The sequence below is a fragment of the Magallana gigas genome, chromosome 6 (assembly GCF_963853765.1).
Source record: "Magallana gigas chromosome 6, xbMagGiga1.1, whole genome shotgun sequence".
In the NCBI taxonomy this organism is placed as follows: Eukaryota; Metazoa; Mollusca; class Bivalvia; order Ostreida; family Ostreidae; genus Magallana; species Magallana gigas.
This window is the reverse complement of record NC_088858.1, coordinates 6,818,876-7,065,725: the sequence shown is the minus strand read 5'-3', so window position 1 is coordinate 7,065,725 and position 246,850 is coordinate 6,818,876. Positions and strand designations below refer to the sequence as shown.

Here is a 246,850-nt window from a genome sequence, read left to right as displayed (position 1 = left end):
GAAAAATCAACATATTATATAAAATAGATAAAATGATATTTTAACAAAGGGTAAATTTTTAGGATAATATTTTGTTATCAATATTTAGTGCTGGAAGCGAGTCGGTTTTTGTATTACTATTACACTTATAACTTTTATGAAAATATGTCGAATTTTTATTTCGACCCACCGACCCTATTTTGGAAAAAAAAAGTCTTTAACAACTAATAAAAAATACAAAGGATGGCCTAAACTAATGAAAAATAAGATTCAAGACGGATTTAGACAGTTACATGTGTGCAGAAATGAATATGCATGAAATTGTACGTGAAGCGTGCCTAAAACCACTAAGTAAACGTTTCCGAAATACACGTGTACATGTATTTAAATTATAAATAATAAAGTGGTTACTGTTAGTGTATCAATTTGTCATATCGTAAAGTTTACTAGTAGGTGTAAATATGTCGTATTGTAAAGTTTGCTGTAAATTTACTGGGAGGATGTACATAAAATATTTAAATAATTAAAGTTAAGATAGACTTAGTGGTTTTAAAATCAAAATTCACAATATGTTATACTGTAAATTTTGTATTTACACCCACCAAAAAAAACTTTTCGATTTACAATATGATAATTTCAAATTGCTAGGTAAATGTAAATACAAAATTATACAATATGATATATTACAGATTTTTGTATTTACTACCCTTCAGCAAATATGTAAAAAAAAAAAGGTTATTTTTAGAAGAAATGATACACGTGTAACCATGTTAATCGACAGAAATTAATCTTATAACAGACATCATTTTCAAATATTAATATTGCAATCATAGCGATTATATACATGCACTCTCAACTTTATATGTGTTATTATATTTCAAATATTTTACTACATGAAAGGTTAATATGATAAATCTAGACATAATCAGTGAAATGGTTCATGTTTTAGAGAGACCGTTTATTAAACATATCAATCTAAAAAACTATAAACATGAATGAATTGTAATTATTCTTAAATGAGTAAATCAAAGATGTACACTGTAAAAAAGTGTTCATTTATGTGTGCTTATTTGCTGTTGAATTTAGAACCGGTTTCGTGATCAAAATTCTACGATGCGGGTCAATTTCCAACAGACTAGGGTCTTTATTCAAGCGTGACACAATTGGTCTCAATATTCAACACTAAAAAAATGACCCGGATCGTTCGGATTACTTGATTTGATTTGATTTGATTTGAACATATTTTTATTGTACAAAAATACAATTGGGATTGGGCACAAGTTCCATAACTTAGACCGCCCTCTCCCAATACAGAGACATAATATATAAATAGTGCCTGTTTGGGAGGGTAACAGTTGAAATTGACACTCCGAGAAAACCATTGTCAACCGACGCGAAGCGGAGGTTGACAATGGTTTTCGAGGGGTGTCAATTTCAACTGTTATCCTCCCAAACAGGCACTATTTATTTTGTTATACTGAATGTCTTTTTTAAAAATTTTAAGAAAATTTTACTGCTTTTATATAGGAATAACGTGAATTCTACAGCGAACCGTACGCGCATAATTTTCGCGCATGTAACATTTTTTAATGTTACCCGTTGCCAAGTGCGTTGCTAACGCTGAGGGTAATAGTAAATATTATTAACTGCGTCTTAACCAATCAGACTTCAGTATTTAACATGAAAGTATAACAATACAATATATGTGTACACAATATAATAAAGGTCAGTGGATAGAATGGACGTATACATAGCATAGACATGCATATAATTAACAACGGTGTGCTTGTAGATATAAGATCAGTTAAATCTTTCAGTGTTTTTGATAAAGTTATAAACTAATGTAAATAAATTCTTGTTTTCATTGTCAGTTATTGAACTGTCACCCCAAAGTAAAACATGAGTATTGACAATGTTAAGATTTACAATTTGAAAAACGTCATTAAATAGAACATTTCTAGCATCTTTATATTTATTACATGTGAAAAAATAATGGTAAGTATCTTCGATCTTACCACACGATCAGAGTGGACTGTTGATAATATTACATCGAAATAAATCATTATTTAGTGCACAATCGTGACGAAGTCTAGTATGAATAATATTCAAAAATCTATTCCCATATGTAAAAAAATTAGGTTCGGATTACTTTTTATCAATGTCTGAAAATCTTGGCATAAAACATGTGCATTATTTGCGTTTTAAATAATCAATCATGGAGTTCTTCAAATTATTTTAAAAATTTAAGGCTTTAAATTTCACAGGAGCTAGAGCATAAAGAACTGCGAACGCTAACGCCCGTTTCCCGCCTACATTTTACATCCAAATATTTCGGAATTTCTGTCAGATATTCAAAAACTAAGTTTTCTACTAAAAGGTATAATCAAATCCTAATCAATTTATATCAATATATAATTTGTTATCAAATTATCGATTTTTAAACAAAAGTTTTGCTAACGCGGGGTCTTAAAAAATTCATTGAAATCGGTCTTTATGAGCGAGGAAAATATTATTTAGCGGCCGATATGTGCATAAAAAATTTAATAATCACATGTTTACGTTAGATATTAAAGTAAATTTTCATTTTAATTTATATTTCTTAATTATATTTTGAAACTTTACATTTTTGGAAAATGTTTTAGTCTGTGGAAATATGTTCCCCACCGTGAAACAACAAACCCTTTGGTATAACCCCCACCCCCGTCCCCATCCCCGTCCTTAAAGATGGTAAATTAGATTCATTAGTGTTATTTTGTGATTTATACATATTTTTTCAAAGTCAGTGAAGTGTCTCAATCCTAAAAAATGTTGATGTACCTTCATAATGCACTTTGAAAATAATTATCAAAGTGGGATAACTTAGTCCAAAATTTAACGCACTTTGGAAAAATTTTCAAAGTGCGTTGATTTCGTCCTGAATTTACCACTTAACGCACTTTGGAAAAAAATTAAAGTGGGCAATTTTTTCAAAGTACGTTGCCACACGGGTGTAAATAAAATGTGAAGTCAAAATGAAGTCCTTGTTTACAAGTACAGCTTCAGATCTTTGCACAAAATAATGTAATGTTTAATGAAGTGAATGAATAAATAATTTGTCAAAATCCCTATTTTTAAATTTTTTATTGGTATGAATAATTGATTTTCAGCACAATTTCAATTAATATTAATTTTTATTCTGAGTGATCTTAGACCAGATTTTCAAGTTGCAAAACACTGGTAAAACAATATTTAAAAATTTGTATAACAAAGGTGATAAATTGGACCTGGATAACCAATATTATAATACCCGCTGATGTGTTCGTTCAGCGACCCCTTTACAGTATCGTTAAATTTATATTGTTTGCCGCCGCTTTACACCGTTTAGTCATTGCATTGAACTAAAAACCTGAAATACCAGAGATGCAAGAACAAATTATCTATACCTACATATGAGGGGGATTTCCTAACTGCTGTGATTTTTTCTGGACCAGGAAGCGATAGGCAGACATGTTTGGTAAGCGACGCATAACGTTCGTGTCTGCCCGACACCCCTAAGCCAAACAGTTCGTATACGTTACAGCATGGAACCCTTTATATAGACCAACGAACGGTGGGTAGGTACCAGTGTCTCTTCTCTCTAGGTAAGTAGTGGCATGTCATTCGCGCGAGTTTAAAACGATTTAGTTATTAAAAGCATAAATTGTTGCACCTTTACCATGTAGAAATAAGAATATATCAAGAAAAAAATTCTGAGCAATTGTAGTTTTTGTTATTCACTTTAAATCTAAACGAGATGTTTGAAACTGAAAAAAACCCTTTTTTATACCCTACATTTTGTATTCTGTTTTACGTTGAGATGTACGTTCTGTATTCTTGTAGAAACCATGAAATCTTTCCTGACCTTGACCTTGGCTGCCGTCGTATTGGCCAGCTGTTCCGCCCAGTGGCGCAGGGGACCATTTATCGTCGGGTTTGGCGGGGATGATGGGTTCTTTGATGATGGTTTCTTTGACGATGGAAACTTCGACGATGGATTCTTCGACGATGACTTTTACGATGATGATTTCTTCGATGACGACTCCTTTGGTATCATTATCGGAGGACCCGGAATGGGAAGTGGCCCAGTTTTTGGAGGAATGGGAGGCGTCCCTCTCATTGGAGGAATGAGCGCTGGTGGTTTAATGAGCGCTGGTGGTTTAATGAGCGCTGGTGGTTTAATGGGTGCTGGCGGATTTGGAGGAATGGGCGGTATGATTGGGGGACGCATGGGAGGATCCGGATATGGAAAGAAAAAGTACGGTGGATACGGAAAGAAGATGAGCGGATATGGTAAAAAGATGACCGGATACGGAAAGTCTTCCGCCATTGGTGTACCTATGGTTTCAGGTATTGAAAAATTCCAATTTTAATCTAACAGATTTTTTTTTGATAAACATACATGTTAGCTACTATACAAAGCAGGTGATGATATAGAAAATAACCACACTGGTGATGGGATCATAAAATGCAGTGTTTAGTAAAAGCCTTAGTATTTGTCAACATCACGAGCACGTTTGCAACACTAATGAATGATGAAATAATTCTTCAATTCTACATTACACTTTTTACAGGATACCAAACATCTAGCTATCCCTCAGTAGGATATGCCGGAGCATCATCCTATCCCCAAGCTTCTTATGCCCAATCAGGATATGCATCTTCCTATCCCCAGGCTGGATACAGCGGGGCATCCGCCTATTCCCAGGGAGGATATGCTTTAGGTTCCAGCGGTGCCATGTATTAAATATTATAGGTAAGACTTACAATGAACACGTGCTCCTTTTGTAAAAGACTTCAATATTACGATGAATTCTCAGAGCATATTAAAAAACTACATTAAAAAACAGTCAATTCAATATATATAAGAATACGCAATATTAATAATGTGTCCTGTTTCTTTCTTTACAGGTTTTTTCCTGGCTGTTTTTGTTTTGTTTTAAACAAGGACAAAATAAAATAAAAACTCTTATATATACAAACAACTTGTGACTTTATGATTAGATATTGGGCATATTTTTGTGACACTTTCATAGGGAATTTTTATATATGATTGCATGAAGTAGATTTCTTCGTACTCTTAATGCTGGATAGAACATAAACACGTTCAATACCGTGGGTTATTACTTTACAAGTATATGTACTATAATACCAGTAACACCACTGACACGCGATGATTTAGAAAAATCAACACTCAAAAAGTCATACTCATTTGACCACCAATCAGTAGATACGTAAGTTAACATACTTTAAACTGCGTTACCAGATTAAACTTTAAGCAAAGAACATGATTTTGGTATATGTAAGAAGGGAAAACATTTCATTTGATATCGAGTTTTCAGACTTCCTAAGTCAAACAATATACATAGACTTATTGTTTCTGAATTATTGACGCATTCAAAAAATCTTTTTTTAAGTGAAACGCATTCTATTACTTCTTGAAAATATGACAATATAATAAATCGGGGACGGTTATTGAACTGGGTACACATATTTTTACTCTGACTATTACTTGTATAAAGACAAATACCCTTTTTTTCGAAGACAACCTTTATTATGATATATGCGGAGACAATGATCAACAGTGAAGTGATACTTCTGTTTCCATAATATTGTCTTTTTCAAGCAACACGCTACTTCCGATAGCTTAACTGATGTAGGAAACGTAAATGTCTAGATTGTCTACGTATGACACAAGTTCTTACAAGTCCATGGTTATGACGTCACTGTCGCGTCAACCAATGGCAAGCAGACCAAGATTGAACGGCACGTTGCCACCGCTGAATAAGCCGGCTGCACCCAGAGCTGTGGGGAATCCCCCTCCGATTGGTCCGTTAATCACTCTAGGGAGAAGTCCAGGCCCACCGGTAATCCTGTCAAGGAGTCCCACTGAAGCGAAAGGTCCAAACACGGGTCCAAATCCCGGGAAAAAGTTCGTTGGGAACTGGCCGAGAGCAGACGACACTACACATAGTAGAAGACACGTGGCAATGAGTTTCTTCATGATTATCTGAATTGAGAAAGCATGGAAAGGTTTACTTAAATTAAAATCATTGCATGTAAAATCATAACAATATCCAAGCAGAAAAGTAGTTTTAAATTATAAGTTATGTTTTAATTTTATGAAATTAATACCAAGTGTAAAAGCAATAATACGGTTTATGTGGGCACTTTGTGGAAGATACCGCTTAAACGATGCACGTGTTATAGGGGGCTGGATGGTCAGTAAATTGACCCTCAAATTTACCTCAGATTTAAAGATTGTGAAGCTTAAAACTATTAATTTGTAGAGAAAATTCCATATATTTAACCTCTTTAAAGTAGGGTATTTCATTTTTTACACAGAGCTCTTCTTCTAAGGGAGATAAAAAAAGTCTAAAAACTGACCACGACCATCGAAATCTTTTAAGTTTAACATTAGGAAGAACCCAGAAACTGTCAAGTTTGGGGTTTTTTTTCAATGAACGTTATTTTTCTTAATCATAACATATTATAATCGTATAGTACAGTCTACATCCAGGTTTAATCGGTCGTGAATCGTATCTCAATCGTGTCCTAATCGAACACGACAACTTCTTGTAACTGTAACTTACCAAGCTGTTTCTTGATGTTGATTAAAACACATCTCTTCAGACCTTTACTTATATAGCTGTGATAAAAGAATAAAAGGCTGTAAACCAATCATTGAGTTACGTAATATATTGTTAACGAGTCCAAGTCGTTATAAACGTGTCAGTTAGGTCACAATGATCTCTTCAACTGACCACTTCATTGTTATCACGTGATCGGTGTTGTAAGTCTTTGTGGGTGAAGTTTATAACAAGGGAACTTCCTGGTTCTGTCAGAGCCAAAAATTAACCAAAAAATGTACGTCAGGAGAATAATAACAATTTCATTAAAAACTATACATCATTTTGAAACTGTACCGTTATCTATATTTTTAAAGGGAAAGATAAAAATAAGATTTTATTTATCTTGATTTATTACAAGTATATGTCAGATAGACAAATAGTATAAATATATACAAAAGTGGTGTACTTTATATGTTTTTGAGATAAACAAACAATTATTTCATCAGTTGGGTAACACTTTTACAACCAATCGTTTTGATTATGATGAATATCGATCGGGTAATTATACGTCATTCGGGTTACGTAACACTTACAAGTGACGTGATTGCATGCATTATTAGGTGTTATTGGCTGCAGGCGAGACATGTACAATTGTAAAAGACACCGATTAGACAAGAAACATGAGTTTAGCAATACACAAACAAGGGCATTACTTTCACTCATATATATCTGTTGATTTGTTCACTGATAAGCAGTGCAGGCGTATAACAATCCATATTGGTTTTTTAGAGAAGGTCCAAAACTGATAAGTAAAAAAAAATTGAAAAAGTGTTCCACTCGAACACACGCAAATTATCGGTTTAATTGATTGTTCAAGGAAAGAAGTGTGCGTGTAATATCCAATTTTTATGTTGATAAATCATGCAATAAACGGTAAACGGTACTCTATATCCTACATGTAGTATGTAGCTGCAGAACTCCAGGTCTAGTACTACGGAAAGTCGTGTTGACAGGTGCGTAAAATTTTCCCGTAGAGTTACATTCTACAGCTAACTTTTTAACTGCATGGTGGAATTGTGTTCCCACCTGGTTATAAAGTGGTAAATGACGATTCCCATATGATTAGACATAACAAGCATTCTGAGAGTATTGCATAAGCGAAACGTGTTCCCTGCGGTACCCCTAATTTTAAATCAGTTGTCATTTTATGAACTAAATAGAATTAGAGAAAATTCTGTTAAAGATTCATTTAAAAGGACAAATCTGTTTTATTTAAAAAAAAAACCAAACAAACAAAAAACAAGTCGTAAAAAATTTGGGTCCATGTACTAGGTAAATAGACACATTTATCCGACCATGAATACGAAAGATTTTTAAACTTAGTTAATAACTTTTAAAATATGTATATATTTATAAATAATTTAATTCTGGTTGTAACGCACTTTCTGATTGGTTAAAAAATTATTTTATATCGTATAAAGAATGTTGCCTACGCGGTTTATAAAGCGTAAACTGCCCCAAACCATTTTATATCGTATAAAACAAATAAATATTGAATTCATTCCTTAAATATATAACGCGAGTCGAATTCGATGAGTGAAAGAATGGCTGACTAACCGCAATGAAGACAATATCCCCCACCCCAGTGTTAACGTTGATGGGCTAAAGAAACTGACTTTCTAAAAAACTGTTCGCTAACAAAATTTCTTCAGATTTAATAATATTAAATCGCTTAGATGTACACTGTACATAAACACATAATACTTCTAAATGTACGTTACAAACAAAAAAAGGAGATAAACATTTGTACATTATGTTTTTGCGTGATTTTTTTAAAATACATCAAGATTCTTTAAGCGCACGCAGTATGCTTAAAAAAAATGAGAAACTGTTATTGTGCCAGTACCTACATGTACGGTGACACAAGAATTCGGAATAGTATTCCAAACAGTTAGTGATAATTAGTGATAGTGAGTGATAATTTATTGCTAAAAATGTTTGACATCATAATTAAAGCTCATATTGTTACTACCATATATAAAATTATTGACTCGCTATTATGTGCTTTAATACCGATAAAAAAAACCATGTTTAATATTAAAAGCGTTGAACCTATCTCATGTTTTATATCCGAACTTATTTTTGAATTCGATCAGCATTAATTAATCAATAACTTTGTAATCGTCAAGACCAATCTTAATACTTGTGTTCATTTTCTTGTGACCATAACGGAAGAGCTAGAGAATTCAGACAGCTTCATGATCCCGCTCAAACCTGTAGCCCTTACTTTTATTTTAGTATTTATTTTAGTCGATGGAGCGAATTCACAAAATTATATAAGGCTTTAATGAAGTGTGTAAGATTTACAAATGATTTTGGAATGTAGGATACATAGAGACTAATGATATAGCTAGAATACAGCGCACTGACGGTGTGTTTAAATGCATGCATAAGCTTTAGATAATGGGTAATCGACAGTTGATAGTTGTCTTAAACCGATAGTGAAATATACATTCAAAACACGGAATCAATCTTTGCATACTGCATGTTTTCTCTATAATACTAAACCTATATATTTGCTGTAAGATAGTCACGCACAGATAATAATCCTCTGGATGTTATTCTTCAGGTGTGGGCACGCCCAAAATGTGTAAGCAAAGGCGTAAGGGGGGGGGGGGGGGGGGGGGAGGGGCTTAAGCATTGTAGAAAAACAATCACAGTAGTTTGAAAAAAAAATGTGCCTACAAGCGATTGGAAAGTAAAAATATCCCACATACACTAAACAAATACCATTTTAAATTAGGGGAAATTTTATCAGTATTGGAAAGGGGTGAATATCATTTGATCCAGGGAAGGGGCACTCTTTTCCATAAATTCTGCACAAAGTCGAATGGAAAAATCTTTTGAACAGAAGGAGTGGTGTAAAGGGCATGATCCCGGCAGTGCTAGAATTATTTTTTTTATTTATTAACTTAGTTAACTTAATAATTAATTAACTTATTTTTCATTTTTCTTATTGTGTTTGTGAGTGTACAGGTTAATACTGAAACTATTCTTAAAACTTCAAAAGAATAGTTCAGTGCTGCCACTATAATTGTATCAATAAGTTGTACAATGGATCATGAATAATACGTAACTTCTGATATTGTTTTCAAAGTTCACGACTAAAATATGACATATTTGATAATGTCACGAAAATCGCATATGTTGTTTAAGAACAAAAGCTACTAATATATTATAGCTATTGATTGTTTAGATGGAAAGACAGTGTTTATGTAAATCAAATATGTTCACATAGAATACTCCATAACTGGTTACTCGTTGATATCCCAAAATAAACCGTAACTACACAACCGCCATTTTATTTTTTGAATAATAACCTTACACTGGCAGAGAACTGCGCTGTCGATAGAAACATTTTTATTCATGATTTAAAAAAAGCCCAATAAATGAATAGCATAGATGCAGGCATACAACTATATTCAACAATGTGATAAGATACTGATAACAAAAAGCTGTATTTCACGTTTATTAAACGGCTAATTCACAGTACTGTGTGATCACCTTAATTTACTTGACGTTGCGTATGTGAACACGACGTCGTGATTTTTGTATTGAAATAGCATCACTGTATACGGGCAAAAACTCTACTTAGAATTAGCGTATGGCCATAAAATTTTGGATTTGACAACTTTAAGATGTGTTTCATTCAATTATGTAAAAATCTAAAAATGTGCAAAAAATGTCATAAGCACCCTTTTCTTGTACATGTATATGGCGTGTAAAAATTTGCTCTATTATACTATGTTATGTTTAAGACACTATCTGCAATCAGGTCACACAAATAACAATTTACAAAACGGAGATGAATTTGATGAATTCTCTTTTTAGACTGCATTTACAAGCAGGTTACACAGATAACAATCTCTTTTCCAAAACAGCGAGACTCCATAACAACACAGATAGTTAACGCGGGAAAACTCGGTTTAATGTTAACGATTGTACGTTGTGCTAGGGTGAACTTCTTTGTATCTTCTTAAATTCGCTGTCAAAATCAAAAATTAAAGTACGTTTTGGAGGTCACTTTATCATTTAAACTTAATGGCTAGTATTTGGAGCTAATTCAAATAATAAAAAGCCTCGTGTGTTGTTTCTCACGGGTTTGGAGGTTGCATCGTCAGTAAATGAAGTCCGTTATTTTTAATTTTGCTTAATTAAAATAAACTCCACCTTTTGGTGATTCCATACGTGGTTCATACGTGGGGTGTTCTGAATGTAAATATCTTATAATTATTTTTTAGATCTAAGGCTTCTGTTACAGGCAGTTTGGTTACCAAATAAGAATATGTGGAATTGGACGTGAAATCTAAGAAATAAACCGTGTTTGAAGAGCTACTAACTACATTCAAGCCTGTGAAACTGGTTACAAAGTCTTGTATACAAACGCCATAAAGTCTTGGTCAGACGTGTCCAAGAAACAGTTCTTCAACAATGAAATTACCGCAGTACACGTCCTCGCGGTTCTAGGTATTTTAACACAATTACGTGTACATATGTATATGAAAATCGGCTACCTTATGCCATCATTTTATGCGATTTGAAATTGAGTTAAAAGAATAATGAACCATTTTATGGGTTCATAAATACTTTGATCTGAACATCAAGTAAGCAAAAAAGAAAAGCAACGATAGTATAGTTTTGTTTTGGGTTTATTAAAAACTATAACAAGCAATATTCCAGTCCTCAACCTTTCATCTCCGTCTAAGCGTGGACCACGGATTGGACGTCAACGTCAAAAATGGCGGGTCTCTTAGATGAGTTCATCCCAAAAATGTATGTGTTGTTGATAGATAAACATGGAAGTTCCAGCATCTCTAGAAAATAGATAGAAAAATAAAATTAAAAAAATGTTTTATGAACAACCATACACATACTGCAGTGCAGAAAGGTTGAAACTGCTTAGATATTCAAAGTTGCCTAAGTTTATTTGTGTAATTGATTCATAAGAAAGTGATATTCTTGTGACAACTTACTTCATATCATCCACACCTCAGTAGTGGTGCTTCCTAACAATGATGGGTGGCATCATTGCCATGGGAGGGACCATGGGGATGAATGGTGGGGGTGGGGGAATGATGACACCGCTGGGGTTGGGTCCAAGGCTGTTGGCGGCAAGAAAGGGAGCGACGAAGGACAGCGCCAGGGCTGGGTTGTTGCTGATGAAGTTGTTCAGGTTGGTGAAGAAGGTGTTTGTGCTGATGGTCTGAGAGTAGACAGATCCTGTCAGGCACAGGACGGCCAAGACAACAGCGACTGAAGACCTCATTATTACCTGGCCAGGTGAAAGAAAAAATACATTGCAGTTAAAAATCAATGCACAACACAACATTAAAGTTCGTCTATAAGCAACTCATTTTCATTACAGTTGTTGCATTTCTTGCCTAAACTTAGCGAATGGAAATTGATTCTAAAAATGATTTGCAACATTTATAATTGTAATGATCAGTCATTAGATAAATATGAAAAAAAACCTTCTTGTTTTAACTTACCTGTTACAGTTTGTGCGATAGAGAAACTATAGTTTGACTCCATTATTTCTCCCCTTTATATATGTAATATGAGAGAGGACCGTAAGGGGATGAACTAACGAAGAAATATCTTATTCCAGTTTAAGACCTACAGGGCCTATTTTTGAAATCAATAAAAAATATTTTCTAGTTTAAAGTTTGATTTTTAAATTAAAGATAATGGAGAAATTTAAACAAATAAAGAATTTCCCCCTAAAGTTCCTCATCTACCAAATACCAAAATCTATATTCTGTAAGGTCAAGATGTATGCTACTATGAATTGGATTTTAATTACAAGTTATCATGTCTCTAGCATAATACCTATCTTATAACCACCGCTAATTGATGACACTTTGACAAATATTTTGCATGCTTTTCTGTGGTTTTTGACAACTTGTTGCGTAATTACATGATATTCTGTCATTTTATGGTAGGATAATATCCGCTCGTTCCAACTGCATTGTATTCGTCGGCTTTTATTATGCCAACTCTTGCAGCAAGTATAGTGTTGGAGTTACAATATCTCCTTGTCGACGTGATGTAATAAAAAGTAACTAACGAGCGCTGTACTCGACGAGCACACGGACTAACAGCGGGTCTTGTGTTAGTTGGGATCTCACATACCCACCGGGAAACATGTCAAACAGTCATAACACAATAATGAGAAAAGAAATAGTGATACATGCATTTCAACTGTCTTCACAATACTTTACAACCTTAAAAAGCTCTTAAGATCTGTTGGTCTTAAAAGATATTACAAATGTACTGTCTTCATACATATACAATTTCAATTTCAATTTCTTAAATTTACATGTGAAATGTTTGTGACGGAGGAATTTTTGGGGGGCGTTGAATTTAAATTACTGATCAAATATTTAGCCCATGCAACGAACACATCTATATCTCGACAAAATGACACCCATTGTTTCAACAGAATCAATAAGTCAGATCAAAGCATAAATTTAAATATGAATTATTCCAAGTAATATAAGATAAATGTTATCAGTAAATTATAGCAACTTTTGTTCTTCTGAGTTTCCTTTTTCTCTATTGTGTATTTGTTTATTTGTAAGATGTAAAATTTGGAAATTTGACAAATTTGATTTCAAAAGAAAAATTTTGATGGTTGTAACCTGGAAGGCCGAGACGGTCTTGGCGCGACAGCAGTGGACACCTCTCGTTAATCTGCCGTGACCTGCAGACATTGTATTACACGAGCTAACAATGGTAAAGTGTGAATTCAAACATTAATGAAGAAAACCATTCAGTATTGTTAGACATGTAACATTTTTCAGACACAGTGACATTGCATCTGTCAAAAGAGTCTGCCTCTTTGCTATAAAAGTAGTTCGAGTTTCTAGAATCTTCAGTTCATTCTTTGGATTCACTCTTTCATATACAGGTATGTGTCGAGCTACTCTAAGCTCAAGTATTCTGGTCAATGTAAATGAAAAATAATAATGGAAAAAAAAATATTTCGTAGCAGAAGCGGGGTTTTTGAAATGTCAATTTGTTTTCTGTTCAAAGACCAATTTGAAATCATTGGTGTCTCTTGAAAAAAAGAGGATATGTTCAAAAAATAGGTTTTTCTTTAAAATCATATTTAAAAGTGTCCACGAAAAAAGATTTTGCATCATGCATTATTTTTCGCCACAGAAATTGCTAATGCAAGTCTTAATAACATAATAGAACAGAACCCAAGTACGACTGTCTTTATTAGGCGCAATTTGCCAAACACTGTTTAGCATGTCAGTTTCATTCGATAAGTAAATGTTGTTCTCTTCTGTCACAGACCATGAAGTCCTGCGTCGCTGTTGTCTTGGCCGTCCTGTGCCTGACAGGATCTGTCTACTCTCAGACCATCACCACAAACACCTTCCTCAACAACCTGAACAGCTTCATCAGCAACAACCCAGCCCTGGCGCTGTCCTTCGTCGCTCCCTTTCTTGCCGCCAACAGCCTGGGACCCAACCCAAGCCGTGTCATCATTCCCCCACCCCCACCATTCATCGCCCCCTTCCCCATCGCCCAGCCACCAGTCATCGTCTACCACCACAACCGCAAACACTACTGAGAAAGAATCACCATCATGTAAGTTCAACGGATTTTATTTGTCAATCTCAATTACTACAGGTTTTTAAGGGTGTTTATTTAATTTTCTTTTTTCTTTTTTTTCGATTTTCCCGTGTTAAAATTTCTCGATTTTTTCGTAACCATGTGTTTTTGAAATGAGGATCAATTATTTTTTGAAACATCCTTCAGTAACTTAACATTAATTCTTTGTATATATTTGCAGGTTATTTATTTCCAATCATCACCACTTTAATTGACGCACATCGTAAAGAAGAAGAAGAAGAATATTAAGCGGAATGAGAGCAGGACAAGCGCCGCTCAGCACACACATCGTCACAGAATCAGATCCATCTGTCGCTCATCACCATTGTTTATGTTGGCAATAAACACATTCATAAAACAATCATTGTCTGTTTAAGTTAATGGTTTACGTTTGTAATTGTTGATCTTAGAATGGAGATACACATGTTAGGGCAATTGCCGAAAATGGAAGTAAAGGGTTTACAGCTGGTATATAATTATTTTACTATAGAAGAAGTGTTTGACTGACCCTCGACATACTGAAACTTGTATTTGTCGCTGGAATTCATTTTATGTACAATTTGTCTAATTGGCAAATTGGTCAGAAATTTGATAAACTCTTAAGCAAAGGACAGTTTCGGACAAATATTTGTGTAAAAATGAGAAATACTGTACTTGAAGCCGTACATGTATAACTGTATAAGTATTGCTAAAATTCATAAAATGATTCTTCATAATCATTATTAATTAGAGGGATTTTGTATGCAATATGTAAGTCTATAATGTTAAGTACATGAGAATCAGAAGTAAACTGCAAAACTGGGTGCCGTAAAATCATAATCTTCATGACTGATAATGGTAAACAACTATTAACCCCAAAGCCGTGTAATCTTGAATCAAATATCTAGAAATAGAAATTTCAAAAAATCTTGCACCGTCACCTAGACAAAAATGTCTACCATTTTTTAAATCGAAATAGTTTTACTAGTATCCTTTGAAGGGTATGGGAAAAACTCCAGCTGGAACAAAATAGGTTCTACGTTAGGGTGTTTCTGAAAACTGAATTGAAATCTTTTGAATTGCAATAAATAAATAAAAAGCTAAAGACCCTTTGCAAATGTAATGTTATGTATAGTTCAATGAAAACGTTTAAAATGAATCTGCTGTCTTATAAGGAGATTGTAAAGTTTTAATACTTCTGGTTTTCATAGACTTACCGCTACAATCGCACATAAAACGAATGTATACTGGTTGTACAATGGTATATAATCATGTTGACTTTTGACTATACACTTATCTCATCGTTCTTTACATATGGATGTGGAGTAAATTTTAAAAAAACGACAAGATGTTTGACTATTAAATTATATTTATTTTCACTGCTTAGCTGGTCTCTCTAAGTTAAAATCCTTGCTAAGAAACTGGCGTATATATTTCTTTATGTCCGTACGAAGCATAGCCAAGTACTGGCAGCAGTCTTACGTCAGAAATACGGTGCAGGTGTTGCATAACCATTCCGTCATTAAAAAGGAAAAGAAAAAATACACGCTCTCATACACAATAAATATTTAAAATATACCGTGTTTAAAATAACGAACAATAATCATGAAAGTGATATAAGTAATATTCATTAATGAAAAAAATGTCAATCAAAGAATGACCTATATTTTCGTGAAAAGGATGAGGAGCCAGCTAGGGTAAGACTATGAATGCTTCAAATTTACATTTTTTCAGTCAAGGTGAATTTTTAAAATAATTTAACGTTTATTTTGTTTTCTTCTATGTATTGCATTTACATCGACATTCTAAACATTTGTTGTAATGTTGTTTCCGCTGATCATGAATGAAACTATTTTTCAGCGCAATTGTGTAAAGAGTACATGACTATAATATTATATTTTTGATAAATAGTAGGCACTAATCAAATATATTGAAAACTTATTTTTAAAAACCCATTACAAATAAAATGACCAGGAAAGATTTACATCTATCAGAATTTTCACTGGTTAAAAAGGCTACCCATACAGCTTTACACTGAAATGAACTGGATAACTTTGATATGTATACATTTGATCGAGTTTCTAAGTTACAAATTAGTAATATTAAAGGCGTAGACACTTTATAGTGAGAAGTATATATTTTCTAAATTTCAATTATTACCAACGTTAATATTGAGTAATCCCGGATTCCTACTGTTAAGTAGACAGCAACTGGTGCACAAAATGCATAAAGACAACATCTATGGCGATAGAACTCCTTAATGCCAGGTTATTTATGGTATGTTGGTTACACACATTAGGACACCCAAGTCCAGAGCATGAATTCATAATGAATTCATACATTTACATATGTATACACGTTATCAAGATATTGACAAGTGCGCGCTAAGTATAATCTTATTTATGATATATAAACATCGATCATGATCCCTGGAACCAGTTGCCTTCCGTACCGCTGGGAAGTGTTCACACAAAGGTAGGTAGTGCGGCCCCCTAGTACTTCCCCTGGGGCCACCCTCCTCAACCTCTGTACCTACTGATAAAAATGGTGATCCGTCAGTCATTGTTAAATCCCCGTATGTGTGTGTGTTTGACTTGCACTCTTCCTTATCCTATGTTTGAATAAAACATCCCAATAAATGCTTGATATTTATTATATATGATAGTTTTTACTTTTTATTAAAGAGATTCTAACCAATTGTGTTTTATGTTATAACATATACGTCATAATAGGTAATTGTTTGTTTTGGATCCATCTAACATACATGTAACTTCATTTATATGATAATGACATGCTCGGGTATGTGATAGTTTTAATCAATTATTTGTCCTTCTATAAAAGTTTATAATGAAAGTTTATAATGAAATCTCTTACTGATTTTTTTTCATTTGTGTTGAATTATCCTCTAAATACTTAGCTAGGAAAAGTGCATACCGGTATCATGCTTCGCATAACTCAGAGGCGATTATTTTGTGAATGTTTTAAGAAATAAGTACCTAATAATAACTTAACAATGCATTTCTATGGTTAAATTTCATAAAACTGAAAAAAACTGATTTACTATAGCGTAACAACATACATTGTATGCTGTATGCTGTTTTATATACCATATTTTAATTAGCGTACGGTAGCGCTTCCACTAAACTCTTTCATTGTGCCACTAAAAGTGTGATATTGTTGTCAATATTCTCTTACGTTTAGAAATCATTTCATTATATATCAGCATTTAATTCATTGTATATTTAACTCCTTTTTAACTTGTATCCACTAGTACCCCTAACCAGCTACCAATTTGGGGGGTAAAAGCATATAACTAAAACTTGAAATGAGAAAACAGAAATGCATTCATACCATCAATGTAATTAAACGATTGATCTAAATATTTAACTCTTTGACCAAGCTGGTAGTAATTAAAAGAAAATACATGTTCGTTTGTTTGTCAAAATAGCATCTCTTCTCTTAAAGTTTACAATAAGTAATATGATTTGATAAAATAATAAAAGCAATCATTTTACCGATGAATAATCAATACCATTTTCGAAAAGAAGTCATTTACTATAAATAATTCTACGGATAAATTGTCCGAATGTAAAAGCCGTAGCAATCCTGACCACTATCTTAATTGGATAAAAACAATGTTTCAAAAAAGCATGGACCGGTCGCCGAGAGTTAGGACTGGCCGTGTGATTGGACATTGGAAATCGTCCATTGACAGACAGCGCGGTTCATCGGCCATTTATCACTGTCACCCTGGGTCCTGTCAGAGACGACAACTTTATGGTCAGTGCCGCTTCAGTCCCGTATATGACTCACAGTCCCTGTCTATCCTACTCCGTACACACATCATATAAATACTTGTGCGTTAGTACTTTTCATGCCATTGTATATATGACCACTGACAGTCATTGGTAATAAAAGTGAAATTAACACCGTGTGAAAAGTACATCATTCTGGGGGGGTTTTCAGTTTTTAAAGATTTATAAAAAAAAATTCTGCAAAAATAGAAAAATGTTTCCTATATACAATTAATACGTTAGTAGAGAAAGAGCAAATTCCAAATCACGACCATTTTTAACAAACTTTGAAAGTTCATATCACGTGACTGGTAACAAAATTAAGGTGCATTTCCCATGTACAACCCAAAGAACGTTAACTTTTGTTTCAGGAATTCAAAATTCAAAATTCTTACATACATGTACATGTGACTTTAGGATTTGTGCATTACTCTTTGGTGCTATATATGTGTTAACGTAGTCAATGACAACTGTCTCCCTAGAATACGGTATACAGAGTTAAGAAAATGTTAAACACCCTTCGGACTGAGCACTTCCTCTTCTCTAAGATTGGGTGGTCTTTACAAGATTTTTAAAAAAAGAACTTTGACTCAAATATCACGAACTGTAATCAATGAACAACAACATAAATTTACGTTTCCCTGATTCCGACATGTTGTAAAATTTGAATTTACCGGATGGCAGTAAATACAAGATTACAACCAGAAAAGTTGTAATGATGTAAATTTTGTATTTACTGCCACCCGGTAAAATTAAAAAATTATAACATGATAATTCACAGGCATATTCGTTATTACACGTATCAATATCAACAAAAGATGTACAAATATATCATATGAAGCTTAGAGTCTTAGGCATGGCAACCACATGTTAAAATTAAGCGTTATTTATTTTAAAGAAAAGTTGAAACTAAAAGGAAATTCTTTCATACATTTATATGATAACATTGTTTCTTTGTGATTACGTCCGACTTTAGCACCCCTGCGAATGTGTTTGAAATGTTTTCTTTACCGTTGCTAAGTATGTAATAAATCCAGAGGTGCTCGAATGAAAGTTCGCGAGACTTCACCGAGATTTGTTGAGTTCCTGTGAAATTTCGAGCGGAAGTATAAGTGTTCGGATAATATTCTCAAAATACGTAAGTACTGGTCGATTTTCATATCATATTCTATCTTGATTTATGTTAAAACATCAACATCTTTTAAGATGTATGTCTTATTTCACCATCTAGCGTTTTTTTTTAAATTAAACGATGATATTCAGAACAGAGTTATCGTTCGTGTTCAACCACGTGTAGAGTGGTTGATAATATAAACATTGGGTTGCTTAATAAAATCATAGCCGTGTTTGATGCTTGTGGTGTGCAATACCATGTTTTTAAAATATTAATGGGTGAATGTTTTGCCTAAAACTTAGTGTATCGAGCCATTTTCAAGGAACATTCTGCATAAAATAGTACAGTCTCTTTCACTATTGATGTAATTACTAGGTCAGGCGCGGATCGAAAATTAATTCTTAGAGGGGATCTCTACTACGCATGTTAATTGTCGCAACAGCAGAAAAAAACTATTTTTTGTATTGTCTTGTTTATTTCTAAAACACATTTTATCCACCAATTAATGAAGATAAAGTTTAAAATCAATAAACCTCTAGAATTTATATTTGTCTACAAGTACCTAGATTAAAATAGACTATAAACACGAGGCGCGGTTTTTACTGCGAAACAGAAAGGGTCAAATAAAACCTCGTGATTTAAAATCTAAATGACAATAACATTCGCAGGGGTGTTTAGCGCGTTCTTCAATGTTTCTGTTGTTATTGTTAGTTGGGAATCTCCGAAAAAAGTAGTGCTGGACCTTGTCTAAAATCAGGATAAACCCCAATTAATTTGATGTTTAAAATAAGGAAACGTAAAATATTGTATCTTTGACAATTAGCTATGTCGTTTTATAAAGTGTGATTTTAAGTTGTTCACTGCGATGACCTGGGCTGCGTTCGAGATCGTAGCAGTTAGCTTAGTCGCTAGGTCGTAAATACTTAGGTCTGTTAACAGACCGCTATGTCTCTGATTTGAAGTTGGAAATATTCAACTACAGACTAATTACATCGACATGATTTGTTAATTTCAAGCCGAAATCTACATTTCAAAATCTATTAGAACTTAAAACGAAAAAAATATCACTTAATAAATAGATCTCCTGTGTGTTACAAAGTGGTAACTATAAGGTGGCCATTTTGAATTTGATGCATAACATAAAATATTAAAGCTACGAATATCTACTTTGTAGCTAAGCTACATGTAGCTTACCGTTGAAGATCATACATGTAGCTGCTACGTGGCCTTACGCAGCAGCTATGATCTTGAACGCAACTCGATCTGATATATATACATGTATATACATGTACTTTTAAAATGTAAAGTGATCCTTTTTATTTAGACGACCATGTTGACCAGAAATCTCGTCGCATTGATCTTCATGTCCGTGATGGCAATGACAACAGCGCAGACGACAGGCTTCGGAAACATCGGCACAGGGGGCGCTTTCCTGGCGGGACTGGCACTTCCGTTCATCTTTAACCGCTTTCGGCGCCAACCTCTTCCGGTCGTGGTACCCTACCCTATTCAAACCAACTTCAACCCATTTAATCCATTCCCTGCTCCGATGCCATTCTTCCCCGGAGGCGGCTTTCCAGGAGTCGGCTTTCCCGGAGCCGGTCCAGGTCCAAGTAAATATATTAACTTGTATATTCTTACAACTAACAACCGTTTAAAAAAGAAAGCAAGAATTTGTGTGAATGTTGCAGAATACTAGTAATCTCCAAGGTCGACTCGAGAAATGTTTTTTTGAAATTATTAATATTTCATACAATATTTTATAAACCAAAAGGGGTTATTCTGCAACATTCACAATAACAAGAACTTTACTTCTGTTCTACCAGCAGTTCGGATTTGCTGGTCTCTCCTCAATAGAGTTTTAACGACTATTCCTAGTAAACTCAGTAGCTTTGTAAGAAATAGTTTACATAGAAATAAATCACAGGCAACCAATCGGAATGACACGCAGACGACATTTTTTCGGAGATTTATGAAATGCACGTACTTATTTCTTTGTAAAGATAACTTGTATCATATTTTCACCAATTTAAGGGTAATTTTATACAATGATAAATGGTACATTTTTATCTATTTAATATACAAATATGCAATGCAAGTGTAAAAGGAGGTAATTAGATTAAAACAGCCATACTGAGCTCATCCGAGGCATTACGTATCGCTTACTGGTACTAAGATGGTACAGGACAGTTTTTTTATACAACTCACTCACCCCTGCGAATGTTATTGTCATTTAAATTTTAAATCACGAGGTTTTATTTGACACTTTCAGTTTCGCAGTAAAAATCGTGCCTCGTGTTTATAGTCTATTTTAGAGAATCTAGGTACTTGTAGTCAAATATAAATTCTAGAGGTTTATTGATTTTAAACTTTATCTTCATTAATTGGTGGGTAAAATGTGTCCTAGAAGTAAATGTGACAATACAAAAATAGTTTTTTCTGCTGTTGCGACAATTAACATGCGTAGTAGACATCCCCCTAAGAATTAATTTTCGATCCGCGCCTGACCTAGTAATAACACTAATAGTGAAACAGACTGTACTATTTTATGCAGAATGTTCCTTAAAAATGGCTCGATATACTAAGTTTTTATGCAAAACATTCACACATTATTTTTTTAAAACATTGTATTACACACCACAACATCAAACATCAAACATGTCTATGAATTTATTAAGCAACCCAAAGTTTATATTATCAACCACTCATTGAACACGAACGATAACTCTGTTTCGAGTATTATCGAATGATTTAAAAAACCGCTAGATGGTGAAATAAGACATACATCTTAAAAGATGTTGATGTTTTAACATAAATCACAATAGGATATGATATGAAAATCCACCAGTACTAACGTATTTTGAGAATATTATCCGAACACTCATACTTCCTCTCGAAATTTCACAGGAACTGAACAAATCTCGGTGAAGTCTCGTGAATTTTTCATTCGAGCACCTCTGGATTTATTACATACTTAGCAACGATAAAGAAAACAATCCGAACACACTCGCAGGGGTGTCACTGTAGCCAGGTGATGTGTCTTCTGTAACCAGAATTTTCTCTGTTTCCTTTTATACAAATACCTTTAATTCACTCTTAATAATGCCCATCACCAATTCTGAAAAAAATTACTAGTCAGAACATGTAATATTTTCTACAAAGTGGTTTTTCTAAGATTTCGACCCTTTCATATTCGTCCACTTTTTCATGATTTTTCAGCTTTTAAGACCTCCACCAGCTTATACCATGCAAAGAGTTGGCTTTCCGTACTGCGTGTAGCTTGCACCTTTACATTTCAGAAACTTACTGGTGTATAGTTTACAATGTCCCATCCACCTGCTTTCCGTGTTTTTTACCCTCCTGTCTGTAACTTGCAGTTTCACAGTTTAAAGTCAACCCAACAGTCATAGTCGCAAAATTCTCAATTTACTCCTGATTCTCTCATGTTATTTGCGTAAGGGGCCTACATATTGCATACCATATTCAACAGGAGACGTCCCTCTAACTAATGATAATCATGAAGAACCATTTCATGAATTTTAGCAACACTCGTTCGATTTCAAGCACTGTATTGCTCAATTTTACAAAAATCTGAAATTGTCCCTTGCTACGTAAGACGTGAAAAAACGACATAGTTTAACGTTTAACCTCTAACTATCAGTGAAAGCCTTACATGTGTTTCTCAACATTCAGTTCTCTATATGCTACTTTAAAAAAAACCCGTGATTCGACAAAATATGGGGTGTCTATACATTTACTGACGACATTCGTAGTATATTGGAGAATAATTTAAAATAGCATCTCTTATAACTAATATAAAATATAGGTTATAAGGAATTTAAATTTGAGTCGATCAAATACGATCAGGTGTGATCAAATCTATCATAAACCCCGAAGGGAATTGGATTTGATCACCCCAACCGTATATAATCACTTAATAATACTTAAAAAGATTGATTCCTTATTCCTTAAATTAATGCTGTAAAATATGATTTAATAAAACTCTCATAACTCTTTTATATTTAGTATATTCTAATAATTCATAAACACATTGTTTTTATTTATATATTTTTTAATATGATACTAGTTATTGCAAACAAACATTTCTTGACTGTCTTTTTCTGGTTTCAGTGTTCCCCGGCGGGTTCATGGGATAGACTGCCCATAATCCATGACTGATGTATCAATTGTATGATCAAATTAAAGCTGGTATATTTTCATCTTAATGGTTTTCCAGTACAATTTGCACAGGCCCACAGAACGTGTAAAGGGGAACAGTGTTGTACATGAGCTACGTACCTTTGTCCCATCCATTTTGTCTCACAGGGCATGCACTTTTTCCCCTTGCTCCATTTTAACTCCAAATTACATTATGTGCAATTATTTTTAGGAAATTTAGGCCAATAATGCATTTATTTAAAAAAAATGGTTAAAAAAAATTATTTCTGTAAATACACTTTGTTTGTTTTAAAGAAATAATTTGCATTGTATTCACCATTAACTCACGCGCTATATTAAAAGAATATTTACAAAACTTACTTTTAAAATGTGACAGGAACCGTTGACTTCGACTACTTGAATTATGGAGGCACCGGACACTTCCATTTTCCGACATACTGTATTTCGAAACATACATGACCAATAAAATAAAATTCTGTCTCTCCACATTTTCTTGACAAAGAGCCTAGCTAGCACCATTTTTTTTTTGTTACAGCAGTGTAAAATATGGTATACCGTCATTCATTTATCAGTCAGAATTTACTTTTAAAAAAGCTTTTACATGTAAATTGAATTAATCATCTTAATACTTGCGATTAAGACCCGTTTTGATATCATTAATACATGAACATACAAAGATATGAAAGACACTGTTTCTCATGTGAGCGATATTGCAAATGAATCTAATGTTTCTTCTTTCTCAATACCCGTTAAATTATGGGTGTTTGATTAGGGTGGGGGCGGATGGGTTGCTTCTTGAGAGAGGAGGAAATACCCTTCTCCCCTCCTCATAAACCACCACCTGCTAGCGCGTTTTTTAAAGACGGCACCGTTCAAGTGAGGCCGGAGAGAAATTCGATCACGGCAGAAAACTTTCCCGTCCTTGTACTTACTCAACTAAATGTTAATGACCTAGATGATTGATAAATGTGAATACTAGTATACTCGTAGATACTCGTACAGTGACTTGCTCTATTTCAACAGATAAGAAGAGTCGTTTTTCGAAATATACGTCAACTGGGAAAGAATGGATAGGCTAGAGTACATCCCAAGAACAGTTACTCATTTTAGCAATAGTGTCAGATATGTGCAACACAGGCGCAAAAATTAAAGCTTCTTTTTTAATAATAAGATTATCCCCATGTACTTTAGTTATAATTATAGTACAGGGGAGAATCATATTATCAAAATAAATATTTTTATCGTCAGGCGCCTGTGGTGTACAATATTTATGGAATGCAGCTTAAACTTTTATTATGGCGGTGGGCCTCAACCCCACAGTCATCGAAAGATTTTTTTCCCCTTCAAAACAGTTTACAATAAATAACATGATTTGAAGAATGTCAAGTCTCAGATATGGAACGTCTCAACTGCCTTATGTAGGTAATCTTCATAATATGATGATACTTCAACATTACATGATGGTACTTCAACATTACGTATTGATACTCCAACATTACATGATGGTACTTTAACATTACTTGCTGATACTTCAACATTACATGATGGTACTTTAACATTACATGCTGATACTTCAACATTACGTAATGGTACTTTAACATTACTTGATGGTACTTTAACATTACGTGCTGATACTTTAAAATTACATGCTGATACTTTAACATTACATGTTGGTACTTTAACATTACGTGCTGATAGTTCAACATTACATGCTGATACTTCATTATATGATGGTATTTCACTATGCGGTAGTTCTAAAAATAGGGAAGTTTTAACATTGGGCTGTTTCTCTGTTTCAGAGATTGATCATATAGGACTAAGGTCCACTGAGACTAGTTTGGATCATGTCAAAAAGCTGGAACTACAAATAATAAAAAACAGGATTCTGCTCGAAATATATTTGTTAATGAAAAACTGTAGATACTCAGATTATGAAAACCACTGGCAAACAATTTGTGAGAAATTATAACAAGTTTTATGACATATCTGATTGCTTAAAGTATTCTTCTTCTTTTTTTCAATTATATTGACTTGTGAACAAATATTTTGATACATGTACCCCCTTTTCTATTGTATTTTTTTTTAATTTTCTATATCTCCCTTTTTCTCTTTACATTTACTGCTATTTATATATATATATATATATATATATATATATATATATATATATATATATATATATATATATATATATATATATATATATATATATATATATAAAATTTTTATTTTTTTTTCTTCAAGAAAACACGTTTTCACACTACACGGATAATCTATTTCCTTTAGATTAATAAGATATTACAATATGTAGAATCTTGAAATGAATGAAATATGTCTGAAATATGTGTGTATGTGGATTTATGTGTAAAAAAATATAAAAAAAAAATAAATATAAAGAGCTGGAACTGAAGAAGTACACATTGCACTACAGCTCATGAGAGAGGATCTCTACTGAATAAAAATATTGTCGAAACATACGATTTGTTTTGTTGCAATGTATTTAGGCAAACGACAACCACACATGCAACTTATAAGATCATGCAAAGGATAAAGCATTGCATTGCTGTTGAATCTGATTTTAGCAGTAACTGTACTGTTGAACAAATCAGTGCTTTCATTGCCCACTCTTTCACGTGGATCTCCAGGAATCTACATGTAACGTGAATGACAGAAGTATTTGTTTAGGTGCTTTTTTTTTAAAAAAAAAATTAGCTGTTCGCTCTGACTAAGTGCCAAAAGATTGGGTTCTGAATGCACATTTTTAGACCAAAATTCCCTGAAGGACTTTTGGTACCCCCTGATTTTTATGCGCTGAGCCCCAATGAACTCACAATGCAGCCATTCTTAAAAATTTAAAATGACCCATTTAAAAGACAACACTTCATCAAATATTAGCATTTGTTGAGTATCTCGATCTAAGCTAGTTTTAGTGGACCAGTCAGGCTGATCAATCTCTGAAACAGAGAAACAGCTCAGTGTTAAAAATTTTACAGGCATCCACGTGTTCTGAGTTTTAGCGTATTTCGCTCCCTAGGCGACGCTTCCCTAACCCTATTTTTAAAAACTACTGCATAGTGAAGTACCATCATATAATGAAGTATTAGCATGTAATGTTAAAGTATCAGCATGTAATGTTGAAGTATCAGCACGTAGTGTTAAAGTACCATCATGTAATGTTAAAGTATCAGCATGTAATGTTGAAGTATCAGCATGTAATGTTAAAGTATCATCATGTAATTTTAAAGTATCAGCATGTAATGTTGAAGTATCAGCACGTAATGTTAAAGTACCATCATGTAATGTTAAAGTATCAGCATGTAATGTTGAAGTATCAGCATGTAATGTTAAAGTACCATCATGTAATGTTAAAGTATCAGCATGTAATGTTGAAGTATCAGCACGTAATGTTAAAGTACCATCATGTAATGTTAAAGTATCAGCATGTAATGTTGAAGAATCATCATAAATTATGAAGATTATCTACATAAGGCAGTTGAGGCGTTCCATACTCAGATACATTGAAGAGTCTAGTATACTGTATGTGCAAGCCAAATGTCATCGTACATGTATTGATCATGTACTATGCCGAGTTTATCTCGCCCATGCGCTGATGAGGATGAGACAGGTGTCACATGAAAAGTCGAGGTAAAAATTACGAATCCAAATCGATGCTAAAAACATGTATCTTCCCTACCGGAAATGCAAGTGCAATAACTCTAATGAGACTAAATTTTAATCAACTGTCTTTTTTTTCTTACAATCTTATGACTGAAACAGATGACTGAAAATGTAATTACTGTCCGCAAGTTGACCCACATAATTGTATCTGTATTTTGCTAACAGGGATTTTCCAATCAAGACTGTTAATCTAGAACTTCGACTTTGAAAATTAAAAGGATTCTTTCTTATGTCACGAACAATCTCTGTACAGTCCATATAAATCTTGCCGAAATTTTTTTTTCATGCATGCATGACATATCGAGGGTTATTCCTCTTGCCCAAACATCCTGTGAACGTTGATAATCTTGCCCACAAGAATGTTGCAATTCGACAGATACCGGACGTCCAGACGGATGCACGGTTCCGTGCGGTGATACGACCGCATTAAGTCTATTTCAGTTTACTTATTTAAGTTTAGTATAATATTAATTTTTTAAAAGACTCCTTTAAAAAAAATGGGAAGTACAATTTTAACCATAAAGCAAAACTAATTTGCATATATTCCAGTCCCATTGAATTGTGACAACCTAGGGAAAAAAATATCAATTTGTTTATTACATATTAAATCATTTGAATATCTTAATATATATTTATAAAATAAAAATATGAAAATTTATCCCCTGAAAAACCTCATGCTGTGATACAGTGAAGTAATTTTCAATCAAACACTTTGGACTACGCAGGGACGACTCTGTATTACAAATTTGACCTTACATAAGATCAACAATTTCTGTGCAGCTTCCCCTAGAGTGATCGCTCATAAAATTTGCATATTAGAAAAAGACCGGAAATAAACGGTAATGTACAACAGTGAAAAATTATGCAATTCCTCGTAAAAATTTAACAACTAAATTAAACACGGTATATATATGAAGAAATAACTAAAGACATAATAACAAGAGGCCCAGGGGCCACATCGCTCACCTGAGCAACAATAGCCTTTAACTCTGACCAAATTAGCATTACAGTATCAAAATCAAAATATCTTGACACAGGGGCCAAGCCCGTTTAAACATCATTTTCAATGTAACCATAAATAAAGAAAGGGGTCGAACTCTGACCCAGATAAAAAACTACCAGCTCGCTTCAACAGCCTAATAAATCAATAAATATCTAAAACATTCGCAATATGCATGAAGTTTTAAGAAAAGTGATGTCTGAGATACACTCATGCTGAATTTCAAGTTGATGGGTCTTAAAATAGCGGAGATATACGTCATTATTCTCTCTAAATCGCCAGTTTATTTTTACTAGGACATTTACCGGTCCAGGGCTCACGATTGAATTTTGCCTATGACAACAGCAGTATTGCAACCACTCAAATTTTAACTTTCCAGGCTTAATAGTTTTGAGAAGAATATTTTTAGAGATTTTCTCTAATTATTTCTATGTAAAAATCCATTCCCCCATTGTGGCCCTGCCCTACCCCCAGGGACTACGATTTGAACAAACTTGAATCTACACTACCTGAGGATGCTTCCACTCTAATGTGAACTTTCCTGGCCTAATAGTTTTTAAAAAGAAAATTTTTTAAGATTTTCTCAATATTTTTCTATGTAAAACTTGACCCCCCCCCCCCCATTGTGGCCCCATCCTACCCCCGGGGACCATGATTTGAAAAAACTTGAATTTACACTTCCTGAGGATGCTTCCACTCCAATTTGAGCTTTTCTGGCCTAATAGTTTTTTTTTTAAAGAAGATTTTTAAAGATGTTCTCAATATATTCATATGTTAAACTTGACCCCCTCCCCATTGTGGCCCCACCCTACCCCCGAGGACCATGATTTGAACAAACTTGAATCTACACTACCTGAGGATGCCATCACACAAGTTTAAGTTTTTCTGGCCAAATAGTTTTTGAGAAGAAGATTTTTAAAGATTTTCTCTATACATTCTTATGTAAAAATTCATTCCCCCATTGTGGCCCCACCCTACCCCCAGGGACCAAGATTTGAACAAACTTGAATTTACACTACCTGAGGATACTTCCATACAAGTTACAGCTTTTCTGGCCTAATAGTTCCTGAGAAGAAGATTTTTGAAAAATACCAACAAATTTTTAATAAGTCTAAATTATCTCCCTTTAAAAAAAAAGGGCGTGGCCCTTCATTTGAACAAACTTGAATACCCAGTGATGCTTTGTGCCAAGTTTGGTTGAAATCTGCCTAGTGGTGATGGAGAAGAAGATGAACATGTGAAAAATTTACAACAACGACACACCGCCAACGCCAACACCAACGACGACAGACAACGGACGCATTTTGATTAGAAAAGCTCACTTGAGCTTTCAGCCCGGTTGAGCTAATAATATACGAGGATTAACATAAATTGCTTTATTTATAAAATAAACCCTATTTTAGTGTGAAAGGTCTACAATTTATTAAAACCAGAATCCTGTTACAACCTAGCAATCTTATGGAAGTAAAACAATTAATTCACCACACATTATATCATAGATAAGATATATTACTACCTCAAAGACGAAGCTGAGACTGTCCTCACAGTTAACATTTGGAGATAAAGAACTCGTACAGTCCCCAGATTTAACCGTCTGTGATTATATAAGCAGGAACACTGTGTTGTTCCACTTATTCTCAATCTCATGAACAAGGTAAGGATCCACCGACCATAACTTACAGAAAAAAACTTTGAAAAAAATAATATTTTTTGTTTCTTCATTTTTAATTTAATTTTTTTTTTACGTTTGATTCATTTCATATGATGGGAAATGAATTTTGAATTCTGTCTTTTGCTATAATTAACGTATTCAAGAAATCCAAGTGAATAATTTTTTTTCTTAAATTTGAAGTTTAAATCTTATTTCAAAGTATTTTAATGCAATTTAAGACAAGAATTGCATACATTTCTATGCATTTGTCGGTGCTCAAAATTTAGTGTTATGATTTTCATATAAACGATGTACAATTAATTTTAAGAAAACACTGTATTAAAAAGAAAATTATACGATTTTGTAATATTTCTTATTCAGTTATCATTCTTATAAACACGATGATAAATTGTTAATATTTAAAAACATTTTTATGTAAGACAAAAATCAAATTCCAGCTTAGTGGTAGACACGTATTAATTATCTAATTAAAATCAGCTGGATGCAGAGTTACTAAATTTGAATATATGTTTGCATTATGCAACTTTGATTTACATTTACATTACATGCAGAACAAAGAACGGGAAGGGTCTAGTTTTAGGCTCTTAGATAAACAATGTTCTAGATAAGGTCCAACGTTTATCTTACATGCAACACATGACGATCTTATTTTTTTATAGAACAACTAGCATAATTAAATTCTTAGATTCTACAAATCAATTTCATGTAAAAAAAAAGGGAAATGCAGTACTGATATCCTGATAAATTTTATGAAAATTGATATTCGACATCAGATAGCCATGAAGTCCTTGGTTTTCCTGGCGTTGGTCGCTGTTTGCAGCGGACACAGAATCCATTATAGAAACAACTGCAACAAAGAAATTTGGGTCGGAATCCTCGGCAACAGTAATCCTGATCAAGGTCGGGCAAATAAAAATGTTTATCATGGAAACGCAAATACTAACAATTGAAATAATATGATTATTAAATAGTAGTAATAATAATAATAATAATGATAGTAATAATAATAATGATAATAATAATTCTTTTTACAATGAATACATGTAATTATTCAATCAAATATAACAAATCAATATTTTCAATCAAATTTAAGGCGGATTTAAACTTTTTCATGGACAAAGCCACAGTGTAAACTTCCCAGCTCACTGGTCCGGAAGAATGTGGGGACGTACCGGATGTGGCGGATCTCGATGTGAGACTGGAGACTGTGGCGGAGGACGACTCCATTGTAACGGTGCAGGAGGCGTGCCCCCCGTTACTCTAGCAGAAATCACCTTTGACGGTGCCGGAAACCAAGACTTTTACGACATCAGTTTGGTTGATGGTTTTAATCTTCCTATGAGCATGCGCCCCAGAGCCGGAACTACCGAAGGGCAATCGGGAGCATACTATTGCTCTTCTGCTGGCTGCTATACCAACGTTAACGCCATTTGTCCTAGCGGAATGCAGTTGTACGGGACCGGTGGAGTCGTGGCTTGTAAGAGCGCATGCCTGGCCTTTGGTAACCCCGAATACTGCTGTAGTGGAGCACATAACACGCCACAGACATGTCCAAACTTCTCATACGCCCAGACGTTTAAGAACGCCTGTCCACAGGCCTACAGCTACGCCTACGACGACCACAAGAGTACGTTCACCTGCCGTGGAGCCGGAGGGAGACAGTCCGAGTACGATGTCGTCTTCTGTGGATAAACTAATTAATTTCATATTGTTAGATATAAATAAAACTTTTTTTCTTGTTATGAACATTACAGTTTGTTGAAATACTTTCATTGTTCTTAACAGTTATCTATTTTTGACATTTTAACATTAAAATGCTTTCTTTGGTGATTCATGCGGAATATAAAGGTTGTGACATTGCAGAAAAAAAATAATTAATTGCATGAATTAAAGCATTTTATTGTTTATATTTACATTTTTCTTCCTAATAAATTGACCGTAAAAAAGTAAGTTACTAAATTGTTGCTAATACACATCAGTGCGTTAGATACAAGAAACAGTCAATTTGAAATCATCTTCTATGAGAAGACATCATCATGATTATTTCGTGCAGTCCGTGATTTTTCTTTGGTTGAAGGTTTCGACCAATCTATAAAAGGAACATGTACAATGACGTACTATAATTGATGCAACTTTTCACCAAACATTTTTCTACTCATTTTTATTTTTTTATATTAAAATGATGCTTGGAAAAATGATAAGGGAGTGTGATCTCATTTGTCCCCCTTGTTTTAACTCTCCAGTAATGTCATTGTTCTTGATGGCGGGCAAACGACAGGGAATGTTGGAGGAGCAAAGAAAAATGGCTATATAGATTTGTATAATTCAGTTGAAAAACAATATAAATTGGCAAAAATATTTGCTATGGATAAATCTACAATTTTCAGGCTTGTGAAAAATAAAATTGATGGAAAAATATGGAAATTAACTGGAAAAATTGGAAGCAAAAAACTGATTGATGAGAGGGGCGACAGAATTTTGATTCCGACAAACTCTGTGTGAAATTGTGGATAATTTCAATCAACATGCTCCCAAAATATTTTTATAATAAAAATTCAAAGATTCTATTCTCATTGAATCAACAGACATAAAGTAAAGAAAGACCCTCACTGTGTCAGAAGTCAATAGAAAACGCCGTATCCAGTTGTGTAGGAATATTTAAAAAAATTGAAGTTGGAGCAAAATAATTTTTTTTTATGAAACTTAGAGAGCTAACGTTAATCAAATGAAGACCAGGCTTGCTCATGCGCAAACTTAATTTTTCCCATAGAATCCGGTGTAACCTCGTTTATATATTTTCTTCGTGGACCTCAGGGATCACGCAATTATAGATAAACATTTATTAAGGGAGTAGGAATTGGATTATGAAATTACATTAAATCATGAAACAGATGGTGATTGCGAAAACACCAGCCTTTTTAATGAAAGTAATCGCTATCATTTTACTTCCCTCTGAGGATAATTAAAATTGATACCTATATCGTGACGTCAAATGGGTAAATAGAGGATGATTGCAAATCTATACATGTATATACATGTATTAACATTCTGACAGATAAGATAGAAACAAACGTATTTGCTCATTGGTATTGGTGAAACGAATATAAAACACGCGCCGTCCCTGAATTGTATTTGACTTCGTTAAGTTGCTTGAGTTGGAGTTTTTCATTTTGTCATTATTGCTCAGTCAGCAATATAGGCCATGGGCCTCTTGCTATACAACATTTTGAGTTAAATTTGATGTGTTTGTCCAGTGCTTAATTATCCAATACAGGCACAAAGCGTCGTTTTTAAATTGAGAGGGGGGGGGGCAATCTCATCCAAAATATCCTGACAAGCAAAGAAAATCATAATCCGTAGTGCGGGGGGGGGGGGGGTGGAAGGCGGAGAGGAGAGGGGGAAGATACATAGTATTCTTTTACATTCAATTTCATTCTTAATTTCTTTCTTCTCTCTTCCATTTCGTATATCCTCCCCACAAAAGAAGGGGGGCAACTCCGCTATGATTCAATTTTATATAAACTGAAAAATGTCTGCTGCAAGAAAAAGTAGAGGGGCGCAGGCAACCCCTCCTCCCACTGATGATACGTGCCTGCAATAAATTGCAAAGTGTTGCATGCATTATTTATATGGTAGTTTTTGTCTGACAACGACGTTAGTCATACGCATGTGCAATAAGTGTTTACATTTTGATTCATTCATAACAAATAATAAATCATCAGTTTTCCAGTATTTATTTCAAACAGCCATATCATGATATATACATTGTTATGATGTGTTAATAATGAACGATTGAGACTCAGTATCTCGGCCTTCGTCTGCCTCTGCGGCGGATGGATGGACGGGATTGTGGATCAGTGAAGCCACGGGGCCTAAACCTCTGGGGGCCGTTGTCGCGGAAAGACATGTCGTTAAAGCCACCGGATCCAAATCTTGGTTTACTGCTGTCGCGGAAAGATACATCATTTAAGCCTCCTGATGAAAATCTCGAATTACCGTTGTCTATATTGTTCCAAGCCGATCCGCCTCCTCCGAAGATTTCTGGCTGGCCGATGTTGGATTCAAATCCACCATTATCCCAAGACGAAAATCCGCTTCCTTGAGAACCCCAGCTTCCGGACATATCCGGAGAATTTCCGTCGAAAACGGACACTCCTAACCCAGTGTTGTCCAGCCCGAAGTCGTTTGCCGCTGGACCGAGGCCACGGGCGGGACTGCCGATGAAATCAGCTGGGAACCCTCCAGCGTTCCCCATTTGGTCAAAACCATTGTTGAAGTCTGACGAAAACTTTTGTCCACCGGAAATGAAGTTATCGCCGCCAAACATGTCTGGATTTTGGCCGGCGACAAGAGCCAGAAAGAGTAGAAATATTAAAGCCCTCATAATCTGAAGAACAAAAATCATAATTATTATTGATATGAATAAACAACGTAATAAAAAATTAATAAAATGATTTTTATTTTTTTAATCACATAAAAGTCATATAAAACATTAATAAATACAATATGTAAAAAAAAAAAGTAAACAATTTTGATCATGAACACGAAGATCAATAAATTTGGGCTCAGTGAGAAAAGAGGATTATGGGATCGCGTTGAGGGTAAGGCCACAATCTCTTACCTTGGCAGTGAAGTTCTACAGTCAGACTTAGATTGAAATGGACTTATAGAGAATTTATACTGTAGGGAACAATTAAACATGATGGCGGAGCTCTTCAGTTCTGATGGATGGCGAGCATGAAAATTTCTCTCTGTATGGCCCACAATAAAACACACGTTGCCGGAAAGAGTATTATGCATGAATCTATTTCTGAAGTAATTATCCAAACATTAGACTGTGATGCATAATAAATAAGAATGAATGGGAGGGCCGACAAAGGAAAGACTGCATTACAAAAAGAAGTAAACATTCTCGTTAAATAGAAGACAGAAATGAATGTTGGGCATTGAGCAGGTGTTGAAAATCAAGAAAATATCATCCTGTTTATTATACATTTATGAATTGTTTAAAACAGATTGATGGTCAGTGGCTATAAACAAACAAACATTCAGAGAATCTTATTTCAAAATAACATCATGAATAAAGAATAACGATGAATAACAAAAATACATTAACAACAAGGTCATTAATCCCAGAAAGTCCAAAAAGAAATTATTTTCATCACACACCCCTTCCCTTTCATCGTTACCAAAATCAAACTGAATTACCCCCAACGACTTGAAAGTACTACTTAATATTCAAGTTTATCAAATGGCGATAATCTCTCTTTCTATCCTTTCTGTGTATAGTTTTTTTTTGTGTGTAGTTTTCATTTTCATGAAAAAATATAAATTTCTACAAATAAATGTCGTTTTAATTGTTCTCTTGTTAATTTTTACACCAATACACTGTGCTTAATAGATATGAGGAATTTTTAACCCCAATAAGTTGGCGTTTGTCGACGTATAAACACTCTTTTTAAAACGTTCATTACTAACATTAATTATTAAGTGATTGACAAAGATTTATAACTTAAGAGTTTTCTAATTTAAACAAGTCTTTTACAAGTTTTTGTACTTGTACGTCCTAAGAACGACACCGATTGTTGTCTACCCGTACAATTTTGTTTCCAGTTGAAATTTTTACGTGGAATAGATTGCATTATATTATATTCATTTCAAGGTTAACACCCAGAGATGTAAGAAAATGTTACAACGGAAGGTAATTAATGCAATTTAATTTTTTTTTGTTAAATGAATTACATGTACGTATTGCTGTTCGTGCATTATACATTGTAGATCTATTTTAATAGTTTAAGTCTATCACAAATGTTGGATAGCAATGTCGATTATTGAAAAAAAAAAGTCAAAATATGTAAAGACTTCATGGCAGTATTGTGTTTCATTTTTATTCTTCAGTTGTAAAACTTTATTTGTGAACCGGTATAAAACCCGGCTCTTAAACCAAATCATATCGATTTATCATTAAAATAACAGTGGGATCGAAACATGTAAATTATTTAGAGCAATTTCCATTAGATTGTTTTTGGGTTATGTTATTTGCGCGTTCAACTTATGTGTTTTTCATGCCAGATGAAAAAGGGATGATATATCAAAATCTTGATGTTTTAATAAAGCAATGAGTTATTCGTCAAAATTAACGCTACCTTTGTGCTATGAAATGTTCATAGAAATTTATTTGCATGTTTACTTTTGTTACCAGGTATATATACTACAGCCTGTTGGTTTATTTTTGGTGATGAGGATCAAGGAATCACCACAAGCGGTATTCTATGGAATATGGTTTGTTCAGAAATAAGTAGATCCTTTGTGTATCATAAAGCAAAAAATAATTCAGAGTCATGTTATTTTATTACTATACAAATATCAAAACAGTACGTCGTCAGAAATCGTGGGGGCAGTTCGGTATCGAGTCAGGAAGCTGACCGCATCGCTCAGCCTGTCAAAGAATAAAACAAAAGAATAATTTCGACAAAACATAAAGTAATATCAACGAAAAGTTCTGTAAATGTATTTTGATTAAGAGAGAGAGAGAGAGAGAGAGAGAGAGAGAGAGAGAGAGAGAGAGAGAGAAATTAAACTTACTAAATATGGTGGAGATCTCTAATGTGAAGAGGTGAGTTTAGTACCCGGATGACCTTCTTCTGGAGGGGCGGCGCCTCTGCATTCTGCGTGCGTTTCTCCTCCTGTTCACTGGAGGCTGGGTGGCGTAGTACTCCTGTTGGTTGACGCTGGGCTCGGTCACCGTGGGTCTCCTGTACACGGGACGGGAGGTCGGCTCAGGATAATCGTACTTCCTGGGGTACTTAGAGCTGTAATCATACTTCTTCTGGTAACGCTTATTGCTATATTTACCAGTGTCGTAAGATTTTTTGTTGTATTTTGGCTTAGGTACATACTTGTCGTAAGATCCCTTCTGGAATTTCTCTGGCCGCCTGGTCTCATACTTTGGCTGGTACTTGTCGACGGGTTGGTATTTATCGATCATTTTGTCTGCTTGGGTGGGGTAAATGTTCATGAGTTTGTCGACGATAGGGTACTTGTCGCTCTCATCGAATCTAACTGCGACCTTGTCGTATCCTTTGGTAGGGTAAAGTTCGTAGGTCTTGTCTAATTTAGAAGGATATGCGTTCCCTTTCTTGTCCATTTGATAGTTATCGAATCCCTTGTCGAGTTTGCCTGGATAGATATCTTGTGTCTTTCCTGGGTATTTGTCGTATTTCTGGAATTTGTCGTACTTACCAGGGTATTTTTCTAATGTGTTGTCGTATTTTGGCTTTTGTTTGTCCATTGGATATTTGTCAACTGGATATTTATCAACTGGATATTTATCAACTGGATATTTGTCAACTAGGTATTTGTCAACTGGATATTTATCAACTGGATATTTGTCAACTGGGTATTTGTCAACTGGATACTTGTCAACAGGGTACTTGTCCATCGGATATTTATCAACTGGATACTTGTCAACTGGATATTTATCAGCCGGATACTTGTCAACTGGATACTTGTCGACGGGGTACTTGTCCATGGGATACTTATCAGTGGGGAACTTGTCCACCGGATATTTATCAACTGGATATTTATCGACTGGGTATTTATCTACTGGATATTTGTCCACTGGATATTTGTCCACAGGATATTTGTCGACTGGGTATTTATCCATGGGATATTTGTCAACGGGGTATTTATCCATGGGATATTTATCGACTGGATACTTATCAACTGGATATTTGTCCATAGGGTACTTATCCACGGGATATTTATCGAAGTTAGCAGGGTAGACATCCATTTTCTTGTCGATTTTTCCAGGGTACATGTCCATTTTCTTGTCCATCTGTCCGGGATAAATATCCATTTTCTTGTCCATCTGTCCGGGATAAATATCCATTTTCTTGTCCATTTTTGGCTGATAGTTCTGAAGATCATTGTTCATCGGTCTCTGGTCCACTGGTCCCCTGGTATCGATGATTATTGCTTGGTTTTCATCGTTATCGAATGCTCTAGTTTCAATGATATTAACTCCTCTCGGGACAGGTCCGAAGTCGGACTGAACGTCAAATGGCTGTCCTACGACTTCAATGCCTTGGACCTGAGGCATTCCAGGGCCAGAATCAAAGTTGTCGAATCCTACCACGGCAACAGTGTCAAATGTATTGGGTGCATTGGGGAAACCAGCGTCGGCTACATTGTTATAGGGGATTTCTGCAGCGATTGCCCCGCCAAAATTGTCACCAGCTACCTGGAATGCGTCAACGCAGTTTGGATCCCGGGGGTCGCATTGGCGCTGACAAAGAGTCGAGGATAGGAACAAGAGGGATACTACTATCGACAACATCTGTAACAAGATATAAAATCCTTGAAATGCATGTAATAACACGTTGAAAATCTTCAGTAATTCAAAAAAGATATAAGTATTCTGCAAAATTCTGTTACTCTTTTGTAACAATGAAAACAAATTTATAAATTCAAAATATTTATGTATGATTTGCATATTAATATTAAAATTTATTTTCTGTGTACTGGTACCTTACCTCTCTTCAGCTAGGTGAACTATTTACCAATAGATACTAAGCATTGGCACCATGGCCTTATATAGGACCTGTTTAATAGTAACTATTCTGGGAGGTAAATAAAACATGTATATGCAACAGAATCAAATATGGTACGCATATTTATCACCAATATACGATATCAAATATGAGTTTTAAGAGGAAGGCCGAATTTTAAGATGCCTTTCGAGAACAAACTCGTCAAACATGAAAAGTAAATCAGATAGAACTACACCTTGAGGCCCACCTGTGTCTCATTAAATCTACGTTATAAATGTTTCCTTCTAAATCAGGACCGTGTGTCTATAAAATAAGGAAGGTCTTCTTTCATACTTATTCATAAGAGACAGAATTGCTGAGCATCGATACAGGTGTGCATAAGTAATGTTTGATTTGTAACATGCTTTTTTATGATGACCATTTCGTGTTGATTTTTTTTCTTTGAATAAGAAGATGGCATTTGAGGTCAATATATTCTAATTGACATGGCATTGATTTTTACATTTGTATTTTTGATGTAGTTCTTTTCTCAATTATATTGAAACAAAGGTTTGTCAAACTTTCAAGTGCTAAAATGGTTTTAGTGCAGTACCTGTGAATAAATCTTTATTGAAGTGAGTATAAACACACTTTATTTTATTTTTTATTTTTTATGATGAAGTTTATTACATATTATAATATTAAAACTATATTTGTGTCTGTAAGATAGTGTTGTCTAGTATTTAGGTAAATCAAGATTTGTTTAAAGTAGTCCGAGTATCGCACTACGTCATAATACGGATTTTACAATATTGGTTCGACTTTTACAAAGCGTTTTTGATACCCGGTATTGATTTTGCACTACATCGCTGTTGTAAACAATGGCAATAATAAGCAATTAGAACGGTAATATATGTATTATTTGAGATATAGAAATGATTACTGTTGAGAAACTCGATTCTGTTAAAGTAAAATGAAAAACGAAGCTTCTGATTAACCAGGATCTCAGGTATGCTTATATCTTCTTTGTTTTGACCCCCCCCCCCCCCGAATTTTTCTTTTTCTTTTACTAAAACCGGTTTAAATTTAGAGACAGAAGCTATTTCGAATTTAATCAATCGTCAATTAATTAATGTTTAAATGATATCTAACATTGTTGACAGATCTAGGCAGAAAACTGTAGCAAAACATGATTTTTACGAATTTTTTCGTCAGAGTCTACTTGGTTTAGAGCTTATAGCGTGAAAAGTAATCCGTCAACATATAATTTATTTTACCAAATCTTTTTTCTAAGATGTCAATCTATAGAATAAACACCATGAATTTGAGTTTGAGTCCATAAAATAGTAAAAAAAAATTACCAAACGCGATACTAGCATTGCATTTTTTGTATTCTATTTTGATACATCAGGTCCATAAAGCGTACTTACTTACAAAAATTTTCGCAAAATTATTGATGAGATATGGCTTAAATAAATATTTATACTCTATTTTGTATGTTCAGTTCTAATTTTCCCAAAATTGGTAATTATTTTTAGGAAAAACGGACGTCTGTCAAATTTCATAATGGTCAATAATTTTCACAAGGGGGTAAACCCGTCTGAGAGGTGAAAACAAACAAACTAGCATGTAAACATACATATTTTCTTTTGTATATGTATTGCTAGAATGTATATTTATCATATAAAGCTAAGCATTTAATGATTGAGCCCATTTAGTGCCGAGTATAGGACTACCTTAATTCAGGTTTTCTAAAATGTCGTTATTTGTATTTTTCCCTATTTCAAGGCGTTTGAGTAAAATAAATTATGCATATAAAGGTTCAAAACTTTCGAATCATAGATTATCCTTATAACTGTTAATTGATATATTAAGTGGCACGATTACCGCAGTAAGAGGATATAAATAAAGGAATCATGAATATTGTTTTTGCGTGAACAACGAAATAAAGTATTATCAAGAAGTTGATAAACCTATTATTTCAAGGCCAATATATACTGATTTAGATTAATTTCATTCCGAAGAATGACATTTTTTTATTCTAAAATAAATCAATCTATATTTTGAAATGCATTATTTATTTTTTTATTTATTCATTTATTTATTTATATTTTGAAATTTGATTTATTTATTAAGTTATATATAAATTTTCATTTTTTCATTTATGAACGAATTTATTTATCTATCTATTTAATCATTCATCCATTTATTCATTAACTTGTTTGCATCAAAACTTTTTTTATGATTAATTGAAATTAATAGAATTAAATAATAACAATTTAAACATGAGGATATTACCATTCGGATCAAGCAATTTGATATTCTTTTTAATTGACAGTTTATCGATTATGATAAATTATATTATTCCGGGAAATAGTTGATGAATATAAATAGTAAAAAAATTATTGAGATATTGGTGTGTTGAACATATTTTGGGGCACATCACGGAAGCTACAAAGATCTCTCTTTCATACGTTTCATAATACATTTCAAATATTGATATTCATTGAACGAAATGAATGTTTTAATTTTAATCATCTTTTAAATACCTCAAATAGTTATACATAGTAGCATATAGAGTGTTCCTTTATTTTTCAACTTCCTGTTTACGTACGTATATAATAAATATTTTAAAAGTACTAATTATTTAGAAAATAATTAGGGATTAAAACAAATAACGTACATACACATACAAAAAAAATGAAATAAATACAGTGTACAATATATTCAAACATACTCTTGGAAATGCCGACTGCAAATGAATACAAAGCAAACATCGTAATTCAAATGTATGAGACTTTAATCATATTTCTTGATTTCTAAAAAAAAATCAAGTTCATATGTTTGGAATAGTCATGGACCTCTATGAAAGAATAATGAATATGCAATTATTTAATAATTACATGCCATGAATACAAAAATATTTTAAGAGAGAGCTTATTTCAGATCGATTTAAAAGCATATCAGTAATAATGGTAAAACCACAGTTTTGCTGTATATTAGTTTTTTGTTTTGTTTTTAAATTCAATAACTATTTCTTTATTCTGGAATATAACTAATACTTACACTGTATAAAAATTGAATCAAAGATCAAAAGTATTAAACCAAGAAAAAATTAATACCATTGGTTTATTGATACTTTCTGTATGTATTTCAATAACCCTCCACCCCATCTCTCACCGCCCATCCCCTTATTTGCTGTAAAAGCAGCTGTAATAAATTACTCCTGCGACCGGTGACTGCTTCGTCATTGTATTTTCCTTACGTTTGCTCACACTCAAAAGTTTTAAATCTCATATTTGTTAAAGTTTATTTATTATTAATAGTATTCTTAAAATAAGTTTGTTATTTTGTTGTCTTTGGAAATCAGTAAAAAAGATATATATGAATCAATGCATGCATGCATTTGACCAAAAATCAGCAGGTCAATACTCAATGCATAAATGTACATGTATATAGGAGGTTATTTAAGGTTATATGCGTGGCGTGTTTTGTCGTTTATCTACTTGAATGGGATTGTCGGAGAATAATATAGCATGACCTGTGTTGAGGAAAAGTTCGTCCATGTCTGACTCCCATGCATACGTTGTGTTGAGGTGTAAAATAAAACCGTTACGTGAGAGGCCTTGAAATGTCACGGACCCAAGTAAGCCTACATTGTATTCAAGATAGAAAACTTATATATTGAAATTTTATTATCGTGCAATATTTGTTGAAAAATATTCAAAAATTTCTATCTGGTACATTTTCAAGTTAAGTTAAAAATATTTAAAACATTGCCTTTTAACCCCCCTTTCATGAATATTTTACAACATTCAAATAAACACGTTTTAATATTGTTCTTTTTATTGCTTATTGTAATTAAAAGATAAAAATAAATAAATGGTGTATTCATCACAACGATGTACACATAATATTGAGTATGTTAGGAATGATCATATGTCGTATATACAATGTATAGCACAATTGGATATTATAAATGTTAAGTTAACAGTATAATATGAAGAGAAGAACACATGAGTATGTAGATAAATACATAATTACATTTACATCTTCTATGGAATACATTGCTCTGACAATAAAAACGCTGGACTTTAAAATCCCGTCCTGGTATTTCTATGAAAAATGTTATTTTGGCAATATCTTTATAAAAAAAAATTCACATAGCACTCCATTTATAAAACAAAAAGTTATGATATTGGTAAGGTTCTGGTATCATACAATTATATAATCAAAAGAAATTAGAATGAAACTGGTAAATGGAAATGAATCTCTTGTCACTCCTGTTCGAAATTATATATGCGAATATAATTAATTAAAAGACATTTTTACATTAGATTGAACTATTAATTAATTTAAAAAAAAAAAAAACACTTTTAGTTGCAATTTGGATTACAAATTTTAAAAGAAAGATTATTTATCAGCGGCGACTGTAATCATTTTGTTGATCACTTTTATAAATTTTCAGGTTGGATCAGTCAAATCTATATTGCAATTTTACTTCATTTAAAAAAAATATATATTTTATCACAAATGCATATTAACGATTTAGTTACGTCACCAAAATCTACGTAAATTTTAAAGTAATTGTAAAATAATATTATCAAAAGGCTTTTGCAAACATGATTAATAATATACACAAAGATATTTTATAATGAGTGTCACAATGAAATAAGAATCAATTACAATGAACGTTGCATAGTAATTAAGTTAGTAAGTAAATAAGTATAAAATTAACATACATGTATATAAATAAACAATGACCGATATTAATAGTATCCTAGCCGAGTCCTAGAATTCAATGACAGAACATTTGATAGTCTTCTTCTAGCAGTAAAGGACGGAAGTCGATACGTCCCGTATTTCCGGTTTGGGCGACTGCTGTCAGCTAGTACTACTCTCTGGTACGGTAGTCTCGGGGCTGCATTGATGTACACTTTATCTATGTCAACATAAGCTGAAGGAACATTCACATAGGAAGGAGACTGTGCCATTCTCTGCTTGTTTGTTATCAGAAATAGATTATCGTCATCTTCTGCGACATAGCCCATGACCTTACATCCGGGACATCTCAGGATCTGGCCGCTCGTGACAGCAGCAAGGACACTCAGCAATGTCAGGGAAGTCACAGCCGCCTGTCAACCGTAAGAGAACATACCATCAACAGAGGAATGGAGTGAACCAATCTGGTATAAAATAACAATGTATAAATCTAATAAAATGGAGGTGACGCCATATCGAATGTGTATATATCCGGTAAATATAAAAAACTTTAAAATTTAGAGACCTCTTCAACAGAAAGAGTACTAGTGTTAGTGAGTGTGAACTCTAGCATCAGAAGAGTCACATGCATGTTAAGCATAGCGAATTCTCGAGAGCACATGCTAAAATTCCCTATTCCGGTAAAAATTTTAGCGAAATCTCTCAAAGGCTTACATGCCTCTGATTTCTTTTAGTATTAATCGAACTCAACATAAACATGCCCAAGAAGTAAGATGTGTTGACCACTACGAAACAGAATGTTTTCACATTTCCTGTGTCTATATATCATCAATAAAAATTAGGCATAGTTTAAAATAGCATTAAATATATTCATGATACATTGTAACGTTCTTACTTTAGCTGCTATGGTAAATTCAATTTACTGATATTTTTTTTATATATTTAGGATAAAGAGTTAGGAAAAGTTCTATCCTAAAAACGGTTTTCCAGTAATAAGAAATAGATTGTCTTTTAAAAGTTACAATTTGTTTTAGACTCGTAGGTATAGAGTTGATGGAGTAACTTGAAGGCGATACAAATGAACAAATCACTATTTTATCATTAGTTATAAAAAGCAACATCTTTTGATGACAAGAATTAACATTAAAGTACATACCTTCTTATAAACTGTAATCATTTTGTCCTAAATTCTGTTGACTTTAAGAAACTGTGTTCTCATATGAACAACTTAACCAAACTTATTTAACCCTTCAATAGTTGTCCTTTATATAAGTACCGACCTTGTTTATTGAATAAATGTAAATATCGACCTGTGGTAGCAAAAATAACCAATATCATAACAAATATGGATCTCCTGGCATTGATTTGGTTTGATGATATGTTGATAATTTTCTATATTTGGAATAAGACCTAAAAACTAACTCCATAGAATTGTCTATTTTTTCGGGTTGTGGTCAGTATTTTACTACTGTTTACGTAGATTTGCATAAATTATGTATTGGTTATTTGTTGTTATTGGGGTCAATTGCCCCACGAATTTGGCGGCTGACCTGCCTATGCCCTAATGTAGGTGTTTGATAGTAGAACGAAAGTCGAACTGAAACAACAATTCTAATGTTCCAATAATGGCGTCAATGGAAACAGCGATAAAAACTTTCACCGAAAACTTTCCCCTGAAAGGTTCAATAGTCGGGGACAAATACCTGAATTTGCCGCTGCATGGTTCGGGGGGGGGGGGGTGGATTGGACACCCGTGAATACTTGCAACCACATTTTGGAAGATGTTAATAGTTTGGCGACAGCGCTAAAAGACTTTTTTCTCTGGTGCCAATAGATTTTAAAGTTGTTGCTTATTAGTGGATTTCTTACTCTGTCGGGTTACCTAATTTGTTGTGCGTGCGCAGATGGACATCATCATGAATGAATCATTAGTGTTATGCAAATTTAGTAAGTTTTTTGTTTTGTTTCGTTTTGAAGACAAAATACATATTAAATAATTGATTTTTTTTATCTAAAGTTTAGAACAACCAATCAAACTTATAGTTTCTTCTTCTTTTTTTGGGGGGGGGGGGGGGGTGGAGATGGGGGATTTAAGACCAAATCAAACCTATGATTTAAATTAATTTTCTTATTTCATCATGTTGTTTACTCTCATTATCCAATTATATCGAATCAATCAATTCATACTGCATTCTTTGTTCATATTTTCTCTGTACGGACATTCTTTATGTATAGTTATAATTGATTATTGTAGGAGAAATGACATATTTTATGGGTTTAATAAACTCAAATAAGGACAAAAACCAAGAAATGCGTTGGTGTGGCAATGAATATGCATCAACATAAAATCCCGTTTTTTGCGTGTTTTTATGTAAATATATATCTCATCATTTCATAAAAAGCTAAAAATTGATAATCAAAAAGATTGAGATTCAAATTACATGCACCAAGGCTAAGAATCCTTGTTCATGATAGAATTGCATATATTCTAGCTTAAAAATAATAATAATATTCAAAGCTTTAGCCATAGAATAGCATGCCCAGTGAATATTATATGTAACAAACTTAATTGGTTCTGTATCGATGTAACTGTATACTTGGTTATTTTCGCCCCGTGTTATTTTCGCCCTTCTACACTTGCAAACGGTTTCGTCCCGTCTTAATTCGCCCAAGCTCGCTTGTGTACTAAAGAAATTGCTTGGAACATTAGAATTCGCCCAGTCTTAAATTCGCCCGCTGACAACGAGGGCGAGAGGGGCAAAAATAAAACGGGGCGAATATTTCCCTGTATACAGTAATTACCTACAACACTATTAACGATGCAAGTTACTAAATTTATAAAATTAGCCTACATTAACTTTTCCATATAATGATAAATCGAGGGTATGCATTGAGATTTCGAGACTGAAAGAACAATTTTTGATCGTTACTGAGCAAAAGGTGATTAACATTATGTAAGGTGGTCTAACAAACGTTTGGTACCAGCAAAACACAGATAATGTGTCCTGTTTAGAGAGAATGAATTACCGGACAAAATTACAACGTGAGGTTAATTTAAAAGTATCTGCAGAACTATGGCTTGACGGGAAAATACGGGTTAAAATACATTAAAATAGTAATCATTGGACAACCCTGAATGCTTTCATTCAGCGAAAAAAACCCCTCAAAACTGCATACTTACTCTTATTTATTGAAAGTATATTCAAAAGGAATAAAAACATGTACATAAAGACGCCAGGCCCAATTAACTTCCTTAATAGTGATTTTCATGAAAATTTTATATGAATAAGCTTTTAAGGGTTACTATAATTAAAAGATGTATCATAACCAAAAAGTAACATAAAAATCAAACTAGATTTTTTAGTAGGGACCATTTTAAAAAATATTTGTATTCTGCTACAGAGAGCAAAACAATTCGCGAAAAGATTCCTCTTGGTTAATTGTTCGAATCTCTTTAGTGATTACATGGAGAGTTTGCATTTATATCCGTTGCTCTCGATGAGTTTGGCGAATACCTAATACATATCGACAATATGCGTTCACTCTGCGGCACACAAATGTGATCAGACGATAGGGATAAGTAATTTTATTATTTTCCAACCTAGAAATCGTCAGAAATCGTTAAATAAATTGGAGAACTTTTATAAAACATAGCGTGAACCGAGGACCCCTAATATATCCAAGATGGCGGGTGTCGTCATTTTACTTTTTGAAATATGAATTGAATACACTTTTAAACATTGTATAACAGGGGGTTTCAGTGAATATTTTTATTGCAATAAACAGAAATACACGATTACCAATTTTAATCATTATTTTTAGCAACCGAGCCTCTGTGATTTTCCAATGAGTTTAAGTGTTTTTAGTGATTGTGACGTAATAGGCCTATTTGAGAATTTGATGTTCATAAACCTCTCCTTTTAGGTGCGCGATATATCTGCGCAAAGCGATTTGGGACCGTGGTCCAAACATAAAATACATGTTGCAAAACTGCACGCGCGATTTTGGTGGTCCAAGATAGTAAGGGGCAACGCCAATCGTCGCGTGCGAGAGGGGAGATTCCCTCCCGACACTTAATTGTTTACTGGGGTTCATCCAATAACACTTGAAAATAAAAACAAGGGCGGGCTGTTTGCGTATAAAAACTGACGAACATGTTGTTATCCATTAGCAAAAACTGGACATCTCTTCAGAAAAACATAAGAGACAAATTTTACTTGCACAACGTCGTATCCTATAGTACACAGATTGTACATTTCTGTGTGTGTCTGTTTCATAATCTCGTTGCAATCTTTAAAAAAATGCAAAATGACAAGTAAATTAAATTTTAATTTTTGATTACTAAGGATGGTAGAGGAATGTAGCCATTAGCGGCCATTGAGAAGTTGACAGTCTATGAGTGATTGACATTCTTGGTGTAGATATGGACGTAAATATGTCAATCAGTGACAACTAGTTCTTCCTCAGTACCAGTATGCGGTGGTCATCGTAAACAACGGTCACGGCGTGTTTATCGATCCCCTCGTGTTTACCGGTCCCCTGTATCTTGTGTAACTAAGCGGATTTGATGCCTAACTCGTGCACTTGTCAGAACATGACATGCGCATCGTTTTTGCGCTGCTTTAAGGTCATTGATTTAGCGCCTTACACCTTGGCCATGATTTCAGTAATACCTGTCGTGTGTGCATTTTATTTCCAATAATATGGTGGCCACCTTTGCTTGACCTCTCATAATAAATATTTTACATGGCATGTTTTTATCTTTAGAAGCGACATGCATGGTGATTAACTTACAACTTAAGGTATTCAGATACATTACTGGGGTCAAACTTATTGTTTGTGAACTTTGTTAAGGGAAGTCTGTTGCTTGTTTTACAAATTTATCCATGTTCTGAACCTTCTTTTGTCGGAAGAAATAATTTAAATAAGGAAGTCTCAGAAGATTACTCGAGTGGCGCTCTCGGCGCTGTACACTCAGGAGGCGCCCTGTGGAATGTCACTATAGGTCTCTAGCTTCATGTACAATTAGCATCTATCCATATGTCCTAATAACTTCCTACTAGTCCTGACGCAGTGAATACGTTTGATTTGCGTAATTATTGCCGCACTTTGTGTTAAAACTTCCGGATATTTCCCCTGTATATACATCATAGAGAAGACAAAAGGTATTTGAATAAGTTTATTGAATAAATAAAAACAAAAAGGTACAAAACAAAGAACTATTGTAGAAGCCTCCTCCAGCTATTGGTATACTCTCGTGCAGATTTCTCCCGGCAAAGTCACACAACTTGGGAATTTGCTTATTGGAACAGCTTCGGTTGATTTCTGTAAAATAGGTTTCAAAATTAGTTTTAGTACATGTATGTACATTAGAAAAATAGTTCTATAATGACAAAGCTTGATATAGAATTGGAGACTATATACAGGTATCAAGATTATCTTTACACATGTTAATTGCGGAGAGTCGCGTCTTACCTGACTTGGATTAGTAACCGGACGCCATTCGTCGGATCGGCTTAATTGGCATATTCTTTGGATAATTAGAAACTCTTCCGTATGATTTTGGTAGCATTGAGACTGGACTTCGAATTCCAAAGCTGGGGTAAGGTCTTTTTATCGGGAATATGTTTGGACGTCTATGACGGAAAATTGGCCGTTTTCCAATGCGTGGTTTCAAAGAATGTCCCAACTGTGGTCCGTAGTTCATTCTTCTGTTTTTACCGAATCCTTTGCCGAGTCCGCCTCTAAATCCGAAACCGCCCCCGATTCCAATACCTCCAATAATACCTTTACCTCCACCAATGCCTTTTCCTCCCATGATTCCGTGAGATCCCCCTATAATTCCCTTTCCTCTTGACCCCCATCCAGAACCACCTCCGAAGCCTTTATTATATCTTCTGTCGATATTAAAGCCTTTTCTTTTAGGGTAAGATGGTCCTAGGGATCCACCGAACTTCCCACCACCGATACCTCCACCGAAGCCTTTCCCTTTTTCAAATTTTGCACCACCAGCAATGCCACCACCGAAACCTTTGCCTTTTCCGAATCCTGCATTACCGCCGATACCACCATCGAAACCTTTTCCTTTTCCAAATCCTGCACCACCACCGATGGCACCACCGATACCATTTCCTTTTCCAAATCCTGCACCACTGCCGATGGCACCTCCGAATCCTTTGCCTTTACCAATACCAGCACCACCAAAGCCTATGTCCTGTCCAAAGTCTGCCCCACCGAGGTTTCCATCAAATCCAAACCCTTCATTGAATCCCCCCACCGAGGGTCCCCCGATTATTCCACCTTTCCCGCCGCCAAAGTTTCCTCCGATGGATGGCCCGCCAATATTCCCTCCAAGTCCGTTGTCGAACCCATCAAAACCACCACCACCTCCCCCTCCAATGAAAGGCCCATCTAAACCGGAGTTCACATCAAAGCTAGCGTCAAATCCACCGCCGACACCGGCGTCAAATCCTCCAGCCCCGAGACTGGGATCAAATCCCCCAGGTCCGATATTGGAGTCAAGACTGAGCCCTGATAAGTCATTTTGGAAGCCGTTGTCGAATCCAGTATCGACCAGTCCGACATCTTGACCAAATCCATTGTTAAAGTCGTTCACTACTCCTCCGTCCATTCCAAATTCGAGCCTTGGCTCCAGGAAATTGGAACCAAGTCCGTTTCCAAAACCGGCGTTCTGATTCTGATCGAACCCGATGGAATTCATGGCTCCACCTCCGGCACCACCTACGTCTAGGCGGCCACCGTTTCTCTGGTAGGCATCACATCCCAGGGGCCCCGGGTCTCCAGGCTCACACGGCAGGATGTGAAGTCCATAACAGGAGCACGCGACGCTCAGTAGAAACAGAAACGACTTCATGCTGATAGAGGAAGAAACCATTGAAAGCAACTTAATATTGCACGATATGTATTCAAGACCATAGAATTCCAAGTTTTTAATAATTTCTATTATAGCTTTAAAATAAGTGCGTAAAATCTGTAAATTGTTAACGTAATGAACATCTGATTTTACAACAAAGAAAAGTTTTTGATTAACACAATTATACATGGTTATACAGATGAGAGTTACCCTTTAAGAACGGTTGTAGATATTGGATAACTTTTTGAGACCCTCTTACCTTGGTTGAGATCTGTCCAGTCTAGTGTGTGAATTTTCCGTCCCCTATATATACACTTCCCAGGTGCCAAAATCGGATGTAGTCCGGAAATCCAAGCGCTACTTTTAACGAGCAATTTCACTGATTCATCAGAGCAATAACAATACTCGCAATAAACTATGTCCGTTATGTATTTAATCAAACATTGCGTTGCTGGATATGACTGGACATTAATAACACTAAGATGGTCTATTAATTGGATATCATTTCTTGGGGGTATTGACATTATTATTAGCTCGTGTGATGGTTTTACGGCTTTTTATGACATAAGAACCGCACATTGTAGTATATGTTTTACTATAATGCATCTCTCTCAACAATTTTTTTTAACGTGGTTAACTACAATAATGTACTTATATAAGGATGACGGCGTATACATGTACTAAAGCCTAGCTTTTATCTTGTGTTTTTACTTTTATCTTGTGGAAAACAGAAAACTGGTTTAATTTAGAAATCCAGCGGCCGTAGTAAATAATTGAGGTTTGGTATAAATGAGTCTCCTACAGTTGCAAAATATCGAATACACATGTACAAATAAAAAAAATACAAATAGAAAATATAAAAGAAAAAGTAGAAAATATTGAATGCGAATGAATATCAAATGAAGATATTATACAAATCTAATCCATTCAAATTTAAACCAAAGACAAAAAGAAAATCATCGCTTTTACAGCTTGTTCATGGGGAAAGTGGTTCGTTGAATCAATCCGGGTATATTAATGCTGTCTAAATGAATTCTGTTTTTATTGACGATAAAGGAGTTCCAGTTTTGGGTTTGTTGTCAACAAACATCGACCTAGGCGGTCTGCTGTACTCGGGTACTGTGTGCACGCTTTTTAAAGAGCTCAATGGCAGGGACGAAACTGGCATCATTTGAATACGAAATATTTGGTAAAGTACAAGGTAAATAACGATGCTTTGTTTACATTATCTGCACTGTATGGAAATATACGAATACCACCAAGTATTCTCTTTTGAGAAGTGGACAGGCATAGCCTACATCTATGCCTGTCCACTTCTCAAAAGAGAATAACCACCAAGATGATATATACAGATCTAGTTACAGACTTGTAATATAATTCATGAAATAAGTGCAGGGCTTTGGCCACTAAGATGATAAAAATCATAGCCTAGTTGAAAAGGAATGCAATTATGATCAAAATTTCGAGTGAATATGTGATAATGCCAAAAGAATTTGATTGGTAGGTATCAGCTCAGTGGACATTAGAAATATTAGAAATGATAATTGTACTGTGTAAGAAGTGGTTTACAGGGTTACTGATAAGTAATTTCGCTGTACGAATGTCCTTTCAAAATGCATAGGCGTCGGAACCGGGGGGGGGGGGGGGGTGCTTAGCCATACCACTTTTTTGCAAAGTTAGACCTAACCATCAGGCACATAGCATCAGGGAGGGGCCACCCCCCCCCCCCCACTTTATCTCGCAGCAAACATAATTGTTCCTAAATCTACGTTTAAAAAGATTGAAATACTATAATAGTAATGTTTAAAATTGGAGTCATGGGTCATAGGTATAGCAGTCCCCCCCCCCCATTTTCATGATGATTTTGGGAATTTTTCGCCTTTTTTTTTTGACTTGTCAAGATTTCTGATGATCAGTCTAGCCCCCCCCCCCCCCCCCCCCCATTTTCAATTTGCTTCCGGCGCCATTGAAATGCATGGGGTTTTTTTTGTTGTCTTTGTATTTAACAGTCAAAGTGCATTAAATATAATAAAGTTTCAAAGCAGTGTGTGATAATACGATTTTTAAAGATATAATTTATTTATCTGTCTACATATTGTTTAATATATTTTGCCAACATCACAACATGAGATATACATTAAACGGTTGATGCTACATTTGAAAATTGAACAATGCATCTTTCTTGTCTAAACTAAACAGAAAATAAAACAATAAGAAATAAAGTGAATTCTTATCTAATTTATAAAAAAAAAGTTATGATAATTAAATTGCTGTGTAACAAAAGTAATTAAATCTATCGTTGTTCTGTATTTAAGCAAGAACACCATTTTTATAAACATTGTGAACCGTTCTGAAAAAAATTCGGATTGACGAACTGGGAGCTACAGTTTCGTGTCTGTTAAAAAGTTGCAATTTACGGCGCACAAAAAATTGCGCTAGTGTTTGGCTTATCTTATTTCCGAACACATTCTTTACATATCTTGGATTCTAAAAATTATTCGGACATTTTACTACAGATATCGTCACTTTAGTTACCTCTGATATTCTTTGTAACACCACCACCAGCCCCGTAAAGTGAAGTGGTGCAGTTTGTTTAATAAATATAATATGTAAAACTGGCGACTAAGTACTCTGTAAAGAACGATATCAGTAGTAAATTGTCTACAAAAATTTTCCCGAGAATTGGGTTGATCAGTATTTGCAATGGAGGGTGTTAATACTGGTACCTTTGTTCCCAACGAAATTGATTAAATTATTAGATATTGATTAATTTTTTTTAATGATTTAATTAATGATTATTTAAATATATGAATCATTTTAATCTTAAATGAGAAGTGTCTGCATTATTATATAGTGTCTGGAATAATGATGCCCCTCTGTTTAAGATATTATTTGGTCTTATAAGTGTGCTTTCTACATATAACATCTCTATTTACATCCAATGGTCAGAATTATCATTTCTTTTCCAATGAAAAATTAATAAATTGAATGTATGATTGATAGTAATGTGCAGGCACTATGACTGGAAAATAAAACCACAGATCATATACGCAGAAATTGCAGAGTCCAGCTGAGAACATGACACCTGCATTGTCATTTATCTGTCCGGCTGTTCATCAGGGGGGGCCCATTAGCCAGCACAGCTTTATGTACATTTACCGTATATACAGCTAACTATACATATAACAGTTCTGTAGCACCTTCTATTTTCATTCTAAACAGGTACACTGTGCTATACTAACTGGTTATTTTGCTTAGTTCAAAAACATGTAATATCTAGCGTAAATTGAGATAATCAAATTAACATTGACATTATTGTAGCAACAAATTATTATTAATTAAATTATGAAACATAAACATTACTAGAGTGTAATATGATTGAACTTGTCCGTAAATTGGAGAATAAAATGGCTACTCTAAGTTTACAACTACTTAATCAACCAGAGAATCTGATGAGCCGTCTTTTGAAGTCTGCCATTGTTTATGATTAAAGTTTTTCAAAAATTAGAAAAAAGATATTCAAAAAATGGATATTATTTACAGTTCTTCATATGACCGAACTGGAATAAAGGATTATGCAATTTCTAAAAATGTAAATTTAACACAATTAAACAATAAAGTTGCTTATATTAAGAATATATTGATATACCGGTATATGCACACAAAAAAAATATTATGTTCTTTTTGCGTACTTCACGTACAAGACTCAATAGCTAAACATCATAGTGTAAGTCTTACTGACACAGAAACTTATGAATAGTTTCTAAGTGAGGGAAAAGAAGAGTCCTTCACTAATAAAAAAGCGCTGCATCTCACTAAAAAGCAATAAACATATGTAGATTATGTTTAATTGGATCATATATGCAGAGTTATTCATATCTTTTGATGGGAGCACATTGATATTAATTAGTTAATCGTTTCTTTGTTACAGATCTCCATCTCTCGTGTTTATTTTGGGCCCACTGTCTCATAAACTTACCTGCCGTTGTAATTTATCATTTATTATGTATGATGGCCATTCCCTGGCTACATGTAATCAGTATTAAAGACTTTATTGGCGTTGTGTTTAGCTTTTAATCTTGAAATATAGAAGAATACACACATTATTTATAATATAGATTTCGTTCATGTCAAAATTTAGTCATTTAAGGATATTGAGCGAACAAATAAAATGTATGAAAATGCAAAACAGTCAATATAAATATCCATGCATATGTATTACCGATGATACATCGGTGGTGATTGGGCTGTCAATCAACCAAAGAAGTTAAACCCCTGATTTAATTAACCTTGGCTCTTTTGCTATTTGTTTGTTTGTTTGTTGGGGGGGGGGGGGGGTTGGCTGAGGCAAAAAGTAAATGTTTCTTACCGATCGCCCGAGCGACACTAAATTTAATTGCTTCTCATAGAATTGGTTATGTTAATAACATGTGATATTTTGATTGTCCGTCTTATTCATATTTTTCTAAAAGTAGTTAGCTTATTTTATAATATCAAGAATTTTATATGATTGCACACATTGCATATTTATACAATACTCTCCCATTTGTCTGGTTAATGTAAATATTGGCTACTATTGCCAATAACGGAAGAATCTGACGATCCTTTTTTTTTCATTAGTGATCATGATGTACATGTATGGTTGATAAATTTTGTTACAAATGAAGTGATTTCTGTTAGAGCTCTTAACTTATCTAAATATGTCATCCATAGTCCATAAGTTGAAACTTCTGACTGTCCAAGGAGGTCGGACACGGTTATTTTTTTTTTGTTGCCTGGCGAAATACCGCTGCAGTCTTCCGAGTTTACAAAGGATAAAAAATAAAAAATGATTTTTTTTTTTTAGTTCTCGCACACTATTTGCCAAAAGAAATATGAAATGTAATTTCATTTGCACAAACCTAATGTTTGGTTGAATTTTGAAAACGTTTTGGACCCTTATGCAATACATGCAAACGGCGAGATCTAGATTTCCTCTGGTCTCCATACGGGAAATAACCTTGAGGAGATTAAAACAAAAAACAAATCAATTGCACGAGTATTATTCAAGGTGTCTCAACACTCTCAGTGTCACCAATATATTATTTGGTCATTATTTAATGCATCTCTTTCGCAAAATGATTATTTATGTGATATATACATTTTGTAAAATCAACAACACAAAATTTGTTCCTTTCTGTATAAGGACCAACATTTTCAATCATCTGATCATTGTATTTAAATGCCGTTTTGTTTCTCTTTGCAGGAGTTTTCTTTAGGAAGGTTGGTATTCCGAGTGCATGGTAGACATGGTAGAATCTTGAGAGGGCTCGATGGTCGCGGCCATTTTTAGACTTTATTTATCTCTTTTAGAAGAAGAGCTCTAAATATACATAGTGGAAAATACCCAAGTTTAAAAGTAAAATAAATGGATGGTTTCTTTACTAAATGCATGTAATAGGTTATTGCTAAACAAATCATATATTAAAGATTGAAGTAGATTTGATGGTTAATTTGTGGACCATCCGGCCTTCTTAGGTTTATACAGAGATTTATTTGATCTCTAGCATGTCCTTACGTGTGCAAAACAACAACAACAAAAAAACGTACAGAATTTATTCTACTAACATTTAATGATATTTTCACGTTATATATTCTAAATTATAAATACTTTTACAAAGTGTGTTAGTCAATGTACTTATTTTTTATTTGATTCGAAATTATAAGTAGGTACATGAACAACTATTGTCTGTCGAGTAAGATATTTCCACTGAGTCAGCACATTAACACTGCTGAGTCAAAGTCGGATATCATCTTACCACATTCGTGCAGGCCGCCAGTCAGCATAATTCCATGATGACAGCGGTATCTATAAGTAACCCCGTACTGACCAAATTACGTGTACAGTAGTTGACATTCAGGTAAACGTGCTCCTCATAGGCTAAGCCTAGTATACCTACACGTAGGTATCGCATTGATCACTAGAAAAATATACATTCATTCATGCAATTGAAAGTGTTTATTAACATGTACACAATGTAGAAAACGATGGGAATCTTAAGCAGTGTTTATGAAATGCATCATTTTTCGATTTCAATCAATGAATTGAATTCTAATTTTATTTGAAATTAAGTTTACATTAGCTTGAACGTTTTAAAAAGACCATTGTTTGTTCGTGAACAGTACACTCAGAAGACAGCGGAATCTCTGGGGCTAGTGGGCTGGGTCAGGAACACAGAGCAAAAGACGGTGGAGGGCGTGGCCCAGGGGGAGGAGAAAAAACTGGCGGAGATGTGAGTGTAGGGATGATGGGAGAATGAGAAAAGAGAAGGTTTCAATGTAATGTTGATAATTCTTTGTTTTGTATTACGGGTGCAACTTTTGCGGGTATTGCAGAAAAGGCACTTTTTTCCTGCGATGATTATAACTGTTTGCATATCTCGTATAAAACAACAAAGAAAAGAGAAAATTGGATATTGTTTGTTTCCTTTAATTAATATCTTCTCTTCTATGATATTCTTCTACTATATTCAACAGGTGAACTAGTTTCCAAATAATTGTGAATTTTGTATTTAAACCCTACCCGTTTGAAAACTCACCATATTACATTATCGTGATACACGTGTTATTATAAAAAATATTTCTGCAGAATAAAATAAACAAGAAAAGCAAAAAATAGATTTTTGCGATATATAATTTTTTTTACTATTTTAGGAAGAAATGGTTACAAACAAAAGGTAGTCGAAAATCAAGGATTGACCGTGCTGTGTTCAAAAACGAAAAATCTGTTTCAAACCTCGAGTTCGAAGACTTCGTGGTGCGGCACTAGCTGTATTGACAAATTGTGTTGGTCTGACTGTGTAATGTTAATCACAGATAAACAAAGTTCTTATTTTGTACCCTGACAAAATCTGCTTTGTTGTTTTATGTTAAGACTTTTTAAAACTATGTGTGACATATTATCTATATCAACTTAAGGCGTAAATACTAATTTTTAAATCTAGAATGTACATGTACATGTATATTTTTGTCTAATATCTTTGTCATTAACTGTGCCAGCTTGTACATAATTGGTAGCTATTCTGCTAAACTTCTGGTTTTACATATTAAATCTTTACAATTTTTACTGTGAAAAATTATTGAATTCAATTTTTAAATGAATTTTAAAAAAATGTAAGAAAGCTGATTAGTCTGACAGTATTGTATTGCGGGATTGATATTGAACTCAGTATCTGTAGAAAATCCTCGTATCTAATCACAGCCATATATTGCAAATTTTGTAAATGGAATTTCGCTAGTCCGGTTTCAGGAAGGAAAGGTGTTTGGTTTTCATTTTAGTACCGTTCACTTTTGACTTCCGGTTTGATTTTTTGTTAGGTCGTTGAACTGGAATAGGTCGGTATTTTAGTAATAAATACAGTTATAAACGGCACGCTTGTGCACTGTGTAGTAACGATGGCAGAATCGGAATTAGTCTCTTTCGATTTTGAGATTTTTGGCATAGTGCAAGGTATAGAAAGCTGTGTTCTCTGATTGATTTTTTATTGTGAATCTAAACGACCGGATCATCAGTGCACCTCTCGTGGCCCGGCACTGGTTTCACGTAGGGTTCACCCTCCTAACTTAAACCGCGGGGAGTATTAGAACCATTTTAACAAGAGCTTTGACTTTGGGTAGTTGGTGTCAAACTGCAATGTGACGTAGGCCTGTCTATTTCATTGTTGGCCACTCTGCCAGTGCCATTGCTCTTTGAAATCAACAAGTTTTGTCTGGCTTTTGAGCTAAGTGTTTGGACGCAAAAAATAGATAGTTACGTCATACTAAAAGTCCAAGGCCTTGTTAAAATTGTTCTAGTAAGGAAGAGATGGCCGATGTATGTACATGTATTAGCAGGCCTGCACTAACAACGGGAGAGGGGGATAAAGGGAGTAATAGAATCATTCATTTTTACGAGTGTGGGATAGTGAACTTCCACCTCGGTGACAATATTCACGGTCTATGACGAGGCTTTGCCGAGTTCTAGACAGTGAATCTTGGCCCCGAGGTGGAATTTCACTACCCCACCCGAGTATATAATGAATGATTATTTTTCTCGCATTATTTTACATTAAAAACTGATTTCTGACTACTCTGTTGATTACTTTCGATTTATCCCTCCGATGAGAGCACACGACATTTATTTCAATTAAAATATGATAAACTATAATTAATAAGCAAAACAATTACTCAATGGATAATTTCAATCCATCATTTTTCATTTCTCTAAAGCAGACAACGTTTTTTACGTTTTTAAAAAGCGGCGTAGTAATACACAGTGTAAGACCAAAAAATCTCACACTGCTGTCACGCTGGACAAACCGATCTCACACCGGTGATAATGCGAGAACACCCCCTCCCCCAACTTTTTCAACCGACGTTTTCTTGTATTTCTAAATCTCACAAAGCGGTGCGGATCAGAAACCCTTGACTTGGGAAGATGGCGTGATCAGGCATAATTCAGCATCACCACAGAACTGCATTCTTCGAAAATAGATGAAGGCTGGGATGCATATGGACTCGCTGTGCCTTTTCCTGTGTACTCAGTAGTATTAATATTGTAAATAAAAAAAGAAATTTCTAGGGAAACATGGGAAAGAAGTGAGATTTTAAACAGCATTTCACAGTTAATAGAAACCACTTTCTTTTTGACAACTAACGCAGATCTTCTGGTTGAACAACGAAACGCTTGGATACAGAGCTAGATCTGGCTGACATCTTGTCCTGCATGCATTATGATTTAGAATATGATTAGTGTATATAACATAATTTTCACCACCACCTTAGTTTGTGGTGGACCATCTTCGCTAACCGAGGATGACGATCCGCTCCTCTTCTTCCCTCTCTTTTGAGAGGAGCGGATCGTAAACCTTGGTTAGCGAAGATGATGTTCGATCGACTGAGGGTGTACCCAATCCTTGAATAAAAAGGGGCGAATTTGGACAATACTGAGATACTCAATTAATTTCCAGTGTATATAATTATACATAATACATGTATATACATAGGTTAAGGCATGTTAGTTTGTATCTAACGTTGGTTTGTGACTACATTTATTTATTTTATCCAAAAGATATATCGATATAAATTTTCTTTGAAAATGACTGAAAATTGTTAAGTAAGACACGTTCAATCTAATTTAAATTTGATGTTAGATCCGCTCGCTTACTCGCTACACAAGTAGTAAGGGAGCGGATCTAACATCTAATTTTAATTAGATTGAGACACGTTCAAATGAGTTTTTTTATAGTCAACTTAAACACTACCTCTGTATTATTACATGTATAGTAAAAATGGTCCATTTCCAGCCATTTAAACTAGACCAAAGTGATATAAGGTGCAATGTAAAACCAATTCATCTTGCATCATGATTCTTTCAGTTGTCAAATAAAAATATCTTGGGAATAATAACCTGCATTTCTGTGACAAGATAATGTACATGCATGTACCATAATGATCCGCAAATATTTCAAGCAATATTGCATCGTCATTAATAATCACCACCATTCCCCAAGAATTTGTTTGTTCTAATCAATTTACGGAGGCGTGTGTACATGTAACTTACTCCATAACATTTTTAACACTCTAATTCTGTATAATCGTGGATGTTCTATTACAGACTTTTGTCCAATTTGTTCTTTATTTTAAATTGATATTTTTATTATTTCTTTTTCAGATGTATTTTTCAGGAAGGTAATTCTACAGATGTTTTACTTAATATATATAATTTTTTTATTAATTTCATAAGTCAAGCCTTTCCAATGTGACAAAATTTCCCCTAAAAAGTAATTAGTTTAATGTGTTACAAAGTTTACAAAGAAAAAGGCTAAGTCCCTGGGTCTGGTCGGTTGGGTGAGGAACACGGAGCAGGGAACAGTTACAGGAATAGCCCAGGGTCCACAGGACAAAGTCAAAGTCATGTAAGTCCAGTTACGAACACATTTCTTCTGAAACATTATTAATAGGGGGAATAAGTCGCATAGCGGTATCGTAAAGATCTTGACTTTATTTTCTGGAGACCTGTGATATAGTGAACAGAGACACGCTTTGTATTTTTACAGGAAGGATTGGTTAGAAAAGGAAGGGAGCCCAGAGTCTCGGGTAGACCGAGCAGAATTCAAAAACGAGAGAACGATATCCAAACTAGAATTCGAGTCGTTTACGGTTCCGGATCCAGACTACTGACTAATGTGTCTTCCAGAGAGCTTTATCGTTTAAAAATGCATTTATCACATCATACTCATAATAAAACTAATAAATGAATAAAAATAAGCATAATAAAATTATTTGACATGCACATTTTCCCCTTTTTTGCCTTCCAATTTACATGTAATTACTAACAAATCAATTAGATGTTTTCATACAGTTTATACTAGGTTCTGTATGTTTTATGCCCTTTATACATGACATATACTACAGCAGTGTCTGAGTTATGAAATAAAACGATTGTTGCTTAATCTAGTGATTTATTCATTTAACAAAAAAAAATATAACAGATAATAAAATGAAGCAGTCACTTAATGCTGTCTGGTTCAGAGGTTGCACCATTTACAGAGAAACAAGTACATATACACTGAAGCCAGCTTATCACAAAGTCAGAAATACTAAGTATACTAGAATCGCATCTAAAGGGTGGTAGTGGTATAACTTTTAAAAAGTCAGCAAAATATAAGACACTAAAAAGAAGCTTCCATCCACAAAACTACAGAACAACGCGATTACAGAAACTAAGGTGGATTCTGAATTAACAAACACATTGACAATTCATGTTAAATATTTTGTAGACTAGAATAAAGCTGATTGAATTGAAATGATTTAAGTTCAAAACCATAGATGAACATATAGAACATGACACTCGAATTAGAGTTTGTAGGACAAAAGTGGGACTTGACAGAATGTAATAAACAGTTAAGAGTCAGGACACAATCCAAATTCTTAAAAATATGAAAAGTTTAAAATATACAGAGTATGTTACAAAATCAAGTTTCGACAACATATCCTCTAAAAGCACTTAATATTGAAAAAAATACAAGACTCTTAAATCAGCATAAAGAAAAAACATCAATTTTTAAAAAACTGGGTTATAATTGTTTTAAATTCAGACATGCCTGGTACAACAGCCAAGTTTTTAAGCATCATTAATTTAAAGTTTAATTACCAGTAATGTGTTTTTTTCTTTTAATGCTAATGTTGGTAAATGTACATGCAAATAAAATCTCTCTCTCTCTCTCTCTCTCTCTCTCTCCTCTCTCTCTCTCTCTCTCTCTCTCTCTCTCTCTTTCTCTCTTTCTCTCAATATTTATATCATTATTGAGTAATTTGAACATAAATATTTTGCATAGTCATAGATATGAATATAAGCGTTCGTTAAACTTTACAACAGATAAATACTGATAAATTAAATGTATTATATAAAGATACCATGAAAAAGTCATAAATATAACACACAACCAGGGGTGACAACCATGATTCAAAAAGGTCAACAAACACTGTAGAAAGTAAATCTCATACAAAAGGTAAGACATAAAACTACGAGCAAAGTAAGGTAAAAATGACAAGTACACGAAAAAGTAAAAATCAAAGATTTTAAGAGTTCGTCTGTATAAAGGATATTCATTTTAGATTCAGGATTGATTGTAGATTACAAAAAAAAATTATCGTCAATAAAAGAAATTACAATCATATAAAATACTTGTCATTTCATAGATAAATACCTGTAGATGTGTTTTGTACATTCAGTCATATGCATGCTTTATAAGGAAAAATACAAAGTTGTATACATATCATTCTTAAGAAAATATGCCCATACTGTATCTTTAATTCTAAATATATATATAAATATATTTTTGCATATATTTGTCCTTTTTTAAAAGTACTCTGTTGTAAATAAATGTAAATATGTAGTTCTCTTCTTACCATTACAAAAAATCTTAACCATTCTGAATATGTTTGCTCTGCTTTAAAAAAGTAATGTTAACCATATATAAAATGGCAAAAGTAAAACAATGAATATATAAGTATTTCCTTTTGAAAATGAACCTTAGGAATAAGCAATTGGTTATTTTATTACCTATTTTATGGCACCAAGATAAATCTTTCAGAAATTGAAAACCTTGTATTTGTTGACAACCTTATTTTCTTATGGAAAGATGTATCACAAAAGACTTCACATCCTGGCACTACGGTAATTATTTTTCATGATGTTTGTCTCTACTAGAGATAAATTTCATTAGAACTGTAGCTATGAAATGTTGTATTCAAATTAATTAAATTGCCCTAGACAATCTTGTTTTTCATGACTCAATAAAAAGTCCTGCCCTTCTCGAACCAAAGTTCTGAAGAACACATGTAGAGTTGTGAGTTTTTGAGTTCAGTGAGTTTGTCCAGGTCCTCTCAGATGAGTCTGGAATTCTTTAGATACTGGATCAGAGTCTTGTGGATAAAGTTATACTGGCCTAGCGTCTGGACCATGAACATTCGTTGCTGACGTATGGCACCCAGGGCCCTCGGAAGATCTATGTCCTGAATGACAAAAAAATCCTTTATATCGAATTCTGATGATTGTTTACTGGTATGTATTGTTTACTGGTATGTATTGTTGACTGGTATGTATTGTTGACTGGTATGTATTGTTGACTGGTATGTATTGTTGACTGGTATGTATTGTTTACTGGTATGTATTGTTTAAGGAAATAGCTTTAAAATTCAAGACATCTGTGGTACAAAAAACGGTGAAAATTCTTCATAAAATAAAATTAAATTCCAGAACTACTGTTTATTCATGAATTGTATATTACATTGCAAATAAATTGTAAATGATTTCAATAAAATTAATTGTTACTTCTATCTGTAATGGTTTTGCAATACTCACAAAGTTGTGTTCCAGACACCACTTCATGACCTGGGTAAGGATGACCACACCCGTTCTCCCAACCCCAGCGCTGCAGTGGACCACGATGGGGGACTTCTTACCACTGCCCTCCTCACTCTCAGCCAGTCGCTGAACCGAGTCTACTTCATCCAGAAATCCTACAACCAAAACAAATCCATTACAGTCATGTTTCAACTAAACACAACCTCATATCATTATATAGGTATACATGAATATCCACTGGCACATTGTACCATGTATAATTCAACTTTCACATTATTTTAACATATTGTTTTGCAAAACATTAATATTTACAGAACTTTTACATAGCAACATACATGCATGTATATTTATTCTGATTGGTAGCTGTTTATTGGTTTAACAACCATCTTATAACTGTTTACTTATCAATAACATTCCATTACAGTTAATTAATTATAAATGTAGTACGATGTGATTACAAGCTGTCCATACCCTGTACTGAATGTGTGAAGTATGAGGTATGTGTGAGTGTGAGGTATATATGAGGTATTTACCTAGGAAGCCGTACATGTCCTCGGGACAGCCGTGGTCTGGCCAGTCAGTGTACTGTAGGTGCCACACCTGTCTCTCCTTCTTGGTGGGGAGATGTACCACGGATATTCTGTTTGTGATGTAACACAGCGAATCGTTACAGAACAGGAGGGTCACCTCAAACTAAAAACAAAAACAAAACGTTCAGAACTATGTAGTAATGTCACAGAATGAGTCATTACAGAACAGGAGGGCCACCCAAAACTATATGTACAAACTACATATACATGACAAACTGGTACACATTCTGTTCTAATCAATTATCAGATTTGTGGCCCCTTCTAATGAACTATTTGTGTCAGTTATGTACATGTATTATGTATTTACCTGTCCAAACACTATTTTGTGCTCTGGACCAATCTCCTGAGGCCAGTAGGTATGACATTTCTGTTTCCCTTGCTCCTGTATATATAAAAGTAAGGTCAGTAAAATTAAAGTGATAAGGTCACTTCTAGATGAAGCACAATACAGTGTAAAGTGTAAACAATAAAATCCTCCTCATTTTTTACACTAAATCTATGAGTATAAAGTAATTTAGTATTTGCTTAAATGTTCATTGCAAACAGAAGAATTTACATGTTTATTGTTTTACAGAGAAACATATTAATACATACACACACTAATTTCACCTTGGATATGTGTAATTAATGTGCAATCAACATAAAAGGGAATTGTCTACATTTGTTGCAACCATAACTTGATTGAAATTTCCTGTAATTATAGACACTTATGTTTAGGTCTATTAATAAAAAATACACAATGCTACTAGATAAAGTAGAGGGACTTACAGCTAGGTCTGTCAACATGGCTATAACATCCACTTCTTGCTCCCAAATCATCTGCCAGAAGTCGGAGGATGTATCTTCTAGCGGGGCTTGTGTGGCTATGTACCACCAGACTCGATCCCCGAAGGACAACTAAACAGACAAAATTTACAATGTACAACCGATTACAAAATATAAGAAGCTGAACTTCAGTAACATACTAGAAGCTTGTTTGATTAAAAGTAACAGATTTATGTTCAGTAGTTGTGTAGAACCATAATAAAAAAAATTACCCATGTATTTTAATAACTTAGTGGTGCGTACCTTTATGTGTGAACCATTGATATAACCAGAGTGATTGTCCTTCCGTGGGGTCAGTTTGACTCGAGTGATGTCATACGGCAGGACATCCTTGAACCTGTTTCTGATCTCATTCTCTGGGAGTCGAGCCACGCTACACTCAGCTGACTGTACCTTCTTTGGAATCTCCTCAAATTCTTTAAACACCAAGTTTTCTGACAGTTTGTTTTCTAGTAACTTCCTCTGTAAACACATAATGATTATATGATTTTAAACTGTTGTGCAAAATGCTTCACTTAATTCATTTTCAATACATTCCTGAAAAAAAAGAAATTGTCTTATGTGGAACTTTATAACATAAACCTTAGTCTTATTGAAAAACTCATGAAGTTTCTTTATCAATGTACTTTCAAATATGTAAAAAACGGACTAATCCTACTCCAAACCCAATGTACAAGAATCAAGCAAAACTTTCACCAGTAAGTTGGATAAACATTGTACTTATTTTAAACTTGCCAGAAATCATTGTAGTTATAACACCTACCCTTTCATCCTTTGGTGCTCTGCTTTCGTCATTCATAAGAGCTAATACCATTGGCCGTGACATTGTAAGACCATTCATAGCTGCCATTTTCAGAGGCCCCATCTTTAGTTTTACTGTGGTGTCCTAAAGTTTTTCAGAATGTGAATTCTTAATTTTCTAAAGCATTTTTTCCAAGTAAATTTTAATTGTAACCAGAATTCTTGCTTACATCTATAAAACTAATGGAGAAAAGGATTTCTAAATAATGTCGTTAATATCATACCGGAAGTATAAGTGAATTTCCAACAATTCATTCTCTTTAGGAATATGTACATGTTTGCAGCCCATTTTAAACCAAGCCCTGAACTTGCTTTCTCTCAGTATTTACCTTGTCGTTGTCTGAATCACTATCCTCCACTGGTTTCTCCTGTTCCTCAGACTCTGCACTGACTTGTCTCACGTAATTACTGACTGGAGGTACTACATCCAGCCCTGTGAACTTGGCTCCTATGTCAGATGCCCGCCGGGTGATGGGGGGCAATTCTGGCTTCTTGTGGGACAGACGCCTGCTGGAAAAGCGACGGATGAATGTGGACTGACTAGTGGTGGGTGGTACCGTTACATTACCCCCATCTGTGTGCTCCGGGATCACTACTGGATCCTGGGACTCTTCCTTTCCGATGGGATTTTCTGGAGCTGACCGTGCTATCATCTGTCGACGGAAGCTTTCCCTTCGAGTGATCAGCTCTTTGGTGGTGGAGGGAGGGGGTGCTTTATTGGGAGCAACATATTTTATAGCAATTTTTGATTTGACACTGTCCAGCTTTGGACTCCTATCATCTTCCTTTTCACTGTCTGTGTCTTTGATGTGAAAGGTAGCACCGGAGTGATCACTAGAGGCATCATCTGTCTCTGCATGCTGAACTGTAATATCAGGACTCAACCTTGCTTTGGATATGTCTGGCAAGACCAATGTTTGCTCCACTGTCTCCTGTGTGTGTCTTTGGTTTATTGCACTTTCTTTAGTTTTGACAACACTTTCAGAGTTCATAGAGTAAGTGCTATGTTCACTGTGATCTGCCACAACCTTTGGAACACTTTCTATACTTCCATTAAAACTTGCCTTAGCCCCCAGATTTTTCCGTGACACTAAATCTGGACTTTCCCCCACAGTACTCCTCACAGTTTGGTTGGCAAGATCTGGAGTGCTGGTGCTAGACCGCGGATATGGGGGAGGAGGTTTGTAATGAACAGGCTCAGCCTCCTTGATACTGAACTGGGGAAGCTGGGTATTCAACTCTGGCGAGCTGTAGGTAGGCTGCATGACTAAGTTACTGCCTCTATTAGCCAGATCTGTAGAGAAAGCTGCTCTGTTAGCATACATTGTGTTGTTGCTATAGGAAGACATAAGTTCACTATTCATATAGGCATTTCCATTTGTAAAAGTAACATCAGGGTTGAACATGATATTAGGTGCAGGCTGCTGTAACAACATTGCATCCTGTATGAGCCTGGGAGAGGTCTGGGGGTAGAGTTTGTGGTCTGGGAGGGTGGTGGGGTGGTGATGAGACTGGAGTATAGGAGAGCTGTGTACAGCAGGTGACTGCTGACTCATTCTACGCCGCATCACTTCATCATAGCTTGGACTGGGGCGATACGCTGGCAGTAGCGGGGACTTCTGAGACTCGCTCCTCTGCATGGACGTGTGCTGACCAATCACAGGGCTGTCAGTAATCATGTGACCTCCATTATAATGGATGATATCACTGTGAGTGGTCTCCAGACTCTGCTGGGATTGGCGATAGAAATCCTCAATGGAAGACTGTGATAAATCTGTTAAAAAAAAAATTCCATCTTTTAGCAAGTCAAACACTTTTAAATTCACATATCACAATTTCGTACCTCTTCATCTACATGTACATGTATATGAAAGTAAGAGAATAGAAAAGTTAAAAGAATGCTATTATAATTATAATATACATTGCTGTTGTGAAGTTTACCTCGATCAAATCTTTGATCATGTGACATTTGGGAATGTGTGGAATGCTGGGAGTAAGTGAGAGAAGTCTGCGACTGGGTCTGAAACAAATGAATACAGGCAATGTCAGAATACTGGTACCTTAACATATCTTTTAGCTCCACAGACATGCAAAGATCTCAAACTTATGACATACAATGTAGATTTCTCATTAAATGTGAGGAATTAATACCCGCATAAAATTGCGAGAAGCACCTCTTGCAGATTTTAAAATCTCACTTTTATTTTTCAGACAGTTTTGAACTATAAAAAATGAATACAAAAAGTTGGTGCTCAAGATTTCATATTCTCACGATTTGATACAAAACAGCAGCATTGCAGGAATTAAGTACTCGCGTAAAATAAGGAATTTAAACTATTTAATAAGAGCAAACTTACCAGTGGGTCCGAAAACACTTGCTGTGACGTCTGGATATCGTCCCTAAATAAGACAGAGAAGTTTTATTGCTAGGTCACACTGTGACTAAACATGCACAAGTACGTATCACAGATAATTAAACATTTTCATGCAAGTAAATGAAGTTGTATGCACATCAATTTGATAGCAATGATTATGTAAATATTAGGAAATAGGATGCATAAATCATACTCTTCATCAAGCAGATACATGTTCTGGGTATTAAGAAGTTGATTTTGTAACAATTGATATAAAAAAGTTAAACATGCTTTTGTATACACAAATTAGATCCAGAAGATGTATATCTATATTTATGATGCTACAAGTCAATTATTTAATGTTATTTTTTTTTTATTAAACAGCATTAAAATTAATTGTACAGAAATAAAGTATAAATCCTAGCAGAGAGTGAAATAGTCAGATAAATATAAGTATATTAATATACATAATTACTGTACCCCAGAAACAAAATGGTTATACTAGTAAGAGTATACAATTATAAATATATACCTATCTTTCAACCAGGTTAATCTAAGCTAGTGTGTATTAATATGATCTTTACCCATGGCTGATATGAGTGATTAATACAATGTACAATGTATGTGTATGCAGATACCAAAGTACATCACCACAGTGATGTGCTTGTTGTCAAGGGAAACAAGCTAAGAATAGTAACATGCAGTGAAGCATAGCTTACTGTCCCCCGTCCGCTGCGAATTCGGAGAGGTCAACGATACTGGAACTGTAACAGAGGGGCATGCATCATTCTATTTATAGAACATGCCGAGACCAGCCAGTGCACAGTTTATTTAAATCATTTGATTGGATGCAATGTGAACTTAATTACAGGCACAAAATCAAATGCCAACAAGCAATAAAAGGAAAAAAAGAAATGCTTGTAATTTTAATCATGCATGTGGTATATCAAACATCTGGTGTCATCTTCCACATTGATAGATAAAAGATAATCCAGTATAAGCAGCTTCAATTAATTCCCTGATTGTCACATGTTTCAAAAATAGAATCGAAAGTATTTATACCTCGAAAAATCAGTACTCTTACTCTTACGATATTAATTTAACATTAAATGGAGGACATGAAAAGCAAATGAGAGCAAACTTATATCTTACGATTTTTATTGTAAAAAACAATATCATAGCTCAAAGTGGACCTACCTTGGAGTCATTTTGTTGTTTTTGTGAAACTTCTGAATCAGGTAGCCCATCCTCTTCAGATATTTTGCAGTATCTGAGTCTTCCTATTGAGGCAAAAGCATTCATTAGCTTGTTCAATGTTAATATGTTTAACTGTACTTTTTGGTTTTAAATACATGCGAATCTTAATGTACATATACATAGATTATAAAATGCAACATCTACCAGCTATGTGCTATTTTATCTACAGTCTTACCATTGTGTAGTGGCAAGAACTCTTGGATGTGTCAATCTCCAAAACTTTCTTGCTCTGTGTTAATCTGGCAATTTCTGCCCACCTAAAATCGAACATACAATATGTAATATCATTCATATGTTTTTTATTTCTTTTTCATAACAATCAGACTATCAGAGTTCCAACTGCTGTAAAATTGCATTTTGAACTTACCTGAAACATATTGTAGGTGTGCCATCAAGATACCTGGCCAGTATACCTGTATAAGAGGTTCCCAGGTAGAGCTCTTTACCACTTTGATCCTAAAAATATGACAACTTTTTACAGGGCCTTATACAGGGTTGTCCGGGAAATACCAGTGCTGGGAATTACCCGTGGTAAATACCGGTATTTCCCATCCCGGTAAATACTACTGATTTTCTCTAACTGGGAAATACTGGGAAATACAAATTTTTAATATTAATTTCTTTAATTTGTTCAATGTAAAACGTATGTTTAGGACCCTTATAACGTGTATATTTATCATTATTGCAGTTAGGAATAACAATAATTTCATGCTCAATTCACATTAAAGAAAATTGAAGCTTGAACAAAAGAAAAATAAATTTACAATGTAGTATATTGTGACCCACAAAAATCATTCCTTTGATTCACTTAACAATGTAGGGTTGCATTCCACAGAAATGCCTTAACCGACAAATCTGTGTCAAATACTATAAGTCAATAGGGTTTTATCAGCTGTTTGCATCGTTACGACTTGTTTTACCTTTGCTGTGTAAGGGTTTTATTTGCTGTTTGCATTGTTACGACTAGTTTTACCTTTGCTGTGTAGTACTCCATGCCGTAGCCGTCCATCATCTGGATTTCCTTGATGTACTGCATCTCGGCCTTGACCGGGTGGATCCCCTGCAGATTGCTGTAAGAGTTCAGGACCTCTTGCATCATCTCTCCCACAGCTCCCTCATCTCGGCACATTGTCTGTTATGTACACATGTAATGTATTAACCAAGTAATCAGGCGTAACATTCCAACCAACACAACATATACAATTCTATCCCTGAATTTTGGATTAGCAGTCAAACTTCAAAGAGATTTCACTAGGTATTGTTCATCTAGTAATTTATTTCAATGGTAAACATAGATAAATGATTTCACAAAACCCATTGAAAACATTGAAATTAAATAGGGTTTATGCCAGAAACACAGCATTTAGAATTTCACTTACCTTTGGAAATAAATCATTATCTTCAAAGTATTCTTGGTGTTGTTTGTCATATTCATAATCCCCAAATTCAGCTACAACAGATATATTCCTTATTTTGCAAAATGAAAATACTAAGACACTAATTGCAATTGCTACACTAAATATAGGTAGGTAACTTCAAGCATTTTTTATTCTTTGATTTCATTATCATTAACGAGTTCAACAATTACCTTGTAAACTAAAAGCACCGAGACGTATAACCTGTTCACTACCAACAGGAACCCTTCCCTCCACAATATCTGTCTTCAGCTGTAGAAAGTACTGATATCTACAACAAAGAGCATAGCTCAGTACATTTCATGCATAATTTCTACATAAAGTTACTTACCAGGTTAAGTAATGCACAAATGCACTTAAAACTGATACTTTGCCAGTATTCTCAAAATATTAAACTTTGACCAAGTAGATATATATAATCCTGAGACTGCTATTGAATTTTTTAATTCTGCAAAAGAATTTTTTATGATTTCAGAATGTTAATTGGTAAACACTCATGACTGTACATAAATGATAATAAAAACTAACCTTTTGAACAGGATAAATCTGAGTTGAGCAATCAAGACAAAAGTTTACTCTCTATCATTAATATTTTATCATTAATAAATACAAAACTGTGTGAGTGGAACAACATGATGGGTTACTTACCTGGCAACATCATCAATGATCTTGTGTGCCCCTGGGATATAGAACATGACCCCAAAGTAGAGCCTGGGAGAGTGCCCCGGTTGTAGATTCTTCTCTATCTGTTTCTTCAGTGGCTTTGTTAGATCAATCCAGTGATACTGCATCTTTTTTGTTACATATCTTAAGCCAAAGTACTGGGTCTGAATTACAAAGAAATGCAAACTTTAAATTACTTAAACTAAATAATTCATTGTAATAACCTAAAACATGTAAAGAATTCGCAGCATTCATCTTGAGATCTCGCAATAGGTATCCAGCACAATTTATTTTTGACTTATAAATGGTTTTCTTTTTAAAGTTGTACTTTCATTGTTACAGGACTACACTTTAAATTTTGCAAAGCCTTTGCAAGTAGAACATGTATAAAAGCCATGTTACAACCAGTCTGGTTGATTAAACTAATTAGCCAGTTGGTTTTGTCAAAAGTAAATGCATCAATATTCTTCTCAGATGCTCAAACCAATGTCTGTACTGTGTATGACATAAACTGGTGAAAAGCACAGTTCATATAAACCTTCTGTTCTTGTAAATGTATGTCATGTGTATGATGTGTATGCCAACATTAGCATTGCAGTAAATACATGATCTGACCTGACCTAATGAGTAGGTGTCAACTGCAGCTATAACAAACATGGATGTGCAATACCAAAGAGAAAATTCTCCATTAAAGAACATTGTTGTATCTGTCTGCTGCAGTACATACCTGACTGAGTTCTATACGTTGGGCAATGCTCTCCAGGCATTCTTGCCCTGTGCTGTCAGAGTTCAGGGTACACTCCAAAAAGGAATGGTCCAGCATTTCCACCCCGACCACAAACACATTCTTTGTAGAAATGTCATAACGTCTGGTCCTTTTGAATTTCAAACCAAATGGCATCGTAGTAAATTAAAATACTGGAAAGACAATGTTAAGGTAATTGAAGCAACGGGTGAGCGGATATTTAAAAAGAGAAAGTACTTTGTAAAATTTTATTATTCTAAGACTTATAAAGAGAATAGAAAAATTTAATCAAAATATTTTGCGTACAATTTAAAAATACGGAACAAATTCATTAGATAGTGATTATACTGTACCTTCTGTTACCCTGACCATTGATGAGTGATTGAACATTACTATTTCTTCATCCACACCCCCACATTTCTATTAAAAGTCCCAGGTGTGTGTTATGATTAAAATGACAAATATTTGGATAATCCCATTTCTGGTTGTAATAAAATTCAATCGGGTTAATTTTTTTTTCTAAAATAACAATTCTCTTTATATTTTAAGTTATCAATCGTTGTGTTGAAACAATAAATCAAGCTAAACAATAAATATGATCCAATATTTAGCGACAAGATATTTATAAGAAATTAATATTTTGCGACAACCACAATCTGTAACATAGATTCGGTCGGACCAGAATGTTCCGGAATGCACTTAGCCTATTCATCCTTTCCCCGATCAATATTTTTTTTAAGCTGTTACTAGTGTTAGCCAAAGAATCAATGATAGTACTCACTTAATTAATGACTTTATCTACTATATTTGCTAATGATCAGGGTTTTATTTCCAGAATGGGACTTTCACTTTTGCATCACCTTTTGGGGGAAGCCGACCATTATTAAGGTGGAATAACACACCTGGAAAAAGTCACTCGAATAAACAGTAAATTTTTTGATTATGAAAGATATGATAAATAAACTGTTCAGATATCAACTAAGCGAACAATTTGCAGTTTTGGGATAAAAAAAAATGAATATCTAAAAAATTCAATTCAGTAAGTAACAGCAATCCCCCAATGGATTCGAACTCAGGATGTACGGATCACAAGCCCAACACTCTAATCACCCGGCTATGAAGGAAGGTATACGTTGCCGTCGATAAAATCCTTTTAATATAACGAAATGTCGTTTCGATCAGAGGTCAGCCATTTTTATTTGTGACGATGTGTTACTCCCCCTTAATTATTAATACATATGATCTGGAAAAATGAATTTTTTTCTAATTTTGATACAGACTTTGAAACTGCTATTAGATTGTTTGGGTGTATAATTTGAAAATTGGGGAAGAAAGTGGGTTGTTTCTCTTTTTTTAACATTTGTTTTTCGTTTATTAATATTTGTTAATCAGTACTAGTATCAATACATGCGCCAATCAGTAATGGTATCTAGATTGAAACCAAGACGGACTATTCGCAAGCGATTCAAAAGGGTCTGATATATTATTTTAAAGTTGTAAATAACCATAACGAAGCCCCCTCCCTTTTTTCTTTGCTTATCAAGAAATTCTGATGTCTAGCCCCCCCCCCCCCCCCCCCCCCCCCGCCCTATTAAGTTTGCTTTGCTTCCGACACCACTGGAATGGGTTTTGTAATGGTAAAGTGTGATATTATACAAGGAGTAAAATCGATAAATCCTCCAAATCTATAAAATACCACATAAAAAAACTAGAAAACTTCCGCAAACTAATTGCATGCACATGAACAGAAATATTTTTTTGCGCCTTAAAGTTTTCATGTTAACAAAGATTATTTTATATCATATGTATCGACTGCTTACAAAACTATACATAGATATATTGTACTCTTTCATGTTTTAGTGATATGGAATATGATATTTCTGTGAACATACATCCTCTTATAATCTTCAGAGAGAGAGAGAGAGAGAGAGAGAGAGAGAGAGAGAGAGAGAGAGAGAGAGAGAGAGATACACGAACTCTGTAAGGTTAATCTTCTGTTTTTCTGTCACCCCTCGTCAATGACCAGCAATCAAACAAACTCAGCAAGGGTCAAGAAGTGAGAGAAAACACAGTTATCACCCAAAGTGTAGCTCTGGTAGAGGAAGACATTCCATAAACACCCCTGGCAAAGTGCGTCCGTCCTAAGGTGTGACCTCACAGTCTTAAAATCTTCAAGTGCTGATTATCTTAGTAAAAGATGAACCAATAGATGAATACATATTTCCGATGACCCTATGTATTGATATTATCAGATACATATGTATTTTGTAAATTTTCGTTACAATGTTACTTTAATAATTTTTTACTGCGTTCTTATAATCCTGGACTTTTTAGACGCAGAACCATACACAGAACAACCTTCACTTTTGTCGACCCCTCATACTTAGTATGTAATATTTCATAATCTTTCTGACTTCTTTGAAATCTTATAAGATTTTGTTTTAAACAGACCAAAAACACTTAAGGATGGCCTTCGATCTGCAGGTTGGCAGTTAATCGATGGTCCGAACTCCGGCATTTAACATCTAACAACTTTTAAAGCAATTTATTTTAACGGCCTTGTCATAAATTGACCAAATTCTTCTGTTGCACGTAAATATGCCTACATGTATATGCTAACCATAAGTTAACTTTTTAAAAATCAAATTCCATATTGACCAATGCTTATAAATATATGTAATGGAAAAATGATAACCCATTGTTTATAAATGATTTAGATACTAATCATCTCTTTATTATCACGTATTAAAGATTTTAAGAATCTCAAAACTAAGTCGGCTACTGCCACTGAACAAAACTATTTTTAGCAGGAACTCGTAAAACGCGTCTGAAGTAAATAAAAAATCTGACCAAAAATAAAATGCATATTCATTAACGTTTTGGCGGATAACATGGGTGGTAATTGTAATGTAATGTTCCAAGAGATTTCCCGTGACGATTTGTTTTACTCAATCATAAAAGGAACGACCATTTACTTCCGCAGACTCTTCGCTCAGCAGACCTCAAAATCGTAGAGACGACGGATGAGCTAGGCATTTATCTGTGTCCAGAAATTCCCTCAAATCATCTGGGTATGCTCGAGTAACCTCTGAATTAAATTATATCATAATGGTACTTCAAATCGGTGACCATGTTCAGTCGTGAACTACTTACATGTAAGACTATGCACTATATTGTGCCCCCTTTATTCCAATCAAAATGACAATTATAGAATGAAAAGCAGTTAATTAATGGTTATTCGTTTTGTTTGAAAAAAAGTAAATATATTTATACAGAATAATCTATCGCTAAATATTTACCAAATTAATCGAATTGCTGTAATGAATAATACAAAAAATAAAAATAGGATGTGCTACAACAAAATAACAGCAGGGCGTGTTATGAAGAATTTTTTTTATATAAAAATACAAAGTAGGATCCAAACTAAACTGAGAGTTTATACATCTACATTTTCAAAACTTCTGATTTTGTCGATGAACACTATTGATTCGTATCTCATAGGATGGCGGATATCGAAGTAGATTCTTGGGGTCAACATGGTCATTTGCTCATGTTTAACCACGTGAGCTCGGCAGAATAAGGAACTAGACCATGCATGCAGTTTTCAGTTGTATTTTCTCCAAGCAGCCAGAACATAATGTACTTATAATTTGATTGACGTTTTAATATCGACGTTCAGTTTATTTATCTATTTATTAATTAATGTCACTTAAATTCGTTTAAAAGATTGGATAGGCATGGCAATGAAGGGAAGCAATGTGGTGGTAACGTTCAGTTTTATCCTTGCGCTCTTTGGGATGGCATCGTCTGTATTTCTCGGAGGAACCATTAGCTGGAGAGAAAATAGGAACAAGGTGGGAACATGTAGTTTATGACTTCATGTAAAGAATCTGCTTGCAAGGGAACCTTCGCTGATTTTTAAATATTTCTTTGTGTTAGATAAAACCCGCATCCTAAAAGTCAGAATTTTAATGTGTGTTCTAAAAGACAATACAGTATCGAGAAAAGAAATGTATAACTTTTTTTTTTAATCCTGCCTTTGATATTCAAAAGAAAAAAAGTTAACTGATAATATGAACAAGTACTAATCTGTTTCCATATACACCAAAAGAAAGTGAGTTACGTTAATACAATGTATATATTATAAAATGTAACATGCATGTATGAATGTATTTTCCCATACTCTGGATTTGTAAAATGTGTATCACAATAGGGACGGCACAGTGTAAATGTTGTTCTTGTAATGATACGATAAAAAATATAACAAAAACTCAGAGTTCAGTACTTACATATTAAACAGGTAATGAATTTATTTATATCGCTTCTAAGATAATAAATACATGTAATATACTCTTTACTTATTTTTATGATTTTAAAGAATTCACCTTCATACGCCAAGAAATACTTTTTAAAAATCGGAATAACAGAAATAGTTATGAAATATGATATTTATGGTCATTTTTCTCGTCTACTCTTAGAGGACAAAAATCTCGCATCTAATTTTCAAATGAGCGATTTATAAAGAAATAAGATTGACCACTTTTCATTAACTTATGATTTAGTAACCCACATTTTCAAAACGTTAATTCTATGTTAAAGACCTTACGAAAAAGTATATGACTGTTTAACAAGTTTATAAATGCATGGTGGTTTGTGGATCTAAGGATAGTTTTCATATTTAAAGATAAGCAATAACGTGTTTATAAGATCATTAAACCCAGTGAAGAGTTGCCTGCTGGGTTGTATGGGACCGAGTCTGAATTTATCGTTGTATATGAAAAACGAATAACATCGTTTTGTTGAGAAATAATTCAGAGAGAGAATCAGAAAGCTTGTCCAGAGAGGGCTCGTGCCGTAATGAGATAAACCTTCTTCTTGTCAAGTGGTATGTATGTTCAAACTCGGTTCTGGTATCAGGTGCCACCAACCTCAAACATTCGAACAATTAATCTTCAAGATTTCAAACATTTGGACAAAATATGAAAATCTCTCACATGTAGCGTGACAATTGAAAGGAATGTTGTTGTTTTTTTAAGTTGGTCAATTTTCTCCATTCTCTTAATTGCCACGCCCCTCCTTACTGGCTTAAAAACAGGTTTCTTTTCAAATGCTAAGCTATGAATAATTGTTGTTTATTCCATTCGATCCTCAAATCATTTTACATTTATTAGGATATAGACGCCTTCAACCGATACACTTAGGGCCAACAAACTGTCGTCATCTGTCCACCCATAGTACCTTGCCAAAGTTCTGAATTTGGCATAAAACAACCCCACTCTAAACTACCATTGACCCTGGGCTTTTGGCCTCAGTTGGGATGTTCCGCCCCGACCGCCCCCAACTACTGCTGGAGGTTGACACACTTCCCACCGGCCTTCCCGGGGTCCCCAATGACATGTTCTCCCTAACTAATGGGTAAGCAGACCTAACATGACCATCGACTGTGGCACTTGGTGGTACCGGAGTAAATACATTAGTTTTATAGCTTAAATTAAATAACGACTGTTACCTTTAATATTAAAGGTATATTAACCCACCCACACAACCCCCCCCCCCCCCAAAAAAAATTAAAATCGAAATTAAAATCGAATATTAATCCATACATATTTTTCCGACATAATAGATCATTTCTATGGTTAAGAATTATTTTTACACACAGATTCGTTACACTTATCGTATGACCTACGAATTGGGTACTGGGCCGTGCGGACTTGGTTGTTCAGAAAGAGACATTGGGAAGGGCACGACCTCCAGACAGCCTTTTAACGAGACATATTGGACGTGCCTAAAAGGATGCTCAAACAATGTTACAGGAAGTGACCTTAACTATATCGTAACTGCTTTGGGAGAAAGTCCAAGCTGGGAACAGGGAGAAAATAGGTTTGAACAAAGAATGGTGGATATGAGATTCACCATGTCGTAAGTATATTCTGAGTTGTTTACACAAAAATGACAGAATGTTATCAATTGTATTATTAATAATATATTCGTATATTTCTAGAGTAGCCATTCCTGCTATCCTGACCAATGGCGGCAGGGTCACACTTACCACTACTATAGACACACGTGTTCGAAACGACACACAGAGCATCAACGCCAGTCCCATAGCCGCTCTGCCTCCTTACACAGGGTAAAAGTAGATGAAATAATTCCTCTATAATCAATTTTGTACAAAATCCACCGTATGAATATTGAGTTTTTACCGTTGTTTTAGATTGGCGTTTGGTTGCGTTTCTAATGTTTCACTTCCGGTTGTGGATCCTGATGGTGACGTAATCAAATGTCGTTGGCCAGAGCCTGCCGAATGTGGACAAAACTGTAACCAGCTACCGGAGGCCTACCTTGATGAGGTTAAATCACCAATCAGTCAATAAGAGCTAGTTTTATTTTTTTAGTTATTATTTCAAATTTTATGGAAAGGTTTGCTTTATTGTAAATAAGACATTGCTGGGTTTTTATGTAGAACTCTTGCAACATATACCTGAATGTTACAAACAAAACGGGATACGCTGCAGGGAAAAGATATCTGGTGTCAGTGACGGTCGAAGACTTTCCAAGATATCCAATCAAACTCGCCTCCACAGTCCTACTCCCTAATCAACCAATCAGCAGCATTCCTATCCAGGTAAACCAATCAGCGCGGTCTTTATATTTGAGAATTTAGATAATTTTTTATCTATGACCTATTCGTTTCTATACGATCTACTGTTTAGTTTTACATAGATATTGTCTCCTCTTCGTCGCAATGCAGACCCTCCACAACTTATGACATCAGCAACTTTCCAGACAACAGCGTTGCATCCTATAGCTTTATGGATTTCCACAACCATGTTGATTTTATTTTTCCGGTGTACATTTCGTCCACAAGGTATGTGTAATTTTATAATATAAATATAAGATTAACGCATTTCATTAAGACATTGAAGTATTATTCCCCCTTTTCGTTTTCTTTATTGCTCAGTAGTCTTTGCCACTAGTATTCTAGTAACTTGAATTTCTTTGTCCCTTTAAGATCAAACGCCACATTTGTACAAAGTTTTTCTCAACATATCAACACAACAATTTTACGGAATAACTCAAGAAGTCAGCATCATATAGAATTGTACTCAAAATGGCGACCGATTCCCCAACAGCTTGGAGAGAACTATCTTTGTGTCTGGGGCAAAGATAATGAAGGGTATGTTACGATGAATCCGATTTACATGTACTCAATGCAGTGAATGGTTGCTACAATATAACAGAAGATTTGTTCTGTTGTAGTGTTACAAGTAGAAAGCACTGTATTCTGGGACTCATCGCCGGTAAGGACACTCTAAACATCTATTCCATCACATGATACGACAGCACAAGTATGCAATGACTTATATGTGGGGTTTTTCTTGTTTGATATCAGGCTTGGGGTGAATTACATTGTAAAGTAATGCATTACATTACCATTACTTCATGAATTTGGGCATTAAATTACCATTACCATTACTTGATTTTCTTAAAGTAATGCATTCGCGGGGGTGTTAAGGAAGCATATGGCCAATATGCCGTCTTATTTTGACTGTTGTATTCAAAATCGTGAAATTAAATAATTATTTAGAATAAGATCAAAAACTTAGTATTATCCTTTAAAATAGATGTCAGTGCAATAAAATCGGGTCGTACATCACTGCCACATTAGTGCATTATCACGTGACAACTATAAATAGCTTACGTATATTCCTTAACATAAAATGTGATAGAACAACACTACCCCGCGGTTTCCAAAATAAAATAAACATACGAAGTGAAGGCAAAACATCTCAGTTTAATCAAAACCGCTGCTAGAATCCTATGTTTTTCCTTATTTTAGAACAAGTGTTGTTCTAGTCAGATTTTTATATCGTAAACAACGACAGAGGAAAGCCTGGTCGAGAAATAAAAGCAAATTTACATACCTTTTAGCGAATGATTGATTAAACTAACATCTCCCCCAGTATTCTTATGTTCAATTCTCAATAAATCACACCACAATACTTTATAAGAGTTCTTAGATTAGTTATATTTGGAATATGTTTACGATGCTTTCCGATCAAATTCACACGACATTCAGCTTTTAGTCATGACGTCATCAATGTGTAAATCTACGTAATACAAACTAATTTCTGGCAAAAATTGTCTTCAGTGTTTTTTATTTGTTTTTGGTCTACGTTTCGTTGCTTATATATTTGAATATGTACATAATAACTAAGATTTGTGATTTCACGGAATTACATGTAACTCAGATTCCATATGCTTCCTTAACACCCCCGCGTTACATTGCCATTACATGAGTAAAGTAATGCATTACCATTAGGGGAAATTGGGGTAAATGGGACACTGGGGCAAGTGGGACACATAAACATTTTCTCTCTATAAATAAAATGCAAGTTATCGCCCGTCGATGGAAACCCTTCAACGATCAAAGTTATCTCCCCGCGCGTCTTTTTCAAGGAAATTCATCAAGCGTGAAATTTTACAAAACGAGACAGCATCCTCTTTTGATGAGTTCAGAGGTAAGCTTATACGCAATCCTTATTGCTTAGAAGAGGTTAAAGACTTTATCACCTTTAATGTTTGTTATTTTTTCTGAAAACTACCAAACAATTCACAAAAAGACTTTGTATAGACAGGTCGACCTTCATAAAATGTTTTTCGTCTGTTTTGAGATGTTTATCATATTCACGATATTAATTTTATGACATTTGAATAAACACTACATTTTTCCTTGGCAAAAACGTTTAATGTTATAAATGACGACATTCTGTTGAACGCTTTGCCAACTTGGTAATAATAATATGAAGGCTTAATTGTTAAACTTTTAAAAAATGTGAAATAAAATTGGTCTTTAGGATTTTTCACACATTCATATCTTCCAAAATGTGCCTATCCTCAAAGAATTATTAATCAAATGCTTTTCTTAAATTGATGTATTGCATACACAGTTTTTAATTCATTATGACGTCACGATTTCACATATTTTTTAGTTGTTTAGCCTGGTCCCGGTGTTTATAATTTTAATGATTAACTTAATAAATCAATTGAAAATGAAAAGATGCTGTCTTTTTAAGCAGTATTTTTCCTGTATCATTAGCCAATACTTAATTTATTAAATAAAATGTAGGAGAATTTATATTGAGTAGCATGAAAAGAGGGCCATTGCTTTTCTTCAAGCAATTGGGGTTTGTGGGACATCATACATTTTTTCACGTTGTAATGATTCATTGCAATTGATGATTGTATAGTGTAAAAGAAATTCGATTTTATTGCCTTGAGTGGGTATAGAGGATTATATATGATGAATATATAAAAAAATTTATAGGCGTCGGAACCGGGGGTGGGGGTAGGGGGGGCTTAGACCCCCCCCCCCCCCCACTTATTTTTGCAAAGTTAGACCTAACCATTAGCCATATAGCATCAGGAAGGGGCCAGCCCCCTCCCCCCACTTTGTCTCGCAGCAAACATAATTGTACCTAAATTTACCTTAAAACCTTAAAAACAATGAACCATTAATAGTGGTATTGAAAAGTGGAAATTATACTAGCCCCTCCCCTTCTCCCTCCTCCCCCCAGAATAGGAATTTCATAATTTGGTAAAATATTTTTTTTGTTAGGTAAAATTTTATTTTGGAGTTATAGGTAGCCTATATCATATTAGGTATACGTTATAGGTATATCCCCTAAGATGTTTTATTTTATTATTTTTTTGTATCTGTGTTTTTTTGGCTTATGAAGATTTCTGATGATAAGTCTAGCCCCCTCCCCCCCCCCCCCCCCCCCCCACTTTCAATTTGCTTCCAACGCCACTGTTTCTTATATTCAAAAATCGTATAAACCCATTTTTAATAGAGCGTGTTATTGAACATTTTAGATATGGCCAGAAGAAAAAAGAATGAAAATCCAAAACAAGGGAAATGGTCGATAGATTCGATGAAGAAAGCGGTTGAAGCTGTCAAGATAAAAAAGTTAAGCATACGCAGGGCGGCTGAACAATTTTACGTCCCAAAGTCTACGCTAGAGAGAAGAGTGAATGGAAAGAGGCAAGTTGACGACCCACCCTCCAAACCAACTGTGTTTTCTGCAGACCAAGAAAATCAGCTTTTGGGTCACATTTTAGAAATGGCTAAATGTGGTTTTGGTATGACAATTGATGATATTTGTAGAACTGCATACGCCATGGCAGAAATGTTGAAAATTAAGCACCCTTTCAGTAAAACCAAAGCAAAAGCAGGATATGATTGGTATGAGGGCTTCATGCGTCGACATCCACAACTTGCAATTAGAAAACCCGAGGGACTCTCAGCAGCACGGGGTATGATGTTAAATAAGCACGTCGTGACGTCCTACTTTCAACTGTTAGAGGATACAATGAACAAGTTAAAGCTTTTTGACAAAGGGTCTCAGATTTACAACGTTGATGAGACTGGAATAAACACTGTCCACACGCCAGCGAAGATCATAGGACTGAGGGGCACACGAGCTATCCACAGCAAGACCAGTGGAGATCGGGGAGAAAATGTCACGGCGGTTATCTGTGCCAGTGCATCTGGGTCATACATTCCTCCCATGATTATTTTCAAGGGACAACGCTTAAACAGGGGTTTGGTTGCAAATGCCCCTCCAGGCGCACTATTTGCTACCAGTAAGTCTTCATTCATTGACAGAGAGCTTTTTGAGCACTGGTTTAAATACCACTTTATGAAATATCTTCCTTCACATCGACCAGTTTTACTGATAATGGATGGACACTCATCTCATATCAGCTTGGAAATACTTCAGCTGGCCAAGGAAAACGAGATTGAGATTCTCTGCCTACCACCCCATACAACTAGTTTAAACCACTGAAAACGGAGTATAACAAAGCCTGCATGCAGTTCTTGAAAGAAAACCCAGGGCGGATAGTAACAAGATACGACTTTTGTGGACTGTTCACGATAGCCTATCATAAAGTTTGCACGATGCTTAATGCTGCTAGCGCCTTTCGTGCTACAGGAATTTTCCCTTTCAACCCCTCAATAATACCTGAAGAGGTGTTTGGACCATCCATAGTTTCTCATTTACCAAGTCAAGAAGGCGACTGTAAACCTGAAGAAACTAAGGCATCTGATCAGAAATCCACCGACATTGAAGCTGAATCAGATCTGACGTCTACGTCTGCTGATTGCACAGTTCCGTGCGCATCAGGCGATGTTCTTTCTAGTCTTCTAAAGGTTCCCTCATTTGAAAAGCAGAGAAAGATACCCACTAACAAAAAATCTCGAAGAATCACATCAGCACGTTGTCTTACAGCAGATGAAGTAATTAAGGAAATCGAGGACAAAGAAAACGAAAAAGAGCAAAAGAGAATTGAGAAGGAAAATCGTAAGAAATTGCGAGTCATAAAGAAACTGAACAAAAAGGACGGAAAATCAGAGAAGCTGAAAAGGAGAAAAATGAAGGATAAAGCAGAAGCAGAGGAGGAAAAGGAAGCAGATTTTTGTAACTATTGTCATGGATATTACTATGATGATGAGTCTGATGACGAAGACTGGGTAAAATGCTCTGACCAGGGTTGTAATCGATGGTATCATGAGTCTTGTACTGGTTGTTTTGGAAAAGGGGTCGATGCATTCAAATGTGATGCTCACAAAACTGTTTGATGTCACAAAACTGTTTGATGTCAGAACTTAATGTTTGTTCAAAAGATAAATTCTTTAGAGGTTATTCTATCTGATAACTCAATTATTTTGAATAAAATTGAGCATCTTTATTGTATTTGAAATTTATCGTTGTAATATGAAAGTGGTCAGCAGAGTTTAGCTAAGTAACCTTCTTAGACCTAGTAAACAATCTACAGAATGTACTCCAGGAAGATAAACTCTCAATCAAAAACTTTCGAATCAATTTCTGATTTTCTCTAAATACTTTGAAAATTATAATATTAAGAGTGCCATTTTATGAATAATTACATTAGTTCAAAATAATTTTTACACATTGTTTGATTACTTCTTTGGATGCGATATAATTAATTTTCATTATTTATAGCCATCGATGACTTCATCCATCTTGTGTCGAAAATGACCGGTGAATCATTTGAAATGTTCATGAAAATGAAAGCTGAGAACCGTAAAAAGGTTGATAATACATCGTTTAAAAAAAAGGATTTGGTAATATATTTTCTACAAATTGCATAGAATGAAAAGATAACAAACATAGTAATTATGTTTAATTTTATCAGCAAAGGCATTTAGCACACACATATTAGTCATAAAAATCACCTCCATGTGTAGGCATGGCGGCCTAGGTATGTTGAATATATTATGTTCAAATCCTTAACAATTGTCTTTGACTGTATTAAAAGTGTTCACAAGTTTAAGAAAACAAACGTACCAATGACATTCTGTATTTGAATGGTTGTCCCAGTTACCCCAACATATAGGGGTAACTGGGACAATAAGAAACAAATATAAACTTTTTTGTTTGTGTTTATCCATTGATAACAAAACAAAACTTTGCCACCGTTTTCTAACATAAATGCAAAACAGTTTAATGCATTTATGAAATATGAGAATTCCATCATCATTTTTGAGTAGTTTGAAATTTCATCGAAAAGTGTCCCATTTACCCCAATTTCCCCTACCACATAATTAGTAAATTGATATTTATAGACATTTGACGTACAATGTCCGGTATGAAATAGAGACACAAAAGTACATGCATAACAGAAAAGAAATTTTGGAATAACGTTGCTGTTATTAAAAGCTTAATAGATTAATGTATTTCCCTAGATTACACAAATTTTAAAATTTTGGACACTAAATTGTATTGATTTATAAACAAAGGGTTTTTCCCAGTAATATTTTTTAATATATCTTAATCAGATTTCTTTATACTGATGACACAATAATAAGAAAAAAGATTGCTGTTGCAGTTTATGATTTATGAAGTTTCAAAGGGTTCAGCTTTTAACTGCATCCTGTTAGGTTTGAAAATCTTCCCAGCAATACTAAATAAACATTCTACATGAGCAGTGGAAGCTGTGACTGAGAGACTTTTTGGCAATCTTTATCTTAGGGTATATATTAAGTGCAATAATAGAAAATTACATGAATCTTGTATTTTCTATCAGTGCAAACTAATGTACTTAATATACAAGAGAGAGAGAGAGAGAGAGAGAGAGAGAGAGAGAGAGAGAGAGAGAGAGAGAGAGAGAGAGAGAGAGAGAGAGAGAGAGAAAGAGAGAGAGATTTTATTTTCAAATTGGTTATATTATTGGAAGTGATTTTGATTTTCATCATGGATGGACAGTGCATTCATTTTGTTCTTAAAGGTGTATGTCTGTCCTCTATTCTAGTGGAACATAGTCAAGGGAAGGGGATTGGGATGTTTAGCACTTCTGATAACAATAGATGGTTTTGATACTTAGATTGACCTGGGGGCGTAGTGTGTTGTTGACACATTCTTAATTGAAAAGGAACTAATTGGAGTAAATTGTTTAAATGATTTCAGACTCTTAAAACACTCTTAAAATGTTATGGAATTGTGTTGTTATATCTAGTAATATTACAATTTAATAAAATGAACTATTTAAAAATCTTTATAATACAACTAAAACATTTTTATTTAAATAATTATTTCTTTCTTCTTTAAAATAGTTCTAATCAAATACAATTTCAGCTATTCATTTATTTATCACATTTTTTAAAGTGAATATGCATAAATAAGCATAGTAATGCAATGTAATGCCATGTAATGCCAGCATTACACTAGATTTTGGAAAGTAATGAATTACATTACCATTACTTGTAATGCTAATTTTGAGGCATTACACATTACTAGCATTACTTTGAAGACATGTAATGCATTGCAATGCATTACCATTACATTTAGCATTACCCCAAGCCTGTTTGATATACATGTATATTGAATTGAAATATCATAATCGAAGTGTATACTAGCATTTTAATATTTTGCAGATTCGGATGAATGTGTTTCCAATCCGTGCCATGGCTCCGCGACCTGCTTTAACCTTTATATGAAGTATGCCTGTATCTGCCCGCCAGGATTTAAAGGCATAAACTGTCAGGAGAGTAAGTACCTCCTGTCAATTGTCTTTGACGATGATTGATTCTATACAGTCATGGTACGGTGTTGGTCACTATGCCTAACACATTATTTTCTTGATTTTGATTTTAAATTTAAATGCAGAAATATTGTGTGGCGAGAATCCGTGTCTAAACAACAGTACATGTTTCTCCACGCCCAACACTGCATCCTGTCGCTGTACCAAAGGTATGTTTATGGTACACTGTCCTCCGATAGGAAAGATAACTCTCACTGGGACAATTTACCATAACCTATTTACAAAGTGTTGATATTTGTCAAATTTGTTCCGTAGAGATTGTTTAAACTTGTTGATTTTAACGACAATCCAAGGATTTCTTCGAGCACTATTCTCAGTACTATAATCAGTACTGAGTTCAATACTCAGAGATCTATAGAAAACGAGCTGAAAATTTACTCTAAGACTAACATTGTCACCTAGTAATCATGATTTATTTATGACAGGATTTTTTGGAGACTTTTGTCAATTTGAAGAACAACCCTGTTCATCTTTTCCTTGCAAAAATGGAGGCAAATGTAGTTCCTTTCGGGGAGAGCTCAATTGCAAGTGTCAAAATAACTTCGTTGGGCCAGACTGTGGCAAGTATCGGTTTAGAAAAAAAAATGAAAACTGTTACACATGAATTTCGAGGTTAAAAAAAGTAAGCGCTCCGACCTTTACTTATTTAACATACAATTATCATCATACAACAACAACATTAAAAATTTAACAACTGCCATAAAACATGTGTTACATAAAAAGTTTAAAATCTAAGATTTCAAAATTCATCTGTAACAATTGTTAAAGATATGTTTATAGAAACCTTTGATTTTAAACTTTAAATGTACACATGTATGATTGCAAAGGAAAAAACAACTGGATCTCCTCCAATAAACTTCTCCTTTGATGTTTTTATAGGTTCCTATATTGTTCACAATGACCTCATCGGAACACTGAAGGTAAATTACATGTATAGTACACTGTTCTATATAAAGCAGACACAAATTTCTAATCGAACGTAGGAAAGATGAATAGATCTTTGTTTAGTTTTAACTCTACAATCAGGAGGTAAGTTAGCCGATAATGTGTCTCAAAACAACTATATAGTTTAACTTCAAAATCATTTGTGCATTAGTTACAATACAAAACTAATACTTTTTATTGAGATAGAATGGCCAAGGCTGCCCTGCCTCCTTAAAGCAGCTTGTTAAATTTCAGAGTCCGCTGTACCCACCCCTGTTGCTCGTTTTGGTGGGAACTTTTCTAGGATGGATCCTGCTCTGGATATGTATATGTGTTATTACCAAACGACTTCGAGCTAAAATACAACCAAAAGTGAAGGACCAAAAGCCATCTGATATCAACAAAAGGAATACTCGCAGGTTTAGGGGACCAAAGAGCACACACTCAGAAGTACGGCAGTCGTTGGATTATTGATGTTTATCTGGTAGCATCTTAATTTACATACTAGGTTATATCGTGATAAAAGAGCATAAGCTTTTAAAATGATAACAACCATTTTATTTTATTTAAAAAAAAATACAAATCAAACAAGTACATGTACATGTCAGCAGTAAGTAAATTACACTGTAACGCTAGAAAAGGGACTAGCTGAAGAGAGAAAGGCAAAGATTTCTAATCCTCATCTACATGCAGTAACTACGAGAATATTCTTCACATGTGATAATTACACAAGTGTAGTTTCCTATTTCTTCATGATAACTCACAAGAAGACGATGTACTTCCATTTTTGAGGGTACGCTATTTTTATAACTTTTTCCTTTTTGGGGAGTACTAGAACATGTATTGACATGAAAGTAAAATCAAACCAACTGTAAGTCTTTTTTTTTTACAATAAATGTCTCACATAAAACCTCTCTGGCATTAAAATAATGTCCTGGATTGCGGTGATTTCCAAAATCTGTCGTCGCCTGAGATAAAAAAAAAAAAGCAGTGGTTTACAGCGGAGAAAGAAATGTTATAGAACTTATTGAGAAAGTCTCCGTATATTTAAGGAAAAAGGAATCATTCTTTTGAGTATTATGAGTTGATAATTTTGGTTGGGGCGTGGTCAAATCCAATAAAACCCGAAGAGCTTTATGACAGATTTGATCACGCCCCGACCGAAATTATCACCTCATAATACTCAAAAATGATTCCTTACAATTATTTATATTTATATAATTGAACTATTAAATAATTATAAATTAATTGCATTGTATAGTACTAAATCAATGTTAGTATGTAGTGTTATCACAGGCAAAAACACTGGAAAATGTAAAATATTACTGTTTGTGGCACGGGATACCCCGATCCAAGCTGGCATTAGTTTCCCCATTGGAAGGGAAGTGAAAGGTAAGGCACGATTCCCGTTACTATGGATACTGTAGAATATATTACCACTGCCAGTAATAACACAGTGAATGCGTCTGGTCAAGAATTAAGGAGAGGGTATTGTGTTATTGTTTGTCAAATTTCACCATGTACACCACAAAATAGTTAAAGTTTTAAATCCTTGTCCGTGCTATAAAGGCGCATATGGCCGGTACTTATCCCTGGTTTCTGTGGTGCTTAGGTTTAGCGGATGAGAGTCATTGATTCAACCTTTATTGGACACAAGTCCAGCATATCCCGCAATGAATCACAAAAGAAAGCATTTGATTGTTTTTAAAATAAATGCAAAAATGAATTTGAATCACTTTCTGTCGCTTCTAGAGTATATATCTCAGTCACAACAGAGTATATACTGTACACTTTGCATATTGTGGCATACATTGTGGATTGTTTTCTTCTTCCAATTCTTCTGATCAGCATAGAGAGAGACAAAGTAATGCCATGCCGAAGGGGCATGGTAATGATTTTGGCCAAATTGTTTTTCTGTTTTTATTATTTTCAATGCTTTAGGAATGCATTTCTAATGATCAAATCAAATTTGAGAGTCAGTTGTAGAGTTATAAGCGAGATAAAGTGCTCACAATTCATTGTCATGAAAATAAGGCTCGTGCCCCGTTTTTGTTTACGTGGGTACAATATATCAGTAAAAAAATCTATTTCAAGCTGATTTGTCTGTGTACAAATAAACAGTTCCCAACGTTTAACATATTCATTCTAGGTCTAAAACTGGAATTTTCAATTCAAAATTCAAAATGTAAACAAAAGATTTGTTTACATAACAAAGAATTGTTAGCCCTGTAATTCGCTTATAACTCAACGAATGATACTCAAATTTTGGTTGCCTATTAAAAACGCTAAAGAACACTGAACAGTGGCGTTGGAAGCTAATTGAAAGGAGGTGGGGGCTTAACTAATCCTCAGAAATCTTGACAAGCAAAAAAACAAAAACAAAAAAAAAAACCCTAATTCCCAAAATCATGAAAATCCTAAGGGGGGGGGGGGGGGGCTGAAATCTCTATGATACTATGTGCCTAATGGTTAGGTCTAACTTTGCAAAAAAAAAAAAGTGCCCCCCCCCCCCCCCCCCGGTTCCGACGCCTATGCTGAAGCATTGTAAACATTAGAATCGGAAAAATAATTTATAACCAAAAACGGTCACCGTGTCCCTTCAAAGGAATTTGTCATTTAAGTTAAGTTCTCCAAACACAAACATCGAAAATATTCGATATAGTGAGATTAAGTACAGCATTAATAATAGATCGGTCTGTTTCGAGCATATGACTTATTTATTAGTTGAATTTGCCCGCTTTCCAAATATTACTGCTCAATGGTTGGATTGCATTGGATCTTTAATCAACTGATTTTTTAAAAGAACATTTCTACTTGAATTTTGTAGACAAATCCCAAAAATATTGACACAAATCTTTAATATTTTCTGAAGAAGAACTTAGCGTAAAACGATTTTATCGTCAGTTTTCGGACAAATCATTTTAAATGCATTGTACAAAATCGCCGACTGAATTGAGCCGCTGAAGTGGTTTAAGAGTAAATAAAGTATTAAAACTCGGACTACATAAATTACACAAACAGTATTGTTAACCGGGCGCGTCAAAAATCTCTCTTAACTATCCGTAATGGTTTGAGATAGCTTTACTTTCTAACCCCAATAAACTCAGAACGAATCAGTAATATAACTGTCTTCAAAGTCGAATTAACCGGGGGGGGGGGGGATTGTCAATTAGATAAACGAGCTATAATCGACTTAAATAGAATTTCGCAATTCTGTCCTACTAAAAAAAATTTAAAGAACAAAAGAATAGTCTTTTTAGTCGTTGAACATTTGATTAATAATTAATTTGCATACTAATAAGGACTTAAAGCATAATATCAACATACTAGCGATTTTCCAACAAATATCCTTTTTTTCCGCGTGAGAACGAATCGGTCAGCTTCATCAGCGCCCGTCGTCCCATCGTATCTCGTCTATACATAGTTTTCAAAGAACCTGTTTCAGCATGATCAAAGGATACGGAAGATGTATTTCTCTATTGGGTCCATCACCACTAGCATACTGGCTACCTCCCACTGGAAGTAACAGTGCTTTATCCAACAGAAGAAGTTTTCCATCCACCCCATTTTTGTCTGTCTCTCTCCCTCGCTCTTTCTACACCAGCCGGATTAAACGAAAGTGCCAGTTAATCAATGGTTCAGCCAAGCGTGCTACATTGACTATTAAGTTCCATTCGAAGGCATGGTTTATTGTGCGTTTATTTTGCAATACCGCTTAAAAGTCTTTTTGCAATCAACATTGAATATCGATGAAATTGACCGCGGTGGTTTGTTCACTGCCATTTGTGACGGTAGCCAGGAACTGTTTCCATTTTGTATTAAATACTGCAGCCGCTCAATAATTTTTATTGCTGCTGTGTGTATAGTTGAGTTGTAGTTTAATGAGCTGAATTGAATGATCATTATTAAATTAATCTAAACTATAATATTGGAATGCTATAAGACCAACTTTTATCTAGACATTTTTTACACGATTGAATTGGTTACGTCAGCTTTAATAGAATAAGATCACGGGTGTTTGCATTCACCTTAAATGATTTTATGGAAACTAATATTCTGCAGAAAATGGGATTTTCTTTTATTAGTGCAACATCATGTACCAAATTGTTTAGATCATAACAGATATCAATGCAACATCATGTACCAAATTGTTTAGATCATAACAGATATCAATAGGGATTGCATTATATCATTATTATTTTGTAGATATCTTTGAAATTAACAACATTTTACTAAGTAAATAAATAAAGTGAACGTACATGATGTGCATGTGTTATTGAAATTACAGACCCTGAAACGTGCTTCTACACCAGTTGCATGGTTCGGTTCGGTACGCTTTGTGAACGGTACTTCTTCAGCAAGGTGGTAATTATGACAAGCATTTTTTCTTTAGTTATATGATATATTACAAATCTATTTCAATGTAATTAAAATCGGAACTTCCATCCGTTCCCTCGTTTTTGATACATTTGTAGAATGTCAATACTGAACGATCAAAAGGGGTTTGGGGGAGGGGGGGGGGGTAATGGGTTCTACCCCACCCCCTCCCATCGCCTTGAATTCACATAGTCAAATTAACGAAAAAAGGTCTTGGACCCCGACCCATCAACTCTTGGGAACAAAATAACTATTCTTCGCTCTCTGGAGAAAAAAAATTCCGCGCATGCGCTGTGTTATTAATCAATATACTTGTATATAATGGAGATTCGCATACTAAAAAGAAATACGGTGTAGTTACTCATATTCTCAAAGTTTACGTAGGAATTGAAAATCAATGAAATGAAATTATTTCTCATTGATATCCATTGTATTGAGATAAAAAGACAATGAAATACAATTTTTTTCCTTTCAAAATTTGTCCAATAAGGATTACATTTTTTAAGACAGTTCATTTCATTATGTAAAGTTGATTTACAGTTACAATAAATGATTTAAAGATAATATATTCATCATTTATACATTTTCTGATCTCCAGTTAATAACAAAATCCCAGGAATCCTGAATCCATCTGGATTCTGTCGGATTTTCTAAAAATTCTGTAGGAATTTTATTTCCTACAGGATAAATGTACTTACTTAGGCCTCTTCATACCAGGTGGCACATAAGTCAGCCACACAGTCTTTCCACCACTCCGATCCTTTGCTTTTGCCACCACTGCTTTCACTGGCGGATTTAAGGGGGGGGGGGGGCGTGGAGGGCGCACGCCCCCCCCCCTAAAATTTTCAAAGTATGCATGACTGTAGATGATTTGATAAATTTTACATAGGGCCTAGAAAAGTTAGCATTTTGTGTTTCACTTTATTTATAATTATGCCTGACTCAATATTACACCTCATTGATACACTAGCTGTGCTATGCTGACTAATTCTGCTGCTCTATAAACATCTATAAACATCTAATCCTAATGCATGTTGACAGGTTCTGATAACAAACCAATTAAACTGTGTTTAAAACAAGCAGTGTTGGTCATTTTATTATGGTAGCTGCATCAAATTCCCCAGGGCCCTGAACTTGGGGCTTCGACCAAGAATCGACTGGAAATCCCAGCAGTTTTGTTTCAAGTGTAGACTGCGCTGTCATTTCCATATTGCGATGCAAGCAGAAATTTCTGAATAACTGTATATTTTTTGATTTTTTTTCTAGGTAAATAGACTATTTTAATATAAGAATATTGAAGATTTGATGCATCAGATATTTCTAACAGCTAATAGGGGGTCTGATACCGTAACGTCATTAGAATGTTGTAACTTTGATAACCTGGTTAATTTTGGGAGTTCATAAATGCCTAAAATATTTTGTTTTTAATCCAATACATGTATTAGGTATAAGTAACAAATTGTGTCAAATTGTTATATACTTTTGTGTAAAGTGTACATAACTGAAAAAATACCACTATTTTGAGCCTGTTTTTACCTTCAAAATACACGAAAACCCAGGAGCTTCCAGGGGCTTCGCCCCCTGGGCCCCCACCAGGGCCCCAGACCCCCTGCCTCAATAATTTTATCCACGCCCCCCCTAACTACAAATCCTGTATCCGCCCCTGGCTTTTACCTGAATTAGCTCGGACAGGAAATTCTAATGCAGAGAATTAGCCTGTGATTATTCTTATGTAAACTATTTCAAACAAAACTACTGAATTTGCTTGGAACAGTCGTTAAACTCTTTTGAGGAAACGGCCATTTTCCGACTTGGATTTTAACATAAGACATCTGTTCAAATCCTACCGGAAATACAGAAGTAAATGGATTTTGGCATAGGATAACTGCTCAACGATATTGAGTACTGAGTTATCTCGCTTTGTACAATACAGAGACTATATTTTTAGCGTAACATTAATTCTGGGCTAACCTGAGCTGAACGCTCGTTACTTTTTTTAAATCAGCTTTTCCCTACTTGTGAGGAAACAGTAGATCAATTGTAGTTCATGGTGCTATGATCACTGGGGAATGTACTGGTTGCTTAAGGGAAGTAGCGAGTTCAGTGATATTTTTGCGACAATAAAATGGCTTCATATAGTGATTCATGCGGGATATGAAGGTGGCGAAATTGCAGAAAAATTTCATAACCCGCGTCATGCGCGTTAGTGGTTATGTAATTTTTTACTGCAATGATCGCTACTTTTATAACCCGCATGAATCACCAAAGAAAGGTTTTTATTGTTTATATTTACATCTTTCTTTTAACAAATAAATAAATTGATTGTATAAAGTATGTAAGATCCATTAAAGCAATATGGGCTGCAATTTTCACGTTGAATTTTTTTTAAAGAAAATGTTTTTTATCTTCTAAAATGACAAAAAATATCATGGTTTTAAAATTTCTATCAGCTCTGTTTTTGTGGGAAAAGTCATTTAAAAGAAGCCTTAACTGGAGCAAAATTGAATTATTGTCGTCCTGTACAAAAATTGATCTGCTATGTATTCCTTATAAATGAAATCTTTTTTCTGACAAAAATTAATGATTTTTTCAAATCTTATTTATCATAAAAGTTTAAGTTACAGGCAGATTTGTCACACCTGCAGGTTTTTGCAGCAAAATAAAATTCTAAAAAATACAGCTTATATTGCTTTAAATTACTGTAATGTACATTAGTACGTAAGCAAAGAGAAAAAGCCAAACCGTCTCCTATGGGAATTTGAGTCTGACATCATTATGATTATTTCGTGCAGTCCGTGCAAAAAAAAAGTTTTCTGAGGTCTCTGTAGGTTTCGACCAATCGATAAACGGGGCGCGCAGATTTCAGTCTGGCTGTTTCTATAGATTTTTGAATTAATTGTAAGATTCTGTAAGAGATAGAGGGAATCATAGATGTAGGTGTAAATATATTAAGATAAAGATAAAATTTATTTACGGGCAAAACCGGAGGAAATGTATGTAATTAATTTTGGGGTGGAGTTTGGTTAAAATAGTAGATGAATTGGTCATCGTGGAATCGATGTCAGTCACATATCTGTTTGTTCGGAACCACCAAACATACGGAGTTTCATATCCTCCCTTTCTCTGATTTCAATCGCATATCTTGTTAAAAACACCAAATATGCAATGAATTTCGTAATCCTTCTCTCCCATTTCAGCAACTTGTCTTTTCTAAAATATAGACCATACCAACTTGCCAAGAACATCAATGAATAATCATCACCTAATGATAGAGTTGTAATCATTAATTGTAACATCATTGGCTGTAGTAAGATGATTTCAGCCATTCGTTGTTAGATAATACTTATCAAGCTTTAAATTTGTTACTTGTTAATTTTTGAAACATACTTCATTCACCTGATTAGAAAACATTCCGAGTGGGTTAATAATATGACTTAGGTTGATCCCTCAATCCTAAATAGTCAATGTCTGTAAGCGGAAGAAACTCACATTTGTTTATCTTGATTTATTTTAGTTATCTTTATGGATACACTGTTAAAATCTAACTGGGATGGTCCAAGTGTTACTATTATATAAATAGTGCCTGTTTGGGAGGGTAACAGTTGAAATTGACACCCCGAGAAAACCATTGTCAACCGACGCGAAGCGGAGGTTGACAATGGTTTTCGAGGGGTGTCAATTTCAACTGTTATCCTCCCAAACAGGCACTATTTATTTTGTTATACTGAATGTCTTTTTTAAAATTTTTAAGAAAATTTTACTGCTTTTATATAGGAATAACGTGAATTCTACAGCGAACCGTACGCGCATAATTTTCGCGCATGTAACATTTTTTAATATTACCCGTTGCCAAGTGCGTTGCTAACGCTGAGGGTAATAGTAAATATTATTAACTGCGTCTTAACCAATCAGATTTCAGTATTTAACATGAAAGTATAACAAATTCATATATTTCCATTTTCCAGTGTCTTTGTCTTTGATAACACTACGTATCGATTTTGTACTATATAACCCATAATACAAATGACGCCAAATTGAGGCGCCAGCGGGGTTTGCTTATTTATATTTTAATATTTAATCGTACGATGGCTAAAAATTATATAAATATAAGTAATAAGGAACCATTCTTTGAATATTATGAGGTGATAATTTCGGTCGGGGCATGATCAAATCTATCATAAAGCCCTTCGGGCTTTATTGGATTTGATCACGCCCCGACCAAAATTATCACCTCATAATACTCAAAGAATGATTCCTTATTCCTTATGTACATGTTGCAATTCGTTCAGTGCAGCAAAACCTACGGCTTGTGGTTAAAAAAAACTTATAAAACGTTACAATGCATGTCGACACTCTCCATTTATCATAAATGCACAGCATGGATTTAAAATAAAAAAGTGTCTAAAACTACATGTATATCTCATAGAATTTAGTGTACATTAAACATTCTTCTTGAAGCAATATTATTTTGAGGAACTTAATTAAATTTCATTTTTATATCTACAATTTTTAATAATTTTCCGGAGATTTGTGAAACTCTCTGTTCTATGTCATAATTATCAATTTTTGAGCGGAAACTATTCTAATTATAAAACTGCAGTATAGAAATTCGGTATCATAATTACATAATTGTTCACAGAAGAATATTCGGAAGAATAGTTTTTGAAAATCCTATATAACAAATGTAAATATCTTGTAATACTCGCATAGAAATACACAAAATAATACCCTGTGGGTCAGAAGTGCATGGTGGCAGCTACTACTATGTCTCAAACATTGACAAATGCACGTGCATCTTTACATGATATAGTACACTATAACAGTCCACAATAAGTACATACTATTAACTCTATGTATGGGGCACGTGGAAACCTACAATGCATATTACCAATAAGGTTCTCCTATTGCACCTCTTTCAATGAGAATTCTCATGATCAGTTTGTGTTTGTTATATGAAGTATATCGTCTCCCTGTTGTAATTCTTAGCTGCTGCATCTTTCACTTTGGGACATGGGTTGTGTTTCACTAAAGAACGTATTACTATTCATAAGCTCTCCAGTGATTATACTTTCTTGTAAGCTTGAAATTGTTTGGAATATACGGGTTTACATAATTCACAACTATGTAAAACGCAAAGAATTTTTTGAAAATTAAGAAAGATTTAAATTTCATTTTATTGTTAACCAGTAAAAAAGTTAAAAAAAAATATCATCATAAAATATCAACAGCGCCTTTTTACAAACGTATCACTGAGTCGTGAAGCACACTTCAAAGTCGACATTCACAAACGAGGCAGACTCGTAAAACGCATCCTTGGCTATAACATGGTCTCTAAAATGAGACAGTGTCGTTATCATATATTGGCATGATACATGTACATGTATAAATACGTGTCGTTTGACACAATGTCACAGTATTGCACGGTGAATGTGACTCTGCCTCGACATACTACTATACCATTGCTTTATCACATTGTTTCTATGCTGTAGTTATACGTCATGAGATCATCATATTAAAAAATATCTTATGATGTCTCCTGAGAGTTTGACACCATCTCTTTTAAATAAACAAATAACAACTGCAAACAACGTCACCAAAATACAATATCATGGCACGTGGTCATCAAATTTGAAAATAGCACCGGGGAAGTCTATTTCAGAGTAATCTCAAACAATGACGCAAGAGGGACACTTCTTTTTCTGAGCGCACTTGATTTCCCAGTTGGCTTTGGCGGCCTCCACTATCTCTGTGATCAAGTCGTCCACGCCGTCAGCGCTGAGCGAGGACACCTCCACATAACTGTACGCACCCACCGTCGACGCAACTTCCTTACCCTGCTTTGGCGAGACCGCGGAACTGTCGAGAACCTGTCAAAAGTTGAAAACACGTCAATAACGCTTTATACAACGGTTTCTAAACTTAAAAGCAAAATTGATGTAAAATAAAATGGTGAAAAAAAAAGATTTAGTTAGCACAAAAACGTCATCTTTATATCCATTTTCCCTCAAGAATTTTCTGTCTGTGCTTGTAAAATCTTTTTTTTCTTGTTTAACAATGTGTCAAGAAAAGTATGACTTAAATTTATTCATTTTTGAAATGAAGATTTTGTTTGTATTTATGGGCTTTTGGCAGTTGGAAGTGCTCATAGGCACGCCTTTAACTGCAACATACATGTAGTACATGGAACAACATGTATGTCTAACAGTGAGGTCTGAAGCAAGGTACTGAAAATCCTCTCTTCTCTCTAGAACGAAAATAGGACCCCCAACCTCTGGGTCATAAGGACGACACTATAAAATATCAAAATGTTTCTACGTGCAACCTTGTCCGTACTGTATAGATAGTTATAGAGAAGGAAGATTACATTACACTTATAATATATGTGTGTTTTATCCTGTAAACTATTCGAACAATCAGGAAATTGCGATCTTATCAAGCCAAAAAATATTGACCTTCTTCCTGAAGCAGGGGAAACCGCCACTCTAACCAGGATATCGCACAATTATAGGAGCTAACGATAGTGTTCTTACTATAGAGGTGGAGGGCGTTATGTAGTGTATATGTATATACCAGAAGTGTGCAAAGAATAAGGTCAACATTGTTGAAATTTGCATAATAAACAAAAATCAAACGAAGCTAATAAGTTAACACTTGCTTCAGATGCCTTTAGTTAACTTAATAATGCTATATAAATGTATATATCTTCATTGATGAACCATTATAAAGAAATATAAAAAGTATTCAGGTATATATGTAAAGCTCCATTGGCGGAAACCTACAGTTAATGACGCTTCGTTCTTTTTTCCATCTTATATTTTAGACAATAGCAAAACTCATGGCTTAGAAAAAGAGTGTATGAAAACGGACAGTAAGTTACTTTCGGTTACCTACCTGAATATCTGGTTGCTGGAACCGTACATCCAGTTTGGTACCCACCAATATAAATGGCGTGTTTGGCACGTGTTGACGTAGTTCCGGTACCCATGATTCCTGGACGTGCACTAACGACTTAACATCGTCAATGGAAAAACACACTAGAAAGACGTCACTGTTGATGTATGACATCACACGCACTTTTGAAAAGTCCTCCTTAAAATAAGACGTAAATACGATAATATTTAGAAGAGATGGTTCTTTGTTTATGTCATTTGTATTATTATTATGATGTTGTTGGGTTTTTTTTGCAGTCACGGTGGCAAATATGATAAACAAAATATATGAAATTCTTAGATATGTATAAATTTTTCAGTAAAGAGCCATTCAGTGAGACTGAAAATATTTACGATAAAATCGTCAGTTACACAGTATTTTGTAAAACGCGTTGTGCAAGAACAATGTTGGTTCGAACCACAGTTATCGCAATCTGTACTTTAGTACCCTGTGAAACAGAAAGCGTTTTATTGGTCATAAGTCACAACAGGACCACTGATACCACATACAGTTACAATTAAAAACAATTGTATTTTGGTAGATGTTTCATGTGCTGTATTAACAACGTTTTATTATTATAGCACCTGAAAATACCTACTTGTAAAAAGGGGTGTTATACATGTAGCTCAAATTGTCTGATATCGATTTTAATATAAACGTCAATTAAATAACACTGTACTGGATAATTATGCAAGTGCCAAGGTGGCACTTTTGCACCCGCTTATAGATGCAGTTTCATCCATATATACCAAATGATACTCCATTGTCTACAGAATACCGCTTTTTATTTTTGTGTGTTTCATCTGACAGGTGAGAAATTAACTTTTAAAAATTAATATCCCATAGGAAAATGATAATTCCCATATAAGAGATATGATTCTCCTACAGAAAAAATTGACAATCCTATATGATTTTCTAAAAATCCTAAAGGAATTATATTTCCATTAGGGGAATGGTATTTCCTACAAGAATTTGATTCAGACAGGTAGTTTTCCTATAGGAAATTAAGATCTCCTATCGAATTTTATGAAATCCTGTCGGAATTGAAATTCCTATAGGAAGTTCTTGTCCTCCGATTGGAAATTTCCCTACAGAAATATGGTTTTTTTCCTATGGGAAAAATTATTTTCCTGTAAAAATTTTTTGAAAGATAAATATTTCACCTGACAGGTGAGATACAATGATGACAAAGGTGGTTGTAAACTCTTTAAGCAATGGTCTATCATATGGCATATTTTTTCAATATATAATTCAGTATATAATTTTTCAATATATGCAGTTTAGACGGGTGCAAAAATGCCACCTAGCACTGGCATAATTATTTGACACAGTGTTAAATATTTATGATATATCTTACACCCGCTGGAAATATTACTGTTAGCTGAATAAAAAACATATTTCTGCATCCAGATGTTGGTATATTAAAACAAAATGAAAATTTAGGGTATAACACCGACTGCATTGTTTAGTATTCCTATAAATATTTATGTAATTAACCACCTGTATATGGGGTGTTTTGCATTTATGTTGATATTTCAAGCATGAATTGGATAGCAAAAATGATTTTAATTAGATTGTTACCTTTCCAGCCGTGTCAAAGAGGTTCAGGTGATATGGGATTCCATGTACTGAAACAGTCGCTATAAGAAATAGAAAAAAGACAATAAAGTTAATTGGTGACATCTCACATGCATGTATTATTTAATGCTATGTTTTTAGAAATTGTTTGGTATCAAATAACCTAAAATGTCAATAGCCATATATTTGCAATAATGATAATTCAAAATGGCAATACATGTAAATGCATCGTTCCAAAGATCAAACCTATGTGTTCAAAGTCTCTGCTTTGTGCAAGCTCGGGGCAGAATTATAACCATCATATGTTGTCATATAAAAATGAATTACAAGTAAAAAAAATTACCAAGGAAATTTTACTTTGCATGTTACTCTATTCGTTTATTTCCGGGAATATAGATTTTTATGCAATAAATGAAGAACGCAGGAAATGCCGATACTCGAAAATGTACTTTGGGTCACAGTGTGTTAAAGGCAAAATCCAAGGATTAATGAGATATCATTTAAGAGGCTTAAGATCAGTGCTATATGATCAATATTGTGCAATAAGTAATGTTTCAGGTCATATTATTCCAGCTAAAATGCCTTTTTCATTATTTGTATGTTCAAGCTTATTTTGTTACGGATGTGTGCATACAATTCAAGTAGCTACGATTCGCATTACACAACTTATCGACTTAGTTCTTTTTTCTTACAATATCCCAAATGTCTAATTTACATTGCATGACCAATATATACACTAGTAACTGCATTTAACCCAATTATAACTGGTCGGGGGACATGTATTTTAAAAGATGTCTTTATATTGTTAACCCAAATTCCAAACGCAAACTAGAAAATATGCATTGCTGTATCAGGGCTAATTGCAGTTGGTCGGGAAACGCACAGAGACGGATAAAAACTCACAGATTTTTAACAGTTAAATCTAGAAATATTTAAAGGGATTTTGTGTCGGAAAGTTCTTTTCAGGCTTGGCGTATATTTTACACATCCTCAATACATACCGGATTTTTACAGGAAGTAAATGACGTTAGCTGTCGATACACAGATGTCAATATGTAGTTCTAACGACCCAGTTGTTATACTTTTTTCTAATTAATCTGTACATACTAGGCATTTATGTGTATGGAAATTCAAAGTTCTTGAAATTGAAAATTTGATAAATGACTTTCTGCATTTAATTGATTTGCAATGATACTGTATAGTTCATCTCAGTTCATGCAGTGCAAACGTAAGAAATACGGCGAGGTAGTCATTACAGAGTCCGCCTCGAGGGTCGGGTTACTGAACGCGATTACAATCAGGTGTAACAGTTAGTTACCTTGCTAACAGGTAACTGACTCAGGGGCCTTCCATGTACCTGACCACAGCCTGACACTTAATGCACAGGTAATATACCCTTAGTGTAGACTGCACCTTGTAACATTCAACAACATACACAAAGAAAAATTCAGTTTACGCCCTATTACTAATGCATTAGGTTATGAAGTTTACAATCTATTTATTCATTTATAACTATATTCATTTATTTATTTCTTTAGTCATTTTTTAACACAATAATGACATATATACTCACTAAATCAATGTCATTTATTTTAAGCAGTTAAAACTCTCAATATCACGAAATTTTGTTTGCGAAGGTCTTAGTCTTGCTTCTAAATCTTTCACTTTTTTCTGGTGTGTCAAGAATTCCAGCGTTACCCAAGAAAACGACTTAATACAAAAAACTTTTCTCTGATTTAAGCCAAACCATTGAAAGAACCTGTCATTCTAAACAAAAAAAATTAACAGTTGGAGAACCCCGCAGCCGTCTATACCTGCATAGTTGTCGAACAGAGTCGGAGAATAGTCCGTCTTGAACGTCCTCGAAGATATCCGGGCAGCCAAGCTAGACTTCCCTACGTTCATGTCCCCCACTAGAACACATTTCAAACTCAGTTTCTCCCAGAACGTGTACTTCTGTTTCATTTTTGTCGTTTCTCCGTTACACTGGATTTGGTCATGCTCCGTTCAGTCACTGTCACACACATAGACTACGGCTCGGATACACAGGAAGGGGACGGGTAAGGCACGCGACCGGTGATTGGTTGGCGGGTCAACTCGGGATGACAATTTCCGCGAAACTATATGATTCTCAAGTTCCCGTGTACACAACTCGAAAAAGTGAATTATAAAACGTTCACTGTTAAAGAAGAATTGAATCAAAAGGGAATTTTTTGTGTGTATGTGACTAATTTATTCGGATATCTATTCAAGTATCAATATCTACCAATGTTCGTTACATTTACCAAATTAGATTAATAATTTTATTTCTCTTGATCAAATTGGCAAGCGCCTTGATTTAAAAGTTAACAATCTCATAATGGTTAATTAAAACCCATGTCCCATACATTGTCAGAACACAAGAAAACTCAGTATTGATAATGGCTGGTATTTCTAACAGAAATACCGGTATTATTTAAACATTCAAAATATATACATTAACCAGCTGCCCTGTTTTCTGAAGGAAACACAAACATTCCGACAAAAGGGATGGTCCTTGGTCGATAGTTGTTGATGCATTGACCATACGCAGTTCTAAGTGTACATGTACATGCACGACTGTATATTTATTTCATATATCGATACATGTGTTTTAGTCACTCGGTGTCAAATTGAAACGTGCACATACTGGTCGATTAATACACATACAGACAACTATACTATCAGTTTTAAAAATTCTTCTTATAGTCTGTCCCAAGATAGTTATGCAGCAAATTTGGACGATTTTTATTAAATATACACATACACGTGAAAGAAGTGCAATTGAAAGAGTTGAAAGGAATAATTTCCAAGATAATTTCATTGACACATTATCATCTTTCACTCGGAAAAATTCACAGGAACGAAAACAGATTCCTTATGGAGATTTATAATGGGGAATGTCGGAATACACTCTGAATACATCGCGCAATTTTACAACGTTATCATCCGGGCTTGCTGCTATACAAAATTCCCGTAGACATCACATTTTTTAGCATTGTATTAAAACCTGATAAGCTAACAGGGGCGTTTCGACTTAGAAATCTTGGAAATTTTTCATACATTTGATTGAACATCGTTTAAAGTCTGAGGTATTTATAGATATCAAGCAATTAAGCAAAATGTGAATCCGGGATATCTTAGGACAGAGTAGAGAATGATATAGGAAGTTTCATTTCTGACATGTTTTATTTCTTGAAACCTTGAATGATTCCTTATAATTAATCTAAAATTTTGTAAACTGTGTATTGATAAATCTTATAAAAGAGATACTAATCTACAAAATATTTTAAAAAGTTGCGTTTGTAAAGAAATGACATTGAAAGGTCATTCGACATCACTCGCTTGATATGCATTCGTTTATAAGTGTCTTTCTGTACTTTACTTTTTGCGCTTTCCATGGTGTATTGTCAGTTTAAAGTTTATTCGCCAAAACTACACCACTTCCCCTTTTGTGTATTTAGTTTATCACCAGCAAACATCTATATTGTCTCACTCTCTTTGTACAGAAAACATTTCTATAGCCAAATATTTCTCTTCTCACTTTGCCTCTCTTGTTAATTCTGATTACGACTCCACCAATCGCCACCAGTCAGTTTAAATCTCCGGAGAGATTGACACATGTATACTTGACTGTCTTCAGTCAGAACCACCCGAGCCCTTTAACTCAGGGTACGGTAACGTGTCCCAGACTCACCCAACCGCACACTCAAGGCATTGTCTCCAGGCAGAGTGGTCCTCGATCAGAACTACCACTGTGCATGTCAATCTGATTCCACGTGGATATCAATACTCGAAACATACTGACATCAAATTAATAATTGTGTTTCGGTTCGTTGTTTCGCCAGTTTGGTTAAGGATTGTCTGTATAAATTGAGAGTCTTGCAATAGAAGAGGCTGCTGTAGAGATGATGGAGTGAGAATGTGCTGACAGAAGAGTGAAAATCTCATCCATGACATTGTTTGACAGATTTAAAATTTCTCGACCATGTTCGTGACAGTCAAATTCGGAGGTGAGTTTTTTCCCACCCTTCTATTCTTACACAACAGTTAAGCGAATTCAAAGATAACTGCTTTTCAATTAAGTTTCAATTAAGTCGTATATAGACCATGTTTCTGATCAATGTCGGATTTAAATACGTCGAACATGTTTTATGAAACTAGAAAAAAATATTTTTTCCCCTTCCATTGGCATAAAGTTTGGATCTGTTTGTAAAATTGGTTTTGTGGCCTATGAATTCAAGTCCTATTGATTTTCTCTCAGTTTTATTTATAAACTGAAGTTCATTGAAAACTGGTATAACATTTTAATTTCTTCTTACCCCGATCATCAGGGAAAGCACTGCGTTGATGGAGCTTGAATGGTGTGGTGTATTCGCCTGTAGTCAATAAAACTGTGATATGGAGGTGATAAGTTATGGCTCCCCATTCTATTGGTTTAACGATTTACAATTTACCTTTACAGTTTGTTGATAACATTTCAAAATTCAGCCCGAGTGGATTACCCCCAATCTCACAAAGACCGAAGAAACCTTTTTACACAAAATTGTTTTATTGCCCGTTATAGAAGTGATTTTAGCGTTTTTAAGCTTCTATGGACAACTACTTATTGCGCGATCTCTTTCATGTCGACCGATTTCAGTCACTCTAATGTTATGTGCTTGTATTTTCTCCACATGAATTATTTATGTACAATCTTTAAACAATCTGAATGAATGAAGAGTTTTGATAAAAGGGTTTCTTTTTTTTTCTCCATTTACAGACGAACAGAGTCGTCTCTTCAATGCCAACTGCAGGAACGATGTTCTTCTACAGCACATCAAGAAACGCTGTGATTGCCATAGAGAGGGTAAGACTAAACACCCAAAAATAATGTCCAAACCTGAAGTCACACAATACCCTGCAACACTGGTCCTGTTTAATATTGACACAGACCCCTTACCTACAGAATCACAATTACACAATCTACAATTCTATATTTGCTTAAACAGGTGGTTGTAAATATTTAAAGCTTTTTTTCTAATTAAGATGTAAGATAATAATGGCCGCCGGTAGCTGATTGTTGTAGCGGTGGTTATTAAACGATTAGAAGATATTACAGAGACTATCTTGTCACGTCAGGCGATTGGATCCCCCTGTCGTGTGCGGGGGTATAAAACAAATGGGCTTTTCCCCCTGTGTTCAATAATCCTCCCGGGATCCTGTTACACCAAAATATGACGCTATCTGTGACGGGGTTCTCTAAATCTGTAAAAGAGATCTCTGAAGGCCAAGGAGCAAGGTTTACATTGTATCAGTTACAGACCTATGTAGGTACCTTGTGAGACCAGTTAGAGTAAGGTTATAACGGCTCTTTTATTTACCTGGGGATCTCTAATTTCCTTTATATTACCGACTAGACTTGTTCCATGTACAAAAAAAATCATCCATGACATCATGTGGCTTATAGCATCTCGCGCAAACGTTCGTTAACTGTTGCTTTGGTTTGTCTCGAAATTGCAACAAACCGGCAAACGCATTAAACGTCAAACGTGGTGGCAACTTATCTCTTTCATCCTGTTTATTTTTTCTAATATGCAAATTAGAGGATATATGAAGGATACATGTATGTCGGTCTGGGTTTTAACATTAAATATGAAAGGGGGATCCATGTACCAAGTGCCGAAAGATTTCATAAATTATTCTATAGAATATCAGTTTTTTGTTTCATATCACATTGTGGTTTGATGGAGCTGGTCTGGTTCTGTTGTAGACGATGTGGAGCTCTCCGATGAGAAGGGCGTGGTCAAACACCTGCGGGAATTCCCCTATGACTATGGGATCGATCATCTGAAGGAACGGGAGACCCTCATTCTTCTGAAAGTCGACGGTACAATCACTCTCATGACTTAATAACCCTGTAAAAAATACGTATGCTCGTCATTTCAATCACCTATCTTTCTCAACTAATGGTTCCCGAAGATGCATGCATTCTTTTACAAAAAATACGCAAATCCTTGTTGCCACCACTTCCAATAGTCTAGTGAAATGTAGCAATCTTTGCATGCTCGTGCTTCCCAAGAACCACTGGGCCAATTTCAACCAAACTTGACACAAAGTATTATTGAGTTCTGTTAAAATCAAGTCCTCTTTATAGGATGGATAATTATTTAAAAGATTGTTGTTCAAAAATCTGCTTTGATTTTGGTCATATGCTTAATTCTGGTTGATCCCCTCATCCATATTGGAATATCTTTGCGACATTGCAATCAATTTATGATCTTTTTGACAAGCCGTGCTTAACATGAAAGTTAAATGTAAAGAAGATAGTTATCTGGCTTACATGTCCGACCTGATTTGATATTTATGACATGTAGTTAGTGTAACACATAATAATTGTACGAGCTTCGTTTCACAAGTTACATCATGTACCTGCCGTTTGTTCATTTAAAGAGGACATGTGATGAGGTCGTTGTTTGTATATTTATTAATAATTTTACACCAAAACAATGGGTACAACAAGCTTACATGTTTGTATACATCAATCAAGAACTCTTACTATTGCTTTATACTTCCTGTGACTCGGCGAGGCGTTCACCACATCTGTTGCCCTGACTAGTGTATATTCCGGTCCTATCTTGATCTCTGTGTTTGTAGTGTCTGTTTTTTGAGTTACGTTAAATATCCCCTTGTTTGCTCGGCATCTAACTATAGCCACGAGATTGTCAGGTGTCCCTCCTTTAGAAATCATAATTCATCCATACATAAGATACTCTTTATCTACAAAGAGAATAAAAACCATGATGGAAATGAAATATTAAGCTTTTTATTTAATGCACCAGATACAGGTGTAACCTAAGGTGATATGATTACAGGTAGCTCCTTTGGGGACGAGAACGAGTCCACGATGGGGGACAGGCTTACCTTTATCCCTCTCCTGACCGGCATGGAAGGAAACCAGGAATTTATGGGTGGGTATTTATCATTTCGACAGTGACAGTTTTCTAATAACGCTTGTTTAATGAGACGATTTTGTTATTTAATATACCTCCAAAAAAGTCTATGTATATTTACCAGTAAAAGCCAATATTTGCGCGCCGTGGCGTTCAGAATGAAATGTTTTAGAACTAAACAACTTTAAGAGGAGACGCCTCTTACCATATATTAATCCAGATAGTAATCGTCAGACATCCAATGCTTTCACGATATTAATTCTCATACGTCTGCCAAACACTCATTTCTTTAATATACAATGTAAACAATATATATACACTATCTATTATGTATGTCATGACTTATTTGATTTTCCATATATTCAGAACTCATCAATCCCCGCCCCCAATCAAGGCAGTCAAGGAAGGGCTCAGGGCGTGAGGATGAGCGGCGCGGGAAACCCAAGGCTGCAAAACCTGCCCCCACCTCCAAACGACAATCATCGAAATCAGGCGGGAAAAAGTCCTGACGGGCGGCTGTCCGCGGTGTGTTCATTGTTTACTGTACATGGTTAAACGTGTGTTATATCTGTTCAAATGTATAAATTGTAATTTGCATATGTATGTATTTTGTTCTTCATTATTTACCCTGTACTAGAATGGCAACTGTATTCCATACTTAAAAAAACAACAACCAATAAATGGGTGAATTCTTTAATAGAGAGAAGGAGGAAGTGATAGAAAATAAAGATATCCTTTTTACTTTTTATTTTTATCTGCAGTTTCTTTTTGGAAGGGTTAGTTGGTTGATAGAGTTGCTGGTAGGGTTGTTTTTGGTCCGTATGCTTGAAAACAGCCATGCATGGTGCTCCGACTTCTTCCTTGTCTACTTAAGATATAAGATTAATGTTAACTCACGCAGTTTGATTTTGTTGTTACGAAAAATTGCGTACATTTATAAGTGGTTTGTACGTCAACTTTACAGCCCTCCTTCCAACTATGAAAGTTGATGAAGACAATATTCATATTTTGACGATCATAGTTTTAAATTCTACTTTTAAATAGTAGACAATATGCTCTAACCGTTATGGTATTTATTTTATCGAATCTGAGCAGCAGCTAGAATTTGAAAGATTCGTGATATGCATGGGTTTATAGACTTTACAGCTTGAATTTATTTCTCTTCTTCCAACTATAGATATTGAAAACAACTTTTTGTTGTTGACAACTAATTATTCAGTTTGCATGTAAGAAAAAGGTGTCCGAAAAAATACAGTTAAAGTGGCATGGTCCCGAGGGTTGATGAACCCATGTTTCATCTGGTCCATTCCGTCCAACTCGTATGAAATTCCTCTTCGTAAATTTATATCCATGCTTATAGCTTTTCCTCCGGAACAGACTCCTATGTGACGCCGTGTTCCTAGACTTTTTTCAACATGTACGAGGGTCAATAAAAAAATACGAAGACAATGTGCCTGTCGCTCATATATTTTTCATATTAGTCACAGCTAACAAAATAATTTATGCACCACTACTTATTCTATTGGTATACGAAGTTTCATTTCATTTGATGAAAAGGTATTTTTGTTAGGCCTACCCCATTTTAAAAACAACATGTTTCGTCACCATGGCGCACGGCAACGTTGAAAACATGACGTCAAGATGACGCACGCACAGTTAATATAAATTCCCAATCTGAGTCGTTTGTGCTTTCTACCATACAATTGAAATCGGCACTATATAGCTCGACATCTAATTTGTTCACATTTGTTCGAGAATCACAAGTTAGTTCCTCGAAGTTTTAATTTTTACCGCATGTCTCTTCAATTACTGTAAGAAAAACCATGAACGGCAGATATTGTTTGTTCTTTTGACCAAATGTTTACAGATATTTAAGGAATGAATTCAATATTTATTTGTTTTATACGATATAAAATGGTTTGGGGCAGTTTACGCTTTATAAACCGCGAAGCGGTTTATAAAAAAAGCGTAAACTGTTTCAAACCATTTTATATCGTATAAAACTAATAAATATTGAATTCATTGCTTATAATTTAATTTTTCTACTCTTCATTGTAGATAAAAACGGCCATTTGACCTTTAAAATGACGTAAAATTGTACAAAATTCAAACGTAACGTCAGGCGTATTGATACGTTTTTGACGTTAGTCTTACTATGACGTAGGCAACATTCTTTATACGATATAAAATAATTTTTTAGCCAATCAGAAAGCGAGTTACAACCAGAATTAAATTATTCTACTCTCTTTCGAACTTTTGATGTTCAAAATACAAATACTGCCTCCCCCTAAAAATGTAATACAGTTAATCACAAACGTGCAAATAATTTTTGATTTATTTTTTTCAATCTTTGAGCATGTTCACAGTTTGTATCGGCTTTTTCCCCGAGTTACATCCATACTGTTTATACTTTTCGTTGCGCCGTGACGCATTCAATTTCAATTCAATTTTAATTAAAGATGACTATCTTTAGTTTTTGATATCTGTTCACCGAAACTATATATCCCGTCGTTATTTGGTACATAGAATATCATGACAAATCTCAATCCGAGGTTTTAATATTATTTGGTTTTAAGCCTAATTTATAGATATTTTACTTTCAACATAATATGGTTAATTATTGTTGGCATAACACAAATTTTGACCGTGAGCCGTGACCTCATTTTTGCAGAATGAGATTCTAAATAATTCTTAAAAATAAACAAATATATAAACTTTTTTGATTTCAAATTGATTAAAACTATTGCTAAATTATGTCTACTAAGTTTAAAAATAATATGACGTTAAGTAACATGATACAATGTAGCTATGGCAAAAGTCTTCGTATTTTTTTATTGACCCTCGTACATAAAGCTTCGACCGGTGACTTATAATTACGTACATACTGGAGGGATCAGATCACCAACTCTTTCGATGAACACCTCTCCGCAGACCTGTGTGCTGACAGATGATGAAATATTCTTCTTGCTAGGTCGTGGTTGCCAAAAAAAGATCTACATGCACTTCGAATTTAAATTTAGATACATCCGAGGCACTGCTACATGCTATAATCGGACGCTCAAAGCTCAACCTAACCAAATAGCAGCGTCATAACCTGTGTTTGTTTGTGCCAATGGACCCCCCCCTCCCCTTTTTTTTTATTAAGATGATTTTTTCATTGTGTATATATCTAAATAGTTATACCTTTTCTCATAATTATATGTGTTGCATGTATGTATAATTGTATGTTCTGAAATAATCCTCCTTTGAGGGAAATAAAGTCTGAATAAATGAATGGTCAAATTATATTTTTCTTTTTATAAACAAGACTCGTGCCATGATTTTGTTTACAAAGGTTCAATATATACCAGTAAAAAATCCTTTCCAGGCTGATTTGTCGATTTTAAGCATAAATTAATAAACAGTTCCTAACGTTTAACGCATTCATTTCAGGTCTAAAACTGGAATGTTCACTTCAACATTTAAAATATATCAAAGAATTGTAAGCCCTGTAACTCCCTTTTAACTCAGCGAATGGCACTCAATTTTTTTGTTGCCTACTAAAAATGCCAATGCATGTTTACTGTAATAATAGTAATTACTGAAGCATTGTAATCATTAAATTCATAAAAATAATTTTTGACCAAAATCGTGACCACGCCCCTTTAAGAGTGCTCAGTTAGAATCAGTAGACCGGGCAATTTGATTTAGAGGTCGAGTTTTGTATAAAGATACTAGTATAGAATAATATTTAGAATCTTAAATCTAAAATATTTATAATTTTCTTTATTGATTAAAAGTGTATGGTTACGGAAATCTCGACTAATCTGATCTTTAGGTTGTTGACAGTCAAGCCGCCTTAAAACAGGAAAGCGAACAAATGTATACGAGTTATGTTTCTTTAAATGGAAACTTGTGATCGATACACCCATGTACATGTAGTCCAGAAATTCAGAATTTCCTAAACTAATATAGCAAAATTGGCATTAGAATCCTCCCTGTCAAACCGAAAAACCTACATATTCAGGTTCTTTGAGTTGCCAGCAGTGGTTGGGTGGTCGGAGTTTGATGCATTCGATTCTCCAATTTTGAATTATTTGATATTTTTTTTATTGATATGGACCATGCAGAAAAAAAATTCATGGATTCCCTCCTGTAATGTTTTATATACATGTATTTTAAGCTTACTCAAACATGCAAACAAAATGATATTTAATTTCAGTTATTCTGAATATGGGAGTCATGTACTATAGAAGGATACCATGAAAAGCAATTTACTGAATGCGATATGGTCTTCGAAGCATTTTTTGCCACAAATCAAAGTAAGATATTATGAAAAAAAAATGAATATAAAATTGATTTCAAATTATGATATATCCTTTGATTTACACTATATAAGTTATTTTTTCGATTATCCAAATAATAGTTTAAATCTAAATCATGGAATCATGGATTGAAAATTTAAGATGTAAAAATTAAGCGTAATATTATATCACTTAAAATATGAATTGGTGACTTTTTGTTGCCACAGTTTCCACAATGACTATGATGAGGCTTAGCATCTTCGTGAATCGGGTTCGATGAATTGTTTTAGAATCGGGTTAGACTATCGGTATGATTTCGCGGGGTTTTCGAGATTACACATTTTGGGATGTTCTCAAAACACACAGCATCATCCTTGATCCCAAAATGGCAAATTTTGAGGCATCGTAGACAGGCCATTACAGGTTGTATACTGTATAGATATGCGCATTTCCTTCATGCATGCAAGATACATGCTCTTAACCTGTTAACCTTACACACGTGTATCTAGTACCACTGGTCATTTGCATGGAATTCGAAGCTGAAAGCACTCGGACCTGCATGTGTACCTGTTTTCATGAAATTGATGAATGTAAATTTTCAGTTACATTGTAGAACTTTGTGCCAAGGTGGCATTTTTGCACCCGTCTAAGATGCATATATCGAAAAATTCAAATATGCCACATGATAGATCATTGCTTAACTATCAGCTTAAAGAGTTTACACCCACCTTTGTTAAAGTCTGTCCCAAGTTTTTGCTTCCATCGCTTGTTGATGATTTTTAATAAAAATACACAAAACCTGTGAAAGAAATACAGTTGAAATCGATAAAAAGGAATATATTCAGGATATCTTCATTGAACAATTATCATTTTTCACTCATAATAGTTCACAGGAACGAAAACAATTTTCTTATGGAGATTTACATCTTTTCTCCATTCGGAAGTACTTGTGACACCTCGCGCAATTTTTCAACGTTATCATCCGGGCTTATTAATGGCTGATGCAATGCAAAATCCCCGTAGACTTTCTATTTTGGGATGTGTATTGAAACCTGAAGCAGTAGAGGGGACGTTTTAAAACAGATAATCTGGACATTTTTCATATTAGTGGATGAACATAGTTTGAGCACAAAGGTATTTATGATTATCGAAATATCAAGCAAAGTGGTGGAAGCAAAAACTCGGGACAGAGTATAATTGTTATCATCGTAGCTCACCTGTCATGGGAGATATATACCTTTCAAAAATAAATTCCTAGAGGAAAATAATTTTTCCCATAGGAAAAAGAATATTCCTACAGGAAATTTGAAATTTCCTATTGGAATACACGAACTTCCTACAGGAATTTCAATTCCAATAGGATTTGATAAAATCTGATTGGAGATATTAGTTTCCTATAGGAAAACAGCCTGTCTGAATCAAATTCCCACAGGAAATACCATTCTCTTACAGGAAATATTCCTTTAGGATTTTTAGAAAATCCTATAGGATTGTCAATATTTCCTGTAGGAGAATCAATTCTCCTATGGGAATTATCATTTTCCTATGGGATATTGATTTTTAAAGGTAAATATCTCACCTGTCAGGTGAAACACACTAAAAACAAAAGTGGGTTATATACTTTCTAGACAATGGTCTATGATATGATATTGTATGTATGGATTTTTCTGAAACTGCCTCTTAAGCGGGTGAAAAAATGCCACTTTGGCACTGGACTAATTATCCGGCACAGTGTTTTAGGTAGATTTAAAAAAAAAAAAATGCAAGAGAGTGCATTTATGTTTAAATATCAAATCAAATCATGTGTTGGAATTTCAAAGACATTAAATAACCTGGGTCAGAAAATAACAGTGTGCGTTCAATATGTTCGCAATTATAATTAAAATCATACTGGCCGACGAAGCCATACGTGTAGGCATTTTTGAAAGATGCACAACTAAATGTTCCACTAAACAGCCAATGGCTTTTTAAATAAAACTAATGTTTATTCAACTATTGAATTGTAATAGGATAATTCTGAGTTAAATAAATAAATTTTGATTTTCATTGCTATTGAATTGTCATTTGAAGTTGAGTAACCATGGTAACTTTTCTTTTGTACATGTGTAGTAATGATGTATTTATTATATTTTTCAGAAAGCAATCATTCACTGATGCGGAAGCAGTTGGATTCACATCGGTAAACAAAAATTAGTGAAATATCAATTCATAAGGCATGAAGATTGAAATCTTTGGAAATCTGGTCGAATTCAGAAAATACAATTTATGATGAGGACATTTCATGTGTACATTTACAGGAAACAAACAATAAAATGAACAATGCAGTAACTCGAGATATCTATCCATATTTGGACAAAAGATGGTTTAATTTAATACAGGTATGATATTTAACATCTGGTGCATTTATCTCCTGTAAAAAGAAATATCAATAAAGAAAGAAAGATTTAAATGTATGTCCTTTGTTGAGAATAAAAAAAACTATGGATATTTATTCAATGAAAACTCTCATGTCACTATATGGTATTGATGAAATTAAAGCTCTCTAATGATTATAGGCTTATTGCCGTGATTATAGCCTTCTCATTTACATTATTAAACCAATTTTGCATCTGGATATTATGTATGCTAAAACTGAGTATCTAAACATCCAGGGGTTTTGAGATTAAATAAAATATTGACCATCATTGTATGGGAGTAGATGTTCAGTGTGGATATGAATGCCTGGACCACTTAAAACCTGATCAGGAATCAATCAGACCCCTCGGTCTATCCACCACATCATTGTCAAGTGTTTACTGTTTAATTAGCCCGCCTGTGTGCGATCAATACAGTAATGTATAGACATTCCTTATACATTGTGACAATGTTGGATCACTTCTGTCTTGGCAGGACCACGTGTTGACATCTTCTCCCTCCCTCGGAAAATCCAAGGCAGGAAAACTCGTGGCGAATTGGTCTAATGGAGACATAGGGCTAGAAAAGGATGTGAGGATGACTTGTGTTTATGGATGACCTTTTGACCTTGCATCATTGATCACGACCATTGGTATTGTCATTGATAGATCTTATCCCTGAAATAGTGAGTCGATTTTTCTTAATACGTTTATATATTTCCATCTATTTTGGTTGGAGTGACAGTTATTTCTGAGGTTCTTAATGTCATTACTATAAAAATAACCATTAGTGCATATTGCCTTGAGAGTTTTCTAACACATTCGGTAGATTGAAGAATGCTAATTTAGATCTCCTCGATCCTTCAATAGTAACGGCCACATGTGTCTTTTGATGGATTGGGAGCTTTAAAGTAAGGTTCTGTCTTGATACAATCTGATGGGTGGAAAATGATGCAATTTGAAAAACGGCAATAATTCTGTGATATGCTGGTCTCACCTGTGAATCAAGATTCATTCTGTAATCTATAATGATTTCATTTTATGGAGCAACTACCAATACATGCATTAGGTAAAATTTTTTGAAAGTAAATGATATAGATATGCTTGAAAATAATCTGTGAAAACTTCAATAATACGAAAATTGATAATAAAATGAATATTGTTAAAAAAATAAGGTTTCCTGAGCTCCTGTAGATTTTTTATTCATTCAGCTATCATGATGAATATTTAAAGAAATACTCGGTGTATTGAAGAGTCAATGGCGAGGAATGGGAGAATGTTCGGACTAGATAAGACAGGTCTACGGAACACTCTCTGTACTTTTCTGGGCCAATTCCACACTGTGTACTTGATGAATGACCCTCGTATCTGAATCACAGAATATCTGAGTATAGTTCAACCTCAGAGGCATCATAATAATCAAATATTAATAACATGTCATGATAGTGATACCAAATGTGTTGTTTGAAGTGCAAAAAGCAAGGTGATGGGGAATTTGATGATAGCTAGAAATTCTTAGTTTGGGGCTGTTACAAAATAAGCATACAAAATGTTGGTCATGCAGGTACAACTGATGCTTAATACGAGGCCAAGTACAATTCAAGTTTGCATGACTTTTGGTCATTTTTGCAATAAAGTGAGTGGTACAACGTGAAAGCTTAAGTTATAAAACTTCATTCAAGATATTTCATAAAAATATTTAGGGTAGATATAACTAGGGCTCACCCTAAAGGCTTTGTTAAGATTGAAATAATGGTATGGCACATGTACATATGTATAGTACATTGACAATGTATATATATATAATAAATTTTTACGAATAGCTGAAAAAAATAACAGCAAATTTTTCTTAACTATCATGAATTTTAAAAGCTACATGTAGGTGGAGATACTTCCCCAAATTACTTCTTTATTAATTTAACTTGTACTTCTCTATACTGTCAACATATCAAAACAAAATGGAATTCATATGATTATAATACATATGTAATCGACAAGAAATAAAGGACGAGAAATAACATCTCTCATCTCACCAAGGCTATTTTTAACTTACCAGTAATTTTCAACTAGGTTTTCCATGGGAAAAATCAAGTTATTGAGAAATGTTGAATATGGTGGGCGGGCAGCTTCCAAGAGGGTACCCCTTTTGTAGGGATAACTCCTCCTGAACTTTTCAAGATAGGAAGTTTTTTAATTCACAGATCAATTGAAAATACCAGTACATCAGAGATGTGCATATAACTTGAATTTTAATTATTGGTAATTTATGCAAAAAATACCAGCTGTTGATTTTTGTCATTTTTTTGGGGGGGGGGGGGGGCAAAATATTGCATATATTATAGTGTACCCGATTTCTCTGGATAGGTAGTGTTTGTAACTAATCTTCCAATCAATAAGGAATGCATGTGCATATCTCAATTTGATTGTAACAATTGTTATAAAATTCATCTGTATGATTAATGAAAATATTTATTTCAGTCAAGATCCATATATATCTTTCCAAAGCTGACTAAAGCTCTCTTATTTGTCTTATACTTTAAAGTCAGTATTAAAGAGAACTCAAACCCATTATACCAGTAATTTTTCTACAGCTACATGTAATTTGGATCAGAATTTTGGCCATTTTCTTAGCATAAAGTATGCATTTTATCAGTTAATTCTCCCTTCCCCAGAAAGGCAATATCAGTTGAAATGTTGATAATAATCTAAAATAAATTTTGCTGAATACGTGAGTCAATTTAAATATAAAAGTGAATCAAATAAAATTGTTTTACTTGATTGATATGATTTACTATACACTTATTAGAAGGTTACTTATTTTTACTCCCTGATTTCCATATTACGGTAACTATAACATCAATAAAGTTTGCATATTCAGAATCAAAGGCCTCTTTTTAAAAAAATGTTCAAAAATAATCTTGCTCTTTTTTAATAACTCTGTTTAAGAGTTTTTTTCATGAATAGTTACACAGAGAGAGAGAGAGAGAGAGAGAGAGAGAGAGGAGAGGAGAGAGAGAGACACACACACACACACCAGAAGTGAGTGATGGAAAAAGAGTTTTGATGAATGAATTTGAATGCTTTGTAAAATGGTAGTGAAAAGCAACTTTTACAATATTCAAATGACTATGATATAGATATCATTGAGGTGTGACATTGTATTTCCTAATGTGCAGATTCCAAATTATCACAGTGACTATCAGAATTCCAGATTCCAAAATAGTTTTAATTGACGCCAGAATTCTTGGGAGAAAATGCTTGCCAGTAGTTATCAGAAAGCAATTAGTGGGACATTTAAGCTGAGTAGGAACTGCAAACCCAGTAATAATCGACAGTCCTAGCTCCACTCAACAACCAGTCAATAGCCCAGGACCGGGGAGCGTCGATAGTTCGTTGCAGCCTCTGTAAGCCATGAGGTATGCTGCTGGTAATCTCTTTAGAGTCTGATGTGAGGTGGGTTCTTAGGACATCATGATGTTAGCTGTCCAAAACTCCATGAAGCTATGATACTGTTCTAGATTATGCATGGAAGGAAATTTAATTCTGCTGTTAACAATATGATAATTCTAATTATCCCTTAATTATGACATTTAGCCTAACCTAAATTGGCCTTTAACAAAAGACTGCTTGTAGGTAAGTGGTCTGCATAGGCATTGAACCAAATTTCTAGGTCCAATATCAAGGTAATAGCAGACATCTGTGCAAAATCTTTATCTGGATACTTTTTTCTTCCTTTGGCCTTATCTGCCTTATATTTCAACTAAAAGTGTGTTTTTTTAAACAAAAGATGCATTAAATGCAAGGTCATAAGTTAAGGTCAAAGCATTGTCTAGAGTTAAAGATGCTTTTCATCCTAATGTACATTGTCTTTGGGAAGGCCATCTTTTCAATGATTTATAGTTCTGATTCCAGATTATCTGTAGACAAAATATTTGCCTGACCTGATATTGCCTTATAATGAAAGGAGTTGAAATAATATCATTTTGACCTTTGAATTTTATGAAAATTCCAGTATTTGTTATGTGCTCCTACAAGTACAGTATGACAAATTGTACATGGTTCAGTTCAAGATGAATCACCAGAATCTTGGAATAGACCTGCAATCAAAAGTCTATTAATATTACGGTAACTGTTGCCACAGATGCTGTATAAACTGAAAACACTTGTTGATTTGACAAAGAACTGGACACCTTCAAGGTCGTTTTTACAATCTGTTTAATATCTGGTGAACATCACTGTAGTGCACCAAGATGGCTTCTCTGTTAGAAGACATCAAGATGTGATTTTTGTAAGGTCCAGTCAGTACAATGGAGAATGCAGTTCCTCAGGAGTTTGTTTTGATGAACTAAGGTGGTGGAGTGACGATTCATAAAAACTTGGCCAAGCTTAACGAAGCATGTGTTCTGGGTGGCGTGTTTTATGAATGGAGTCAGAATTGGTTTTCTCCTTATCCCTTCTGTAGCTAATATGTTATTATATATTATATTCTGAAGATGTGCACAACACCTTTATGATGCCTATCTAGAGTCGGACAAAACCCCCTTTAATACACTATGAATGCTGTCAACAATCAAAGGTTTAATGTCTGAAATCCTAGAAATGTAGACAATTAGGTGTTAACATTTAATGAAAAAAGGGGGCTTTATGATGGGTCTGTGGAACGCTGGGCACACAGAGAAATCTTTTCCAATTGCAAAATCACATTTCCTGGCCTGACAAGTGTTGGATTGACTCTGAGACTGCTTATCTTGTCAAAATTCTGAAGACATTAGCATGGTTAGGGGCGTTTTATGTTTATGGGTGTTGACAGCAGGATCTGATAAGCATCCTCTTTGCTAGCTTTATGCTCTGTTTTTACCCAAGACCCTCACTTTCTCTTTTTTAACATGTGCAAATTTACTTGAACAGATTGTAGGAAATTTAATTTTGATTGAGAGAAAAATTCACTGCTTGTTCAGAAGCTTTGTGTTTTTAAGATACCATATATATCACCTGATCTGGAATATGTCCTTTAATTCTTTGAAAGCATTTACTTGCTTTTAGATATTTTATACACTGTAATTTGTGATTTTTGGCTCTTTTGAAATGGGAATTTTTGGGGGAATTTTGAACTAACTCAGTTGTTTTATAGCCATTAAAGAGAAGAACTCTAACATTTTGTCAGAGCAATTCCTGTGAAACCATTTTATTTTGGGAAAGTTCCCTGACAGAAATGCACTATTTTGTCTATACAGTACATGTTGCTTGGTCTTGGTTCTTTGCAGATTGTATCACGAAATCTCAAAACCCTGACTTTATTTAATGCACAATGTACATGTATGTCTTTGATCATGGTCTTATTGACCTCCAGGTAGATGCATAATCTGTGCATTCATTGCACACGAAAGGAACTGAGGGGCTGTAAAGTGTGACTATAAGTGCTTGTACTTATGTCTTAGGCATGAGTACTCTTGCTAAGACAGTAGTCATGATTTCTTCATTATCTGAGCCTAATTATCCATTTTCTAGTACTGTACCTTAAAATAACCAGGAATCTCATGTGTGTATATACTTTGACACAAATATTGATTTGTTGTACAACAAGGAAGATCATTATTGGATTCTGACCAGATGGGCAGTGATCTTCACATTGGTCTGTGGTAATTAAGACTAATGATCTGGTCTAGAAACCATAATTAGAGACTCAGGTCATTGGTTGTGTGTTAATTTCAAATACATCTGTAAAAGCAGATGAAACGTTTAGTCTCTAATCAGTGAAATACAGTGTAATTTACCGAAAATCCTTTTTTTTTTTTACTGCGATCATTTGGGTCTATTTCAGTCAGATTTCAGTAGTTTTAGTTGAGCCTTGATGTATTTGCTAAGACTTTGTGTGGATTGTAACAACAGCTATTGGCAGGGCTGTCTCATCAATAATGGAGGCTGCAATCATAGGTGGGAGGGTATTGAGTGATGTAATATGACATTACTGCTGGCCTTTTTTTTATCCTGGCAGCTGGTCTTGAAGGTCTTGGGGAATATTTGGTCATCATTGATCATAAACAAAGCCATTATAACACCTGGTAAAAAAACCCATATGTGTTAGTTCATGACAGACTAAGTTAAGGTGGTTGGTATTTTGGTTTCATTACAGGCTGTTTGTCAGTATGTGAACTTTATAAATGACACCTTTCTGAGAACTGTTAGACTGTATCAAGTCTAGAAATGAAATGGAAAGGTTGCAATATTTGCTGCTGGAAAGTGATGCATTGCTAGCTATTATCACTATATGTTTGACTTTTCAACAAATAATTGATAGCTCGAACCATTTAAACAAGACCATGAACGTAACTATCTATATATCGTGCATCAAAACAAGTTCAAAACGACCTGGTTTTGAGTAAAATGTGCTCAGATTTCAAATGCCAAATAAATCTTGTTAATTTCAAAGAGACATTGCTGAGTGACCAACAATGAAATAGACAGGCCTACGTCACATTGCTGTTTGACATAACTACCCAAAGACCAAGCTCTTGTAAAAATGGTTCTAGCTATCAGTTATTTTTATGCAGAGGTAATTTTCGTAAACGATGTTGCACCATATACCTTCCTTAACTGGGTTTGTCACATTTTCATTATGGACATATTGATTGAATCTGTGGAATTTTATCAGTTGGCAATTTCACATTTTTGGATGTGATTTTTTTATTTTGAAACCTCTATGTATAATCAAAATTGTTGTAATTCACTGATTGATTACTTAACAATAACCCGTCAGTTTTTTGTTGGCCGTGAACAGAATCTGAACATTTATACAGATCAGATACTTAGGCCTATGTATCAAAATCAAATGAAATGAAATGTTGCACGCTATGATCATAAAATATCATAGTGAAGAAATATTTACAGTAGAATACATGTACATATCTTTTTTCTTACCTCTAAATCTATATCTTTACTGTAACAATTGAGGAGCTACAAGAAGGGAACAATATTTATGTATCATTTCTTAGACACTATAGTCCAAAGTGCACTTTTATGATTTTGTTACGATTCTGATAATGTTTATGTAAACTTATGGGGTTTTGGAAAAGACGTGAACATTCTGATAAAAGCGCTCTCCATCATATTACATTACTATATTACAAGTGATTCCATGTTTTATCACTGTATATCTAGTATTGTTGTCCTGATGAAGGATAGCTGGTGATGAAACAGTAGTAATTACATTGGGAGGAAGCTTTTATCCAAGTCTTGGTACCAAGGTCCATGTTGCCTGACTGTGCAGTGTAAATTCTTCCTCTTGTCTGTGTTTGATCAATATGTAGCCTTAAATTTGGACTTGGCGAGCTTGTTTGCAGCTCGTTCTGCCGTCGAGTTTGGGTCTAAAGATTCCAAGACGTGGGTTGCATGACAAAAAACTTGGCTCTGGGCTCTGATAATAGACTTCAAGACAGGTTTTCTGTAGGCATCACTAGTAAATTTGATTTCTGTACATGCCTTGTCCCTTTAGTATTGTCGTGCTGTACCATACGATCAATCCGAGAAAATCAATTAGTTCATCCAAGCCATTCAGTTCAAGAAAACCCTGCAATTCTACCAAACATTTAAGAAAGCTAAAGAAAATTCTTAACTGCTTCCTTAAAAGTAATTCTTAAATTACACTTAAATAAAAAAAAAAGAGATTCCTGAGGTTTGAGATGTGTTATAATGATTGAGATATTAACATTTAAGATAGAATTAAAAGTGTTTAAAGTACTTACAATCCTTTTAAAAGTGGTTATTTTCACACTTTTATTTCATTATTGAATCTAAATTTTTTCAATCTTTTTCCTTAGAGAAGTGCTCCAATTCTTTTTTTCACCAGAAAAGTGTGCTAAAAACTTTCATTAAGGTGGTACAATCATTCTGTCTTTATTTTAAGTGCAAATGCATGCTGTATTTTCATACTAATTCGAAAAAGTTCAATTTGCACTTGATATAATCTTTGTTGAACCATCGTCAGTGCGTGGGTACAGTGTATTGAATTATAGAAACTCTTCTTATCAATACCGCTAAACTGTTTTATTTTTCGAACAATGCAATCCATCTTTAGGAGTTACCGAGTCAGATAGTTATACAACAATTGCTTTCTATGTTGAGTAAATACCGGTATACAGAAATCGGTCTATTAAATATTGGTCTTTCACGCTATTGTTCCCACTCTGTTTGTCTGCGGGAGAACTACAATTATAATAGTACAGCAGATTTTCTGTTTTCTCTAGTCTGTAAACTGAAAGACTTGAGAGGAAATAGGGCTGTACCATCTATTCTTTTCAGCGATTCCTTCAGTGAAACATTTATGTTATGACCATATATTATTTTTAAAAAAATCTTTTCTGTAATTGTTTATCTGAACGAGTTTCCAATGAACTTTATAAAAGATCAGAGAAAGACATAGTAATTGGAGGTATTTATCCAACATTTTATTAGATCCAAAAATTATATAGACTTTTTATTTCTAAAGCTTTTAAGCTAGGTTGCAGGGTGATGAACATGAAATTTATTGTATGGATGGTTCAATTTCCATCAGAAAAATGCTCACTTTACAGTGCCTTATAAGTTTTTGAATAACCTACAATCATTAATCATTAAAATGCATGTACTTTAAATTAATGTTTTTAATGGATATTGACTAGCTGGCAATGAAAATTGCACAAAATGTAGCATTTGTTAATGTTTGAGTGTCGTTTCGATCTAGTGGAAGCTTGGTCAATTAATCGATGAAAGTACTCTAGTGTCATATTAAACACTAAGAAGTATTATAAACTCAATTTCGGTACATAAAGTGCCATTTGATTGGCTGAACAAATCATTATATACATTCATAGACATTGACGTCATCCTTACGTCATGATGCCTTTTAATATCATCCACATGAAATTTTTGTTTATTTCATAATAAGGAGCATGATTCCTACTATAATTTTTGTACTTGATAGAAAAACTGAATTACATTAGGGACAGTCATGTTAGATAGTTACCAAATTAATACAAATATAATACTTGTTGAAACATTTTTCACTTTTTAAAATAGTCTTACACTGTTTATAAGCATAGACTTTCCTAGCTAACCTAGTTTTATTTTTACAGAAAAGGTCATTCTCTAAGTTTAAACTCTTTCGACAGGTGTGACACAATCAAATATTGAATAGGGTCTACCAATCCAACCACTTTTCATGTTTTTTTAATCAGGCTTTAAGTGACATTTTAACCTAGGTCCTAAGTATTAACATGGATTATGTTTTGATAATGTATTATGCATGAATATTTAGAAAAAACCCTGATATTCCAGAAAAATAGAAATGGCTGTCAGCTTTTGTGTTCATGACATTAACCAAAAACTGCATGCAACATGAATCTGCTTATTAAATGATAAGAAAGCTTTGATTGGAATTAAGTTTTGTATTTTGTGTTCTTCCAATCTGGAAATTCCTCTTGATTTGTGCGTACAAGATGAAAACCCCAATTTTTATGTACCATATACTTGTAGAGAATATCAGACGGAATTCTCGTGGGATTTGGTTATTGTCTAAGCCTCACCATTGATTAAGTGTGTGACATAACATGATATCTGTTGACATCATCTGCCAGAAACGTGATATGATTTAAATCTAAAACTGTACAGATTTAACGCAGGGAAAAAATATCAATTGAAATCTCGGGGGCTGAAAGATGACTGTTAAATACAGGAGACTTAGGGAAAAATAAGTATTGATTCCTGTTTGATGTTGAAAGAAGATGTACTTACGGAGCAGGTGATTTGAGCTGTAGGTTTGTTTAATTAACAATTAATTGTCAGAGGCAGGTATTTTACGACCATCTCTGCTGTAGACAGAGTAGATTGTGAGAGAGAGCTGGAGAAGGGGTTCATACATCATCTCCCGATTTCCTGATTGATATTGCAGACTGTTTATGCAAGATTAAGTGAGTTTCCAATACTGATTTATTCCCTGTATATACCAGGGAATGGTATTGGCAAAAACCTGTCTGCTTTCTACACGGGCTTACGATGGTGAGGAGTCACTCAGTTATAATATCGTGGCTACGAGACTCTGACTGGTGTGTATAGTCGGCAGGGGTCAATAGAAGAGGTCCTATACTCCTAGCATCCTCCGATTCATCCAATCACAGACTGGGTCTGTCAACATTTGTTTTACATGGTAGTAAATAGTATTTGATTCTATACTGGAGTATCATTGATTGAGTAAGGATTAGAATTCTCACTGATCGGTAAGGCTCATCACATTTCTTCTTCTCTGTGGTTTCAGTTTTGCGCTGCTTTAATGTTTTGTATTGAGATTCTATAATTTGCATTATTTGATCTCTTAAAAGGTATATTATCTTTACCTAAGTTTCATTTATAATGTAATGAAAATTTTTTAAGTTAGTTCTCGGGAATACTACATACTGTGGTTTCATCAATATTCGTTGAATACCAATTTTTGTGGATTTCGTTGTTTAGTTGATCCACGAAATTAAATGTCCATTGAAGTGCAATCTTTATTAACATTTTGTATTGATAGGATCATCAGCCACGAATTTACATATCCTTGAAACTGTGATTTTCACTTTATTCACGAAAATTGATGCCCTTGAATATTAATGAAACCACAGTACTAGGTTTTGTAAGTCTTCGAAATCTTATCTGTTTTAAATTAATTAATACTCTAGATTATAAATCATTTTTTCACATGTATTGTGTGATCTCCGTACCTTATTTTTTTTATTAACACCCACATTAAAAATTGACAAAATGATAAACATTGATAATCGCTAGTTATTGAAAATAATACATACGCATGAGTGTTCAAATACACAGAATTTGCATTGTTAATGTTCTGTTAAATAGCAGATTATGTTGCTAGCTATAGCTAGTACATTAATTTCAGAATATTCTTGAACCAAATAACATGGTTTCCCATTAATGGAAATAAAAGCATGTTCCTGGTTTGATTCCCTAATGGTACATATATTTAATGCAGTGAAAAATAATGGCTATGTGATTTACATTATAACTATTGTATAAAAAAGATAACAACAGCTAGTGTGTTTATATCTCATAAAACTTCTCTTGTAATTGATATGGAATCCCATTCTCCACTGCATGTAAATTTAGTTGGCTTTAATTATCAACTATATAAGCCACAATGAATTAGTTCTTCATAAAAGCACAATTTTTTGGTTGCTGATTTTTTTGTGATAAAACTTATTCTAGGATCAATTGTCTTTCTTAATTGATCCAGAAGTAATGATCTGCGGTGTGATTCACTTTCTTTGAAGAGCTAAATTTTTATACGCTATACCCAGTGAATTGTGAGGATTACAAGAACGTAATTCAAGTGTGTAAGACGGCTAGATTATTGCATGGAAAATTGAAGGTTACACTGTACATATCTAGCTAATCAATAGTGACACAGATATTTGATATGCTGAAATTTTGAGATGTGATAAGACTGTCACTTATGGATATGTCTAAGCATTCCAGTATATTGGCTGGTGCGGAAAATATGGATCCGACTCCATCAGCCGTCATCAGGGCTAGCATTCCAACTTCCCCATTTCTTCTCACACTTGCAACATCAAGAAATATTGCTGTGTGAATAAAAACTTTTCATTGACTTCTCTAATCAAATTTAGAATTTGCAAATATATTTTAAAAGAGGAATTAGTTGAGTTCTTTAGCTTCGGACCAGTCCGAGTTTTACTGCCTTCTCCACTAGTGCTTTTGACAGAGATTTCTTGATTTCTTTGCAGATCACAAAATGGTATGATGCGCCTTGTTTACACCATTCAGGATCATTGGTGAAAATGATTTATCCTTAATTTCTAAGGGAAATCTAATAACCCAAACCTCTTGATGAATCTGACATCTTGCACCAAGGAAGAATTGAGAGAAGTCCAATCTCAGGATCAATAGACAATCTGACATTTTTAGACTGAGCGCTGCAGAGGGTAAGCTAAAGCCCCAGTTTTCCCTCTGGAGGTTGGGAACAATGGCTGATGTAGACTGGATCCCCAATCCTACAAAAAGTAATAAATGCCCATCATGGTTCACAATTTGTTAATCATTGGAACACACGAGCCTACTATATTTTTTGGAGGATATTTTTACTCCCAAGTTGGCCTATTTTCCATAGAACCTGTTCACTAACTATTAGAGTTTAAGGCATCAATAAAAGTATTGTTTTACATTCTGGTTCAATGTAATTTGAATTGTTATTGCTGGAATAATGAATGCAATTCGTACAACTAAAAATGGTGGTGGTGGGGGGGGGGGGGGGGGGTCAAAGGAGAGAGAACCCTAAATTAAGGATGTACACTTGCCTTTTACAAAGAATTAAGGTCTTCCGTTTCCAACGGAAGACCTTATAGTGATTGTAATGTTTCTTTTTATTAAGGTCTTCCGTTTCCAACGGAAGACCTTATAGTGATTGTAAGGTTTTTAAGGTCTTCCGTTTCCAACGGAAGACCTTATAGAGATTGTAAGGTTTTTTATTATTATTTTTTTCCCAGTTTTTGTCCACAAGATTTCTCAGAGATGGCTTGATAGATTTACTTCAAGTTTTCAGGACTGATAGAAAATGATCATATCTCTAGGCGTTTTTTTCATTTTTTGAAAATTTATTTCCTGTCGTCCGTTTCCTGTCCCGCGTTAAAAAGCTTGTCACATCGAGATCTCAGAAATGAGAAAGACTTGAACATCCAAACTTTGAGGGATAATAGACCTATAGTCGTAGATGTGTTTAAACATTTTTGTTTTGTTCGTCGTAACTTCCGGTCGTCACCGGAAGCTCTTCAATTTTTTTTGTTTTTACGTATTTAATTTATTTTCAATAGAATAAAGATATTAGTATAGATCCTTATATATGTCATCTATGCAATGTTAAATAAACAAAAACATTCTACTTCCGTTGAGATATCTCGATTATCTCAGGTAGCTTTTTTAAAACATATTTTGTACCCGCAAGTTCTCAGGTACTGTACGTGATCAAGACACAAAACTTTCACCACTCATAGACAGTTGATTGAAGATGTGTTTAAACAGTTTCATTTTGTCCTCCGTCACTTCCGGTCCAAAGCGGAAGAGTTCAAACAAATCAAATTGTTAATCCGTTAAACTGGTTTTTTTTTTTATAGTTTAAGCTGTTTCGAAGACTAATAATGTAAAATAGGAAAGTAAACAAGATATAAAAAAATTAAGTTTCATTAAGCACTTCCGTTTGTCCGTTTCCTGTCCCGAGACAAAAAACCTTATATCGACGAGATCTCAAAAACGGTAACGACTTCAACAACCAAACTTTGTAGAATTATAGACCTGTGTATGGACATGTGTTAACACTATTTTGTTTCATCCGGCGTAACTTCCGGTCGTCACAGGAAGAACACAAAATTTTGATTTTTTAAAAATATGTTGGTTATTTAGCATGGAAGTAACATTTTGGTTATAAGAATACAAGAGGTCATCTACACATGGTAAAAAAACCAAAAATAAGTTCTACTTCCGGTGAGACATCTCAAATATCTCAGGTAGCCTTCTTTTAAAAAAAACAAACTACCCTCAAGATCTCAGAAACTGTGAGAGATACAGACACAAAACTTGTATGGATAATGGACATTTGAATGAACATGTGTTTAACGGGTTCCATTTGGTCGTTCGCCACTTCCGGTTTTAATCGAAGTGTTCAAGCAATAAAAGGTTTTTTTTCTTAAGCATTTTTTAAACATTTTACTCAATGTAATGAACAATAACGTATCATAGGTAAATGTACTAAACTACGTATTTTCAATTTCTTAATCACTTCCGTTCGATCGTTTCCGGTTCCGAGACAAAAATCTTTTCTAAGCGAGATATTATAACTAACAAAAACTTGAACATCCAAACTTTGAGGAAAGACAAGGTAATGTTTATTGTGTTTTGTATGATCCGGCGTAACTTCCGGTCGTCACAGAAAGTACTCAAAAAATGACGTTTTGTCTTTTTGTTTTGTTTATTTCTTGGGAATTCCTTTACAGTATAAATTATATCCATTTTCTGTTTACAAGAGAAATATATCTTTTGCACAGATTTATACATGAGGAACGGAAGACCTTTTTGTTGCTATAGCAACAAGAGTCTAGTTTATTATTATTTTTTTTTTTCCTTTTTTTTGTCCACAAGATTTCTCGGAGATGGCAGGATAGATTTTTTTGAAATTTTCTGGTATGAGAGAGAATGATAATATCTCTAGGCGTTTTTTTAATTTTTTCAAAATTTATTTCCGATCGTCCGTTTCCTGTCCCGCATTGAAAAAGCTTGTCACCTCGAGATCTCAAAAACAGTAAAGTTTTGAACACCCAAACTTTGTGGGATGATAGACCTATAGTTGTAGATGTGTTTAAACTATTTTGTTTTGTTCGTCGTAACTTCCGGTCGTCACCGGAAGCACTTCAAAAATTATTGTTTTTACGCATTGAATTTCTTTTCCATAGAATAAACTTAAAACTATAATTCTATACATAAGTTATCTATGCGATGTTATATCAACAAAAAAATTCTACTTCCGGTGAGATATCTCAATTATCTCAGGTAGCTTTTTTAAAACACATTTTGTACCCGCGAGATCCCAGAAACTATAAATGATCAAATCATGAAACTTTCATGAATGATAGACATTTGATTGAAGATATGTTTAACCGGTTTCATTTTGTCTTCCGTCACTTCCGGTCCACACAGGAAGAGTTCAAACAAATCGAGCTGTTTATCAGTTTAACTTATTTCCATTGATATTTGTAGTGTGCTGGATGAGAAATGAAGTACAAAGGGCAAGTTTACAAGATATATTAAATACAATTTAGATTGAGCACTTCCGTTTGTCCGTTTCCTGTCCCGCGTTGAAAAAGCTTGTATCAACGAGATCTCAAAAACGGTAACGACTTGAACGATCAAACTTTGTGGGATGATAGACCCATAGCTGTAGATGTGTTCACACTATTTTGTTTTGTTCGTCGTAACTTCCGGTTGTCACCGGAAGCACTTCAAAAATAACTACTTTTTCGCATAAAATTCTTTTTCCATAAAATAAATATATAAGTATAAATCTATGCATAGATTGTCTATGCGATGTTAACTCAACAAAAAAATTCTACTTCCGGTGAGATATCTCAATTATCTCAGGTAGCTTTTTTGAAACACATTTTGTACAAACGAGATCTCAGAAACTATAAGCGATCAAAGCACAAAACTTTTATGGATGATAGACATTTGATTGAAGATGTGTTTAACCGGTTTCGTTTTGTCTTCCGTCACTTCCGGTCCACACAGGAAGAGTTCAAACAAATCGAGCTGTTTATCAGTTTAACTGTTTTCCTTTGATATTTGTAGTGAAGTCGATGAACAATTAAGTAGAAAGGGCAAGTACAAAAATTTTTTTTTATTACAATTTACATTGAGCACTTCCGTTTGTCCCTTTCCTGTCCCGAGACAAAAAACCTTGATTCCTGGAGATCTCAAAAACGGTAACGACTTGAACGATCAAACTTTGTGGGATGATAGACCTATGTATGTACATGTGTTTACACTGTTTTGTTTTGTTCGGCGTAGCTTCCGGTCGTCACCGGAAGCACTTCAAAAATTTGTTTTATTCATTTTACATAAAATGAAAATATCAGTATACAATCTTACATATGTCATCTATATAATTTTAAATTGGCAAATAAATTTTACTTCCGGCGAGATATCTCAAATATCTCTATGTAGCTTTTCTTTTTACAAATTTGATGTCCGCAATATTTTCGTCATTGTAAGTGATTGAGACACGAATCTTTCATAGATTGTTTGATAGAATTTTGATTGGGGATGTGTTTAATGGGTTTAATTTTGTCAACTGTCACTTCCGGTTCTTACCGGAAGGGTTCAAACAAATCCTGTTTTTAACAAGTTTAGCTGACTTTCTTGGAATTTCATCTAGCCTGATAAACAGTGATGTACATTAAGCAAATGCACGAGAAATACCAGCTTTTGTTTTTATTAATCACTTTCGTTCGTCCGTTTCGGTCCCGAGACAAAAAAAATTGTTTCAAAGAGATCTTAGATTTGGCAGAGCCGTGAACAACCAAACTTTGAGGAAAGATTGACTTATGATTGTACAAATGGTTAACATTTTTGTTTAGATCGGCGTTACTTCCGGTCGTCACAGAAAGTACTTCAAAAATTGATTTCTTTTTCATTCTCGTTGTTTTACATGTAAGTAACGTCTGGATATATCATTCACAATAATTATCATATCAACTTTTTTTTGCATGTAAGAGATGCAATGTCTTACAGTTAAATTGATACATGTATATCAAAACGGAAGACCTTTTTGTTGCTTTTGCAACAAGTGTCTAGTTATTATTATTATTATTATTTTTTTCCCCTTTTTGTCTTATGAATTTCTCAGAGATGTCTTGATGAATTCTTATAAAATTTTCAGGAATGACTGAAAATATAAACATCTAGAGGTTTTTTGAAAAAGATTTTCTAAATTCACTTCCGTTCGTCCGTTTCCTGTACCGCGACAAAAAACTTGTCACATCGAGATGTCAGAAACGATAAAGACTTGAACATCCAAACTTTGAGGGATGATAGACCTATAGTTGTAGATGTGTTTAAACATTTTTGTTTTGTTCGGCGTAACTTCCGGTCGTCACCGGAAGCACTTCAATTTTTTTTGTTTTTAAGTATTGAATTTATTTTCCGTAAAATAAAGATATTAGTATAGATCCTTACATATGTCATCTATGCGATGTTAAATCAACAAAAAAATTCTACTTCCGGTGAGACATCTCAATCATCTCAGGTAGCTTTTTTAAAACATATTTTGTACCCGCGAGATCTCAGAAACTATAAGTGATCAAGACACGAAACTTTCATGGATGATATACATTTGATTAAAGATGTGTTTAACCGGTTTCATTTTGTCTTCCATCACTTCCGGTCCACACCGGAAGAGTTCAAACAAATCGAGCTGTTTATCAGTTTAACTGTTTTCCTTTGATATTTTTAGTTAGATTAATGAAAAATAATGTACAAAAGGCAAGTATACAAGAAAATTTTTATAAAATGTACATTGAACACTTCCGTTTGCCTGTTTCCTGTCCCGAGACCAAAAATCTTATATCGACGAGATCTCAAAAACGGTAACGACTTGAAAAACCAAACTTTGTGGGATGATAAACCTATGTATGTACATGTGTTAACACTATTTTGTTTTATCCGGCGTAACTTCCGGTCGTCACAGGAAGTACACCCAATTTTGATATTTTTAAAAATATTTTGGTTATTTAGCATTAAAGTAACATTTTAGCTATAGAAATACAAAAAGTCATCTACACATGGTCAAAAAAGTTCTACTTCCGGTAAGACATCTCATATATCTCAGATAGCCTTCTTTTTTATAAAACAAAGTATAAATAAGATCTCAGAAACTGTGAAAGATCAAGACACAAAACTTTTATATTATATATCCATTTTCTGTTTACAAGATAACTGGTTTTTTGTGCAGATTAATACATGAGGAACGGAAGACCTTTTTGTTGCTATAGCAACAAGAGTCTAGTTCTTCATATATCTTAATGACCAATGTTGTGTTTTATTTTGCTACAAATAAAGAAATATAAATATCTTTTCCATTTCAGTTTTGTTTTAACCTGCATACACTCACTGTGATTTGGAATTTTAATCATTTGCTTAAGCTTTGCCCATTCCTTAAATCTTGTCATGCCATTTAATATTTGATTTCAATGTCAACTAATAAAATTTTGTATCACTGAAAAAATTATTTCCGGTATCTGTATAAAGTTTGGACATTCCATTAAATGTGGTATAATAAATTTTAGCAATTTCATATTATGAGATGCTTGTTATAATATTTTTAAAGATCTGTATGGTCTGTTACCTAAGTACTGAACATTTAATTACTGTGTTCCTACCCTGTTAATTATATAAATTCACTAACGATGACTCTTTAGAGATATTGAGTAACAGATAGTGTGTGCATATGACACTGACAGTGATTAAAGAAGCAGTCGACTGTAGTTCTGTTTTATGTTTGCAGGTACATTACTTTGTAGTATGAAACTGTCAATAATTGATGCACTGCAAAGAGACAAAATGCTGGATGAAGCTGCTGCACTGACAGGAAATCGGACTCTATGTTCCATGTCGAGAGTTGAAGCCTAAAGGAACCAGCCGGATACAACAACCTCAGGAGTTTCAGTGTTCTGTGATCATAGAGGATTCTCCAAGATAAGCGAGCCCTGGTTGAAATGGATAGAACTGGAAGATCCAGGCAATGTAAAGGTGTTTTGTAGATGATGGTCCTTATTCTAAAACAGTAAGAAATGTTACTCAGCATCAAATCTATTTAAAGAAAATAGAGATAAGCATTTTTCCCGTCATATTAAAGTGTTTTAAAATCATTTAGACCAAAAAGTGACTCTCAATCAATAAGGTTGCACTAATAACTTTTTACAATGATGCCACAAACTGCCACCAACTGTGTTCTAAGTGGTTTCCTGTTGTTGGTTTTGATGCCATGGACTTCAAGCTTTAGCCTGGAAGGCTCACTATCCTCCTATGCAAAGTTCCAGGCATGGCAACCGTGTCAAAATGGGTCGCTTTCCTTTGAATTTCAAACTTCCATTCCCAGCGCCCTCCTTATGTACACGGACGACAGGGTATATAGGGACTATTTTGAATTAACTCTCCTGGTGGGGGCACTGCAACTGAAGGTCAACTTAGGAGGCAGTCATGTCAGGTTAAATGTAGGTAACAATCTGAATGATAGCCAGTGGCATAAAGTGAGCATCAGTAGGCAGGGGAGAACTGTTACCCTCAGTGTAGATCAGCTATCCGTGTCCCAGGAGTTATACGGACAGAACCTGGAGTTTGGACGGGGCAGGAACAGCCCCGTATTTATTGGTGGTCTTCCTTCTGAGTACCGAGATAGACAATCTGAGCTGACCTTACAGCACGTCATATATCAGCCATTCTTTAACGGCGATATCCGAAATGTCCTGTATAGTAACTGTGGAGCAATGCTGATAAGACCCGAGATGCTGGATCATTTTGGAATTGTAGGCGAAACTAGTCTTTGTACAAAGGACTTGTGTAAAAATGGAGGGGTTTGCATTACCATGGATACAGAAACCAAATGTGACTGCAGCAGAACTGACTATGAGGGAGAGTTTTGTGAAACAGGTGAGTCCGCAGTAATATTTTCATATCAGAATGGTTAAAACCCACACGGAAAGTATTTTAATTATTTATTAATAAGTTTCTTTCTCTAATTATCATGAATTTTCACCTCTGTTCAATGTTTTTTTATAGATTAAAAGAAAAAAAAATTAATTTTGATGGTAGATTGATAATTAAAACCAGATACAAAGATTAAATACAAATTGAAAAAGGATTGGATGAAATAAAATGAAGAGGCTGAGATATGGCATCTTTAAGCCAAAATTTAAACCTAGCTACTAAAAGTTGAAGTATTTATCAGATGAAAAATAATTAACTTTTCTGTATTAAACTTAATCATCACAGATGCAATGAAATTAACTCTTAATCCCATCAAGAAGTTACACTGGTGCACTCTCATTAAGATGATGTAAGAGATAGGTTTGTTTGTTCTTCCTAAGAGAGTCTTCCCCAAGGGTTATCTCAGAGTTGCATGTCAGCATGTGCCCACTACATTTTACGATTATGATTTCGAAATATTTCCCTTCTAATACCCTGATGGTCGTGATATCGAATTTTGCGTTCCTGCGGTTTAATGTTTGATATTCTGTAATATCTGTTTTGTTTTTATGTCTTTCTGTCATAATGTGCTTGGCCCATGCATCAAAAACATTTTAGTGATGAGAAAAATTTTGTTTAGTGGATAAACGATTTTATCCGTTTTACTTTTTTCGGACGATTTGGACTCTGAAGAAAAGAACAATTTAATATTGAACACAGCTTCAATTATGTTAAACTTCAGCATTGGAGTAGACCAAAACTACAGTTCCTTGTCAAATTCATCTTATTTGTCATCTAATCAATTTTACATTGCTGAAAAATGGGAAACCTATTGAAAGCTCTCCCAGACCGCATTTGTGATCAGATGGCATGAAATGGATTTGTAATTGTACGTGTTCTCCCCAGGTTTTTTTGGGGCGGCTAGAATTTTTTGATTTTGCATCAAAGTACAAGTGATTGATTGTCCTCAGCCCAACTCCAATATTGTTCGAGAACAATATAGAAGTGATTTTGCCGTATTAACAGTTAATCGACTCTTCTCATCATTCCAAGCTTTTCTAACTTATAATTGTACTGCATTTCATGCGAAGCCATTAACTGATTTTATTTATTGGATTATCTATTTATTTTCTAATAACTCCATTGGCCCTGTAGAATTATGAAAGCTTTGGGTTGAATATATTTTATATCCTAGATTAAATGTGTTTTTTGATTTGATGGGAAAGTAGTATACTTTTGTCTCGGGTTGCTTGGAGCTTGTTCACTACAGGAATGATTTGAATTACCACCAAAGTTTACAAGAACTGGCTAGTTTAAGGCTGTCCATTCTTTATAAAACCTTATTATTCAGTGTCCTGAAAATAGATGATTTGTGTTCATGAATAAAAATGAAATTGCACAAATTTAAATGAAGTGCAAATTGATAAATGTTTGATGTAAATTTTATTATATGATGCAGACAAAGAAGTTCTTAAAGATATAAACTATTTTTTAGCCAATCAAAAACAGAATTGAATTGTATGGAAGTCTTCTTTTAAGCAAAGACTTTGAGATTAATAATCTAGCATGAATTCTTGTTGTTAATGCAGCTGCTTAAGGTGGTATGGGACACCTCCATGCTGTTACGTATTTTTTAACAAAATAAATAATACAATCAAGTATGCTTTAATGAATAATTTCTTTCCCAAAATTGTCATCTAACAGTGTAGCGCATTAGGTTAGAGGGATCACTACGAAACTGTAAGTCATGAGCTGGGAATTTAAAATTTTTTACCTTTCCCAAAATTTTTAAAACATGATTTTTGGTTAGATATTGTAAAATTTGAAAATTCTAAACCAGTGAAAGCTAGTATTTAAATTATAATGTACTTCAACAATAATAGCGACAGATGTCCCATATACCACCTTAAGGGCAGATTTTGTTAAATATCAATTGGCACATAAATATAGAAATATTTTATTTGAATTATAAGAAGCAATATAACTGGAGCTGTAGTTAAATTTATTTCAAATTATTATTTTTTCACAATAATACAGGGTTGGCTAGCACCATCAATTAGTCATTGGGAGGGATAAATTGTTTGGAAAACTTTTGACTACATTGTTATATGTCATTTAATCAACCTGAACCAAATGGATGTGCAAAATAAATGTTGATGTTTTCTAAATAATCCATCATTAACCTAACCAAAATGTTAATTTTATGACCATAAATATGATAAATACTGACCATGCAATGTGTTGTCTTCTTAATTGTTTTCTATTTATGCCTTTTGGCTACTTTAATTAAGCTTTCCTTGAGTATTCGAACTTATACATGGATGCCATTTTGGGTTTTTTAATACTAAATAAATTTAGACAAATCTTTAACTGTTTCCTCAACATACGTGTACAGTACCGATCAGACCCAACCTAACAGAAAGTAAACCCCAACTAAACCCAGGATTTACTTTCTGGGTTTACTCTGGGTTTACTTCGGGTTTACTAGAGTGGACCCAGAGTAAACCCAGAGTAAACCCAAAGTAAACCCAGAGTGGACACAGAGAGTAAACCTAGTTAGAAGTATACCCCTTTAAACAGACGCTAACTGTGTATTCGGAATATACAAGGGGCAGAAATTGCAGGCAATAGGATGGTAAGATAAAAGACGGGTCTGCTTCACACTTCAGTGCGTACAGTTGACCTCAAAAGCAATATCCAAGTAAACCCAAAGTAAACCCCGAGTGGACCCAAATTTTCAAAAAGTAAACCCAGAGTAAACCCAGAGTAAACCCAAAGTAAACCCAAAGTAAACCCCGAGTGGACCCAAATTTTCAAAAAGTAAACCCAGAGTAAACCCAAAGTAAACCTAAAAAGTAAACCCGGGGTTTAGTTGGGGTTTACTCTGGTGTTAGGTTGGGTCTGATCGGTACTGTAGTTCTGTAAGAGCTTCTATTTCAATTCATGAGTTTTTTATGTTTCTTGATTGGTTTGGGGAGATTTGAATGTCTGTATCCCATTTTATTGCATAATGTCGTGATTAACATGTAGGTTTAATGCGTTTCAAAGAGAACCAGGATTTACACCTCCGGATAACGTAAATTGTGAGTAGATCTTCTGTTGACTAAAGTCAAAGCATAGATTGCTTCCACTATCCTCATAGAAACTAGATTAGTTTTGAAGATATGGTAGAAAAATTTGTTTTAGAAACATGAAGTATTAAGTCTTGTCAGTGATTGAGAGAGGGGAAGCTGGGTTTGTTTCACAATCAGCGAAGGGAAATGAAATAGAAATGCCATTCAGGGTGTTTGTTCAGCCAAGGAACAATGCCTGAAATTGATTGGTTACAGCAAATCTGGCAGTCGAGGAAAGTACATGTATGTAATTGGGTTTTGTAACAAACAGTACTTTCGAGAATTGTGGAATATGTTACTTTTTTGGCAAACTTATTTTCTTGATTCCGAAATGTGTGGGCATCAGGAAAATATGACAAATGTTACTGTAAGAAATGTTCTATTGATTAAATTGCCTTATGATTCACTGCAAGTCTATAATACAACCAAAAACAAAACAAATATGGTATGTTGTATCTCGCTCCAGTCTTGAGTTGGTCGGGCCAAAATGATATTGTTTGTTTGGAATTGTCTCCCGGTAGTAATTCTATTTAGTTAAATTTGAGTTTGAAAAAAAAATCCGTCCCTCCCTCCTGATTCTAAAAGCATCCAGGTGGCAATTTCAAATAAACATTTTTTTAAGGATGGCCTTGTACATGTTCTTTACTTAGCAGAATGTGGTACATATATTTTCATTCTCCCTTTCATATTTCATCTCAAGATTTAATAATGTCCTTGATAGAGATTCAGTGATGATATTGGAAAAATTTGAGATTTATGATAAGTTCTCTCTCTCTCTCTCTCTCTCTCTCTCTCTCTCTCTCTCTCTCTCTGTTTTATTAATTTCAAGATAAAAAGATCTTCACTAACCAGTTAACTGGTGTAAATTGTAAAAAAAAAAATGTCCCTCAGGAGCTGCACTCTGTATTTTTTGTCAGACAAGTTCACTGCATGTTCACATCATAAGAATGGTCTGGAATAATAATTGTACCGAGTCTGCCACTGATGGTGTGATAGAGGTACCGAGATCAATACCACACCAATGTATAGCATGAGTTCATAGAAAACGAGGGATACTAATTATATTTACTCTGGTGGTGGGCCTTTGATCTTGGTAGGGGAATAATTGTCATCAAACTCGCAGTGGTCACAACGCTGTAATGATACAAAGTTAAAAAACAGGGGAAAACAAAGCAATTAAATCAAGCTCTGCAGATTGATAGAGTCTTTTCTTTGTAGAATCAATTGACCAAATCATAATATTTACAAAGCAGTATATGAAAGTCAGAGGACCCACTGTAGAAAGTTCTGACTAGCATCATAATTAATTGATAAGGATATGATGATTTATAAAGATTTTTGATTTGAACAATTATATTTGTGTACTAGAAATTCAAGCCTCGTTCATGTGACATTGAAGCAAATAGCTGTACTTTAAGATAAATTGATGACTCCATGACAGAATTGTATAGGTATCCAACGTGAGCAGGGGTTACACTTGCAATCAACAATATCCTTGTTACTTTAAGCACATTTTATGACATCTCTCAGATGAGGGATAAATTGGAATGCTAGTAGAAAGGGGACATGTATTGGTCTCAGAATGCTTGTTGTTTGGGTGATCCTGCAAAAGATGACTCTATCCTCAAGCAACCAGGAAGGTTCCCCGCTCATTACTGGAAGCAAATCAATCTGTCAAACTTGAGGACCCATCTATATGCATATGTAACATTAAGGTATAAAGTGTTTGCAAGACTTCTTAAATTAACCACGGATTGAATTATTGTAAAAATTGTGACCATGTGGTTGTCTGAAATTTTGTTTCTTCACCATTCATTTTGTGAGTCTTTAAAAGCTGTGCTACTGTGTTGCAGTCCTTGTAAAAATAAGGTCACATGCTGCTCTAGTTTGGAGAGCTCATTCAGAATTGGCAGGCTACATAGCTACATAGCCATGGGTGTTTACAAGGACAATAATGGTTTTTTATTCATCAATACTGGTATTCCATTTATGTGCCAAACAATGACCAGCTGTACCCCACCAATTGCAAATGAAGATCAAATTTGAAAACTTTTGCCAAAGATAGGTGACATCCCAAGAGGAAACTTCCTTGATGTGCTCTTAAACAACAAACAAAATGCTACAACAGAACAATGAAAAACTGTATGCAGGAAAATTTTCTCTGTTTTAATTATGCTTCATCCCACTCACTTAATGGTAGATGAATTTAAAATGAGTATAACTGAAAATTCCTAGTCGCTTTTCTTAAACTCTAACATTTTTTGACAAATTCTCAATGGCGCCAAATCTTTTAAAACCATTACACGTATTTGGAAATTTGACACAGCTATGACATAAAAATAAATAATAGATTAATAAGAAAGTTTTCAATAGTTATGCTACAAGCTTTTATCTGATCTCCTTTAATATATCATGGTGTAGAAGGAATCTCTGTAATATTAATGCTCTTTCCTTGGATGCAGATGGTGATAATTGAAAATCAAAATGTATATGCAACATCCTATTAACTTTTTTCACAAAATTCATTTTGATACATAATTCATATGTGTGTAATAATTACAAAAAGAATTGACACTTATGCCCCACTGCTCCCCACTGAATTACATCTGTGTGTGGCGAACCAATATTGAATATTTAATTAAGCTGTAAACATGTTCTCAGACATTGAAAAAGATAAGATTAATGTAAATTTCTGAGAACACCTAGCTATAACTTTTGATACTTAATTGAAAATTCAACTGCAGGCAGAATCGTGGAAATGGTTTTCCCAAAATAAGTCTTTTGGGTGAAGTTTTCCTTTAACTAAGAGATTAAATCAGAGCATAAAATTCATGTTTTCTTCCATGCTCATCGATGCCAATCTGACAACAATACAAGAGGCTCATGGTTTGCAATAAAAAAATTCCAGCCTTCCCAGAAGTTGACTCAGTTTAAAAGGAAGTGTCTTATCTCCAGAAATTCATTTTCTGACTTGCTCTGTATCTTTAAGAATGAAATTTTTGATTCTGGAATATTAATATGCCACGCAATCTATCTTGGAGTGTTTACATTTTGGAAAAGAGGGAACTTGAATTAAGTTGCTTCATTGAAAGGTTTCTTATCTGAAAGAAAGCAACAAAAATGATTCTGTCAGTCAGTATCTTGCTGCGAAAACCTGATAACATTGTCAAATGTGCATTTAATTGCTGCATCAAAAAAACGATTGAAGCTGTGGAATGTTCAAGTATCTGAAGGAGCAGCTCTCACTATGCAGTTAACTATTTTTTGTCTTAATTATTTGTAGATACAAAAAATCTACTTCTTTTTCAATAAATCATACCAAAACAAATTAAATATATATATATATATTTATGGCCCTTAATTTATAGCCCCTAATTTAGCACCTTACTTTAACGTCCATGTGAAAAATTAAACTGTACAAATCCTTCCAAATTACATTAATCTGGTGCTTTGGATGGAATTTTGTTTAAAAATAATCATCTTAACATTTCATTGTTCAATGGAACAAAAACTGTATTCTTTTCAACTTTGTGATACTCTCATGTTTTGCTACAGAAACCCAGAAATCAGAAGCGACTTTCTTTGGGTCAGAGTACATTTTCTACGACTTTATGGCGCAACGGACCGACCACATCAGCAGCCAGTCAGACAGGGTGGAGTTCTATTTCCGGACCGAGCAGCACTCTGGCTTCCTGTTCTATACAGGTAGGTACTGATTCATACCCTCCCAGCATAATGAAGCACATCCGAATGTGACATCTAATGTCTGATGCTTGACGGGGGAGAATTGATAGGTTTAGAATCATGCCCTCAAGGCATTAAACAAATAAAGCACATTCGGTGACTACAATTGAGCTTTGTTAAAAATCAAATGTCTTGACACCCGAGAGAGAAGAATAAAATTCAGACACGAAAACATTCTTAATCTGAGAAAACTGCGAGATTCAATGTCAGATTTTTACTGAATATTTTCAAAATCTTGAAAAAAGTAAAAAAATTCAATGATATAGAAAGCCTTTGTAGATAATGTTATAAAAAGCAGAGCTGAGCACCCTATGATATATTGTTTTTAAATATTTTCCAACTTGAATAGACAGATTTGTGTTCAAGATTTTATTAGATATCTAGAACTATTCAAATGAAAATGAAACTGAAAGATTGTACTACATGTAAGGATCACAATTAAGATTATTTGGAGACACATTGAATTAATTTTTGACTGACATAGAGTCACATATATTAGGTTTTGCATGTAGCTTTGGAAAATCAGGAACTTGACAAGTTTATGACAAGTGGAAATTGAATGTTCACCAAAATATAGAATACAAGATTAAAAACAAATGGCAGCAAGTCATATTAAAAAATTTAAAGTAAGAATAATCTTACAGGCTGTGATGATAATGTTCTTTATTATGAAGGTTCAGCATCTGTTAGTTCAATCAACAAAAGTATTTCATTCAAATTATTAAACAAATTAATCTTTGGGTTTTATGACATATCAGTTATCCTTTTTGCATGCTCTGGTTGGTTTTGTGCAATTGCTTAACGCTTTGATTCAGAAACAGTACTGTATAAATTTAATTGTGTGAATCTTAAGATTATAATGACATGAAAATGAATTTTGTTGCACGTGAAAAAAGAATAATGGAATGTCATCATTCAATTTCACCAATTGCTCTTTGTCAGTGTCCGCTATTCTTGATATTTGTTTGGGGGGGGGGGGGGGGGGTGCAGGGGATGGCTGGTAGTACTCTTGTTTTAGTAAAGTTCTGGAGAAGCATGCAATTAAAGTATAGCTGTTATTCATAAAACCCCTTTGCAGGAGACGGTAACTGTAAACTCTTATCTGAGTATTGGGAATTTTTCGATGCGGTTCAAGTCACATTCTGTTCACTGATATTTCATTAAAAAGATATTATTTCTGTAAATACATGTATCAGCTCTTCTGCTACAAAGGAAATTACATTAGCATTTGTGATCAAAGTTTGCAAATGCAAATGAGCCATGTTAAGGACATGTTTTTGTGACTTCCAAAAGGTTAGGTTTGAAAAATCTGATTTATTTCGATGGAATCATTCTAATGTGGAAAATTAAACTTGTTTCCATGCATTTTGGTAAAAATTCCTTCTTTATAAGGTCAGAATAATAGTACCAAAAAAACTGGTCACAGATTCTTATCAATTAAAAAAATATATTCAAGATATCATTTGACTGTAACAACAAAACTTTTTTTTATACCCCGCTCCGAAGGAGAGGGGGTATCCTGTTTTACCCTTGTGTGTCCGTCTGTCTGTCCGTCCGTCTGTCTGTCCGTCCGTAACAAAAATTTCTGTCGCATTTATCTCAGCAACTATTTATCGCAGATGCTTGAAATTTTTACACAGTGTTTGTTAAGGCATGCCATATCGTGGGATATATTTTTGTACCAATCGGGCGTCAACTTCCTGTTAAATGACGACTTTGCTTATTTTTTAACTAAAATTTTCAAACAAATTTTCGTCAAAGATTTCTCAGCAACTATCTATCGCAGATGCTTGAAATTTTTACACAATATTTGTATAGGCATGCCATATCGTGGGATATATTTGTGTACCAATCAGACGTCAACTTCCTGTTAAATGACGACTTTGTTTATTTTTAGCAAAAATTTTCAAACAAATTTTTGTCAAAAAATTCTCAGCAACTGTTTCTCGCAGAAGCTTGAAATTTTTACACAGTATTTGTATAAGCATGTTATATCGTGGGATGTATTTTTGTACCAATTGGACGTCAACTTCCTGTGTAATGAGTACTTTGTTTATTTTTAGCCAAAATTTTCAAACAAATTTCCGTCAAAGATTTCTCAGCAGCTATTTATCGCAGATGCTTGAAATTTTAACACACTATTTGTTTTGGCATGCCATATTGTGGGATATATTTTTGTATCAATCGGACGTCAACTTCCTGTTGAATGAGTACTTTGTTTATTTTAGCCAAAATTTTCAAACCAATTTTTCTCAAAGATTTCTCAGCAGCTATTTATCGCAGATGCTTGAAATTTTAACACACTATTTGTTTAGGCATGCCATATTGTGGGATATATTTCTGTTCCAATCGGATGCCAGCTTTCTGTTAAATGTCGACTTTGCTTATTTTGCATATCCACATCAGAGCGGGGGTATCACTAGTGAGCATTGGCTCACAGATATCTTGTTTATAGATTCCAGATAATGACAAATGAAATGTATATTTCAGGTGAAAAAAGTGACTACATTAGCATTGCTTTGAGGAGTGGAACAATCATGGCCATTGTTAACTTAGGTGGCGGTGAGACCAAGGTGGATGTCAGTCCCAGTGATTATCGCTTTGATGACAACCAGTGGCACCACCTGTTGTTAACCAGGTCTTCAAGGAAGGTAACTCCTTTGTCTGAGTCTGTCCTCCCTCCTATCTACAATGTATTTATTGCAGGACATGCAGCTATGTTTTATTGTAACTTTAGTTATAGACATCTATGTTTTATGATTTTTTTAGCACCAGTTTTAGCTGAATGCAATAGGTGCAATATGTTCATTGATCTTTATGATTGCTGGTAGCTTCAACGTCATCAATTTGTTTCAAGATAACTTTAATAAAATAAAAGAATGATTCAGTCATCATTAAGTGAGGACAGTTCATTATCGTTTGACTGATAATCATGCATTGCAACAAAATTGTCTTGAAGCTGCTAGAAAACTAAGCACGAATTGAGATAGAACACGTTTAGAATAGACAGCACCGCTGTGTACAACTTTTAATCACTCTGCACTTTTTACCCTTAATTTACTTGAAACTAATGTTTTATTTTCTATTGAGTTTGAATTTTTTTCATTAATTGAAAAGCTGACAGTAGGAAATGCCAAGTATATAGTAAGTAACCATGGCGATTGTGAGTTACCATGGAAGCATGACTGCATGGATTCCTTCCTGTGTTTCCCTGTTTCTGATACATTATTTTATGTATTGGCCAGTGAACCTTGTGTTTCATTTTTTGTTGTTTGTAGGCTTGTCATCATAGATCTACTTGTAATACAAGACTCTAATGTACCATATATATATATATATATCTGCCAAAAAAGAATGTCCCTCTGTCAGACATTTGTTGTATATAGTGTTCAGTCCTCTTGCGTGTCTGTTGATTGTTCACAACGGCAACCATGATTGTGATCAAGTGTTTGCAAAATCTGTACAGAAAATGGATGATGTATTTGAGGCTGTTTCTCTTTTGTGGTACATGTTCAATAAATTGCATGGTTTGGCTGGATTAAAGCTGCAGTAGACTGTGAAGAGTAACCTATTACATGTTTTGTATTGGGTAATTTTGCCACCGAGGGACGAACAACAATATCATTCTGTAGTTTGTTCTTATAAAGTTACTCGCAAGTAATTCTTCTTTAAAATCATGTTAGATCTGAAGAAATATCTTAGAGTTCAAGGTTAAGTGAGGGAATGTATTTTCTGATAGTAACACATGTCATATATCAATCCAAGTCTGTTACATAACATGATATTAAATGATGGTTTCCACCTGGAAATCTTCAAAGATCTTTAGAGTCGCTGCACTAGAGAAAAAAACTAGCTACATGTATTTAGTGGAATCATGTCATTGACATTTGAGGAAAAGCATGGCGTTACAGAGATGTAGGTAGAACTGTCTTTGTCTGAGCTTGTTACTTTGTTATATTGTTGTTATATTGAATCAATGTGAGGACCAGTGTTCACTTCAATGCTTACTTCAATGGATCCAGTAAAGAGCAATGTGTAATTTGTGTAAAGCTAACCTTTCTAGGAGACCCTGTGTGGAATTGGGACTAGGTTTATTACAGGAGCGTGAAGGATGTGGCATTTTGTGGGCACCAATAGCCCCTGTGTGAATTCAGAAATCAGATTTGTGGAAGAGCTTGGGAGTGGTGTTGGCGAGACCAATCAAATCTATTCTAAACCTGCTCATCAGTATTAAGAGTTGGAACTCTGGAACTGTTGGTCAGCTGATGGAAATGTAATTGATATTTACATGTTTCATAAGCCCTGAAGACTAAAGCCTTGGGCTATTTCATTACTCAGGGGCCACTGACTCAAAATGAGGAGCGTTCGATTCATTTTCTGGTTGGTCTGAATTAGGGCTTTAATGGAGTTAAGTAATTATGCTGGTTTGATCTGATACCACTGTTGGCCATGTTGACTGAGGGCCTCTGGGAATTCCTTGTGTTTTGTTTTCTCTGTGTGCATTGTTTCCCCCCAGTGTGTTTTCCCGTTGATTTTTGGAACAAATCAATCATATTTATATAGACAAAAAAGAATTAATTAAATGGCATCATATTAGATATGAGAATACACATGATCATCAACAACCCTTAAAACCCAGAGGTTTAATACCAACAGAGTGAAATCTGAGAATATCAAATATTAACATTATCAATAATAAAGGAACTCAAACAATTCAGTTATTCACAGTTAACATAAATTATTAAAATATTTTGTTTAGGTTCTGTAATAATGAGATATATACCAGTAATTAAAATTAGTAGACGTAAATGTTTTTTGATTGCAAAGTATTTAAAAATCTTGAACAGCCAGTTACAATATTGTATACAACCCAATCTTTGTGTAAGAACTATATATAATCTATTCGTTCAATATTAATGAAAGTATTTTTTGCGGGGGTTAAATGAAGATTTTCTGGTTCTTTACAGGTGAAGATGACAGTGGACGGGATTCACTCGACAGAGCGGAGCATGGTCGGGACGTTCACCATGCTAGACAGCAAAGTTCTGTATGTGGGTGGGCACCCCCGCGCCATGCGGATGGGACAGGGCATCATTGTCACTAACTACTTCAAAGGATGCATGAAAAAGGTATTTGTTGGAGGGGTCTTGTAGAATAGGTTTTGTTTCAGGAGTCATCTGCATGGAAAAAGTTTCTGTGAAAAGGGTAATGGAGATTGATGAGTTTTGTGGGAGAGGGGCATCTACCAAGCAGATTGGAAAGGTTTTTGTTAGAGGGAACTAGAAGATAAAAAAAAAAAAGGATATCAGTTTGTTTCACTTGGTCATCTTCCACATGGATAAAGAAGGTTTGTGTCAGAGGTCACAAAGATGAGGAAAATTAAGAAGTAAAATTAGGAACCAAATCAGTAAATTCTTGGCAGTTAGTATTTCAGAGCTGCAATGAACATTAGAAACAAAGTTTTACTCTAACTTAATGAATAGATTTTTGTTGAAAGTTTTTTAACCGGGTTTTCCAACGGAAAAATCCAGTTATTAAAATGGACAGGTGAAAATGGCGGGCGGGTGGGCGGGCGGGCAGGCGGCTGCCAAAAGGGTACCCTCATTATACGGAGAACTCCTCCTACAATTTTCAAGATAGGAAGTTGTTCTTTTGCAGATCAATTGTACATATATCAGAGGTGTACATATTGCTTGGATATTGATTTCCGATTATTTATGAAAAAAATAGCAGCTTTTGAACTTAGTCATTTTTTGGGCAAAATATTGCATATAGGGTACCCTCATTGTACGGATAACTCCTCCTACAGTTCTCAAGGTAGGAAGAAGTTCTTTTGCAGATCAATTGTACATATATCAGAGGTATGCATATTGCTAGGATTTTGATTTCCCATTATTTATGAAAAAAATACCAGCTTTTGAACTTAGTCATTTTTTGGCAAAATATTGCAAATAGGGTACCCTCATTGTACGGATAACTCCTCCTACAGTTCTCTAGATAAGAAGTTGTTCTTTTGCAGATCAATTGAACATATATCAGAGGTATGCATACTGCTAGGATTTTATTTCTGATAATTTATGAAAAAAATACAAGCTTTTGAATTTAGTCATTTTTTGGCAAAATTTTGCATATAGGGTACTCCATTTCACTGGATACAGGTTGACATGGATTATGGATACAGTTCACATAAAAGAAAACCCCGTTTGCTGTCACATTGACAGCTTTTCACTTGTTGGTTTGATTGTTTGGTTTGATTGAAAAATCAAACAAGTACCATATATGGCACATTTTGACACATAGTGCAGAACAAACAACCTGCCAATTCTGCTCATTGCTTTAGAATAACTGGTATTGGTGCAGAAGCTAGATGAAGTGTTCTGCAAATGTCATTAGATAAAATAAAAGTGATTATAGCTAATGCAGCAATCCAAGAAAATCCTCTACGATACCTGAATTTGTCCCATATAGCCAGGTAATTTGCTGCAATTCGATAAAAAGTGATGACAGGATCGGAATATGATAATGGATTCTATTGGGTACAAATTTATCTGCAGTTGATGCATTTAGTGCAGAACGCAATAAACAAACTGGTCATCCAGACTAGCTGCTAGAAAATATCAATACTGTTTTATTATCACCATGATTTAATTATCGAAAGCTGTAGAGTACATGTCATCTATGGAGTACACAAAAATCATTTTTCTCACGTTTTAAATAATAAGGCTTCTGGTTGGAAATGTTAATTTTTATTCATATGTAGATCTTATTGATGTACTGTCCATCTGTGTTGTCAATATTAATACCAGTTTTATTGAAAATGAAACATCAAGTCAGTTCAGCTTTTGTAAATGATTGTAAAGAATGTGGCAAAGTTTCAGGTGTTGTATTACTTTTCATCAATTTATCGTATATTAATGGTTGCCGTCTCTTTATTAATATCAAACAGCATAAAAAGGTTAAATATTTAATTGAACTAAAGTAGAAATTTATTGCTTGCCCATCAAACATGAAACAGATAGTCTTTTAGACAGAAATGATATTTCATTTTAGTGTTTTCTAGTTTCTACCATCAAGTAGTGCTTGCATTTACCTTTTATGGGGAAAAAAATAATTACTGATGTTCTAAGACTTTTACCTTATACCTCTTCATTGTTTGATAGAAATGAAGGTACCTTTTATACATGTATTGGTGGATATAAATAAGAATTAATAAAACTAAAATATTTATTCTTCCCCCTTTAAAAAAAGTTTTATATAAGGAGAAGGTAAATTGGAGTCCCCATTTAAACATATCGAAAATCTGAATTCATAGAACCAGTGAAACCACAATATATAAGTTTATAAAATTGAGCCTGTGGTGTCCACCCTACACCGTTCTCAATATCATTTTGGTTTGTAATGACATTGGTGTTAGCTGTGTTTACTATTCCATTACAGAGTTCTTCAGATATTTTTAAATAATTTTTAAATATAACCACTAAAGCTTCAAATTTCTTGCACAAATAGTCCTATTTGCTTATATAGTACATGTAGATTCTGAATTTTAGCTTATCTAAACCAAAAGTCAAGTGAGCTTTATTCAAATTCTATCCATCCAATTTTTTTGACTTTTTTACTTTTTACATTTTCTTACTCTTTATACAAAATTACTGAGCCAATTTCATCCAAACTACGCAAAAAGCATACGTATACATATACTTGGAAAAAGGCCTTTCAAGTTTATTCAAATGAGAGGCTTAGTTTCCCTCCAAGAATAGAAAGTTAGGAAGTTGAAAAAAAGGTAGGCAGGTTTGAGGGGAGGGGTTTAAAAATATTTTTCCTTAGAACTAAATAGCAAATACCGTAATCCGGTGAATATAATACGCACTTTTTTCCCAGCATTTTTTACCGTGAGAAAGGGGTGCGTATTATACATCCCTATAGGATTTGGACATATTTTTTCCCTAACTGAAGCACGGGGTATCATACTGCCGAATTACCTATGCTGTTCACAGACAGGACCGATACCCCGCTATACATCGTAACATTCCTATATATTATTATTTAACCCTTAGGAAATCATTGTTATAGCGTGTAATTAAAGAAAATGTACACTTTAAGTCTGTTAATAAATAAACTGTTTCAAAATGGCCTTTAAAAATTAATTTGAACTGCCTATTCTTTATCTCCGTGTACGCCGCCATTACAGCTGTTATTAATAGAATGCGGACTTGGATGGCCACGTGCTATTTGTAACTGATCTTTGAAACCAGCTTATACATCATTTGGCTCATTTTTAACCATTTTCATGTAATACTAATTAATTTATTGCAAATAATTATGAATATAAATAGTTCTATAACCTATTCCGTTAATTGAAGCCATTGAAACAGTTGTGCTCCACCACCGCTAACGCTTGACACCTTGGGTATCTCAGACACCCCCCTTAGGCTATGTGTACTATACACAACACAACTATTTGTGCATATATTTTATCATGTTCCAGGCCTCTAATTGATCACTTTGATCGGAGTCATTTAAGAATTTAATTAGGTCCGTTTTCTCCATACCTGTACATTGTCCGTTTTTCTTTTCACAGGAATTGTAATGACTAAACCATGTAAACAATTATATAACGCTTGTTAAAAGTAGTTGATTTTATTTACGGAAGAATATTTAATACTGTGTCTATTTAAAACATCGATTATGAATTAAAGATATTACCGCTATGTATTAGTTACAATAAACCCGTATCTAAGAAAATATTGTGTTTTTCTTATTTCCGGTAGCGTATTCCCGCGATGAAGTTGAGCGTGCATACAAAGTATAACTGCTTTGTTGATACTAAGGATTACCGTTTGGTCAATTTTTTCGATGCGTATTATACATCCCAACAAGCTTTTTTTCACAATTTTCAGGCCCAAAGTGGGGGTGCGTATTGTACACTACTGCGTATTATATTCACCGGATTACGGTAGTAAAAAATAGAAGCTTCCTTGATATTTTACTTCATGCTGTTCAAACTAGGGTTAGGAATAGGTCCCAATGGTTGAAGGTCAAAATTCATCATGTGAATATAAACATAACTTTGCAATTATTTCTCTTCAGAACATGTAATCACTGTAGGAAAACCGATGACTGTAATATATAGAGTATAGAATAATTACAGTCATCAAAACATGTCAGCTGATTTGATCGGTTGGAATTTTTCATTCAAGATTTCTTTCATTTGTAAGCATATCTGTATAACTTTCAATAAAAATTGAATGTACAGTGATGTAATGTAGGTTGCAACTTGTGAAACTATTTTACATAAAAATATATACATGTATTATACATTTATTATAAACAGTCTTATTCAACAAATAAGTTCTATAACTTGAATTATTAAAGAAAATTGGATGCAAGTATTTTAAGAATTAATATGCCACTTCAATAGTTAAGCTATTCATCTAATTTTGTAGGTTTGACATTGCCACTCAGGTGAGCATTGTGGCCTGTGGGCTGCTTGTTATTTTAATTGTTGACCTACATATTGATGGTTTTTGTAGACTTTTGGACAATTCAGCAACTTTAATAGTGGTGTGGGGGCCATTGATTTTCACTTACTCCCTCTTCTGTCATTCTATTTGATTACCAGTAATTGTAACAAAGTCCCCTAGCTTCTCTGCAAGGATGTGACATTTTATGGAGAGGGTTTTACACCATGCAGTCTTTTATGCGTTTTGTGGGGGGAAACCTCTGATTAAAAATGAAGTTATGGCTTTTGCAAATGTCAATGCAACCTAATTTTGAGGGAATGTTTAATGTTGCAGTTTTTATCTGTAATAAACATGATAAAATCATTATCTGCAAGCTCTTGATGAATTGACTAAAATAAGATTTACAGGATGATTTGGATGCATGTTTGATCAGCCATCTGGGTGGTATTTGGTGGCTAATACTTTTCCTTGTCAAACTTTACTTGATGTTTTTGTCAAAGACCTTCGAAATCTCAGTAATAAAAGTGTACAAACATCCCCATAATTTGGAATAATATCAGACAGAGACTCTGGTAGTAAGCAGTGTACATTACCAAACGTCTTGTAATATCCTCCGCTATCAATTTTATGTCACATAAAATCACTAACAAGGCAATTTTCAGCACAAGAGGATATCGTGATTCATCTTTATGTGACAGAAATAAATCTATATCTTATTCAAGATCAGTCAATGTGGCTGAAATCCTCTAGATATGACATTTTCCTACTGATTTTCTTTCTTTTATAGGTGATTTACATGGCTGACAGTTTAAAACTTGACCTGAGCAAGATGGCATCGATGGGCAACAGTTTTGTTCAAGTGGAAGGCAAGATAACCTTCAACCAATGTCAAGATATTGTAGAAACTAACCCAATTACTTTCACCACCCCTGAGTCCTTCATCCCACTCCCTCGCTGGGAGGTAAGAAAGGAGGGATCCTCTCTCTCATTTACATTCCAAACCAGTGAAGACAAAGGGGTCATCATGTATAACCGCAGAAGAGGAAATTCAGACTTTTTCGCCTTTGAAATATTTGACGGTTACCTGTGGTTCATCATTGACTTAGGTTCTGGAGCATTCAAAGACAAAATAGCCAAAAAAATAAACGATAAGATGCCACATCATGTGACTTTGAAACACTTTGCCACTAGGAAATCTGGGTCATTTTCTCTGGATAATGAGGCCAAAGATTACACTGTTCCAGGCAACAGCACAAACCTAAACCTGGATGGAGAGCTCTATGTTGGGGGATTTGGAACAACTAATGAGGGTATTCCGAAAGACCTTTGGGCAGGGACTCTTGGATATGGCTATGTTGGGTGCATGCAGGACCTCGTACTGAACGAAAACAAAGTGGACCTGTTAATGGTGGCCAGGAAGAACAGCCGGGCAGGGATAGGTGACCGGTGCAAGGTCGAGACCTGGGTCAAGTGTTCAACTCGGCCCTGTCTAAATGGAGGGGCCTGTTCCGAGGGTTGGAACAGGTACATGTGTGACTGTCGGGGGACCTCATACAGAGGCACACAGTGTCAGTCAGGTGAGTGGGCTCAGGTGATAGGAAAGGTAGGATATTATAGGGGATATCATACAGTGGCACACAATTAATGCCAGTCAGGTGAGTGGGCTCAGGTGATAGGACAGGTGGGAAGTTATAAGGGATATCATACAGTGGCACACAATTAATGCCAGTCAGGTGAGTGGACTCAGGTGATAGGGCAGGTGGGATGTTAAAGGGGATATCATACAGTGGCACACAATTAATGCCAGTCTGGTGAGTGGGCTCAGGTGATAGGGCAGGTGGGATGTTAAAGGGGATATCATACAGTGGCACACAATTAATGCCAGTCAGGTGAGTGGGCTCAGGTGATAGGGCAGGTGGGATGTTAAAGGGGATATCATACAGTGGCACACAATTAATGCCAGTCAGGTGAGTGGGCTCAGGTGATAGGACAGGTGGGAAGTTATAGGGGATATCGTACACAGTATCAGTCAGGTGAGTGCAGTCATAGTGGGAAAAAAAAAAGCTTAGGAAAAATTTGGACAGTTGGTATGAATGTTTTGTCAGTCATTGATAATGGTAACTATTTTACATCAATAAAAGTGCCCTTTTTTTTCATTTACTGTATAAAGTAATACATGTATACACTTTGCTTGGAGTATCTTGAAAATTGTTTGGATGAAATTTTTAAGCACAAGTTTGTTTACCGTAACTATGTGTTGATCAGAGCCAGTAAATATGTTAGAAATTTTTGGTTCACACATTAGCATGTACTTAAATATCAAAACAGATAAGAAAAAACTTCAGAAGGCATTGATATCAGAACAGTTTTTGGTACTGGATCATCAGATGTAGACGCTGTGTTTTGCAGTCATCGTCTGAGTGATCGCTATAAAGAGTAGGATCTGGATGGTGAATGCTTTCTTTCTCCTTGCTAGCTGGCCATTAGCTCAGTAAAAAGCATCTGATGCTGGTACAGATCTTGTTGATGTAGTTCAAAACGATAGTTAATGCAAAATAATATGCAACTCCCCTGTGGATTTTGTGATCTAGATCAATTGGCTAATTTCAGGAAATGCATCCATTTACAAGTGATGATTATTTGTGAAGTATGTAGTCACCATGGCTAAAACCAGCCCCAGAAACCAGAATGGTCCCTTAATTAGGGTATGGGGCAGATCAATTTCTCTGTTTGAAGTTATTAATGGAGGAATACTTAATCAAACATTTTGCCGTTTTTGGAGACAGTAAGCATGAATTAATAAGGTTGTGCCAACATCTGTGCTCGTTTCCATTATCTTAGTAGGCATAAATATTGATAGAATCACTAAAACTCATCTACTCTCGGAACAGTAGTCACATTTTTTGTCATTGTAAATATTAAACATGTGAGAAGTGCATAGGAGAATGATCAAACTCAAGTTATAGCAAACTACTTATTTGATCTTTTTATGAGTAGCCACACTTGACTCAATAATTTGTTTCCGGTAGCTTAAGTTCATGAATACACTGGTAATCAGTATATACAAGTTACTTAACAAATGTATCCTAAAACAACTCAATTTTATTTCCAAAGTTCATGAAAATGATATATACATGTTACCACAACAAATGTATTGTAAAACAGGAGCTTACCATATTAGGAATATCTCTTCTTAGTGTTCATTAGGAAGACAAAGCAACAAATTGGTAAGCTGAATTTACCATCAAATCAAGGCTCTGGCATCAGTTTGTCTGACTTATTTGGTTTAATGCCCTTACCACTGCCATTAGATGGATTTTCAGGCCCCCCTTATCCAAAGCCAAATTGTCATCACAGGGAATATTTGTCTGAGATTTGGCAATTAATCAAGACTGCGATGTACTATCTGTCCAATTGAGCAATTTGATAGATGTACTGTATATCTGATGGTGGTGGGATGTTGATGAGTCGGGGCATTTGTAGAAAACCAGATACCTTCCATTAAGTCTATTCCTAATCTGCTGCCATTTCATCATGCAGTCCATTTGACTTCAGTAAGAAATGGCAGCACACCATTTCTGGAAAACTCGGAGTATATTGCTTATATCCTCCAAATATATGGAAATTGGTTTAACAGGCTAATCTCCATCCCTGTAAAATATTGATTTCCCTGCAGGAAGTAAAATGTACACTTAAGGCTTACAAACATGGACAGTTATTTAATCTTAGGATATTGCAGAGTTTCATGTCCAAAGACAATGAACTTTGTTGTTGATACTTTTTTGGTTAAGATTTTTGCCTTTATCAACAACAAGTGAATTGATGTTCAAGTCAGTATGAACATTTTTATTGGGTACATACATAAAAATGTTTATCTACATATGAATGTCAGTTTTGACTTGCTTTTCCCTGAAAATTATAACTTGATTTTATAATAATAGATACATATATCATTAATATGAGGAATCCTCTGTTTTTTCCTTGCTATTTTAAATCACTTTGATCAAGATGAAATTGTTTGCAAATAAATATGCAAAAAAAGATTTCCACAAATCATTACTATATACCGTGTATACTATTAGTTATAAAATGTTTTGTTGGCTTTTTGATTCAGTTGCATCCACTCTAAATTTTGATGGTGGTCAGTACATGAAAGTGGCATTTCCTGAGGAGTCAGTGACTGAGGTGGAGGACATTTCACTGCGGTTCCGGACAGAGCGGGAATCCGGTCTTCTTCTGGTCACCTCCTCCCAGAAGTCCTCGGACATGCTGCTGCTATACCTAGACAGGGGGAAGCTCAAACTGGAGATCAGCATCAGCAACCAAAAAGAGGTGGGAATAAAGAAGTCAACGGGGAGTTAGGGGCAGTGGGATGTAGAAGTCAGTGGGGAGCTAAAGATCAATTGGGATCTAGGTGTTAATGGGGATCTAAGGATCAATGGAGAGCAAGGGGTTAATTAGTTGGGATCAGTGGGAAAACTGTGTTAGTGGAGAGCTAGGGTTTAGTGGGGATCTAAGTGTCAATATGGATGTAAAGAGCAATCGGGATCTAGAGGTTAATGAGGATTAGGACTACTAGGGAGCTAGGGATCAGTGGGGATCTAGAAGTTACTGGGAATCTTAAGAAGTCATAGGAGATTTGAAAATCAATGGAGATATAGAAGTTAATAGGGATTTTTAGAATTATTGGGGAGCAAATGACGGGATCAGTTGGGAGCTAGGGGTCAGTAGGAACCAGGGGATCAGTTTGGGAGCTAGGGGTCAATGGGAATCAAAGTGTCAGTGAGGAGCTAGGGGTCAATGGGAATCAAAACGTCAGTGAGGAGCTAGGGGTCAATGGGAATCAAAGCATCAGTGAGGAGCTAGGGGTCAATGGGAATCAAAGTGTCAGTAAGAAGCTAGGAGTCAATGGGAATCAAAGCGTCAGTGAGGAGCTAGGGGTCAATGGGAATCAAAACGTCAGTGAGGAGCTAGGGGTCAATGGGAATCAAAGCATCAGTGAGGAGCTAGGGGTCAATGGGAATCAAAGTGTCAGTAAGAAGCTAGGAGTCAATGGGAATCAAAGCGTCAGTGAGGAGCTAGGGGTAAATGGGAATCAAAGCGTCAGTGAGGAGCTAGGGGTCGATGGGAATCAAAGTGTCAGTGAGAAGCTAGGAGTCAATGGGAATCAAAGCATCAGTGAGGAGCTAGGGGTCAATGGGAATCAAAGCGTCAGTGAGAAGCTAGGGGTCAATGGGAATCAAAGCGTCAGTGAGGAGCTAGGGGTCAATGGGAATCAAAGCGTCAGTGAGGAGCTAGGGGTAAATGGGAATCAAAGCGTCAGTGAGGAGCTAGGGGTCATTGGGAATCAAAGCGTCAGTGAGGAGCTAGGGGTCATTGGGAATCAAAGCGTCAGTGAGGAGCTAGGGGTCAATGGGAATCAAAGCTTCAGTGAGGAGCTAGGGGTCAATGGGAATCAAAGCGTCAGTGAGGAGCTAGGGGTCAATGGGAATCAAAGTGTGAGTGAGGAGCAAGGGGTCAATGGGAATCAAAGTGTCAATGAGGAGCTAGGGGTCTTAGATAGGGGAATATAAGGATCAAGGGATCAGTTGGATTTGGTATAAAATCTTTTTTTTTGTAAATTTTGCAAAATTTGAAGTAAACGTGTAGTGTTTTTTTATTTGCTGTATCCCATTTTTATACCCCTGCTCCGAAGGAGAGGGGGAATACTGTTTTACCCTTGTGTGTCTGTCTGTCTGTCCGTCTGTCTGTCCGTCTGTAACAAAAATTTCTGTCGCATTTATCTCAGCAACTATTTATCGTAGATGCTTGAAATTTTAACACAGTGTTGGTTAAGGCATACCATATCGTGGGATATATTTTTGTACCAATCGGACGTTAACTTCCTGTTAAATGATGACTTTGCTTATTTTTTAACCAAAATTTTCAAACAAATTTTCGTCAAAGATTTCTCAGCAACTGTTTATCACAGATGCTTGAAATTTTTACACAGTATTTGTATAGGCATGCCATATCCTGGGATATATTTTTGTACCAATCAGACGTCAACTTCCTGTTAAATGACAACTTTGTTTATTTTTTGCCAAAATTTTCAACCAAATTTTCGTCAAAGATTTATTCAGCAGCTATTTATCGTAGATGCTTGAAATTTTAACACACTATTTGTTTAGGCATGCCATATCGTGGGATGTATTTTTGTACCAATCAGACGTCAACTTCCTGTTAAATGACGACTTTGTTTATTTTTTGCCAAAATTTTCAAACAAATTTCCGTCAAAGAATTCTCAGCAACTATTTATCGCAGATGCTTGAAATTTTTACACAATATTTGTATAGGCATGCCATATCGTTGGATATATTTCTGTACCAATCGGGTGTCAACTTCCTGTTAAATGTCGACTTTGTTTAATTTTAGCCCAAATTTTCGTCAAAGATTTCTCAGCAGCTATTTATCGCAGATGCTTGAAAGTTTTACACACTATTTGTTTTGGCATGCCATATTGTTGAATATATTTTTGTTTCAATCGGATGTCAACTTCCTGTTAAATGATGACTTTGCTTTTTTTGCATATTCACATCAGAGCGGGGGTATCACTAGTGAGCCAAAAATTTATAGGACATAATACAATTTTTAAGTGTTTTGATGTTGCAGTATAAAAATTAGGTGTTTAACTTTTACTTTTTCAGCAAATGACAATTGGCCGAGAGAGACTAAATGACCTAGCTTGGCATACTGTTTACATGACAAGGCGAGGGGATACACTCACCCTGAAAATAGACGACAATTACCCTAGTGCAGGTAACATTCAAGATATCACACCTGTCTTTTGATTAATTGCACTTATATTAGCTCTATCTACCGTACTAGAAATCTACATATGATATTAAGAATTTTAAAATTCTTATCCCATAGAGACGCTTTAAATCGTTGTTTCGAATTTCAAGTCTCATTTTAAATCTTTGTCGTAAAAATTACAGAAAACCAAAAGGGAACTCTTTGTATGACCCAATCTGTGTAAAGCAATCAGATAACGGCAATATAATAATGTAAAGATTTGAACACAACACATTAGACCCGGTCTTAGCGGCCTGCAGCAGTCTCTCTATTGATTGATTCTTCTCTATTTTTCAGTAGCATTCTCTTCCTCCTATGTGAAGGTCATGAACATAAAACTCTTGTTGCTAGGTTCCCCCGGCCCATTGCCTTCTGGTAAATATACTTGTTTCTCATCCTCGGGCCTTCCTGGCAATGTCACTATGCCTGGTTCCCTCCATTGTCCCTGCTTTCACGCGTTTTTCATTTCATCCCTATTTTTTTCTTACTCCCACTTGGCATTAGTCACTTCATCCTTGTGCACCTCTGTGCTGAATGTCTCTGGAGACTTGCAATATCATAGAAGTGATTTGAAATTAAAATTGTCATTTATTTGGTCTTTTGTGACTGCTTTGTTATTGCACATCTGCAATTTTCTTGTTTCTGGTAATTGCATTTCTGTATGTACTGATTTATTGCATGGTGGAGATTGTAGAACTGCTTATTTATAGACTTTTAGATTATTTATCTCTATTGTGTTTGGCGGTTTTATTGTTGAGTGTGCAAAAACCATATTTATATGGGAATGTTGTTAAAAATTCGTGATGGAGATGACAAAGTTCGTATATGAGCTTGCCTGAGTCAGAGACAGTTATGGGATTTTCTGTTCAAAGATGTCTGTCCTCTGCATGTTTTGTTTCCATCTTTTCTCTTCTTCAGGTTTTATTTAAAAGAACTAGTGATGCTGTCTTATTAGTAATGGACATAAAACAGAGACAAAGCACTAAACAAAACAAGCTTGATTACAAGCAAAATAATATTTTTACAAATCCAAGCATACAGATTGCACAAATATTGATTTGGTCTGCTTTGTTTCAGTAACCAGTAACTCAGGTGAGCAATGAATGGCCCACTGACCTAGCTGGTTTTTTCACCAATAAATGCAATAAAATGTTAGTAATAACTGATTGCACAAAGTTATCTTGTTGTAAAACTTCTTGCTTCATATGTTTACTTTTATTGGGTCTGTTTTCCAGATACATATCCCAGAGTGCACCAGTCAATGAACCTGCTACAGATGGAGGTAGGTAGAAGCATCATGCCAAAGGATGACTTATATCTCCACCAAATTCCTAGCTTTGTGGGATCTATGCAACAGTTTTACTTTAACAACAAGGAGATTATCCAGCTTGCCAAGACCAATTCACTTCCAAATCTGAATATCACTGCTCAGTTTAACTCGGATGCTCCAGTTCTTAAGGACACTGTGACATTCAAGTCAAAAGATGCATATGTTACTCTTCCCAAACTGCTTGCCAGGTCTCAGTTTTCCATTTCCTTCCAATTTAAGACAATTGAGTTGTATGGTTTGTTACTGTATAACGGTGGCCAGGGACCGGATTTCATCGCTATAGAGCTACAGGATGGGTATCTCCACGTCCTGTTTAACATGGGCGGGGGCCCACAGCGTGTGGTGGTCAACATCCAGCAACGACTCAACGACAACCAGTGGCACCTGGTGTCCGTACAACGACCGGGGCTTGAGCAGATCCAGATCCGCGTGGACGATGAACATCCAACCATCAGTGACCTCACGGGGTCAACCAAGCTGCATCTGGATCTGACTGGTTACCTTTATGTCGGGGGAGTCAGTAAGTCCATGTTCAATGACATTCCGTATTCATCACCTTATGGATTCCAGGGATGCATGGCGTCTGTCGACTTTAATGGGCGGAGGCCTAACTTATTCAGAGAAGCAGAGAAGATTTACTATGGTGTAGAGGAGGGTTGTCAAGGTAACAGTTCATAAAAGAGCTGTTGTTGCTAAGTTTATTCTCTTCATAGAAGTCTTTTTGTTCAGTCTTTATTCATGTACTGCAAAGCACTGATTGCAACTATGTGTATTCTGTGATGTTTTTTCTGGATCAAGGTGCCAGTAATAGCTGCCGTGCAGATTCCTGCATGAATGGAGGGTATTGTATAGAGCAGTGGAACAGTTTCCAGTGTGACTGTAAAATGACCTCTTACACAGGACCAAGGTGTATGCAAGGTAGGATGGTGTCTTGTCATGTTATACATTACACAAGATTTACATTGTTTGTGAAATTCATTCCTTTTTAGGAATAGAAAACAAAATTTTAACAGCAATGAACAATTCTATCAACATGATTTGAATAACAAATTATTGCAATGCATAATCTAGAAAGGAATTAATTTCTGATGCTGAAAATTTGCGTGCAGCAATTACTTTGACATCTCATGGGAAATAATCTGTTGAAATAATCTATTGAAACGCCAACATTTGCATGTATATTGCATCATTTATTCCTCGTTCGAGCCTGATTTGTGATTGTCTTTTCAGAGAGCATGTCAGCCACATTTGGTCCCACCCCGGGGCTGATTACCTACTACTACCCCCCTGACTCCCTCCCTAGCCGGACCAGCGACAGACTGGCCTTCGGGTTCCGGACGAGCTCCAGTCAGGAGAAACAAGTGACTCTTTTACGTGTGGAGAGTCAGACAGGAGCGGACTTCCTGGAAGTAGAAATCGTAAGCTTGATCAGAAAGCTGGCTATTTTAAAAAATCAGAAGACACTATAACTGTCTTTTGACTGAGGTTTTATTGAATGCAGTGGTGTATCTGTCTGCACTTTGTGTGGAGTTAAAGGCAATACTGTGTGAAATAGGGTTGTCAAAATTGGCACACAGATTGCATACAGCAAGAGGAAGCAATCCAAGTGATCTGCAGGGTTGTGCTTTTTCATGGTCAGTCCTAGGTGTGTCTTATCACTTTCATCTGTTTTCTTCATTCAGATTAATGGCTCCGTGTTTGTGTCTTACAACATGGGGTCACAGATGTCCGTTCCTATTGGAGACCACTTCACCAAGGTAACTGACGGGAACTATCATGTTGTCAAGGTAACCAGGGACGGGGCAGCAGCCACGCTACAGGTCGACAGCAATGATGTCATCAGAAAGGACCCCACCAGTAAGTGCAATAAAACCTACTTTGGGGATATAATGCATACTTATTTTATATTGTCAATGGCTTTAATATCTAAAAGAAGTGCTCTTGTTGTATACATATTTTTATGTAAGTACATTTCCAATAAACCATGTTTAAAAGATGTGTAATGGATAAAGTCAAGGCAAACTTAGTTATTTATAATATGAAATTAAAATGAGTGCAATTGTAAAACAGTTTAAAGGGACACGGTCATGATTTTGGTCAAAAATTATTTTTCGATTTAAGTGTTTGCAATGCTTCAGTAAGGCATTTTAAAAAGGCATCCAAAATTTGAGTGTCATTTGTTGTGTTATAAGCAAGTTACAGAGCTTTCGATTCTTCGCTATGTAAACAAAGCTTTTGTTTACATTTTGAATGTTGAAGTGAAAATTCTAGTTTTGAACACAAAATGAATGTATTAATCGTTAGGAACTGTTAATTCATGCTTAAAATGAATAAGAGGATAGACAAATCAGTTTAAAAAAGATTTTTACTGGTATATTGAACCTATGTAAACAAAATCAGGGAACGAGCCCTGTTTACATTACGAAGAATTGCGAGCCCTGTATCTTGCCTAAAACTCAACGACTGGCAACGAAATTTCATGTGATCATTAGAAATGCGTTCATAAAGCATTGTAAATATTAAAAACAGAAAAATAAAATTTGACCAAAATGGTGACCATGCCCCTTTAATTATTAGTGATCCTATAAGTAGGAACCTGTGATGTTAGGTACTCTCTGATTTCTAGTCATTCTTTTTTCTTTTTCACATGCTTGTATCATGGATCTTGTTATGAGCTAAATTTAAAAATCTTGTGAATGAAAAACTAAAATCATTTGTATATGCATGTATCTATGTACATGAGTAGTGTTGAATATCAACACAGGAAAGAATAGAACACATGTTAAGTCAAACAGTGTGTATGAATACTGTTTGGTTTTCAGGATTTCATTGTAAACATAGATCATTGTACAGTCATCCAATAATTCAGGGTCATACAATGTCTGAATATGTTTATTGAACATTGATTACTGTGTAGATTCAATAATATATTTTTAAATTGAGAAATGTGTGAGAATGCAATTACGTTTTAAAAGCTTAAATGCATGCTTGTATTCATTCAGATGTATTTTTGGGGTATTTTTTGTATTGAATTTTTTTAAGAGTAGCTAGATTATTTGTGTCGGATGTTTTGTAAATATTGGGACTGTTTACTTACCATAAAACACTCCCACCATTGCCCTCAAAGGGGAATAGTCATTGTGTACAGAATATTAACATTGACTCTTTTGTGAGACTAGCCAGCACGGAATCAAATACATCCTGAACGCTGGGGGGGAAAGTTTGAGTGGACACTGCGAGTTCAAACAGCGGATAGCTGGCACTCATATACATGAGGGGAGGACCCACAGTCATAGACCAAGGTTGCTCTGGGGATCCATAAACTCCGAGAGCCATCCACTGTAATAGTTAAGGGGCTTCAACACCCTTGTCTCTGTCTTTTTTAAAGACAATAATTTAGCCATGAAATGCCAGCGTATATTTTGGATTCAAATGTTTTTTATTTGTTCAAGTTGTTAGCTCAGAGTGTGTACATAAAACCAGACTAGAAAACTGCAGTACGTGAGCTATTTTTTTAAATACATGTATATGAACAAGTAACATTTATTATACTAGTACTATAAACTTGGTACAAAGGACTACACTTGATATGTACAAATATCTGCCCCCAGTTTTAATCATATCAAAATCAAATCTTCATGAAACATTATACAAAGGATGTCTATTATATATATCTAGATATTGTTCTTCATTGTCTAATACATGTTGGTGTTTATCTATGACATCACTAAAATGGGCTCATTCCTGCAAATGCGCAAACAAATGAAAATATTGTCATTATCCTTCATATTTTGCTTTTGAAATTATAGAGCGCAGGTCTGCTGAAGTAAGATTTTTACATGATTTTACACATCATACTTAAAAAAGATACTAGAGCAAGCAATATGCACTGTATGTTTCCTAGTAAAAAAAAAAAACATTGAGGTGATAACCTTTAATGTACCTATTCAATACGATTTCAACTATCTTTAACCTTATTTGCAAAGCTTTCTATAGAACTTTAATTTTGGGACAAGAAAAGCATAATACCACAACCATGTAGTCCTTTCCCTTACGCGTAAATTACCAGTTTTACAGTAAACTACTTAAAAGTTACACCTGTCTACTGTGCATTCTTTAATGTTAATAGGCATCAATTTTGTGGATTAAATTAGTGAAATTTATCATTTTATTAAAGGTTATGTTTTCACCATTCCTGCACGGTTTTTCAGGCAGTTATTTACAAATGTATTTGTACATGTAATGTAATACAATGTATGTTAATGTTTGTAATACCTGTGTGAAGGTATTTAAACAAAAGATTGAAGGGATTACATCAAGTTTTTGGGAAGGATAACACAAATCATTGTGGATTCTTCAAAAGTAACAGCTGATAATATTAATATGTAATTGCATGGACTGATGATTTTCTCAAACAAATTATGATGAAATGATTCAATAAAGTAATTTCTTAAGTAATAATAGAAATGTATGTTGTATGTATGGGGTACTCGGTACTTATCCATAAAATCCACAAAATTGTGATCCCCCAAAAACTGATGATCCCAATCCATGAATTTATGCAAAATACATTGTACATGTGATGTTTACTTCTGCCTTTTTAATGCATCAGGTTTTTTATCCAAGCTTTTCTCTGTGAATGAGTTTCCAGGTAATGGATGTGCACTTGTCTCTAGGTTATCATTGTATATAAAGTTCTCTCGACTGAACAGTTTGTTCCTGTTGAATTTATGAAATTGATGAGTTACGAGCAATGAGAGATAACTCCAAAGAAAATGACAGCTTCAAATAAGATTTTGTAATAGTTACATGAAATATTCTGTGAATTACCGATAATTAATAGTTTAACTATATTATATTAATTATAGGAGAAGAGCAACAATGGAGTGTTTTCAACAACCAATCCAAAATCATTGTGGGTGGAAATGGAAAGAAACCATTCTTCAGGGGATCTATTTCAGGTATTGTTTCTGAGAAGCATTTTAATTTACTTCATCTGATTAAATTTTACTGTGTCATTAGATTTTTAAATTTAATTTGTCAATTCAATTTGTTTACTCTCCAAACCATTGGTGTAGTAATTTGAACTTTAATTGCTATGTTTTGTTAGTCCATCTTACCTTTTGCTCATAGAATCATTAGTACATGAATATTCTAACTTTAACATTGCAACTATCATACATTTTATAAATAACATAATTGCATTTTATTGCATTGATTCTCACTGTTGGGGTGTAGGTTTGGTGTTCAACGGTAAACGGGTGATCGATCTGGCCTGTGTTCAGGACCCGTTCGTTGTGAAGGAGGGCAATGTTTTGCTCTGCCCCACTACTACCAGGTACGACAGGTAACTTGGGCCTCACCTAAAAATATCAGACTGGTTGCGTTATGTCCTCAATACTCTGTATGAAACTGCAATCGTGTATTTCTTCATATATCTCTACATTTAATTTGTCAGTATTTATTTTCAATGTATTTTCTTGCTTTTTTAGTATTGAAAGACCATATTAAGTCCTGAATATAGCTGTTTTGTTATTAACATGAATCAATGTCAATTGTAGAAAACATGAAATGCAGTCAACAGAAGGAATAAGGGTACGTGTCATTCTCTGATTCTTACCAAACTTTCATTTCTAGACTTCTCTTTACACTTGCCATTTTACATACATGAACACTAAAATGTTTTCAGTCTGACAATTCTTTAGTTTTGATTTAAAACTTTGCTTCAGTTTGATACTTTTGTGGATTTTTTTTCTTTAGTTGTTTGTATAATTAAGTTTATCACTCTCTTAAGATAGACAGAAAAATTGATATTAGGAAAATAGGCATCAAGCGAACCCAGAGAAGAAATTCTAGGGAGGTACTTTCACCTTATAGCAGCAGCAAGCATTCTAGCAATTCAAATAATGCACAAGTGTCTGGCAAAGACAAGGTCGTTAAGTTTTCTTTGATGAATTCTGAGGAGTTAAAACTTGAAGATGACTTAAGACTAGAACCACAAAATATTCTGTTGGATTACATGAGCGATGACGCAGACTTTGACAACCGTGCAGACTACCAGGGGTCGGGGAGCGGGAACCAAGATATGACCAGCCAAGAGCAGGATTGGAGGACCATAGATGTGGATTATAAGGCGAGCAATAGTCGATACGAGGACACTGTCCATCATGTGATTCCAAGGAAGCTAGAGACCGACCCTGCTGAGTCGAACCAGATGAAGCCCTGGGCTGACATTGGGCTTGGGCGGGGCCAGGAGGGGGGTGTGGTGCTGGGCGAAGAGGAAGTGGTTCAGTTCACCTATCATCCAATCACTGAGACAGTAAGTGGAGGATGAACTCTACTAATGCTTGATTAATGAGACAGGGAAGGACCATGAGAGATGAGAGATCCCTAATAAAACATAATAATGAGAAAGTGAAAAATCATGAGATTAAAAGATCTTTACTAACATGTAATAACTAAGACAGTAAGTGAAGGATCATGAAAGATTAAGTATCACTACCAACATATGAAAACTGAAACACTGAGTGGAGCATTATGGGGAATGGAAGATCTCTATTAATGCATGATAACTATGTTGATGGAGGATCATGAGATGAAATATCCCTACTAACACATGATAACCGCAATTGTTAGTGGAGGATCATGAGGAATGGAAGATTGCAACTAACACATCATAACAGGTACATGGAGGAGCAAAACATCATGAGGAATGAATTATCCCTACTAACTCATGATAACTGGGCAAAAGGATCATGGGGAATAAAGTATTCCTACTAATACATCATAACTAAATAGATGGAAGATCTGAGCAATGAAGTATTCCTACTAATACATCATAACTAAATAGATGGAAAATCTGAGCAATGAAGTATACCTACTAATACATCATAACTAAATAGATGGTAAATCTGAGCAATGAAGTATTCCTACTAATACATCATAACTAAATAGATGGAAAATCTGAGCAATGAAGTATTCCTACTTATACATCATAACTAAATAGATGGAAAATCTGAGCAATGAAGTATTCCTACTAATACATCATAACTAAGTAGATGTAAGATCTTAGCTTCTTAATATTCCTAGTTTCCTATTTTTACGTCATAACTAAGTAGGAGGAAGATCTGAGCAATGAAGTATTCCTACTAATACATCATAACTGGATGATGGAAGATCTTGTGCAATGAAGTATTCCTACTAATACATCGTAACTAGATGATGGAAGATCTTGAGCAATAAAGTAATCCTACTAATACATCATAAACTAATTAGGTGGAAGACCTGAGCAATGAAGTATTCCTATTAATACATGATCACTAAATAGCTGGAAGATCATGATCAATGAAGTATAACTACTAATACATCATAACTTAATAGGTGGAAGATCTTGAGATATGAAGTATTCCTACTAATACATCATAACTAAGTAGATGGAAGATCTTACCTTGTAATATTCCTAGTTTCCTACTAATACATCATAACTAAGTAGGAGGAAGATCTGAGTAATGAAGTAATCCTACTACCAGTAATGCATCATAACTAAATAGGTGGAAGATCTTGAGCAATAAAGAATTCCTACTAATACATCATAACTAAATAGATTGAAGATCTTGAGCAATGAAGTATTCCTACTAATACATCATAACTAAGTAGATGGAAGATCTTACCTTGTAATATTCCTAGTTTCCTACTAATACATCATAACTAAGTAGGAGGAAGATCTGAGTAATGAAGTAATCCTACTACCGGTAATACATCATAACTAAATAGGTGGAAGATCTTGAGCAATAAAGAATTCCTACTAATACATCATAACTAGATAGATTGAAGATCTTGAGCAATGAATTATTCCTACTTATACATCATAACTAAGTATATGTAATATCTTAGCTTCTTAATATTCCTAGTTTCCTATTTTTACGTCATAACTAAGTAGGAGGAAGATCTGAGCAATGAAGTATACCTACTAATACATCATAACTAAATAGGTGGAAGATCTTGCGCAATGAAGTATTCCTACTAATACATCATAACTAGATGATGGAAGATCTTGCGCAATGAAGTATTCCTACTAATACATCATAACTAGATGATGGAAGATCTTGCGCAATGAAGTATTCCTACTAATACATCATAACCACATAGGTGGAAGATCTGGAGCAATAAAGTATTCCTACTAATACATCATAACTGAAACAGTTAGTGAAAGGTCTGAGTGACTACTAACATGTTATGACAGTGTGTAGAGGAGAAACTTGGATATTGAAAGTAGCAAACTGGTGGATGATTTGAAATTATAACTTTAACCCAAATAGAATTAATGCCATCTTTTCAGATAAAGAAAAAAAATGGATTGCTTAGTTAGATGATATGTATTCTGTTAAGAAACATTAGTTGCCTGATGTTCCATACGTTTTTGTTTTCACCATTTTATTCCCACCTTTCTCTTTCTTTCTCCAACACTTTTATTGTCTTCTAACTCTTTGAAATTAAAAAAAAAAAAAACACATTTGGAAGTTTATTTCCATATTTTTTTTTAGGTTTGCTTTGTTTTTACACTAACATCTATTTCAAAAATTTTATGAAAAATGAACGATTGTATAATAAATTATGGAATACTAGTATTTAGATCAACAGAGGTTATCTCATTGAACTGCATGATGCTTGAATATTCTTTAAAAAAATGAATTGCTTTCCCCTGAAAATATCAAGACAATACATAATTTTTCAAATACTTCTTCAATAAAAATTTTAACAAACAGACTTTCACCTATCCCTGTAATGCACTACATGCATCTTTCTGATACAGCAGACCACCCCACACGACGGGGTAACGGATGACATCATAGTCCCGGCGGGATCAGGAGAGGGAGGAATCAGGTGTCCGGAGGATGACGAGGACGATTGTGCCCAGGAGGAATTCTCGGACAACATCATCTCCACCACGGTCAAGTTCACTTACAAACCAACCACCAAACCTCCACCCAAAAGGTTAGTCATTTATTAATACATGTATTAACTTACCGGTATTAACTTAACAGTATTTAAAAGTTTTTGTTTAAGAAATTATTCAAAATGCCATACTTGATATAAACTATGTCTTTTTCCTCAGAAGCATGCTTAAAAATCATCTCTGTATCTAAAGACTAATATTTCAGATTCCATTAAAATATTTGGGGTAGATTGATGATTAATGGTTAATCTGTCTTGACTTTCAGCACTGACACGGGACCTTGCTATTCTAAAGATTTACTGAACTGTGACAATCAAGTGGAGAGCACCAACTTAATGAAGCCAGACCGGAACTCTTCAAAGTCGGGACAGCTTAACATAGAGGGCTCTAAGCCTTCCACTGAATATAATCCTCAACGCCCTGCGAACTCCAGCAGGGAACAGGAAGTGACACAAACTCCAAACCTCGCCCTTATTATAGGCATAGTGGGCGGGGTTTTAGTAGCACTCATCATTCTAATAATAGCACTGTATAAATTTCGGAGTCGTGACGAGGGCACGTATAAAGTGGACGAAAGTCAGAACTTTGCTTTTCTAGAAAAGAAACAACAGCAGGGTAATGGAGCATTGCTAGGTAACCACAGTGGTGGGGGCGGAAAGTCAGGAAAGAAGAAGGATGTCAAGGAGTGGTATGTGTAAAGTCAGGACATGAAAGAGTGGTATAGGTAAATTAAGGACTCACCAAAGCCTGATCACTATGAGGTCTCAGAAACCTACTTAAGGAGATACAAATAAAGCACTGAAAAATAAACAAATGATTGAAAACTCAGAGTTCCCAAATTCCCATTCAAAATATAAAAAACAGAATTTGAAAAAACATTAAGGCAATTAACAAATATATTGATTCAGGAAATACCTTCATGAAATATTCTTTGTACATGTATCTGAAGTTGCAGTCCAGTCAATTGAACCTACATGTAAAACTATACTATTGTTTAAATGAGAGGAACAGGCCAGGCTTTGGTGATTGCAGGGAATCCTTGAGATTTTAGTGAAACCACCACGAGCTGAGTGACTCTGCTCAGATGTGGGGAACTCTTCGGTGCTTTCTGTGAAGTGTGTCTAGCACGGCTCTGAGCTATGTTGTGATGGAGGAAACCTTTTTTTATGACTCGTAGTGATATAGATTGTCCAGTATTCGTTGCCAAATAGTTTGGACCATGTACAACATGCATTCCCTAGCTTTAGATAGAGACAGATCAAAATTCATTCCATTTCTGTCCTATGTGTGTCTTTATGAAAACATTCATACATCTGTGGTCATTATTTAGCATGAATTCGCAAGGACTTCCAAAGGATAAGCTATATTAGTACTTATGTGTGTATTTTGCTTGTTATATATGTATATATAGTACCGGTAAATGTAATTCGTGTTTTGGAGACACATTGAGTCTTTTATTAAAGCTTCACCCACCAACTTCATACTATCAAAACTCAGAGTTGAACAAATTTTGATGGCTCAGATTGGTTTAGATTTCTGTGTCCATTCCTTCCTGTCTTTAGCTTGCACTCTATCTACATACATACATGTATGTACAATATCATGTTTCCTGTGTATTTATACTCTTTGTACATCCATGAGTCTTCTCTTTCAACTTGGCATGATTTTATATGAACACTGTGTATCAAAAGAAATGATTTATTTGTCTGTATTTCTTGAGGAATAGTGTCACTTCCTATTCGTAAGAGTTGATTTTTGTCTCCTGTTGATTCAGAATACATACATTATTTCGTGCATGTAGCAGCTAATATATTTTGACTGACTGGATTATATCGATTTATTTTGTGTATTGTTGCAGCATTCTACAGCAAAGACTGAATGCCTCATGACATTTTGTGCAATATTCTTGATATGTGCTTCATGTTGATATCATTTGACAATGTGTTGGCTATTTTTGTCTCATGTGTTTGTTAAAGAAATGGAAGAGATTTTGTGCCATATGTTTTTTGTGAGAGAATGGGAATAACTATGTAAATATGTCTGTAAATAAATCCATTTTCTTAGTAACATTTTTTTTTGGTTCATCCTACTTTTTTATATTAAAAAGAAAACAACAGAGAATAGTCACTGTGTCAGTATGAATTGAGCAAAACACATGGAAAGAGTTCATATCAAAAGAAAATAGGGGCAGAATTTTTTTCAGAATACCAAGTGAGTGTTACCAGCAATCTGATTAAAATCGGATCTTTGATCCGCTCCGACAATTTCGATGTCCCGAATTGTCGGAGCGGATCAAAGATCTGATTTTAATCAGATTGAGTTACCAGCTGTGCACTGCTTAATGTTTCGTCATCAAATGTTATTTCCTTCCTATCATTTTTTTTTTAGCCCAGATGTGCAATCAGACTGTCGTGTATTGTGATATAAAGGACATTTATTATTTAACTTTTAGGCAGATAACACTATAAAAGTAAAAGTCGGAGGTTTCGCATTTACACTTTCCTATCAGGTTAACAATTCCATTTGTTATCTGGTGTAGCTGTATGTACAACTGGACAGACTGACTTTTTACCTGGACATTCATCTATAGCCTAAACCTGTTTAAAAAACAGGCTGCATGGCCGATTTATCCGCAACCATTGTGAGGTGTAACACATCCATTACGTTTTATTTATCAAATCCGCAAATACTGAAAATTGGAAAAGATTTTACTTTTCCTCATTCTAAATTTATACTCACACGTTCGCCAAAAATCATCGACGAAGTTATTTCTTGTAATATAAAAGGTTGAAGTCTTAAATGAGTTGTAAAAAATTGGCGTTTTTATTTATACATGCATATATTTCACTTTAAAAAGGTGCATTGACCCTCTGGTAAGAGCGATATCTTTACGTTGTCTCTTGTGTTAAATACTCCAAAAACTTGTTCTTTGATGAAATTGCGATTTTATTTCCTTTAATCAAGGTATACTGAAATTACAATTATTATTTTTTCGGGAAAAAATCGTCAATAGAATAAAAATAAATGTGAACTAAAAGAAGAATTATGTTGCTTAGTTCTTCTGTTCTAAATATTGAGCACTGTCGTCATACAGCTAGATGTACACGTGTAAAATAAAATCATTCCACAGACAGCACAAAATCTTTAAAACAAAACGATAACTTTTCATGTCAACAAAATTCAATAGAGGTCAACCTTTAACTATTTTATAATGTTTTAAATGGTGAAAAGTCGATAACGAGATGTCATTGTTGTGCACGTTCCGCCAAATTCCTTCATTTGTGTGAAACAACGTAGTCTATCGAAGTCTACAAAATGTCGGCTTTAACCAAAGAGGTAAGTGAAGAATTAATTTTGCCTTGATTCCTTTACTAGCAATATAATTGAGAAAATTCAGATAATGTATCATGATGTCATGGAGTGAAATAACAATTTAGAGAAGAAGAAAGACAGAACGATGTTAATTAATGCGGGCTATATTTTTGTAACTGCAATAACGAATTTTAGGGGAAATTATAAAGAATTCACAACGATAAAAATTAAGGTAGGAGTAAGCATCTATAGAGATCAAGTCCGTAAACTCTTGAAATGCTGTTTAGTGTACGGTTTGTTATGCATCGTTTTAAGGTGGCTCTATACACCACTTTTTGATGACGCAGTACGCAAAAAAGTAAATCTGGAAACATGCATTTCCGGTACTGGCTGATTTAAACTGAGGTGAATTGTATGGGAACCGCTATTTTGAAAAATTTGTTAAATGGATAGATTTAATTTGATAATTGGAAAATTCATTACTTACAAGTAATGTGGTATGTGACACCTTCACGTTGTGTGGTATTATTTATCGAAATAAACAATAAAATCAAGTATAAATTTTTAAAAAGTTTCTTTAAAATCATCGATATGTTACACCGTAGCGCAGTGGGTTAGTGGGTTCACTACAAACCAGTAGGTCATGAGTTCGATTCCTGTTGAGAACAATAAATTTTTTAACTTTCCAAAAATTTCTAAAACGTATTTTTTGGTTGAATACCGTGAAAGAAAATTCTAAACAGGTGAAAATATTTCAATTATAATATACTTTAATGCACATTAATATCGACACCTAACGGGCTTTGAATTTCTCTCAGGTTGGGATACATAAATCCTATTAGCCTAGTCAATGTTCCCCTTTATTTATTTAACTTAGTTTTGCATTAAAGCGAATTTATTCACTTATACAGGGCAAAGTCTATAATGAAATATGTATGTATTTATCATTCCAACATTATATTTAGGAAATTTTCTTCAACTCAGAAATGAAAAGTCCCCAAGGTGTTTGGGCCTTGGGACTTAGGAACGATAACCCTTACATGAGGAACATTCATACCAAATTAAATTTAATTTTGTGTGTGTGTTTATTTGCAATGGTTTTCATTCAATTTTTTATGTCACATTTATTAAAATACATTTTCTTATAACATCAAGCAACTTTTTCAGATGATTTGTCAACAGAGTAAGAAAATATGAAAAATTATGTTTTGGGGAAATACTAAAAAAAATTGCAATAATAACATTTTTGAATGTTAAGAAGTGTTATATTTTTTTTTATGTGTCCGAAGGAAATATCCATCATATGACAAAATAATTTCTCTCAATTTGTTGTTTTTTTAAAAAATATTTTACAAAAACACGAAAAAACATTAAAAAATTCTTTAAAAATACCTATAGTATCCCAATCGTCATTTTAATATTTGATAAGTATATGTTTTGCGGTCTTCTATTGAAAATTGGAATAAACTGTGGGTGTATAGGGCCACCTGAAGCCCCGGTCCGGAGTTCACATAAAGTTCTCTCCTACAAAGAGGAATGTAGATATTGGCCGCGCCGCCGTGGTTTGCGACAACGACGATTTATATTCTGATGATTACTGTTTAGAAGTCCGCGGTGTCACACGACCCCCCTGGACGCGCGGTGACGAGCGCCAACAGCACCCTGAGAAGGTCGCGACAGGGAGGGGCCGACATCGACAGAGAGACGGAGGAGGAACTGCTCTTTTTGACCGACATTTCAAGACCCGTAACTCAACAGGAACCCGTCAGGGAAGACTTCGACAGCTTCCGACTGGAACTCAGTAAGTCCTTGTGTGTACATACATGTACGTGTGTTGGGCGGAGTGGTTGAGATCTTCAACCGGATTTTCCAAATGGAGAACTGTTAACACAAAAGGAAACACGGTTTGCTCTCACATTAACAGCTGTTCTCTTGTTGAAAATTGCTACAGGTTGTTGTATATAGAATGCAACAGGTAGTAAACTTTTTCAAAAATGCTATACATTACTTCTCGTTTATTTAGCCCCTACACGAGCGTTGGAACCCCACGAAGTGAGGCAGGAAATAGATAAGCGGGAGTGTAGGAGGCTCAATGTCATTCCGCTCAGTAGCTACCTTAGAAACCCCATCAGAAACAGCCTGGCGGTACCCTACTGTGGACTTGGGCCTAGGGGTGCCATGGCACTTGCTGCTCCGCTCATGGTATTTTTTAAAAAATCTTACGTTGTAAATATTTAAACAATAAAATACTTTCTTTGGTGATTCATTCGGGATATGAAGGTAGCGACATTGCAGAACAAAAATATGTAAAAAAAAATTCTGCAATGATCGTTACCTTTATTACTGTTAAATTTAAATGTACGTAAGTACATTAGCTAACCCCATTGCAGACATTGCAGAACAAAAATATGTAAAAAAAATTTCTGCAATGATCGTTACCTTTATTACTGTTAAATTTAAATGTACGTAAGTACGTTAGCTAAAAGAAACAGTCAGATCGTCTCCTGTGAGACTTTGAGTCTGACATGATTATTTCGCGCAGTCCGTGATTTTTCTTAAGCCCCTGCCACACTGTCACGATTTTGAGCTACGATAGAGTACGAATTCAATAATCGCACTTATTCGGGGTTCATCGTAGAGATAGTCGTAGACTCTCTTCCTTTCTCTCAGCAAATCGCCAAATGCAGCGATTGTTTTGAGTATGTTCAAAACAATCGTGCCCACAGTACGATTTTTTAGTATTCGTAGACTTTCGCACGACACTCCCACTGCACTCGTGCACATAGTCGCAATAAATCTTCTACATTCGTACCTACGATGCTACGAATATCTTACGATCTACCCCGAGTATTCTACGAGTTCATGCGATTGTTTCTCGAGTCTTTCCCGAGTGAATGGGAATGTAGTTCGATTTGATGCGAATATGATACGAAAACAGGCGATTAGGGGCGAATGCAATACGAGAACCTTGCGAGTGAAGTACGAGTTAGTACGAAAATTCAAGACTTGTTAGTGTTTTGCAACAGTATTCTTCTTTTTTATTACTAAGTACATCGTTCAGTAATTATGAAAGTTTATTACAGAACCTTTTCTTTTGAAATTATAAATATACTTGTAATTTCTACATTCTAAAAATATGAATTTTGTTCTTCATTGATAGTTTTATTCAGGGAATAAATCAAACATTACTGCTGCCGCTTTCAGGATTATTTAAACAATTCATGAAGTAAAACAATATCACGATCTTCTTGTTCGTTTATAAATACAGTAATAAACGTCCGTTAGCAAATTATGAAAATAATTATACTCACAATTGCAATCATTGTCACGGTATGTATTTTTTGGTAATCTTAACTCACAAATTTACTTCTACCTGTACGTGTTTTCTTTTATAATTTTTTATAATCTATATGAATATTACTCTGATTGCATTATTCATCTTACATGTATGCTTGAAATTGAAAATTTATTCCACGAAAGTTTTTTAATGCAAAAATGTAATTATTAATTTGTTTAATAATCACTTTATTATTTAACACACCAAATATATAATCGTAAAAACTCGTATTTATTCGTGGTAATATCGTGTATCAATCGTACAATGTCGTACTCATTCGTAAGAGTATCGTATAAAAATTGTCTTGCATCTTACCTGCTCGAAGGAAAATCACAAAGCATTCATTACTTAATCGCCGAAATTCGAACATGAATCGCCACAACTCGTCCTATCATCGCACAAACATCGTACATTGTCGAGCAGACTTCGTAGTCGAGTCGTACTAGATTTAAAAAAGCACCGTCTGTAGAATTATCGCAAGACTGACCTGGCGAATAATGGCGATTTTTAACTTTTAGTAATTCGTACGCAATCGTTGTATAAATCGTGACAGTGTGACAGGGGCTTTAGGTAGTTGTAGGTCTGGACCAATCGATAAACAGGGCGTGTCAATTTCAGTCTGGCTGTTTCAATAGAGCTATGAATTAAGTATAAGTTTCTGTAAGAAATAGAGGGAATAATACTTGGTAGATGTAAATATACTGTTACATGTCATGATCTTGTAAACAGATCACGACCTTGATCAGAGGCCATATCTCACTGGTCAAGGTCAATTTTTTTCGACCAACAACTATGATCTGTCTCTTGGATTCCTGGTTATATTACCATACATGTACATGATGACCTTAAAAGATACGCCACTACATGTATCCAACAAAAATTGAAGCCCCCTATTTTAAAATTCTGTACTAAAACGGAACATAAAACTCCTCCGTCATAAACATGTACTTCATACTGTATTAGAAGTCAAATTTTCAAATCAAAGTAATGGAAAACATACCGATCAGCTGGTTTGGTGGTATTTTTAGCTCGATCACAACTTAGTATATCTGGATATTAAAGGCAATGATATTGGACCGTTTGGCTTGAACCACTTAACAGAAGCCTGTCTGGAGACCATGTCGATCACCCATGTCGTAAGTTGGCTTGCCGTCTCATTATGCTCATGTTTTTGTTGAATTGATATCTTTGATTTTTTTTTTTGAGTAACATTATCGTAATTTCTTTCAGAATCTTTCGAACAATAATTTGGGCAGCGAGGGAGCTAGAATTCTGTGTAAAGCTGTGAAGGACCTCACCCTCTTTGAATATCTTGACCTGAGCAGTGAGTATATAGGAGGCATTGTAAACGGCTTTCAGTCGCACACAGAGTACTGTTTTAAGGATAACTGTATATTCTAGTCATCCTTACCTATGTTGAATTTTACAGACAACGGATTCAAAGACGACGATTCCGTGTTGTTTGGCGATCTAATTGAGGTAAGATATGCTGATGTTGTTTATTTTATAAGAGACGGTGCAAAATTTCAGTGGAAAGTGATTTTCTGTATTTACCAATTTTTTCATAGAAATCCAAAAGTTTAAGAGAAGTAATTCTATCCAACAACCACTTTGCAGACCGAGCGGGGATTGAATTTGGCCGAGCCATAGGTAATCAACATTCACCAAGTAATGTGATTTTGAGGTGTTGAAATGTTAAAGAGCCTTACAAAGTGGTACATGTTTGTTGATGTTGTAGAAAACAATGACAGACTGGAGTCCTTTGACATCAGTTGGAACCACATCAATGGACGGTCAGCTGAGGCGTTTACGAAGGGTGTCAAGGTCACAATCAATCCCATTTCCAGCTCTTAACATTCATAGCTCCGGAAGTCAATATATTTGTTTCACAACCTATATTATTCCTTATTTGTTTTTTATTTTTTAATTTATAATTTTTTTAAAAAGAAAAATATAGGTCTGAAGCGTCTTAACATCAGTTTTAATGGGTTTGGACGGGAGGGGAGTCAGGGCCTGGCGTTAGTACTGAAGAAAAATCGGACTCTGCGGGAACTGGACCTATCATACAACAGAATGGTGGACGAGGACATACGGGTCATTGCCAAAGGACTAACGGAAAACGATACGCTCAAGACGCTCGTGGTAATAACAAAAATCTTCATTTCCATTCTTTATACTACATAAAACTGATTAACAAAAGATTTTACGATTCAATGATATGTGCTTTATTTATCTGTATTATTTGTTATACACATGCATGTGTAAAGCATGTAATACTTTTTGGCTGCTCATTCATTTTCTTGTAGATTGGCGATAACCTTTTAACGAACGAATCTTCCCTGCACATTTTGAAAAGTATAGAGGATCCCAAATCATTAACTGCACTAGAAAATGTGGACCTAAAGGTATTACTCCAACTTCACGATTTTTAAGATTTATCTGCTCGCTACATATAACTTTTTCACGGTTTTCTTTTAGAACGTTTGTGTTGATCAAGAGTTTGTATATTTGCTGGAAGAAGTGAAAGAAATAAGGTCCATAAACATTAAACACGGCAAGGTAATGAAAATAGGAAAACCACGAAGACGCAGAAGACGGCGAAAACCGAGACCGAAACCCGAGGTCGAAAACGAGAAAGAAGAATTACCGATCAAACCAACGGCAGGAGACAGCAGAGGTTTAGAGAAGACAAAGAATTCATTAAGGAAGAATGAAGCAAATGTTGGCGTGACCACGTCTGCCAGGGGTGATGTAAAGGATGGCAGTGACGTAAAACAGGTACCTGTCACAGCGCCCCCTCCCAGGGGAATCGTAAGGGAATCTTTGATTCTGGGACAGGATATTATCAGCAAAGAAACTACAGAGAACATGATATGATGGATATACTAAATATATTACCCAAGTTTATTTTCAGGAGTTTCTTTTGTTATTTGTACAGAAAAGCCTAATCGTTGATTTTTTACCAAATACACAAACGGGGACATATAAGTATAATAAGTCATGAAAAACAATTGTTGATATAAAATGTAAGCTATTTATTCATGAAATAAATTATCAAAATTAGAGTGCACACAGACTGTACCTTGTCAATTAAATGATAGAAAAAGAAAAACACTGACACCATGCAACTATCACACCTAAAATACAGACACATGGAGTGGGGAAATATCTGCATGTTTTAATACAAAAAGTGAACAAATATTAAAACATCTTTAAATTTCACAAAAATAATTAACACTGGTAGAGAAGTCTATCAAAGAACTCTAAGTGTCTGGTTATAGATAAAATTAACAACATTACAACATGTAAGCCATTTTCATCAAGATGTAGAAACAGATGAAAGACTAGGTCTTACTGCATGACATATTGGTTAACTTTGACTCCTTGTCAAAATGTGATCGGTTTCTATTCACAGTGCTACTCTATACCAGGTTGAGTGCTATTTTCACATTGTTGTATTGCGCATCTTTTGCAAGATCGTTCTGGTCCGCAAGATTTTCGTCCTTCGGTTTCTGGAAGGTGAGAGTTGGCGCCACTACTTCTTCTGGTTTTGGCTGAGTTTCTGCGAACATGTCTTGTTTACTGGCACTCAGATGTACATCATCATCTTCGTTGTAGTTTGGCATTGGAAGTCGGGCTCGGAACGGGAAGGGAATGTCCTCGTGCTGACTCTCCTCCGCGGAGTTACTCTGGTCAGGAGTGGGTTCTGATTTATCAGACTCCGAGTCCGATGATATAGATGATATAATGGAGTCCTTGTTCTCGTTGGTTCCATTGCCTATCTTCTTGATGAGCCAGTACATGGTGTTTTTGCCCTAAAATTGTTTTTAAATTGATAAAAAAAAAAAAACCAACTCAGTGTCTGAATGCAATAACGAAACTTATTATATTATTTGATGGAACATAAAAACTAACCAGTTTGTTTCTCTTCTTTAAGATGTAGTTTCCCGTCTTCTCTAGTGCAGTATAAGTCCCGTGGCTAATGTTGATTCTATTGGCTAAAAAAGGTTAAAATGATAAGTATCCGGTAAATGTAAACTTGGATATAAACGTATGATAGATTGTCTCTTACAAAAATACCTGTACTGTAAAACATCATTCTGGCTGCGTTGTTGACTGTTTCCCCAACCACGCAGTAACGAGGCATCACAGTATTGACAATTCCCGCCACACAGGGACCTAAAAATAAACATTGATGTGACGTCATTAGTCACCATGTACATGTAACAAAAAGGCTTCAGAACATTGTAATGTCTGCAACACGATGACCTAAAATAAAACTAATTGATGCAATCTATCAATCAATTGTTTGTTTTAAAAAGGTTTGAAAAAATAACCATCTAACAAACATCAGTAACATGATTTATCAACCCTGCTTTATGCAACAAAAATAAACAAGTTTGAACGAAGACCACGTGTCGAAAATAACCGTCTTACAGGGATCTTGACGTAAAATTGTTCAAATACTTGATGAAATACCTGTGTTGATCCCAATTCTCACTTGAACGATGCGATCTTCATTCACAATGAACTGGCGCTTGCTTATCAAGTCAATCAGTTGGAGTGCAAAGTTTGCGACCTCCGTCACGTGGTACTTATTTCTGTCTGGTAAACCTGCAAAAGGAGGTGATACTTTTCATCTACTCTTCTGATAATTCTGTGATTGGAAATGAGGTGAAAGACAGAACTTGTGCTTTACAAACCTGACACGGCCATATAACAGTCATTCAATGTTTCTAGCTTGTACATGTTGTAGGTTTCCGATAGCTTGTCGATGGCTTCATACAGGGTGTTTAGCAAGTCGACGATTTGTAATGCAGAGCACTCCAAAGACATTTTGTAGAACCCGCAGACATCGGACGCCATGACAGTTACCACCTTGAAGTATTCCGGCTTTATGTTTTTGCTGTGTTTGACCTGGTCGGCGATTGGTTTAGGTATCATCTGGTAAATGAGGCAGTCGGTTCGCGCCTTTTCTCGGGCTAGTTCTTTCGTTTTGTCAATAAGAGTTAGTGCATATTTATGGAAAACGGAAGTGACGTATTCCGTCATATAAATGACAAATGGGCACATAAGGATAACCACCACTAGAAGGGTCGCACTCACGGCTAAGTCAGTCTGGACTTTTTCGATCACGGTATCCAAAATTGCCAGAATTTCTTCTCCTAAGTCTTGTTGTACGTCTAATAAAGTGTCTAGATACATGGTCATGTTGTCAAACCACCAACGGGCCTTCTGCATCTCCGGAAACGTGTTATTGCCATCTTTTACGTTGTGTAAGATTTCTGACCGGAAAGAATCGATAATGTCAGTGAGATTGTTTCCGGCCTCGCTCACTACGTACGAGTATAAGAGTCGAACACGATCCGAGTACAACTGAGCCGTCTTGTAGTAAGCACGAAAGTTGTGTACTCGACTATAATACATCTGATAGTAAAAATGGTTCTCAAATCCACCGTTGGCATAGAACATAGTCCCAAGCGCTCTTTCTACCCCGACGTCTTCCTTTGCACTCGTCAACTTTTGATAGGCGACAAGCGTTTTCCAGACGACAGCAAATTTCGATTCATTGATTGAATCGTATAGCCATACGATGACGACTTTGATAATTCGAGTATAGAAGTCGATCTCATCTTGAATGTACACTTCGGATGGCGTCAGTGACTGTCGTCTGCGGTTAAGATGTTGTACTAAGTTGGCGCGAGTCGAGAATTCCGTTCTGTCAAGTTTATCTAGGTTTCCGGGCCAGACCGGAAGCCTCGTTATCGCTTTGTCGGTCGCTATGTATTCTGCCAGGAGAAATGTTTTGGTTTCCGGACGTAGAGCACTAAGATACAGAACACTCATGTCCCTCTCTTTTTGCAAGTGGTGGACCAACTTCCCCAGTTCTACGCTGTACACTAAAGCTTTTCTGGTCTGTCAAAGTCATGGATAATATGAATTTTTCCACGAAAAAAGAAAACTATATAATATTTATTTTTGCAAAAACCGTATTGACGGTTAAAATAATTTTTTATTCGTTTGTCATTCTAACAAAAAATAAATAAATCTGTATTTACGTACCGCCTCGTTTTCGCTCTTGAGTGAGATTGTATCCGAGAGCATGTACACACTGTAGGACCACACTCCTAGTACTGGTAACACCGTGAGACACAGCATCTTAATCAGCTGGATCTTCTTGTCCGAATCCGTCAGGGGTGGCGCGTTACAGCAGATGCCTATGAAGAATCGCATCCCGTTTTTAATATTGCACCTATCTTCTCTTATTCAGTTTTTTTTCCCTACTCTCATTATTCTTGAGAATTATATGTAATACGACTATTTACCTCTACTAAATGAAGTTTGTTTGCTTGGGTTATCAATTTCCGGTAAGAAAACCATCTTTCCTGCGTCATCGTCCTGGTAAATGTTTCGGGCCTTGGGCATCGCCATGTTCGTCTTCGACGAATCAGAAGGGCGTTTATTCCCACTCATCTATTCAGATTAGAGAAGTTTTATTTTTTCAGAGATTCAGCAAAAACTAAGCAAGTAAATTCAATAACATATAAACGGTAATTTGCAATGACGTCCCATACCTAGGAACTTTTGCTTTCTAACTTAATGAAAAATGACAATAACAAACTGTCAACCATCTCAAAAATCCATAAAGCGAAATACGAATTTAAAACAGAGCAACACGGACCTCTAGAAAGATAGAGGTAGGATAATATGAAAACTGACCAATTATTATTTACATCTATCGAGTATTTTTTTTCTTTACTGCTTAGGAAAACTTATTGTGATTCATGGCAAAAAGTGAAATTAATAGGGCTGAATTCTAAACGATCCAGTTCTAACCGGTTTGTTCTTCGACAACCTAATGGAAATATGATTTCTTTCGTTTGAGGGACGAATTAGATAGAAATCAATTTCTACTTGGAGTAATAATGAATTATTTGTCCGGAAATATAAAGTTTTCATACGAATACCTCTTTGTGTCACACGGTTTTTTTTTATTAGAACCGGTTTATTAGCAAAATGCAAAGGCGTTGTATACCATTTTAGAACGACACGTATACAGCGTAAAAGTTTAAATTTTAGGAAATGTTTCATTTAAATAATCCAACTTTATGTCATACATTCATTTAATATGCCAAATAGTGCCATTGCTAATTCCACACGGTGTGTTTTTATTTACTAGTAATCAGCTTTCATTTGGAAAGTAATGAAAGGATTTAAAGGAGAAATCAAGGACTGCTCGAAAATCGAAATTGCAGACTCCCATACACAAAGACTTGGCTATTTCTTTAATATAACGTACTCATGTACATTAACGTTTATTTAGTTAATTTTAACTACTTTTTTATTATTAATTCAATAATTTGTTTTTAAAAAATTGTGAATATTAACAATAAAATGTTTATGAAGGTAGTGATTATTGCAGAAAAAATATATAACCCGTAATATGTATTTTTTCTGCTATGTCGCTGCCTTCTTATCCCGCATTAATCAGCAAAGTAAGCATTTTATTGTTTTAATAAACCGACAAATGACTAAAATTGTATTTTTCTGAACAACACCAGAAGTTATACATACCTTGATGTTGTGGATGTTGATTCTATCTTAACATCATGCGCGAATCCTTTCCTAAGTCGGGATTTTTAATTTCTAAACGAAGAAATGTGAATAAGACTCTAAGTTGGATCTTATTAAGTTATTTTATTAAATAACCTCTTCATAATTACATATTTGGAAACTTTGTTTATTCTTTTAAGGACTTTTAAACAAATTCCAAATGATAATAAATTATCCTAGTAATTCTTTGACTAAAGAACAAAAAAATAATGGAAAATAAGTTTTAAACATATCCATGAAAAAGAAACCCAGAACACTTAAGTTTATAAAACGATTAACTTTAAAATGATTTATTCCAGGTACTGGTAATTATATTTAAAAACAAACATAATATAACGAGAAATTTGGAAAAAAAATATTCCATGGTTTCTTTTGAAGGTTATGTTTAATAGATTCATTATGAATTTAATAAAATTGATAATTAATAATCAAGAATTACTTACATAATCAACAAAGCCAAAATCCGACTTATTTTAACCTTTTCAATATGTCTGCACATCACAACAATTTCAAAAGCAATAGAATGTTTGTGCTGTTGCTATGGTATCCAATATGATGATTTCCGCTGACAAAATTGGGTGCTAAACATCATGGACCATTAGAGACATGTTCAGTTTTGGGCTGATTGTTGCAAATTATACCAATAAATTCGGAACTTTCCTCTTGTCTTCGCCAAATTATACATACAGCTGGTTAGTTATGTAACATTTATATTTTACCTAAAAAATGTGATATTTTTATAACAATTTTTAAAAATCTTATTAAAAATATGTAGTTGACCATGATTTGATTTTCTTAATACATTTATTTGTTATGTTTGGTTAACCATTTACCTTTACACGAATCTCGAAAATCTAAAGGTAATTTGTGACGTCATGAGTTGATTGCAAAGTTGTGAAATATCGCGGAGATAATTTCACTTACGACACTTTTTCGCATGCATCATACCGGTATATGTAAGCTGACATTACTTACATTTTGTCGCACCTGTAGCTTTGATCTATACTATAATAAACAGAAACAACTTTTGACAAGGTTATTTCTTTCTGGAACATATACTTTTATGTTTTCAATCTTTTTTCATAATTCAATTACATAAATATTTCAATGATTAATAATTACAGAATGATGGTTCTCGTCGAGATCTAACTGAAAAAATTAGTGGTTCAAGTCATTATGCTGAACAATACAGTACTTCGTGCATTCCACAAATAAAATGACCAGTTTCTTCTGTGACCAAGTTGAAAGTCAGTAGTCGAATCTGGGTTTTTTAAAATATTTTTTAAGTTGGATTCCGCACGAATCTAGATTTTACCGAATCCCAAAATAATATACAAGTACATGTATAATAAATCATATTAATTTACTTAGGTCCAGATTATTGCGGGGATTTATTTTGGGCACTTGTCATTAATAAAAGTGGTAAGATCTGGTTTTGCTAGAACAATAAACCTGATGAGTATTAAAACACTCTGGTATTTTTTTTTCCTTCAAGGCTCAACTGAATACCTTTTTCCCCAAAGTTACCTTTATCAGCGTTTTACGTCATAAACGGTAAATATTCAACCTGTTAGTGGTCTTACTGGGGCATTGTTATTATATTATCAGTACTAGTAAACAATTAGATTATATCGATAGGGATTGAAATTATACTAGTAAACTAAATTTATGAATATTTTTGCTTCAATGATCATTTTAAAAACTTTTTAAATATGGGAAGCTTCTTTGCCCGATTTTCGATTTCATAGCATATTTAATGGATCTGTTATGATGTTATATGATATAAAGTCGGAAAATAGCTCCTCAGAGCTAATGTTTATTGTTTGTAAAACCCGACTTTAAATAAATATTATCTTATCTTATGCACGCTTTATATTCATGTTTTCTGAAAGACTCTTTTCATTTCAGACGGCCATTTCAGCAATACTCTTATGAATAAATTTAAGTACAAAACATAATTTACTGAAATACTTAAATCATAAATGGAAACGAGTAATTTTTCCTTTAAAATTCATACCAATAATAAAAAGGGAAATCAATTTTAATAAGCAGAGTTATTTCAGCGGCAATCGAAAGTTAGAAAATTGAACTTACTGCTATTAAGTATACTATTGATAAATAAAAATTCAAAATTTATATAAACTGGCTAAAGCTATCAAATAAAAGATTTGAAGATGTAAAATATTCGGTTGAAGAAATGACAAGATTACTGGCATATTTAGCTAGCCTGCCGAGAGTGTGGGTACTACATCATATTTAGCTAGCCTGGTGAGAGTGTGGGTACTACATCATATTTATAGCTAGCCTGACAAGAGTGTAAGTAGTGCATCATATTCAGCTAGCCTTGCGAGAGTTTGGGTTGTGCATCATATTTATAGCTAGCCTTGCGAGAGTGTGGGTAGTACATCGTTAAGGTTGTCAGGCGAGAGTGTGGGTAGTACATCATATACAGAGTCTGTCCCAAGATATTTATGCCACACATTTGTACGATTTTTAATAAAAATACACATACCTGTGAGAGAAGTGTAATTGAAATTGATAAAAGGGTAAATTTTCAAGATATCTTCTTTGATGCATTATCATTTGTCACAAAAAAAAAATCACAGGAACGAAAACAGATTTCTTGCGAAGATTTTTAATGTGAAATGTTTACATCTTTTCCCCATTCGGAACTCACTCGGAATACCTCGTGCAAGTTTTGAACGTTATAATCCAGGCTTGCTGCAATCCAAAATCCCCGTTGACATCACATTTTTTAGCCGTGTATTGAAACCTGGTAAGCTAACGGGGGCGTTATAACTGAGAAATCTTGGAAAATCATACTTTTTTATGGACATTGTTTGAACCCTGATGTATTTATAAATATTGAATAATTAAGGGATTCGATCCATAATAGCCCTAGATTCAATGAATATGAGTGCATATGTTTGGGCTTAATACTCAGTATACATGTACTTGGACATAATTTTCATGTTAAGTATCAATATTTAAGAGTAGAATTTGTCCCAGTTAATGACCTTTTCCTTTTCTTGAAGAGTTGCCCCCCTTTGCTTTTATTCTATAAAAATTAATTTTTAATACAAATTTATACTGTAAAAAATTTATTTTCAATAGTTTTTGTATTCCTAATGATTAAATACATCTTTCTACCAAAGCATTTATTGATAATCCTAGTATTTACTTTTTTATTTTGAATAATATACCTGACCCCTTAGACTATAATGCAATCTTCATTAACTAATTACTGCTTAGTTAATAATATTTTTGAAAATTTCTCTTGGTAGATCATTTCCTACTCTAAAATGCTTGACATTAATATAGAAGTATTAAATACATGATGGATATTCAAGGTTCGGAAAATTATGTCCTAATATGGGTCGGATGCCTTAAGCAAAATATGAATCGAGGATATCTTGGAACCGAGTATAGCTTGCCTGGCGAGACTGTGAGTAGTACATCTTATTTAGCTGGTCTGGCGAGAGTGTGGATAGCACATCGTATTTAGATGTTGTGGAGAAACAAATAACAAAAGACAGGTTCCACAATTTGTATCGTTAAGTATCCCGACAAAAATTCTTTCTAGACGGTTTTTGTTGGTTTGTATGGGGAAAGTGCATAGTAGCTTTAAGTAACGTTGTTTTGTTTGAAAATTATTCAAAGAAAGAGGCCGGATGGTCAAACATTTACCAATTACACCAACCTTAAAATTTAAACATAATGTTTATGGCCATAAACTAATATTCTTTCAAGAAAAATATATAGATACATAAAAGCTTTAAAAGTTATACATTTTCTTTAACTGTTATTCAGAGCTCTTTTTTTGAAGATTGATAGAAATAGATTGAAAATGGCCCTGACTAACCTCTAGGTGCAAATTTTAAAAACGGTTTGGATTATGTATTTCTCCAAGTGTCAAAATAGTATCATATCTAAATATGATAAGCCATTAGCCATTGCAGTGTGTCATCATTCAGTCTGCGTGTGCACTGAATCGACATTTGCCCTCGGCAATTGCAAAAGCATTCCAAATCTGTCATTAAGATATATGTAATAAAAGGCGAAAGAACGTGTAACTTCCTGCCAGTAATTGGTGAAGAAAAAAATGTGTAAAATACCAGAATTTATTAGAAATCCTTCTCAATGAGGTACAAGCACAAAAATCACACTTTTGAGATTAAAATCAGGAGACTTGACAAAATCTGGTATAAAGACAAGAACTCTATATAAAACAACACTAGATTAGCATAACATTTATCAATAATTTGTAACTAAATACCACAAATTACCTATCAATTTCTCTCTTACATTTTTATTAACAATGAACAGGAAAAACTCTTACAAAGGGGTCTTGATTAGCATAACATCAAGCGTAATAAGTATTTAAAATCGTCAAATGATTTCATAAACATCACAAAATAACAATGTAACATTTCAACAACTCATATAAAGCGTTTTTACAAGTCCTCATATTTTTATCCGACCACCGTTATTTGTCCTCTTCTTTTTCCCCGTTTTCCTCCGTCAGTTGGAATGTATTTGGCAGAACACGCGCAACTTTGTCCAGTTTTTCAGAAATTAGCGCCCGGAGGCCTGTCTTTTCCTTTTCCGGTTTATCCTCGGTTTTTCCGGATGTCTCGTTTGGGGTGCTTCCATGTTGTTGAGAGTATGTCATTGTCACCGCAGCATGGCGACCCGGAAGTGGTAGAGAAAGGGCAGAGCGCAAGTGCGGATCGGTGAACTGGGTGATTTCCCCTGGCAGTTCCTCTCGCGGAGCATCGACCTCATCGACAGATTCTGAGTCGCTGAGATGGAAGGAACCACCTTCCTCTGACTTTTTCTTCCCGATTAGCCAGTAAGTGACCATCTCTCCCTTGCCCTGTAACAAATCAACCAAATCGTAAAGCAGTGTGTGTAAAAATTTTCAGAGAATGTTAAGTCTGGTTACTAGCCACCAAACTTCTTACCTTGACAAGGACTGTCCCGCGCTTCCTGACGACGAATCCGCCGATTTTGTGGAGAGCTGTGTAGGTAGACTGACTAATGTTTATCCTGTTGGCTGTTGTCAAAAGAAACAACGTCAATTAATGTTGAATTAAATTTGGCGTGCGTATACTTGAACTTGTTTTCAATGGAGATTTGAGTTTTCGTAAATTTCATCTTGACTTACGTAAACTGATGGACTTCATCCTAGATGCCGTGTTGACAGTGTCGCCGAACAGACAGTACCGAGGGAGAATAGAGCCCACTATACCAGCCATACAGGGACCTGTGAGAACGTGTTCAAAGATCGTCAATTCAGAACAAAAATTTATTTTTCAAATGTGTTGATAATTTTGTAGCAATACAAACCAGAGTTGACGCCAATTCTGAGTTCTATCCTTCTGTCTCCAAGAATTGTAAACTGTTTGTGCTTCATCAGGGCCAAGAGATCCAGAGCAAATGTCGCGATTTCTCCGGCATGTTTGTCTTTGTTCCGATTTGGCAAACCTGAAAAAATTGAAATAGTAAAAAGTTTGAAAGAAATTAAATAATATAGAGGAGGTATTGACCAGTAGAGGCATTACAGAGTTGATGAGAGACGAACCCGAGGCCACCATGTAACAGTCGTTGATTGTCTCCACCTTATAGACATCGTAGTCATCAAGTAAATCGTCGATCGTCACGTATATCGTGTTCAGAAGTTGAACTATGTCCATTGGAGAAGAGGTGGTAGAAATGGTGGCAAAGCCGCATATGTCGGAGAAGAAAATGGTCACAGACTTGAAGTATTCGGCATCAATGTGAACGCTTTTCTTCAGTTTGTCGGCAACTTGCTTAGGGACCATCTGATATAACAACGAGTCTGTCACTTTTTTCTCTAAACTTAATTCCTTTGTTTTATCAACGAGGGTTAAGGCGTATTTCTGAATAACACTGGTCAGGTTCTCTGTTACAAAGATAATGAGAGGACACATCAGAATGACCACCACCAAAAAGATGGCGCTGACAGCCAGGTCTCTGGTGGCGTTCTCCAGCACGCTGTCCAGGACAAACAGAATCTCGTTACCCAGGTCCTGTTGGATGTCCAGTAGGGTATCCAGGTACAGCGTCATGTTATCGAACCACCAGCGGGCCTTGGCTAGGTTGGCCTGTGTGTTGTTGATCCCCTGGACGTGTTGCTGGATCTCGAACCTGTAGCTGTCGATGATCTCAGTCACGTTGTTGCCGGCCGAGGCCACGTTCACCGTGTATAGGTCCACCACTCGTTTGGAATACCTCCTCGCCGTTTTATAATACGCTCGAAAGTTGTGCACTCTGTTATTATACATCTCGAAATAAGCGTGATTCTCGAACCCTCCGTTAGCGTAGTACACGGTTCCTAGGGCCCGTTCTACCCCCACAGCCTCTTTAGCGCTGGTCAGTTTCTGGTAAGCTACTAACGTCTTCCAGACCAGAGCGAATTTGGACTCATTGATTGAGTTGTACATCCATATGATGACCACCTCTATTATACTGGAGTAGAACTCTATCTCGTCCTGTAGGCTGTACCGAGTGGGGCTCAGAACCTGGCGCCGCCGCGAAAGATACTGCTGTAAATTTTCGCGGGTGTCAAATTTTTCTCGTTCTAATTCGTCCAAGTTTCCCGGCCATCTTGAGAGCTTGCTGATAGCCTGATCAGTTTCGATGTACTCTGCCAGCAAGAACGTTCTTGTCTGTGGTCCAAGAGCGCTGAGATATAGCACGCTCATGTCTCGTTCTTTCTGTAAATGGTGGACCAGTTTACCAAGCTCAACGCTGAACTCAAGAGCGCTTCGTGTCTGTAACAAACAAGAGCAAACGTCATAAAGATATAGAACAGTATGCAGTTGCAATGTGTAAAAAAGAGTGAAGATTATCAAATGTTTCATTTTACCGATTCGTTTTCGTTTTTGGCCTCAATAATGTCTGCTAACGTATACACAGTGTAGGCCCACAGTCCCAGGATAGGGAGAACAGTGAGACACAGCATCTTTATAAGCTGAAGCTTTTTACCGGAGTCGGTCAGTGGTTCATCGCGGCATATTCCTGTACATAAACAAACCTACTATACAAAAAATATGTCGACAAATAAAAACAATTCACGTGTATGTATGCGTTAGAGAGAGAGAGACAGACAAACAGACAGACCTCGTCCTATGATGGACGGCTGGGTGACCTCCAGCACCTCCCCTATGTTGATGGAACTGGTCAGCGACTTCACGTCGCCGGGCAATGTCATCTGCTTCTCATGGGTCTGTTAGGGAGGCAAAGAATCGAAAACATTCAAATCAGTCTTTAAAAAAAAACAAAAAAACTTTACATATATCTTAAATAAATTCAAAGAATGCATCAATGTGAATTGTTTAGTGATTCGGTGCGGTTAACATGACCTTAATGTACTTATACTTGTTATTGAATCTGAATAAATAAACTAAAATTGGGTGTTTTTGAATTTGTACAATATAATTTTATTTGCTTTTTTGCCAAGAAATGTCGATGGGAAAAAATATGATTTAAAATGAGACCAAAAGAAAATATCTCTTTAAACTTAACAACTTAAAGCGTCTATCCGGATGTTCTGGCGTCAGATTCTGTAAAAAAAAAACTGTCACTTTTTCAATTGAAGAAAACTTTCCGCCACGAAATCCTTTAGTAATTAAGCCAATCGTTTATCCAGACCATTGTAATAGCATTTAGCACTAATTATATAAGGAATATAATTGTATCTTCAATTGCTATGTATATCTTAAAAAATAAAAGATAACACATGTGGACAAATAATGATCAGCGTAAAACATTTGAAATTCCACAATTTGTACATTGTAGGTATACAGGCATTGTGAGCTCACCCGGTTCGCTTTGATCTTGTCGATAATCCTGTACATTGTGGAATTAGTGTTAAGTCCTCAGCAATTAATCTACAAAGTTATAGATAATGTTAAACAGCAAACTATATGTCTAATTAGAAATTAAATACTTGCGATATTGAAATAAAAATATCCTTTTAACTGGTTTGAAACCAATTCAAATTCGGCATACTGTGCAAATCGTTCATGTTGTATAGATAATAAACATTTAATTGGGAGGACATGAAAAAAGAATTAAACTTACCAGCATTTCTTAAAAAGAATCCGACATTGCAGTGTAAATTGTCCAGTCCACATCCCCGAGGAAGCTTAACCCGTGAACCGTGAACAAAACGATGCGCAGTAACGAGGCGCCAATGGCCGCCATTAGCGCCATCTTAGCGCCTTATTACCGAGCCTTATAAACCAAATCTAGAGCTTTCCACGGCTATGACGACTAAATATAAGGGCGACACATCTGTACATCATACATTGATTACAGTGACATTCAGATTTTTTTGTTTACGTATTCTTCCCTTTTAGGAAAACCGCCCCACCAAAGTCAAAATAACGATTTGACCCCATCCCTTCCCCAAACGGTCAAAAAGCTATGATTTCATCGTTTAGGTAAAAAGTATATTTTTTGCATTCTGAAAACAGATTTTAACTTATCTTTATGAAATTTTTATGAACTCATGATTGAGTATTATGTCTAATTTAAACTTTAAAAAAAATAATTAAATAGAATAGATAAATTCCAGGCACCTCTTATTCTTAATTACTCTCATGGAGTAAAACAAAATAATGAGGATGTATTTACAGTTTTATATACAATGTTAATAACTACATAAGAATAATTGGATAGATATTGAATTCAACTCATGATTTTTATCCTCAATTTACTAGTAAATTCTACAATTCTTTAGATTTTTTTTTTGGATAACAGAATTAAGTAGATGGTTTTATATGTTTTGCGTTCACATTGGGGTCGATTTGACCCAGAAAATGTAACAAAAGGTTGAAATATCAAAGAGGCATCTTGAGGAAGCTTGTTTCGTTTCTTGCTTGGATATATTTAAACATAAACTTGCTTTCTTTGGTGATTCATGCGCAATGTGGTGGTGGCAAAATTGCAGAAAAAAATACTATCAACACTATACATGAACGTGTATATAAATGTTGATGCGTTACTTTTCTTAAAGTAAAATTCCGTATGAAGTCTGTCGAAGCAAAATCAAATGATTGCAACAAAGCACATCTCTGATATATTTCCAAATTATCTGCTAAACATCAACTTCCTATCTTCAAAACTGTAGGAGGAGCAATCCGTACAATAGGGATACCCTATTTGATTTGAACATATTTTATTGCATTATATATTGCAATGGGATTGGGCATTGCAGATACGTAGGGGTACCCTATATGCAATGTTCTGTCAGAAAATGACTAAGTTCAATAGCTGGTATTTTTTTTCAACAAGGGTACGCTCTTGGCAACCGCCCGCTTGCCTGCCATTTTCACCATTTCAATAACTGGATTTTTCCTTTGGAAAACTCGGTTAAAAATAGTATAATATAATGATACAACATGATATTGTTTCATGTGATATGATATTGTATCATATATATATATATATCCATAATATTCTCAATGTTATGGGTCATTTAAAAGTATAAGCATATGACGTATATGAAGTTCACCTTATACTATGAAATCTGAATTTGATTGTTTTAGATGAAGAAGTTTACAAATTTCAGTGGAACCCTCGCTATAATAGCGTTATTCTAAAATCCTTATAGTTCACAACCATTTAAACAAAGGATGATACAATCTTCAGTTATCAAACAAATCTACATGACACTTTTTTTTTAAAATTTCGTACATCCTTTTATTCCCTTTTCTGGTCTAGATTCTGTGTACATTGGTAATATTGAGAGTTGATCCCTTCTTTTGTTTGTTTGTTTTTTCTTCGATATATTAGAGTGAGCGTTTATTATTACCGTTGTGTTGCACATCTTAATTAAGCACAAAACCCAAAGATTACAAAAATCGTAAAATTATTTTATTTAACCATTCAATGTCATATAATGTTTGATTTCTTTAAAAATCAAACAATACGACAACTTAACTCATTATATTAAGCTTTAATTAAATAATATTCACAATTTATATTTACATGTATATATCAAAATTTACCTTATACATGTACATGTATATAGATGGTTTTTTTTTACTCATGCTTTACACATCAATAATATATACCACCATCTTAACGTTACATGTACTAAAATAATTGAATTCTGAATGAATGAAATATGATGGGTGTACCTGAACATACACATACATAATTGAAAATGCATTAGTTCTGTAACACAGCATACCGTCAGAAATTTTTAAGATATATTTATGGACAAACATGACGTTCCTAAGTTTAAGATAATTTTTCTTGATTTAACATTTCTTCTTTACTTGCAATTCAGAGTGCATTACCATGCTATTTTTGGAGTTAGATATTTTGATTTTGTCGTTTATCAGCATGCAAAATCCAATTGAATGCTTACTGATAATGTCGTTGACATTTTCAACAGAAACCATATACTGTATTTATATAGAAAATTATCAAAAAACATGAATATGTACATTTAGAATTACAGAAATGGAAATCTTCACATTGCAGAGATAAAAAAGTTAACATAACGATGATAGGTCTTGTCTGACCTTAAATTAAACTTTAATTAAATTTTATACCTTTTGAATAACAAAGTTCATTGTGGTTCATTGTGGTAACATTGTGGTTCATTGTGGTTAAAAGACGCGCTGATGTAGGGATGCATAAAAACTTGTTAGTCTTTGTTGACTTAAACTGTATACATGTGCATGGTTATATAATTAGTATTTTCTTAATATCATATGATATATAATTCATACAAAAATGGCATTTTAGTGTGTTTTCTCACAAATACATCAGGAAATGTAAATAAACATTCACATCCCATGGGTGTACTATAGATACTTGTACCTTTATATAGATGTACAATGCATTGATTATGATTCGTGACAGATACACAGACAGACAGATACTAACAAACTCAAACTAACTGCCAAAACAATTAGACAGTTGTTCATTATATGGCATGTACACTAAGATGAAATATCTCACACACAGCTGGAGCAAATAATAAAATCAATCTACATGTATCTTTTGTAGATTTTAAAATTGAGGTAAACTTGCTTTGCTATCACATTTTAGTCACAATTTTAATTTTTCTCTGCAATTTAAATCGGCAGACGATTGTTTTAAATATGATGCCCGACTATGTAGATTCTCTTTAAACTGTCATTCTTCATCTTTGGATCTTTGATCCACACCCTCCAGTTCTAAAGTTTACTGATTGCCTGGGGCACAAAATACTTTGATCCACACCCTCCAGTTCTAAAGTTTACTGGCGGGCTTAGAAACACTGTTATTCAATGTCTGTTTGCCATTTAGATGGTGGGAGAAAAAGTCCAGGATCCGCCTCCAAGAATCCTCCTGGGCAACACTGTGACCCTTTGTCTCTCCTCCCCACAAAAAATCAAACTCTGAAATTGAAAAAACTTAATTTTTCATAATAAGTTTCTTATTAACCCAATATGCAATGGCAGGTAAATTGTATTAAAGGGCATAGAGGAGTGCTTTAAGAGTCTCATATCAAAATCATGAGCAAATCAGCTTCATGCAGTATAAATGTTTTTTACTCCAGGACTTACGGAAGACTTTGTGGAAGGAATACCGGCAGTGTGGTGTGTATGGAGGCTCAATTAGATGGCCAGCCCTGGGGTACTTGATCATCTGGAACCGGTGCTTCTGGTCTTCAGGGACCAGCTCCAGGAAGCGTTCATTGGTTTTGTAGTCAAGTGATCCATCATCCTCTCCATTGATACACAACACACTGGCTTCACTCTCCCATGCCTGTAAAAGGAAGAGATACACAATACATTGGCTTCACTCTTCTATGCCTGTAAGAGATACACAACACACTGGCTTCACTCTCCCACGCCTGTAAAAGGGGGAAATACGAAACACATTGGCTTCACTATCCCCTGCTTGTAAAATAAAGAGATACACAACACATTGGCTTCACTATCCCCCGTGTGCAAAAGGAGAAACTCCAGTAATGGTTGTTTTTTAACATTTCAAAGCAAAATTCTTTCTTTAGTGCTACAAGTGAGTATAGCAATGCATTAAAAAAATAAACTTATCCTGCGTCAGCGGATTACGTTAAATTTGTTGGCATTGCTTCCTTCATGGCTCATTAGTACATTACATAGAAGGGAGGCATCTTGAATATAAAGAAGTCTGATGTGCTTGTGGTCCGTGCTATCATTCTACCTATGGTTGCATATAATAACAAAAGGATCCTTACATGTCGTGACTCTCAAAAGAACAAGAGATGTTTGTGAAACACTTATGCCCCCCTTCCTCGGAAACATTCACGAAGAAAATGAACAGAAACTGCAAATAAGTGGAATTTTTTTAAGTCCAAGGGGCATAACTCTGTCAACAATTGCACGAACGCACCCCAAATCAAACTTGACCTAGATATCATCATGATAAATCTGTTTACCAAATTTCACTTCAACATGTGCAACCTCTGCGAAAAAAATGAGCGGAATATGCAAATAATTGGAATTTTTTTATGTCCGAGGGGCATAACTCTGACAACAATTGCATCACCGATCCCAAAATCAAACTTGATATTATTGATATTATCATGATAAATCTGTATACCAAACATGTCAACATGTGCTACCTTAAGTAAATGAACGGAAACTTCAAATAAATGGAATTTTACTAAGTCCAAAGGGCATAACTCTGTTGAAAATTGCTCAATCATACCTAAAATCGAATTTGATCTAGATATTATTATAAGAAATCTCTATACCAAATTTCATCTTAATACATGCAATCTCTGCAAAGGAAATGAATGAAAACTATTGGTGGACCAAACAACCGACAGACGGACAACAGCAACACAATATGACTGTAATAAAAATCTATTTAACAACATTTATTAAACATAACTTATTGTAGGCATTTGAATAAATTTTGTCACTTTAAAAACCAGACATTGGTAAATGATGCATTTTAAAGTGGATTTTAAAATATCGAGTACATGTAACTTGACTGATGAGAACTATTTTATTATAACTGATTTTCATATAGACATTTATACATACCTTTATGAATTCATCATCTGTGGGTTTATAACATTCTTTTATATCTATTCCCTCTGGTGTTGTAATAATTTTATCAAATTTAAATCTGAAACAGTTTGGAAGATGTGGTAATCATTGTAATGTTTTCATTAAGTGGAATCACATCAATAAATACACTGCTATACTCTATCCCAGGTTTCTGCTTCTATCACTTTTTGCATAATATTTTGAAAAATCAAAAATAAATTTGTGCCCTAACTATGCTCATCCACTAGAATGAAAGAAGAGGTCCATGGGCCACATCGCTTACCTGAACAACAGTTCCTTGTAATATTTTATTTCGTAGCATATGCTATTTCTATTTTAAACTTTAAACCCCTTTCTGGGGCCCCAGTATTGGTCCGGGGTTTATGGTTGGCTTTAACAACTACCAATCTACACCAATTGAGGATCCTTTCATAGTTATCTCACAAATTGTTTCATTGTAGTTCTCAAGAAGAAGATTGTAAAACATTTTCTCCATATATTTCTATGTTAAAATTTGAGCCCCTCTTGGGGTCCCAATACTAGTATAGGGGTCAAAACTTACAATCTTAGAATCTACAATATTTGAGGATCTTTGCATAGGTATCTGACAAATTGTAACACTGTAGTACATCTACTTGAGAAGCAGATTTTTAAACATTTTCCCAATATATACTTCTATGTTAAACTTTGAATCCCTCTTTGGGCCCCCATATTACCCAGGTAGTCTGGGAGACACAATTTTACAACAGAAATTTAGAATCTACAATAGCCAAGGATGCTTGCATAGTAGTCTCTCAAACTGTTGCAATGTAGTTCTTGAGAAGAAGATTTTTAAGCATTTTCCAACTTACTTCTGTTAAACTTTGAACCCCGCCAGGGGCCCTAGTTTTGGTCCAGCGCTCACGATTTTTTAAATTTAGAATCTTCACTATATATACAAGCTTTTGTGTAAATAGTGGCATGTCTGGTCTAATGGTTCTTGAAAAGAGTTAAGATTTTTAAACATTTTTGCTATTTATTTCTATGTTAAGCTTTGAACCCCGTCTAGGGCCCCAGTTTTTGTCCGGGGGGGGGGGGGGGGGGGGGGGGGGGTGTCTCAATTTTTACAATTTAAAGTCTTCAATATACATGTATATACAAGCTTCTGTGTAAATAGTGGCACATCTGGTGCAATGGCTCTTGAGAAGAAGATTTTTAAAGACATACAGTACCGGTACACCTTATTCTCACTGTTTTGCAATTATCTCCCTTTTAAAAAGGGTTTAGTCCGTTATTTTTACAATTTAAAATTCCCTTTCTGTAGGGGTGCTTAATATTACGTTTGATTAAATTTGGCCCAGTGGTTTTAGAAGTCAAAAATGTGAAAAGTTTACAGACGGAAAGACAGACGACGGACAACGGGTGATCAGTAAAGCTCACTTAAACCTTCGGTTCAGGTGGGCTAAAAAGTACAATTTATTGTTTTCAAACGCCCCCTCTGCTGCTTCAGGTTTCAATAAACAACGAAAAATAGAAAGTCATTGCAATTGACATGAAAAGTATCCGGATTATAAAGTTAACAAATTGTACAAGGCATCTTGAGTATTTCTGAAAGAAGAAAAGTTGTAAACATTTCCAATCATAAATCTCCATTAGAATTTTTTTTTCATTCATTTAAATATCTGCAGGTAAAAAATGATGAAGAAATCTTTGATTTTTCCTCTGGTATTGATTTCAATTATACCTCTTTGACAGGTATTCTCATTAAAAATTATCAAAATGTGATGGAAACAAAAACCTGGGACAGACTATAACTGAGGTAAACTAACTCGCTATTCATAATGTCTCCTTTGCTATATTTCAGAGGAACATCAGAGTAAAATGAGACACCATTCACCAAAACCACAGCTTTTATCTGAAAAAGTATAGTTGTAGCACATAATTTTGTTCAAAATTCATTTATTTCAAAAACTAATTTCAATGATGAATCAATCAACAGCATATAAATGGAACTGAGGACAGAATCAATTGTGTTATGTTCACATCAGGACATAATAATGGCTGCTACAGGCAGGGTTGTCTCTAAGACCCGGGGGCGGGGAATTCCCCCCCCCCCCCCCCCCTAAAGTGATGTATTTACCCGGCTATTTTTGCATTCCAAAAACAATCTAGCTATAAGCTTGACCACCAGACCTCCTTTTACTTTTTTTTATTTCTTCCTTCTACTTCAATTTTTAGAGACAACCCTGTATAAAGGTACCTGTAACAATGTTCTCTTACCTGGGACACCTGTCTACACAGCTCTAGAGCATACATCCCTCCTTTAGAGAGTCCAATAATACCAATACCATCCTTCTTGACTTTAGGTAATCCTGCAAACCATTCTGTACTTTCCTTTAAAAAACAACCGCAGATAAATGTACAATAGTATTAAATTTTATGCAAGTTTTAAAAGCTTCTGCTAAATCAAGTATAATGCTAAACATCAAACATATTTATAGAAGGTACATTCAGAGATGCCCTAAATAAAATATTCACTAATTAGTTGAAAAATCATTTTCTGCCAAATATTATACAAGCTGAATATAATTTCTACACTTTGTACATCTGACATATATGATGTACTAGTAATTTGACCTACAATTAGATAATCTAATGAGACATCTGGTAGAGACTTTGGTAAGTCCTCATATGCAAAAAATGGCAGAGCGAACACACAGAATCCTCTGGAGGCCAATAAAGCTGCTCTGTGATCAAACAGTCCGCCCCCACTGCCAAACAAGTCAATCACTCCAGGGAAGGGACCAGGTCCTGAAAGCAAATGGCATTCGATAATGAGGTTGGATAACATTCCAACTTCTGTATTTTTAGCCTATAAGCCTCCTCTATTGCTACCGGTCAGCTAGAAAGACCGGTCAGCTTGCGTGTGACGTCAATAATGAACTTGGAGGATTTGACGGAACCACCTAGCAGCAATATTTGTACATTCGTTTAGGATTCATATTTCAATATTATTTTCGAAAAAAATATCGTATTTGCAATTACAAAATATACAATAAATAGAACTACACATATTGCAATTAATAAATATAATTGCTCTTGCAAATTTTGGTCCATACGTCAAATTCCTAGTAAGTATGAATATGCATGAGTTTAAGAATAGCAATGATGTGCAATCATATAGTGGCTATTTATACTTTTTATACAGCCTCCTGTCCGTGACATCAAATAATAAGGATTCCTCAAGAACAATCTAGTGTTGACTGAAATATTGAATAATTATGATATTCAATAGATTTGTCTGGATCATATATTAATTGCACATTATCATTTAATCTCCTACGTATCTTTCTATGTATACATGTAGCTAACGGTATATACATGTAGCCCCACCACCCCATCGATCCAATAAAATGATTATTCAACAAGTTGAACCACTGCTAAATGAAGCTTGAATATTCCCCCAATTAAGTACTGACATCCGTGATCGAAGCATGACATATTTTCATCTAGTTTTGCTATTCATGCATATTAAACCTACTATTAGAATAATTTAGCAAACAAACATCCAGATTACACCCTTTGACGCAAAAAAACCCCATAGTCAATAGGTGCATAGGTAGAGTACCCAGGCCACGGGCGGTGAGGCTTGATTAATACTGTATGTCTGGCCAGCGCTGTTGATTTCAAAGTACCGTGTATGTAAGTCGGGAAGTAAGTGTGTTTTTGCAAGCTGATAAGAGTATTTTGGGTGAAAAGTGTGAAAACATTTGACAGAATGTACATGTTTTCTTTTAAAAGTGAATTACGGAGATATTACAAGATCTACCGGTATATTATTTTTAAAATTAGCTTTAAAGAGACTTTACAGAAAATTCTCCTCATCTTGGTTATTTCCCTTTTTAAATATATTTAGATAAAAGAAAAGAAGTTGTACATGTACCGAAAGATTGAATCTTTTTACAGCAATATTAAGCATGCAATTGCGTGTTAAAGATTTTTCCAGAATTCAAAATTTATACCTTTAAAATTTGGTTTACACCACAATTAAAATCTGAAATTTGTAGTCTTTTCACCCCCTTGCAGAAAGGCACACTGAATTGTTCACTATTGATGCACCAAGCTGTTGATCAAAAGGCTAAGCTAGGAATAATTACTGTTTGGACCATCCGAAATGATTAATTTAACGGTAAATTGAGAACTTTCAAACTTTACAAGGCATTTATTACAGTATTTGAAAATTCATGTAAGTTATGGGTCAATTTTCATTTCACGTTATTTGCGCAAATTAAGCTGTAGCATCTCTTAAATATAAATTTTTCATTCCATAATTTTTGGAAACACTTACTAGAAATATACTGTAAACATATTATTTTTGGCGTGTACGATATTTGGCAGAATTTAGTTTTTGAACAGGTTGGCGTGGACTTGAATTAGCATATTTCTGAATGTTACTATTCCTATGCATGTATGCATAGAACTCGTTTATAAATACTTTGAAAATCATCAGAATTAAATGGTACAAACAATTTAGATATTTTTTGTAGTCATATGTAATCCTACACCAGAGTTCAATATAGTCTTGTTCAACCAGACGCTCGGCTGTCTCCGTAAATTTCCGACAAGCAGAGAGTCTTTCTTGCTTGTCAGAGATTAATGGAGACAACCGAAGGTCTTTTTAAATGAGACTAGAATTAAATATTGCTTGGATCCATTCAATTTTCCGGAAATAATTCTATTTCTGATACATAGTTCGATGGAATTAATTAGTATATCTATAAATATTACACAACGTGATTCACATGGTGTTTTCCCGGAATTCATAAAATTGTCGGAAAAGCCCGAAAATTCATAGTATAGTAATTCAAATACGGATAACAAACTACTTATCATTCGAAATTAAATATCATTGATCTTAAGATAAATATTAATCAATAATTTCAAATCCCGTCGGTACTTCGATAGTTTGATTACATGTACACCGTATTAGATTAATATCCTCCGAAATGATGCCTCCGTCTATCAGTATACTTTCATTACTTTGATTATAAAAATCTTCAGTTGTTAACTTGCCCAAAGAATTGGGTTTTTTTTTAAATTAAGATTCATTGTAAATAAATTAAGCAAAATCCAAGACTAAAAAGCACTTGCAATTGAAAGTTGCAGATCAAGTTTCATAAAAAAAAAAAAGTTACTCAAAAGCTGTGATAATTTCAAATTTTTCTCAGTTTATGTTTTTGAGCTAGATTTATTTATATTGATGCACTAAAGATATTAACAGCATGATGCCATTAAATACAGAAATGTACCTGGAGGAGTGAAGATTGCTCCCCTGATATTTCCCTCAACCACCCTCTCTCGTCGCACACTCTTGTGTTTGTACCAACGGAGAACATTCACTGTCGCCAGTGGTTGTGGGGGAGGATCAAACAGATCCTCCCATGAAAGGTGTCCCTCCAGCACAGACAGATCCACTGCTATTGGCTTAGTTATGTCCTTTTTAAGCAGTCTTACATTTTGTCTGCAGGAGGGTTCAGGTTTCATGCTCCAAAATAATCCCATAGGCTCAATACCTAAATATGAGAAAAGGATTTAATAAACAAATATTAATAGTCTTATCTATATTGTAAGAGCAGCAACATGTGGGGTCAATACTTAAATAAAAGAAAAAGATTCATATATGGACAGAATTTTATCCATCATGCAAGAACAACAGCTTTTAAGGTTCCTCGACACACCAAAATTTTATTTTATGGATCGATAGAGAATCTTTTTTGAAACATGATTCCACAAAACAGAGATCAATATCGGCTTTCAGTTATTTTATACGAATTTTTTTGTATTTTTTCAGTGAAATAGGAAAAACTGTTTTGGAGACAAACAGAATATATTAAAGCTTAAAACTTGTTGTCAATTAATGTGTAATATAATAATAAATAAATTCATGTCAAAGATCGTTTGGTCAAGTGTTTAATTTTTTAATTAAAAAAATATTTCTGAAAATCAAAATTGTAATTCTTTAATATCTTTTTAATCTATGGATACAATTTTTAAAATAACATATAGTCACATAACCTATTTACTAAACAATGATATTTTACAAAGAAATTGAAATGAAAATGCGAAATTTTGGAAAAATTGCTATTATCAAATTTGAACCGATCCCGATTGAAAAAAAACTGATCCCGATCAGAATTATTTTAAAATTGAAATTTTACAAATAAACTGCAGTTTTTTTCTAAGTAATTGATATAAATTATAAAGTTAGTAAATGACAAAACCCTTTTACAGCTAAACAACCTGACATTTTTGCAAAATTCTGATTCATTCTAACTTTATGTGATTTCGTTCGGGATCAGTTTAATTACAATCGGGATCGGTTCGATTTTAAAATATTCCATTTATACTTTAATTTCACTATTTGGTTTCAATTTCTTGTTGAAATATGATTGTACAGCAATTGTTAAATGCGAGTAACAGTTTATCTGCAGTTTTTATCCATAGATTTAAAAAATATCTACAATCCTTTTTTTTCATTTTCATAAATATTTTTTTTACAAAAATATTTCAAAGTTTATCTGGCCGTTTTTGATATGAATTTATAGATAATTGTATTGTGCATTAATTGATAACAAATTTTTAGCTCTAATGTATCTTTTTCGCAGCTAAAACGATGTTTCCGGTTTCTATAACAAAATACAAAAAAATTCATATAAAATAATGAGAGGCCGATATAGGTGTCATTTTTGAATAATCATTTCTCAAAGAGAATTCTTCATCGATCCTTCAAATAACGCATTGGTGTGTCGAGCCACCTTAACATCTGGATTTTTAAAATTCATTTTAAGTCTCTGAATTCTACAATTTGAACTTCAGTTAAAAAAAAGACCAAGAGGCCCATTGGCCACATTGCTCACCTGAGCAACAATAGCCATAATGAAATCAGCTTTATGGACTTATACACAAACTATGTACAAATTAGTAAAATATTGAGCTTCTATTGTAATTGGATGATTTCATAGTCATATTACATATAGGACATAGTAATTCTCAAGAAGATCTTAAACAACTGTTTCTATATAAAATCTATAACAGACTTTGAATCTCTTGTGGGGCCCAATAATTGTCCAGGGCGCCAGTCTAAACTATTGAGAATGAAGAAATGTCAAAATTCTTGCATATAAATAAAACACAGTGCAAATGGTCACCCTACCCTACGTCCTTGGATCATGATTTGAACAAACTTGAATCTACACTACCTAAGGATGCTTCCACACAAGTTACCGCTTTTCTGATCAAGTTTTTGAGAAGAAGAAGATTTTACTATATATAAAATTATGAAATAATTAGACAATCTATTGTGACCCCACCTTTCCCTGGGAATCATGACTTGAACAACCTTTAATCTACACTTCATAAAGATGTTTCCACAAAAGTTTCAGCTTTTTCTAGCCAATAAGTTTTTGAGAAAAATATTTTTAAAAGATACCAACATTTTCAATAATTCTTCATTATCTCCTTTTGAAGAGGGCCTGGCCTTTCATTTTAATAAACTTGAATCCCTTTACCTGATCAAAAAAGCTTACTTGAGCTTTTGGCTCAGGTGAGCTTAAAATACAAAGTTCTTTATAAAAAAAATTCATCCCTTTTTAAAATTCTTTTGATAAGGACAAAATACAAATTTATACACACCAGTGTAAGTTCCTAGCCGAGATTTTTGTTCCCCAACAACGACAGAACCTTCGTCTGTTGCAGTGTAACATCCATATGATGAAAATCGCAGGGATCCTTCTTGTAATGAGGCTTTGATTGTGATTGGTCCATTCTTGGGCAGTCCATCCACTCTGATGTTGACTTTCTCATCAACTAAAGCTTCATTTGGAGTTACTGATAACTGTACATTAGACATGTGGAGAGTTGAAGTGGAAAACCTATTGATTTTCGGTAATGACGTCACAACCGAAAATAACTCTGAAAGGTAAGATTAAAATGCACCATATGTAAAATCTTTCTTAAATCATTTCATAGATGTAAAATAAAACCATGTGTTTACAACGTTATAAATCAAATAATCTTAATCGGCTATTGATATGTTATGTTTTCATGAAAACCGACACAGGTGGAATATTCTACCTCATCGTCAAACAAGAGCTTCCAAACACAACCTTTGATCAGCTAATTCATACTTACTTCGTATATTCCGCACACGTGACATAATCAAATATCAACAACAGTCCATCTAAAACTGAAAAGCCTTCTTTCATTTTCGAGGAAGACTACCGATCCCGATGTTATTTACACGTGACAAAAAGGACTAAGTTATGAATAATTTTTTCCCCTACAAAATTGAAGTTAATAATTGAAAAGCACTTCAAAAAATACAATAGTTTAATTCAGGTTCTTTAAATGACTGCTTGGATTTTCCAGAATCAATCAATCATGGCTTTTCATCATTGGCAAAGCAGAGCACTGGAAGTCTTCTTTTCTATTGTGAAATTATTTGGTACATGAAATACACATTTTCAATTATTTTTTTATATGGTAATTGCTTTTTCATAAATATGTTTACTAAAACATCAATATCTTTTTGTTCGGTAGATTTTGGAAATTCAAATGGTCGAATTAATTGATTCAAAATTCATCAGAGATCAGACGGTGAGGACCGTTTCTTCATGATTAGCTGTATAATTTCATTATCAATTTTAATACATCCAGAGAAAAAGCGGACCTGAAAATCGGTTAATATTTCTGAAAATGAAGTTAGGCTTATCGTTTAAATTTGCGTTTGAATATAGAAATACGTTGCATTTAATCTAAAAAGATACTCATTCACAACATTTTTAAAACGATGTTTTGTCTCTAGGCTTAACATGGGACTTCTCTACAATAATGACATATTTTCCATGTTCTTTGGGCGTTGTGGCGGTTGTCATGTTGAATACTAACTCTGGTGTAAGGAACAATTTATAAAATATTGTAGATCGACACTCATTTCTTAAATTCAGTTTCAATGATTCCTTCAAACTTGCTTGTGCGCCTACTTTCGTTATTCATAGCGTAAGAGTCAAACCCTTCTACACCTTTGAGTAAATGAGGATTGAAACTTAAAGATTATTTGATTCTACCACTGGAACTGTAAATAAAATTAATTTTGAAGAATGAGCTTGTCTTTTAAGGGTAAACATGTATATACAGCGTATTTTAAACACATTCTTCAGATAATTTTCATCATTTCATTCATTATGCAGAGATATAACTTTCCCGCTAATTACATATTTGAGCTCAATTAAGCGCGTTACAAATAAAACATCTACCAAATTATTTATTTCCCAAATAGATAATAACTTTTAAAATGCTCTAAACAACTATTTCCCTACCCTATGCGGATAAAAACAAAGTCAGCGTCACTAATGCTATCACATTATGTGCCGCCCTGTGCCCTACTTCTGGGTGACCCCATCCTGTGTAGCCTTCAATTACCACATAAATGCACGAACACGTGAATGCACAAAGATAAATTGAAGTTACGTAACATTCTAAAAGTTTGTGGCCAATTCAGGTGCTATGAAATGGCATACTCTAAAACCTGGCCTGGCCTGGCCTGGCCCCATTGGCCTGGCCTGGCCTCAAAGTTGGCCTGGCATCAAAGTTGGCCTGGCCCCAAATTTTAGCCTGGCCTCAAAATATGGCCTGGCCCCTAATTTGGCCTCTTCAAAAATTGTTGGCCTCAAATTTTAAAATTTTTCTTTTTTTCAATTTCTTACATTTAGTTTGAATTTTTACTGATTTCTTTTAGAAATTAAAAATCCAATGCTTTATTAATGTTTAAGGAATAATCATATGAAAAAATCTATAATAATTTATGACAATTGACCGATTGTTCAAGTTTAATTAATTTAATCCATGTCTAAACACACAAAAATTACCTATGACATGCATGTAAAGTACTGCTCTTACTATTGTTAAGGAATAGATTATGCCAATACCAAAGCGATTAACTTAAAAACAAAGAGCTTCCCCCCCCTCCCCCCATCTCCCATTTAAAAGTTAAACATCATCTTAAGAGACTGACCTGATTGATATCCAACATATTTGTAAACTGGTACAAGCATTAAATTGTTATCACTGTGTAATTCACTTTAAAATTTGCAGTTTGTTTACATTACCTGTCAACACCGATCAAGCCTAAATTCCCCTCCCCTGCAGAAATTCGATATTAATCTTTTCTGTTGCTAATCTGCTACATAGGGGTCAGATTCATTGCCTATCTTGTCATTTAACATTTCACGCAGTCTAATATAATTAATGGCATATGTGAACGACTGCACATTGAATCCTCTGATAACTTGACTCAGTGATGGTCATTAATCATCACCTCCTGATTAGAGTAGAGTTTCATGCATGTGTTGCTTGTATATTTAGGAAACAATTTTTCTCCTCTGGGAATTATCATTGTCAGAATTTGAACAAAGCAAAACATTTTGTGACCTTTGATGTTGGTTAGAACAAGTATTGGCTTCAATTATTTTTTCTTAAACAAGTCGTTGGTAAAAGAAGAGTTAAATTGCTATTGTCCGATCCTGAGAGCAATTTACTCTAAATACATACAAAATAATGTCATGGTTATACAATGGCAGGCAAAATCACATTCTTTAAGTTCTTAAGAATTTAAAACAGACTGAATAAAAATCTATTAGAATGGATTACTCGACATACCTGTAGTCATAATTATGCATTGTTAGTACTATAGTGTCAATTGTAACTATTATTTTTAATAGACTATCACTATAAGAGACTAAAGCCACAAAGTGGGATGTTTAATGTGCATTGAAAATAAATCAAATATGTAAAGAAACTATAAAAATTAATTTGAGGCCAACAATTTTTGAAGAGGCCAAATTTGAGGCCAGGCCAATTTTTGAGGCCAGGCCAAAATTTGGAGCCAGACCAATTTTGAGGCCAAAAGTGAGGCCAGGCCAACTTTGAGGCCAGGCCAGGTTTTAGAGTATGCCCTATGAAATACATGCATGTAAGGTAAATATCAAAGCTGGGCAATCTAATGTGTTTGGTAGCATATATTTGCCTGATAATTGCACATTTTAGGGAGAGTCAAACATTCATCAGAAATGAACATGTAACTATAATCTTTTATTTCTCCACCCCAAGGACAGTAACCGCCTAAAAATTATAGAGCAATCTGGTGAATATTACTGATCGAATATAAACATTTTCTTCATCGTTTCTGGTATCATACAGATGTAATGATTTAAACTATATAAACTATCATAAAGTGAAGAAAAAATGTCATACACCATAGCTTAAAAATTTATATAGATTGTAGTAAATAAACGGCCAGGACCACTCCACCCTTTGATACCACGAAATGGGGATGTCTGTAAACAGCAGGTGTACATGAGACATGTACAGCATCATAAACATGTTATAAACATGACGATATACCTACGATATATGTACGAAGAGGAGCAAACGGTGGTTCGATCAGGTGCCCTGCCCCAGGATCTTTTATTACGTAGAACCGGTGATTGTGTTCTTTGGGAAGAAGCTTAAAGAACAGATCAGTTAATCGAGGATTAAGGCAATGAACTTTTTTCTAACAATACAGTTTTTTTTAAATCGGACGCATTACTCTCCCACGCCTGAAACAAATAGAGAGAAATCTTCATCTAAAGGAGATCAATACAGTCTATAAATGGCCACGATAATTGAGTCCTCTTAATTATATACCTTTACATAATTCTTATTAAGCTTTATTTGTATTCTATACTGGGTTCATTATTCAAAGGCATTAAAGGCATTGCTTGCCACATATAAATTCTGAAAATTAGAAAGGTGGTGCATGACCTGTTTTAATGTCGTGAATGTCTAACAGGCTCTTATGAGAGGCACCTTTATACGTGAACACATCGTGCCGACAACAGTTGTAACACGAGATAAGATCTCCTCCGCAGATGATGGCGTATCAAAGCATCTGTTGCCAAGAGACACAGGAATCAAACAAAGCATTTTTCATGTGAAAGTTGTCGGAGACGGCAACTGTTTTTATAGGTCTGTTTCCAACTCTATCTTTGGTACTGAGAGCAATCATGTTGAGTATCGCGTACGATGTATGCATGAGCTGGTCACAAACTTTTCAAAATACACCAGCAATGAAACATACACCGCAATGTCAAGAAAGCCGACAGATTTCAAATACGTTTTTGAAAGCTCTATCTCTGACCACGCCAATGTCCCGAATAATATCCCCCAGTCTTTAAACAATGAGATCATGAAATCTGAAATGACGGACAGTACTCCTCCTTGCTTCATCTTAATGCCACTGCTAACGCATTCAAACGCCCAATAGTATCTATCTTTCCCCAAATAGAGCATATTGCTATCAACCGACCCGTCCCCAACCAGACTATCAGTCCACTTGACTGTTCCGAGGAACAACATGGTCCCCCTATGTACATAATGTGGACCCACACATCAAATGTGAATAAAGAAATGTGGCAGCCAAATCATTTTGTTTCATGTCATGAAAGTGATGATACAACTGCTGAAAACCTGTCATCTGGGGAACCTCCTCTGAAGAAGGAGAAAATATCAGATTACTTCAGGAAGGGCACGTCACGAAAACATGAATGTGCAAATCCAGAAACTTCACATAAAAGTGATAAAACTGATGAAAACTCTGCAGATTCCCAAACAAGCACCCACTCACAAACAGATCTATCAGCCCGATATGATTTTGGTAAAATTTTGAATGTGACAGTGCCACTTTCGTGTCATCATCCATCATCTCAAACTGAAAAAAATTGCCTATGTGGAAAGCAGTTGTGACGTACAAACCCTGAAAAATTTGCCCTTTGTAACAAAATTCGTCGCTGGTAAGGAGAAAAAGTTGTACTTTCAGGCAAGTTGGTTGGATAAATATAAATATAAATGGTTGACACACAGTAGCGCACTTCAGGGGGGTCTTTGCAAAATTTGTATGCTGTTTTCTCAATCAGATGTAAGATGTTACGACACCTTTGTAAGTAAACCATTCAAAAATTTCAAGAAAGTTGGCGGAAAAGATTGTTCAATTCTAAGACAGGAACAGTCTGCCTACCACAAAAATGCATTGAATATCAGACTCTGAAAGCAAGCCTCACTTCCCCAGAAACCACAGTCCAGTACAAGATTAGCTCACAAAACAAGGACATGTATAACAAAAACTTGAGGCTCTTGCGAATGATAGTTGAATCAGTAATTCTCTGTGGAAAACAGAACATTCCCCTGAAGGGACACAGAGATGACTCCACAAGTACATCATCCAACAAGGGCAATTTCTGGACCATTCTAAATTTACTAGCTAGTCATGACAAAGAGCTGGCTGATTATTTAAAAAATGCACCAAAAAATGCAACTTATACCAGCAAGACCATACAGAATGAAATCATAGACACCATTGGGTCGCACATCAGAAATCAAATATTAAAGGGCCTGAAGGGGAGGGGGTTTTACTCTATCATAGCTGATGAAGTGACCGATACGTTTTCAAACCAAGAGGTCCTGGCTTTGTGTGTACGATTTTTAGATGAAAGTCAAAGTGAGCCATATATTCGAGAAGAATTCTTTGATTTTCTCAATCTGAAACGAACTACTGGGGAAGCAATTGCAAATAAAATAGTAGAGGTTTTAACAGAGAACAATATTCCAGTTGACAAAATGAGGGGCTAGGCGTACGATGGGGCAGCAGCAATGTCGTCAGAAAAGGTAGGTTGTCAAGCTCGAGTAAAGTCTATCAATCCACTTGCTCTATTCACACACTGCAACAGTCATGTCCTGAACAGTCATAGCCCATGCGTGCAAAATACCTCTTGTGAGAAATATGATAGATAGGGTTAATGCCACATTCGTTTTCTTTGACGTCTCTCCCAAAAGGCAGCGCTTCTTTGAACATGTCCTTCAACATCATGGGTTGGGATCAAAGCGTAAAAAGTTGTTGGGGTTGTGTAAAACAAGATGGATAGAACGTCATACCTGCTATGATGTATTCTATAGCATGTATACTGCCGTCGTTGAATGTCTCCGGTCCATTGTAAACCCAGGGATTGACGAAAATACCCAAGATGAGTGGTCGTGGGACGCCCAAACTAAAATCACAGCACAGGGATTGTTAGCCACTATGATGTCGTACCACTTTTTGGTGACGTTCATCTGTGTCAGGGCTGTTCTGCAGACAGTGAAGCCCCTTGCATCAAAACTGCAGAAACATGATCTGGACGTGTATGACACCCGTACATTGATAACCGATCGTGTTGAGAGGGTGAAAGAGATGAGAGAAGGAGTAGATGCTGAGTTTGAAACGTGGTATGAAGATTGCAAACGAATCGCTAATGAGCTTCAAATAGAAGAGAAGGTCCCGAGAACATGTGGTAGGCAAACACAGAGAACAAATATCGGTAGCTCCACTCCGCAACAATATTACAAATGCACGGTAGCTGTTCCATTTCTGGATCATTTATCAACTGAGCTCAATGACAGGTTTAACAAAGATGACAGTGTTGCATATGCTTTTGGCTGTCTTGTTCCAAAGCAAATGGTGACCCTGTCAGATTCTGAAATACAAAAGCTTTCTTCTGAATTTTTCTTCTGGGAATCGGACTTACAATCTTCATCTTCACAAGATCTACTAGGGCATTTGTTGGAATGGAAGAGGGCTTGTGGAAAACTCGGTGAAAAGGGCATCACAGCAGCCAATCTCCTAGATACATACAGAATTGCAGACGGAGACATTTTTCCAGATATCAAAACACTTCTTCACATTGGTTGCACCTTACCTGTCACCTCTTGTGAGGCCGAGCGCTCATTTTCTGGGCTTCGTCGCATTAAAGGCTATATGCGAAATACAATGAACGAGGACAGATTGTCGTCACTAGCCCTCATGCACTTACATCATGCAAGAACTATCAATGCCAGTGAAATCTGCCAAAATTAGTGATGCAAAACAAAAGAACAATGTTCAAGTCCTGCATCTTGAACTACAAGATCCGATAAGTCGGTTTGAAAGATTTTCACGTTCGTACAGTAACTTGTATGCAGTTGCATATTCATCCACACTGGCCACAAAGAACTTATATCCACCGTAAAAAATTATTTATATCCACTGTAGCAGGCGTTACATGTAAGTGCTTGTGTGGCGGCCATAAAATTACCCCCTTACTTCACCCTTAACAGTTATATTTACTTTCTGGTCTTTCGAGATCATAAGTCTGTTGTAATTCAATGATTTTGAAAACAGAATGCCGCTAAAGCCGGTGCTCTGGGGGCACTGGCAGTGTGGCATATTTCAGTACTGTCAATCAAACATGTACTAAATAAAAATAAAAAAATAAAAAAAAAATAAAAAAAAAATAAAAAGGTTCTCATTGTGGAGGCCTCAACGTGGCTAGAACTGGAAACGCTGATATTTAATTAGCGGCTGACATCCACATTTCCTTGAAATAAGGTAGTATCTTTTACAATGCATCAATATGTTGGTAGGCTCTGTTGGAACCCCCCCCCCCTGGGAAAAATGTCTGGATCCGCGCCTGTCAAATATCAGAACAGTCAGTCAGAAACTAAACTCTCCTTTTATTTTCCGATAAGCAACCAATCCCGACTTTGTGACAAGCGGACTAGGAAATGAATCACTTATCATCGAATTATCAATAAGTATTTTGAAACATTTACGAACTTTTTGGCAGGACTTCCCATAATCGACCAGTAAATCGTGACTTTTCATCACAGATCCTGTTTTATTTAAAAATCAAAGCACTGAAAGTATTAAAAATGGCCTTCTTTCATTAGAGAAGCAAGTACTTTATGTGCGAATTTAGAGGGATCGGATGGGAAAAATTCAGAGATTCAAAGTTATTAAATTCATATACAGTAAAACTCATTTAGTACAATTTGTTTACAATTGAAAAAAGTTTGCACTACCATTAAAATAATAGTTTTAATTAATTAATTTTCATATAAAATTATAAATTTATCGACTCACAATCAGATGATCGAAGATATCAAAGTAATGTATTTTTATTCTATCTCTCAATTAGCCAAAAATATAGTCTGGTAAAACAAACCATGTATAGAGTGAATTCGCAATAATTATCATTACGAATTCGTTATAAGGATATAACGAATTACGGATATGAAAGTAAATCCATTACTCCATAGGACTTTGCTATAACCGAGTTTTACTGTAGTAAAAACCGAAAGTAGCCCTCGACCCCCCCCCCCCCCCACCCCCGGCAAACATTTGTTCCGTGGACCACACTCCCCTCCCTCCCTGAACTTTTTTCTTGGACCAACACATGTCTTATCAGAATTTTGTTGATATGGTTTGGTTTTTATACATGTGTATCAATAATGTAACATCTATAATTTTTGTTAGGATAGACAATCTGAATTAGAGATAGTTAGTATTCTTGTTCTAGTATTCTTCGTTCATAAAGAAATTACAAAAGAAATAGATGATGCTGTTCTTAGTAAACTTTAAGACGGCTTATCGAATGTATACCACATTCATAGACAAGTAAACCACCAGTCAAACACAATAGTACATGTAATATCGCATTTAAGATTGCACATATTGTACACTCGATATCTTCGTACAAGGAAAAAGTAATTTATTGTGGAATACAACTTTACTGCCCGATGAATTATGCTACATGGATAGAACAGAGGGTGATTTGAGAGATATGTTTTATGTTTTTAAGAAATAAAGTACGAGTTTTCGTGAATGTTGCAGAATAACCTCCGAGGTCGAGAAATGTTTTGAAATATAAAAGTCGAGGCCTTTATATTTCAAACAACATTTCGAGACTGAGGAGGTTATCATGCAACATTCACGATAACAAGAACTTTATTTCTAATTTACTTACAGCCCAGTATTTCTGCAGATCGTTTCTTCTATAGAGAGACGATCTAGGTCATTTTGACGGCTGTTCTGTGTAACCCCAGCGGTTATGTTAGTAATGTTTACATACGTATCGATCAAAGAAATCATATGCAGACGACAGAGTCTTTCTTTTGATTTTTAGTACTCTTCACTTATTTATAAAATATCTTTGAATCATATTCCTAATATTATAAAGGTAATTTAATACGATTATTACTACTACACGTTATATATTTTATGTAAAAACACACAATGAAAATGTGCTTGGGAGGTTCTAGGAACAGCCGCATTGATCTCTAAAAAAGTAAACACATCGTTTTGACTGGAACTAACACGTGAAATTGACATGGTTTTAAAACTTTCTACGATTTGAAGTTGTACTTTCATGATCAGTGCGAGACAAATAGGTATTTCTGATCTGATAATTTACTGATGACGTTTGTGCTATATTGGACTATAATGTCCGCGGCATCTCTTTGATCTCGGCAATAACTGTAGTAGAATATATGATTTGTTTTATATATATATTTTACTTCAATATTAGATTATATTGCTCAATATATTATCATTAATTATTGCTTCATCAATTTTTTTCAATAGAAAACTTCACATTTATCAGAATTGTTCTAAATACAAAGCAAAGTTTTTATCGTTTTCATCTGTGAGAACAAGAAAACACTTGTTTGAGGAAATAACGTTTGAAAATTCCTCTAAACACAATCACTGAATGTCTTCCTGCACCCAACGTTTTCATATCGCATAAAGAGGGTGTATAAAATGTCTAGAGTTTACATTTCTCCTGTACAAAATCATTAAACACAAGATGAGTTGTAAAAAACTGAATGATCTGCCTCCAAGAATCTTCTTGAGCGTAACTATGGGCTTTAGTTTCTCCACCCCAATCAAAAATACACCCTGAAATACATTAGGCTAGACCGAGATGGTATTGATACCGGTTGCTTCATTTGTCATGTTAAAGTTAAATAAATACGTTTTATTAATAAATGAATTGGAATGTACATTTCCAAATACATCTTAATAAAATATAAGTTCCAAATAATTATTTTGATAAAGTCAACTAATTACTAACTTAAACATGTTTTTCTTACCCAAATGTTTATGAAATGATGCTACACAATGTGGAGCAAACGGTGGTTCAATCAGGTGCCCTGCCCCAGGATATCTTATAACGTGGAACCGGTGCTTGTGTTCTTTGGGTACAAGATTGAGGAACCGATATGTTAACTGAGGATTAAGACAATGATCATCTTCTCCCACAATACACAAAACGGACGCATTACTCTCCCACGCCTGAAACAAGTATATTTAATTCATTTCCATCTAAAGGAGGCTGGATGGTCGACAAATTAACCATCAGATCTGCCCAAAATTTAAGATATGATTTGGTAAGATATAAAGTATTATTTAGTAAAGAAAAATCCATATTTTTTACCTTTAAAATTGGGATATTTTCCTAGTTTATATATATAGCTCTTATTGTAAAGGAGATCAATACATTTTATAAATGGCCACATGAATTCTGAAAATGAGAAAGGTGCTGCATGGCGTAATCAAATGTCCTGATTGCCCCTGGTCATTATTATTACCTTTATAAAGAAATCGTCACTTGGCTCTTGAGTTTTTGTGAAATCTAGTCCGTTTTTGGTTGGAACAATTCCATCAAAATTAAATCTGAAAGTAAAAACTTTATATAAAAATGCTAGATCGCAATCGCATACCGTTTACTGATTGCATTTTAAAAACAAATTTATATACCGATATGCTTTAAAAAACATTTGACATTTGACAAAATGTCAAAACAGACATACTCTGCGCATGGAATGTCCCCTTTGCTGAATTTGAGAGGTACATCACTATGAAATGACTCAGCGTTTATAAGCACTACTGCTTTTACCTAAATAAATCAGAAAACAATATACATGTACCACATCAATTGTCACACAACACTGCTGATTTCCAACTACATTCAATAGTACTACATGTAATATAAAATGAAGATCTGGAGCACGTTTCACTAAAAGGCATAAGGTATGACGAAACTTAAGTTAGGCAATAGGGCGCCAAAATTTAGTCCGCCGTAAAGTGCATTTCGCATATGCTTTCATTACGCGTTGTTCCTCATAATTAAAAGTTGTTGATTATGTTAACTGTGGTTTATAGAAGCGTTGTTATCTATTAATAGTTTTCTGTCCGTAAACTCTAATTTACAACCGATAAACCTTGTTTATCGATTGTGAGACTATGTTTAGCTCACTTCTGTGAATTCGGCGTGCCATATACATGTTAATACGTTTTCCTGCAGTGTTGCTGCCTACATACCGCGGAGGAATGCCGAGCCATTTCTAGAGCGAACGTTCCGCTCTTGGACAGTCCTATCACACCAATACCTGTAGATAGTACCCGGGGAAGACCACTGAACCATTTCGTAGCCTCCTGGAAATAAACCTAAACTTTAATTTTAAAAATTTACATGTTAGTGTATTTGTCTGTGATAACGATACAACTCCATTTTGTAAAATACAGTCCAATAAATTCAAATGACGTATTCTTGGGGCACAAGCCAATATTCTAGTATTTAGTCGTATAACTGCTGAAATTAATATTAATATGAGTAATGATGAATCATTCTTTGAATATCATGTGATGATAATGTCATTCGGGCGTGGTCAAAATCGCCCCAACCAAAATAACACTCGGGACCACGAAATAAAATCTATTCCCACGAATTTGTTTTTTTGTAAGAAAATGAGAATTGAATGTGTTTATGAAGTACTATAAGTACTACGCGTTATATATACACTAGCGGAAAAAAGAAACTGTGCATTATTTAATCTATAAAAAAACATTTAAAAATTACAATGAACAAATTTTATTTTTTTTAATACTGTTAACACATGTATTCGTAACAACATCTCATAACAAATTAATATCAACGTCGAATAACGTGAATTTCAGCACACTCGAAAGTCACTGTTATTTGAAATTGAATTAACAAAATTGATAACGCCTGTGACCACCATTTGCGTTCACGCATGCTTGACAGCGACGCCTCATTGATGCCACTAAAGTGTTCAGAAATGCTTGAGGGATGTTGTTCCAGATGTTGGTTAAAGCCTGGCCTAAATCAGCCAATGTCACTGGCTGATTTGGTAAACGGCGTAAACGTCTTTCCATTTCATCCCAGACGTGCTCGATCGGCGACAAATCGGGGGAAACAGCTGGCCAAGGCAAGACATCGACATTCTGTTGAACAAACAAGTCCCTGACTACACGTGCAACGTGTGGCCTTGCGTTGTCTTGCTGCAGAGTGATGTGATTTTTATGTGTCTGTATGAAGGGTATCACATGAATAATTTCATCTCGATAGTGTACGCCGGTGAGATTTCCATTGACAATTTGTAGAGGGGTCCTTCCACGTGCTGATATTCCACCCCACACCATAACGCTACCTCCACCAAATTGTCGACGTTGCACAACACAAGCGTCCTGGTAACGCTCCCCAACGCGACGATACACCCTACAACGGCCGTCACTGCTATCCAAATGAAATCTGGATTCATCAGTGAGCAGAATATTGGCCCAGTCCTATATTCTGAATCGCATATAACGTGTGCACCACGCTAGTCTGGCGATACGATGACGTTGAAGCAGTACTGGGCGCACCGCTGGACGTCTTGGTCTGACGATTTGCTCGCGCAGACGATTACGCACAGTTCTTGGACTAATTGATCGAGGCCCTGGAATGCTACGGGCAGTCAAACTTGCTGTCTGGAAACGATTTCTCAGATGCACAAGTCTAATGTGGTTGTCCTGTTGGCCTGACGTCAAACGAGGTCGCCCAGAGCGCGGTCGATCCTGAGTGTTGCCAGATTGTTGAAAACGTCTCCATAATGACTGGATGCTGTTTCGATGAACTCCAAAGTGTTTTGCTACAGTATTTTGTGCCATTCCAACTTGCAGCATCCCAACAGCACGATTACGTTGGTTTTCGTTGAGTCGTGGCATGACATAGGGGTAAATTTTGCTGAAACTAAAATGATTTCATTAACAAAAAAAATTTAAACAAATCCTTTACAGTTCTTATTCCAAATAGTATTGGCCCGTAATGCGTACAAATCCTCCAATAAACAACAGGTGCTCACTAACCATGAAAAAGTCCGTGCACCCGGACGGTTACCATCCGATATTGTCAAAAACATTATCATTATCGATTCTTTAAATTTTATAAATACAAACAATAGATATAGAAAAATTATACTAAATTTTATAAGTAATGCACATTTTCTTTTTTCCGCTAGTATACTGAGTCTACTTTAATATATTTCGTCTGTATAGCATACGAGTTCACTGTTTCTATAAACCTGCATTTTATTTGTTTATTATAACTTGCATTTATTTAAGTCTGTTGAAAAAAATGATGAAATATATCCTTTAATTTTTATTCAAATCCATATCTGAAATGACCCTTCAAAAATATCAAAAATCAGTTAACTCTTGTTTAAATTTTAGCTGAATTGACTTAATTGAATAATATATATCCCATCAAAAAGTGCTATATAAAATGTAAGGTATAGGCAGGGCTGTAAAATGTAACTGAAATCATAAGCACAATTGTTTCATGTTTATTTGGCTATTACCTAGACATAAGTTTTATATTCTATGCAATCAGTGATTGTAGATTAAATGTTCTACATGTATTTTTGTTTCACAAAAAGTGTTACCTCTATAAATACAATGTTTATATTGAGGGAATTATAAAGTATGAAAGATGAAACATTAGACGTATTATTCGACAAATCCCTTTATTGGTCATTTCATTTGAATACATGTATATAAAATTCGTGGGATCAAAATTCATGTCATGGCAACGACTTTTATTTTGTGGCACAAATTTTATTTCGTGGGAACGAACCTGAGGCAGCACCGTGCATTTCAACTACATTCATTAACACTGTTATAGCAATAATTATTTACAAAACAGTGGCAAAAACAAGACAAACAAAATTTAAGATATTATTTTTTTGCTGAAGAAAAAGGAGGTCTACGTCCTAAAGTTTGTCGACAAATTTTCTTAAATATTCCAGTCAACAGTTGCAGGTCTGTCGATTCTGGTCGACATGCCGTAAACCTACAGAGCCTTAACTGACAATTTTTGCAGCATAAAAAGTTGCACTATTTTTTTTTTTTTGGTTTTTTTTTTTGGTTTTAATTGACTCATCTTATTTTTCTAATACATTAAACTATGTGGAAATTATGAAAGCTATGGAGCTCATTTTCGTACGTAAAATTGTTTTTTCGCAAATAAACGGGAAACATTCGTGATATAACGCTTAACTTTCGCGAATAAACGCGTTTATTCGCGAAATATTAAATAAATATAAATATTTTGATTTCATACAAGAACCCTAATTAAGAACAATGGTCGAAAACAAACACATTAATGTTTTAAATAAATACTTATTATTCATTTTTATTATCATCCGTTTTACTTTGATATATTAAAACAAAATTTTATATATATATATATATATATATATATATATATATATATATATATATATATATATATATATATATATATATATATATATATATATATATGTGTGTGTGTGTGTGTGTGTGTGGAGCATCGTTTATTATTTGTTCGCCGACCCTGTGTTTGAACAAGCAAACGAGGAATTGATAAATTTAGAGGACGAATTTATGTTATCTAAATTTGAACAATAGCTTTAAAATGTATAGATTTAACTCATTTCAATTCACAACTTGACATATTTTTCTGAAATAAAGCCGTCAAACCAGGAATTAATTTAATTAACTAATGAATCAAACTTTAAATTCGAATTAAAATTGTTATAATGATGTCTCATTTTCTATGATACAACGCTCATTAGAATATCAGAAGCGCGATACACTATTTCAAAGATTTCTCAGGTTTGAATTTATATTAATTTGTATGAAGTTTTATTTAATTTATTTATATCTATATATAAAAGAAATTATTTTGTTTCATTTAAATCTGAAATGTGTTTGTTTTCAGTCATTGTTCTGCATAAGGGTTCCTGTATGAAATGACAATATTCATTTTTAAATTTCCCGTTTATATGCAAAACAAACGCGTTTATTCACGAAAGTAACGCGTGGTATCGCAGAAGTAACGCGTTAATGCGCAATTTGGAAGGTAAGCGTTTATTTGCAAAAGTAACGCGTTAAAGCGCCAAAGTTAAACGTTATTCGCAAAAGTAACGCGTTTTTCACCTACGAAAATGAGCTCAATAGGTTTTCGTAGGAAATATCTCACACCAAAGAATTTTTAAACATTTTATTACTCATGCCATAGCTTTACTACAAAAATGTTTTTTTTACAAAAACATCTCTTTCCCTCTATGCACTATTTATGTGCAAAGGGGAAGGGGTATATCCTAAGACAATGTTTTTGGTAATTTTTTAAAATTTATTCACTTGGATATATTTTGTAACAGTTTTCTATGATTATTGTATTAATATAGAAGTAAACCAAAAGGGGGTAGTCAACAAGCACCTGTGTTCATCGGGCTGGCAATATCTGTTGTAAAATGTCATAGAATTTTATTTGTACAGCATGTGTTAGGAAAGGAAGCTCTGGTTAAAATATGCGCAAGTTTATATGCGCCGTAAATTGCAAGTTTCTTTTAGTAAAAAGGTACCATCCCCTAGAATTACAGATAACAGTTGTCAATTTTCCTACAGATCCTTGTCACCATCACCTCAAACCTCAGTCCGTTGTCCACCTAGTTTTCTCCTATATGAGAGGATCAATTATGTATTGGCCGCAGTTTGCTTCCTAAAGTAATTATATTTTGGAATTCCTCTTACAATGAAATAATCTGCTGTGATGGTAGTATAATCTGTTGTTAAATCTTCGTAATGAAAGAAGGCCAAAGCCAACACACAGAAGCCCCTGGAGGCAAGGAGAGCTGCACGGTGTTCAAATAGTCCCCCACCACTCCCATACATGTCAATGACCCCAGGGAATGGACCTGGACCTGTCACAAATAAAGCGCCATTAGAATCGTTATTGAAGCAAAATGGGAGAGTGATAAAAAGAGGGGAGTATACATGTACATAGAGAATACCGGTAATATAATATACAGTCGCGTGCCATAAATGAGTTCGCAAAACATCGTTTTTTTCTTTCTGTAGGGTAGATTTTAAAAAGAAAATCAAGCCTATTTTCGACGATAACCAGAATTAAAAATCGTCTGATGATTCTCCGAGTTTATTCTGCTTTCGCCGATTTTTTTTAGTTATTCCCTTTTGGTTAACAATTATCGTCTGCAAACAAATATGGCACCGAACCAGAGAAAAAATATGGGAAGGGTGAAACAAATCGTCGTACAGATATCAGATGTTGGATTTTACAGGTATAAAACTGGAAGGAGGATCGGTAAAAATAGCAAAACCTGTGAGGTAAAGTTTTAAAATATTTAAGGTATTCCCTCTCCTCAATGTTCTTGCGTCAACAATTTCTTGAGAAATATATATCATTAAAGTCTTTAGACATAACACACTTTAAAAAAAGAAATACAAAGATAATAGGAGGTCAGTGTTCATCACTCTTGAGTTACATTGTATGGCCAATTTAATTTGACCTTTTTGCACTTAAAATGCGATTTCAGCCTATTAGGATTTGTTTTCAGTATTTTTGATTAATCAAATTTTTTCTTCAAATATTGCTTTTAATTATGCACAATGGTTGCACTGAATAGAAAGATTACGAAAAAAAATTGTATGAAGCTGTAAAACTTTTTGTGTGACCTTTTCGTAATAAAAACATTTTGAATATCAATAATTTTATGATTAATCCAGTTTGCCTAGATATGTATGCAGTATCATTTTGACATAATAAACCAGGGGGTCAGTGATGTGAAATTTTAGATATATGGCTTCAAAGGTAAAATTCTCGCAAAGTTTGGCATCAGAAAATTCAGACAATTTCTATATATTTGCACGACTTTATGCTAAACGTCTATCATTCTCTCAAATTTTAGTTTTATAAAAGTCACACAGGACCTACAAACCTGTCGCAAACCTATCAAATGTTAAAAATGTAAATAATGATTAAAGTAAAATACCAAAAAATATATATATTGAAAATTCTTAAATTGCTTGTTTCTGTCATTTTCGACTTCAAACCTTCCGCGCGAGAAAATGGTTCCCCCTAAAACTTGTTTCTTGAATTCAAATGGATTTTCTCTATGGATCTTGTGTAATTATGAAGTTATGATCTTTCTGTAAATTAATTTAAATTAATAAAACCATCTTCCTTAAAAATATAATGAACATCTGCGCAATGAAATCAAAACGTGAGGAGTGAGATTCCTTAAGACGAAAGTAATGCTAAAATCGGAACTCGAAGTGAAAGTAGTTGAAAAAGGGCACCACAAGATGACTAAATCCCATTTAAGAGTCCCCAAAAATAACAGAAAACATGCTTTTAAGATCGAAAGCTTGATTTACTGCAAGATCAGGGTCTACTTCGTTCAATAAAACCGTCATTAGACTGCTTTTCAACAGTCATTGTTCGTCACTTTACAAACCGCCGATAGTTTCTAAAAAAAAAAAAGATAACACGAATTCCAATGTCCAATAAGACGGTAAAGAACACAGTATTAACATAGTTTTGGACATACATAATGTTCAGACATTAATATAATTAAAACATAACGTAATTATTGATTACACAAGTACAAAGTTCAAAAAAAGAAACTTGAATTTTTCATGACTGTTTAATACTGTTGAGACAGTAGTCTCCCTTTATATTCAATACAAAGCCTGTACATCGTTAAAGTAGGAAAATTCTAAGATTATTACAATACAAAATACAAAGTACCATATATATATATATATATATATATATATATATATATATATATATATATATATATATATATATATATTGCATACTTATAATCTCAAGCTCGGATTATACTAATGCAACACTTTAATCCCATATTTACAAGAAAATTTATGGTTTATATCAAAAGCTTTTGTTTAATGATGTTCAGAAATTAATTAGAAGGCCGACAATCTAGTTAGACCTAGATGTTCTGAATCCGCTACCGCTTTGGGAAGCGAGAATTCAGATCATCTAATTTTAGATTGGTAGGAATGATATCTTAATGAATGTGAAATGCTTACTCAGCTCGAAAATTTCCAAGAAATTTTTTTTTTTTTTTTGAAAATTTCCTGGGAATTTTCATATCCTCCAAAATAAAAATAAGCGCATAACAGCTGACCGTATGTTAAAAAAGACGTCTCTCGGAATATCCCTCGGAACCCCCCCCCCCCCCCCGATAAATTTTCTGGATCCACGCATGATGTCATAATGTGAGACAGACTCCCATAAATTTCTTTTATCTAACGTACTGATGTACGATTAATTGCAGAGAAAAATTACATATCGTACTTTTTTCTGTAATGTCGCAACCTTTATTTACCGCATGATTCGCCAAAGAACAGGGCGTTGCATTGTCAATAAATTTTATTTTTGACTTTTTTTAACACAATAACATTAAGATTTCTTCTACCACATATATCATTTTCATGAATACAATGCACTTTCTAACCCTGCAAGGAGGATATTTTTATAGGAATTATCCCCCTTTTCTGGCATTAATTATTTTATTTAATAGGATTTATTTGCAAATTATAATCATCAATTTTAAGAATGGACAAACATTTCAAAATCATTTACAAAATTGGCTTTTTTACATAGCAATATCATAATTTAATCAAAATATTTTTTTTTTTTTTTCAAATTCTTTTATTGATTTTATATAAAACAATTTACAAGATTGTGGTCAAAGATAGCTTATACATAGATATGAATTTCAATTGAAATCATTATTCATTATTATGCACACAGTGATAAATATAATAAAACATACATACTAACATACAATGTATCGTCCGAAAACATAATCATACATGCATATATTGAAATGTTACATTCATTGGTATACGTAGTAAAAATAAGTTGAACCCCTGGCTTACCCGGTGGACATAACACATACATATGCATACAGTCCATCACTACGTCCCCGGGTAAAGCGCTAATACACATAGACAGTCCCTATGTGTATCGGGTATATTATTGTTTTGAAAAGAATAACAAATATCAAAGTTTAGATATCAACAGTTGAAAAAGCTCATTTTCTTTTGTATTTTTTAGCATTTTCAGAACTGCACAGTGTGTCGTAATATACTCTTTGAATGAGTTTTTTATCAATAAAATTGATTCGGGTAAATTTTCAAGTCTACAATACATTTTACATTTGTATATTCTATATGCAATAAATGACAGAAAATAATTATATAATTTGGTGACTTGTGTTTCTTCCAGGTAGAACCCCAAAACAATATGCTTCCTATTAATATCGCTGGCCACTTTCTAAATTTTTACTACATTAACACAATCAAAAATAAGATGTTTTGAATTTTCAATTTCGTTACATTGTTTGCATTTAGCAGTGATATTTTTATTCCATTTGCTCACTAAAAGATTGTTACATAACAGATTGTTCAGTAGTTTGTAATTAATCTCAGCTAAGGCTTTGTCTTTGGTATTTTTAATTTTCTGTGTATATATTGATTTCCATACATTTTTGCTTTCCAACTTAAATTCTTTTTCTAATTTAGATTGTGTACAAGGTGCTTGAAATTTACGTTTTATTAATCTTGAATAAAAAGTTTTGGTGTTGTGTTGATCGGAAATTATTTGTATTTGTTTTGTTTGTAAGTATGGAATTTTTGAAAAATCCTATTTGAGTTCAAATTTGGTAAAAATTTGTTTTATTATTTTGTATTCACATAACCAGTTTGTTCTTTTGCTTAATGTATCGAATATATCCGACGAACTTTTTAAAGTTCCATTCTCTTCAAAAATATCTTTTACATATAGAATTCCGCTTTTAATCCAATTTTCAAAGCAGATTGTCTTACCTTTAAAATTGAATATTTTATTTGACCAAATAGGTTGTAATAAAAAAGCTTCGGTAGAAAAGGCAGGTATTTTGGTTTGGGTATCATCTTTACGTAAATTATAGCATACAAAAGCTTGCTTGTAGAACTCTGGGAAGTTGTTTATTATACCATAGTCTTTGGCAACCGTCTCATTTGTTTTCATCAGATATTCAATATCAATTTTTGTATCCTTACAGAAACTGTTAAAAAAATATTTAATATTGTGTTCTGTACTAAGTAAACGTGGAATCCACATAGCTTTTAGGGCCGTAAATTTAGATTCTATATCAACAAGACCTATTCCTCCCTCATATACTTCACCTATGATGGTATTTCTTTTGATCCTATCAGTTTTATTCCATATGAAATTAAATATAAGCCTTTTAACATTTTTTATGAAATCATTGTCGGGTATTTCCAAAATGCTATCTACATATATAAGTTTAGAGATTGCTAATGTGTTTATTATTGTGCATTTTCCAAATATTGTTAGTTTTTTTTTCCAAGATTCAAATAACGTTTCCATTTCATGATATATTTTCATCCAGTTTTTATTGTAACACTCAATCTTATCATGACCAATGTGTATACCTAAGCATTTCACTGATTGGTTCGTTACATGTATTCCTTCAACATTGTTATATTGGTTTTTAAGAGTGCCAAGAAGGATGCATTCTGTTTTAGATAAATTTATTTTTGATCCCGCGAGTTTGCAAAAGATGTCAATGGTTTTAATGGCTTGTTTGAGAGAATCTATATTCTTCAGTGATAATGTCATATCATCTGCATGTTGGATGTTTTTAATTTCTTTTTCTGAGTTTTTAACTGTAAATCCGTTTATTAACCCATTATTTTTTATTTTATCGGATAAGATTTCAGCGACGAAAAGATATAATAATGCTGAAATAGGACAGCCTTGTCTAATTCCTCTATGCATTTGACATGTTCTTGAAATCCATCCATTATTTTTTAATCGAAATATTGGGTTTTTATATAAAATTTTAATCCAGTGATTAAAATTATTTCCGAATTTATTTATTTATAGGATTTATTTGCAAATTATAACCATCAATTTTAAGAATGGACAAACATTTCAAAATCATTTACAAAATTGGCTTTTTTACAATTCTCTAGTAAATGAAAAGTGCCTACAGGTTTATGAAATTCAAGATATAAATTCTTTTGATGATGCTTCATAACATTGTTTTACATCGTATAAAACAAATTAATATTGAATTCATTCCTTCAGGACGTTCTTTACTCAGGGTTTGAGTTCTCAAATCCGGATTGGTAAAAAGTCAATTTCATGAGTAAAATTTGTTTTAAATACATAAACTATTTATGAAATGAATTATTATTGACATAAAAATCAATATTTGTTACAACTTATGGAATTAGACTCTGACAAAATTTGACTTTAAGCAAAACAGAGGAAATTTGGACTAAATTTTTCACTGAAATATTTTTGGTAGTACTTTAATATTGTGTATATATATATATATATATATATATATATATATATATATATATATATATATATATATATATATATATATATATATATATATATATATATATATATAACTTTGGTGTAAATATTTGTACTTCTGGTGTAACGGATAACATTAGAACAGAAAAACCAACTTGAACCTTCGGTTCAGATGACTTGAAAAAACAGAACAAACAGCGTTGTTCTTGCTCTGTCTAAAGGTTTGGGAACTTAAAAGTCAATATTATAATTCAATAGGGTAATTTATGTGGAATTCGTCGTATTAATGTGTTTCAAACATGATTATTCTATCTTGTTGTAATGTTAGTTTCATTTAGACTTCTAACGCTGCGTTCTCCCACTGAATATCAACACAACCAACTGCTTAAAATCTGATTATTTGATCAAAACTTGGAACATGTGTATAAATGTTTATTTCTCGTCATAACTAAATTTAAGATAAAACATAAAACCCAAAAAGCGTCAAAATGGAAAAAACAAAGCTCTATCCGTAAAAATTAAACATTAAATAATAGGGATGTCCATTAAATTCCAGTGATTTTATTTCCTTTTGTCCTAGAGGTTTCAGCTGCCTCTATTTTTACCAATAAATAATCTTACTGTAAAACTGCTAATACATTAATACCGCTTCTTCGTGTCGATGATATCGTTTAAGGGATCGTCAACACAAGACTCCAACTCATTGTTATCATTTTCATCCACGTCTTCGTCGATGTAGGGAAGTTCCGGGTGTAAATCAATTTGACTTTTGCACCTTTCACTTTCCTTCTTAATAACGAGATCTCTTCTCGTAATAACGAGATAATTAACTCGTAATAACGAGATCTTTCCTCGTAATTAAGAGAAATGAAACTCGTAATAACGAGATAATTAACTCGTTGTAACGACATCTTTTCTCGTAATTACGAAATAATTAACTAGTAATTACGAGATAATTAACTCGTATTTACGAGATCTTTTCTCGTAATTACGAGATAAGATAATCAACTCGTAATAACGAGATCTTTTCTCGTAATTACAAGATAATCATATTTTTATGTGGCCCTATTCGTCTTCTGTAGTTCATAAAATTATCCTTGATTTTACTTTTTATTTCGATAAATAATACGCCACAACATGGAGGTGTCAAATATCACCTTTATATCTAATCGTACAACTGTTAAAATTCATATTAATAATAGTAATAAGGAATCAGTTTTTTAATATTCGAGTTGACCATTACGGCCGAAACGTAATCAAATCTATCATAAAGTACTTCAGGCTTTTATAGATTTGATCACGCCTCAATCATAATAACATCTCATAATATACTAAATGATTATTTATTCCTTAATAAATTAACAAAACGTTCGTGTCATTTTAACACAAGGACAATCTTTATCCCGGAAATTTTCAGATCTAAATCAAAATATTCCATTTTTCATAATTGCCATTATTGCGTCTATGACATCTCTTTTCGACAGTCCTCGTATATACTAACTTAATATCAATTTATCAACCGATTGTCTTGAGGTAGAAAAATGTTAGTAGCATAAAGACTATCCCATCCCTTCTTTTTTTCCAGCTTTACTTGAATTGTTGTTTAATTGAACACAATAGATTATTTAAAAGAGAACTATGCAATCTAAAGAAACGTTGAATCCATCATCACCCACTTCCAAACGCACACCACCGGAAACTTATCTGCTGAGAAAAATCCTACCATTTCGAAGTACACATTTTAGCAAAATCATGATCATTTTCTCTATTTCCTGAATATAACGTACCCCTAGATGATGAACTGATTATTCAAAAGAATAATGGTTGCAAAAGATAAATTTAGCATTTTTGCATACATTAGTTGGTGTATTTTTGTCATTTTCAAACTGCATCATAATACTAGTATATGTGATTTAGAAACTTAAAAATTATACCTCTCCTTCGTTGCACAATATACAAAGCAAGTAGCAGCAACCAATAGAGTCACTGCAAGTAACGATAGAAGCAGTCATTAGTTCCTGTCTCCTGAGCCTGCGATAAACCAGTTGGTGTTGGTGTGGTAGCGTTTTCCAGTATGTGTTGGAATGGGATCATCTATTATTTTAAAAAGAGGTAAAAAAGCACGAGGGTCGCTACAGTGAACAAATCAATTGTATATTTAATTCAGACAACTCAGACAACAAATATTTCCTCTATTTATTTGTGCTGTATAACTTTGATGCATCAAGGTAAGCGAGGCCATAACAGGTGTGATTTTTCAACCCCCTGCTGCTCCATCTCGGCACGATGGTTTGTAGATCTCAGACTCTTTTGCTGATAAAGGCTCAAATGATTCAGATGACATTGCTGCCACTAGCAATGAATGTCAATTTCTCTACCATTACACAATATTAGATTTGTTATAGAACAATACCCAGGTTTCACTGATACGGTTGGTAGAGAAAATTAATTTGTGTGTATGTGGGGGTGGGGGGGGGAGGTTGTACGTTGGAGTACAATATGGATTTCATATGGAAGAACACACACAAACTCATGTATTTTATCTGTATTTTGCTTCAAGTGTAGCATTTATAAATCAGAAAATTATACCTCTTGCATTCTTTTTACCAGATTAGATATTAGTTTAGTGCAATGCATATGAAGTACAGTTCCTGTGATGTGTGGTTTTTTTTAACTCTCTCTTTCATGTTAATTTGCTTAATGACTTAGAAAACAGTGTGACCCTAGGCCTTAATTAACTACACGTTTCTAGGGGTCGTTCACCATTCTACAAGCACACTAATTACAAGGTTAACTGACTGTGGCACTGGGAATTCTATAAGATTACACTACACTTCGCTTTTAGTCAAAATTAGAATGTTCCTATTAAACATATTAATTTTACGTTTCTTAAAATAATATTGCTGCTAAAGGGATCAAATTTTACTTCGATTCTCCGATATGAATAGAACGGGATGTGTAGCCACTGTTTTAATATTTCCCCTCGATGTCTACGGGATCATTCAAAACACACTGTCCTTGTACATAACAGAGAGTTATACGTGTTTTACAATGATTAAATTAAATTTATCAGAATTGTTCCAAATCTGAAACAAATTCTCAACACTTTTGACAATCTTGTATAATCAAAGTTTTTATCTTTTTGATCTGTGAGTACAAGAGAGCACATGTTCGGTATAGGGGATAACAAAACTGAACATGAGTATCTTTTAGCCGCCTCCAAGACTTTGTTTGAGGTAAAAAAAAGATGTTTAAAGATTCCTCTAAACACAATCACTGAATGTCCTCCTGCACCCAACGTTTTCAAAGGTCACATAAAGAGGGTGTATGAGATTGCTAGAGTTTACATTTCTCCGGTACAAAGTTATTAAACACAAGATGAGTTGTAAAAAACTGCAAGATCCGCCTCCAAGAATCTTCTTGAGCGTAACTATGGTGTTAAGTTTCTCCACCCCAATCAAAAATACACCCTGAAATACATTAGGCTAGACTGAGATGGTATTCATACCGGTTGTTTCTTTTGTCATGTTAAAGTGAAATAAAAACGTTTCACTCATAAATGAATTGGAATGTAATATTTCCAAATACGTCTTAATGAAGTTCCAAAATAATTTTTTTGATAAAGTCAACTAATTACTAACTTAAACATGTTTTTTTTCTTACCCAAATGTTTATGAAATGATGCTATACAATGAGGAGCAAATGGTGGTTCGATCAGGTGCCCTGCCCCAGGATATTTTATAACATGGAACCGGTGCTTGTGTTCTTTGGGTACAAGATTGAGGAACCGATATGTTAACTGAGGATTAATGCAGTGATCATCTTCTCCCACAATACACAAAACGGACGCATTACTCTCCCAAGCCTGAAACAAGTATATGTAATTCAGTTTCATATTTAAGAGATTGGATGGTCGACAAACTAACCATCAGATCTACCTAAAATTTAGGATAAGATTTGTTTAGGGGGATGTGCGGCCATTTTTTTACATTTGAGAAGAAAAAGGTAAACATTTCTTGAACTGGCTTGTTTCTGTCCAAAAACTTGCTAAAACTGTTGTCAAAGATACAAAAGCAATAAATAGGACGTTCAACATGTTGTTTTGTTTGCAAATTACGCATACACTGACAGAACAATTCATTTTTAAATCACCGTGAACTGCACAGCCACAGGCTTGAATTTAAGATTTAAAAATATAAAAGGGGGTCATTAGTGCCCTCTCTACAAGCATGTGTTGAGAAAAAGGTCAAAGGTTGCTTAATTAAGTTGTTACTTTGTCTCAAAAGAAGGAACCCTATTCTTAAAATGAGTCTTAAAAAACCATCAATTTGCACGATGTATTTTTGTATGTGTCTATGGAGGTACATTACAGTTATATTTTCATTGAAAATATATGTATATTTTTTTGGGAAGGCAATTAATTGTTTGAACCCTAAAAAGAATTAAACTCAATTTATACTCATGGAACTGAAACAAAACAACAGGAACTGGTATAGAGATATCTGTCACATTTAGTCCAGATGGTTTTGAATTGACATTTATTTTTATCGATGAAAATATAACGTCAATGTGCCTCCATTGACACGGGAGTTCTAAGTATAGCCTGAAATTTTCTTGTTCCAAAAATAGATCTCATAGCGACTGTTAAAAATAGAGAACCCTACTTTGAGGCAAAGTTTCTACATTAATGTGCAAATTACAACCTTTTTCTCAACAAATAGTTGTAGAGAGGACACCAATGAACCCCCTTCATATTTTTCAGATTTGCAAATCTTCAAAATAAGTCTGTAGCTGTGCAGTTCGACAGGTGTTTTAAGTGATACAAAAGGCATCGTCCTGTTCTTGTATGCATAATTTGCATACAAAACAACATGTAAATTCTCGTATTCATTGCTCTTATATCTTTTGGCAACAGTTTTTGTCAGTTTGGGGCAGAAGCAAGCCAGTTCAAGAAAAGTTTACATTCTTATCCTAAAATTAAAAGATGGCCGCACATCACCCTTCAAATATGAATTATTATCTAAAAAAATCCATATATTTTACCTTTTAGATTGGGGTTTTTCCTAGTATATATATATATATATATATATATATATATATATATATATATATATATATATATATATATATATATATATATATATATATATATATATATATATATATATATAGCTATTCTTCTAAAGGAGATCAATACATTTTATAAATGGCCATTAACTTTATAGCTTTACATAATTCTCGTAAGTTTTATTTGTATTCTACTGGATATTTTTCAAAGACATGGCTTGTCGCATATGAATTCTAAAAATGAAAAAGGTGCTACGTGACGTAATCAAATGCCCTGATTGCCCCTGGTCATCATTACCTTTATAAAGAAATCGTCACTTGGCTGTTGAGCTTGACTAAAATCTAGTCCGTTTTTGGTTAAAATGAAATCTAAAAGAAAAAAACTTTATATTAGAACTGCAAGATTGCATAGTGTTTACTAATTGCATTAAAAAAAAATTATATACCGATATACTTTAAAAACATTTGACAAAATATCAAAACAGACATACTCTGTGCATGGAATGTCCCCTTTGCTGAATTTGAGAGGTACATCACTGTAAAATGAAACAGCGTTTATAAGCACTACTGCTTTTACCTAAATAAATCAGAAAACAATATACATTTACCACATCAATTGTCACATAATTTCCTGAATTTCAACTTAATTCAATTGTACTATTATAAAATGAAGATCTGGAGCACGTTTCACTAAAAGGCATAAGGTACGACGAAACTTAAGTTAGTCAATAGGGCGCCAAAATTTAGTTCGGCGTAAAGTGCGTTTCGCTAAGAGGCATACGCTTGGTCGTAAATACTAGTGTCGGACTAAGTTAAGGCCAGACTTACGTCCTTGACAACAAGTCTATGCACATGCATATACAAATGATAAACATTTTGTTACGTGAGAGAGAGAGAGAGAGAGAGAGAGAGAGCTTGGACATGACACCATTTCCCTGTCACTGACGTTGAGTGACTTTGATCTAGATACTCTGGATTATTGACTTTATCTTAGTAATCCATTAGTCGACGTAACTTTTTATATTTACTATAACCTATTATTTCTTATTGGTAAAACGTTGTTTTGATCTCTCTATGTAATTGTTGGCCATGTTCAATTATTCGGCAGTTATAGAGCGACGGTCAAGACGCTCGTACCATCGACTCTCAACTTTGAGGAATGTTGTCATAACTTTGCGGAGTTTTTAATAAATCTTATATAACGGATCCGACGTGCATTTTCCTGGGTCGCACATAGATGATAGCGTTACCTATGGTTAACAGACGTGAAATATAGATGAAGGTGGCTCACTACAACGTGCAATATTTTCTAAAATCAGCAGAAAATTACTTGATTATGATAGAAAGCATGATGGATAAGAAGTATCTAAGTCTAATAGGCAAAAAATTGTGAGATTTTGGATGAAAAATTACAATTTCAAAAATTTAATTCTGTTAACATGAACAAAAGCTCCTGTCGGATTCGAACTCGTGATCTGCGATTCAGAAGCCCAATATTTTAACCAATGAGCTACGACGATATACAATCCAAACGAACGATATAAACAGTTTAACAATTTAAATCTCCATCTTTTGACGTAGTGTCTTAAGGTAGCTCACGGTTTTACCTGCTTGTGAGAAAACCTACCTTGAAAATTTGTCCACGTGATCCATAGATTTCAGAGTTTTATTTCTAAAATTTATTTGAGATTCGTCTGCGCGGTAATAATGTTATCGTGTTTCAAATACAGTGTCCTTGATAAAATCAAGCAACGCCATTTCAATGAAATATATAGTAAAATGCACATCTTACTCGAGAAACGCATAACAAAACCATACTCCAAACTTTTAAACGATTCAGACGAAATGAATTATACTCAACACAATAACAGAGGGGATAATTATGAATCGATTCATAAAAAATAATCAGTATGTGTTCTCGGCCAATTTTTTGCAAAACAACTTTGAAGATTTAAAAGATTTCTCAAAACCTTATTATTTTCATTACGACGTTAGCCCGACGTCATCATTTCCTTACGCCTGAGAACCCAAAAATTGAAATGCATTTATTGACAAGACTAGCTGATTAACACATTTTAGAACTTGTAAATACTAATTAGACATTATTGTGAATATTATCAAATGCACAAATGCAATTAATGTAAGGCTGTAAAGATACAGAAAATTGCTATTGTTTTTATGAAATTCTGAGTCAATCAATGCCAAAACAAAAATGCCAGGCAACTACTGACATAATAAGTTTGTAATCGTATAAGCCAACAGAATTTTTAAAAAAAATTGATAGGTAGTTAAAAATACGGAAGTCATAATTGTAAAAAAAAAACCCCGATTTTAATGCATACGGTTCAATTAATTTACTTGTCTATTCTAAAACATGATTTTAAATGGAAGAGTTCCAACGCACACACTTACTTTATAGAACAAAATGTGACAATGTATGTGACATCTTTAAATTTTCAGCACTTGACATTATAAATGTTTGTATAAACAGTAATAAACTGCATTTAAGCTATTTGAAATATTTCCTTTTAAGCTTCTAAATATCTCATTTGTCATTTTAAAAAAAACATGCATGAGTTTACTATGACGGTCAACTCTTTACGTCGATTCCTATTGTGACGTCAGCAAACCCGCGAGCTACGTTAAAAAGTGTAAGTGTAGGTATAGTGAGGCTTAAGGCTTTAACTATAGTTTAAAGCTGACATGAATTCATAAATACGCATTATTTCCCTTTAATCTCCAACAACCGCCATATTAGTTGTCGATTTCTATTGTTTTGCTCATTGTTTCACACCCCCTATATAAGGCCGAGAGCACATTCATGCTTCGCCGCATTCAGGTATTTCATACACCCAAACACGTTACCACGGACGAAAAGACGTGCCAAAACGCGTTTTGAACAAAAATGCTATGACAACCACTGCACTGGCAAGGAATATCCAATGAACGACAAAAGAAGACAGACTGAAATCCAGGCACATATACCTCAAAAATCCTCGATAATTGTAGACCGTTTTTCTGTGCATGTTATAACATCGCACATGCGCAAACCACCCACTGTGGCAGATGGAGCAATGTCGCATGGATTTTAGAAACGGAACGTTTTTGTAGAAACCGATAGAAACGATGCTGGGTTGTTACTTTCTTGGATTTATTATCATTTAGCTACTGTGTTGGATGTAGTGCAGCCGGGTTTTTCAAATGCAGCCGCTATGCACTCTGGTTGAACGACACACGTGTTCGATGTGCATGCGAAATACTGGTAATACAGTACTATCTGTGCAAAAGTATACGGGTACCTTGGAAATCCTATCTACGAATAAATATATTTTGTGTTTTATTGATTGCTGTTTCCTTTGTTCTTTAATACAAACATTTTACTACAATTTGTAGTCCATGCATTTAGAAGTCCGTGCAACCTAAATGCCTCGATCGGAAAGCAACCGGCCGTAACTTTCCCAACCGGTATATATACTCAAGTGGCAGTAGAGGAGCGATCGAAACTAATATGGCAACCAAATGCATTTATGAATTCATGTCAGCTTTAACGGATGATAAAGAAGGTTTGTTAACTATAGTTTTCACTGTAAAACCACATCTAACGGTTTTAAACTATAATTTACGAATGCAAATCAAAGTTTGTCTGTAAATAAAGTGAACAATAGATTTTGCTAATAAAAAGAGATTTACATCTCTAATCTATAATTTTTATTCGTTAACTATAGTTTAAGAGTTGTTAAATCATAATCTCACAATCGTGAAACTATATTTATCAGATAAGCTATGCTTTATAATAGTAAAAAGTTGTTTTGAACAATGTATCTACATGTAGCAATATAAATGATCGCGTTTACAGAAGCATTGTTATCTTTTCAGTTTTCTGTCCGTAAACTACAGTTAACAACCTATAAACATAGTTTACCGATTGTAAAACTATGTTAAGCTCATTTCTGTGAATTTGAATGTATACATGTATATACGTTTTCCTGCATTGTTTACTGCCAACATACCGTGGACGAATGCCGGGCCATTTCTAGAGCGTACACTCCACCCTTGGACAGTCCTATCACACCAATACCTGTAGATAGTACCCGGGGAAGACCACTGAACCATTTCGAAGCCTCCTAGAAATTTACATTTTAGTGTATTTGTCTGTGATAACGATACAACTCCATCATCTAAAATACAGTCCAATAAATTCAAATGACGTATTGTAAACGGGGTTTGCATATTTAAAAGAAATGAAAATCACATAAATATGTGAACATTTTAGTATTTAATGGTGTATCATATAATTGCTAAAATTTATAATAATATGAGTAATGAGAAATCAATCTTTGAATATTATGAGGTTGTAAAGTCAGTCGGGCGTTATCAAATTGTATTTATTAGATTTGACAATGCCCCGGCCAAAAAGTATCACCTCATGATACTCAAAGAATGATTCCATATTCCTTGAATCAAACATTAAACGTTACTTTATCGAAAACACTAGTCATTGGGAATTGCACTTCTTTGTAAACCACATTTTTCATCATAGTATACACGAATAAAGCACATTTTTATAGCAAAACTAAGCCCTGATTTAAACAGTACAATAAATTTAAAAAAAAGATAATCAAGCTGATTTGCTTATGAAAACAAACTCATCCATTTTCACGACCATACTCTTAGAAACCCTGCTTTTTCATAGAAAAAATCTTTGAAAGAAAGGATGAACACATGTAGCTGCGTGTTTAATCTGTCCGGTTTTATAATTACTATCAGCGCATCATTTCTACGATAGCTTCCATATGTCATATGCTTGAGATACTTTTTCCTTCTATGCACTACTTATGTGAAGAGGTGAAGGGGTTATATTTAGAAAATGTTTTTGGTAGTTTCTTTTTTTCAGTCATTGGAAATTGCACTTCTTTGTAAACCATATTTTTCATCCTAATTTACATGTACACCAATAAAGCATATTTTTATATATTTTAGGAAAATGTTTTTGGTACATTTTTTTAGTTTATTCATTTGGATATAATTTGTAACAGATTTCAAAGATTATTGTATAAATTTGGGAGTAAACCCCATTGGTTATTCGATAATATTTGGTCTTGGGGGGGGGGGGGGGGTGCAGGCACAAACAGATATCACCAGCACGGGCTGGTGATATCTGTTGTAAAATGTCACAGAATTTTACTTGCACAGTATGTGTTAGGAAAGGTAACTCTGTTTAAAACATGCGCAAGTTTATATGCGCCGTAAATTGCAAGTTTCTTTCATTAAAAAGGCACTATCCCGTAGAATTACAGATCTGTTGTCAATTTCCATACAGACCCTTGTCACTATCATCTCAAACTCCGGTCCGTAGTTAGCCTCGTTTTCTTGTATGGGAGAGGATCAATTACGTGTAAATCGCGGTTTGCTACTTAAAGTAAATATATCATGGAATTCCTCTTACTATGAAATAATCTGCTGTGATGTCTGTATATACTGTGGTTAGATCTTCGTAAAGAAAGAAGGCCAGAGCCAGCACACAGAAGCCCCTGGAGGCAAGGAGAGCGGCACGGTGTTCGAATAGTCCTCCACCACCCCCATACATGTCAATGACCCCAGGGAATGGACCTGGACCTGTCACAAATAAAGCGCCATTAGAATCATTATTGAAGCAAAATTATCGATAGGAAAGTGATAAGAAAAAGGGAAGTATACATGCACATAGAAAATACCGGTAATATAATTTAAATGGAAAAAAAAATGTATCCCATATCCCATCTTTGAGCCTATGGTTGATATGGGATGTGATACAGACTTAGCCATTCATTTTTCTCTTAAGATATTTCTTTTATTCATTAACAAAACAAAAAAACCAAACACAATAATTTTACAAACACTTGGCATGAAAATAAAACATACTATTAATCATGTATCAATATATTGATTATCATTTATCAAAATAAAGCGTTGCAAGTACTTGTCTGGTTTTTTGTTTTAATAAGACTGAAGCTGACTGTCTTACCAGGTGGAGTAAATAGAACACCCCTTATATTTCCATGCCTCACTTTCGCTCTTCGAACACTCTTGGCCATATACCGTCTGTAGATCTGGGATTCCGCCAAAGGTTTCAGGTGCGGATCAAACAGATTATCCCAAGTGATGTGACCTTTAAACACTTTAATGTTGACTACAACGGGGGTAGTCACGTCTCTTTTCTGAAATCTGATGTGCCATTCATGACAAGGTTCCTGGTCCATACTCCAAAGGAGACCCATGGAATCCACGCCTTAAATAGTTGTACACATGCAGTCAATAATTAAATAATTTATCAAAATATGCAGGTATTTTCTTATACATATAGCTTAGCGATAGCATGTCAGTCAAATGGCTGATTACTAATATACATAATGTACCTAGGCCGGTGATCCTTACAGTCCATTGGCATCATGTTTTCTTTATAGTGATATGTATACAGTCACGTATTTTGCTTTCCCACCTTTCGAAAAAATAACAATAAAACATTGAGATCTTACCTGTGTAGGTGCCTTGTAGCGAGGGCTGGGTGCCCGGGTCCACTCGTCCTCTCTCCGTAGAGGTGAAGCACCCATAGGAACTGAACTTCTTGTTATCCTCTTCCAGGGAGGCTTTGATCGTGACCGGTTCATTGGGGGACAGACCATCCACCGTAATCCAAACTTTTTCATCCACTAACGCCTCGATGGGATCCGCCCCTATTCTAACTGCGGTCATTGTATTCACTGTACCGCAGTAACTGACCTCCTATCGTTGAACAAGTACACAGATTTTCGTCGACTCTCACCCATGTGACTGATCTCCCTTAATATCTATACTCAGCTTAAACACACTAAAATTCGAAGTTAATTCGCACAGGAATTTCCTAGTGACCCACTGTACGGTAAACTATATCGAAGGTCGGCCCACTGTATGGTAACCTTTTTATCGAGGACAGCCACATCGCGTAAACATCAAGAAAAATTATCTATATTATATTATACGCCTGTGACACTCTTATGTGAATCTTGATTGTTTTTCGATTTTTTACCAGACGAATAGAATGCATGCGAGGATCTAAATTGGGAAGGGGGGGGGGGGGGGTTCCAGGTGTCAAATCTCTTAAATTTACAGAATAAAATTTCCCAAAATATGCCTCTGATTTCCCCTCCCCCGGCAAACATAAATATCCCTCGGAGCCACCCTCCCCGCGAAATGTTTAAAGATACACATGCATTTTGATACATTCAAGCTCGGATTTTACTATTGCAACACTTTAATCCCATTAAAATGCCATGATGTGCATCAAATTTACAAGAAAATTAACGTTTATATCAAAAGCCTTTGTTTAATGATGTTCAGATATGAATTAGTAGGCCGACAATCTAGTTAAAACTAGATGTTCTGAATCCGCTACCGCTTTGGGAAGCGAGAATTCAGAAGATTTAATTTTAGATTTGTAGGCCTTCATGTATAAATAATATCTTAATGAATGTGAAATGCTTACTCACCTCGAAAATGTCCAAGAAAAAACCCCAGCAAAGATCCATCAAATAATTGCAAAAAGGTTAAGAATTTTCAAAAAATGTAAATCTGTAAAACATGTATAACGCAATTTAATTTTTTTCCAGAACATCAAACATTATTAATACAAACCATTGCTGTTAGCTTTCATTTGGTATATGTACATGCTTAGTATATGACTCAGGTTTGAAAATATCGTAAGAATTTTCATATCCTTCAAAATAAACATAAGCGCACAACAGTTGACCGTATGCTAAAAAAGACCTCTTTCGGAATATCCCTCGGACTCCCTCCCCCCCCCCCCCCCCGGATAAATTTTTCGGATCCGCGCTTGAATTCCCATAGAATTCTTTTATCTAACGTACTGATGTACGATTAATTGCAGAGAAAAATTGCATATTGTATTTTTTTCTGCAATGTCGCATTCTTTATTTACAGCATGATTCGCCCAAGAAAGCATTTTATTGTTTAATGCGGAACAGGACGTTGCATTGTCAATGACTTTTTTTTGGTTGCTTTTTTTAACTCAATAACATTAAGATGTCTACTACAACATATATTATTTTCAAAATGCGCTTTTTAACCCTGCAAAGGAGATATTTTGATAGGAATTATCCCCCTTTTCTGGGTTTATGATTTATTTTTTTAAAAATTAATATTTTGCATTAATTATTTTATTTGATGGAATTTATTTGCAAATTATATTCATCAATTTAAAGAATGGAAAAACATTTCAAAATCATTTTCAAAATTGGCTTTTTTTACATACCAATATCATAATTTAATCAAAATATTACTGAAAGCAGCACTTCAAATTTTGAAGTTTGTTATTCTAAATTTGAACAAAATGTGATGGCATATAAAAATTGTCAATGAATATTTTTTTAAATTTCATATATCAACCTTAGCATCTGCTTTATAGCTTAAAAATTTACAACTTTTTTGGCATTTAAGAGAGATACTATAATAGGAATCACCCCTACCCCTTTATATTCTGGAATTATGACCTTTTGTGATAAATTCTGTTTTGAACCATCAAAAAAGTAATGCATTCTTTAGATTTATTAATTAACAAAAACAGATCGTTATCAGAATAAATATCTGATTATATTAACCGCAAATGATTTTATACATTTTCCTTAAGGTTTATGAAATTCAAGATATAAATTCCTTTGATGTTGCTTCATAACACTATCTTTGATTCATAGGGTGTACCGGGTCTTAAAGTTTTGGTAAACACAATGAAAAATCATGTTTTAAACAACCATTTTCTATGAAATATGAAGGTTAAAAGTAACAAATCACGGAGTTTTTCCATTTTTGATGAAATATAGGCATATATAGAAATACTACACTCTTTTAAAAAAAAACGGCATTAAAAAAGCTACTGACTTCCTCTTTAAAATGATGTACAAATTAGATATAGGTACTGGGATTAATTTTCCCGTGATTAGATATAGAATGTCGATCAAAATATTTTTTTTTATTTTCAAATAATTTAATTCTAGTTGTAACGCTGTTTCTGATGGGCTAAAAAATATTTTTATGTTTCATTTTATATTGTATCAAAAATGTTGCCTACGTCATAGTAAGACTAACGTCAAAAACGTATCAATACGCCTGACTTTACGTTGGAATTTTGTACAATTTTACGTCATTTTATAAGTCAAATTACCGTTTTATCTGAAGAGTAAAATAATTAAATTATAAGCAATGAATTTAATATTTATTAGTATTATACGATATAAAATGGTATGAAACAGTTTACGCTTTTTTATAAACCACTTCACGGTTTATAAAGAGTAAACTGCCCCAAACCATTTTATATCGTATAAAACAAATAAATATTGAATTCATTTCTTAAGGACGTTTTTTACTCTGGGTTTGAGTTCTCAAATCAGGATTGTTAAAAAGTTCAATTTCATGAGTAAAATTTGTTTTATATACAAAAAGTATTTATGAAATGAATTAATATTGACATAACAATCGATATTTGTACTTATTATGGAATTAGGCTCTGACCAAGTTTGACTTTTAGCAAAACAGAGGAAATTCGGACTAAATTTTCAAATTTTGTTTTCCGCTGAAATATTGTTGGTAGTACTATAATATTCAAAGTTAAGATTTGATTTATTAGTCAGCATAATATTGCATATTTTCTGTTGGTTTTATCTGGCTTTTTTGTTTAGATAATCGTATGGTAAACACTATAAAAATATTGAAAAATGGTTAAAAATGATAAAAGACACAATATCCCAATATGATCATTGACATCATAAAAATTGTATGCCGGCAGAGAAAGGTCAATATACTTAGTTAAATACTATAAATGTTTCAGCATTATCTTCATTCAGTTTTTTGTTATATTGAATAAAAAATGGGTAGTAATTTGAAAACTGATAGCGGAAATTCGGACTAGAATGTCTATAAAAATTGTGCTAGAAAACTTAATGCTTTTTATCTATTCAATGTCAATACCATTCATTAACTGTATTTCATTTGTTAAAGAGTTAAGCAATTTGTATTATTTTCACGATTAAGAAAATCTCAATCATAGTGTAAAATTTTTATGGATTTTTCTTAAATTTTCAAAAAATATTCAATGGCCATTAACTCAAAAAGTAGGTCATTGACCTATTTTTTGAAAGTAAAGAATAACACTACCATGTTAGGTCTATAACACACAATAGTTGGTTTTTCATTATCATTAGTGGAATTTTTTTCATTCTGAGTAAACGTCATTCTTAAATATCAACTTTTATTTTCTAAGGAATTCCTTTAAAGATGTAAAATACTGGAAGAGATTCGTCAAATCAATTATGACGTCATAATGGTTCTAGCACCAAAAAGACACTCTGGAATCATTTACTTGATCTTGACCTTGAAAAAGATCTAATATTTTTTACGGTGCTACCGTTGTGGCGAGCGCAGCTAGCAAAAATTACGCAAAACTTGCATCATTGTCATGTTATTTAGTTATCAGCTATGAAAAGAATTTGAGAGAGAGAGAGAGAAAATTATAAGATTTATCAGTACAAAATACTTAGATTTGCTTACATCTAAAACCGTTGTTTACTTTTGCAGAGAATTGATCAGTCTGTCAAAATGTAATTTGTGTTTTATTTGGTCAAAATACATTTTTTTGGTACCTTGTTGTTATCTGAATTTTATTTTATTCTTCCTGGTTCATATTTTTTTATTTGTTTATTTTTGCATTCTAATTACATACGTTATATCTGTGCCCCCTGTCTCTGTTTGTAGGTGTGTTTCCCATTTTCAAATTTAATGATTTGACAATATGCAATATCTTAATAGATTTTTTAAGTGTTTATTTTTTCTCTTTGTTCTTTTTTTATTTAGCACAAAAATGACCTATTTTTGTCTTGCTGCTTATATTTACTGAACACGCCTGCAAAATGAGCTTAAAATTAGAACGGTATGACAATAAAGTATGGCTCTTGCTAGTAGATATTTAATCTCTCTATCAAAACAAAAAAAATCTTAAGGACGTTGGATCCTGCGATCATAAGTCTTAAATTTTTTTTTCTAAAGTATTTTAAAAAATCTACACACATAGCTTAACCAAAATTCAAAACAAAATGTTGGGGTCTATATACTTCATTTGGCGCTACGGTGTATTTAATATGACCTTTTTGCACTGAAAGTGCAGATTGCAAATAAATCGATTTTCCTTCTATATTTTATTATCGGAATGAACCATGGCATCAAATACAAATTTACACTATTTAAAATAAATAAAATTAAATTCATCATATAGAAAAAGGTTACAATTTCTTTATCTAATTGATATTTTGCCCTTTTTGCACTGATAAAACGCTATTTTTATCCATTACCAATTTAACTTGTAATGAAATTATTTAATAGTCTCAAACTTTTTCTCAAATTATAAGAATCAGTGCTCATTCATTATTTATTGAAACTGGTAGATATTCTAAACCTCCTATTCCAAGAGAAAAACGTCTGTGTAATTTTTGCAAATTGTTTATTGAAGATGAGAAACACTTTGTATTCTATTGTTCAAAATATGACCAATGTAGATTGAATCATAATGATATTTTTAATGTGAACACATATACAAATGTCAATCCCATTAAGGAACTTGTCAATCCTAAAAACATTACAGCTGCTAGAGGGATATGTTGTTTTCTAAAAAACTGTTTCAACGCTAGAAAGGAAAGTCAACAATGAACACTTATACAATTTTATGAATACCAATAATAGTCTTTGCACAAACCTAGTTTTGTTCACTCAATGTTTTTTCCATTGTAGATTTGTAGTGTAGATTTATTAGTTAATGTTTAACTTTTGCATGCTATGTTTAATGTTTTTGTTTTATGTAACTCATATTCATGACTGTATGCCGACATGGTAATTGTCAATAAATGAATTGAATTATGATAAACCTGTCAGAAAAATCTTAAAATGTCAGAAAATAAAACAAAAAGTGTGGGTCTATTATGTAAAATTTGAGATATGGCATGATTTTAGCTGATTTTAGGCAAACATTGGGATTCATTTTTCCTTGACTTTTATGAAATAGAAGTTAAATTTGCCAATATGTGTCGATAAAAATATTGAAACATTGTAAAAGTATGTTTTTCGTAACAAAACGAAATTTTGTTTGCACTGAAAATAAGGAAGCTGAAGTGACGGTACTCTAAAACAACTAAGTTATGAAAAATGTTCATTTTCTTCTTAAAAACCTTCCGCCATAAAATATAGTCCCATACTAAACTCTGTAAATATGTAATTTTTCCTTTACTATTTTATTTGAGATAGTTAAATGGCATTATAAAATTGAAAGGACTATATATGGTATGGGCTTAAAATGGCCCCCTAAAAGGAATATCATTATTTTACTGTAATTCTTTGTACAGATATATATGTGATGTTTTTACTTAATGTTCATTTTGATTCAAGTGCCCACAATTTAGAAATACGGTATTGTAAAGACAACCTTTTCCCGCCATTCTTGCATTTAAGCATAAAAAAGCTTGTTTTCAAGCAGTTTTTCTTTCAGGAAACATAGAGCGCATGCTTGAACCAACAAAATATTTTAATCAGAGATGTATCAAATCAAGTCTAATAAGTGACAAAAAATTTGTCCTGGTTCAAGCATGTGCTCTATATTTCCCATTCGTAAAAAAGATGAGAAAAATGTCAATTTTCGACTGATTTTGATTGAATTAGAGAAATAGCGTCACTTCTGACGTCATATACTGCAAGTGAGTGCAAATAAATCAAACATATATGTGAAAAATATATTTTATATCAACTCTTCTAAATTATAACATAACATTTTATTGTACCCGAAACACTTTAAAAATGATGAATTATGGGGGCCAAATATAACTCTTATCATATATAGTTCTTTATGAGTAGAATCAAAATTTGATGTATAATTTCTAGAATAGAGGTGACCCAAAATGGCTACCCAAAAACAGAGGAACGAACCTCTTTGAAAACATCATCTGAAGCAGGTATCGCAGTCTATACTAAATTGCTAGTACACGCATTACAAATGTTTGATCCACCTCTAGATTATTGCGGGAAATATAGCACGAGAGCACTGTGACGTCATCCGTGAACTTTTTGTCTATGTTTACGTATCTCGACTCAATACAAAGGGTTGGCAGCATGTAACAAATCTCTTGGGTCTCGCCAAATCTTGAGCAGTAGTCAGAACGTGTCTTCAAACCTCAAGACAACGAGTTAAATGTTGGCCATTTTTGGCGTAGCACCACGGGTGAAAACATAAGAGAGCATTATGAGAGGTAGACAAAAAATTTTGCTTGATGAATCTATAGGTTTAGCTCGTTCTTTTTCCCGTGCACACTGGTTCTTACAGCTCGCTTCGCTCTTATACCCAGAATGACGTCATAATGGATAAATGACATCATAGCATCATATAATGAAATCAATTATGACGTCATAATAAAGTAAACAAATCAAAGCATCATTGCAATGATAGTTACGTGATCAGCCTCACCGTCACAAAATTTCCTCAAGTCAATATTTAGCCTCAAGTCTGAGTTTTTACCTCAAACTAATGCACTTTTCCTTTAAGGATTTGACTTGAGGACCAAGTTTAGTGATTTGAAAATTTTGATGACTGCTGGGCCAGTGTCCTGTTCCCCCTTAAGGGCGACGGACCTAATTTGCTTTGCGCAGATATATTGTGCACCGTTTGGGAGCATTTGTTGCGAACATCAAATTCTCAGTATTACGTCACAATCACTAAAACTCAATGAAAAATCTCTTATGACGTAATAAATAAATGTTCAACGTCATCAATACACACTTTAATATTGCATGTAGTGAGCGACATTCGACTTGTTTGCATCGTTGTTTGATACCTAATTTTGTTGTGAACTTCGTGCATTTATAAAAATTTCCCCATTTCGATTTTATTTTTCAACGAACCATGATCTGTCATAGACGAACACATTTTGAGTTGTTTTCTGCTCTTTCAGAGGTTTTGCTTTCTGTGAATGAGAAATGTTCTCCTATTCTTTTTGTAATTCATATAATTGAAATATTATATTACTGCCTTAGAGTTTTAATGTATAACTTGGAATTTGTATTCATGCGATTAAGCACTTATAATTCCATTTAATTAGAAATGTTCGCAGTTCGTAATTGTTGGATATTAACGATTTCTATTTTTTATTTTAGCCCTCTGTTTCAACACGACACTCCTAAGAAGCATAAATGGGCAAATTGTTTTGGTATTTAAAACCATTTGAATTCTAAAGTAGCTGGTTGGTTTGTGATATCATTAAAAAACAGATTTACATAAAATAATACATATTTGTTTCACAAAAAAAAAATAATTTTGCTATAGAAAGTAAAACCAATCACAACATTATTAACAAACGCTAATAATCTAAAGATTAATCAAATTTTCTATTACCTCTTATGATAAGTAAAAATATATTTTAATTGGAAACAATTAAAATATACAAATCAATTTTCTTTAAAATACAAATTTATCAATTTGTTTTAATCTTTACAAAGTCAAAATATAAAGATGGGAACTTTTGGGTCCTGTGATTCGCTGGAGGACTATCGCGACATCAAATTTTACATCCTTGGTATCAAAACTTGTAGACGAGACAATTAATGTTCATTTTAAATCAAAACAATCTTAATTTTTGTATTGATAGAGAGAAGCGGTTGAATTTTATCGGTAACTAAAACAACAGGCCCATGGACAACATAACTCACATAGACAATAGCTGTTGTATCATTTTGTTTCGAAATTTTAAATATGAAACTGTTTAAAAATATCAACTCTTGATTTTACAATATATTAAACAAACATAAAAGACATTTAAGTCTTTCAATTTAGTGATTTAATCTCCTTTTGTCCTCTTCAATTCAATAAACATCGTTAGGCTTCAGCTACCTCTATTTATACCAATAAATAATCTTACTGTAAAAAGTTCTAAAACATTAGTACTGCTTCTTCGGGATAATCAATTTGACTTTTGTACCTTTCACTTTCCTTCTCAGGTTGCTTTTCAGCTTCTATCAAGTTTTGCCCCATTGCATCATCGTCTTTGTCACTGATTTTCAAACTTCCACTATATCTGCAATTGAAATTCATTCATAAATTTATTACATGTACCAGAATGCAACTTATATATTTTTATTATTTAAGATTACGGAATCCCTGTACACTAATGAAACATGTTTTTAAAAGGGACTTGGACACATTTTAGGACAAAATTTTTATTTTTATTTTTTATAAATAAAATTGTTCACTTGAACATTTTGAATGATTGACCGAAATGTGAAAGTCAGAATTTAAGTTATAAAGGAGATACAGAGGTAAGAACTCATTGTTATGTAAACAAAGCTCGAGTCTTATATTTGTTTACAAATAATGTAAAGTATGGGATTACCATTTCTTTGACATAATAACTCGTGGGAAACAAGGCAAGCCTATTCAATGTGTTTATAAAATATATTATCAATAGAAGAAGCAACATTTGATTGAAAATTATACCAATAAAACACATTTAAACAATAACAAGGCTCGAGCTTTGTTTACAAAACAAAGAATTCCAAACTCTGTATCTTGCTTGTAACTCAATATCTGACTTTCAAATTTTGACAAAGCATTAAAACACTCATATTATCCATTCTAAACATTAAAAATGGGGAAATACAATATAAAATTTTGAGCTTAAATCGTGTTCAAGTCCCTTTAACATCTTCGGAATCTGCATAATTATACGAAATGAAAGTAACGTAAGACTTCAACTCATCGGTATCATCCTCATATACGGAAAGTAACAACAAATCATCTTGACTTTTGCTCCTCTCACTTTCCTTCCTAGAATGCATTTCAGCTTCTATCAAGTTTTTCGCCATTGATTCATCGTCTTTATCAGTAATTTTCAAACTTCCACCATTTCGTAAATTGATTTTCAATTATAAATTTATTACACGTACCTTTGTATTTTTATGTGAGATTACGTAGCATCTATACACTAATGAAACGTGTTTTAAATTCGAGAAATGTGACCTATGTTTTGGATTTAATTTTATTTAATATATTTTCATTTTCTAGTGTCTTTGTGATAATGATACGATTCAAATATGTAACTTTATGTAGTTCAATAAACAATCCATCGATAACGCAAATGACGTACAGATGAGGTGCAAGCGGAATCTGAATAATCATAGGAAATGAAAGGAACGTTAAAGTGTCAACAATTTAAGGTGGTATGGGATAACTGTCGATATTGATGTGGATTAAAGTACATTATGATTGAAATGTTTTCACCGGTTTAGAATTTTCAAATTTCACAATATTGAACCAAAAAATAAGTTTTACAAATTTTTGGAAAGGTAAGCAATTTATAATCCCCAGCGGGATTCGAACGCGTGACTTATAGAATCGTATGGCCCCCTATACCCACTGCACTACGTTGTTAGATAACTATTTTGAGAAAGAAATTGTTAGTTACGAAAGACAAATAGGGCCACATAAAAGAATATTTTTATATCGTAATTACGAGAAAAGATCTCATCATTACGAGTAAATTATCTCGTTATTATGAGAAAAGATCTCGTTATTACGAGTTAATTATCTCGGCATAACGAGAAAAGATCTCGTAATAACAAGTTAATTTACGGAAACATTTAACCTCTTCTCATTGTTGCGTTAGAACGCAATATATTAACATAAATATTTTGTCATATATGATTGTTTTAAAGTTAAGCAAATTAATTATGACAACAATATTTATTTTAGTGACACCATTTCGACATGTTTTTGACGTCTTAAGCACTTTATTCTGGTAAAGTCGAATTCTGCAATGTCGCGCTTAAATAATGCATATAAACTATACCGCCAAAATTAAATGTCGCAGAATTTATTGCAACATAATTGTGTTTGGAAAATTCACCTTAGCGACTTATGTAAGTCAGAGAGGAATTTTCACTAAAATTTACACGACTAAAATAATTAGTTTACCGATAGAATGCTTTGTTATGGAGAAAAGATGGTAAACTCCCTTTATGCTTTGGGGTTAAAGCTCTGGTTAAGACCATACATACAGACTGAAGTTAACTTATTTTAGTTAAAGAAAGACATTTATTATTTCAGGTTCTATTCATTAAATATTTCAAAAACTACATTATATCCTTTTTCGTTACCATCAAATAATCTAACTTATTATGGTTCCCAACCCAAAGGTTTAGTCTTTCTTTTTTACTTTTAAATTGAAGTTTAAGAAATATATAGAACCTTCGGAAATGCATATTTTTCTCGGTATTTTTATACTTAATCTTTCAAAAGCCCTTCGAATTATGTTAAATCATCATTAATTGGGTATAGATAAAACTCTTCATGGATACATTTAAACATGTATTATTTGAAACCTAATTAAAATCTACAAAAATTTCTTCGTTTTGCATTACAAATTTAGATTAAATACATTCATGTATTGATTAAAGTATTTACTGAAATAATAAAAAAAATTGTTTGAATCTTGGTTGTATCATATTTGTTTTATTTTTGCATTCGTTTATTTACACTTTAAAACTGTTGTTTTTTATTTATTACTAAAGAATGTGCTACGCCCCTGTCTCTCACGCTTACGGAGCTTTGCAGTTAGCTATTATGTTTACTGCTTTACATTTTTGTGTTTATAATTGACATTAATTGGGTTAAATTGTTTCTCAAACTTAAGATGACAAACTTAAGTTGACATTCCTTGTAAACAGACAAGAAGTTATCAAAATATGGACACGAAAGTTCTACAAATTGTACAATTTCAACATAATTAATTTTCAATATGAAAGAGAGTGAGAAAATTTCTACTCATTTATATAAATGCGACAAAGTTATAACGCAAAATAATATTATGACTTAATAAAAGTCAACAAAGCTTGAAATGAGTGGTTAAATCATCTAAAATATATCTTCTTGTATTTTTTTCTTTGTACAAGTCGACATAATTTTGACAACATATACATTTTATAAGAAGACACCAATTTTAATTTGCCATTTAGAGGTTGAACACAACATCAGGAGGCGGTTATACGTTTCCGTATTAATTACCTCGTTATTACTCGAAAAGATCTCGTTCTTACGAGTTAATTTTCTCGTTATTACTCGAAAAGATATCGTTATTACGAGTTAATTATCTCGTTATTACGAGAAAAGATCTATCTAAAATGGCACATTTCATTGTTCCATTGGCTTTGTAAAAAGTGTATGAACTACTGCAATGTTTATTATTATACACATCCTTAGCATAATCATCGTTTAAAAGCGTACACATTATTTGATATAAAATCGGACCAAGCAGTTTTAAAGAAATTTCAGAAGAAGTAGCAAAGCAGATTGATTAATGAATTCATTGAAGTATTTAGTAATAAGAAGGAAACATATAATTTGTTTTCAGACTCTAATATGTTAATAAACAAAATCAATTATTTTCAATATACATGTAGGGTGTGTATGATCAAATAAAACACAATTCGGGTAAATCCTATATATCCATGATTGAAACTATATAGTCATAAAAGTCATCTGTAACTAATAGAGTTGTGTTTTCACGACTTTAGGACTACCTGGTATTTACTTCGGAGAGAAAGAAAAAGATGGACTGAAAGGGTGATACAGTCGACTAGGAGGTTTTTTCAGAAAAGTGCCATTTGATATAAATCTTTTCTCGTAATAACGAGATTTCTTCTCGTAATTACGAGATAATTAACTTTTAATAACGAGATCTTATCTCGTAATTACGAGATCTTTTCTCGCAATAACGAAAAATTAAACTCGTTATAACGACATCTTTTCTCGTAATTAAGAGATAATTTACTAGCAATTACGAAATAATGAACTCGAAATTACGATTTCTTTTCCCGTAATAACGAGATCTTTTCTCGTTATTACGAGATAAGATAATTAACTCGTAATAATGAGATCTTTTCTCGTAATTACGAGATAAAAATATTTTTATGTGACCCTATTCGTCTTTCGTAGTTTATAGAATTATACTTGATTTTATTTTTTATTTCAATAAATAATATGCCCCAACATGAAGTTGTCAAATACCACCTTCATATCTTATAGTACAACTGCTAAAATCATATTAATAATAGTAATAAGGAATCAGTTTTTGAATATTCTGAGGTGACCATTACGGCCGAAGAGTAATCAAATCTATCATAAAGAACTCCAGGCTTTTATAGATTTGATCACGCCTCAATCATGATAACATCTCATAATATACTTAATGATTATTTATTCCTTAATAAATTAACAAAACGTTCGTGTCATTTTAACACAAGGACAATCTTTATCTTTATCATGGAAATTTTCATATCTAAATCAAAATATTCCATTTTTCATAATTGC

General features: G+C 34.3%; 19 protein-coding genes and 6 long non-coding RNA genes across 42 annotated transcripts; 12 read left to right on the top strand and 13 right to left on the bottom strand.

Annotated features, from left to right (window-relative positions):
* Window positions 1-3,549: 3,549 nt before the first annotated feature.
* LOC105318663 (prisilkin-39) lies at window positions 3,550-6,004 on the top strand. The gene is made up of 4 exons (XM_066088027.1): window positions 3,550-3,572; window positions 3,838-4,344; window positions 4,569-4,750; window positions 4,906-6,004. The coding sequence occupies exons 2-3, from the start codon at window positions 3,843-3,845 to the stop codon at window positions 4,739-4,741; spliced, it is 675 nt and encodes a 224-aa protein (XP_065944099.1). The 5' UTR covers window positions 3,550-3,572; window positions 3,838-3,842; the 3' UTR covers window positions 4,742-4,750; window positions 4,906-6,004.
* Window positions 6,005-11,259: 5,255 nt separating this feature from the next.
* LOC105318651 (uncharacterized) lies at window positions 11,260-12,246 on the bottom strand. The gene is made up of 3 exons (XR_898536.4): window positions 12,116-12,246; window positions 11,600-11,898; window positions 11,260-11,440 (listed from the first exon to the last, which is right to left on the bottom strand). It is a non-coding gene; the product is annotated as an uncharacterized lncRNA (long non-coding RNA).
* Window positions 12,247-16,556: 4,310 nt separating this feature from the next.
* On the top strand, window positions 16,557-23,532 carry LOC105318628 (uncharacterized). The gene is made up of 3 exons (XR_010715110.1): window positions 16,557-16,703; window positions 20,461-20,749; window positions 23,268-23,532. It is a non-coding gene; the product is annotated as an uncharacterized lncRNA (long non-coding RNA).
* Window positions 23,533-29,503: 5,971 nt separating this feature from the next.
* LOC105318618 (uncharacterized) lies at window positions 29,504-31,416 on the top strand. Its single transcript, XM_011415836.4, has 3 exons — window positions 29,504-29,647; window positions 30,439-30,565; window positions 30,759-31,416. Exons 1-3 carry the CDS (start codon window positions 29,639-29,641, stop codon window positions 31,355-31,357), a joined length of 735 nt encoding a protein of 244 aa, XP_011414138.1. The 5' UTR covers window positions 29,504-29,638; the 3' UTR covers window positions 31,358-31,416.
* Window positions 31,417-33,383: 1,967 nt separating this feature from the next.
* Window positions 33,384-34,449, bottom strand: LOC105318613 (uncharacterized). The gene is made up of 2 exons (XR_010715048.1): window positions 34,287-34,449; window positions 33,384-34,052 (listed from the first exon to the last, which is right to left on the bottom strand). It is a non-coding gene; the product is annotated as an uncharacterized lncRNA (long non-coding RNA).
* Window positions 34,450-35,997: 1,548 nt separating this feature from the next.
* On the bottom strand, window positions 35,998-38,401 carry LOC105318599 (uncharacterized). Its single transcript, XM_011415802.3, has 3 exons — window positions 38,200-38,401; window positions 36,251-38,003; window positions 35,998-36,104 (listed from the first exon to the last, which is right to left on the bottom strand). Exon 2 carries the CDS (start codon window positions 38,001-38,003, stop codon window positions 36,288-36,290), a length of 1,716 nt encoding a protein of 571 aa, XP_011414104.2. The 5' UTR covers window positions 38,200-38,401; the 3' UTR covers window positions 35,998-36,104; window positions 36,251-36,287.
* Window positions 38,402-48,082: 9,681 nt separating this feature from the next.
* On the bottom strand, window positions 48,083-50,057 carry LOC105318578 (uncharacterized). The gene is made up of 3 exons (XM_020063329.3): window positions 50,003-50,057; window positions 48,394-49,793; window positions 48,083-48,243 (listed from the first exon to the last, which is right to left on the bottom strand). The coding sequence occupies exon 2, from the start codon at window positions 49,790-49,792 to the stop codon at window positions 48,404-48,406; it is 1,389 nt and encodes a 462-aa protein (XP_019918888.3). The 5' UTR covers window position 49,793; window positions 50,003-50,057; the 3' UTR covers window positions 48,083-48,243; window positions 48,394-48,403.
* A 780-nt stretch (window positions 50,058-50,837) lies between these two features.
* Window positions 50,838-56,666, top strand: LOC105318570 (acylphosphatase-1). Its single transcript, XM_011415773.4, has 4 exons — window positions 50,838-50,993; window positions 55,038-55,054; window positions 55,955-56,064; window positions 56,486-56,666. Exons 1-4 carry the CDS (start codon window positions 50,939-50,941, stop codon window positions 56,598-56,600), a joined length of 297 nt encoding a protein of 98 aa, XP_011414075.2. The 5' UTR covers window positions 50,838-50,938; the 3' UTR covers window positions 56,601-56,666.
* Window positions 56,667-57,137: 471 nt separating this feature from the next.
* LOC105318558 (acylphosphatase-1) lies at window positions 57,138-60,251 on the top strand. The gene is made up of 4 exons (XM_011415764.4): window positions 57,138-57,281; window positions 59,484-59,500; window positions 59,618-59,727; window positions 59,869-60,251. Exons 1-4 carry the CDS (start codon window positions 57,227-57,229, stop codon window positions 59,990-59,992), a joined length of 306 nt encoding a protein of 101 aa, XP_011414066.3. The 5' UTR covers window positions 57,138-57,226; the 3' UTR covers window positions 59,993-60,251.
* A 4-nt stretch (window positions 60,252-60,255) lies between these two features.
* LOC105318546 (tyrosine-protein phosphatase non-receptor type 14) lies at window positions 60,256-71,844 on the bottom strand. 2 transcript variants are annotated; one of them, XM_011415746.4, is made up of 20 exons: window positions 71,685-71,844; window positions 71,314-71,504; window positions 70,572-70,750; window positions 70,097-70,194; window positions 69,888-69,958; window positions 69,482-69,640; window positions 68,876-68,964; window positions 68,684-68,765; window positions 68,449-68,531; window positions 67,971-68,015; window positions 67,255-67,297; window positions 66,839-66,917; window positions 65,227-66,671; window positions 64,860-64,982; window positions 64,340-64,558; window positions 64,040-64,168; window positions 63,579-63,653; window positions 63,215-63,374; window positions 62,679-62,836; window positions 60,256-62,329 (listed from the first exon to the last, which is right to left on the bottom strand). In XM_011415746.4, the coding sequence occupies exons 2-20, from the start codon at window positions 71,485-71,487 to the stop codon at window positions 62,201-62,203; spliced, it is 3,540 nt and encodes a 1,179-aa protein (XP_011414048.3). In that variant the 5' UTR covers window positions 71,488-71,504; window positions 71,685-71,844; the 3' UTR covers window positions 60,256-62,200. The 2 variants fall into 2 exon arrangements, with proteins under 2 accessions (XP_011414048.3, XP_011414056.3); XM_011415754.4 differs by lacking the exon at window positions 67,971-68,015 and having other exon boundaries at window positions 71,685-71,843.
* A 3,028-nt stretch (window positions 71,845-74,872) lies between these two features.
* Window positions 74,873-87,269, top strand: LOC105318540 (uncharacterized). Of its 2 annotated transcripts, XM_066088897.1 has the most exons (14): window positions 74,873-74,970; window positions 75,058-75,185; window positions 76,991-77,250; window positions 77,333-77,461; window positions 77,546-77,681; window positions 77,795-77,956; window positions 78,045-78,199; window positions 78,344-78,508; window positions 78,592-78,632; window positions 85,292-85,405; window positions 85,524-85,607; window positions 85,884-86,018; window positions 86,338-86,378; window positions 86,638-87,269. In XM_066088897.1, exons 2-14 carry the CDS (start codon window positions 75,069-75,071, stop codon window positions 86,854-86,856), a joined length of 1,758 nt encoding a protein of 585 aa, XP_065944969.1. In that variant the 5' UTR covers window positions 74,873-74,970; window positions 75,058-75,068; the 3' UTR covers window positions 86,857-87,269. The 2 variants fall into 2 exon arrangements, with proteins under 2 accessions (XP_065944969.1, XP_065944970.1); XM_066088898.1 differs by lacking the exon at window positions 85,524-85,607 and having other exon boundaries at window positions 74,916-75,185.
* On the top strand, window positions 81,112-82,181 carry LOC117686179 (uncharacterized). Its single transcript, XM_034460871.2, has one exon. It carries the CDS (start codon window positions 81,210-81,212, stop codon window positions 82,179-82,181), a length of 972 nt encoding a protein of 323 aa, XP_034316762.2. The 5' UTR covers window positions 81,112-81,209.
* Window positions 87,031-91,519, bottom strand: LOC105318536 (uncharacterized). 2 transcript variants are annotated; one of them, XR_004601778.2, is made up of 4 exons: window positions 91,458-91,519; window positions 89,844-89,977; window positions 87,709-87,848; window positions 87,031-87,350 (listed from the first exon to the last, which is right to left on the bottom strand). It is a non-coding gene; the product is annotated as an uncharacterized lncRNA (long non-coding RNA). The 2 variants fall into 2 exon arrangements; XR_898511.4 differs by lacking the exon at window positions 91,458-91,519 and having other exon boundaries at window positions 89,844-90,128.
* A 4,396-nt stretch (window positions 91,520-95,915) lies between these two features.
* Window positions 95,916-101,316, bottom strand: LOC105341297 (cdc42 homolog). Its single transcript, XM_011447734.4, has 4 exons — window positions 101,082-101,316; window positions 99,271-99,329; window positions 97,651-97,848; window positions 95,916-96,626 (listed from the first exon to the last, which is right to left on the bottom strand). Exons 1-4 carry the CDS (start codon window positions 101,230-101,232, stop codon window positions 96,426-96,428), a joined length of 609 nt encoding a protein of 202 aa, XP_011446036.1. The 5' UTR covers window positions 101,233-101,316; the 3' UTR covers window positions 95,916-96,425.
* Window positions 101,317-103,131: 1,815 nt separating this feature from the next.
* LOC105341303 (uncharacterized protein CXorf65 homolog) lies at window positions 103,132-106,963 on the top strand. The gene is made up of 5 exons (XM_034470936.2): window positions 103,132-103,298; window positions 104,048-104,134; window positions 105,038-105,154; window positions 106,140-106,235; window positions 106,584-106,963. The coding sequence occupies exons 1-5, from the start codon at window positions 103,274-103,276 to the stop codon at window positions 106,724-106,726; spliced, it is 468 nt and encodes a 155-aa protein (XP_034326827.1). The 5' UTR covers window positions 103,132-103,273; the 3' UTR covers window positions 106,727-106,963.
* LOC136276435 (uncharacterized) lies at window positions 105,046-105,953 on the bottom strand. Its single transcript, XR_010714870.1, has 2 exons — window positions 105,824-105,953; window positions 105,046-105,182 (listed from the first exon to the last, which is right to left on the bottom strand). It is a non-coding gene; the product is annotated as an uncharacterized lncRNA (long non-coding RNA).
* A 5,896-nt stretch (window positions 106,964-112,859) lies between the features above and the next one.
* Window positions 112,860-167,674, top strand: LOC105328103 (neurexin-1). Of its 12 annotated transcripts, XM_066089271.1 has the most exons (23): window positions 112,860-112,878; window positions 113,390-113,579; window positions 124,668-124,865; window positions 130,988-132,132; window positions 138,837-138,986; window positions 141,516-141,676; window positions 142,143-142,169; window positions 143,993-144,154; window positions 149,274-150,063; window positions 152,601-152,818; window positions 155,174-155,285; window positions 155,619-155,696; window positions 156,557-157,315; window positions 157,450-157,569; window positions 157,882-158,069; window positions 158,334-158,508; window positions 161,264-161,302; window positions 161,520-161,612; window positions 161,890-161,998; window positions 162,213-162,246; window positions 162,446-162,970; window positions 165,464-165,645; window positions 165,873-167,674. In XM_066089271.1, the coding sequence occupies exons 4-23, from the start codon at window positions 131,406-131,408 to the stop codon at window positions 166,303-166,305; spliced, it is 5,082 nt and encodes a 1,693-aa protein (XP_065945343.1). In that variant the 5' UTR covers window positions 112,860-112,878; window positions 113,390-113,579; window positions 124,668-124,865; window positions 130,988-131,405; the 3' UTR covers window positions 166,306-167,674. The 12 variants fall into 12 exon arrangements, with proteins under 12 accessions (XP_065945343.1, XP_065945342.1, XP_065945348.1 ...); XM_066089270.1 differs by lacking the exon at window positions 112,860-112,878 and having other exon boundaries at window positions 113,303-113,579; XM_066089268.1 differs by lacking the exons at window positions 112,860-112,878; window positions 113,390-113,579 and adding an exon at window positions 122,720-123,143.
* A 1,158-nt stretch (window positions 167,675-168,832) lies between these two features.
* LOC105328102 (leucine-rich repeat-containing protein 74B) lies at window positions 168,833-175,321 on the top strand. Its single transcript, XM_011428862.4, has 11 exons — window positions 168,833-168,943; window positions 170,525-170,720; window positions 170,943-171,121; window positions 173,285-173,392; window positions 173,487-173,580; window positions 173,686-173,735; window positions 173,825-173,906; window positions 173,995-174,080; window positions 174,204-174,398; window positions 174,563-174,661; window positions 174,735-175,321. The coding sequence occupies exons 1-11, from the start codon at window positions 168,923-168,925 to the stop codon at window positions 175,131-175,133; spliced, it is 1,509 nt and encodes a 502-aa protein (XP_011427164.3). The 5' UTR covers window positions 168,833-168,922; the 3' UTR covers window positions 175,134-175,321.
* Window positions 175,322-175,330: 9 nt separating this feature from the next.
* LOC105328101 (uncharacterized) lies at window positions 175,331-180,407 on the bottom strand. The gene is made up of 9 exons (XM_011428861.4): window positions 180,314-180,407; window positions 179,832-179,903; window positions 178,583-178,730; window positions 178,320-178,474; window positions 176,960-178,172; window positions 176,736-176,870; window positions 176,337-176,435; window positions 176,172-176,254; window positions 175,331-176,071 (listed from the first exon to the last, which is right to left on the bottom strand). Exons 3-9 carry the CDS (start codon window positions 178,728-178,730, stop codon window positions 175,679-175,681), a joined length of 2,226 nt encoding a protein of 741 aa, XP_011427163.3. The 5' UTR covers window positions 179,832-179,903; window positions 180,314-180,407; the 3' UTR covers window positions 175,331-175,678.
* A 3,610-nt stretch (window positions 180,408-184,017) lies between these two features.
* LOC105328100 (uncharacterized) lies at window positions 184,018-188,201 on the bottom strand. The gene is made up of 9 exons (XM_011428860.4): window positions 187,980-188,201; window positions 187,718-187,786; window positions 187,017-187,122; window positions 186,763-186,914; window positions 185,455-186,667; window positions 185,220-185,357; window positions 185,038-185,136; window positions 184,835-184,926; window positions 184,018-184,746 (listed from the first exon to the last, which is right to left on the bottom strand). Exons 2-9 carry the CDS (start codon window positions 187,751-187,753, stop codon window positions 184,357-184,359), a joined length of 2,226 nt encoding a protein of 741 aa, XP_011427162.2. The 5' UTR covers window positions 187,754-187,786; window positions 187,980-188,201; the 3' UTR covers window positions 184,018-184,356.
* Window positions 188,202-189,863: 1,662 nt separating this feature from the next.
* On the bottom strand, window positions 189,864-202,410 carry LOC105328098 (acyl-coenzyme A amino acid N-acyltransferase 2). 4 transcript variants are annotated; one of them, XM_066088970.1, is made up of 10 exons: window positions 202,297-202,410; window positions 200,612-200,890; window positions 198,229-198,492; window positions 196,117-196,182; window positions 195,561-195,730; window positions 195,200-195,313; window positions 194,749-194,834; window positions 192,935-193,019; window positions 191,465-191,666; window positions 189,864-191,296 (listed from the first exon to the last, which is right to left on the bottom strand). In XM_066088970.1, exons 2-10 carry the CDS (start codon window positions 200,826-200,828, stop codon window positions 191,148-191,150), a joined length of 1,353 nt encoding a protein of 450 aa, XP_065945042.1. In that variant the 5' UTR covers window positions 200,829-200,890; window positions 202,297-202,410; the 3' UTR covers window positions 189,864-191,147. The 4 variants fall into 4 exon arrangements, with proteins under 4 accessions (XP_065945042.1, XP_065945039.1, XP_065945041.1 ...); XM_066088967.1 differs by lacking the exon at window positions 202,297-202,410 and adding an exon at window positions 201,110-201,377; XM_066088969.1 differs by lacking the exon at window positions 202,297-202,410 and adding an exon at window positions 201,053-201,129.
* Window positions 202,411-205,559: 3,149 nt separating this feature from the next.
* On the top strand, window positions 205,560-206,644 carry LOC136276124 (zinc finger MYM-type protein 1-like). The gene is made up of 2 exons (XM_066087150.1): window positions 205,560-205,673; window positions 206,057-206,644. The coding sequence occupies exons 1-2, from the start codon at window positions 205,560-205,562 to the stop codon at window positions 206,642-206,644; spliced, it is 702 nt and encodes a 233-aa protein (XP_065943222.1).
* A 325-nt stretch (window positions 206,645-206,969) lies between these two features.
* LOC136276123 (52 kDa repressor of the inhibitor of the protein kinase-like) lies at window positions 206,970-207,905 on the top strand. The gene has a single exon (XM_066087149.1). The coding sequence runs from the start codon at window positions 206,970-206,972 to the stop codon at window positions 207,903-207,905; it is 936 nt and encodes a 311-aa protein (XP_065943221.1).
* Window positions 207,906-224,844: 16,939 nt separating this feature from the next.
* LOC136276591 (uncharacterized) lies at window positions 224,845-227,789 on the bottom strand. The gene is made up of 3 exons (XR_010715112.1): window positions 227,729-227,789; window positions 226,027-226,228; window positions 224,845-225,833 (listed from the first exon to the last, which is right to left on the bottom strand). It is a non-coding gene; the product is annotated as an uncharacterized lncRNA (long non-coding RNA).
* A 132-nt stretch (window positions 227,790-227,921) lies between these two features.
* On the bottom strand, window positions 227,922-234,256 carry LOC105348879 (acyl-coenzyme A thioesterase 1). Its single transcript, XM_066088971.1, has 5 exons — window positions 233,946-234,256; window positions 233,435-233,698; window positions 232,877-233,046; window positions 231,441-231,554; window positions 227,922-227,966 (listed from the first exon to the last, which is right to left on the bottom strand). Exons 1-5 carry the CDS (start codon window positions 234,160-234,162, stop codon window positions 227,964-227,966), a joined length of 768 nt encoding a protein of 255 aa, XP_065945043.1. The 5' UTR covers window positions 234,163-234,256; the 3' UTR covers window positions 227,922-227,963.
* Window positions 234,257-246,850: the final 12,594 nt, after the last annotated feature.

What these genes read in the sequence shown, in the direction of transcription:
- LOC105318663 (XM_066088027.1), top strand. Translation starts at nt 3,843, where the DNA reads ATGAAATCTTTCCTGACCTTGACCTTGGCTGCCGTCGTATTGGCCAGC. An exon ending in TGGTGTACCTATGGTTTCAG is followed by an intron (nt 4,345 to 4,568) that starts GTATTGAAAAAT and finishes CACTTTTTACAG; the next exon opens with GATACCAAACATCTAGCTAT.
- LOC105318618 (XM_011415836.4), top strand. An exon ending in CAACAGTAATCCTGATCAAG is followed by an intron (nt 30,566 to 30,758) that starts GTCGGGCAAATA and finishes ATCAAATTTAAG; the next exon opens with GCGGATTTAAACTTTTTCAT.
- LOC105318599 (XM_011415802.3), bottom strand. Translation starts at nt 38,003, where the DNA reads ATGTTGTCGATAGTAGTATCCCTCTTGTTCCTATCCTCGACTCTTTGT.
- LOC105318578 (XM_020063329.3), bottom strand. Translation starts at nt 49,792, where the DNA reads ATGAAGTCGTTTCTGTTTCTACTGAGCGTCGCGTGCTCCTGTTATGGA.
- LOC105318570 (XM_011415773.4), top strand. Translation starts at nt 50,939, where the DNA reads ATGGCAGGGACGAAACTGGCATCATTTGAATACGAAATATTTGGTAAA. An exon ending in GAGAAAAAACTGGCGGAGAT is followed by an intron (nt 56,065 to 56,485) that starts GTGAGTGTAGGG and finishes TTACTATTTTAG; the next exon opens with GAAGAAATGGTTACAAACAA.
- LOC105318558 (XM_011415764.4), top strand. Translation starts at nt 57,227, where the DNA reads ATGGCAGAATCGGAATTAGTCTCTTTCGATTTTGAGATTTTTGGCATA. An exon ending in CAGGACAAAGTCAAAGTCAT is followed by an intron (nt 59,728 to 59,868) that starts GTAAGTCCAGTT and finishes GTATTTTTACAG; the next exon opens with GAAGGATTGGTTAGAAAAGG.
- LOC105318546 (XM_011415746.4), bottom strand. Translation starts at nt 71,487, where the DNA reads ATGCCATTTGGTTTGAAATTCAAAAGGACCAGACGTTATGACATTTCT. An exon ending in TTCGCAGCGGACGGGGGACA is followed by an intron (nt 67,298 to 67,970) that starts GTAAGCTATGCT and finishes TGTCTTATTTAG; the next exon opens with GGACGATATCCAGACGTCAC. An exon ending in GTGATTCAGACAACGACAAG is followed by an intron (nt 64,983 to 65,226) that starts GTAAATACTGAG and finishes GAAAAACTTTAG; the next exon opens with GACACCACAGTAAAACTAAA.
- LOC105318540 (XM_066088897.1), top strand. Translation starts at nt 75,069, where the DNA reads ATGGCAATGAAGGGAAGCAATGTGGTGGTAACGTTCAGTTTTATCCTT. An exon ending in CGGAGGCCTACCTTGATGAG is followed by an intron (nt 77,682 to 77,794) that starts GTTAAATCACCA and finishes GTTTTTATGTAG; the next exon opens with AACTCTTGCAACATATACCT. An exon ending in GTGTACATTTCGTCCACAAG is followed by an intron (nt 78,200 to 78,343) that starts GTATGTGTAATT and finishes TGTCCCTTTAAG; the next exon opens with ATCAAACGCCACATTTGTAC.
- LOC117686179 (XM_034460871.2), top strand. Translation starts at nt 81,210, where the DNA reads ATGGCCAGAAGAAAAAAGAATGAAAATCCAAAACAAGGGAAATGGTCG.
- LOC105341297 (XM_011447734.4), bottom strand. Translation starts at nt 101,232, where the DNA reads ATGAAACAGAAGTACACGTTCTGGGAGAAACTGAGTTTGAAATGTGTT. An exon ending in TCTGTTCGACAACTATGCAG is followed by an intron (nt 99,330 to 101,081) that starts GTATAGACGGCT and finishes TATTTCTTATAG; the next exon opens with CGACTGTTTCAGTACATGGA. An exon ending in TCCAGCAACCAGATATTCAG is followed by an intron (nt 96,627 to 97,650) that starts GTAGGTAACCGA and finishes AACTTTTGACAG; the next exon opens with GTTCTCGACAGTTCCGCGGT.
- LOC105341303 (XM_034470936.2), top strand. Translation starts at nt 103,274, where the DNA reads ATGTTCGTGACAGTCAAATTCGGAG. An exon ending in CGTGACAGTCAAATTCGGAG is followed by an intron (nt 103,299 to 104,047) that starts GTGAGTTTTTTC and finishes CTCCATTTACAG; the next exon opens with ACGAACAGAGTCGTCTCTTC. An exon ending in CTGTGATTGCCATAGAGAGG is followed by an intron (nt 104,135 to 105,037) that starts GTAAGACTAAAC and finishes GTTCTGTTGTAG; the next exon opens with ACGATGTGGAGCTCTCCGAT.
- LOC105328103 (XM_066089271.1), top strand. Translation starts at nt 131,406, where the DNA reads ATGATGCCACAAACTGCCACCAACTGTGTTCTAAGTGGTTTCCTGTTG. An exon ending in AGTCAACAGAAGGAATAAGG is followed by an intron (nt 162,247 to 162,445) that starts GTACGTGTCATT and finishes CACTCTCTTAAG; the next exon opens with ATAGACAGAAAAATTGATAT. An exon ending in ACCAAACCTCCACCCAAAAG is followed by an intron (nt 165,646 to 165,872) that starts GTTAGTCATTTA and finishes CTTGACTTTCAG; the next exon opens with CACTGACACGGGACCTTGCT.
- LOC105328102 (XM_011428862.4), top strand. Translation starts at nt 168,923, where the DNA reads ATGTCGGCTTTAACCAAAGAG. An exon ending in CAGCTTCCGACTGGAACTCA is followed by an intron (nt 170,721 to 170,942) that starts GTAAGTCCTTGT and finishes TCGTTTATTTAG; the next exon opens with CCCCTACACGAGCGTTGGAA. An exon ending in TAGAAAATGTGGACCTAAAG is followed by an intron (nt 174,662 to 174,734) that starts GTATTACTCCAA and finishes GTTTTCTTTTAG; the next exon opens with AACGTTTGTGTTGATCAAGA.
- LOC105328101 (XM_011428861.4), bottom strand. Translation starts at nt 178,730, where the DNA reads ATGAGTGGGAATAAACGCCCTTCTGATTCGTCGAAGACGAACATGGCG. An exon ending in ACAAACTTCATTTAGTAGAG is followed by an intron (nt 178,475 to 178,582) that starts GTAAATAGTCGT and finishes GATTCTTCATAG; the next exon opens with GCATCTGCTGTAACGCGCCA. An exon ending in AATGATGTTTTACAGTACAG is followed by an intron (nt 176,255 to 176,336) that starts GTATTTTTGTAA and finishes AACCTTTTTTAG; the next exon opens with CCAATAGAATCAACATTAGC.
- LOC105328100 (XM_011428860.4), bottom strand. Translation starts at nt 187,753, where the DNA reads ATGTACAGGATTATCGACAAGATCAAAGCGAACCGG. An exon ending in CCAAAAACGAAAACGAATCG is followed by an intron (nt 186,668 to 186,762) that starts GTAAAATGAAAC and finishes TGTTTGTTACAG; the next exon opens with ACACGAAGCGCTCTTGAGTT. An exon ending in GCGGGACAGTCCTTGTCAAG is followed by an intron (nt 184,747 to 184,834) that starts GTAAGAAGTTTG and finishes GATTTGTTACAG; the next exon opens with GGCAAGGGAGAGATGGTCAC.
- LOC105328098 (XM_066088967.1), bottom strand. Translation starts at nt 201,134, where the DNA reads ATGTCACGTGTGCGGAATATACGAA. An exon ending in ACGTGTGCGGAATATACGAA is followed by an intron (nt 200,891 to 201,109) that starts GTAAGTATGAAT and finishes CTTACCTTTCAG; the next exon opens with AGTTATTTTCGGTTGTGACG. An exon ending in TCGGCTAGGAACTTACACTG is followed by an intron (nt 198,493 to 200,611) that starts GTGTGTATAAAT and finishes TCTCATATTTAG; the next exon opens with GTATTGAGCCTATGGGATTA.
- LOC136276124 (XM_066087150.1), top strand. Translation starts at nt 205,560, where the DNA reads ATGAATGTGCAAATCCAGAAACTTCACATAAAAGTGATAAAACTGATG. An exon ending in ATCAGCCCGATATGATTTTG is followed by an intron (nt 205,674 to 206,056) that starts GTAAAATTTTGA and finishes ATTGAATATCAG; the next exon opens with ACTCTGAAAGCAAGCCTCAC.
- LOC136276123 (XM_066087149.1), top strand. Translation starts at nt 206,970, where the DNA reads ATGTATACTGCCGTCGTTGAATGTCTCCGGTCCATTGTAAACCCAGGG.
- LOC105348879 (XM_066088971.1), bottom strand. Translation starts at nt 234,162, where the DNA reads ATGACCGCAGTTAGAATAGGGGCGGATCCCATCGAGGCGTTAGTGGAT. An exon ending in GCTACAAGGCACCTACACAG is followed by an intron (nt 233,699 to 233,945) that starts GTAAGATCTCAA and finishes CAACTATTTAAG; the next exon opens with GCGTGGATTCCATGGGTCTC. An exon ending in TGTTCTATTTACTCCACCTG is followed by an intron (nt 233,047 to 233,434) that starts GTAAGACAGTCA and finishes TATTTGTGACAG; the next exon opens with GTCCAGGTCCATTCCCTGGG.